The 237749-nt window shown below is 37.2% G+C and overlaps 1 protein-coding gene, 1 long non-coding RNA gene and 1 other non-coding gene across 10 annotated transcripts; 2 read left to right on the top strand and 1 right to left on the bottom strand.

The window, feature by feature from the left end:
- Positions 1-28910: 28910 nt before the first annotated feature.
- On the bottom strand, positions 28911-219651 carry RPS6KC1 (ribosomal protein S6 kinase C1). Of its 8 annotated transcripts, none has more exons than XM_036101793.2 (15): positions 219417-219651; positions 204300-204335; positions 197695-197815; positions 185456-185571; positions 173172-173265; positions 161370-161732; positions 130924-131039; positions 115973-116065; positions 72098-72145; positions 70715-70847; positions 58928-60523; positions 58567-58656; positions 41174-41256; positions 40011-40106; positions 28911-31087 (listed from the first exon to the last, which is right to left on the bottom strand). In XM_036101793.2, exons 1-15 carry the CDS (start codon positions 219519-219521, stop codon positions 30977-30979), a joined length of 3201 nt encoding a protein of 1066 aa, XP_035957686.2. In that variant the 5' UTR covers positions 219522-219651; the 3' UTR covers positions 28911-30976. The 8 variants fall into 8 exon arrangements, with proteins under 8 accessions (XP_035957686.2, XP_035957690.2, XP_035957688.2 ...); XM_078078121.1 differs by having other exon boundaries at positions 30114-31087; positions 60500-60523; XM_036101797.2 differs by lacking the exon at positions 161370-161732.
- On the top strand, positions 163462-163534 carry TRNAR-CCU (transfer RNA arginine (anticodon CCU)). The gene has a single exon. It is a non-coding gene; the product is annotated as a tRNA-Arg (tRNA).
- Positions 219652-219832: 181 nt separating the features above from the next.
- LOC118541907 (uncharacterized) lies at positions 219833-220211 on the top strand. Its single transcript, XR_004920317.2, has 2 exons — positions 219833-219895; positions 220019-220211. It is a non-coding gene; the product is annotated as an uncharacterized LOC118541907 (long non-coding RNA).
- The last annotated feature ends 17538 nt before the right edge of the window (positions 220212-237749 follow it).

Below are 237749 nucleotides of genomic sequence, written 5' to 3' on the forward strand. Positions count from 1 at the left end.
TCCTCTGCACCCTTACTCTGAAAGTTACTAGAACAAGAAAGATGAAGATGTAGGATTCAGGAACTTGGAGATCTAACACAGGAGAGACTTGAGAAGGATTCCCAGGATGATGGTGAAGGAGTTTCAGGACAGCTGAGCTCTTGCTCCCAGGCTGAGAATCTTCCTGGGTTGGAGCTCACCCTGAGGCAGCCTGTCAGGGAGGCTCAGCTAGGGACAGGGACTGGGATGCTCAGAGAAGATCAGTAGAAAATGAAAACCCAGAGAAAGAAGCAGTAAAACCAGATGAAGGATGGGAAATTAACATCAAAGCCAAATCACATGTAGTTATTTCTAGGTATGCACATTTATGCTTACATCACCTATTCATTAAATGTATGCACTTCATTCCATAATGTGGGCTCAAGTCTTCTCAGCTAATATTTCTCTTTGATGTCATAAAGTCCTCAGCTAAAGAGGCTGTTTTAGACATTGTAAGCAGAGGTATCTGGACTGGACAGGCACAAGGGATACCGTGTGTCAAGATTCTTGTATTCCAAGTGCAGAGGCCATGGGAGCCATAAACTGTCCTTTCACATGCTGGTTCCTGAACAAGGCCTACTCCTGTCTGGATGTTACACTACACGAGTAAATTCCACAAGGCTCCCAGGGTAGGGTCAAACAGTGGAGACTCGTGTTTTGGGGGATCATTTAAAATGAAGCTGCAGGGGCACCTGGGTGGCTCAGATGGTTGAGCGTCTGCCTTCGGCTCAGGTCATGATCCCAGGGTCCTGGGATCGAGTCCCGCATCGGGCTTCCTGCTGGGCGGGGAGCCTGCTTCTCCCTCTGCCTCTGCCTCTCTCTCTCTCTCTCTCTCTGACTCTCATGAATAAATAAATAAAACATTAAAAAAATAAAATAATAAAATAAAATAAAATGAAGCTGCATTATCAGTCTGTGTGAGTTCAGTCAGATGGCTGCAAGAGCTCACGCTCTCTCTGTTCCTGATCAGTACTATGGAATTCTGGAAACCTGAAGTCCTGTCCAATGTCAGTATCTTAGCCACCTCAGACTGCTATAACAAATTATCATAGACTGGGTGACTGAAACAACATACCTTTATTTCTCATAGTTCTGGAAGCTGGAAGGTCCAAGATCAAGTTACTGCCAGATCTGATGAGGGCCTACTTCCTAGTCAGCAGATGCCTCCTCTTTGTATCTTCACCTGGCAAAGAGCCAAGAGAGGCACCTCTCTGAGCCTCTTCTAACAATAGCACTAATCCCATCATGAAGGCTCCACCCTCATAACCTAATAACCTCCCAAAGGCCATACCCCTAATACCATCACAGTGGGTGTTAGGATTTCAACATAGGAATTTTGGAGGGACACCAACATTCAGTCCATAACATCTTCGTTGGAACTTTGCATGTTACTGCTGTCTACTGCTGCTTAGCTAGAATTCCATTTCCCCTGCTGCTTTGGTAGATTGTGGGACAAGTAGGGTGGAGATGGGGGTGACGTGTCTATGAGGAAGAAGCAACAATTTCCCCTGCTTTTGTAAAGAAAACAACTGCTGAGCAGAAGGCCCTGGGAAGATTCTTCCCCTTTTACCCACTTCTCCCATCACACTAGAATGACTTGTCAATATAGCACTCTTGTATAAAAGATCCTAAAAAACTAAAACATTTTCACTGTTTTCTCCATCCCTTTTGATAAACTTGAATTGCCCAACCAGTGGCTGCTAAACCACAAGTCTAATCCTCCCCCTTAAGAACCATCTCTGAGTGGGACGCCTGGGTGGCTCAGTCGGTTAAGCGGCTGCCTTCAGCCCAGGTCATGATCCCAGGGTCCTGGGATCGAGTCCCACATCGGGCTCCTTGCTCAGCAGGGAACCTGCTTCTCCCTCTCTCTCCGTCTGCTTGTGCTCTCTCTGTCAAATAAATAAAAATCTTTAAAAAAAAAAAAAAAAAAGAACCATCTCTGACCAACTATTCTCCAAACTAGCTGAGTTTTAGCAGATTCTTATTAAAGCTCTATAGAAATACTACTCTTCTCCAAGGCAGAACACTCCTTCAAAATCTCCTCATACTGTAGCCCTCAACAAAGGCTTATGCTAATGGCACTCTGGTTGGTTATCACCTGTGGTTTTTGACGCCAAGGCTCTAATCATTGCCTGTACGCAATGCTGCTCAGCCCAAGTCACTCCCGGTGAGGACAGACAATGCAAGGAGACCCGCCTCTTCCCCCCACCCCTCTCCTGGGAGGCCCAGGGCCTAGACAGGTAAGTCCTGCCCCTGCCTAGTATCTAGTACTTGGCTCTCTTTATGTTGAAGCACAACCTAAGCCTTTGCTCTTCCCTCTTCATTGTCCTTGGTGAAACCTTATGTTGGATTTACTTGACAACTCGGGGCTCTCAACAACAAGATGGATACGGAGCACTAAGATTTTGAAGAAATCCCCAGCCATTCAATGAACTTTCAGGTCTTTGTCCAGCTTCTTACGTGTACAAATAAGAATACCAATAACACCACCTATTTGAAGCTCTGAAGCAATCTTATCAAGAACAGTTTAGAATTTCAGGGACCACTCTAGTAAATTTGGATTATGAGTAAAATAATCCACTTTAGAATCAAAGGATTCAAAAAGTTCAAATATTTCATGGTCAGTATTTTTTCTTGGTATAAAGAGGCCTGTGTAAGAAAGGAAAATTCTAAAATTACTTCTTTAAGGACTCCTTAGAAAAGGTTAGTAAGTCCCTGGATGATCTGAACTCCAAACTTAAACTCCCTTCTTGCTCTCCTAACACAATTGATTGCATACTGACCTCCCTATGCTTCCCTGAACCTTAACTTCCTCCTCACTCTTGCTCTGCTCCTCCTTCTGCACCCTCCCCAGACCCCCTTTCTTCAGCTCCACTGCCCCTTTCTTCAACACATCCTTCCTCATTGGACAATGTTGCTTCACAATGGTTTTTAAGCACTGGTGGGGATGAAAAACATCCCCACATTCAATGGACTTATAACTCTACTCCTTGGTCAATATTAAATTTGCATAATTTAGTTAAGGACTTCCCAACTCCTAGCAAGAAAAAAGTTCACTGAAGAATTAAGGATTGTCCTAGGAACATGTATCCTGGGACTCCTTAGACTCTATCAATTTATTTGATTATCAAAATGATGTCATATATAGATCAAAGTTTGACAATGGACAGATAGAAAAGGAGCATAAATATAAGACAAGATCTCTTAGAAGCTTTCCCTGAGATCTTTCATATCAAAATTGAGTGGTCAAAAACCTAGTCCATGAAGCCATTTTCAGACCTCACCTTCCAGGATTACTCTGATCTCCATGTAAGGATATCACAATTGCCTTATCCACCTTTCTGTGTTGGTGGTTTTAAAGACAGTGTACCTCTTGGAAGGAATCTTACCAGGTACCATTAAATATAAACACTGCAATGAAACTCCAAGGAATCACCCCCATTTGATTCATGATTCCCAAGATATATATACCTACATCCTAGACTACCATATTGATAGGAGATCTAAAACTGAGATGACCTCAGGATTCTTCTGAAGCAAATGGCATCACAAGGAGACAGCTTTCCTGAGAATCTTGATCAAACAGCACACAGCTAGACATGGGCAGCTTTGGCCCATGATCTACTATCAAGACCCCAGACCACAGGAAGCCACTGACTATCATCCCCTTATCTGTCTCTTTTTCCTCCTTCTTTTCATAACTATCTTTTCTTTTCTGTTTGTTTAAAACTTTGTCGAGATGAGATTCTTAAAATTCCTTCCACTAATAATGTTATTTCAGATGCCAGAGATTAAACCTTGGTAAATCAAGAGGATGAACAAAATGCTGGGCAAATTTACTGATATCAAACCTCCCTTTTCCTTGGGTTGAGGATGGAACTGTTCTCCTGGCTGATCCTAGGTGGGGCAGGATCTGGACTAATAAGCATTACCAAGGTACCAAGGCCTTCTGATACTTCTTTTAATACATGTTGTCTCTACAGTCATTCACTGATTCTCTCCAGAGTCTTAAATGCTTCTAGTCAGCCAATTGTTCAAAAAATGATTGAAATTCAACTACAAAGGTAAAACTCACAAGAAAGTCTCATAGTAGTCCTTACCAGTGAGTCTGAGACTGCAATCAAAACAAGTTATATAATTTGAAGGAGGGAACAAATCAGAATCTGGCCAGATGATGGGACTTGGTCTCCCTGATGACCAAGAGGAGGGACTGTACTCTTAAATGACTGAAAATTCCCCACTGTGGCCCTTGTATGACTTGGCCCCTGCAGCTATAGCTCGCACTGCTCTTGATTAAACCCAATCTCCTACCCAATGGCTGTTAAACCACAAGGTCAATTCCTCCTCATTCCTCCAATTCCTCCTCCTAACAGTGCTCTTGCTGATTTCCTTCCACACCTGCTGACTATGGTTTTACTGTTTAACAATTTTGTACCCACTATGGGCAAAGAATGCAAAGAAATTATGAAAAATTAAAAACTGTTGTGTAAGGGTAGTGAGACTATTAAGAATTGTTCTATTTTCCAAATGTTCTCTAAGGTAGTTATATTATCTTAATATTAACTCTATCTCCTAATGGAAGAGGGGAGAGATGCATTACTTGGTGTCTACACAATTACAACCACTCCAAGAAAACATTTCCAAGAACATCTTAAGAATTTTACACTTTCCACAAAGATAGTCAAGTCTTGGGTCATCTGGGGTATTAGTTTCTTTAAACTTTTCACTTAAAAAAAATTAGACTATTTCTCCCTTAGAAATATGAATATTTGGTTTAGAAATGACCAGTGTCTCAAAAAGCTTTGATTTCCTGCCATCTACTCTTCTCCAAAATGCCAAATTAATGGCATCTGATCCTAACAAACTGAGACATCCATAGCTAAAAATGTCTTTATAATGGGGGTAGGGAGAGAGGGGGAAAAAGCAGGGGTAATTTTTTCCCAATATGTTTGTCATTATTATAGGTTATATATACAGAAGGAAAGTTAATTAAGCTTTAAAAAAAAATCCATCACACATCAATGGCTGCATTTTAATGAGTACAAAAAGTTGAGGTGTTTACTACCAATTAAAGTGGTTTTTAAATAAGCATTAATTAACACAGAAATTCAGAAGAAAGTTATACCTTGTCAAAGAAAGGCCAGTGCAGGCTATGCCCACTTCTGCTCCCATTCATATTCAGATAGTAATTAACACCAACCCTATATTTTCCATAATAATGAGGAGATGCTGTCATGTCTATCAAACAACAACACACACACAAAAGTGGTGGAATTAGAAATTCTCAACCTGAAGTAAACTTTTCAAATTTTTTCCTTCTGGGTTTTTCCCTCATCCGGGTCAGAGTTATTCAAAGAGGAGGTTAGCCTGACTTTAATGGTGGGTTTCTCTCTTTCTTTCTCCCCCTTTTGCAGGGAGCATGATGGAGGAGCGCTCATTGGTCAGAGAGGTGTTGTTCAAGTCCCCACCAGCAAATCAGAGCAAATACCCAATCATGATTTAGGAGGGTCTGCAGTGCTTCTTTTGTTTCTCAATGATTCTGTTAAATTGCATAATCCAGCTCCCTCTACCCCAATTCCTTTTAATAAATTATTATCTATCATAAGGTGGTAAGGAGGAGAAAGACATAAAATCTTTAAAACCCATAACTTAACTAGCACCCAGTCTGATGGATGGTCTCATCCTTGGGTGAAAAGTGATGGGGACTGTGCCTGAATCTGGGGAGGCACTGGGAAAGATGTTATAGGGGGAGGTCACAGGAAAGATGTTCTCAAGTACCTCAAGGCAACAAGCTCCAGAGGCTGATCCGGTGGCTTACAAGTCAGAATCTTCTTAGCAATGACCTTACTCCAACCAAATTAACATACAATTGGCCAATAAGTGAGTACATTAATTTACTAATTTATAATGGAGGAATTCAGAAATTCCCATTCTAGAGCTTGGAATTCACATGCTCCCTATCCAGTGGATCCCCTTTCCAATGTCAGCGTGCTTAGGAAAGGTAGCTGAGTTATTGATCAGAATCCTCCTTGGTGAACTCAAAATCAGAAGAGAGAAGCAGAATGGCTTTGGAATGGCCCAATGGAATTGCCCCTCTGTACCACAGGGAGACTCTCTCGTATTCAAAGCACTATGATCCCCGCACAGTGCCTCTCCTTTATACAGTGCTGCAAACACACCCACTTCGGTCTCTCTGGACTCCAATTTTCAGGGCGGATTCCTCCCTCGTTCACCAACACGTTTTGCTTTATCTAATGGTAAATTTCCTCATGTAGTGTTAATTTACTTAGTCAAATTCTCAACACGTGAAAAGCTCTTCAGTCACAGTCTTTAATGATCCAAGGATAGAACACCAAACAAGAAAGATCGACTCCAGGAGTCCATATTGGACAGGTTTTAAATCAATTTGGCTAAGTTGCTGTAGAGTCAATTCTTGAAGCTAAAGGGTGGGAATAGGCCCAGGAGGAGGCTGCATCAGCTTCCAGAGAAGGATGGTTTCTCCTCAATGGACAAAAAGGTGGCAGGATACTTCCAGAAATTCACACAAAGAAGTGGGACGAAATCTACCCTTCTTCTTGGCTCAGTGTAAGTTCGGCATCATTTATGAATAAAGAGATGGATAAAGAGATGGTTTGATTATATGACCCTTTAGTGCTGGAGTGCATTTTCAGTGTATACTCGTTGTGAGGCTGGGGTAACTCCAGAATTTCTATTTCAGACAGGTTTAAGGAGCAATCCAGTTGGAAAGGGCTGAAGAACTTGTCTGGAAGCCACATCTGCGAAGCAAGCGTGCCATTTTTTTCTAGATTGAATATACCTGGGGGTGCTGATGAAATTGAGGAAGTAAAAACTGCCATTGGTTGTGGGATCACTGGGGGTGGGGGGGAGGCCTAATTTATCTTTAAATCGTGTACAGGGCCCAGCAGGATAAGTAGTGCAAGACAAGGGTTCAAACTGTTTATTAAATGAATTGACAAGTGAGCCTTTAGTTCCACGTCAAAAACAACAAAGTCATGCCTGTGTTTTTTCCCTCACAAGCCTGCTGGCTTCTGTCTAGTTTTGTGACTAGTGACAGCACATGTCATTTATACTAACTTGTGTACTTGCCTGGGAAGAGACCGATAATGGACCAGCAAAAAAACAAAACCAAAACAAAAATCCAAAAATCTAAAGAACCCAGGCATTTAGTTAGAAAGAGAACAGGCTGAATTGACACATCAGAGAAGGTGGGGCTGGCAATCAACATGGAGTGGGAGGCAGACAGTGGCCCGAACCTCACTGAGGAGCCACAGAGCACCGATATCCTACCACTCAACTTGCAGCCATTCTACCTCAACCTTTTTATAAAAACATAGCGGTTCATCGTCCACACTCACTGCAGTCTTATCTGATCCATTTGTGCAGGAACAAACAGGCTTCAAAGAACAGTTTAGTACCGGTGTGCTTCTTAGGAGAGAATAGGAAGAGGGTGGCGATCCCCCAAATTCCAGAAGTATGAAAATCTCCTGCCTAACGTGGCTGCCACCTTGGCCTTTGCGTCTCATTCCTTTCACTGCTGTTGCCTTTAGAGAAAAAAAATGCTCATTTGGGCAGTGTTTAAACATGCAGCGGATTGTACTTCTTTCTGGGGAAGTGTGGATATGGGTAACATGCCTCCTTGGTCAAAATCTGGCAAAATGAAACATCCTTTTCTCTGTAATTCCTCAGTTATGTTACACCCATTATCTTGCTTTATTAAAATGGAAAGAACTTTCTGCTATGTGTGTCTCATTCTTCCATTTATCAGAATTGGGATAGATTGTGCCCTTCTACTCAATTTGGACAATGAAATGAGTTTCATTTTTATTTATGGGCTTCATAAATCCGTCTCACTTGCTGCTTTTCATGCCCCAGTTCCACACTGTTGTGTTGGGATTTCCCACCCTGCCAGGCAATTAAACCAAAAACTCGTGGAAAAATTTTTTTCTTTACAAAACTCTTTTAAACCCAAAATATACATAATCATCTCCATTCCGGGTCCAATATATGTAAGGGATGGGATCTCTAAGTCTTCTTTTGGAGCATCCGATTTCCCAGGTTAATTCTTCCCAGATTAATTCTGTCGTCGCCAAGCCCTCATTTGAGTTCTAAAGGTTAGTTCAAAGTTCCAGGACGGAAAGAACTCTTTAATTTTAGATCCTGTGTTTCCAAACCAGGCACCAGGCTTGTGACAGTACTAAACAGTGACTCCCGTGGAGGGACAGCAGCGGGCTCACACTCCGTGATCACCTGAGCTCAGGGCAGGATGAGCCCAGAAACAGTTCTACGTTCTAGGACAGACTCAAAGAACAGACAAACCAAAACCCCAGCCAAACCCAATCACATAGCCCTACGGCTTTAAAGGAAGGGTGGAGAGACAGAGTCCTGTTTCTCAGTACTTTGCCACTCTCAGAGGAAGTTACTGCTGTTTTTCTAAATATACAACCCAACAGCAGGCTTCTACCTGATAAGGCTGCATCCAAGAGGATCTGATAGATCTGATCCAGTCTAATAGAATTTACGGATTGGGCTCAGGTGTAGTTCAGTTCTGTAACACAGAAGTCCAGGAAAAGAAACCCAATAAAACTGTTTAGACAGAAACCCAGCAATCTGCATTTTGGATAGTTTAGACACATGCCAGGCTGAAGTTTACTTTGATCTTTTCTCTGTTTCAATCACACACACACACTATATCTATATATATCTCAACTAGGGGAAGTGGGCAAGTAATGTTTAAATCTGGCCTTACCAGGCTGTCTACTTTATTTTTTTTTTTAAAGATTTTATTTATTTATTTGAGAGAGAGAGAGCAGGAGTGGGAGGAGGGACAGAGGCAGAAACAGACTCCCCAACAAGCAGGGAGCCTGACACAGGGCTCAATCCCAGGACCCTGGGATCATGACCTGAGCCAAAGGCAGACGCTTAACCGACTCAGGCACCCAGGCGCCCCGAGGCTGTCTACTTTAGATCAGGAACCATGGCTGGTTCCTCTTTGTGTCTAGTCCATGGAAGGTGCTCCATGTTTATTAGACTCATTTATCTGAAATTCTTTGTAATGTGAGGTTGGCTGGCTGCTTCAATTGTCATGCCACTAATCACAAGGGTTGACCCAGATGCTCTGGCTGACTGGAAACGTGTTCCCTTCCTCCATGTGGAGCCTGGGAAAATATGAGCTAGAAAGCAGGAGTTTGTGAGTGTGTCTATTGCACGATGTTGACACGGTTGACACAAGTGTTTTGGTCCAGCTGGCAGGTATCTCCCTGGAGTGGAGATGGGTGGATCAGAATGTGATGAGAATGTCACCAGCCATTAGGATCACCCACCTCCCTTTGCAAACCACACAACCTTCTGGCTTCAAAGGTACTTGCCTCATAGGGAGAACAGAGCTAACATGAGTATTCTCGCTCATTTAGCAGTTACTATTATTATGGAAAATGAGTAAACTGACATTCTGACTTACATCATAATCTTTTGAACTTTTGCTAATGTGGGTCTATCCCCCTGAACCTGGTAACTGATGGTGAATCAATTTCTGGACCAGGCCAAGATGGGGTCTAGAGTCCAAATTGTGCTAGCCACAGCGGGGGTATGATACCTCAGAATTTCCTGGCTCCACAGCCAGCTAGCCCTCTTAAACATTTCTAATACTATACAACATCTCAGGAAGTACTTAATTCTACCTCAGGGATACTGCATGCTAAAATAAGCAAGAGAAATACTAGTGAGAATAAGCACTTTCTCTGTCTCATTGGATTGCTAAAGTGCATTGAAGTAAAATTTCTCAAAGAACAAAATGGTGCTTGCAAAAAATAAATTCCTTTCCTTAATAAACACCAAATGGAGATGAGCTTGAACCAACATAGAGACTCAAGGTCATTTCATAAAGTTGTGCAAGTTGTACACTGTACAAGGGCACCATCAAAGAGGCACCTTTCATATCATAGGCATTGTAGATTTTTTAATTTACTGGCCAATAGCAGTAAATGCCTGGAAGAAAGTCTGCCTTTTTCTAAATCGCACAAAGATAAATAAAGGCTGGCAGTAGCTCTGTAGGAACCCGTATCTAGTAAAAGGACAAGGTAGCTAGCATCTTCTTTTATCTTTCTTTCACTACATATATAATACATAAAAACATATTATATATTATATATTATATATTATATATATATAGCCACCCCAGAAGTCCCTCCATGGGTCCCAACTCAACCATAACCTCTCCCTTCCCCCAAAGTAACAATTAGCTATTATAGCTGTCACTTCTTTGCATTTTTAAAATCATTTTATCACCCAAATGTATATCACTAGACAATATTGTTAAGTCTTGCCCTTCTTAAAAAAATTTATTTTTTTAAGATTTTATTTATTTATTTGACACAGAGAGAGAGTACAAGCAGGGGGAGCGGCAGGCAGAGGAAGAGGGAGAAACAGACTCCCCGCTGAGCAAGTGCTGGATGCAGGGCTCGATCCCAGCATCCTGGGATCACGACCTGAGCCGAAGGCAGACGCTGAACGACTGAGCCACCCAGGCGCCCTATTTCCCAGTTTTCAAGATATGAATTGGTTTATCTTCTCTGAAGGTGATCAATTCTTTTTAATATCATTATCAAATAATGAACTTAAACATATATGATAAGTTTCAATTCTTACCATTATTGAAGGTCAAACTGTCCCATCTTTGACCAGTAGGAGGCTCTGAGTCTTTTTGACATGACCCTAGAAGTCTTTAATAGTTTCCTTGTTATCTAAAATGTTCCAAGTTCATTTTATAAACTTCCTGCCCTAGACTTATTTCTCCAAGAAGCCCTAATTTCTTTTATAGACAAATGGCATTTCAAAACCACAATCTGGGTACTAGAGATGCTCTTTGCTAAATTAGACATAGCTTCTAGGACTTTTCAGTGAAAAGAACTAGGAAATAATATTGATTCAAAGATAAAAACATCTCATAAATTTACATTGTACTTTCTTTGCAAATTCAATACTATACAGCTTTTACTTAACCACTCTATAACAGTGGAATCTCTGATCTCTCATTCTGAGAATGCTGGGTTCTTAAAAGCAGAGGGAATGACAGAATTAGAACATCCCAATGTTACTGTTTTATCCCACATTACACAGCAACAATCTCAGAATGACAATACTAATATCACCACCAATATGATTCCCAAAAACATTTAAATTTTTTTGCATACATTCTCCCTACTTTTCCCATTAAAAAAAAAAAAAAGTTCTACTACATTTACACTGTGAGACCATGTAGCCATTGACACTATACTCTCTCCCCTTTCCTTAGTCCTCTGTTAGTCCTATTTCTACAGGACAACTATTTAATGTGTAAGTTCTTATGTTGGTGTCTTTCTTATTTCTTTAGTCATTTACAACACATTCTCTACTAGATTCCTCAGGAATAGCTCATGAGAATAATACTCCCTGAATACTTGCATGTTGATAACTATTTGTGCCCTGTGTTCTCAAAGTCAGTTTTGCTGGGTATAAAATCCTTGGCTCACTTTTTCTTTCCTTACTTTAAATATGTTGTTTCATTTTTCCCCCTCAATAAAGTACTGCTGTTGAAAAGTGTAATTATAAACTAACTTTTCTGCCTTATAAGTCATGTGCACTTCTTATTCTAGAAGGTCAAGCATTTCCCCTTTTTTTGGTGTTAATCATATTGTCAACGTTCTCAGGTATGCAGTATGCTCTTTCCATGTAGCTTCAATTTTTTTTTTTTTAATTTCAAAAACGTTTCTTGAATTCGTTTTTACAGTTCAGTTGCCTTGCTTTGGTTTTCTTTGTAATCTCCAACAACTATATGTTTGATCTTCTTTGCCTACTTCAATATTTAGCACTTTCTCTTGAATCCTTTTTATCTCTTCCTTAATTTTTTTTTGTTTTTAAAAATGTTCTGACTTCTAGTTTCCAGTTCCACATGTAAGGAGCTTGGAAGCTACTGATCCGTCCCCACAACAAGTATAATTCTGAACAGACTGGAAAACTAACAACTCTTTTGGGAATTGTAAGAGAGGGAAGGGTACACAAGGCAACCTGTTGTCCCCAGGCTGGAGAGAAAGACAGGTGAAGTCACAGCTTACCAGAGCAGAGACTTACAAGTGTAAAACACTGGGAACCAAGGCCAGGGTAGGAAAACCTAAACTGTAATTGACAAGTTGATGGGAGGCTCAGGGCAGACAGGTCTGCAAGTTAAAAACTCCAGGGGACTCAGTCACAATATCCCACAATATTGTGAAATATACTTCCAGCAGTTTGACCAAGTTCCCACAGTAAATACTGGAGAAAAATACCCTTGTGCTTCTGTGCTTCCAGCAAGGCAGGGGAAAAGAAATCATTTTGAAATATGCAAGGGCAGTCTGTTCTTCTTAACAAGACCTGCCCTCCAGGGAAACTAGTTAACCAGAGCCTAACCTTCTGGGGTATTATCAGAGCCAACTGACCTGGGGAAGGGAAACATCCAACTCCGGTCCACTTTAGCCATCCTGTCCTACCTAAGGGGGTTGAAAAAAATTCTTGTGAAGCTCACAGTCCAGAGGCATAGCCTCACTAAAAGAGTGAGACTTCATCATAGGACGACAGAATGCTTCCTCTTACCTCACATCTCACAGTGACGCTACTAAAGGCCTATTTACAGCAGGTCATTTTACCCAGTACATCATGTCCAGCTATCAAGAAAAAATTACAGGGCAGACCCAAAGGCAAAAAACACAACTTGAGGAAACAGAGAAAGCACCAGAACTAGACAGAGCAGGGATGTTCAAATTTTCATATTGGGAATTTAAAACAACTATGATTAATACAGTAAGGGCTCTAACGGATAAAGTAGACAGTGCATAAGAACAGATGGACAATGTAAGCAGAGAGATGGAAATCCTAAGAAAGAACCAAAAAGAAATGCTGAAGATTTAAAACACACACACACACACACACACACACACACACACACACAAAACCACTACAACAGAAATGAAGAATACCTTTGAAGGGCTTTTTAGTAGACTAGACATGGCTGAGGAAAGAATTTCTGACCTAGAGGATATATCAATAAAATCCTTGAAAACCGAAAAGCAAAGAGAACAAATATTGAAAAAAAACAGACTATCCAAGGACTGTGGGGCAAATGCAAAACATGTGATACACAAATAATGAGAACACCAGAAGGAGAAGAAAGGAAAAGAAAAAGATACTGAAACAATAATGACAGAGAATTTCCCCAAATTAATGTTAAGACATCAAACCACAGATCCAGGAAGCTCAGACAACACCAAGCAGAATAAATTCCAAAAAACCCACAAATCAAACCAAACCAAACAAAAACAAACCACTACACCTACACATACCACTTTTTTTTTAAAGATTTTATTTATTTATTTGACAGAGACAGAGATAGTGAGAGCAGGAACAAAAGCAGCAGGAGTGGGAGAGGGAGAAGCAGGTTTCCCCCCGAGGAGGGAGCCCGATGTGGGACTCGATCCCAGGACCCTGGGATCATGACCTGAGCCAAAGGCAGATGCTTAATGACTGAGCCACACAGGCACCCTACATATACCATTTTATACCACAGTAAAGATAAAGGAAAAATTCTGAAAGAAGCCTAAGTAAAAAGAATACCTTAACTACAGAATAACAAAGGTAAGAATCATATCCAACTTCTCAGAAACCATGTAAACAAGAGAAGAGAGTGAAATATTTAAAACATTGAGAGAAAAAAACACCAACCTAGAATTTTGTACCTTGAGAAATTAACATTCAAAAGTGAAGAAGAAAAAAAGACTTTCTCACAAACAAAAACTGAGGAAGTTTGTTGCCAGATTTCTACCTTGCAAGAAATGTTAAAAGAAGTTCTTTAGAGAAAAGGGAAATAATATAGGTCAGAAACTCAGATCCACATAAAGTAACAGAAAACATTAGAGAAGGAATAACTGAAAAACCTTTATTTTCTTATTCTTGACTGATCTGACAAGAATTTGTTCAAAATAATGCCAATAACATAATCAATTATGTATGTATATATATACACACACACACATATATGTAAATGCATATATATATATATATATATATATATATATATATGCTTATATATAAGTAAAATGAATGACAGCAATGATACAAGGGACAGAAGGGAGGAATTAGGATTATTTTGTTATTATAAAGTACTCAGACTACCTGTGAAGTGATATAATATCTGAAAGTGGACTTGGATTAGCTGTAAATGCATATTGCAAACTCTAGGGCAACCACTAAAAAAGAAGAGAGGGGAGGGGAGGGGAGGGAAGAAGAAAGGAGAGGAGAAGAGAAAGGGAGAGAAAAGAGAGAGTGAAAGAAAGACCAATATGCTAAGAAAGGAGAGAAATTCAAATTACACAAAATGCTCAATTAAAACAACAGGCAGAAAAAGAGCAGAAGACAAAACTACAAAGAACAAGGGTGGGATGCCTGGGTGGCTCAGTCAGTTAAGCTTCCGATTCCTGATTTTTGCCTCAGGTCATGGAGATGGAGCCCCATGTCAGGTTCTGCACTCAGGAGGGGGTCTGTTTCAGATTCTCTCTCCCCCTCTCCCTCTGCCCCTCCTCCTGTATGCTCTCTCTCTAAAATAAATAAATCTTTTTTAAAAAAAGAACAAGGGCAAAAAATAGAGAAGAGTAATGAATATTAATCCAATGATATCAATATCACTTTGAAAGTCAATGGTCTAAATGCATCAATTAGAAGACAGAGATTGTCAATCACAAAAACAAGAACAAACTATATGTTGTCTACAAGAAACCCACTTTACACATAGAGACACATATAGATTACAATTACGATTAAAATTAAAGTGGATGGAGAAAAATACACCATGCTATCACTAATTAAAAGAAGGAGTGCTACATTAATTTCAGATAAAGCAGACTTCAAAGAAAGGAAAGTGATCAGGGATAAAGAGAGGCATTATGTAATGAAAAAGAATAAATTCTCTAAGAAGACACACTCATCCTTAATGTGCATGTGCCTGACAACAGAACGGCACACCATGTGAGGCAAAAACTAATAGAATTGCAAAGAGAAATAGATGAATCCACTAACATAGTTGGGGGATTCAACATTCCTCTATCAGAAATGAACAGAACCAACAGGCAGAAAATTAGTAAAGACGATGTTGAACTCAACAACACCATCAATCAACTAGATATAATTGACATCTATAAACTACTTCATCCAAGAACAGCAGAATATATATTCTCCTGAAGCTCACATGGAACATTTACAAAGATACGCCACATTCTGGGCAATGACACGCTTCTTTTTTTTTTTTTTTTTTTTAAGATTTTGTTTATTTATTTGACACACAGAGAGAGAGAGCACAAGCAAGGGGAGCGGCAGAGGGAGAGGGAGAAGCAGGCTCTGCTAAGCAGCCCGATGCGGGGCTTGATCCCAGGACCCTGTGATCATGACCTGAGCCGAAGGCAGCTGCTTAACCGACTGAGCCACCCAGGCGCCCCAATGACACACTTCTTAACAAATTTAAGAAAACAGAAATCATTTGTCTGCTTTCAAACCACAATGAAATTAAATAAATAAATATAAATATATAAAATATATAATATAAATATTAATTAAATCAGTAACAAAGGATGACTGGACAATCCTAAAATACATGGAAATTAAACAAACCAAAAACCATTTGAAATTACACATGGGTCAAAGAAGACATCTCAAGATAAATTTTAGAATATTCTGAACTAAATGAAAATACAACTTACCAAAATTTGTGGGATGCAGTGAAAGTCCTTAGAAAGAAATTTACAGCATTGGATGCATATATTGGGAAAGAAGAAAGATCTAAAATCAGTCTTCTAACTTTTTACTTAGGAAACTATAAAAAGAAGAGCAAATTAAATCCAAAGTAAGCTGAAGTAAACAATAAAATTTAGAGCAGAAATCAATGAAATTGAAAACAGGAAACCAAAAGAAAAAAACAAAAACAAAAACAAAGGCTGATTCTTTGAAAAGATCAATAAAATCTATAAGCTCTCACCAGACAAAAAGAGGACAAAAATTACTAATATCAGAAATGAAAAGGGGGATACCATATGACCTCACTGATATGAGGAACTCTTAATCTCAGGAAACAAACTGAGGGTTGCTGAAGTGGGGGTGGGTGGGAGGGATGGGGTGGCTGGGTGATAGACATTGGGGAGGGTATGTGCTATGGTGAGCACTGTGAATTGTGCAAGACTGTTGAATCACAGATCTGTACCTCTGAAACAAATAATGCAATATATGTTAAGGAAAAAAAAAAGAAGATAGCAGGAGGGGAAGAATGAAGGGGGGGAAATCGGAGGGGGAGACGAACCATGAGAGACGATGGACTCTGAAAAACAAACTGAGGGTTCTAAGGGGAGGGGGGTGGGAGGATGGGTTAGCCTGGTGATGGGTATTAAAGAGGGCACGTTCTGCATGGAGCACTGGGTGTCATGCACAAACAATGAATCATGGAACACTACATCAAAAACTAATGATGTAATGTATGGTGATTAACATAACAATAAAAAAGTCAAAAAAGAAAAAAAAAGGGGGGGATACCACTACAGGCCTTACAAACATTAAAAGGATAATAAAGGAATACTATAAACAACCCTATGCTTACAAATTTGAAAACCTAGATGAAAATGGACTAATTCCTTGAAAGACACAATCTGCCAAAAGTCATACAAGAGCTAGGTAATCTAAATAGGCCTATATCTATTAAATAAATTGAATCAATAATAATAGTTAACAGACTTTCAAAACAGAAAGCACCAGGTCCAAATGAGTTCACTGGTGAATTCTATCACAAAATTAGGAAAAAATTATACCAAGTATCTACAAGCTATTCCAGAATGCAGAAGCAGAGGGAATACTTCCCAATGCATTCTATGAGGCCAGCATTATTCCAATAACAAAACCAGACAAAGATATTCCAAGATATATCTCTCATGAACATAGATGCAAAATTTCTCAACAAAATATTAGAAAATCTAAACAAAAATAATTATACACCATGCCCAAATGAGATTCATTCCAGGTATGCAAGGCTGGTTCAACATTCAAAAATAAACTAATGAATTCTCACATCAACAGGCTAAAAAAGAAAAATCACATGATCATATCAGTAAATGCAGAAAAAGCATTTGACAAAATCAAACCCCCCATTCATGGTAAAAATTCTTAGTGAAGTAGGAATTGAGGGGAGATTCCTCAGCTTGATTTCACATTTACAAAAAAAAAAAAAAAAAACCCTATAGCTAACATTATACTTAATGGCAAGAAACTTGAAGCTTTCCAGCTAAGATAAGATACAAGGCAAGGATATCCCCTCTCACTACTCCTTTCAACATCATACTGGAAGTTCTAGTTAATGTAGTAATACAAGAAAAAAGAAACAAAAGTTCAGTTTAGACAGAAAGAAATAAAACTATTTGTTCACAAATGACATGGCCATCTTCTGGAAAATCTGAAAAAAAAAATCGCCAAAAATCTCTTGGAACTAATAACTATACCATATATACTATATATATATATATATATATATATATATATATATATATATAAAACCATATATATAAAACCATATATATATTGCAGTATACAATTTCCTATACACCAGCATGAATAGTGGAATTTAAAATTAAAAACACAATACATATTAGCACCCCCACCAAAATGAAATACTTAAGTATAAATTGAACAAAAAAAGGACAAGATCTATGTAAGGAAAACTACAAATAAATGGAGAGATATTCCATATTCATGGATAGGAAGGCTCAATATTGTCAAGATGTCCATTCTCCCTACTTTGATCTATAGATTCAGTGCAATCCCAATCAAAATCTCAGCAAGTTATTTTGTGGATAGCAACAAACTGATTGTAAAGTTTATAGGGATAGCCAAAATACCCAGGATAGCCAACACAATATTGAAGAACAACAAAATTAGACCACTGACACTACACGACTTGAAGATTTAGTGTAAAGTCACCAAGACAGTATGGTAGTGGCAAAAGAATAGAATGGAACAGAACAAACAGCCCAGAAAGAGAACCACATAAATACAGTCAACCAATCTTTGACAAAAGAGCCAGGGGAATACAATGGAGAAAAGATAGTCTTTTCAACAAGTAGTGTCAGAACAACTGGACATCTGCATGAAAAAGAGAAAAAGAAAGAAAGAAAAGAAAAGAAAGGAAGAGAGAGGGAGAGGGAGGGAGGGAAGGAACAAACGAACGAACAAACGAACAAACGAACGAACGAACAGGGAGGGTGTAATTTTTGTACATTCTTCACAAAAATTAACTAAAAATGGATCACAGACCTAAATGTAAAATACAAACTATAAAACTCCCAGACTACAACATATGGAAAAAAAACCCTAGATGACCTTGGGTATGGCAATGACTTTTATATACAACACCAAAAGCACAATCCGTGAAAGAAATAATTGATAAGCTAGACTTCATTAAAATTTAAAACTTCTGCTCGCAAAAGACAATGTCAGGAGAATGAGAAGATAAGCCACAGACTGTGAAAAATTATTTGCAAAAGACACATCTGATAAAGGACTGTTCACCAAAATACACAAAGAACACTTGAAACTCGACGATAAGAAAATGAACCCAATTAAAAAACGGGCCAAAGATCTTAACAAGTATCTCAAGAAAAAAAGATACACAGATGGCAAATAATCACATGAAAAGATGCTCAACATCATATGTGATCAGCAAAGGGAAAATTAAAACAATGACATACCACTATACACCTATTAGAATGGCCAAAGTCTAGAACACTAATAACACTAAATACTGGCAAGAATGTGGAGCAAGAGGAACTCATGTTCACTGCTGGTGGGAATGCTGAATGGTACAGCCACTTGGGAAGACAGCTTGACAGCTTCTTACAGAGCTAAACATACTCTTACCATACAATCCAGCAATAGTATTCCCTGGTATTTACCCAAATGAGTTGAAAACTTATGTCCACACAAAAACTTGCACAGAGATGTTTATAGCTTTATTCATAGTTGCCAAAACTTGGAAGTAACCAGGATGACCTTCAGTAGGTGAACAGATAAAACTGTGGTACATCCAGACAATGGAATATTATTCAGTACTAAAAAGAAATGAGCTACCAGGCCCTGAAGATGTGCAGGAAGCTTAAATGCATATTACTAGGTGAAAGGTGCCAATCTGAAAAGGCCACATAACATATAATTCCAACTACATGAAATTCTGGAAAAAGCAAAACTATGGAGACCATAAATTCAGTGGTTGCCAGATGTTGGGTGGGTGGGGTGGAGAGGTGAGGAGTGGGTAGGGAGGAATGAACAGGCAGAGCACACAGGATTTTTTAAGCAATGAAAATACTCTTTATACCATAATGATGGAAACATGTCATTATACATTTGTTCAAACCGGTAGAATGTGCAACACCAAGAGTGAATCATAATGCAAACCATGGACTTGGGGTGACTACAATGATGTGTCAAAGTAGATTCACCAATTGTAACAAATACACCACACTGGTGGGCTATGTTGATAATGGGGGAGGCTGTGCATACGTGGGGCAAAAGGCATACGAGAAAGCTCTGTTTCCCTTCTTCTGTGAACCTGAAACTGTAAAAGCTTAAAATTTTTTTTTCTTTTCATGTTACATTTCTCTTAAGGCATTATCTGTTGTGTTCATTCACTCTTGTGGTCCTTCTAGTTTAGTTTTCATTTCTAAAATAGAAATTTTTATTTCTAATTCCTTCCCAAGTTTTTTTTTTTTTTTTTAATTTTTTCTTTTATTTCTAACTCCTTCTGGAGTTATCACCTCATTTCTGAGTTTTCTAATTAGGATTTAGGTTGTTCTTTCACATCTTATATAATTTTCTTAGTGTCCTTCAGTTCATTTGGAAATAAATTAATTGTGATCTATTTTGTGAGCGCATCTTTGTGAATATTTTCATTGTAAGACTATTACTCTATTCCTAAATCTCTTTTTCTCTTGTAACTTTGCATGGGACTTGATGCTGATTGTTTTCTGTTGTGCATTTTTAATGTGAAATTAGTTTTCCTAAACTATGAGAACGAAACAAGTTAAATTTTTAAAAAGGCTCTAACTTCACAGAGCTCCCTCTTCTGTAGTGTTAAAAAAAAAAAATGACACATTGCTTTGAAATTTCCTGGCTGCTCTTCCTTTCCTTTGAATTGGACCTTTCTCTTGTCCCTACCCTGTTCAATTTTGATTGCATTCCCAGCAATTTCTCCTCAGTGTAGGGCCCTGTACTAGAACGCAGTTCTGGTGGGTCAATTTTGAGAGTTCAAAAGGGCCAGCGCCTTTAATCCCTCTTATTACGAGCTCTTTGCACTTACCAGGTGTTAGAGTGGGCAAAATGCCTTCACCTTCAGGTGTTGTTCTCAGATTGGTCCACTGAGTTTCCTAGTGAACACCCGTGGGCTCCTTGGGGCTCTCCTCTTCTCGGACTCGGTCAAGGGCTGGCTTCTTTTTGTCTCCCACATGGATGCCCACCTCACACAAGTCTATGGTCATTGCTATTCTGTCTCCAAAGGCTTGCATTTTGAGATTTGTGGTATCTCGTCACCTAGTTTTGTTGTAAATGTTGTCTATGAATTTTGACTTTGCTACGATCTCTGTACGTTTTTATGTGGGATTATGTAGGTAGTATGTTACTGCCATTAACCACCACCATCTTCCCAGGATCATTACCATCTTTTAATTCAAGCTTATTTTTGCTATGTTCCTCCTCTTGGTTCCTTCTTTCAGCCTGTCACAGGAAAAACTTGGCCTCAGTTTGTAAAGAGCCCCTGTATTTTTATATAGATATATTTGTGTGGTGTGTGTGTGTGTGTGCGAGAGAGAGAGAGAGATGGGCAGAAACGGGGTCATGCATGAGAGGAAGTTACTAATTGGGGGCAGGTTGCAAAAAGTTAAAGACACAGTTCCTGCCCTTAGGAGTTCGTAACAGAAGAATCCAACACACATCCACTCAGTGAAGCAGAATTACAACTACTTAGTTTCCGATCACAGCTCTTAGCTTCTGATGCCAACTGGGGCAAATCAACTTCTTGGGATTTTAGTTTCTCCATTTGTAAAACACAGAACCTATCACTTGCCCTGTCCAACTGTATAGGTTGCAGGGAAGAAAGAAAATAATGGAAGGATATGCAACCTGGTCACCAATGACCCACATCCTGGGGGCGGGAGCCCTGCGTTCCTCATCTGTCTCTGCCCCCTCCATGTCTCTGAGGGTGCTAGCCACATTCTGAGCACTCACTGTTTGCACCTTGAAAAAAGTACTAGCAGCCCTATTACGTGATAATTAACTTTAAAAGTTCCTCAGTCTCCTGAATGATGACAAGAGTTAATAGGCCCTTGTTTGGGAGATGGAGAGGCTAGCCTCAAAAATGACCCTTCACATCGAAGAAATGGCCTTCACTTCAAAAGTCAACCATCAGAAGACTCAGAAGAGCTGAGTTTTCTAAATGCATTTTTTATTATTCAGCCTTCAGCAGAAATGTCACCTTTCTAAAGCAAGCTGTTATCATGCGCTCCCCGTGCCAAACAGGCGCCTCTGAGGAGCAGGATTTTATCTCAACATTTTTAGTGATTTGTGTTTCTCTTTCAAGGAGCTCCATGCCTTAAGGCACCTGAAACACTAACAGGAAGAAGGTAAGGTGACGCGAGGAGCAGGCTCCAACATGAAAACAGGGATTTCTGCAGAACAGGTCCAGGATCAGCATCAAAGCTGCAGGAGGCGGTCACCCTGTCCAATAATTCATGGCCTCCCAGTGCAGCCCACTGTTTTCTGGTGGGCTCCTTGGTTGAAACCATATTCTCAAAGAAACTCCGTTTTGTGACAGGGCCCCATTAGCAGGCTCCGCCACATGACAGGCCTAGACGCAGCCAGCACAACTGCCGCGACGCTTGCCAATAAGCCAGATGCTGCCACATATTGGCATCTGGGTCCTGGAATAGCAACCATGTTCCCAGTCTGGCTAGGGATTCTGACCCTAGCTACGGAAGGAGACAAAGGAAGGAAAGAAAGAGACGGAGCAAGGGGAGGGAGGGCAGACGGTGGAAGAGTCTCTTGGTAATTTCCCTACCATGGATTTAGAGCTTCCGCAACAAAAGGCTCGTTGGAAAGCTGCTACCAATGCTGCAATGGGCGGGAGAGGTAGAGATGGGGAGCATTCTGAACCCAGCGAGCTGTTCTGGCACCTGGGAGTGGGGCTAGTGATTCCAAAGGAGACAGCTGCAGCAGGCAGCAACACTCAGCCCCCCACTGCCACACACCATGATAGCCCACAGTGGAGATAAGCTACTGGATAGAGCTTCGATCTGCAGCAGAGGGACGGAGAGCGGCAACACCGGGATGGCTGTCGCTTTCTGCTTTCTGGGTGTCAAGGTTTACCAGCACCAGGAAGGCCAACTAAACGGTGAGGGCGAGATCCAGACCAGCAGTCTGGAGGAGATCCTTTCAATCAAGAGAGGATGACTGGGGTGTTTTGATCGCAGGAGCAGGAGACGGGCAAAAGGACACCCTGCGCCCCCACCGTGGCTTTTGATGCCGAGATGAGACCGGCCTGAGTGAAGCTTCGGGTCCTGCTGGCATCATATGAGGCAGAGGTGTGGCCCAGGAGGGGGTGAGTTGAACTGAGTTAAGTTTAGGGTTTGAGGTAAGAGGTGAGAGAATAAGAAACAGGTGGCACTTCCTCTTTCTCAAAACACCAAGTTCTGTGCAGCAACCCCTTTCCCCATATCCTATTGGCCGAGAATTGTTCGGGGCCTTACACTCGAAAGACAGGTTTTAGGAGTGAGAGAATGAGAGACAGACCTTAAGGTGGAAAGAGTCCTGGCCCCTGCAGTCAGAAGGTTCGGGAAAGAGCCCCAAAGGTCCTTTACCAACAGGAGAGCTGCTTCTCTCAGGGGCAAGGTGCCCTCTCTGTTCACCAGATACCATCCTCCCCAACCAGAACCACCTCGGTGTGCCTCTCGTCGTAATCAGTGGGAGTGTGTGGGGAGGGGTGGGCGTTAGTGGGAACCTCTGCCTACCACTGGGTGGTCCCTGAAGCAATTGGAGCCTGAGCAGGGGCACCGCAAGAGACAGAGGCAGCAATGGCTGTCACTGAGGTCCCACCTACCCAAAATGCGCAATTATCTAAACATTCTGCAGATGCTCGGGGGAGGTCAAGTCTCTCTTTGGGCAAGAGAAACTTTACTAATAATCTCATCTAACAATCTTGGTACCTTATAAACAACAGAGCCTTAATTTAAAGTGAAGAATAAGAAGACAGTGGATCACCCACATCCCCCTCTTCCCCACACATACACACGCTTAACCTTCAAGGAACATCTAGGACCTTTCACTTCATCCCTGTGAAGCGTGATGCCCATTTTCAAAAGGCAAAACCGAGTCTACCAAGAAAACACCCCAGCTGAGTCCCTCAGTTCTAAAGAGAATACTCTTTATTCTCTTTACTGAGAATGTTCTGCCACACTTCACAATCCAATGAGAACATTCTGGTGTCTTTCTCAGACTTGGTTTAGCATTTTTACACTCAGATTTTGGACAGTGCAGGGACTAAATACTAAATTTTCACCATGGCTCCGTTTTAGGAAAGAACAAATAATCCAATGGTATACAACAAATAATGAAAAGAATTGCAATTATAATTTGGCGTTTATTCTATTTCAAAAAGGGATTTGAGATAACAGAGCTATCTATAAAGGGGTGGGTTATTTGAATCTAGATAACCAAGACAGAACTGGCTGAGTCTCTTTGCGGGAATCGAATCACTCCCCACGTGCTCCTCCTCTTACCCCCTTTTTCCTCATGCAGTTGGCTATTCCCCTTGCCATTTCCCTTCCTCCTTGTCCTCACTTCTGGTGATTCCCGTTGACGCAAGGCCTCCCTGGCTCAGCCTCCTGGGAAATATTCTAAGTGTTGGGAAATGTCTTCAAACTCAAAACACATATCACAAGGAGGGTTGCATATGATCATAAAAGGCAGCGGCAATCAGCTTTTGTTAAACTAAGCCAGTGGTTCTCAAATTTAATCATGCATCAGAATCACCTGGAAGAGCTTGTCAATAAAACAAATTGCTGTGCGGGCCCCCAGAGTTCTGATTTAGTAGATTTGGGACAGGGCCTAAGAATTTACATTTCTACCAAGTTCCCAGGTGATGCTAACGTTCATGGTCTGAGGATCAGTTTTTCTTTCATTTTGCTGAAACTTTTTTATTTGGAAATAATTTCAAACTTAAAGAAAAGCTGCAAGAAGAATAAAAATCACCCTATTCCCCTGACCCATTTTGAGAACCACTGAGCTAAGCTAAATATGTGTCAGAGGTCTGGGACAAAGAGCAATCACCTGGCAGGATGTAATGCCTTCTAAGAGCAAGAGTGGAACACTACCCAAATAGAAAGCAAACCAATCATTTAAAGGCCAAGGGTGGGCAGGAGTGCCACAAAATGATAAAAGAAAGTGAGTTGGGACCTGGGGGGCTTTAAGCTCTGAATAGTAAATATCATTATCAACCAATGGGGAGAGTGTGTAAGCTCCCCTGGTTTGTCTCTCTGGTGATTCCTCGGGGGTGATTTTAAAAACAACAAATCCATAATCTCCTGGTATAAACTGGCTTCAAGGAAAAAGGAAAGCAATTATTTGATAGGGAAACTCTATACACAAGAGACATGGACAAGAAGACGATTATGTACCCCCTCCTTTGTTTTCTACCACCTTAATTCAGGACTTCAGCTCTTGCCTGAATTTCTGCAATAACTCCTGAGCTCTCTGCCTCTAACCATTCTTCAATTTATTCTCCATTCTCACCCTAAAATTATCTTTTCAATGGCAGGCTGCAATAATGTCAGTTAAGAACCTTCCCTAGCTCCCCACAACCTAGAGAATGAAATCCAAATGTCTCAGCATGGCATTTAACCTGGCCCCAACCTACCGTTCAAATTCCTATACCTATAAACCAGTCCAAACAATACGCACAGCTTTACATTTCCCCATCTCCATGTTCTTTGTACACAATTGTGTGTGTGTGATTTTTTTTGTTTTGTTTTGTTTTTTGCTCCCCTGGAATTCTTCCTTCTCCCCAAACAAAATCTTTTTTTTTTTAAATCTTCACGTTTAAAAATACTATTCAAACTTCAGGCTACTGTTCCAATACAAGAAGCTTCCCTGCAGTTCCTCAGATCTCTCCTCTGTGTGTTCACCATACTCTATTTGTTCCCTAGAACACTTACAACAATCTGCCCTACTTATTATTTATGCTTTCTTTTCCCTGGGTTTTACAAGGTCCTTGAAGATAGGCACCATGTCTTTTGTTCAGTGACCAGAGAAGTCCAGAACAGGGAAGAAGGGTAGATGAAGAGAGAAAAAGGAAGAAATGAGCAAACGGTAGGAGGGCATGGTGAGGGGGGAAACTCAGTTTTAAAATTTTCTTATTCAGAATCTTTTTTACTGAAGACAGATTCTTCAAATATTTAACACATTTTCTCTCCAGGACAATCCCAAGAGACTGAATAGTTATATGAGTTTTCTTTTGTTTTGCCAACACCACAACCCCTTTTCTTCTTGTTTTCTGTCACTCTCGAGTCAATTTCATGTATATCTCCCACATGAAAAAGGCAACCTCACACCGCAATCATTATCACTGAAACAGACTCGAATCTCTTGACGTTTGTCTTTTCCGATGGGGTTGGTCAAACTCCTGCCTTGTGGATTAACTTTAGGAGGAATTTGGTGAACGTGACTAGAAGGGTTACCTTTTTGATGAAATTTCTTTGGGGTTTACAAAAACAGGATAGCAGCAACTCTTAAGTGTGACCAAAAGCTGGTTTGTTTGTCACTCTTTCTCACAACATTCAGTAGGAGGTATTCCTGCCCAAAAGAAATCACAGTAGCTCTTTGCAGACACTCAGGGTCTCTTCCTTTACTACCAGCCATAGCAGCTTCAGCAAGGAGATGGAGATAGAAGAGACTCTGATAAGCTTGTCATTTAATCCTTTTCCAAAAAGGCAGTTCGGATCTCTCTTCCTGGAATAGGAGGAGTTTCAGTTTCTGCCTACCTCTTCCTGGGAGAAGAACAAAGAATTGCCCTTTAAATCTAGCTCAACAAAGCCGGCTCTCTATTGCTCCGGACAACTGGGCCAGCACGCCTGACAAGTGCCCTGCTTCACTTCCGTAGACCACCCCCTTCAAGTTACTCTCTCTCTTACACTACCACCAATTTTCTCTGCCTCTCTTTCTGAGGTGAGATACCTGGATCCAGGGAAGAAGTCATGTGATTGGGACAAAAAGTGCCAAACCATACCATCTGACTCTGTGTCACCACTGCCGTAAATCTTGCCAAAGAGGAAGCTTGTTCTCCAGCTTCCTAGTTACTGTCCTTGAGAAAGTAAGTGATGGCCAGTCACAAAAACCTGTAGTACTTTGCTTCCCATTTCCCCACTGCTATTATGTTTACAACTTTATTTAGAAAGAGCTGACTTCACAGCTTTTGCCATTTAGGAACCCTTCAGCATAAGGACTTAATATGAAATCCTTAAAATGAGCTGAGGAGACATCAAATACTCAGAAGTCCAAATTACCTAGACTGGTAGAGGTTAATGTCTGCATTAAATAGGAACAGAAAGTATCAATTTTGTGCTCTGATTACGCCTGCCAAAGAACTGAGTCAAATAAACACATAACATATGATAGATGAGGGCAAGAGGGGTAGAAATACCACCACAGTGGTTAAGAAAGGTCTAAGAAGTGAGCAAATGTAGGTGTGTCCTAACCTCTTTTCACCTCTCTGTGCTTCTCTCTGGACCTTCAACTCTCCTTTTCCAGTGTAGAGCTGACTGAGAAATAACCTTTTAATATTTCATTCTATTTATAATTTTTATAGCCACATAACCACTAAGGGCTATGCTGCTGAGCCCGTACATGGCAGCAACCCAAGTATCTGGTATTACTAGAAAAAAAAAAAAATTATAAGAAAACAGTTAAGTACCAATTTAAGATTTTCACTAACCTTGTCTTTCTACCATGTTAGTTTATCAAATTTCAGTTCACTCTGAAAAATAGAAAGTCCATCATATGCTGCGGAGCTTAGAACTCACCTACTACTTCATTCAATAGGTAAGGGAATAGGTCTAGAATATTGTGATTCGATTAAGGTAAAATGCTAGTTTACTCACAGAGCTAGGACCAGGACACCACTCAAAAGACTTGCTATTCTTTTCCACAATCCTCAAAGAAAGAGCTTGAAATATTAGGCTTCATTTTCGAGAGCTTTAGCTATATCAGAGGTTAAATCAACTACTCTTAAGAAGAAAAATGATCCAGCTTATGAAGCATGCCCTATGTGAGTCTAATAAAGATCCTATAAGGGGTCACTTGCTAAAGTGAAGAGCCTTTCAGTACTACAGTCAGATTTCTTTCTGCTTGGACTCATAAGTATGGGCAACTGAATTCAACAAAGCCGTATTAGGTATGGGGTCCTAACACAGTGTTTTTGGCCATAGCGTAAGTATTGTTTATAAATTTTATACTCTTCAGTACATGCATTATATGAAAGCAAAACTCAATCATGGTTCACAATGACTGAAATAAGACAGGATAGAAAAAACTTGAGGGTCAAAATACAACAGAATTTGTAGCTGTTTTAAAATGTTTAAAAGGCAGGTTTAAATATGTTTTCAAGAGTTCAGTTATTATAACAAATAAGTTGAAAAGTTCTGTGTCTCAAAAAGTCTTAACCCATGTAATGGTTAAATTGCTAAAATAATGGCATTCTTGGGCACCTGGGTGGCTCAGTTGTTTAAGCGACTGCTTTCAGCTCGGGTCATGATCCCGGGGTCCTGGGATCAAGTCCCACATTGGGCTCCCTGCTCAGCCGGGAGCCTGCTTCTCCCTCTGCCTGCCACTCCCCCTGCTTGTGCTCTCTCTCTGTCAAATAATTAAATAAAATCTGAAAGAAGAAAGGAAGAAAGAAAGAAAGAAAGAAAGAAAGAAAGAAAGAAAGAAAGAAAGAAAGAAAGAAAAAATAATGGCATTCTTTTTTACTCATAGAGAGCTCATCTCTGTTTCTATGAAATAGAAATGACTGACTTTCATATCCTTTCTTACGATAGGTGACATTATACTACCATGTTACTGACCACCTGGTGGAAAAGCTCTCTTATAAAGAGCACCGTAAAATAATAGTCAGTGACACTGGTAATTTCATATAAAAATATAAAATCAAATCAGAGTAGGGACTTGAACAGATGTTTATACATCCATGTTCATAACAACCAAAAGGTAGGAAACACCCAAATGTCCAATGACAGATGAATGGCTAAACAAAATGTGGTCTCTACATACAGTGGAATATTATTCAGCCTTTAAAAAGGAATTAAATTCTGATATATGCTATAGTATGGATGAACCTTGAAAACATTACATTAAGTTAAATAAGCCAGACACAAAAGGACAAATACTATAGGATTCCACTTATATGAGAGACCTAGAAGAGTCAAATTCATAGAGACAGAAAGTAGAACAGTGGTTACTAGGGGCTGGGAAGAAGGGGAATATGGGAAGTTATTGTTTAATGGGTGCAGAGTTTTCAGTTTGGGATAATGGAAAGGTAATGGCTGGATAAAAATGGGAATGTACTTAATGCCAATAAACTGTATACTGAAAAGTGGTTCTATGGTCAATTTTATGTTAGGCATGTTTTACTTCAATAAGAAAATCACATGAAAAATACACAGTGGCAAGTTATGTTTGGACCTACAGGCCATATGCTCAAAAAAATAAAAGTTAAAAACAACAAAAAAGCAGGATCATCCAGAGCATTAGAAATACTAATATTTTAATATACATCATCAAATAAAAACAGACTTGGGTCTGTCACCCCAAAGCCATATCCTATGTGTTCCTTACTGTAATAATTCATGTCCACCATGATTACGGATGACGTATTTACGTTAAGTTCCAACCAGACATACAGAGAGAAAGAGGGAACTGAAGCAGCAGACCGGTCAACACACTGACACAGCAGTCATCTGTCGACAGGACCGTCCTGAATCCAAGGAACCAAAACCACGTGGCAGGGCTGGGAGCTTCACCTCAGCTGGGAAGGCCTACTTTCATGTCATAGGGCACTTCTGGAAGGAAGCTCTGCCACGGGTAGCTCTAAGTACTTGCAGATTTCCTACTGGTCCTACACAGGAAGTCATTCTTTAGTCTCACCTGCGCAAGTTCCTGTTATGAGGCCAGGGAGGGCTGGTGAATTGAAACCCAGTTCCAGGGAGTGATGTCATCTTGATTGTGCTTTGATCCTGGTGACCTGCTCCCCATCCTGGTGTTGTTGCAGTCCTTCATCTGAGGTTCAGGTTATAAGGGAACCAGAAGGAAAAGGGGGAAGTAGGAAAATAGAAAAAGAAAAAAATGCTTGCACATTTCCTTTGTTTCACTAAAGCATTTTCTGCTTCCATTTACTTTGATGGCAGGACCTAGCTGACGGCAGATGGAAGCTGTAGAGATGCTCGTGGAGAAGGAATGGGCTCCCATATAGATCTCAAAACTCAAAGGATTAAAATATATGGAAAACCTTCATTATTTCTGATGGCTCCTAATTCCGAAAAAGTGACTTTTTCTTTCTTCGTTGGATAAAGTTTTAAAAACAGACATTAATGCTTTAGAAACATTTGTAAATTATTATAAACAAGGCACAAATGCAGGAGCTACCTTAGCAACACACAGAAATAACAAATAACAAATGTCTGGAGAGGTATGAATACTCATATTCTTTCTGTATCATGTCAAGTAAATTAGGAGGTCAGATCTGGAAATCCTGTCACTAAGTAATAAAATAGGATTGCCATTCAATTCCATTTAGATGAGATCCTTTGGTTCTTACTACACTAAACCAAAACCCTAAAATGAAGTTAAGCATAAGAAGCAGCAGAAATTGCTAAAATTCCAAGATGAAAGAAAGAGAGGCCTTTCTAAAATAAAACAAAACAAAAAACTTAAGCAATTAAATGAAGGAGAGATTTCCATTTTTATCACATTTATTTTATAATCATGATTTCTTAGTCCTTATTAAGTTGATACAATTTGGGGAAATAAATACTCCCTTCCCTTTTTGTTGCATATGTACGAGTGGAGGAAGAGGGAACAGAATATGAGAGAACAGGCAACAGGTGTAGGGAGCAGAAAGATAAAGTTGAAGAGAGACGGTGTTTCTATGAACCCTTCCTAAGCAGTACCAACCAACAAAGTATACGAAGTTGGCAACGTGAGCGTTTTCTTCTCAGTGGACTTCTGAAAGTATGAAATAATATGGAACCACATTCAGCATACATTAATTATATAGCATCGTGGTAGATGTTTTCTATCAGACATGATGTATATATTCTTCTTTCCTCAATTTTTAAGCTCCATAGATGACACTATTCATGAAGCACTTTTAGTGTATTATTCAGCAAATATTAATTATGATCATATAAACCAATCTTGCTTAGCAGAAAGCACTATTAGCTGCCATGTAAAGGTCCTCCTTTCAAGTAACACTTAAATGTACACTTGGAGCTTTCAGAGGAAGTTCTTGAAGGGCATTCCTCTTTCAGTTGGGTTTACAACTCATCTGCAACACTAAATGCAGATAAAATAAAGATCACACCTTGTTTAAAGGTTTGCACATAAATGCCCCTTGCAAATGTAGCCAATATCTTGTCCAGAGAGTAATGGTAAAGAAACTGTTCTCTTCCAGCCTTTTTCTTCCCCCATTTCCTCTAAAGGTCTTCATCCCAACGTCTCGGTGCTCCATCGGTGAGTGTGAGGCAGGGCTGCCTCCGTGCTGGAGCTGCCTGTCACAGAGAAGGTCGGAACGTGCGCAGATAACCCTGCCTTACGCTCATCTCATCAGTTCTGCCCAATCCACAGGGGTAAAAAATGGATGAGATTTGATATCTTCAACACCAGCAACTCCAGCACCAAGACGCTCCACAGGGTTGAACTGCAAGAGCTACAAAGGAAGGATTTAGTGAGTAATAGGAATCCAAGTGGCGAATCAAAGGACAACAAAAATATAGGAAAGGAAAGAACTGCTCGATTCAACCCTAGTGACAATGGACTTGATTAATAGCCAACCGACGAGATTTCCTTGAAAGGGAGCTATGTCTAAAACCACTGTAGCTGTGGGGTGGTGGGGGATATCTGAGTTTATGGCTTTTCAACTGATTTTAAACATGACCTTGAGTAACTCACTTTGGTTCTCTCAAACTCATAACAGGACAGTTACACCTATCAATTTCCTATTCCAAAGCACACTGTGACATTAATTAGATATTGCGCCAAAATCTGAGACGTCCAGTTACTTCTTTCATGGGCATGCTGAAATAATGTGTCTTGAGACTTTCGTGCATCCTCATGTTTTGTTTTAACAGCTTTACTAAGGGATAATTTATATAGCATAAAATTCATCTGGTGTAAGTGTACAATTCAGTGATTCTTTTTTTCTTTTAAGATTTTATTTATTTGACAGCAAGAGACACAGTGAGAGAGGGAACACAAGCAGGGGGAGTGGGAGAGGGAGAAGCAGGCTTCCCGCTGAGCGGGGAGCCCAATACGACGCTCAATCGCAGGACCCTGGGATCATGACCTGAGCCAAAGGCAGACGCTTAACAACTGAGCCACCCAGGCGCCCCCAATTCAGTGATTCTTAATAAATGTAAAAAGTTGTGGAACCATCACACAATCCAGTTTCAGAACACTGTGATCACCCTAAAAAGTTTCCTCATGCTGTTAGCGTTGATCCTCACTTCCATCCCCAGCCCTAGGCAAACAGTGATCTGCTTTTAGTCTCTATAAATGTGACCTTCCTAGATATTTCATGTAAATGGACTCATAAAATATGTTGCCTTTTGTAGTTGCCTTCTTTTACTTAGCATAATGTTTTTCAGATTCATCTATGTTGTAGCAGGTATCAACAGTCTGTTACCTTTTATTTCTGAATAGCATTCCAATTTTTGGATAGAACACATTTTGTTAATCTACTCACCAGTTAATAGGCCTGTAGTCTTTCCAGGTTGAGGCCATAAAGAGTAATATTGCTATTAACATTCACATATATGTCTTTGTGTAAACATATGTCTTCATTTCTCTCAAGGATGTTTCTAGGAGTGAACTGCTGGGTCATGTGGCAAATTTATGTTTAGCTTTTTAAGAAACTGCCAAACCTTTCTAAAGTAGCTGCACGATTTTACATTCCCACCAGCAATGTATGAGAGTTCCAGTTTTTCTACATCCTCACCAATACCTGATACTATCTTTTGATTACAGCCCTTTTAGTGGGTATTAGTGGCATCTTATTATGATTTTAATTTGTATTCCCTAGTGAGTAATGGTGGTGAGCATCTTTTCATGGCCTTCTAAGTCATTCATAGGGCTTCCTTGGTGGATCTTTGCCCATTTTTATACTGAATTGTCTATTTATTTAGTTATAAGAATTTTTTTTTTAAGACTTGATTTTAGGTAATCCCTACACCCAATGTGGGGCTCGAATTTATAACCCCGAGATCAAGAATCGTACGCTCTACCAACCTAGCCAGCCAGGTGCCCCTATAAGAGTTCTCTATACATTCTGAATACGAGTCCCTATTAGTTACATGATTTGAAATATTTTCTCCCACTCTGTGGCTTGTCTTTTCATTTTCTTACTGATATCTTTTGAAGTATAAAAGTTTTTAATTTCAATGAAGCCCACATTATCAACTGTTTTCTTTTATGGATGTTTCTGGTGTCATATCTAATAACTCTTTGCCTAACCTGTCAAGAAGATTTTCTCCTATGGTTTCTACAATTTTTAGTTTTAGCTCCCATCTATGTAAGTCTAAGAGCTATTTTGAGTTAATTTTTGAATATGGTATGAAGTAAGAGCCTTAGTTCATTTTGGTTTTAGCATGTGACTTATTTGATTTTCCCAGCACCATTTGTTGAAAAGACTATTTTTTCACCATCAAATTCTCTCGGCACCTTTATTGAAAATCAACTGACCATAAATATAAGGGTTTATTTCTGGAGACTCAATTCTAACCCATTGATCTATATGCCTATCTTTGCTCTAATAACACAAAATTTTTTAGGAATTTTCTAGTTTCCCAAGGTGCAAGGTGAGATTTTCATTTGAGACCTTTCTTCTTTTCTGATATAGGTGTTTATAAGCCATAAATTTCCTCAATAACTGATTTAGCTGCAGCTGATAAATTCTGATATATTGTGCTTTCATTCCATTAAAAATACTTTCTAGCTTCTCTTGAGACCTCTTCTTTGATTCATAGGCTATGTAGAAGTGTGTTGTTTAATTTCCAAATATTTGTGGACTCATCAGATCTCTTTCTGATTTCTAATTAAATTGTTATGATCAGAGTATGTTGTATGATTTTAATCCCCCTTTAATATTGAAGCTTGTTTTGTGGTATAGCATATGATCTATCTCGGAGAATGTTCCATGTACATGTGATAAGAATGTATTCTGCAATCATTGTTCCATATATGTCAGAGATGGTGAATAATGTTGTTGAAGTCTTCTCAGTATCCTTGCTGATTTTCTATCATTTATCAAGAATGAGGTATTGAAGCCTCCATTTATTATTATTGGATTATCTATTTTCCCTTCAATTCAGTCAGATTTTGCTTCACACGTATAGAGGCTGTTATTAGAGCATATCCATTTATTGTTATATCTTTCTATGTACTGACCCTTTATCACTATGAAATATCTTAGTTTCTAGTAAGCCTCCTGTCTTCACATCTATTTTGTCAGGAATTTAATATAGCCACTTCAGCTCTCTTATGGTTATGTTGGTTGAGCGTCTGACTCTTGATTTTGACTCAGGTCATGATCTTGGGGTTATAGGATCAAGCCCCACGTCGGGCTCTGCACACTGGGCATGGAGCCTGCTTGGGATTCTTTCTCTCTCCCTCTCCCTCCCTTCTCTAAAAAAAAATAAAATTTATCACAATCTACTTCAGATTAAGACTAACTTAATTCCAGTGAAATGTAGAAACTGTGCTCTAACTATAGCTCCATTCCTTCTGCCTTTTGTCTATTACTGTCATATATGTAATATATTACATTTGTATGTTATAAACTCAACAGCATGTTATAATTAGTTTCAAACAATCTTACGTCTTCTAAAAGAAGTTGAGAAGAAAAATGAGAAAAAAATAGTCTTTTTCGTTGTCTTTTTCATGGACTCATATTTTACCATTCCAGTGCTCTTCATTTCCTTCTACAGATTCAAGTTACTATGTGGTATCGTCATTTCCTTTCAGCCTGAAAGACTTCCTGTATTATTTCTTGTAAGGCAAGTCTAGCAATGAATTCTCTCAGTCTTTACTCAGGAATTTATTTCATCTTCATTTTTGAAGGATGATTTTTGCTGGATATAGAATTCTTGGTTGATAGTTAACTTCCTTTTGGCACTTTGAATATGTTATTTCACTGTCTTCTGTCTTCTCTTGGTATTACTATTATTTATCATTATTATTGAAGTATAATTGACATACAATGTTATATTAGTTTCAGATGTACAAGTATTGATGCAACAATTTGTGCTTTACTCAGTGCTTACCACAGTATGTATAATCACCATTTGTCACCACACAGTGTTGTTACAATATTACTGACTACATTCCCTATGGGTACTTTTCATCTCTGTGACTTACTTATTTTATAGCTAAAAGTGTGTACTGTCTTCCAACGTTTTTGATGAGAAGTCAGACATTAAGGTCTCCTTGTATAAAGTGAGTGGTTTTTCTTTTGCTGCTTTCAAGATTTTCCTCTTTGTTTTTGTTTTTCAACAATATGAGTAGGTGTATTTTCCTAATTAAAGTCCACTGAGCTTCTTGGATGCCTATCAATGTTTTTCATCACATTTAGGGTGTTTTTTTAGCCATTACTTTTTCAAATACTTTTGCTCCCCCTTTCTCTCTTTCCTTTTCTGGGACTCGCTGGTACATTTGATATTATCTTACAGGTTTGTGTAGCCCTGTGCATTTTTCTTTTTTCTGGTCTTCCCCCCCACCCCCAGATTTGTTCATTTCTATCATTCTATCTTCAAGTTTATTGATTCTTCCCTCATCTATCTCAAATTTGCTGTTGAGATGCTCTAATCAATTTTCCCCCTAGTGAATTTCAATTATTGAAACAATAATTATTGTTATTATTGTATTTTTCAACTTGAGAATTTCTATTTGGTTCTTTTTTAAAAAATATAATTTATGTCTCAATGAGAATTTCTATTTGCTGATTCACTGTTGTCATACTTTCCTTTAATTCTTTAAACATGGTTTCCTTTTAGTTCTTTGAACATATTTATAATAACCACTTTGAAGTCTGTTTAATTCAACCTGGGGACATTCAGAGTCAATTTCTACTGACTGCTTTTTTCCCTGCATATGAGTCACATTTTTTTGTTTCTGTGTATATCATATAATATTTGCTGAAAATGGGATATTTTGGATGACATTTTACCAACTCTAGAGTCCAACTTTTTTCCCCAAGAAGACTATTATCATTGCTGTTGGTTGGTTTGTTCTTTGTTTGGTAACTTATTTCAGCTAGATCTGTAAATCTGCTCCTCCCATCACTTTGTAATAAGCAACTATTGCTATCTCTGCTCACTCCTTTTTCCTTGTTTTTATTTTTGAGCTTCACTTCCTAGGGATCACCCTGTGTGTGCATAGCATAGTGGTCAATCTGTGACTGAAAAGAGGTTACATTAAACCTCAGCCCCTAAAGCTTCTGTCCTCTGCCGATGCATAGGAGAACACATTAAAAATTTAGGCCCCTTACAAATCTCCCCTGGATTTTACTTTCAACTGGGATCCTTCCTGCTCCTATACACAGGCATGCAACCTCAGGGTTGGTCCTCGTGGCCTGCTTCAGTCTGGAAGAAACTTCACCCCTGACCAAGCAGAGAAAAGAGAATGGGAGCAGCCCAGGCAAAACTGCCACAGAGTCCCACTCTTCTTTCCCAAAGTTTGGCTGTTTTTCAAGTATAAACACTTTTCAGATTGTTGTATCCCTTTGATCAATATCCAAAGCACTGAGATGGTTGTTTTTGCCAATTCTGTCCAATGTTATAACTTCCTTTCTCAAGAGAGAATTTGCCAACTTCCTTATATGACTATACAGCCATTCGAATTTGAGAATATTCTTATAGTAAATATTTAAATTATTTCTTTTCATTAATGTTTCTATGTATTCAGCCAAAACTTCTGTTTCTTCTCTTTTTACCTTTATTTCTATTTTTTTCATTTATGATTCATTAATTCAATTATTTGTATGAAAAATATCAATTGATTTCCTATTACGTGCCAGTCCACTACTTTTTTTGACCTTTTCACCTACATCACCAGCAGTTGCCTCACCCTTACAATAGCAACCCTATAATTCAACACATGCTTCATCAAATACAAATTACTATGTATTATGAACCTTCAGTATTACTCTATCAATAATAATGATATAAAACATTTATGTGACACTCACTGTGTGCCAGGCATTATTCTAAGTGCATAGCATAGTTTAATTAATTTAATTCACAACAACTCTATGAGTAGCTACTATTCTATTCTCTCTATAGATGAGAAAACAGAGACTCAGAGAAATTAAGTAACTTATTTAAGATCATACAAGTAGAAAGTAGCAAAGATAAGATGTGAATTTAGGCACTGTGGTTCCAGAATCCATGCTCTTAAACATAACACTACACTGCCTCATGAGTATGTAATCTTTTGCAAATGCCAAGAATCTACTACTTCACTTTAATATTACCAAATACACAAGAGGTGTGAAGCATATACTTCAAAAGACTGTACTCAATCTTTTCGCTTGAAATTATTGTATCTAGCATTCAAAATGACTATTGTTTATTAAAGCTAACTGCTCAAAGAATTTTAATATTAGATACTGCTAAAAGGTGTTAAGTGAAAAGCTGCTATTATAAAACAAACATTGTAAGAGTATCCTAAATGTATCAAATCCATTTTCAAAATCTGACAACTCATGTCTAACGGACTGAAATGTGGAAGGCACCAAACAATTTAATATAAATTTAAAATATCAAACACTGGTAAGAATTAAATATAACTACAGCATATTTTTTAATATTTCAGTAAACATATGAACAGAAAGAAAATTCTTTCTTCTTGGTTACAATTGGCTTTTCCACCCCTATTCTTTCCAAAACATGACCTCATTATGAAATTCCAATAAAGGTTCCTATTTTGACTTTTACTAAAGCCAACTTAATTAGTTCATGGACTTTGCTACAAATCTGTAATTATAAATCTACAGACAAAAGTGTAATTGTCTTACCCATGACTCTCTTGTTTATCCTGCCATTTTAAATACTATACCAGGCCTAAGAGAGACCACACAAAGACTCTGTTGCTTCAGCAAACGTGTTAGCGGCCAGTGACGAAACCAAGTTAGTCACCGCCAACGTCCCTTCTCCTGAAGAATATTCAGGCAATAAAGCTGGGAGCAATGAAGACATAAAGATTTGTTTTGAAGGTCTTTTTCTCATATAGTATTTTTCAACTAACAAAACAATTGTGTCACAATTTGTGAAGTACAAATATACATGCTCTGAGGATTTGTAAAATGTAAGCATCTTCCTTTTAATTGCATTTAAAATGTAACTATGTCTACTTTAGCACCATTCACATGACTGAGATGACTGAACCATGGGTACAGGGGATTATGAAATCTAGGAAGAAAGCAAGGAGCTGAAAGACAGAAGAGGGGGAACTCTCCCCAAAGCAGAATAATTATTTCCATATAAATCATTTTGTGATTTTTAAAAAAAAAGACCCCTATGACCTGTGAGGTAGTGGAAGAGGAAAGTCAAAATGACAAATTGCTAATCATGCCAGGAGACCCCTTTTCCCTTTCCTGATGATGTTTCCTCAACATGAGTGGTAGTTTCCTTAGGCAGGCCAATGACAGAAAGCTGATTTACTATATAATATATAAGTATCTGTATCGGAGAATTTAACAAACTTTAAGCCAAGATTCCTTCATAACATAATTTCTAATAAAGATAGGAGCAGCAGACCTTTATAAATTGTGTAGGTAATTCTATTCTCAGTTTTATATAATAAGGACTTTAAGGAGGGAAACAAACAAACAAAAAGCATTTGCTAGCCTTCCTCAAATTATTTACCAAAAAAATACTTGGAATTTATCTTGTTGTGCCACAACAAGTAAGATGAAATCAAATGAGTAGCTGTCCTTTTTTTCCCATTAGAATGAAACGTGTTCTATATCTTTGCATTACCTCTTAATCCTTTTGCAAAGTGCTCAAGGGTATTCTCATCTCATTATTTCCAACCTGGTTATGTTTCTTTACGTTTTACATTCTCTGGGAAATTTTAATCTTCCTAAAGCACAACTCTGATCCTTTCATTCTTCTGCACAAAAACTCCAAATATCCTTTTTTTTTTTTTTTAACTGAATTAAGTATGATCACTCTTCCCTGGTGATCATGATAACAGAACCTCATAAGAGAATTCCAACTTACCTTTCCACACCCATCTACTACTATTACTCATTCCTATATTCACTCCTCCACTCCAGATAAACCAAACTTTTGATTTCCTAATTTGGGTCTTTTGGACTCCTTCCCTCTTTCAAGCTGTTCTTTCCACCTAGCTATTTCTGCCACATCCTACCTTGTCACACCAAAATTCTAGAGCTCCACAAAAATAACATCCACTACACAAAAACTTTCCTAATACTATCACTGCATCAACTATAGCCCCTCCTTATCTTGACTTGCCAGAGTAGTTTTTAAGCTTCTGACAGCTTTGATCCAATCCATCCGTGATATAGTTATTTGTTACCCTCATAGCTTACGGCACTATGTCTTGCATATATTTGTGCATGTATTTGTTGAATGGAACCCAAATCACTCTTCAAGAGAATACTAGGTAATTCTCTTCTTAGTATATTCCCCACTGCCCCTTTCTTAAAAAAAAAAATAATTCGGGTTTCATGAAACAAAAATGATAGTTATTGATCTTTTTCAAATCACCTTTTCCCTTTATGTTTCTCATAAAACTATAAGGATCCTAGGCCTGACAACTCTTGCTGATTTGCTGTGAGTCTATCATTCCCCAACGCTAACAACCCTCAGTATACTCTCCAAAACTCACTATTCAAAATTAGAGGAGCATTTTAAATGTGAGGAATCAATTTAAGAAGCTCACTGGAGTTCTAAGCCTACCTCTGGGATACTGAACTTTAATTATCAATAGTCTCTTTCTTTAAAGCCACCGAAAATGCACTAACTGACATCAATGCTCAACTTCCATCAATGGATGAAGCTAGGAGTAATCTAACTTGGCAAGATTTTCTAACACCACTTTTCTCCAAAGCAACCTGAGTAGCCTATTCCTAAGTTTCTAAATATGAATTAAAGACTGAAAATATCCAGTCAAAAAAAAAGAAAGAAAAAGAAAGAAAGAAAGAAAGAAAGAAAGAAAGAAAGAAAGAAAGAAAGAAAGAAAGAAAAAGAAAACAGCCATCGTACATGGTTACAAAATGTAATAGCAGAAACAGAGCAGCTCCAGACAAGCTAAAAACGATACTTAAATCTCATACCTACACAAACATGTGAAATTGACTAAACATTAGCCTGGATTTTGGAAAAAAAAAAAAAAAAAGACTTAAACACCAATAAGCTTTAACTGTTCTCTCTGACCTCACTAATACTTAAATAATAGCAGAAGCCTAACCATACACAGTATGAGTTCTGAATCTGTAATTAGTAACGAGTCTTTCTTGCCCCAAACTAATATCTTTAAGGTTTTATAACTATGGATTCTGCTAATTTGCATGGCTGATATACTTGGCCAGTAGAGGTCAATTAAATTACCTGTTGTATGAGTGAGCGAGCCTCTTCAGAGACACATTCTGGCATGTTCAAAGTAGTGTGAGTATTTATTCCTGCTGGATGGCACTCAACCAGAGTCTGAAATAATCAATCAGGTACACTTCTTATCCCAAATAACATCATATTCTGTTCTATCACAGGATTTATGGACAGCAAGTATAGAAAGCTCAACAACCATCTTAACTGGAGGTGTAGTAATCAACACAGTATCTCCTAAGCGGTTCAGGCCAAGGGCCACGAGCCTACAGAACTTCTAACTGAAATGAAGGCAATCATCAAAATCACATCATAAGCTTTATGCTGCTAGCCCTCTTCCCTTAGTTATACAGGGAATGGCTCATAACAGAAAAGTTTACCTTACACACAAAAACTAAAAAGGGACTTGGTATCTCTGAATTTTTAATGTTCTGAAAAACCTTCTAAGTTTAGAATTGGTTAATAATAACACTTTATATATTTATAGCACTTTATGATTTAATTGTACATGTAGATGATCTGTAATAATCCACAACAATCTTAAGAGTTCAGTATTACCTACATATTCAAGGTAGATGACTACTTACAAAAGTAGGACTGCTGATTTCCTCTGTTTTCTTCCCAGGAGGCAATGTGCACAATACTCTATTAAAGTCTATTAACCTCAAACATCTTACTTAAGTTATTGATCAGAGAGAGTATAAATTCTGTCCTTAAGCTAGAACAGATAGGAAAAATTTACAGTATTGAGAAAAAAGGTAATGTTACCTTTTATATCTACATTAATTTTCTAAAATGAGAATTCCCTCCTGCTTTCCAACAAGATGTTTAAAACATCCAGAGAATCTTAATACATCCTCTTACATGAACATTACAGATTTAATGCTGTTAAAACTGAATCATAGAAAATGAAGAAAAAAAATGTTTAGTCATATATCTACGTGCTAACATTATGACATAATGGAATTTTATTATTTATCCAATATAATACTTAAAAAAAAAATCTGGAATCTAGATAAACTTGCATTTTTCTGCTTTTTTTAATAAAAAATCAAAGGTTTTCTTATTTAGTTTCTGATCTAACAACTAAAGGCAAAGGTTAAATGTTCTCAATTTGAAATCAAGGTAGCATCTGGGTAAACTTATTAAACGTCCAGGTCACTGCTTACCTTGCCAGTGAGAAGTTCAAAGAGGACAGCACCCAAACTCCACCAATCACAGGCTTCTGTTTCTTCTGTGATTGCTCCAACCTCTAAACACACCAAAAAAGGTTGATATTAAAATTCCAAAGGTCAATTCAACTTTCAAAATTAACATGTATTAGCAAGGTGACCTTTTTAATGCTGAGTGAGCATATACTAAATACTACTGGGCTTTCAAAATTCCTGAAAGTTACTTATCCCCTTTGGTCACCTACTGTGGTTGCATTTTTTTTTTTTTTTTGATGCAGTCATATATTAAACTGAGACATTTGTTCTTTAGTTGATAGAGGGACACCTTCAAGAAGCTACACTTAAAAGTTGTATGAATCTACCAGATCAGCATTTTGCTTAATTTTTCAAATTCAAGAAAGTATAGCCAACGCTGCCTCAGGGGTCATTTTTTGTTTTAGAAATAAAGACTCTAGGTTCAGAAGGAACTTCAAAAATTACTTAAACCAGTAATTATCCTTTTAATTACAGATTAGAAGCCAGAGAGGTGAAATGCCTTGTCCAATGTCATATAGTAAATCAGCAGCAGAACTAAAACCTGATTTATAATACCATCCCTCTCCTATATAATCAATTGTTTTCAACCAAAGGAGGAGCATGTGAAATGCAAATTTACCCATTTTGATATTTAGAAGTACAAACAGATGTGTTGTTTTAAGCCCTAACTGAAACTACTGGCTAAGATAAGGGTGTTTAGAATATCTACAAATCACAGTTTTATCTGCGTTAGCCCTATCTTTCACCAGCACGAGTTCCCAAAATGCAATATGAGTTTTCAGGTGTCATCTTCAGGTTTCTCCACAAATCAGCAACACTGATTTTACCAGTTCTGAGGCTTTTAGCCCTTACATCTATTTGATGCCTTCTTGTCTTTTCCTAACGATATTTGATTAGTCACTAAGCCAGTCAATGTCTACCCTTTCACTTCCATTTGGCTGACACAACACACTTAATATTTGGGTGCAGGGTAACCCACGACTCATAAAAATAATGTTCAAAAGTTTTTAAGTAGTTAGGTCGGAAATTGGAAATAACTGAAGTGGTGCTCACGTCCCCAACCTTTTAACCAATACTTCGTAAATCTACTGCATAGAAGAACCACGAAACTCAGAAAACAGCCTGAGCTTTAAGCCTTGGAGCAAAGGTCATGTGGACCAGAAAAAGAAAACAGAGCCATTCCTATGGAAATACTGAAATTCCTCCTACTCAGTACTATCTTCCATATCCCAGTACCTACCCTCTTCTGGAACTCAAGCAGCCCGTGAAGAACTACATCCCTCCACACTAGCCCCACCCAGTCTTTCCTCCCGGGATGTGCTCTAGGCCAAATCACAACCTCCATTCTCTCTGCTCTCAGCCAGGTGGTAAAAAGAAAACATAGATTTTTTTTTTTTTTAAAGTTTTATTTATTTTTTTGAGAGAGGGAATGAGAGAGAGAGAGAGCACATGAGAGGGGGGAGGGTCAGAGGGAAAGCAGACTCCCTGCTGAGCAGAGAGCCCGATGTGGGACTCGATCCTGGGACTCCAGGATCATGACCTGAGCCGAAGGCAGTCGCTCAACCAACTGAGCCACCCAGGCGCCCAAGAAAACATAGATTTTTAACCACTCAAACTACTGTGTGAATAACCAAAAGTCTCCTAAGCCTGCTGAAGTCATGTGTGTTTATAAAGTAGCAGCTTATTTGAAAAACTGAGACCTGGGGCACCTGGGTGGCTCAGTCGTTAAGCATCTGCCTTCGGCTCAGGTCATGATCCCGGGATCCTGGGACCAAGCCCCACATCGGGTTCCCTGCCCCGTGGGAAGCCTGCTTCTCCCTCTCCCACTTCCCCTGCTTGTGTTCCCTCTCTCGCTTTGTCTCTCTCTGTCAAATAAATAAATAAAATCTTAAAAAAAGAAAAAAGAAAAAACTGAGACCTAACAATAGAAATTTAATTATATATACATTGTATATATATTTGTATGTGTGTGTGTCTATGTACCAGTGTGTGTACACACACACACACATCAATATGATGGAATATTACTACATAAACATTTTAAATGATGTACTCATATAAAGTTTAAGTATATAAGTAAATGGGTACATTAAATTAAAAAAACAAGGTATAAAACAAGAGAATTCTAATTTTAGAAATATATATTTAAAAAAAAGACTGGTGAGAAAAGATGACAAAATATTTTAGTGATTTGCCTCTGAGGGGATGAGATGTTTATTTTCATCCTTATACTTATGAACCTACATGAATAGCTAGGTGGCGCATTTTTTTAAACAGATAGCAAGAAGACAGGAAAACATTCGGGTGTGCTGGAGCAGGAAGATGAAGCTATGCTGGCCAATCTTCCCTAAGAGTCTGCCTCCACCCTCTCCCCACAAACATAAATGTATTATATATGAGCGCAACCGGGACTGGAAATCAGGAGGCTTGGGCGAAGGGCCCCGAGGAATCCACTGGATCTCATCTGTAACAGAGGGTTGTAAAAGGGTTATACCTGAGGGCCTCTCACTTAAATTTAGCTCTAACTTCTATGACTTTATACTCAAGGATTTCCTAAAACAGTGATTCTCTTGAAGGACAACTCTTTGGGAGCTCTCATTCCAAGTACTTATGCTGCCCTTCCCAGATTCAAATTCACTGTCCCCACCACCTTCCTAACCTCCCCACAGCGAGGACTGTCACCTTCGGAAGTGTGCTCTAAAAAACTTCAGGAAGGGTCTAAGTTCTTAGAAACTTCAGAAAAGTAAAAAAAAGTGACCATAGTCCAGTCATCAAATATAATTTCTTGCACATTTCCTTCCAGTCTAAACCAAGCAATGGATTACATCATTTCCCGGTTTCAAAATTCTGAAATGGCTTCTCACTGAGCATGAAATAACACTTAATGCCTTGCTTATTCAGGAATGTATATATTCAGGTCTCAACCTATCATATTCATTCAACCAACATACATAAGCAGCACAAACTAGGCACCATGCTAGGCCTTGTTCCTCCACGGAACTCCATTACCTGGCCACATTGCTAAATCATGTGAAACTAAGATTAAGCTTTCCCACTAGCATAGTTAATGGTTTTATTTTTTTAATATCTTTTTGCTCAAGAATTTGTTATTCTATTTTCTTTACTCATCATATAGTAGTAAGTACATATTTCTTAGTTTCACTAAGGAGAAATCAGTTCACAGCTCAAGACCCAAAATGACTGACCAGCCATGAAGTCTCTCACTGTCCATGTAGGTCTACTGCTTTGCTCACACTAGGCATGCATTGCAATCAGAGTTGCAACAATAAGCCCGCTGCTAACATTTTTGACAGCTTCCAATATGTTAGGAACTATTTAACATTTTACATGAATTATTTAAAATTCCCAAGCAACCTTATGGAGGAGAAAGAATATTGCGTTTGTGTGCCCAAGAAAGAGGAACATCTGACCCAGTCAGCTCAGAGAAAATTGTGAAAATTAACGAGATGTTTTATAGGGTCTAACAACATGCCCTGAGGAGCTCTAGACTAGAGCCACCCCCCAAATTTCCTATTAGAATTGAGCAGAGGGCTGCTGAGGGAAGTCTATGTAAGATAATCAATGGCTAACATAATTTATAAAGGCACTGTTTTATTCAGTGAAAGATCCAAGGTGTCATCCCCAGTGTAGCCTAGCCCCTCAAAGGCTACATGTTATGCCTATTCTCCCGTATCACTGCTGGGAATGTGCACCAGGTGAAATGTATCACTGCTGGGGGCAAGGGAGGGCTGGGTGGTCCTTGAAGTTACGGGGTTAGCACAGTCCATCTTCCTGAGCATCAAAGATTTTCATATTTGTGGGAGTGGCTGGGATATTGTTTTACTAGTAAAGGAAACACAGATCTATTATGGACCAGAATATAAAATTTGCATAGATTTACAAGATAAAAAGACTTCGGAGAAACTTCAGGATCACATTTCACTTGTCCCCTAGGGGAGCCATTTCATATCACCTCTACAGACAGAAGTACTTGGGTAGAAAAGTTTGAGAGGCCCTTCATGAGACAGACAAGGTGTATTCCTTTACTGGTTTCTGTGAACTTGCTCAACTAAGGAATCTAAGAATGAGGTTCATTGGTTTTATGCTGCTTTGAAAGCCCTCACAATTTTCTGCCAGAGTCTTTAACAGGTAGATAATGACCAACACACTGCTTCAAATGTGGATGGGCCCCAATGTGAGCAAGGCAACCCAGGCAGAGCAAGAGAACCAAGTAGGCCTTATCCGCCAATGACCTCCCCGTCCTCCCTAGGCTTGCTATCTGCTCCAGGAGGCACCGACTGGCAGCCGACATCGCTGTGGGTTTTCCTCTAGCACTGCTGAGTCTACTTCTTGTGCTCCCCATTTCTCTTTCCATCTTTCCTTGATCTTCCTTTCCTCTTTCTTCCAGTGATAGCCAGCTTCTTTTCCTCTCCCCTTACTTGCTCTTTCTTCTCTCCTCTTGGGGTTACACTTTCTGATCGTACTCAGGCTGAAAGATACTGCTCATCCTAATCTAAGAAAAACTGCTTCTGAAAGTATGAAGGTGCCTAGCCTGAATGCCGTCTTTATTCTGATTGGGCCAGTAAAGAAGGATAACAACTTGGAAAAGGTAATTTTTTTTCATGGACATCTGGAGAAAAGACACTAAACAAGTTTTAGATCCATCCTCATAGAATGCAGCTTGAAGCTTTCCAAAATGGCTCTATATTAAGCAGGGATTCATTAATTAATGTGAAACTGACACCATGACCAACTGACCTTGATTTTCAGAGTCGACTCAGAAATACAACAAAGAGTTCTGTATTTAGGTAAGATACAAAGAGAACTTCTTAATGGCTAGGAAATTTAAATATTACAACAACTGAAGTAAGTACTTGTGGAATTTCTTCTTTAGGATTTCCAAACAGAATTTTCTTCTTTTTTTTTTAATAATCAGAATGAAGGATTTTGGTTGTCTTTTTAACATTGTTTAAGGACCAATCATTCTTATATTAAAAAGTAATGATATGGGGCGCCTGGGTGGCTCAGTCGATTAAGCATCTGACTTGATCTCAGCTCAGGTCTTGATCTCAGGGTTGTGAGTTCGAGCCCCACACTGGGCTCTGCACACTAGGTGTGGAACCTACTTAAAAAAAAAAAAAAAAGGACATACTCTGACATCGCGTTGCCAAAAAGAAGCCTGAGGCTGTGTAACTGTCAAAACAACTGCTCTAAAACTGCTGTACTTGCAAAATCTATACAAGAACTTTAAGCGTAAACCAAGAGAACTGATTTATATATAAAGCTACATGACGGGGGCACCTGGGTGGCTCAGTCGTTAAGCGTCTGCCTTTGGCTCAGGTCATGACCCCAGGGTCCTGGGATCGAGCCCCACATCGGGCTCCCTGCTCAGCAGAAAGCCTGCTTCTCCCTCTCCCACTCCCCCTGCTTGTGTTCCCTCTCTCACTGTGTCTCTCTCTGTCAAATAAATAAAATCTTAAAAAAAAAAAAAATCTCTAAAAAAAAAATGGCTACATGATGACTACCACAAATACTAGGTGAATAGTCATGTATATGTATCTAATGTCAAAAGCAGAGAATATAAAGAAATACCAAATAAATCTGTGAGACTATTTTAAAAGTATAACAGTGAAGCTGAGAAATCTTGTTAAACTCCTACCTTGAATTTTTTAAATCTCTGAAAAAAAAAGCAGAAAAATACTTTAAAGGATAAATTTACCACTGTTTTGTCAATTTTCAAAATATTTTTCCTCTAAAATCAATGTGTAAAGCTTCCATACATGCCCTTCCCCCACTGCTACACTCTGTATTTGCAATTTCCAGGGAGGCAAAATAGTATCTTTATTCTCCACAAATGCAGCAATACTTACTATAGTATAGGCATTAAGCAAAGTGATGGAGGGGAAAAATAAACTATTCCCTAAGAAAACAAATTCTCAAGGTTATTCCCACAAAAATTCAAAAAGAGATGTCGTGTTATCAAAGAATCCTGGATTTTTGTCTTTGAATCAAAGAAATGTACTGACGGGGCCCTGGTCATGCTACCGTTTGACCCTGGCTGAGTACATCATACTAAGCTTACTCTGAAAATGAGGATAGCCAGATCTCTAACATTCTTTCTACCTCTAGTTTTATGATCCTGAAAGTGTTTTCAAAAGCACTCGTGAGCCTTTCTCAAAACTTCTTCTCCCTCCATTAACCTAAGATGCCCAAAGAGTGGGATTATGCTAAAATGACTAGCATTCCTCAAACTTCCTTTTCTCTTTTCTATCCACAGCCACTACTCCCTTTCCCTAAGAGACCTGGTGACAAACGAAATGAATCAGTGTCACTCAATCTAATCATTATCATCTTTTAATGTAATGGCAACATAGAATTGGCCCCAGATTAGATTTCAATCCAACTAAAAAATTTTTAAGGACATCAAATATGTGAGAACTGTTTAGTAAAATTCGAGAATTCTCATTTTAGCACTATCAATTCTCACATTCTAACACAATATAGACTCTTACTGATTCATACTAATAATTCAGACATCGTATTTCACAAGTGAATAAACACATTTAAATAAAACAATAAAGATATCACAACATAAAATGTGCTTTGCCTACCTTTGTTTTACTCATGTTTAACACCTCATAGAACACTCTTCAACAAGCCAAGATATTTTTCAGAAAAATAATGCTGCCTTGGTAACCCATATTGTCAAAGGGCTCGCTAAAACATAGAATAAGAGAGTTTTACAGTCCTTATGATAATCAGTCAATTTACTAAGTCTCCCTCTTACAGCCAAAAATAATAATGTTAACCTGACCCCAAAACTGTAGCTATAATAATCCTTGCTCCTGAAAAATAAAGAAGCAAAAAAGCAGAAAGCTTGGACTTTAGAAATCATAAAGTGTCTATACCTGCATGAGAAGTGAATGAACAGAAGTATACACTTCTTTCAGACCATGGAGAGACCATGTGATCCCCAGGATTACTGAAATCATAACATATACTTAAGTACAGGCACATGTCCTACCTCTTAGGACTAACTACATAGTTTAAACCACATGGATTTTGCCAAAGACATGACTCAAAAATAACCAAAGATAATGATAAAACTATGCTAGAAACTGTACAGAAATTTGAAAAAGCTAGAAAATGCATTAAATAAAGACCAACCTTTCTACAAAGCTTGACAAAGATGAATCACCTTGCATTTAAACAATTTGGTACCCTCAACATCCCGAATTCAGAATTTACTTTTCTTTAAGGGTTTGTTACATTCAGACTGCTTGATAAATAAGGGAATCTGATATTCTACATTTAGTTCTTTGATGGATTTGATAAAACACACTTTCAGACTGATGACACCACTTGATTCTGTTCCCTGGTTTTTCACCAAGGCAGACCCACACAGGTCATCTCATCCTTCCCCTTTACCCTTCCTAACAGCACAACTGCCCAGGCCCATTGCAAAAATCTCCAGACAACTCTATAACCTCCCTCTGGCAGTATGTTCTGTTGTTGCTGTCTTCCTTATAGGATATGGTAGGAAATAACAGTAGATTCAGAATTTTCTTAGAAGAGAATTTCACATACAGAGAAATTCTATTTTCATTTAGAACAAGTTTTTAAATATTTCTCCCAAACTGTTTTCTTAACACTTTTTTAGTAAATAGAATCTTAGAAGCCTCATAGTTCTCAAAGTTCTAGTAACTGTGGAACTATTAAGAGAGCATATAAAATTCAATGAAAAAGCCAACAATTGTTTCAAATAAAGTATTTATGTAATAGTCAAATTAAACCAACATTTAGATGCTAGAAGAATTTGTCACATAAATGATATAGCACTTTATCCAAATATCAGAATGATGGAAAAATTTTAAAGGCACAGATCTATGCAATAAATTAAAATGATAATCTGTACTAAGTATACTTTGGGGGGGCAAGGGGAGATATAGTTTTCCAATGCCACAGAATTTTTAAAAAATTGATTTTAAGTATCTAACTTTAAGGATTACAATTCTCACTTCTGGAAAAGAAACGTAAGTAACACAAATACATTAGCTTTTAGAATAAAAGAGAGCGTTTTGGTGAATAAAACAATATAAAAATTAATCCACAATGGCCCTAGATAGGAATAGAAAAAAGGAAAAAAAAAAAAAAGGAAAAAAAAATCTGGTCTATCATTAGTGACATACTTGGACCAAGGAAAAGAACATCTTTCTTCTGCAATGAGCATTCCATGTCAGCTAGAGCATGGAAACATTAGTACTGTGTTCCTACACAGACAATCTTTCCCTGCAGCATCTGTTGCTAATTGAAAGGGACTAGAATTACAAAATTCTAGTCAATTTCTCTCACCAGCTCTTGCTGTGTATAAAGATTTTCTATGCAGGGGCTGAGCATTAGTCTTCCACTACAGCTGATGGCTAAAGAACAAAGAGAAAGAAACACAGAAGAAAGAAATTTTTTTTAAATCCAACAATATATGGAACTAAATGGTGAGAAGAGAAACAGCTAAGCACATCTTTTGTTAGTGTGGTAAATTACAATTCTATAAATACAACTATTCACCTATAAAGGTCTATTAACATTCTAGGTAACCAATTGTATATGTCTTCTGTTTGGGGAGTCCTTTTTTTTTTACATAAGTCTTCAAAATTAACTGTCAATACTATACCAATTATGTCTTTTATTTCTAGCTCCTAGGCACAGGAGGCACTTAATAAGTGTTTGTTGAATAAATATATCCATCTTGTATTCTGCAGCACTGTTCATTCAAGGCGTTCAAAGCATCTACAAAGGCCTCATCACATTCATTTTCCTTAAGTCCCATTGAGCATAGAGATCTACGTCAAGTCCTTTCACACTTTTATATGTGGTAGGCTAGAAAGTTTCAAACATTATCTAAAGCACACCCTGGCTGCTGGATGAAACACAGATTAAAGCCGGGTGAGAATGGAGGTCAGTCAGTTGATGACTGCGGTAGTCCCGGCAAGAGATGCTGGTGGCTTAAAGAGGGTGGTGCAGTGGACGCCTTCCAGTGCTCCCCTCTGCAGAGCGCAGTGACTGCCTCGGTTTGTTCTGAGGGGATGGCACGTGGCAAAGGAAAAAGCTGAAAAGCCCTGGGAGCAGGAAGAAGACAGGATTGGGAGGTAACTCAGGGTTTCCCGTGCCCCTGTTCAATGTGAGGAATCCAGGCACACAGTCCTGTGAAAGGTGCTAGCAGTGCGTAAGCTGGCTACAGTATCTGGCTGCTAGTCTGGTGAGATCATTAGTATCAGTTAGTATTCTTTTAATGTCACCAAAAAAAATTCACTTAAGTACACTGGAGGACAACTACACCTCTTAGTTTCCCAAGGGTATTTAGATATAGAGACAATTTTTTAAAAGTTTCCACAAACAAGACAAAATGTTGCAACTGAAAGCAAAACTAAAAGCCATATCAACTAGGAGAATAAAATTTCATTTTAATTCCAGGGCTGAACTGTTTCTCTAATACCTATAAACTAAATTATCAAAGTTGAGACATTTAACGCTTCAAAGTCTGAAGGTACACAAGTGTTCAAAAGAACATGTATTTTAAATGAAATAATTTGGACAGAAGAAATGTACTTGCCTAAGGTCTCACATCTCTTAAGCGGATCTTAATTCTCAGAGTGATAGACTAGCTAGAGCCTGGAATTTGCACTTTGCTCCCTTTTTTCCATATTTTATCCTACTTTAGAAAATACTGGCTGCCCACTTCTCCATTCTCCATTCCATAAAATCTTCCAACTCTGCACTCAACTGATGATTCAAATGCCTTATTTGTTGAGTAGGGTGTATGAACTACTTAAAAACTGCCAGTATGACACTCCTCACATTCATTAGAGTATTATCCAGAGAAGGCCGATGAGAGAGTCTAGCACTTTCGAGAGAGAAGAGTGTGCAGCGGCTAGCGCCCCGCTCTTCACAATGCCACAAGGCGATGGGAGAAGCGTGCAGCTCTACCTCTCACACACTTGTTTTCTTGCTTCATCCCAGGCTCTAGCGTTGCTGCCTGCCACCACCTCATTATTAATCCAGTTGTTTTTCACATATTTTAATTACCTGAAACCCTGGGCCGGTTGTATTGTGGGGTCTTGGATGTAAGGACACATCGCACTCAGGGAATTCAGGCTGGGCTTGACCAAAGACTTAATTCTGCTTTGTTCTCACTACCCAGCTCTGAATTTCTTGTTGTGCGGGTGACCTGCCAACCACGTTCTGAGCTTTCCTGCAATTATCTGCCTAAGTTGCATCAAAACTCCTTGATTTAACTTGATTCAGCATTCCAGAGCCAAGAATTACCTGTTCAAGGGAGTTTATAGGTATCATTACTATACCATCTTCTTGTGAGATAAAATAAGAAATGGGTAACTACCATATGACTTCTGGTTGACTGATTATAATTATAATTCTGAGCTCTATACAATCTTGCTTACTCTCTCACCCTGCATTTCTAGTAGGAAAAAAAAAGAAAAAAACCAACAGCATGCTCCATTTTCCATTGATCATATCACAACTGCTCCATTCTGAATAGCCATCGGGTGTCACAGTGTTACCCAACCAAAGCCATTAAAGTTGATTGATGAGAAAAAGGCTAACTAAAAATTGTGAAAATGACAGCCACAGTTCCCACCCCCCTCTCTCCACTGCTGTTGCGTGTTAGGCAGGCAGACCTTCATGCACTGCTATTAAAGGAGCTTAAGGAATCCCATTTGCTCTGTCATCAATTTTTTAAAACCTTAGCATTTTTAAACATTTATTTGAAGGAAGAATTTGTGAATAATTGCTTGGAAGGAGTAAGCCCTGGTTACTTCATGGAGATTCAAACTGACAAAATTTTACATGGTATAGAAACTGATCAAAGTAGCTAGCCAATAGCTCTGGTACATAATGTTTAAGCATTATCTCTTCTGCATTAAACATCAGAGGTAAAAGTTCATTTTCCTTTTTACAATAATATGGTAGTGAGGCTAAGTAACTGAATAGTTGCCAAAAATCAACTTAGACCTAAAAATCAAGAAGCATTACAATGCAGCTATTACTTAAAACTACACGTATCTAGTCTCATGTTCCTATTTCTAAAAAAAGAATCCGTCCAAGATCATAAAGAAAAAGGTTTGAAGTAAATAAGAGGTTAAAACTAACTTCCTCTTAATAATCTAAAGCTTGAGGTAACCCCCACTCCCTAGTAGATCAGGTAGTATTATGAAACATACAGAGATCTTGTATTTCACCTCTTCTGTATGAAAACATTATTAACTGACTCTTAAAAATTCTCTAGTTCTAACGGCCAAAGAATTTCTTCTCCTGAGAAGAGCTAATGTGTGATTCACTAAGGTGCCAAATCACAAAGATGGAACACTTCGCCATTACTCTGCCTCATTCCCATCAGTGGGAGACAAATCACATTTTGTCCTGATGAGAAGTATGATTTCAGAATGGGTCTATTTCAACATGGAGTGACCTTAACACAGAGGTGAAGGTGACTGGGCCATCACTGGGGGATTTGTGAGAGATCCAAGATACATCCTACCTAGGGATGGATCCCAAGGTTCCAGACCTTCAAACCAGTATAAAGCAACTCTTTAATCTTTCCATCAGGAGGGACTTGCCTGGACAAGATAAGATTTGAGTTGACTGGAAGCTCTTTTTGTTTATCTTAATATGACTCTGTACTCATGGCACAAGTTTCATCAATATACAGGGGTGAAGTACATCAGAGAATTTTCATCAGTGTAAAATTTTCACTATTCTATGGCAAACTTAAAAAGCTACTGGTTCTCCCAAAGAAGACAGAGATTTGGTCTTTATGACAATAAGAACTAAAGGCAAAGGATTAAAAGTACTTGCTAATCGTTCAAGGAAAACATTATACATCTTCTATGTACAAGAGAGTTACTGGTAAAGTTTTGCTTAAGGATAAATCAAACAAAAGAGTTAGTGTTTGAAAGATAATGTTTAAATATTAACCACAAATATTTTACTCTTTTAAAAATTATTTCTATAGCTCCCTCTTGCCTTTTTCTTCTTTCCCCTTTGGGGGAAAAAATTTTAAAGCCTACACCAGAGATATAGCCATATTTCCTGGTTATATAATTATTATTTCAAAATACACATCTATATTCATTTGGGTTCTCTCTCAACTTTGCATTCCTTCATGTTTGGTGAAGTTACCCAGGACGCCAAAATTCTCATATGCAAAATGATTCTTTCTTCCTTAAACAATTTTGTTTGTTGAGAATCTTGGCAATTAAATTTTGCCCTACTCAAAAGGTGTCTTGGCTTTTCTCCTCCAAATGAAAATACTATCCATAAATCCCTCATTTCTACATCATATATATTATGTAAATACTCTATAAATGAGTAAAAATATATACTTAGAGGGGCGCCTGGGTGGCTCAGTCAGTTAAGAGTCATCTGCCTTCGGCTCAGGTCATGATCCCAGAGTCCTGGGATCAGGCCCCGCATTGGGCTCTCTGCTCAGTGGGGAGATTGTTTCTCCCTCTCCCTCTGCCTGCCACTCTGCCTACTTGTACCCTCCCTCTCTCTGTCAAATAAATAAATAAATAAATCTTTAACTCATACACACACACTTAGAAAATCCTCAAGTGAAATAATTATTTTCACCCTACTAATATTAGACAAGAAATCAGTATTTATCCTTGGGGGAAAAAATTATTGCCTTAATAAAATGAACTTGAATTCTGACTACATTTTGTGTAAGAAGGATATTAGGTGATTTGATATCTGTGATCTTTTTTATACTCAACAAATCTGTTTTACTAGTGGTAAATTTAGGTCTAGAAAGTCTTTAAATAACAAGCCCAGGGCCATGCAATGAGTTAACGGCTGATGTGGGACAAATAATGAATGTTGGTCATTCTTAATTTCACCTTATGATTCTAAATCTTAAACTTATGACGGCCTCATGATATTTTAAACCATCCATGGTCTGAGTCCTAGATCTAAGTATCAAATACATAACTATCACATGGAGCACCATGCTTAAAAAAGCAACAAATAATATGTAAGACACATTTAGGAAAAAGGGCAGAGGAGACTACCCTCAAAAAATATATTCATGGACTATTTGATAACATCAGGCTAAAAGAGCAAAGGGTGGTAGTAAATAAACGTCATGCTCTAAAACTGAATTTTGCAGATAGTTTTCAGCATGATTTTTCTATGTTTCACTTTTCACTGTCAGCTGTGAGCGTTTCCAAGTGTGAAATCGCCCAAGAGAGGAAGCAAAGCTGTCATTTGACATCTGGGAGCGTGGAGATTGGGCTGCAGTAAAAAGCAGTTTGGACTTCAATTTACACACATATTCACCTATAAATTCTCAAGTCTGAAAAGTATTCAACGAGAAATACCAATGTAAATTTCAAGTATTTATAAAGGCTCATAATGGAGTGGAAAATAAAGGTGAAGGACACACAGTGATAGGATACCATATCAACTTGTGAAGACCAGAATAAGAAACTGAAGTGATTATATTAGCATAATAACGAACATATAAACAATTTTACTCACTTGCCTTAGATGGCATTTTAAACTTTCAAATATAGTCTTTTGTATTTTATATGCTTACTATTATAGGTTCTATTCTCTAGCTGCCTTTTTTATGATGAAGAGTCAAGACTGTTAAGAAAAAAGATACTGATAAAAAAATACTTTGACACTTTATTCTTCCTTTATACTTAAAATGCTGTAACAAAAATTTAGTCTACGTTATGATAGATTAATAGTTATGATGATATAGCACATAAAATCCTCTATGTGTGTGTATGTGTACACAAATATAGAAATAAAATCAGAGTAACTACAAGGAAGTCCTCTAGAGAAGAATAATCAATTTACTCCAGTTTTTATTCTATAACCTCTCACAATGAAAAATAGGACAACCCGTCTAAAAGTCTCTTAATAGAAAGTATCTAAAGTTTCCTAATATGGAAACTAGACAGTGTTATGTTTATATTGTCACTTGCTATACAATCTATTCCCACTTTGGGATCTATTTCTTTGCTCTTTCTCTTCCTGAACTCTGTCCTGTGTTTCTCTGGTATGAAAGGAGCCCATTTACCATGAATGATGTTTATTTAAAATAAAACCTTTCTAGAGAATCATCCTAGATAATCTAAGGATACAAAGTGAACCTAAAAGGAATGGCTTCTACTTTGAAAACAGGGCTGGGTTTGATCAGTGAATTCGTATTCTCAAGACCCTCTTGATCGGCCTGCAGCTGCAGCCATTTATTTGCTGGCTTTTTCACAGATGTAGACAGAGAAAGCTCCATGGGTTTTGTCTTTTTGTTATTGGACTTGTTTTCTTTAATATAAAAAAGTGGCAACTTTTTAAGAAAGTTCTTCGCGTTGTTGTAGAAACTTGTGAACATCAGATATCCTTGGTAGTATACATTGTTGAAATGACTCTGACTTTTTAAAATCTGAGATCTCAAAGTTGGCAGAAACTATACTTCAATAACAGAAGGTGATCATTTGCATTTCAAAATTTATCTATCTTGCTTTTCCCCTCAATTAGACCAAAACATGTTGATTCACAGGTTTCTGTGTGTGTGTTGTTTCTTTTTTAAACTTATTTATAGAGCAGAATAATGGCCCCCCTGCTACTTTGGCATGTGCTCAAGTTTCTGTCCATGTAAATCGAATCTGTTACTGGAAATTTTTCTCAAAATATAAAGGCACATCACCCACAAGATGAAAAGATACACTGCTGATATTACAAAGTACAGGGCAGGTGGATTATGTTTTTAGGACAAATATGTGATAAGGATTCCCAGGAGGGAGGAGGGGTCGGGGTAGAGGTTGCATGCTGTTTAAACAGAAGTGGACCGTTCTCATCATAATCTTATGACAACTTTACTTTCTAACCAAACATCAGCTGCTTAACATGCTTTAGAGCTACTTGGACAATAATACTAAGGTTAGAGTCGGAAAACGGAAAGGCAGAGGGGATGTGGGAGAGAATGACGGCAACCCTGTAGTGTTTCTAAGGGCAGACCAAAAGAGAGTAAGTACTCTCTGTCCCCATGTCTGACTTTTAATCATTGAAATATTAGCATATTAGCATTGCTCCCACCATTTGAGAAGAGGAAAGCCTACTTACAGTTTTTATCAGTAGCACTGCTATTCACTTTTGAAAAAAACAGTAATTTACAATTTTTTGTCCCAATTCCCCTTGCATTATAAACGAGGGGCAGGAGAACACAGACTTAACTGAGTTCTGTAACTCTCTGGGTTTATGATCATCTACATTACACCACTAGCTTTACTTTTCAGTGAAGGCCATTCCTGGTTTTGTTTTTCCCGCATTGATAAAACATATTAATAGGCCCAAAGAATAGAAGAGACTTTCCACATGTTCAATGCATGCCATAATGCTAGAACACTTTTGCAACTCACAAAGCTTGAAAGTACAATTCTGTCATGCAAATAATTAAAACAAAGCCCTTCTTCAGATGACAGCTTTTTTCAAATGTTAGAAGGGCAACCTGGAAGATGACAGCAAAAATCCATTAATGGTAGACTGCCACCTGCTGGTAAACTATGAGAACTGTGATTTCCGGGGAAAGGCTTAAAAAGGAAAATGTGGAAACTGATCTGGATTAAACTTAGTATTTCAGTACACAAAATTAAAAGTATATATTTGTTGATGAATGTAGTATAGCTTTGTTCCACATATATTTAAAATTCTCAGGATGTCAATCTGCTAGACTGCCAAAGGATGACGCTATAGTTTTCGATAAGAGAATGAAAATAAAAATAGGAAGTAAGGAGTCAGTTACAAACATTAAACAATGTCTCATAAATATTTGGTTTTGATGTGAGGTTTACACTGCACTTCACTTCTGGATTTAAGAGGTTTCATTTCAAAGAACTCCCAGATTTAATTTTGATCCTAAAACCTCCAAATTCATTACAATTAATATATGTTCTTATGTACATTGGTACCTAAAACATTATTTATAAAATTAGAAAAGGGGGAGAGTACAAAAAAGAAGAACCAGATAACCATAATAAAGTGATTGCATTATGAAATTATTTTTGTTATCCCATTAACTAAATCATACTAATAAGGCTTCAAAAACAGCATTTCTACTTGAGAGAAACAAAAAATGTAGGCATGCTCTATTGCCCCTAGGAAGAAACAAAATCAAACACCCCTAATTTGAGGGAAGGAAGTGGAAAGGAAAAGGTATAACAGTAAGAAAAAAAAAAATCCACATCATTGTTTTCAGGAAACAGTTTTAGGACATTTGCTTCACAGGTTGAAAAACTTCGCTATTCCCCAATACAGAAATAATTCTTAACAATGAAGGTTGTAACTAAGAACAATATAGCTCTTTCAATCTTAATTATAATCATTTCCCATTATGCAGGGAAGCAATGTTAGCATCAATAATACACTGGTTAGCTAGGAGCATTAAATACTGTATTAATCAACAACTAAGCAGATCATGTCAACATAATCAGCTTGAACCTCCTTTGAAAGCCAGTGGGGTGACAAGTGAAGCAACTTTGACCATCCAAAGAGGCTGAAAGCTAGGCAAAAGGTGAACGAACTTTGGATTCAAATGTAGCCCCATCTGCACTAGCAGAGACACACTAACTCAAATCCAATTCAGATGCTTAAATGACCTGTAATTATCAGCAAAGGATCTAACACACCCCAGAAGTAAATCTCTAATTTTTAAAAAACAAAGACAATACAGTAAGAGCAAGAGAAACCTGTTGTGTCAAATATTTGGCTAAACTGGCTACTTTAAGCCAAGATGAACATGCTTCCTAAAATGTCTCAGATACAGAAAGAACTCTGAAATCTGCTCTCCCATGCCAGCTTGGCTCATCACTGAAGTCACAACATAGCATTTTTTTTTTTAATTCCTCATTTTATCCATTTTTATCCTTAGGAATTTTACCCCTTTTGTCGGCTCCCTCTCCTATCTTAATAAAACCATCCATTTAAAGAGGTTCGGGGTATTTAAAGGTCCTTCTAAACACTAAGAAGTTATGACATTTCTAAGACAGAATTCACTGTCAGTTCTAAAAGAAGTCCAAACCTGTTTAACAACAAACACACAAACACACATACACACACACACACACACACACACACACACACACACCTACCTCTATTGGGTAGATAAACCAATATACAATGATTTAATCCCCAAATTTTCTTTTTTGAAGGATTAAAGAGATACTCAAAGCCAACATATATGTGAACTGTGAGTGAAAAATACAACTTCTGTAAAGAAAAGAGAGCTGCTGAACTACTTTTTCAAGTGAACCATTTTAGGAGATTGCTCTAACCTGGGGCACAGTACATTCTCTCTATGGCATCGCTGTCACAGGAATCTTCAACCTCACTCCACCTGCTAAAATACGTTAGCTGAATGTGTCCTAAAAACAAAACGACAGGAGAAATCAAAACATTTTTCTCTTCCATTTTCTGCAGAAGTGAACTGTAATTACTCCTTTTGTAGCTAAAAACAGTATCATTAAGAATAATGGCATCATTAAGTACTAGAAGCTATTACTGGGGGTGAATTTGCCGCACTGATAATGAAGCTCTAGACAGGAAATGAAGATACTAATTACAAGATAAAACGCCTACTCAGTTAATTGGAAGCAACAGCGAATAAAAAGAAATGCATTTGCAAAAGTTCCTGACCTCTATCATTCAATAAGATGTTGTTTGGGTTCAAATCGCGGCACACAATTCCCTCTCTATGTAAAGCATCAAGGGCTACCACCATTTCAGCTGCCCATCTTTGAATGCAGCCCTCGGGGATGTAAAACCTGGAGTTTAGTGCTAATTTTTTATCAAGGTCCTCAAAAATCTGATGTATTTCCTTGTCTCCTTCTAGTGCTAATCCACTCTCTCCCTTAGTCTCTGGGTGTCTCTGAAATAAAGTCAGTTCCTCTTTAGGCAAATCCTCAGTTTGATCTGTAAACAGCAATACTTCTTCAGTTTTTAAAGTTTCTGTGTTTACATTATATTCATTAGCACCTGAGAGTGGGTCAGAAATATGGAATAAGCTTTCTTCTGTGCTGTTTGCAGTTACTGCCGACTCCCCCACTCCAAGTCCTTGGAACTTAGAATCTGAGCTGTGTAACAAAGACACGTCTCCTGAACTACTATGATCAGCAGCTGCTACAAATAACATCCCAAGATCCCCCTGTGCATTGTGTTTCTCTGCTATACTCTGGGATTTAGGTCTAGAGGCATCACTCAATTCCTCTGTGCCTTGTTCTTCACTTGATTGGCATTGTTCAGGACTAAGCCGAAGGCATAAAACATCGGGGGCTTCCAACAGTTTACTTTCAATTATGCCTATATTAGTCTGTGTAAACTTAGTAGGTCCCACTGCGGCACCATCTTTGGTTGGCTCCAGTTCACCAGGTAGATTTACAAGAAGATCAGGCCTTCCTTCATCAGTGCCAATGACATCATCGAAAGCAGCATCTTTAAAAGAAATGACTGGGACAGAGTCATCTGAGCCCCTGCTAATGGTGTCCTGAGCTATAAACTCTACCTTGCTTTCACTAGCATTGAAACTCCTGGAAGTGCCGTCTCCATCTGGAAGAGCGAAAAATGGTTTCAAAGGCTCTGACTTTAGACTATACAATTTTTCTCCAAAATCAAGGCCTAGCAGTTCACTAGTGCTATCCTTACTGTCTATCCTAAAGAATTCCATGGGGCTGTTTTTCGATCTACTAAGGGAATCTGACGTTCTTGGCGAACTAACTGCTTCCACATCATCGTCTCCAGCGAAGAACTGCAGCTCGTGAGCCATGTGCTGGGTGCTGGGGATGCGCCTGTCGGCAGCAAGGTGTGCTGGGAAGCTTCCAGTGACTCTGGTATCAACACCACTCCCTCCAGTCTTCAGGAAAGGCTCCTCATTCAATGACCCTGGTTCAATCTTTTCTTGCCCATATTCATTGCATAATGTCAAATAACTAGTAGTACATTCTTCTTCTGAACTTGAGCCAGAATCTGGCCATTTGGGAGAGCTCTCTTGGCCTTCTTCGTCTTGGTTACTATCATCTTGAGAGCTTGGAGTAAGACTAGTCTTCAAAGGCAGGACTTTAAGCATGGCTCCACCATCACTTCCTCTGGATTCAAAGCTGCTGCTGTCCTGAGGACTAGAAGTTGGCTGTTGCAGGTGAACTTTAGTAAGTGTGGATTTTTTCACTTCCCCGATGTCAAAGCTTTCTTCAGGGCTTCTGTTTAGAAACTTACTGATATATGACCAGAGTTTGCCACCTGTGAACAAGTATAACCAAAAAAATTTTTAAGATCCCCAAAATAATGGTTACTTATTGAAGCCCTTAGAAAAACAAAGAGTATTCTAATAATCAACCAAAAGCAAGTCAATGATACCCATTAATATCAAGTATGCTATAAAACAAGCATTTTAATTAAATGTTTTCTTGTTATTGCTGACTACTGAGTATAGTTTTAAACATATCTCCTGATACCAATTATCTTTTAAATGACAACCTACTTCTCCCTTTGAAATTAGTTTAACAAATACTAATATGAAATCCCACAGCTGGAACACTGCTTTAAATATGATTTAGCTGTTGAAACATCTGATTATGTTCTGAGCTGTTTATGTAATAATTTTTTGAAGCATGGTCCCTTGGCCAAGTGGAAATACATAAATAAGTGCTGCTTAAAATTGTATATACTGTAGGGGGCAAAAATTAACAATATTATTCCATTTTGGAAATGCCCAGTCCGGGGCACCTGGGTGGCTCATCGTTAAGCATCTGCCTTCAGCTCAGGTCATGATCCCAGGGTCCTGGGATCGAGCCCCGCCATCAGGCTCCCTGCTCAGCGGGAAGCCTGCTTCTCCCTCTCCCACTGCCCCTGCTTGTGTTCTCTCTCTCACTGTCTCTCTCTGTCAAATAAATAAATAAAATCTTTAAAAAAAAGAAAGAAAGAAAGAAAATGCCCAGTCCAAGACTAGAGGGGAGATATGGCATCTGGTATATAATTATGCCATTGTAAATGACATATTAATAACATTTTTCCCATTCCCCCCAAATACATCATATATGGTATAATAAGACCTAGTAAAGCAATTGAGGAAAATTAATTGGGCAGCCATTAATGAGGCTGGCTATTGTAATTCCAGTTTTGTATTCTGATATATACGAGAAACCTACAGAAAAGTAAAATCATAAAAATCAATTTCAAAGAAATCAAAGGAATCTGATGTTTTACCAGCAATACTTGTTAGTTATTTCACCTTGTTTTTCTTTTGTGTTATTTTAACCATTAAGAACTCAACCTGTTTTGCTCACTAGAATCTTTGAATAAATACCTGTAAGTATCAAAAACCTACCAAAGCTTTACTGTATTACAAGAAGAAGTTAAATCTGATCTAAAAATCTTACAAACAATAATTGCAGATGCATCCTCTGTGAATATATAACCGTAGCTTCCAAAAATGGGAAATAATGTGTTAAAAATGAATCCCTCTATTAACATGGAGAAGGCAATTTTTTTTCCAGCACATTTTTAATGTCTTTATTAAGCATCCTATACCAAGGGTAACAATCTTTTTTTTTTTTTTTTTTTAAAGATTTTATTTATTTATTTGAGAGAGAAAGAGAGAGAGAGAGAGCACATGAGAGGGGGAGGGCCAGAGGAAGAAGCAGACTCCCCGCTGAGCAGGGAGCCTGATGCGGGACTCGATCCTGGGACTCCAGGATCATGACCTGAGCCGAAGGCAGTCGCTTAACCAACTGAGCCACCCAGGCGCCCACCAAGGGTAACAATCTTAAGAGAAATCATCTCCAACAGTCAATTATATGTATAAAAAGGTCAGTGGAAGCATCCAAAAAAATCTTTTTGTACTTGGCATTTCACTTCATTTAGAGGAACTCAGTAAATACATAAAGCCCCCCGCCCCGAGTACTGTGCCCACTACAAAGTAAATGTATAATAAAGGGTAGCTGTCATAATATTAATCCTAAGATACTCAGACATCGCCTCTCCCTGTGACCCAGTTAACAGTTTTCTCCCATTTTGATAATAATTAGTAGTATTGGACATTATGGTGTTTAACTTTTCCCCTCTCATTTTTCTTGGCTAACTTTCTGTCCTCATTAGATTATACTTAGCATTTCATATTCCCCCATATTCAAATAAAATTTAAGGTTCATATATAGCTTTGAAACTCACAAAAGAAGCTATGCATTGATTCCATCTTTTGTTCGTCATTTGACAGCAATAGCCACACTCCTTTGATCACAAATACGTCTGTTGTGGCACACTAACAATAAAGCCTGAACCTGGAGCTGCGGTTCTTGTACGCAATCCAACTGAAACAACGTGTGTTGTCTTCCATTCTCCTAGATGGGGACTACTGTGAAGACAGGACCGTCACTTCCATCTTTCTATCTACTGCCTAAACAATGTGCAGGACACAACAGACACTCAGTCAGTGCTGCTTTAACTCAATGATAACTCATCAGAATGAGATGTGCCAACACAAAGTAGACAGTCTTTGCAGTTGCAAAGTTCTAATAACAGCAAGAAATGGTACCCAGTAAAGTTCTAAGAAAAGTTTCATTCGTTCTTAGGCCAATTTCACCTGGATGAAGTGCTGAAATAGAAAATTCAATGTGCTTCAATTCTTTCTCCCCCCACCCTGACCCCCCCAGATCACTTCCTCTTTCTGACCTCCAAGCCACTCTGGCAAAAAAGCTTTGGACCAAGCTTAGATTATTTTTTCTCCCTTGTTCTTTTGGGCAAGTTTCCAAGTCCCGTAAGATATGTCCATAATGTTTCATGGAGTCTTCCTCTTCTACTGATTCCTTTGGCCAGTCTGCTTCTTGGAATAACTTTACAGCTACAACTAGATCCCTGCTTTAACTGCTTTCTGTATCATTCTATCACACTAATTGCTGCCCAATTAATCTTCCATTTTAGCACAGATCTTACATTATTTCTCCATTCAAGAACCCAAATCCCCTCCATCTACTTAATGATGTATGTACCAACTCCACAGAGGCTTGAACCCCTCAGTAAATATAATGTGTCAAGCTATGATTTGGTCCTCCCCTTCAACTCACCAAATAATCCATCTGAATTGGATTTCTCCAAATATACTACCCATCCTGGGCTTTTGCTCAAACTATACCTACCACTTCAAGAATTTTTTTTTCTTACTAGTTTCTCCAATATCTACTTGTCAAAATCCTAACCATTCTTGACAGTCCCTCAGAATTTGTTTTCTTTTACCAATTTTTTGACATCCCCTCAGTGGATTCAGATTCTCTGAATCTTTTATATCACTTAGTCCCTCTTACAACATTTAAGACATTCTGTTTCATATTAATATTACTTTTATACGCCTATACTTTTACCATCTCCTTTACCAGACTGCAGGGTCTTCATAACTACAAGGAAAGGATTCTGCCTAGCATGTAAAATAGTATGTATTAAATAAATATTTATTAAATCAGGTTATAAAAAGACATCTTTCCAAGTATTTTGAAAATCTTTTAAGAATAAGGGTCTATAAATATTAATAATATCATTATTTTGGGTCATGCTTTCTTCCTGCTTTAAAACAAATATATGGTTTCAAAAAAATTAAATACAGAAAAGAAGAGAAGAGAAAAATTCAAATACAAATCACCTATAAACAATATTAACTACAGGCGCCTGGGTGGCTCAGTTGGTTAAGTGTTCGACTCTTGATTTTGGCTCAGGTCATGATCTCACGGATCATGGGATCCAGCCCCACACTGGGCTCCATGCTCAGCGGGAAGTCTGCTTAGGATTCTCTCCCCTCTGCCCTACCCAACATTCGTGCATGTGCACTCACACGCTCTCTCTCCCTCTCTCTCAAATAAATGGATAAATCTTTTTTAAAAAGCACTATTAACTATTTGTACATTTATTTTCAGACGTTTTATCTGTGACTAACATCACATCATAAACATTTTCTAATTTTCATGAGACTATGAACTTCGATGGCTATATAGCATATCCATGTGATAGATATTATGAGGTATTTAAGTGTTCATCTATTGTTGGATATTTACATTGTTTCCAATCTTTTACTACTAAAATAATATGTACTTTTTACATGGAAGTATTTGACATCCCTGATAATTTCGTCAGGACAGAATCCCAGAAATGAAAAGACTGGATCAAAAAGCATGAATATGTTTAATGCTTCTGATACATGTCATGAAACTGCTTTACAGAAAGGCTGTACCAGAATCCACTCCTATAAGCAATGTGTATTAATGCCACCTTCATAGCAACTTGCCTTTATTGGATGTTAGCAAGCTGACCAATTTGATCAGTCAAATATGGCATCTCCCTTAATTTCCATTCTTCTCATTATTACATAGAATTTTTAAATGTGATGATTGGCACTTTCTTTATGACATTTGTTCCTAACCTAAACAAGTACCCTAAAGTGAGTTGTAAAAAAACTGCATTTTTCTGGGTGCCTGGGTGGCTCAGTCGTTAAGCGTCTGCCTTCGGCTCAGGTCGTGATCCCAGGGTCCTGGGATCGAGCCCCACATCGGGCTCCCTGCTCAGCAGAAAGCCTGCTTCTCCCTCTCCCACTCCCCCTGCTAGTGTTCCCTCTCTCGCTGTGTCTCTCTCTGTCAAATAAATAAATAAAATCTTAAAAAAAAAAAAAACTGCATTTTTCAAGAGAGAATGAATCTTTTCCATTCTTTGCTGGGTGCCCAGTTAAATTTAATGTTTGATATGGAACTATGGAAACAAAATTTTGGTCCTATCCCATACTTTCTTCCAATTACAAAATCATGAAAATCACAAAACTTACAAGAGCACATTATTTCCTTTCAAATTTCTCACCCACAAAAGTTGAGCATGTTTTACTTTCTACTGAATTAAGATCAGGCCTAACAGATAAACTTACACAAATGTCAACATCATTATTGTAACATTAAAAATATTATCCTTGGGGCGCCTGGGTGGCTCAGTCGGTTAAGCGGCTGCCTTCAGCTCAGGTCATGATCCTGGGGTCCTGGGATCGAGCCCCATGTCCAGCTCCCAGCCTGCTTCTCCCTCTCCCTGCCATTCTGTCTACTTGTGCTCTCTATCTCTCTGTCAAATAAATAAATAAAATCTTAAAAAAAAAAAATGTTATCCTTTAAAAAACCCTGTTATTGCTAAATCTCAAAATATAAGTAGAAAATACCTAACATAAAAAAAAAAAGAAAATACCTAACATACTTACAATTTTGAACACTTTAGAAATACAAATGACACCTTTGTAAGCCTCACTGAAGCATATAAAACTTGGAGATATTAGCCATTTTAAGCTATGAAATTAGCAGTTAATAAAGTTTAGTAAAAAGTCTTTGTCTCTCATTAAATTTTAATTTATTGGTTTTCTGAAAGATTGCAAAGAATATTTGTTAAATTTGCTTGACCAGAATTAGGACTTGACTTTAATATGTACGATAAAATACTGCTGGAACGATCAAAATCATTTTTTGAACCACCAATTCTAAATTCTACGTCAAGAAATTCATGCTATAAATAGTTCTCAAAAAAAGAAAACAAAAATACACAAAGATATATAGGAAAAGGTACTAGAAACAATTTAAACACCAAATAATAAGGGAGTAGTTAAATAAATTATAATATCGGTACAACCAAATATTCTTTATTCAAAACCACAACAGCAACATTTGCAAATACTTACACAATGTTTACCAGGCACTATGTGCTTTACATATATCAACTACTTAATCCTCACATCAACTGTATGAGGTAGATAATTATCATCCCTATTTTATAGATAAGGAAATGGAAGCACAAAAACACTAAATACCTTGCCCCAGGTCACACAAACTAACGTAGTCTGGCTCTAGAATCCTTGTCTTTAATCACTACACTGGTCTCTCTTAATGCAGACCTGTATGTACTGACAAGGAAAGTTGTCCAAGGTATATTGTTAAGATGGGGGAAGAAAACAAGCCATAGAACAATACGTAAGATCCATTTTATTTAACCAGACAGGTAGGGAGTATATGTTTATACACATTGGAAAATTTCCCCTATTTCTAGAGAGCAGAACTGGGTATTAAAGTGACTAGGAAGGGAGAGTTTTTATTTTTACTTTATATAGTTCAAATGTATTGCCTTATATATTTCATAACTTAAAAAAACTAGTTAATAAAAAGAGAATCATTTCACCCCTTGGGTCCCCAAGTAACTTGGGACAAAACTCTTTCCCATCCCCTACCTATCCGGTGTACCCACACCTGCAGGCATTCCTTCTAACCTAGGCATTTCACCTTTTCTCTCACCTACTCAGTATTCAGCAGTTATACACTAAACATCTTCTATGTACCAAGTATTCTGCTAAATGCTGGGATACAGATGATGAAAATGACATAAGCCCTAATCTTAGGAACTTAAAGTTTTAATAACACAAGTGGCCTGGACTGAATACAATTATTTTCTCACCTTTTCTTCTCCAGAGTTAAAATAAGGGATTCATTTATAGGAACAATAAACATTTTCAATCTCTCTCCTAAAATCCTGTCTGGTATATCCAACTGCCTACTGAACACCACCTGGACATTTCAGAAGCATCTCAAACTCACAAGTCCAAAACTGAATCCCTGATTTTCTTCCTCTAAATCCACCCCTCCCACAGCTTTCCCCATCTTAGTAAATGAGAACTCCATTCTTTCAGTTCTGTGAGCCAAAAACCTTGCAGGCGTGTAAAGCAGAATTATGTCAGTTCTATCTTCAAAATAGATTCAGAATCGAATGACCATTTCTCACCGCCTCTACCACTAACGCTTTGTGCAAACCACAATTATTTTCACCTGGATTGCTGCAAAAACTTCCAAACTGGTCTCCTGCTTTTGCCTTTGCCCTCCTAGACTACATTTTCCACAAAGCAGCTAGAGTGATCCCTATCTTGTCACTCCTCTGCTCAATATCCCTCAATCACTTCCTATCTACTCAGAGTAAAAATCAAGTTCTTGGGGCACCTGAGTGGTTCAGTCAGTTAAGGGTCTGACTCTTGATTTCGGCTCAGGTCACGATCTCAGGGTTGTGAGATCAAGCCCCTCACTGAGCTCCACACTGGGCATGGAGCCCACTTGAGATTCTCTCTCTCTCCCTCTGCCCCCAACCCTGCATGTGCTCTCAAAAAAAATAATAATAATAATAAAATAAAATCAAGTTCCTAAAGTGGCCTATTAAGACCACAGAGGATCTTCCCACCTGCCTCCCCACCTCCAAGTTCTTCCCATTCTACTCCAGCCACAGTAACCTTGCTGTTTCTTATACCCCAAGTACACTCTTGGCTTCAAGCCTATTTGTCTCTCTTAATGAGATACTCTTCCCTCACATATCCACAATGCTCCCCCTCTCACTTCCTTCAGGTCACTGGCCAAATGTCCCTTTCTTAATGAGGTGACCACTCTAGTTAAATTAGTAACCCCACCTCACCCTTCTGGCATCCCCTTTTCCCGTCTTTTATTTAACTTTTCGCCATACAATTTATCTCCATCCAACATATATTTACTTATGTATTTGCTTATTGTCTGTTCTGCCTCTCAATGTAAGCTCCGTGTGGACAAAGTCTTCATCAGTTTTGTTCACTGTCATGTTAGAACTAAGCCTGTATCCCAGTAAGCACCAATATATTTCTGACTAAATGAATTAAAAATGGAAAGAAAATGAGTCCAAGAGACTTACGTGAATCTTGAATAGTCCTATAAGCAGAAGGAAGCTAAAGCCACAGATCATAAGTATTCAAGCATTCATGTTAGAGAAAACAATTGTTCAACACTTATTTTTCAGGAATAGCTATTTACACATATAAAAGTAATGTGTGTATGATATATGCACAACTTCTAATTCACAGAGGTAACAAATACCACTAATATGTAAAAGATAGCATACTTCCCATCATACAGTTCACCTGATTGCTCAAGCTAAAGCCAAAAAACTCGCCTAAATTCTTCTCTCCCTAACCCAGAATCTATCACAGGTCCCACTGAGTCTACCCTCAAAGCACAGCGGCTAGAACACCAGAAAGCCATGCCATCATCACCTCTTGTCTAGACTATTCGCTGCTTGTTTACTCTTCCTTGCCTGTTTATAATCCATTCCCTATACAACAACCAGAGTGATCTTTTTAAAACGTAAATCAGCTCTTGCCACTGCTTTAGATATCCACTGGTTTCCCAATGCACTTGAATAAAAGCCAAAGTCCTTTCCCTGCAGTACAAGACTCCTGCCTACTTCCCCAAGAGCCTCATATACCACGACTGCCCTCACCTACTACACTCCAACCAAATGGTCTCCTTTCTTGTTCATCAGATACTGTTTTTGCCTTTGATTTCTTACACTGATCCCTGCACCTAGAATGCGCTTCCCAATTACATCCAACTGGTTATTTCTTTTGTCATTCAAAACTCCTCTTAAATGTCACCTTTTTGGAGCAGGCTCCCTTGACTACCTCATCTAAAGTAGTCCCCCAGTCGTTCTTTTTTAAAGATCGCTGTTAGAAACCAGTGCGGTCCCTATTATTAGTCCATATTATCGTGCTTTTTGGTTTTCTGTTTGACTCGTCACAAGAATGTAAGTTTCAAAGGGGCAAGCTCTCTTCCTGTCTTGTTCACCAAAGACAGAGTCTAGTACACAATACATGCTCAATAAATTTGCAGAACATTAAATGAACCTAGAGTCCCTATTTGCACTATAATTTAATATCTTTGTGTTATAAAAATCTTCTTATAATCAAACAGTAGACACCTGAAATCAACATCAAAGAGAGATCCTCCCCCACCAAGTTTAAATCATCCAGGACAAATTCAATATCATGTAGCCATTCAAAGTCAGCTGTGGCCAACAATAAAGGAAAAAAGAGTTTGGTAAAGATCATCTAAATCTAGACATATGGCTTTCAAAGAAATTATAAAGATTTTCTCAGTATTAAAGTAAAATTAGTTGAAATATCAGCTTTAAGGAGTATAAGAGAAAGTGAGCAGATGGCAGAAGAAAAACTGAAGTGTGTTCTGGAGAAGGAAGAGAAAGAGCAGGAAGAAGCTGCAAATAGCAGAGGCAAACTAGAATCGAAAATTTGCCACAGATAATCTCCAACATGAATAATCCACACTGGGTAATAGAATATTGCCTATAATTACATTCATCCTACTGACCTTGTTCTAAATTATTATGGATTATTACTACGCAAGTTATTTTGTTCCACACCAGAGGTGGCTGTATTTCGCTATCAGATGACATGACCTCTAATTCAATAATGTCTGTAATGCACTGGTATCCTCAGATAAAAGCTGTCTATAATGTCTGAACAAAGGTGAATTAGTTATCCGATTCACACACGCAATTAACTCTCTTAATACCTGAGAGACCATGGAGCCCCTTCTGAATTTCCTATTAAATACTACATATGGAGGTCTTCCCTCCATCTGTAGTTATCTTGTGCTGTACTTCATAATAAACAATATTAATAGTTTATTGCCCCCGTCAAAAATCTTGCATTAGTTATCATAAAAGACCTCATTCCACAAAGCAATGACTCATTTTCCTGGGAAAATGCATTAAATTCAAATGTCACGCCTATTAGTAAAACACAACAGTTCTTTATTCTCAGTAATGTAAAAATAAAAATAACACCTTCATGAAACATGGAAAATAATTTAAATTTTTTTTTTTACTATTTTAAAAACACCTCTTAAGGCCAAAAGGTAGTATTTATTATGTGGATTTATATTTATATGCTGTATTCAGTCATTCTAAATAAAAGACTATTTATTTAAATTCAGGTGTTAAAGGGCAAAAACAAATCAAAACATAGTATTTTTTTGCCACCTGTTCCCACTACCATGAGCTGAAATTTCATAAACAGTCTGAAGGCAGAGCACCAGGCCTCTGCTTTGTACCCATATGTGATGCCAATGGCTGTATTCGTAAAAACCCGGATCAGAATAACTAGGTAATGTCAGATGTTAAGCAAATACCCATGCATTCTAAAAAAGGAGGTAATTAATTAATTCTTCAGGGGATGCTTTTTACTTTCGTCGTCTAACACTATTGTATCCTTTTAGCAGAGAACAGAGAACAAAATAAAATGCCTAAAATAAAACCTAGCTCTTTTAGCACACATTCACCTTAACGTGCTCATCACAGTAGCTCAATTCGAGGAGAAAGTTAAGTAGTTATGTATATCTAAGAATGTTACTGTAGTTCAAATGAAATCTGCTGTTCACCTGGCTTTTCATTTTCCCTCACAACTCAAAGAGAGAGAGTGGAGGAATGAGGAAAACAGTTTCTTACATGTGTTTCGTACGTTTTATCTGCCCATGTGATGCCAGAAGTAAAAAGGGCATTATAGACGCTGAAAAGCTAAGCAGATGACATTCTTTGCTCTGTAAACAATTTAAACCACAAACTAACCTTCTGCGTGCTGCAGCACAAGAAATACGGACTCCTCAGAAATGATGTACTTGTGCAGACACACCATGTTGGGCACACAGCGGGGGATGATGGTCTTTCTGTTCCTGCTGTATTCACTGCTTTTCCTTAGACCCTGACAGAGAACAAAAAGGTCAGTTGTACCCTCAGCTGCCTTTGGAGCCTGCTGTGCTCTGTGTTTATCAACCAAACTAATCTATCCGAGTTACTCTGGGCTTCAGAGAAACCACTCATCTGCTGCTCTATGCCCCTCAGTCCCTGGAGGCTCTGCTGATGGCATCTGGCGTGAATCCAGAGAACGGAAGATGCCACAAAGCTGCCATTAAAATCAATTACGTGGGTCAGTGTTTTTATTAGAGATGCTCTCAAACTAAGTCATCAGGATGACACGCAGTTATTTCTCTATGACCTTTTCTTAAGTTTTATTCTACATATACATATATCTTTACAGCAGTAGACACTGTGAGATCATTCAAATTTCTGAGACACAAAAGGTATTCCTAGATTAAACAGGAGATTTGAAAAATTTATGCCAAAAAAGTATAAAGACTACTTTAAGTCTTCTCCAAAGAAACAAGGTATCTGTAGTGTCTGGTGTCAAAGCCCTGTTTAAAAATCCGGAGAAATGCCAGTGATAAAGTATATGCAGAAAGAAATTCATTTCAGTTATATGTCAATGTGACCTATGGCCATGCTATAAATAAAAGAAAAAATATCTGAAAAAGAAATATAAAATTAATCTGAAATTGATTATTTCTAGATGCTATGGAAATTATTAAATTAGGATATTTTAGAATATGTACTGTCACAATCCATTTCAATTTTGAAATTACAAAATCGAGGGGTTTTTCTTTCCTTGTTCATTTAGTTAGAAATTGAGTTATATAAAGAAACAGAGTTGAATTTAGATTAAAAAAAGAAAAGAAAGAAAGAAAAAAAAAGAGGACCAGGGATGTAGATAACACTTTCCCAAATACCTGAAACAGAGACTTAAAGGCAAAATTTCAGCTCTTTAGGGCTATAATCATAATCAAAGGTACAATTGTGTGCAATCTTCACAAATTATACAAAATGTATTAGAGATGTGTTTAAGGTACACACTATGTATTTAAATAGCAGGGAATGAGTCTTCAACTTATCCAAACTATCACCTCCATACTCTATAACCTAAAACTCTTTTTAAATGTATGCTATAACGTATTTATAAACTGTGATAAAGAACAGAAAGTAAAATAAATACAGATCATCACAAACATAACAGAACATCCAAACACCCAGAAAACATACTAAATATTTTTTTCTTTCAGAAACATAATTTGAAAATAAATGCCTAAAAAATTCATTAAACATACAAATTCTACTTACTTTTAAAATGAATGTCTGTTCTGTCCTTGTGTCCATTACAAGTAAAACCTACATAAAAGACATGAGTAATAATTTATTCACAGTACAATGAAACATTGACTTGTAAGTTTTTGAAACTATACCTTAACGGTTTGTGGGTAAATGCTGAAACTCACTCCACCAAAATTGTTAATTTCTGAATAGGTTTTTTTTTTTTTTTTTTAAGCCACCAAATCACAGGATTAAAACAGTCTTATCTAAAGTAGGTTTTATTATAGTTTCCTTTTCTAAAAATTCCATATTTTAGAAACATTTCTATGTTTTCCTAGATTTGTTTTAAAATATATTGCTTAGGGGGCACCTGGCTGGCTCAGTCAGTTAAGCATCTGCCTTTGGCTCAGGTCATGATCTCAAGATCCTGGGATCGAGCCTCACGTCAGCTCCCTGCTCAGTAGGGAGTCTGCTTCTCCCTCTCCGTCTCTCCCCACCTCTACCCCCTCGCTTGTGCTCTCTCTAATAAATAAATAAAATCTTTTAAAAAAATAAAATAGGGCGCCTGGGTGGCTCAGTTGGTTACGCGACTGCCTTCGGCTCAGGTCATGATCCTGGAGTCCCGGGATCGAGTCCCACATCGGGCTCCCTGCTCGGCGGGGAGTCTGCTTCTCCCTCTGACCCTCCTCCCTCTCATGCTCTCTGTCTCTCATTCTCTCTCTCGCAAATAAATAAAATCTTTAAAAAAAAAAAATAATAAAATAAAATAAAATAAATAAATAAAATAAAATAAAATATATTGCTTAAAAGGAAAATTATTTTACACAAAGAATTTTTCCTCATGGAACATATATTGTTTAGAAGAAGTAAAAACAAAAAATTTACAGGCATTGCTAAAGTCTCAATTTTCTTCTTAAAATCCCTTATGTAGCAACGTGGTATAATGTGATCTCAATAACTCAGGCTCCAACTTAAGACCCCCTTTCGGTACTCCTTCTCCATCCAAGACTCATCCTAGCTCCTCTTTTTCCATCAGCAAATCCTGTCAGCTCTATGTTCAAAATGTATCCAAAGTGTAAAGTCACTTGCACAGCTATTACCCTGATCCAAAGATTTACCTGGATTATAACAATGGCCTCCCAACAGATTTCTCTGCTTCCTGATTTGCTGCCCTATGGTCTATTCTCTAAATAGCAGCCAGTGTTTTCTTTAAAAAACATAAGTTACATCATATCACTCCTCTCATTTAGAAAAACAGCCTAAGTCCAAAAAACTACCTCAAGACCATGCATGATCTCACACATCGCCCCCTCAGACTACCTCCTCCCCTAACCCATCTTGATGGATGGAAGGAATGACTAGAGATAGAGAATTATTCTACCATGTTACTATTTTATTATTTTGGAGACACTACAGCAGAAGTTGGCAAACTTCTTCTATAAAGATCCAGACAGGAAAGATTTTAGGCTTTGCCGGCCCACGCGGTCTCTGCTGGAGCTCTTCATCTCTGCCATGACAGCACAAAAGCAGCCACTGTCTGAAATGGGCCTTGTCTGGAGGATTTACATCACAGACACCTGCAAACACTGTACACAGGGTTTTGAGTTCCCCCTCCAGAGAGCTGAGGGTCAGGAATGAAAAAAAGATGTCAAGCTTGGGAAAATGAAAGAATGGTGAGAAGATGCGGGACCAGCCTGAGGAGAAGACAGTAAATTCCACGTTAGACATGATGAATTTGAAGTGACGGTGACCACTTCATCTCTGAACTCTCTTCCAAGTGTTTGACCTACACAATGTAAGTCTCCATTTAAATTCAATTGAGTATTCCCACAGATACCTTCTGAACTCACCCCTTCCTCTTCTCAAAGCCCTTTCCCCACTAGACAGAAAACCAAACCCTGTTTCTCCTCCTACAGTACTGAATAACACCACCATCCTTGTAACACGCCCACCACCAAAAAGCTCCCTCAGTCACTATGAATTCTCCCCTGTCCCCTACGCTCATAACCAGTGACCAAGTCCACTACCTAAGTATTTCTCCTATCCACCCTCTACTCTGTTTACCTACCATGTACTAAGTGTTTACTACGTGCTATGCTTTAGCCATCAATGTTAATTCTCTCAACTACCCGATACGATAATTTTACCCTTTCTACTCTGAAAGTGAAGACATTAAAACTTCATCTGCAGAAGCTATAATGGCAGATAATAACAGATCTACCATTTGTGAGAATTTCAGTGAAGTCATCTTATAAAAGTGCTTGGGATAGCCACTTGTTACTATTATTGCTATGGCTGTTATTGCTGCTTCTCCTGACATGTCCCCCCCCAAGCCCCTTATCAAACAAGTACTCATCCTTCCATATTCAGCTCAAGTAACACTGATTCTCTCCATTCTTTGTTCTCCCACTGTATACAATACCAACCCCTTCGATTTGATTTTTTTATTCACGTGTCTATTTCCCAACCAGATTTCAAGTTTTTTATGGGCATATTGTAGGCAGAATAATGGACGCCAAGGATGTTCATACCTTAATCTCCAGAACCTATGAATATGTTATGTTCCTGGCAAAAAAAGGACTTTGCAGATGTAATTAAGGTACAGACCTCAAAACAGATTATCTTGGATTATCTGAGTGGGCTCAATCAAATCCCATGAACCCTGAAAAGCAGAGAACTATCTCTGGCCAGAAGTGGAAACACAGAAATGATATGGCAGAAGGGGAAACCAGAGAGATTTGAAGTATGAGGGGGATACACGGTTGCTGGTGCTAAGATACAGACACCCACATGTCAGCATTGGGAATGGGCCTCTGGGAGCTCACAGGAAGCATGAGAAGGAGCAGACAGCTTCTAGAAGCAAAGACCAGTCTTTGGCTGATAGCCAGTAAGGAAGAGTTCAGTCCTACAACTGCAAAGAAAAGAATTCAACCTACAACCTAAATGAACTTGGAGGTGGATTCTTCCCCAGAGCCTCCAGTAAGGAACACAGCCCTGCTAGCACCTTGATTATAGCCCAATGTGACCCATGTCAGACCTCTAGTCCAAAGAACTTTGACATAGTCAAAGAAAGACAAATACCATATGATTTCACTCAGATGTGGAATTTAAGAAACAAAGCTGATGAACATAGGGGAAGGGAAGGAAAAACAAAATAACACAAAAACAGAGAGGGAGGCAAACCATAAGAGACTCTTAAGTATACGGAACAAACTGAAGGTTGCCGGAGGGGAAGGGGGTGAGAGGATGGAGTAACTGGAGGATGAACATTAATGAGGGCACTTGATAAAATGCAACTGATCAATCACTAAATTCTACCCCTGAAACTAATAATACACTATATGTTATCTAACTTGAATTTAAATAAAATCTAAAAAAACAAATCAAAACAAAACAAAAACCAAAGAACTCTGACATAATAAATTTGGTTGTTTTAAGATGCTAAGTTCGTGGTAATTTGTTATGACAGCAATAGAAAACTAATACAGGGCACAAACTATATTTCTTCCAACATATAACACATCCCTCTCCCATGGTAAATGTTCAATAAACACATGTGAACAAATTTAGGTGTAAATGTTTAGAAGACAGATGTCAATATGTGAATAGAGTTTAGGAATAAGTCGGGACTAAAGATTTATATTTGAGCATTCTCCATCAAGATAACAGCTAAAAAAACATGAGACTGTACCTCCAATGAAGTGCTTACTTTATACCTGGCACTATGCCGGGTTTCAAAGAATTAAATCATATAATGCATTCAACAACCCAATGAGATAGGTATTTATATTTTTTTTCTTTGTGACCAGATTTTTTTTTAATTAAAATACAGTTGATACGGGGGGGGGAAGATGGCGGAGGAGTAGGGGACCCTATTTCAACTGGTCCCTGGAATTGAGCTGGATATCTACCAGACCACTCTGAGCACCCACGAAACCAGCCTGAGATGTAAGAAGATCTGGATCTCTACAAACAGAATATCGCAGGCGGTTGGTTGTGAGGTTCCAAGTGGAGAGCCGTGATTCTGCGGGCAGATAACGGAGGATAAACGGCGGCGGGAGGGTGCCTGGCCGTGGGGATCCTACACTGCCGGTGAGTGACAGCCTCACGCGCTGCAGACAGGCACAGACTCGCAGACCGGTAGTGTCGGGAAAGGACTTTAGGGCAGCCCCCGGGGTGGAAAACCAGACCGGCGGGGTTGCGCGCACGCGAACTGCAGCCTCCGAGACGGAAACCCGGTGCGCTGGGGTCCCGCCGGTGAACTGCAACCTCCAGGTTGTAAACCCCGAGCAGAGGAGTCGCGCACACGTGAACTGCAGTCCCTGGGACAGGACCCCAAGCGGCGGAGTCGCGCACGCACACGAACTGGGAGCGGCCGGCGGTTTTAGAAGCACAAAGGACAGAGATGTGCCCCGACCTGGAGGCAGGACTGGGAGCGCTGCGGAGGGGCGCACAACCCAGGCCGCTGCAGTTTATAGCAGCACGGACAGAAACGGAGACGGTGTGGCCTGGAGAGCTCACTGAACAACAGACTGCGGTCTCTCTGCTCTGAGGCAGAGGGTTGGAAACGGTCTCTTCTGCTCTGACTCACGGAAGAGACGCGGAAAGCCACCTGGGAAAGCCGCCAGAGAACAAAAGCCCCAAAGACTGATTCCCACTGAGCCCATCCCCCGCCACAGGGGCGGAGGGCAACTCCGCCCAAACAGGGTTGCCTGAGTAACAGCGCGGCAGGCCCCTCCCGCAGAAGACAGGCTGGGAAAACAAGAGGCCAGCAACCCTAAGGTCCCAAGAAAACAGGTGCATCTTGCTTGGGTTCTGGTCAATAATTTGGACTCTATACATTCCCTCAAACACCCATCAACAGAATGACTAGGAGGAGGAGCCCCCAAAACAGAAAAGACTCAGAGATTATGACTTATGCTTCAGATTTACAAATGGATGCAGATATAACCAAGATGTCGGAGATGGAATTCAGGCTAGCAATTGTGAAGACAATGGCTAGAATGGAGAAATCAATTAATGGCAACATAGAGTCTCTAAGGGCAGAAATAAAAGGGGAATTGGCAGAACTTAAAAATGCTATCAATGAGATCCAATCCAATCTAGATAATCTAACAGCTAGGGTAACTGAGACAGAAGAGAGAATAAGCGATCTGGAAGACAGTATAATAGATAAAAAGGGAAAAGAGGAGGCCAGGGAAAAACAACTCAGAATCCATGAAAGTAGAATCAGAGAAATAAGTGACACCATGAGGCGTCCCAATGTCAGAATCACTGGAATCCCGGAGGGAGTGGAGAGAGAGAGGGGGCTAGAAGATGTATTTGAGCAAATCGTAGTTGAGAACTTCCCTAATCTGGGGAATGAAACAAACATCCGAGTCCTAGAGGCAGAGAGGACCCCTCCTAAGATCAAGGAAAACAGGCCAACACCCCGGCATGTAATAGTAAAACTTGCAAATCTTAGAACCAAGGAAACCATCTTAAGGGCAGTTAGGGGGAAGAGATTCCTTACGTACAGAGGGAGGAACATCAGAATAACGTCAGACCTATCCACAGAGACCTGGCAAGCCAGAAAGGCCTGGCAAGACATATTCAGGGTACTAAATGAGAAGAACATGCAGCCAAGAATACTTTATCCGGCAAGGCTTTCATTTAGAATGGATGGAGAGATGCAGAGCTTCCACGACCGGCAGAAGTTGAAAGAATATGTGCCGGCCCTGCAAGAAATATTAAGGGGGGTTCTATAAAAGGAGAAAGACCCCAAGAGTGATCTACAAGAGAAATTTACAGGGACAATCTATAAAAACAACGTCTTCACAGGCAACATGATGACAATTAATTCATATCTTTCAATAATCACTCTCAACGTGAATGGCCTAAACGCTCCCATAAAACGGCACAGGGTTGCAGATTGGATAAAAAGACAGGACCCATCCATATGCTATCTACAAGAGACTCATTTTGAACCTAAAGATACATCCAGACTGAAAGTGAAGGGATGGAGATCTATCTTCCATGCCAGCGGACCTCAAAAGAAAGCTGGGGTAGCAATTCTTATATCAGACAAATTAGATTTTAAACTAAAGTCTGTAATAAGAGACACAGAAGGACACTATATCATTCTTAAAGGGTCTATCCAACAAGAAGATCTAACAATTGTAAATATCTATGCCCCCAACATGGGAGCAGCCATCTACATAAGCCAACTGTTAACCAAAATAAAGAGTCATATTGATAACAATACGTTAATTGTAGGAGACCTCAATACTCCACTCTCAGCAATGGACAGATCATCTAAGCAGAAAATCAACAAGGAAACAAGAGCTTTGAATGATACATTGGACCAGATGGACCTCATAGATATTTACAGAACATTCCACCCTAAAACAACAGAATAGTCCTTCTTCTCGAGTGCACATGGAACTTTCTCCAGAATAGACCATATACTGGGTCACAAATAAGGTCTCAACCGATACCAAAAGATTGAGATTATTCCCTGCATATTCTCAGACCACAATGCTCTAAAACTGGAACTCAATCACAAGAAAAAAATTGGCAGAAATTCAAACACTTGGAAGCTAAAGACCACTCTGCTCAAGAATGTTTGGGTCAACCAGGAAATCAAAGAAGAACTTAAACAATTCATGGAAATCAATGAGAACGAAAACACATCGGTCCAAAACCTATGGGATACTGCAAAGGCGGTCCTACGGGGGAAATACATAGCCATCCAAGCCTCACTCAAAAAAATAGAAAAATCCCGAATTCACCAACTAACTCTACACCTTAAAGAACTAGAGAAAAAGCAACAAATGACGCCTAAGCCACGCATTAGAAGAGAAATAATTAAAATTAGAGCAGAAATCAATGAATTAGAAACCAGAAACACAGCAGATCAGATCAATGAAACTAGAAGTTGGTTCTTTGAAAGAATTAATAAGATTGATAAACCACTGGCCAGACTTATCCAAAAGAAGAGAGAAAGGACCCAAATTAAAAAAATTATGAATGGAAGGGGAGAGATCACGACCAACACCAAGGAAATAGAAACAATTATTAGAAATTATTATCAACAACTATATGCCAAGAAACTGAGCAATCTGGATGAAATGGAGGCCTTCCTGGAAACCTATAAGCTGCCAAGACTGAAACAGGAAGAAATTGACAACCTGAATAGGCCAATAACCAGTAACGAGATTGAAGCAGTGATCAAAAACCTCCCAAAAAACAAGAGTCCAGGGCCTGATGGATTCCCTGGGGAATTCTACCAAACATTCAAAGAAGAAATAATACCTATTCTACTGAAGCTGTTTCAAAAAATAGAAACAGAAGGAAAACTTCCAAACTCATTCTATGAGGCCAGCATTACCTTAATCCCCAAACCAGGCAAAGACCCCATCAAAAAGGAGAATTTCAGACCGATATCCCTGATGAATATGGATTCCAAAATCCTCAACAAAATCCTAGCTAATAGGATCCAACAATACATTAAAAGGATCATCTACCACGACCAAGTGGGATTCATCCCCGGGATGCAAGGGTGGTTCAACATTCGCAAACCAATCAATGTGATAGAACACATTAATAAGATGAGGGAGAAGAACCATATGGTCCTCTCAATTGATGCAGAAAAAGCATTTGACAAAATACAACATCTTTCCTGATTAAAACTCTCCAGAGTATAGGGATAGAGGGAACATTCCTCAAGCTCATAAAATCCATCTATGAAAAACCCACAGCGAATATCATCCTCAATGGGGAAAAGCTGAGAGCCTTTCCCTTAAGATCAGGAACACGTCAAGGGTGCCCACTCTCACCACTGTTGTTCAACATAGTACTAGAAGTCCTAGCAACAACAATCAGACAACAAAAAGAAATAAAAGGTATTCAAATTGGCAAAGAAGAAGTCAAACTCTCTCTGTTCGCAGACGACATGATACTTTATGTGGAAAACCCAAAAGACTCCACCCCCAAATTACTAGAACTCATCCAGCAATTCAGTAATGTGGCAGGATACAAAATCAATGCACAGAAATCAGTTGCTCTCTTATACACTAACAACGCAACTGTTGAAAGAGAAATTAAAGAAACAATTCCATTTACAATAGCACCAAAAACCATAAGATACCTCGGAATAAACCTAACCAAAGAGGTAAAGGATCTATACTCTAGGAACTACAAAACACTCATGAAAGAAATTGAAGAAGACACAAAAAGATGGAAAAATATTCCATGCTCATGGATCGGAAGAATAAACATTGTTAAAATGTCTATGCTACCCAGAGCAATCTATACCTTCAATGCCATCCCAATCAAAATTCCAATGACATTTTTCAAAGTGCTGGAACAAACAATCCTAAAATTTGTATGGAATCAGAAAAGACCCCGAATCGCCAAGGAGATGTTGAAAAAGAAAAACAAAGCTGGGGGCATCACGTTGCCCAATTTCAAGCTATATTACAAAGCAGTGATCACCAAGACAGCATGGTACTGGCACAAAAACAGACATATAGACCAATGGAACAGAATAGAGAACCCAGATATGGACCCTCAACTCTATGGTCAAATAATCTTTGACAAAGCAGGAAAAAACATGCAATGGAAAAAAGACAGTCTCTTCAATAAATGGTGCTGGGAAAATTGGACAGCCACATGCAGAAGAATGAAACTCGACCATTCTCTAACACCATTCACAAAGATAAACTCAAAGTGGATGAAAGACCTCAATGTGAGACAGGAATCCATCAAAATCCTAGAGGAGAACATAGGCAGTAACCTCTTTGACATCGGCCACAGCAACTTCTTTCAAGATACATCTCCAAAAGCTAGTGAAACAAAAGCAAAAATGAACTTTTGGGATTTCATCAAGATAAAAAGCTTCTGCACAGCAAAGGAAACAGTCAACAAAACAGAGAGGCAACCCACAGAATGGGAGAAGATATTTGCAAATGACACTACAGATAAAGGGCTGGTATCCAAAATCTATAAAGAACTTCTCAAACTCAACACCCAAAAAACAAACAAATAGAATAGAAACAGAAGGAAAACTTCCAAACTCATTCTATGAGGCCAGCATTACCTTAATCCCCAAACCAGGCAAAGACCCCATCAAAAAGGAGAATTTCAGACCGATATCCCTGATGAATATGGATTCCAAAATCCTCAACAAAATCCTAGCTAACAGGATCCAACAATACATTAAAAGGATCATCTACCACGACCAAGTGGGATTCATCCCCTTTACAATCAAGTCAAAAAGTGGGCAGAAGAGATGAACAGACACTTCTCTGAAGAAGACATACAAATGGCTAACAGACACATGAAAAAATGTTCATCATCATTAGCCATCAGGGAAATCCAAATCAAAACCACACTGAGATACCACCTTACACCAGTTAGAATGGCAAAAATGGACAGGGAAAGAAACAACAAATGTTGGAGAGGTTGTGGAGAAAGGGGAACCCTCTTACACTGTTGGTGGGAATGCAAGTTGGTACAGCCACTTTGGAAAACAGTGTGGAGGTTCCTCAAAAATTTAAAAATAGAGCTACCCTATGACCCAGCAATTGCACTACTGGGTATTTACCCCAAAGACACAGATGTAGTGAAAAGAAGGGCCATATGCACCCCAATGTTCATAGCAGCAATGTCTGCAATAGCCAAACTGTGGAAAGAGCCGAGATGCCCTTCAACAGATGAATGGATAAAGAAGATGTGGTCCATATACACATATGGAATATTACTCAGCCATCAGAAAAGATGAATACCCAACTTTTACATCAACATGGATGGGACTGGAGGAGATTATGCTAAGTGAAATAAGTCAAGCAGAGAAAGTCAATTATCATATGGTTTCACTTATTTGTGGAACATAAGGAATAACATGGAGGACATTAAGAGAAGGAAGGGAAAAATGGGCGGGGGGAATTGGAGGGAGAGATGAACCATGAGAGACTATGGACCTGAGAAACAAACAGGGTTCTAGAGGGGAGGGGGGAGGGGGGATTGGTTAGCCCGGTGATGGGTATTAAGGAGGGCACGTACTGCATGGAGCAATGGGTGTTATACGAAAACAATGGATCGTGGATCACTACGTCAAAAACTAATGATGTATTGTATGGTGACTAACATAACATAATAAAATTTTAAAAAAATAAAATGAAATAAAATAAAATACAGTTGATACATTATATTGGTTTCAGGTACACAACATAGTGATTCAATAATCATACACACTATGAAATGCTTACCACAATAAGTGTAGCTGCCATCTGTCACCATACAAAGTATGTAATGTACCACTTTACATTCCCCCAACAGCACGTGAGTGTTCCCTTTTCTCCACATCCTCACCAACACTTCTTATCTTTTGGATATTAGCCATTCTAACTGGTATGAGGTGATACTTCCTTGTGGTTTTGATTTGCATTTTCGTGATGATAAATGCCGTTGAGCATGTTTTCTTATGTCTGTTGGCCACCTGTATGTCTTGGGAAAATTGTCTATTCAGGTCCCCTACAATTCCTTAATCAGAATTTTTTTGTGTTGAGTTTTACCAGTTCCTTATACATTTTGGATATTAACCCCTTATCAGATATATCATTTGCAAATATCTTCTTCCATTCAGTAGGCTGCCTTTTCATTTTATTCATGGTCTCCTTCTCTGTGCATAAGCTTTTTAGTTTTATGTTGTCCCATTTGTTTATTTTTACTTTTGTTTCCCTTGCCTGAGGAGACAGATCCAAAAAAATATTGCTAAGGCCGATGTCCAAGAATTTACTACCTGTGTTTTCTTTCATGAGTTTTATGGTTTCAGGTCTTACATTTAGGTCTTTAATCCATTTTGAGTTTATTTTCATGTATGGTGTAAGAAAGTGGTTCAGTTTCATTCTTTTGCATGTAGCTGTCCACTTTTCCCAACACCGTTTATTGAAGAGACTTTCTTTTCCCCATTGCATATTCTTGCCTCCTTTGTCATAGATTCAGGGACCATATAAGCACAGGTTTATTTCTGGGCTCTCTTCTGTGTTCTATTGATCTACTGTTCTAGTGATTGTCTATTTTTGTGCCAGTACTGTACCATTTTGATTATTAGAGCTTTGAAGTATATTTTGAAACCTGGGATTGGGGGATACCTCCAGTTTTGTTCTTCTTTCTCAAGACTGCTTTATTTGGGGTCTTCTGGGATTCCATACACACTTTATAATTATTTGTTCTAGTTCTGTGAAATATACTATTGGTATTTTCATCAGGACTGAATTGAAACTATAGATTTCTTTGGGTCGTATGGACATTTTAACAATATTAATTTTTGTATATCTATGGGCATGGTGTATCTATCTTTCCATTTATTTGTGTCATCTTTAATTTCTTTCATCAATGTCTTACAGTTTTCAGAGTACAGGTCTTTGACTTCTTTGGCTAAATTTATCCCTGGGTATTTTATTCTTTTTGATGCAATTGTAAATGAGATTGTTTTCTTAATCTCTCTTTCTGCTAGTTTGTTATTAGTATATAGAAATACAACAGATTTCTGTATATTGATTTTGTATCCTGCAACTTTACTGAATTCATTATTAGTTCTAATAGTTTCTTGGTGGAGTCATTAGCATTTCCTATATATAATATCATGTCATCTGCAAATAATGATTTTTACTTCTTCTTTACCAATTTTGATGCCTTTTATTTCTTATTCTTGTCTGATTGCTGTGGCCATCTAGTACTATGTTGAATCAAAATGGTAAGAGTGGACATCCTTGTCTTTTTCCTGACCTTAGAGGAAAAGCTTTCAGCTTTTCACCACTGAGTATAAGGGTAGCTTTGGGCTTTTGTCATATATGACCTTTATTATGTTGAAGTACTTTCCCTCTATACCCAGTACATTGAGAGGTTTTTTTTTTTTATCATGAATGGATGCTGAATTTTGTCAAATGATTTTTCAGAAGTTGGTATATTTTATTAACCAATTTTACAGATGAGGAAACAAACATAAAACTGTTAACCTGTCCATGCTCCCAAAGCTAAAAAGTGGTAGAGGTGAATTTAAGCCCCAGCAGTCTGGCTCCAGGGTTCTTCTTCTGTAATTGTTAAGCTAGACATTTATGTCTGAATTTGAAAATTATACATGGCTGTAATATCAAGGGTATGTAAGACAACAACTAAAAGTGGAGGGAGAAAAGTACAAAGAAAACCAGAAAATATAAAATGGTTCAGGTGTCGGGAAAGAGAATACTTAAAGTAAGAGTAATCATCTGTCCTAAACAACAATGAGAAGCCATGAAGAATGAGGACTGAGAATGAGTTACTGCCTAAGGCAGTAAGGAAACTGTTAGTAGCTTTCAGTACTGCTGGGTGATAAGAAAATGGTGACGACATATATAAATCTTTCAAGAGAGAAGTATGCCAAAAGAAGGAAAACCACTAAAATGAAAGATTTAATAGGCTCATCTGGTTCAAACTATTTTCAGATAGAGTAGATCTATTCTCCCCATAATTTCCCTTTGAGCTGTATTCATCATTTATGTTGAATTTCCGAAGCAGGGAAACACATTCAAAGAACTTGAACCTTGAGATTTAAATTAACATATCATATGTGCAAAAAGAGGCCCTTTGGCCCTCTCTCTGCAAAGGAGGGTTTAACCAACCTCAATTGAGTCTGTAAAGAAAAGTAGTATTTCTTAAATCCTCTGTGTTCTTGTATCAGGTTGTGACTCTTTTAAGCGACTCACCAGAATGCCAATCCTATTTAAATAAGATACATCTATATGAAATAGAAAACATTTCACTAGGTAAAAGGTATAGAAGACGTACAAAGGAAAGAATTTTGTTTTAACAGAATATACCTGCATAAATCAGGAGTGATATCTCTTTGCTGATCTTACTTAGCCATGAAGCATGAAGTGGATCAGATAAAAAGGCCAAATTAAGATCGATAAACATGGCTGGGAAGTACTGCTCTGTTTACATTTACTTTCTTCTCCTACCAAGTTTGTTCGCAATAAGACAACGTTCACATTGAGGCAATAAACACAAGAACATATGTGATTTTTTTTTTAAATGTGCCCTTTGACTGTCAATTTCTCCCAAACAGGTGTTGGCTAAATGATTATAAATTGGCCTCTGGATACACCTCTTCAACTGAGCCGTACAGGGCTGGTGATAATATAATTAGACCTAAAAACATCAGGCTGGTGAATGCTTTCCATCTGTTTGGCAATAATGTTTAGTTAACAATAGTCTTTAAAAGAAGCACCTTCAACTTCAGTTCTTAAAGTTATTTATAGAGCCATTCTTAACACACCAGCACTCCTGCTAACAAGAGCTTTAGCCACTTGGAAATTATTAGCCATACGGCTGTATACAAAAAGAAATGACTGCATTTAACATCTGTATCTTTCCAAATTTACACACTTCAACCTCATTTAAAGTGATTTCTTAATGAACAGTGCTATGGCACTGCATTAATATTATAGTTGCATGCACAAAGATCATAAGGAGCCAAACATTTTTTTAATGCCAACAGTAGGCTAATCTGTAATGAAGCTGTCAGCATAAAGGACAAAATAATAGCTTCTTTAACCCTCAAACAGAATTTGTTCATTTGTGGACTAGAACACATCAATTTAAAAACTGCTCATGGCTTTGCTCACCTTTATAAAGACAAAAATCTAATTTGGTACTAATTTGATACAATTGTCTTTCCAATAAAAGGCTCCTAAAACCATCTTTTATTTCATGATAAAACAAGTACTATAACTAAAACTGTCATGAAATAATTACCTTGGATAGCATACCTTATTGAGAGAATACAATTAATCATTTTTCACACTCACTTATCAGCACTCTATTAGCATATGGTCTAACAGAAGAGATTATTCCATCTTTGCCGTAGTAATATATAGAATGACTGCCTCTAACTGAGGAAAAAAAAAGCAGACAATTTATCCCTTAAGGATCAGCCTCATCTGTTCAATTCCACCAGCACAAAGAGACTTGACCACTCTTCTTTCCTAACGATGGTAGGAAAAACTCCAACTGATGATAGTCTGGGTTTTTTTCTGATGATAGAATAAGGAAGGCCTGATATTTAACTAGGTACCACTTTGGGGAAGACAGGAGGGGTGGGGAAGTATATCAAAGGCATCAAATGATTTCTTTTAAACATATGAAGAATAAATTTGGAGAAAAGAGAGAGATGCTACTATAAAGACACTATCATTGTGGGAAGGAAGAGTGAAGACTTCCCTCTGGTAAGAAAAGTGTCACTCTTGAATCTTTTTACGTATTTAATTTAAATGTTGACATCCAAAGTATGTAAGTCTCTAAAAATAACTTTAGCTCCAATTCCTTTAAAAAGAAAGAATTCCTTTAAAAAGAAAGATTACATGAGTAATTTGAGGGAACATCTATCCCTAATTTGGTGCCAGTTACTTCACAGGACTCCAGAACAATTAATAAAAGTTATTAAAAAAAAAAAAAAGTCTACAGAGGTAGTCATATTGGACAAACCCAGCCTTTCCCTTAATGATATCACCAGTACTATTCATGTTTGCTACATGTAATCTGAATGGACTTCAGTTATGCAAGTTATACTACTGGGAATTCACACATAAATAAACATAACAGAAAAGAATGGGATCAACATAAAAAGAAGCCAGAGAAAATATAAAAGCCCAATTCTGCAAGCTAGATAGTTTTTCTCAACAGTTTCAGATGGATAAGATTATACTCACTGTACTCTGTTAGAAAACTAACTTAAACATTATTGGTTTTTTTTTTTTAAGATTTTATTTATTTGCGAGAGAGAGAATGAGAGACAGAGAGCATGAGAGGGAGGAGGGTCAGAGGGAGAAGCAGACTCCCTGCTGAGCAGGGAGCCCGAGTGGGACTGGATCCCCGGACTCCAGGATCATGACCTGAGCCAAAGGCAGTCGCTTAACCAACTAAGCCACCCAGGCGCCCACCATTATTGTTATTAAGTGAACTCATCTTGGCAGCACTGCAGGAGCTAACAATGTTACTCTTCTGCAGAAATGGTTTTAAGCAACAAACCCAGAGCACTAAATCTTTGCTTTCCCCCCGCCAATACCATGTGATGATAATCAAGTTATCTATATTTACTGCTAAAAGCCCATCTCATTTCATATGCTTAATATTCAAACTGTATTTCCACTCTTACTTAATTCCATACCTTATTCTCATGAGAGATCTCTTAGAAAATTTCAACTACCAGAAAACAAGGAATAGTCCTAGGTGACCTTTAATACCAACAACTCCCCTCACTGGGCCCTTTCTCTTTCTTTGACACCAGAAGGCTAGCAACATTCTTGCACCACTGCCCAGCAACTCCAAAAGCAAAAGATGTTGGAGTCTACAGCTTTTGTACATCAGAAGTTGCAGTGTCAAGAGCATCAGCATGAACAGACTGTGTAGAGGCACTTCTCTCGTGTTATGCCATTAAACCAATCTGTTCTTGATGGTCATTTGCTCACAAAAGTATTTCGCTGATGAGAATTCAAATATGAAGAGTAAAATTTCACATGGATACTTATAACTCTGGTCTAAAGGGTATTTTCATTTTACTACTTTCAAGGATCTATGTTTAGCAAAGCATAAAAGGTACCCCTAAGATTTAAGGAAAACAAAACAAAACAAAATCCTTACAGGTCCTACCCGTAAGTTTTTAACTGTGCCAGAACTTTCAACATGGCACATTATCATGAAGTGAACAAACAATCCAAAAAGGATACTGCTTTGTGGATTGATGGCAAAGTCAAAAAATCACCAACCAACTCAGAACACACTGAAATATCTTTTTGAGGCAGGATGAGGTCTCCAGGCTTCTATAAAACCTAGAAATCTCTTCAGAGGTAGGAAACAAAAGACCAAATCCACTCACACTGTATGGAGGTAGTACTGAAGATCCACATTTCTTTCTCATTATTAAAATCCAAAATATCATAATTCAAAGTATACTTTAAGTGTTTACAGAAACACAATTAACTCCTAAAAACACCTCCTATTTCAGTTTATCTAGTATCTGTCTTAACTACAGGCAAATTGGGGCAGGAAAGGGGAGAAAAGAACCACATTAGAAATGCAAGCAATACAACTAAACTGGTAAATAACTAATTTCTCTATAAGAAAACAACTAATTTTAGATTTCTTTAAATGCCCAGACATTTGCAAAGGTTTTAGTATGCTAATTTTTTAATTAAAAGATATTTCAGCAGTGAAAGCTCTTTCATATGCACTACTGATTCTTCATCAAACGTTAACTTTCCAACTTAACACCAGTATAGCGGGTGGCAGCCTGAAGGTTTACCATCTGCTGCTACCCAAAGTCACTGTGGCCACCTTCAGAACATATGCATCAAAGCCTGAAGATAAGAGACTGCCCAATATTGCCTAAGTCAGCATAAGGGGGATGACGAACCCAGAGGCAGGCAACAGGCAAGCTACCAGAAAATACAGAACATCATGAACCATCAGTCACCTCTTAGAATATACACCCAAGGTCACAGGGGACTCTAGTGGCTGAACAAAAAGCCAAGAGAAATACTCCCTCTAATGGGATTTACTTAAGTAAATTAAGTAAATGTGATGATTTTTTCCCTTAAAAAAAAGGGGGGGGTGGGTTACTCATATTTAAAGTCACCCATAATTCTATTAAAATAAGCATACAATGAATAAAATGAAATACAAAAGCTAAGGTGTTTTAATCAGTCTATGAATAATCATAAAGGTATTTTTGTATGCAGTCATAAAATAAGGTGCTTTGTTCTGAAAGGTTTGTTTTCTAGGTACCATCATACACACAATCCAAATGTTACCCAAGGAAAATGTACTTTTTGAGATAAGGTTTAATAATATCTACAAAATAGCAATTAAAAACCCTGATTTCTGGCTACTCAAAAATGTCATTTATTTAAAGTAATGATTCTATTTGCCACAATACTCCATACAGAAACAAAGTATTGTAGTGTCTTTTAAAATATTAAAAACAGAGAATCTCAAGAACCTGGCTATATTCAATCATAATACTGGATAACCGGCATATATTCATCTTAAAACAAATGGACTAATAATGAAGTCGTCCTGTACGTCATCTTTGCCTCCTGGGGTTTGTGGGTTTTTTCCCCATATTTTAAATTCAGTTAGGAGAAAAATCAATATAGAAAATATTTTTTAGAAAATAATACCAAAAGCATCTTTTAATTCTTGGCTTTAAAATAGCAACAGATGCATTTGGTTTACCGTAATTCTAATCTTAATCCAGATTTTTAAAAATTCTTCAAAGCTTCTGTAGGGAATTAGTTATAAATTAATTTAAAACTAGGACATTATTAAGTATTTATGTACCATAAGAACTGTCATAATGAAGCCCATTTGTCCTGCCCTCTATTTAAACTGAATATAGCCCTAATCTGTTGAGTGCAACTACCCATGGTCTCCATAACCTAATACAACACTGTATTGTGTGTGTATGCCCCACGTGAACTCAACTTATGCCTCTGTATACTTAGTAACTTCAATAATAACATGGTGATTTTTTTAAGAATCATAGCTTGTCATTGTGATAGCTAAAAATAAATGCTACTAGAATAACTTTATCTTCAAAGATATGTTATGAATATATTATGAATCATAATATTAGAAAAAGAAAATAAGCATATTTTGGTGGTGTTAAAACAGATTTGCAAATACAAGTAATTTACTCAAAATGCAAAGGCCACTCATTCCTATATAGTTTCATTCCTTCAAGAGGCACTGAAATAGGATTAGCAAAGCTTATTTTCTTTGACAGACTTATTATCAGGATCAGAAAAGATTAAAAGGATTCCAAAAATGTTTCTCCATTTCCCATCTAGAAATCACTTAGCCAAACCCCTGGATTATTCATCTTTAGCAAACAGCTAACTCTAGTCCTGCCCTAAAGCAATGCAAAATATATGTTATTCTCCAGAAAATAATCCAGGGAGTAATTATTTCAACCACAAACATGAATTTAAAATCTTTTATATTCCTATTAGCCAAATGTCAATGAATGTAAGCCATTCCTCAAAGATGTCTCCTAACAGGAATGTGAGGTTAATGATTTAGTGAACAAAAAAGTTATCACAAAAATATCTTTTACATACATATATGAAAAAAGAGTTTTACTTTGTATAATTTTTCAAATCCTAAGCCTATACATCTATCACTTCAGAAAACCTGTTTCCAAAGGACATGTGTCTTTGTAAGAAAACTGGATATAAATATAGCAGAAGGCAGAATATAAAAGACAGAAAAATTGGGTTTAAAACAGACATGCTGAAGAGCTAGGAAAAACATCCACTTAAGAGGCTCTTCTCAGATCCAAATGCTTTAAAAGCTAGATCTCTACACCTTTGTCATTCTCATTGTGATTGTCTGTTTTCTGTTTTTTTGAAGAGACTTGCCCAAGGCCACAAAGAGATTATGCAAAAGAGAGGTTAAAACTCTGAAGTTCTGGGTTTTCAGGCCCAAGTTCAGCTCGTGCCATTCAATTCCATAATGAAACCATTTATTCTATTTATCTGGTTTGAATTCTGAAGTTCACTTGGGATAATGATTTGACACTGTTAAATTTAGATGAAAATTCAATTAAAAGTATAGTCTGTTGTAGTTAGCTTTAGATCCTATTTCCATTTGCTAGAAAAACCTAATACTCTAGTGCTGCTATAAACTATATCCATTCATACTCTGCTTTAGTATTTCCATTCTGCTGCCAGATATGCTCTATAAATATACTCAAGTCAATTTATAGGCCCTGAAAACTGCAATTAAAAAAGCAAATATGTCCACATAGTTTTTACAAAGTGTTCAGAATCAGTGCAGTATGTACATAGTTAATAAATGCAATCTTATAATGATAACCACACAGAGGCTACATCTTCAAGTCAATCAATATATATCCAACTAAACTGCCAATGTCAAAGGTAGCCTGATTCCAATTCAGAAGAAAATGCCTCAAGAGCAAGAAAGCTTTAAATGCTATTATTTTTAAATATGGGGGGGTGGGGGACAGAAGGAGAGAGAATCATTTTTTTTAATTAACATATAATGTATTATTTGTTTCAGGGGTACAGGTCTGTGATTCATCAGTCTTACACAATACCCAGCGCTCACCACAACACATACCCTCCCCAATGTCCATCACCCAGCTACCCCATCCCTCCCAACCCCCTCACTCCAGCAACCCTCAGTTTGTTTCCTGAGATTAAGAGTCTCTTATGGTTTGTCTCCCTCTCTGGTTTCTTCTTGTTTTATTTTTTCCCTTCTTCCCCTATGATCCTCTGCCTTGTTTCTCAAATTCCACATATCAGTGAGATCATATGATAATTGTCTTTCTCTGACTGACTTATTTCACTTAGCATAATACTATGCTAAGTGAACTCTAGTTCCATCCACATCATTACAAATGGTAAGATTTCTTTCTTTTTTTTTTTTTTTTGATGGCCGCATAATATACCACATCTTCTTTATCCATTCATCTCTCAATGGACATCTGAGCTCTTTCCACAGTTTGGAAATTTGGAAAGCTGTGGACGCTGCTGCTATAAACATTGGGGTGCAGGTGCCCCTTCGGATTACTACATTTGTATCTTTGGGGTAAATACCCAGTAGTGCAATTGCTGGGTCATAGGGTAGCTCTATTTTCAACTTTCTGAGGAACCTCCATACTGTTTACCAGAGTGGCTGCACCAGCTTGCATTCCCACCAACAGTGTAGGAGGGTTCCCCTTTCTCTGCATCCTCACCAACATCTGTCATTTTCTGACTTGTTAATTTTAGCCATTCTGACTGGTGTGAGGTGGTATCTCATTGTGGTTTTGATTTTTATTTCCCTGACACCGAGTGATGTTGAGCACTTTTTCATGTGTCTGTTGGCCATTTGGATGTCTTCTTTGGAAAAATGTCTGTTCATGTCTTCTGCCCATTTCTTGATTGGATTCTTTGTTCCTTGGGTGTTGAGTTTGATAAGTTCTTTATAGATTTTGAATACTACACCTTTATCTGATAAGACATTTGCAAATATCTTCTCCCATTCTGGTGGTTGTCTTTTGGTTTTGTTGACAGTTTCCTTTGCTGTGCAAAAGCTTTTTATCTTGATGAAGTCCCAATAGTTCATTTTTGCCCTTGTTTCCCTTGCCTTTGGTGATGTGTCCAGGAAGAAGTTGCTGTGGCCGAGGTCGAAGAGGTTGCTGCCTGTGTTCTCCTCTAGGATTTTGATGGATTCCTGTCTCACAGTTAGATCTTTCATCTATTTTGAGTCTATTTCTGTGTATGGTGTAAGGAAATGGTCTGGTTTCATTCTTCTGAATGTGGCTGTCCAATTTTCCCAGCACCATTTGTTGAAGAGACTGTCTTTTTTCCATTGGATATTCTTTCCTGCTTTGTCGAAGATGAGTTGACCATAGAGTTGAGGGTCCATTTCTGGGCTCTCTATTCTGTTCCATTGATCTATGTGTCTGTTTTTGTGCCAGTACCATACTGTCTTGATGATGACAGCTTTGTAATAAAGCTTGAAGTCTGGAATTGTGATGCCACCAGCTTTGCTTTTCTTTTTCAACATTCCTCTGGCTATTCGGGGTCTTTTCTGGGTCCATACAAATTTTAGGATTGTTGTAAGGAGAGAAAATCTTAAGCAGGCTCTGCACCCAGCACTAAGGCAACCCAGCGCTCGATCTAAGGACTCTGAGATCATGACCTGAGCCCAAATCAAGAGTCGGACGCTTAACTGACTGAGCCACCCAGACACCCCTTTAAATGTTTTAAATGAGCTTTGTACTTCTGTAGCAGATGGAGCTTAACTTCTAGTACTGATTAAAATTTAACAGTGTTTTCATCTGACCTAGAAAATTTATTTACTTATAAGAATACAATGTATCCATGTTCTGAAAAATTCCAAAATATTTTACAGCACCTATGAAATACAAAGATACAATACTCATTCTCAAATTGACAATGTCCTGGACTGCAACAAAGTACCCTGCCAATAATCTATAGTGTACACTGTGAGAGAAGGGAAGGGGGAGGGGAGCACGGAGAGGAATATTTTGGGAATTTTCAGTTCAAACTACCCTCTTAACTGTGATCCTGCAGGTGTGGGATATTTTCAGGTGCAAATTCATAGAGTATTTGAAATCTGAAAAAACACATAAATTGTTTCTTTTTGTTCTCTTTACCACTATTCAACAAGCATTTACTACATCCTTACTGCATGGGCAACATTGTATGTAGTTAGGCATGATCAGAGAAAACAAAGAGGTGTAAGATTTAGTCCCTGCCCTCTAGGACAGGTTAACAATATATTTAAGGCAACTTTAAGGCAACTAAAGTCACAGAGGTGAAAATAATATACTGAATAGCTGAGCTTAATTCAAAGACAGAAAAGATGAGCATAAAGTTATGGAGGAGGTAAGCTTTGGTTAAGTGTTGAAGAATGGACTAAATATGAATGGGCAAGAAGGAAGAATTCAAAGGGCTGAAGAAGCTAGAGAGAAAGCATGCTCTCAAAGATTCCCACAACCCTGTTCTTGCTAGTCCTTCAGCCTGGAACACTTCTGTGAGCTAAGTCCTACTCCTCCCTCCTTTCTTTGCTTTGCTTACTCCAAGAAGCCTATGGAGAGCCCCAAGACAGGTGGCCCTCCTATATGTTGTCACATTACCTTAGTGGACTTCCTTCATCCAAAGCACTTTTCACACTGGGTTAACTGCCAGTTTATTTATTTATATTTCCCACTGGATTATAAACTCTGAGAGGTGGAGATAAGGTGTGTTTTGTTCATCATTGTATCTCCGGTGGCTAATACCACATGTGACACATACCAGGAGCTCAATAAATATTTGTTGAATGAATAAATAAACAGAAATGGAAAAAAAACAAAACAAAAAACAAAACATGCAAAGAAATGGTGCGGAGGCAGGACAATTAGAATAAATGGTTTCCACTTTCTTTGAGATAATGTGAGTAGGGAGGTATCATTCATTAATTGATTTTTCTCAACAATTTCATATATTGAGTATCTGTTATCTGCAAGTCACTACACTAAAGGCCAAAAATACAAAATTAAATAAGATACAGTCACTAAGCTGGTGTTTGACATGTTATAGAGATTGATTCTCCAAAGACATGTATCTTGAGCACAGTATTTAGACTATCTTTCCTGTCTAATAGATGTCTGCAAATACTGTGCCAAAATAAAAATGTTAATTTTTTTTTTAAAAAAAAGAGGAAAAACCCATGTTCATTTGAGGCATATGAAGGCTTGCTGGAGGCACAGAAGTAATATCAAAAGCTACCATACACTCATTAAAAAAATAAAAATAAAAAAAGCTGCCATACAATATGAATTAATGCTATGACAAGTAAATTCAAGATATTAAAAAGACACAGCAAAAGATATTTAAATCAGACAGCACAGGTAAGCAAGGGAGCCGTCCAAAAAAAGACAATAATCATGAATGAGATGAAATAAAGAGAGGAAGAAAAGCAAAAGTCACTCCAGGCAGACAGGTACCTCATGAGTGAAACAGGATGCCTTTATCTACCGTGCAAGTTCCATAGTGCTGTAACCAGGAAAGCATGTTGTGGTGGTCTGGGGGCAGGCTAGGGGGCGGTGGTGGCCAATTTGAGAATCAACAGAGAAAATAAGGGCTTGATCACAAAGGTCTTTGAAGGCTTAGCTAAGAAGTTAAAACTTTCTCCTAAAAACTATGTGAAGGTATTGAAGGATTTTAAGCAAGAGAGTTTTTAGTTTTAGAAAGATCATTTTTCTAAAGGATCGGTTTTATGAATTATTCTGGCAGCAATGTTTATGATGAACTGGAAGAAAATCGGACTAGAGGCAAATGATAGTACATCTTAAAAGGGGGATAAAAAAATAATGTGTATCTTTAAATTCACAAATAATTTGGGATGCCTAAATTTTAATTTGAAACACAGTTGAAGGAAAGATGGGTTAGATGTAAATAGCAGTACCCAGAGGGTACTGGATCAACCTGAAATGATTACTCTAGCTGTATGTCACCCCAGGACTCTTTGTCCTATTTTGTTGAAAAAATTTGTTAACAACATAAAAAGGTCAACAAAGACATGTTGGTCAAAATTATGGACGCTATGAGGTGTGAGAAGGGCTATATAATGTGTTAAATATAACACTCTTAAATATAGGTCACCATCCGCTATAAAAATGTCACTAAATAACAGTAAAGATATTTTAAAAGATGCACTATGATGACTACAAAAAAACACAAGAGGAGATTCAGAGGCCACTTTTGGGCAAACAGGCTTGAGCAATGGAATACAGAAAGGGCTACAGTGACCCCCGGCTGAATATAGGCAGGCCCACCAGGTGACCCACCTCAAAACAGCCATAGGCCCTCACTAACCAATGGGTTACTTACAACTAGGCACAGTTACCAAAAAAGGGAAGACTCCATACGTGACCACACCTCCTCATCTTCCCCCTTTAAAAACAGCCCCCACCCACTGCCTGGCTGCAGACAGCCTCTTCTCTGCTGTCCCTTGCAGTGGATTCAATAAGCTTCTACCTGCTTTGTTCTGCCTCAGGTGAATCCTTTCACCGCCCAAGCCACTGGCTTCCACCTGATGGTTGCCCCACATTTGGGGCTCCCATTCAAACGAGAGACACCCCATTTAGGCACCACAGACATAAGGACAGATGGCAAAAGTTTAGAACACAAAAAACATGCTAAATGTCTCTAGATGGAAAAAGCAACAAAAAGCAAGCCAATTCCCGCTGCAGAAATCCAGAAATGAGAGGTACCAGCTTCTCCTGAAAACAAGGCTGGGGAAAAAGTCTCTATACTCTATGCTGCTGCACACCCAGCCAGGCAGCTGCCCTCCTCCCTGGCAGAAGTCGAGAGGTTTATTCTCTGAAATGTGCAATCAGATACTACAGGCGCTCAAAGTGGAAATACCTGCAAATTCAATGGACTCCTTCAAGTCTGTTATAAAAATTAACAACTACATTAAAAAAGTGTTCAGTAGCAAATTGTGAAAAACTGTTTTCTTTGAAGATTAGCAGAGTTAGGTTGCTAGAGGAGAGAGTTCAAAGGTGTTTATGTAATCTATTCCAGTATATTCTAACAGTGCTAAAATGGGATTACTCAGAATCACTAGCACTGAAAACTAAAACCAACTTTGACTGTTGTGCTGTAAAAGTACAAAGGATACAAAAAGTTCTCTATTAAAAAGAAACAAATCAACAACACTAAAGGCAAATCATAAAGAAAAAGAATGAGAAGGGGCGCCTGGGTGGCTCAGTCGTTAAGCGTCTGCCTTCGGCACAGGTCATGATCCCAGGGTCCTGGGATCGAGCCCCGCATCGGGCTCCCTGCTCTGCGGGAAGCCTGCTTCTCCCTCTCCCACTCCCCCTGCTTGTGTTCCCTCTCTCGCTGTGTCTCTCTCTGTCAAATAAATAAACTCTTTAAAAAAAAAAAAAGAAAAGAAAGAAAAGAAAAAGAATGAGAAGATAAAAAAATTTAACATCCTACATAAAATTAAAAAGCAAATTGATGGGCAAGGGTCTTCTCGACCCACATCGTATATTAAAATTCAACAAACTGACATATATTTACTGAATGCCTGTTATGTGCAAGCACTGTACTAGCCATGGATAAAAGCACAATGAACACACCAAATATGATCCCTACCCTACAGAAGCTTAAAGTTTAGCATTACAAACACTTTAATAAGTACTCTGCTGGAAGATTATGGGTCCAACTGGAATGAAGAACAATGTCTAATTCAGACATGGGACCATCAGAGAAATCCTGGCAGAAGAACAGGAGTTTCCAGTAGACAGATACAGACTAATTCTTATATTCATATGAGGCCATAAAAAATCTCAGAAATATTTCTGGGGTGGGGAAGAAAGAGAGGGAGGTCCCACTCTGATGGTAAGAGCTGAAAGTATAATTTAGCTGTTAATGTCTTTACAACTTCATTTGAAACCATAAGCTAATGGGGCCTACGTGTATGTATAAACACACACAAAAAAAGACAGGGGGAGTATACATTAAAATGTAAAATGGATTCTCAGCAGGTGGCAGAGTTATGGGTAAACTGCATCTTCTTTATTTTAGCTTATTTATTCTTTCTTTTCTACAATGAACAATGTACACAATGAGAATTTTTTGTGAAGAAACATGAAAAAAATTACTCATGTATATTCAAAACAAAAGCTTACAAACCCTTAAATAAAGAAGTCTTAAAAATCACTAAGAAAACACAGTCCTCTAATAAAAAGAAGGAAATGAAACAGTCATTTCATAAAAGGAGAAACATAAACGGCCAATAAACATTTTTAAAAATTCATCCTCATTAGCAATTAAAATTGCATATTAAAATGATAATGAAATCCAAGTTTTCATCCAGCAAATGCCATTTGTTGGTAAGGATGTTAGGAAATAAGTCTTCTTACATACTACTAGCAGGAGTATAATAGTACAATATTTCTGGATGTTAATACACACATGGATACTCTTTGACTCATGATCTCCAACTCTGAAAAAGTATACTAAGGAAATCATAATAGGAGATAATTTATCTCTAAGAATATTCATCACAGGCAGAGAAAAATAGGAAGACAACCTGAAGAGCCAAACAATAGGGAACTGATTAAATAAATTACAGTATATGGTAGAATAGTATGAAATCATTAAAGAGAATAATTTAGAACAGCATTTCCTAACTGGATCACATAGAATTTCTGAGGTTCACACTTTAAAGATGGTAATGGTGTATATTTCAATTTCTAACATTTTAATCAATAAATATAATAATTATTTCAATATTTTTACCTTTAAGCTAATAGAGTTTGAAAGCATTAAAGTGTTTATATAATAAACCATGCATGGTGGTAAGGATCAAATGAGACCCTGACTCAGACATTCAATTAGTTACAGCAAAACCCTATTAGTCACTGTGGAGGTTTTTGATTGCCATAGTTTTAAAAAAATGTCATTATTCATTTATATTAATAAGGGTACCCTGATTTTTTTAAAAAGCAAACCGAAGGAATAATGCACTGAAATATAAGAAGTTGATAAGGGACATAAGTGTTATAATCATCACATAAAATACAGTTCTGAATAATTACAGAGATCTCTGGTTTTGGAAAGAGATGGCCTTGGGGCCAAACCCTAGCTCTGCTACTCAGTAGTGTCTCTAGACAAGATACTTAACCTCTCTGAGTTCAGGTTCCTTTATCTGCAAGAAGTTGGAGAGTATTAAGTAGTTTTTGTAGAGAGGTTAGACTAGTGTGTGGTATGGAGGTAGTATGTAATCCTAAGAGTTTGGTCTTTGGAAAACTAAAAATATAAAAAGCTATAGTGATCTGAAACAATCTGTAATAGTTAACTGGCTGTCAGGACCAGTGTGCTCACAATCACAATATCATCCTGTATCTTTTACAATTTTAACATCAACTATTACATGACAATTGTAGGTGAAGACACTACCTTTCACTAAACATGGTAATTACTGTGATTTTTTTTTCCTTTTAAATAGACTTCATATTTTAGAGTAGTTTTAGGTTCACAACAAAACTGAGCAGAAAGTAGAGTTCCCATATACCTCCTGCCCCAAACAACCACAGCCTCCACTACTATGAACATCTTGCACAAGACTGGTAACATTCGTTGAAAGTGATGAACCTACAGTGATACATTATTATCACTCAAATCCCACAGTTTACATTAGGGTTCACTCATGGTGTTGTACATTCTATGGTTTTTAACAAATGTATGACATGTATCCTCCATTATAATATCATACAAAATGGTTTCATTGCCCCCCCAAATCCTGTCTCCACTATTGATCTCTCTCTCCTCCCAATTGCTTGTAACCACTGATTTCTTTACAGTCTCTATTATTTTGCCTCTTCCAGAATGTCATATAGTTAAAATCATACATGTAACCTTTTCTAATTGTCATCTTTCACTTAGTAATATGCATTTAAGGTTCCTCCATGTCTTTTCATGACTTGATAGCTCATTTCTTATAACACTGAATATTATTCCATCATCTACATATAACCCAGTGTATTTATCCATTCACCTACGAAAGAACATCTTGGTGGTTTCCAAGTTTTGGCAATTATGAATAAAGCTACTATAAACATCCATGTGCAGGTTTTGGTGTGGACATAAGCTCTGAACTCATTTAAGGCAAATGCCAAGGGATTTGCCAGATCATATGTTAAGAGTGTGTTTAGTTTTGTAAGAAACCACCAAACTGTCTTCCAAACTGGTTGAACCATTCTGAGGTCCCACCAGCAATGACAGCATTCCTGTTGCTCCCTATCTTTGTTAGCATTTGGTGCTGTCAGGGTTCCAATTATGGCCATTCTAATAAGGGTATAGTGGTATCTCATTGTTTTGTTTTGTTTTTAAGTCTGAATATACCTGATGACAAATGATGTGGAGTATCTCTTCAAACGCCTATTTGTCATCTATATATTTTCTTTGGTGAACGTCTGTTCAGAATTTTTGCCTTTTTTTTAAAATCAAGTTGTTCATTTTCTCATTGTTAGGTTTTAAGAGTTCTATACATATTCCGGGTAACATTCCTTATTATATGTATCTTTTACAAATATGCTTTCCCAATCTGTACCTTGTCTTATTCTCTCGACAGTGTCTTTTGCAGAGCATACATTTCTAATTTTAATGAAGTACAGCTTAATAATTCTTTCTTTCATGGGCTATGTATGCCTTTGGTGATCTAAAAAGTCACTGCCATACACAAGGTCATCCAGATTTTCTCCTGTTTTATCTTCTAGGAGTCTTATGGTTTTGTGTTTTCATTTAGGTCTATGATCTACTTTTGAGTTCATTTTGTTGAATGATTTAAGGTCTGTGTCTAAGTCCATTTTTTTTTCATGTGGATGTCCACTGGATGTGGAGTTCAGCACCATTTGTTTAAGAGATTATCTTTTCTCCATGGTATTGCTTTTATTCTTCTGTCAAAGATCCCTAGACTCTATTCATGTAGATCTATTTCTGGGCACTCTATTCTGTTCCACGAATCTGTCTATTCTTTCATAATTGTCTTAATTACCTACTGTAGCTTTACAGTAAGTCTTAAAGTTGGGTAGAGTTAGTCCTTTGAGTTTGTTCTTTTCCTTAAATACTGTATTGGATTTTCTTCAATATTATGTTGGACTTTTGTCACTTAATAAAAACTTTACAATCATTTTCTCAATATCCAAAAAATTACTTGCAATGATTTTGATTGGGATTAAACTCAATGTTATCAATCAAATTGGAAACAACTGACATCTTGACATGAATAGTCTTCCTATCCATAAACATGGAATACCTCTCCATTTATTTAGTTCTTCTTTGATTTGTTTCCTTAGAGTTTTGTAGTTTTCCTCATATAGATGGTATATACATTTTGTCAGATTCATACCTAAGTATTTCATTTTTTTTTTTTAAGTAGTCTCCACGCCCAACATGGGGCTTAAACTCATGACCCTGAGATCAAGAATCACATGCCCTATCTACCCACTGAGCCAGCCAAGCACCCCAGTATTTCATTTTTTGACGGTGCTACTATAAATGATACTGTGTTCTTGTGTATGTGTGTGTTTGATTTCAAATTCCCCTTACTCATTGTTGGCACATAAGAAAATGACTGACTTTTGTACATTAACCTTGCATGCAGCAACCTTGCTGTAATCACTTAGTACCAGAAGATTTTTTTGTGGATTCTTTACATAGATGATTATGTCATCTACAAATTTTCTTTCCTCCTTTCCAATCTGAGTATCTTTCTTTTTATTGTCTTACTCAGTGAGGATGTCCAGTATGGAGGAAGACTAAGAAAAGGAAGGCTGAGAGGGAATATCCTTGCTTTGTTCCTGATCTCAGTGGGGAAACTTCAAGTTTGTCACTATAAAGAATGATGTTAGCTGTAGGTTTTTTTGTAAATGTTCTTTATCGAGTTGAGGAAGTTTCTTTCTATTCCTAATTTGTTGAGAGTTTTATCATGAATAGGTGCTGGACTACATCAAATGCTTCTTCAGAACTGATTGATACGTGATTTTTTTTTTTTTACTCTGTTGATATGCCGGATTACACTAATTGACTTCTAAATGTTAAACCAGCCTTGCATACTTGGGATAAACCCCACTTAATTCATTGTGTATAGCTTTCTATATTGGATTCAATTTGCTAATATTTTGATTAGGGTTTTTGCACCTATGTTCATGAGAGATGCTGGTCTGTAGTTTTTCTTATAATAGCTTTTCTTTTAGTGTTAGGATAATGCTAGCTGCATAAAATGAGTTAGGAAGTATTCCCTCTGCTTCTATAATCTGAAAGAGACTGTAGGGAATTGGTATAATCTCTTCCTTAAAAGTTTCATAGAGTTCACCAGTGAACCCATCCAGGCTGATACTTTCTGTTTTGGGAGGTTCTTAATTACGGATTCAGTTTCTTTAATAGATACAGGCCTATGATTGTATGTTTCTTCTTGGGTGAGTTTTGGCAGATTGTGTCTTTTAAGAAATTGGTCCATTTCATCTAGGTTATCAAATCTGTAGGCATAGAATTATTCACAATATTCCTTTATTACCTTTTTAATGTCCATGTCTATAGTGATACACTCTCATTTCTGATCTTAGAAATTTATGCCAGCTATCCTTTTTTCTTACTTAGCCTAGCTAAAGGCTTATTGGTTTTATCTATCTTTTCAAAGAACCAGCTTTTGGTTTGTTCATTTTCTCTACTGATTTCCTATTTTCAATTCCACTGATTTCTACTTTAACTTTTATTCTTTTCTTCTGCTTACTTTAATTTGCTCCTCTTTTTCTAGTTTCCTAAGGTCAAAACTTAGATGACTGATTTTAGATTTCTTCATTTTTAACATATGCATTCAGTGCTATAAATTTCCCTCTAGCACTGTTTTTGCTGCATCTTACAAACTTTGGTAAGTTGTATTTTCATTTTAAATTTCTCTTCAGATTTCTTCCTTGACTTATGTGTTATTTAGAAGTGTGTTATTTAATCTCTATACATTTGGGGATTTTCTAGCTATCTTTCTGTTATCAATTTCTAGTTTAATTCCATTGTGGTCTGAGAACAGATATTCTATGATTTCTACCATTTTAAATTTGTCAATCAAGTAGTGTTTTACGACCAGGAATGTGGTCTAATTTGGTGAATGTTCCATGTGAGCTTGAGAAGAATATATTTTCTGCTTTTGCTGGATGAAGAAGTCTATAGATGTCCAGCTATGTCCAATTATGTTGATTGATGGTGCTGTTGAGTTCCACTATGTCCTCAGTGATTTTCTGCCAGCTAGATCTGTCCATTTCTGATACAGAGGTGTTGAAGTCTTCAACTGTAATAGTAGTTATTTCTCCTTCGCCTTGTAGTTTTACTACTTTTTGCCTTATGTATTTTGATGCTCCATTTTTAGGCACATACACTCTATAAATCATTATATTTTCTTGGAGAATGACTCCTTTATCATTATTCCTGATAATCTGCCTTGCCCTGAAGTCTGTCCTGTCTGAAATTATTATAGCTACTCCCACTTTCCTTTGGTAGTGTGAACATGGTATATCTTTCTCTAACCCTCTCACTTTTAATCTGTATGTGTCTTTCACATTTAAAGTGAAGTTTCTTATAGATAACAAATGGTTGGTTCTTCTTTTTTTTATCAACTCTGACAATCTCTGTCTCTTAATTGGTGAATCTGGAGCACTCATGTTTACGATTATTGATAAAGTTGGATACCTACCATATTTTTTTACTGTTTTCTATTCATTGCCGTTGTTTTCTTTCCTATTTTTTCTCCCATTCTTTTTCTGCCCTTTGTGGCTTTAATTGAGCATTTCATATGATTCCATTTTCTTTCCTTTTTTAGCATATCAATTATACTTCTTTTCCGACTTTTCTTATTGGTTGTCCTAGGGTTTGCAATATACATTTACAACTAATCCAAGTCCACTTTCAAATAATATTATACTGCTTCTCAGGCAGTACAAGTACTTTATAATAGCAAAATATTCCTAATTCATTTCTCCTATCCCTTGTAGCATTGCTCTTATTCATTTCACTTACACATAAGTATAAATAAGCATACACATACACACACATATACACACACATAAGCATACAAAATTGAATACATTGTCACTATTATTTTAAACAGACTGTTCGTTTCTCTTTCTTCTTCTCCTGGTATTCCCATTACATGTATGTCATGCCTTTTGCAGTTATCCCACAGTTCTTGGATGTTCCATATTTTTTTAGTCTTTATTCTCTTTGCTTTTTAGTTTCAGAAGTTTTTACTGATATATCCTCAAGCTGAGAGATTCTTTCCTCAGCCCTGTCCAGCCTATCAATGAGCCAATCAAAAGCATTCTTCATCTCCATTATAGTATTTTTTATCTCTAGCATTTTTAAAATTCTTTTTAGAAATTCCATCTCTATGCTTATATTACCCATCTGTTCTTGCATGTTGTCTACTTTTTCTGTCACAGTACACAGCATATTAATCATAACTATTTTAAATTCATGGTCTGATAATTCCAACATCCCTCCATATCTGAGTCTGGTTCTGATTCCTGCTGTCTCTTCAAACTGTTGTTGTGGGGGTTCTTTGGTTTTTTGCTTGTTTGTTTTGCCATTTAGCATACCTTCTAGTTTTTTGTTGAAAGTTGTAATGTGATGTACTAGGTAAAAGGAACTCCAATAAACAGGCCTTTAGTAATGTGGTAAGATAGATGCTGGAGGAAGGAAAGACTTCTACGGCCCTATGATTATGTCTCAGTCATTCAGTAAGCCTGTGGCCATGGGCTGTGAACTTCACAAGTTCCTATGGGATTTTCTCCAGCTTTAGGTAGAACTAAATGGTTGCAGGGGACTGGAGTTGGGTATTTCTCTTTCCTCCCACTGGAAGGTCAAAGGAGGATTAGAGTTGGTATTCCCTTTCCCCTGCACCCAAGGCTAAAGCTGTCCAGAACTCGGTATTTCCCTTCCCCAAAGCCAATGATAAAACCTCATTGGTTAGGCTCTGGTAAAATCATTTCTCTTGAAGACAAGCCTTGTTAAGAATAGAATGCTCTACGAAATAAGTCAATCAGAGAAAGACACGTATCATATGACCTCACTGATAGGAGGAATTCTTAATCTCAGGAAACAAACTGAGGGTTGCTGGAGTGGTGGGGGGTGGGAGGGATGGGGTGACTGGGTGACGGACATTGGGGAGGGTATGTGCTATGGTGAGCACTGTGAATTGTGCAAGACTATTGAATCACAGACCGGTACCTCTGAAACAAATAATACATTATATGTTAAAAAAAAAAAAAAGAAGAAGAAGATAGCAGGAGGGGAAGAATGAAGGGGGGGAATCGGAGGGGGAGATGAACCGAGAGAGACGATGGACTCTGAAAAACAAACTGAGGGTTCTAGAGGGGAGCGGGGTGGGAGGATGGATTAGCCTGGTGATGGGTATTAAAGAGGGCACGTTCTGCATGGAGCACTGGGTGTTATATGCAAACAATGAATCATGGAACACTACATCAAAAACTAATGATGTAATGTATGGTGATTAACATAAAATAATAAAAAAAATTAAATTAAAAAAAAGAATAGAATGCTCTAGTATATTTCAAAATGGCTACTTTCCCCCTCTCTCAATGAAAGCCTGAGGGTATTTTTCTCCAATATTCACTGTGAGAACCTGCTAGAGCTCCAAAAGGTAAAACTCACAAAAATATGGGGGCAACCCCTGGAACTTTTAACTCTCAGACTTGTCCCATCGAGCCTCCAGCAATTTGTCAATTACAGTCTCATTTTCTAGCCAGGCATAGTTTCCACGTAGGTGTCTGCTCTAGTAAGCAGTGATTCTCTGTATCTGTATGTCTGTCTCTCCAATTTTGGGGCAAACATTTGCCCTATGACTTCACTTCTCTGATGGATCTAAGAAGAGTTGTCGATTTTTCAGTTTGTTCAGCTTTTTACTTCTTGTTAGCATGGAGTGGAGCCTTCCAAGCTCTTTCCATGCCAGACCAGAAACCAGAAGGTATTACATTGATTTTTAAATGTATTGTTTTTCCTAAGTAGGCTCCATTCCCAGCATGGAGCCCAGTGCAGGGCTTGAATTCACCACCCTGAGATCAAGACCTGAGCTGAGATCAAAAGTCGGATGCTTAACCAACTGAGCCACTCAGATGCCCCAATTCTTAAATGTATTTTTAAGTTATTTATAAACATAGGTTTTTGGCACCAAAATTATTAGTAGCATGTTACACACAAAACCACAGTAACAGACTACTTCGTTTTAAATATATCTAAATCTATAGTACTGCTGAACAGACTATAATATATTGAAACTATGGTTGTATTTATTTGCAGGTTCTAATTTGAGAATTTTTACTGTAAAGTACTATTTTTACAATACACATATATTTAAACTAAATACTAACAATATAGTAGTAGGATGTATTGTTTTCTTATACATATGACAAATTAATTATACATTTATTATAAAGTAACATTCACAGGGATGATTTTTTAAAGATTACAACAGAATAAAATTTTTCAAAAAATATGGAACCATGTTAAATCAGCTCACTTTCACTGTAATATGTAATCAATAAATTGTAGCAATAATTATTAATCCATATCTACCTTACTATTAATTTCATTTATATGTCTTTGTCCTATACTACTTCAATTCTTAAATAGAATGAACTATGGGAGGGGCACCTGGGTGGCTCAGTCGGTTAAGCATCTGCCTTCGGCTCAGGTCATGATCCCAGGGTCCTGGGATCAAGTCCCGCATCAGGCTCCCTGCTCAGCAGGGAGCCTGCTTCTCCCTCTCCCTCTGCCTGCCACTCCCCCTGCTTGTGCGCTCTCTGTCAAATAAATAAAATCTTTAAAAAAAATGAACTATGGGAAATGAAGGAAGAGAAATATTAGTTTTGTCATTTTGAAAATGGTATATATATGGAATCATACAATATATAATTATTTGAGAGTGGTTTTTTTTTTACTCAGGATAATGACCTTCATGCAATCATCCCAGCAGATGCATGTTTCAACAGTTCATTCCTTTTTATTGATGAGTAATATCACATGGTATTAATGTACCACAGTTTAACTGTTCACTTATTGTAAGATATTTCAGTTGCTTCCACATTGGGGCTATTACAAAGAAAGTTTTCTAACAGGTGTATAGTGATATCTCTGTGATCTTATTTTGCATTTCTCTAATGACTAGTGATGCTGAACATCTTTTCATGTGCTAATTTGCCATAATTTCATTTGGTGAAATGGTTTTTCATATCCTTTGGTAATTTTCTAGTTGGATTGTTTGGGTTTTAATGTTGAGTTTCAAGAATTCTATATAAATTCTAAATGAGTTTTTTGTAATATATGTAATTTGCAAATAATTTCTCCCAGTCTGTAGCTTTTCAGCCTTTTAATAGGCTTCTTGCAGACCAAAAGTTTTTAATCTTGATAGTCTGTCAATTTCTCCTTGTACAGATCATGCTTACAGCATGATGTCTAAAACTTATATAAACCAAGGCTTAAGTCCTAAAGATTTTCCTGTGTTTACTTCTAAAAGTTTTATGTTTTGCATTTAAATGTGTGATCCATTTTGAGCTAATTTTTGTATAGGTGTGAGATACAGGCCAAGGGTTTGAGGTTTGGGGGTTATTTTGTTTTGTTTTGTTTTGTTTGGCAACGGATATCCAATTGCTTCCGCACTGTTAAAAAGACTATCCTTCCTACATTGAACTGCTTTTGCACCTTTGTCAAAAGTCAGCTGGCCATACATTCTCTATTCTATCCCACTGATTTATGTGTCTCTCTATACACCAATACAACACAGTCTTGACTGTTGTAGCTATGCAACTCCTGAAATCAAGTGATTATACCCACTTTGTTCTTTTTACAAAACTGTTTCAGCTATTATAGTTCCTATACCTTCCCATATAAATTTTTTAATAATCTCACCTACACCAACACACACACACACACACACACACACACACACAAAAACTTCCCTGAGAATCTGACAGGAATTGTGTTAAAACTGTTTATCAATTATGACTATAAAGGGTACCGTATTTTTAATTCCAGTTTCTATGTATTCACTGTTAGTATGCAGAAATATATTTTTGTATGCTGATTTTATATCTTGCAACCTTGCTGAATTCACTTACTAGTTCTGATTTTTTGGTAGATTCCAATGGTTTTATATATGTAAACCATTATGTCATTTTCAAATACAGTTGTATTTCTTCCTTTCCAATCCATATGCCTTTTATTTCCTTATCTTCTTGAGTAGCACTTTCTAGAACTTCTGATACTATGTTTAATAGAAGTGCTAAGAATCTGCCTTGTTCCTGATCTTCAGGGGTAAAGCATCCAGTCATTCACCATGAAGTATGCCATTAGCTGTAAGTTTTCTGTAGCTAATCTTTACCAAGTTGAAGAAGTTCCCCTCTATTCCTACTTTTTAGAGAGATTTCTTTTTTCATGAACTGGTGTTGAGTTTTTTAAATACTTTCTGCATCAATTGCTACGATCATGTGATTTTTCTTCTTTATCCTGTTACTATAGTTGGATTACACTGATTGATTTTTTTTTATTTCAATTCAATTAACCAACATATAGTACATCATTAGTTTCAGATGCAGTGTTCAGTAATTCATCAGTTGCATATAACATCTAGTGCTCATCACATCACGTGCCCTCCTTAATGCCCACACTGATTGATTTTCAAACACTATACCAACTTTGCATTCCTGGAATCAACCCTACTTGGTCACAGTACATAATTCCTTTTAGATACTGCTGATTTCTATTTGCTAATATTTTGAGGATTTTTGTATCTACATTCATGAGAAATACTGACCTGTAATTTTCTTTTTTTCTTTTTTTTTTTTTTTGTACTATCGGATTTTGTTATTAGGACAACACTGACCTAATAAAATGAAATGGGAACTATTTCATCTTCTATTTTCTGGAAAAGAATATGCAGAATTGGTGTTAATTCTTTAAAAATGTGGTAAAATTCTCCAGTAAAACCATTTGAGCCTCAATATTTCACTTTAGGCGTATTTTAATTGTAAATACAATGCCCTTAATAGTAATAGTAACCCCTTCATAGGGCTATTCAAATTATCCACTTCATACTGGATGATAGTCTACACTCTTCTACAAATTGGTCCATTTCATCTAAATCACCAAATTCATATGTATAGGGTTGTCTGTACTATTTCTTTGTTACCTTTTTGATATCTGCAATACTACCCTATTTTATTACTGACAAAGTAATTTGTGTCTTTTATTTTTCTGTCAGTCTTGCTGGAGGTTTATCAATTTTACTTATCTTTGCAAAGAACCAACTTTGTGTTTCACTGATTTTTTTCTATGGTTTTTATTTGCAATTTCACTGATCACTACTCTTACCTTTATTTCCTTCTGCTTGCTTAAGGTTTGTTTTGCTCTTTTTCAGTTTCTTGGAGTGGGAGCTTAGAGTTTTTATTGATTTGGGACTTTTCTTCTTTTCTAATGCAAGCATTTAGTGCTATAAAAATTTCTGTCAGCATGCTTTGGCTGTGTCCCATCAATTTTTTATTTCCCATCAATTTTGATATGTTCTTTTGTATTCATTCAACTATATATTCAACAAACTGATGTCTGGTATATACATATCTAGGACTGTGTGTTCTTGGTGGATTGACTCTTATCATCATATAATGTTCCTCTCTGGCTCTTATCATTTTCTTTACTCTGGAGCCTCCTTTATGTTTTCTGTTTGTTCTCTGTTTTTTGTGTTTTCTTTTGCCTGCCCCACTGTGGGTTACTTTAACATTTTTTAGAATTCCATTTTCTTTATCTATAGTGTTTTTTTAGTATATCTCTTTATCTCTTTTTATAGCTTTTTCAGTGTTTGCTCTAGTTATTATATTTACATAAGACCACGATCTCCTGGTGTCATCATTTTACCATTTCAAATGAAGTGTAGAAAACTTATCTCTCTTTATATCCTTTTACACTCCCTCATTTATAACATAATTGTCTTAAATATTTTCTCTACATACATTTAGAAATAGGTCAGTTATAATTTTTTTTTTAAAGATTTTTTTATTTATTTGAGAGAGAGAGAATGAGAGATAGAGAGCACGAGAGGGAAGAGGGTCAGAGGGAGAAGCAGACTCCCTGCTGAGCAGGGAGCCCGATATGGGACTCGATCCCGGGACTCGAGGATCATGACCTGAGCCGAAGGCAGTCGCTTAACCAACTGAGCCACCCAGGCCGCCCAGTTATAATTTTTGTTCAACCATAAAACATAATTTAGAACACTCAGGAGGAAAAAAAGTATTTACTCATATTTTACCCTTTTCATTGTTCATTCTTCCTTCCAAATGTTCTAAGATTCCTACTTTCAATATTTTCTTTGTGTTTAGAGAACTTACTTTAGCTATTCTTTTAGGATAAATTAACTAGTGGCAAATTCTCATAGTGTTCATTCATCTGAGAATGGCTTGATTTCCCTTTCATTTTTGAAGAATATTTTCACAGGATATAGAATTCTGGGTTGACACAATTCTTTTCTTTCAGGACTTAAAAAATGGTGTGCCGCTTTTTATGGACTCAATGGTTTGTGATGAGAAATCCACTGTCATTCAAACTGTTTTTCTTCTATAGGTAAAGCGTTGTTTCCCTCGTACTGCTTTCAAATTTTTTTCTTTGTTTCATTTTTAAGAAGTTTGACTATGAGATGCCTTGCCATGGACTGCTTTGGATTTACCCTTTTTTGGATTCAGCTTCTTGAATCTGTAGGTTTATGTCTGGCCATTATCTCTTCAAATACTTTTCAGCTTCACCCTCCTTCTCCTCTTCATCTAGGACCCTAATGACACCCAAGTTAGAACTTTTGATTTAGTCTCATAGGTTCCTGGCTCTGTTTACTTTTTCGCCCATTTTATTTTCTCTTTAGATTGGGTAATTTCTATTGTCCTATCTTCAAATTCACTATTTCCTCTGTCTTATCATTCCATTGTTGAGCCCACTGAGGTTTGTTTTTGCCTCTCTCTCTTATTGTATTTTTCAGTTCTACAGCTTCCATTTGGTTTTTCTTTATATCTTCTATTTCTTTGTTGAGACTTTCTATTTTTTGTTTCATATGTGTAATTGCTCACTGAAACATTTTTATGATGGCTGTTTTAAACCTTGACAGATAGCTTTAACATCTGTGTCATCTCAGTGTTCGTATCAGTTGATTATCTTTTCTCAATGATGTTTTTTTTTTTTTTTAAGATTTTATTTATTTATTTGAGAGAGAGTGAGGGAGAGAGAGAGAGCATGAGCTGGGGGAGATGGAGAGGGAGAAGCAGACTCCCTGCTGAGCAGGGAGCCTGATGTGGGGCTCGATCCCAGGACCCTGAGATCATGACCTGAGCCAAAGGCAGATGCTTAACTGACTAAGCCACCGAGGTGCCCCAATTCTCAATGATTTTCTACAGAAACCTGGATATTTTGGGTATTATAAGACGCTGCATCTTGTAAAAAAATTTTATTTCAGCATTCCTTCTCTGACATGATTCTGATGGAGGAAAGAGATAATTAGTCTGCTTCTCCCAGGTAGAGGTGCAAGTTCAGGTTCCCCTTTTGGCCTTCAGTGATATCTGGGGGAGGAAAATGGGACTCCTAGTTAACTGGTGGGTAGGAGTAGGAGTTCAGGCCTCTGCTGATACCACCCTGGCTGGGAAGAACAGATGTGCTTCATTACTGATCCTCATGGAGCCTTCACTTTACACCATGTGGGAGGTGGCTTCATTACCACCGGGTAGTGGTCAAATCCTAAATCTCTAGCAGGCCTCCTCTAACACTACCTCAGTGGGGAAAGGATGGGGAGCCTCTTTACCACCAGCTGGGGCTAAAAGTCCAAGGCTCCCAAGTAGTCACAACTGATATGTGTCATTTCTGCCCAGTGGGGATATAAGTTCCAGATCCCCCCACTTGGCCATTTCTGACACCATCCTAATAAAAGGGATGCAGCACCTCATTGCAGTCTTGCAAGGATGAAAGTATAGGTACCTCACATGGCCTTTGCTATTGTAGTGCGGTAGTGCCAAAGTTTTTCTATGGTGTTGGCTGGAGTAGGGTGGTTATTGTCTAAGTTTTCTGTCTAACTAAGCTGCCCATTTCATAGTCCTTTGGCTAGAAAGAGCAGGTTTTTGTTAAGTTTGCTTTTTGTCTGTTCCTGTTAGCTTTGCTGAGTTGCTCATTTCTCCAACATCCAGTCTGTGAGGAAAAGAAAGTACAGGGAATTTACCACTACACAGTCATTGGATCCCAATGTCATTAGCCAGTCTTCCTTCTACTCTCTAGTTTCCAGTCTTCCTATTGTTTGTTTTCTGTATAACATCCAGAGTTTTAGTTATACTTAGCAGAAAAAAATATGGAAAAGGATCTCTTTCTATAAGCAATTCCATCTTTCTACAAGCAAAAGTGCAACACTTGTAATTTGATACCATTTAAGTAATATTTTTGCCACACTGTTTAAATAAAGGTCAAATTCCTCTTAATCCAGTTCAACCCAATGTTCTCTCAATGAGCAAATACCCAAATATTGATGCTTCTGTGTTCCCAATAAGGACACTTTATCTATATATCATCATAGAAAATATTATTTAGGAAACTTAAAAAATAAGTACTTACTTTGTACTTTTTTTGAGAGAGAGAGTATGTGAGTGGGGGACAGGCAGGGCAGAGGGAGAGGGAGAGAGAGAATCCCAAGCAGGCTCCATGCCCGGCAGAGCCCGATGGGGGGCTCGATCATGATGTGAACTGAAATGAGTCGAAAGCTTAACTGACTGAGCCACCCAGGCACCCCTGTACTTATTTTTTATTTTTTTTTATTTTTTTTAAAGACCTTATTTATTTATTTGACAGAGAGAGACATAGCAAGAGAGGGAACACAACCACGGGGAGTGGGAGAGGGAGAAGCAGGCTTCCCGCTGAGCAGAGAGCCCGATGCGGGGCTCGATCCCAGGACCCCGGGATCATGACCTGAGCCGAAAGCAGACGCTTAATGACTGAGCCACCCAGGTGCCCTGTACTCATTTTTTAAGGTTCTCTCAACATCTACTCAATTTGAACAATCTACATAAATTTTCTCAAAAATATTTTAGCTAAAATTATATTTTTCCAATAGCAAGTCAAACTAAGAATTCTGCCTGCCAAGCTTGAGATAAAGTTGAAAAGATACCTTGATTACAAAATGCCAAGGCATTTGATGTAATAGTGATTAGTTTTACAAAGTATGTGGCATCTCTCATAACAATGATTTATCAAGCATCCTACTGAAGTTGTTTTTTAAGGAGTGAGAATGAATTTGAGCAATCCATTATCTTCACTGATTGACCCTGCAAACACTAGACACATACCCACATGCAGGAGGACTCTGGATACATACAACCCAGAAGAGTTAACTGGACATGAAGGGAACATATCTTGGTATTATTACTCTGCTGTTCAAGTCAGCGTCTTCCAAGCCTTTTTTTTTTTTTAAACTCTTTTTTAAACGCACAGGAAGTTGCAAAAATAGTAGAGTCCCATGTACCAACTTCTCCCAATGGTGATCTCTTATATAGCTATAGCACAATATCAAGACCAGGAAACTGCCATTAGTACATAACTATTTATTAGATTATAGACATCTTTATCCTTTCTGTAGGTAAGTTATACAATATTGAACTTTCTCAGAAACTCTCCCTGCATTTGGGCATTCTATTACCAGTCAAATGACCAATCCAGACTTCTAACTCAACTGCAAATTACCTATATATAAACAGTCCTTATACACACAATCATATACACACCCTATATATACATACCTCATGCACACATGCACAAACTTAGGTAGAAACAATAGCAATCCATCCTTCTCATCAAAGTACTGGTTTTCTACTAATTTCTACTTTTCCTTGCTATTACTACATGAAGACTATGTGTAAGTGAATGTGAGGGCTAACAGAAATCTTTAGAAGTTACCTAATGTAAAAGCCCATCCAGTGCTTGAATTCTTTCTACAACATCCCCACCAATGACCCTTCAGCCTTCAATATCTCTAATGACAAAAAACAAGTAAGTATGATGGAATCCAGTCTGCCTGTGGTCACCCTAATTCTTAAAAGGTATCTTTAAACATTAGCTAAACCTGAAAACTTGTACTCATTTAGTTCTGGTTGTATCCTTTGGGGATATTAAGAAGCAAATCTTATCCTTCACTACCTTTTTTCCAGGAAAGCCATACATCCTGGTTTGCCTAAGGTGATCATAGTTTGTACCTCTTGATGTGGGCATAATATCCCCTTTTATCCTCAAGATTTGCACAAAACACCATGTAATCACGTTATCCTGGGTAGCCCTCAAAAATATGAAGTACACACGTTTTTATCAGGTAAACCATACTTCATTTTTTCAGCTATTCTTTGTATACGATTTTGAGGGCCGCTTCACTAGCCTTATCATTCTTGCTTCTAAATGTACACCAGCTTATTTATATTCCAAGAGCCCTAATGCTTAAATTCCTTGTTGCATATATATGTTAATGAAGGATTTTGTTATCCCAGTTGAAGAAGAAAAAGTCATTTATTTCCCTTTGAATACTAGACCAAGATACAGCAATGGAATTATTATTTCTCTGGGTGTCTTGAGCAATGGTACTAGGGAACAGTCTCACATTATACCAGTAGGTGTCACTCTATATATGATATATTTAAAATTATTCAAGTTTCAATTTATTCCTTCAACAAATATTTATCAAGCACCCATTATGTGTCAAGCATGATTCTAGGCACTGAAAATACAGAGAACAAGAAAGACAAGATCTTGTTCTCATGGAGCTTACGGTCTAGATATTGATGAACAGATTTGATTTACTTTCTATTTAAAAGTCTGTAAAATACTATTCCTAGGGACATTTTATTTTCCTAAGTTTATAGACAATAACATTCAAAATAACTCATAAAGAACAAATACTGCAATGAAACAGAATCAGAGAAACTGTGGTCTGTACAGGCTTAGATTAACATATCCTGGTATCTGCTAGCCGTTTCATGTATTCAACACTGTGCTTCCAAAGTCCCAGTTTCTGAAACCCAAATGGAAAAGAATTTATCTTAAAATAATTCAAATTTTTAAAAATCTAGTAATTTTTTTATAAGGAGTGACTCTGTTGTAAATTTTAAAAGATTATCTGCAAAGCTTATTAATTCCCAAATACATATTTTCTTATCTCTACTTAGAAAGTTAAATGTCACCTTCTCAACACCTTCTCAGCATATTTCCCAGGTTAACAGAATAAAGACAGTGGCAAATTGTGCCTCAACACAGAATTTAAGAATTCCTCCACTGCTGAAAGTGCTTGTTTGGATAAACCTGTGAGACTCATAGATATTACCAGGACTTCAAGGTGACTTACTCATGATTAGAGCATATCAATGAAAGGTCATGCTTGATCAAAATAAATACATCAAAGAGAGGGAACAGACACTGTACATCAAAAAAGTGTATTTGCTCATACAGAAATCTAAGAACCTGGGAACTAGTCAGTTCCTATTCTGCTTCCCTATACTCTCAAATAGAATGTTCTCCAAACTGGAAAAGCTAGGAAAAACATGGTTAAAGAAATGTTTCAGGCTGAAAAGTACTACCGCTTAGAATTCTTTAAGTCAAAATTCAGTTATACGAATTTGAGAAAAATGATACTTATAAGATTTAATAAGACTGAGAACTTCATGTAATATCCAACCTAACATTCCCTTCGGAATATCGCAAACCATTAGTTCCTGTCTAACTTGCCTGAGATATACTGTTTATTGTTTAGTTTTAGCAACAAATCACATGCATATTTTAGAACATAAGAAGTACTCAATGAACAGTAAATTACAAACGAGCAGTAAGGTGCTTTATAAAAGGTGGTTAATATAAAAAGAAGACCTAAATTTATACCTTAATACTAAATAAAGCATTTTCTTTTACTCTGAAAGGTAAGGTGGTGGTTGATAAATACATTTAAAACATGGTTTACTGTGTATGGTTTTTAAATTACACTTGTAAGCTCTCAGCTAGTACTGTGAATTTTTTGCGTATCTGAGATGTCACCAAATTTGGGGAAACTCAAAAGCAGATATCTCTGTTATCTCTTTATTTTTATTCCAGATACAAAAGTATGTGTATATAAAGGTGGGGGGTGGGGGTTGGTGTACTAGGAAAAAAAATGCTTTGGATTCACAAAGATCTAGGTTTGAATTCCAGTACTACCCTAAACTAGCTATGTGACTTCTGGGCAAGTTACTTACCCTGTTCTAACTATCACTTTCCTACCATGATGGGAAAAGCAGGGTTGCGGGAAGGACTAAGCAAGTTGTTTTATATGATATGCCTAATAGATGGCCTGACACATAGTAGGTACTCAGTAAATGGTAGTTCTTAGGAGAGTGCCATTTTTCTATTTGATCATTAGATTGACTATACCAGTTAATGCTGAAAATTACTGACTAACAAGTCTTTGTAACTAACAAAAAGTGTATCTTTACCCTGCTCTAACAGGTTTATAAAACCAAACCCTTACTCAACTTGAATGCCAACAAATATGCATCTTCTCCTTTAGCTCAAATATATTTTGCATGACCTTACATGAATTGCTTAGATAAAAGCTTTTTCTCTTCTGCTTTTGTTATTTTAAAGTGCAGATGCATTTGAGTCATTTTCTCCTTTTGTTTCATATCCTTAAGATCCAGAGCTTCAAAGACATAATGTCAGCATGCAGTCGATTTATGACTGAACTCTTGAAGAGACACTGAAGAATTACCTTGTCAATCACCCCAAGGACTCTGAAGGCCTTCAGCTCCTCGGCAGGGCTCCTTAGGTTCCAAGGGGGCCTTGAACTTAGTGATCCTGGAGGCTAATGGAAGATATCAAAGATTATACATCAATCAGGGAGGTACTTGAAGGAAGACTGCCTGCTGAAGCAAATGCCAGGCCAAAGGAAACTAAATTTATCATAAGTCAGAGAATGGAAAGATGAAAGGAGGAAGTTTCTGTTTGTCTGTAATGTAAAATAAAAAAAAAAAATAAAATCAAAAAGAAAGAAAATCAAAAAGAAAAAGCAAGAAAAAAGTTTCAAGTAAATAAATCATGATAACATTGAAAACAAAATTTTAAAAAGAAAAAATAATAAGCTGGTATAGTTTCTAGAGCAATAATTCAATTCAAAACTGTACAGCTATAATGAAACTTTGTAACAAATGGAAAACTGAGCCAACCATGAATCACAGCCTTATGTTTACCCCAGATGGCTCAAGAGTAATTCAGAGGGGGAGTACTAAAAAACAATGTAATTATCGATAAACTTGGGGGAAGAGGCAACACAAGTCATTCTCTCTCGTCGTGAAACTATAGTCCTTTAATGTTACTTCATAAATATATACTACGTATTTTAAGGGGACTGGCAGATCCAAGGTTAACCAGAAGAACTGTCAATAACAGTGAGAAATTAAGAAACTCCATCATATAACCAATAATTGTTACAACCGAGGTTAAGCCTAGAAAAGAGATGATTTACAGGAGAAAACAATTTTGTTTTAATATTTGAACATGCGTTATGTGGAAAAACTAGGTCTGTTGGCTACAGAAAAGATCAATGAAAACGGGAAAGGATATTTCAGGACCAGATACAATAAAAGAATAATCCTAACTCCCCAGCCCTCGGTCTTAGTTTTTCCCTATCAGTAAAGTATGACTTTAGTCGAAATAAACTCCAAAGACACCTCCATTTGGCATTTACAACCAGAAGGCAATGTTATATTAATCTGTATAGTAAAATGGTAATGCTGCAAAGGATGACAGGAGACACAATGCCTTTAATGTAGCCTCAAAGCAGACTTGTTTGTTGTCAGAAGTCTATCAGAATATATAGGAAACACTGTTCTCCCCCTGAATGGAAGATAAATAGCCTGGTTAATGAAATGTCATGATTAACAGTTACTGAGATACCACTGTTGATACTTCAAGTCCTTGTGCAGGCCAGTATCACTAGACACGGAGCTCCCTGAGAACAGAAAATACACCTTAGTCATCTTCATACAGCTCCTAGCGTGTCAGTTGGAAGGAGAGAAGAAAAGACAGGAAGGAGGAAGAGAGGAGGAAAACAAGAGAAAGAGGTAACATAGATAAATCAGGTGTCATTTACAGCTGGGAAAACTATCATTTGTGAAATTTTCTAACAGCAACAATTCTAATCGCTTTCAAATTTCTGTTTGTTTTTAGGTTTAGCAAGCAAGGACTAACTTCGGTGTGCCCCAACTTCTTATTGTATTGTTTGCAGTTATTCTACTCCACAACACATTCTGATAATTAAAAATTCATCTTCCCCTATTCTATTATTAAGGAAGAGTAAGAGCTGCTTGTGATTTTTGGTTAAGAGAAGTGTTGAGGAAAAGTTATAGGGGAAAAGAATACCTCAAATGATAATTTATCCATTACATTTATCTTTAAAAATATGGCCAAATGAGTCTAACATCCCTATCTCCTATTTATTTATAAATAAATAAGTAGGCCCCAACTCAGCATGGAGCCTAACATAGGGCTTGAACTCATGACCCTGAAATCATGACCTGAGCTGAGATCAATCAAGAGTTGGACACTTAACTGACTGAGCCACCCGGCGTGGAGCCTAATGCAGGGCTTGAACTCATGACCCTGGGATCAAGACCAGAGCTGAGATCAAAAGTTGGATGCTTAACTGACTGAGCCACCCAGGTGCCCCCTATCTCCCATTTCTACCTTATACCTTCTTACTCACTGATGTCATTGGATCTTTCCATTTCCAAAGCAAGGTTTTGGTTCACTGTAGCAATCTCAACAACAAAGATAGCAAACTGTAAGATCTCTCCTGCACCTCTCAGTGAATACCGATTGTGTGCCGACTATGTGCATTATAACTGAAAAGAACAAAAACCATCAAAAAGCAGGATCCCCTAGCTTCAAGAAGTTTATAATTTATTTGAGGAGATAAGCCAAAAACATGAAAAATTAAATGACAACAAAACAGTTTTTAAAAATACAAGACAACAGAGATAAGTCACTAGTTCGTATATGATAAACTGTAGCCTCAGAAACAAGTGGAACTAATAAGGATTTTAAATGCTATGTTGAAATTAGGTTAGGAAAAGGATATTATATATAGGATTGGAAGGAAACTGGCCTGGTGGGGAAAAAATGTTCACATTGTAGAACAAAGGAAAATAAAATTATGCACTTAGGATCGGTCAGTTTTCACAGGCCTTGAATGCCAGGTCTGGACCATATTCTCCAGAGTTTAGAAAACAAGTTTTTGTATGAGAAACAACCCAAAGAAAACAGTGATTTAGTAAGGTTACTTCTGCAAAGATGGGAATGGTGAAATTGTAATGAGGAAAGACCAAAGGCAAAGTGATCATTAAAGTTCTCTTTCCACTTTAACCATCTATAAAAGTTTAAGATCAGAGAAATGAACAAAGAAAGATCATGAAATAAAATCATCAATAAAAAATCCTGTATTCCTTATATGCAGCGTTTAAATTGGGCAGAATCCCTATAGATCTATCCCTTTTTTCAGATGGCAAAAGGAAACATAAATCCACAGAATTTTAAGAACAGAAAGAGACAGAGATCAAGTCCAACATTCTCTCTCTTTTTTTTTTTTTCAGATGAGAAAACTGAGAAGTGGCAAGGTTAAGCAATCTAAGATGACAAAACTAGATAATAGATAAGAGGGGATTAAATCTTACTTACAAAATAATATAACACTGGGAAATCCAGCCAATGCTAAGGGAATGGGGGGGTGGAATACAGTGTATTTCTAGGAAACATGGCTGATTTCCTTAATGAAAAAAGTAAAATTTTCACTTATATATATTAACTACTGTAACAGAAGATGCCTAGAGAACCAAGGAACAGTTGTATTCATCTATACCAAAATAAAACACAGGAGGTAGGGGGCGGGGGGATACATGATGGGTCTTATAAGAATGTATAATGATCCAACAATCTTCAAAACCAAAGATGGCAAATATATATCATTCCACTGCTCAAGCCCTTGGCAGATATCTCTGTTAATCTCACTCTCTTTCTCATAATACAGTGTTCTTGGCAGCCATTACCAGAGGATTAGAGTAAACACACCAATAAAATCTGTTTACTATTTCTGTTCTACATTCTCTAAATGGCTGAGTGACACTTACCTTTGTTTTTGTTGATTTCTTTAAAGTTGCTGTTTATCCTGCCCATAGTCTTCTTCACTTGATAATAATGCCTGTTCTCACGGAGATCTACCTCCATTCTTACCAATCTGTGAGTGCAGTACTTGTCAAACTTTAGCATGTTTGCACATCATCAGAGGACCTTGTTAAAATGGAGATTCTAATTTGGTCAGTCTGAGAGAGGCTAAGATTCTGCATTTCCAACAAACTAACGGTGATGCTGATGCTGCTGGTCCACCGAGCACATCTGGAATAGGGTTAGCTATCTGTAACCTAAGAGTAAGTTTGGGGGAAGGGTGGGGATATAGGGTAAAAGCATGAAAAAACGTATCAAGAACCCACACTCTGAAACCTGATGGTTAACTATACTATAGTTTCTGAATTTGGCTTCATCTGTAAATTTTTGGCTTTGCCAAGACTTTCACTGGCACCTTATTAACCCTCCAACCCAGTTTCCTAAGCCTCTCTTAGATCACATTTCAAGGATGTTATACTACTGAGGTAGATTGCCACTGACTGCCATTGCTGCTTGGGCCATTTCTCACTAAGGGTGACACAATACTCATTTAAAATATTTCCCAGTGCGCCTGGGTGGCTCAGTTGGCTAAGCGACTGCCTTCAGCTCGCATCATGATCCCAGGGTCCCGGGATCGAGTCCTGCATCAGGGTCCTGCTCAGCAGGGAGTCTGCTTCTCCCTCTGACCCTCCCATTCTCATGCTCTCTCTCTCTCAAATAAATAAATAAAATCTTAAAAAAATAAAATAAATTTTAAAAATAAATAAAATATTTTCTAAAGGAAAATTGAGAAATATCAATAATACCAGTCAACAAAATGCACAACAGAAAAATATTTTCAATATTATAGCAATTGTACCCAAAATCTATAAATATTCAGGAAAGGCATGCATTCTACATATTAATTTTCATTCACACCTTGTTTAAATGCATGACAAAAAATGTATTCACACTTTCGAAACTACACAATCTTTTATGTCCTAAATATAGACCATTTATTGTCTTTTTCTAAATTTCAATGATCTTGGTTTAAAATTCTAGAGCCAAAAAGAGCAAAAAAGCTACTCCAAGTCTTTTCCAGGAAAATCCTCTTTTAATATTAATTCTTAAATCATTCAAAGTCATCTCCAATTTAAAAAAAAAAAAAAAAAGAAGGAAGAGAAAAAGAACTCTGTCTCCGTCAGTTAAGACTTCACCTTTACTGGGGGTGGAGCAAGATGGTGGAGGAGTAGGAGACCTGGATTTCGTCTCATCTCAGGAATTCAGTTGGATAGGGATCAAACCATTCTGAACACCTACAAACTCAACAGGAGATCGAAGAAAAGAATACCAACAACTCTCTGAACAGAAAAGTGACCACTTTCTGGAAGCAGGGACCCAACAAGCGGCAGATCCAGGGAGACTCTCCTACCTCCCCCAGGGAGGAGCGGCGCGGGAGCACACCACAGGGATCTGCTGGGTTTGGAGACTCCACACCCAGTCGGGTGCCAGAGATAGAAACGCTCGGTCACACGCCAGGTGAGCACAGAGTGCGGCCGGAGACCGGGGAGACGGGAGTGATTGACTGCTTTTCTCTGGGGGCTCACTGAGGAGCGGGGCCCCGAGTTCATAGCTCCTCTGGGGCGGAGATTGGGAGGCTGCCATTTTCACTCTCGGCCTCCAAAGCTGTATGGAGAGCTTGCAGGGAACAAAAGCTCCTGAGAGCAAACCTGAGCAGATTACTTAGCCCGGACAGACAAGGGCGGGGCAATTCCGCCTCCGGCAAAGACATTTGGGAACCACGGCAACAGGACCCTCCCCCAGAAGATCAGCGAGAACAGCCAGCCAAGACCAAGTTTACCTATGAATGAGAACGGCAGAACTCAAGAACTAGGGAAATAGTGCACATAGAATCCATGGCTTTTTTACCATGATTCTTTAGTCTTTCAAAGTTAATTTTTTTTTAACTTTTTTTTTTTGAATTTTTCTTTTTCCCTTTTTCACCCAATCCCCTTTTTAAAAAACATTTTTATTTTTCATTTTTAGAGTCATATTCTATCCCTTCGTAGTAGTTACCCTTATTTTTGGCATATATATATAAGTTGTTCTCTCTTTAAAATTTTGAGATCGTTTCTTCTAACAGATCAAAATATACCCTAAATCTCTAGTGTATGGTTTTGTTCTACTCTCCTGCCTGATCACATTCTCTCCCTTCTTTTTTCTTTTTTTTTAAATCCTCTTCTTCCTATTTTCAAACAACTTCTTATCAATTCCTTTTATAAAATTTTTTATAATTTTCACCTTTACAGTCATATTCCATCCCTTCATCATATCAACCCTTATTTTTATACATATATAAGTTTTTCTTTCTTTAAAATTTTGGGAGGCACTTTCTTCTAACAGGCCAAAATATGCCCAAAATCTAGTGTGTGGCACTGATATATGCACCAGCCTGATCATATTTGATCATATTCTGGTTTTCTTTGTTTTGTTCTGTTTTTGTTTGTTTTTATCTTTTTCTTTTTCTTTTTTTTTTCTTTTTCTTTTTTCTTTCTTTCCCTTTCTTTTCCCCCGGCTGCAGGTCTTTTCTGATTTGTTTAGAGTATATTTTCTGGGGATGTTGTTACCCTGTTAGCATTTTGTTCTCTCATTCATCTATTCTCCTCTGGACAAAATGACAAGACGGAAAAAATCACCTCAACAAAAAGAACAAAAGGTAGTACCGACTGCCAGGGGCCTACTCAATATGGACATTAGTACGATGTCGGATCTAGAGTTCAGGATCATCACTTTAAAGATACTAGCTGGGCTTGAAAAAAGCATGGAAGATATTAGAGAAACCCTTTCTGGAGAAATAAAAGAACTAAAATCTAACCAAGTTGAAATCAAAAAGGCTACCGAGGTGTAATCAAAAATGGGGGCGCTAACTGCTAGGATAAATGAGGCAGAAGACAGAATCAGTGAGATAGAAGACCAAATGATGGAAAATAAAGAAGCTGAGAAAAAGAGAGATAAACAACTACTGGATCACAAGGGGAGAATTCGAGAGATAAGCGATACCATAAGACGAAACAACATTAGAATAATTGGGATCCCAGAAGAAGAAGAAAGAGAGAGAGGGGCAGAAGGTATACTGAAGCAAATTATAGCAGAGAACTTCCCTAATTTGGGGAAGGAAACAGGCATCAAAATCCAGGAAGCACAGAGAACCCCTCTCAAAATCAATAAAAATAGGTCAACACCCCGACATCTAATAGTAAAACTTACGAGTCTCAGAGACAAAGAGACAAAGAGAAAATCCTGAAAGCAGCTCGGGAGAAGAGATCTGTAACCTACAATGGTAGAAACATTAGATTGGCAACAGACCTATCCACAGAGACCTGGCAGGCCAGAAAGGACTGGCAGGATATATTCAGAGCACTAAATGAGAAAAATATGCAGCCAAGAATACTATATCCAGCTAGGCTGTCATTGAAAATAGAAGGAGAGATAAAAAGCTTCCAGGACAAACAAAAACTAAAGGAATTTGCAAACACGAAACCAGCCCTACAAGAAATCTTGAAAGGGGTCCTCTAAGCAAAGAGAGAGTCTAAAAGCAACATAGACCAGAAAGGAACACAGACAATATACAGTAACAGTCACCTTACAGGCAATACAATGGCACTAAATTCATATCTTTCAATAGTTACCCTGAATGTAAAGGGGCTAAATGCCCCAATCAAAAGACACAGGCTATCAGATTGGATTAAAAAACAAGACCCATCGATATGCTGTCTGCAAGAGACTCATTTTAGACCCAAAGACACCCCCAGATTGAAAGTGAGGGGGTGGAAAACCATTTACCATGCTAATGGACACCAAAAGAAAGCTGGGTGGCAATCCTTATATCAGACAAATTAGATTTTAAACCAAAGACTGTAATAGATGAGGAAGGACACTATATCCTACTTAAAGGGTCTACCCAACAAGAAGATCTAACAATTGTAAATATCTATGCCCCTAACATGGGAGCAGCCAATTATATAAGGCAATTAATAACAAAAGCAAAGAAACACATTGACAACAATACAATAATAGTGGGGGACTTTAACACCCCCCTCACTGAAATGGACAGATCATCTAAGCAAAAGATCAACAAGGAAATAAAGACTTTAAATGACACACTGGACCAAATGGACTTCACAGACATATTCAGAACATTCCATCCCAAAGCAACGGAATACACATTCTTCTCTAGTGTCCATGGAACATTCTCCAGAATCGATCACATCCTAGGTCATAAATCAGGTCTCAACCGGTACCAAAAGACTGGGATCATTCCCTACCTATTTTTAGACCACAATGCTTTGGAACTAGAACTCAATCACAAGAGGAAAGTTGGAAAGAACTCAAATACATGGAGGCTAAAGAGCATCCTACTAAAGAATGAATGGGTCAACCAGGAAATTAAAGAAGAATTAAAAAAATTCATGGAAACCAATGAAAATGAAAACACAACTGTTCAAAATCTTTGGGATGCAGCAAAGGCAGTCCTAAGAGGAAAGTATATAGCAATACAAGCCTTTCTCAAGAAACAAGAAAGGTCTCAAGTACACAACCTAACCCTACACCTAAAGGAGCTGGAGAAAGAACAGCAAATAAGCCTAAACCCAGCAGGAGAAGAGAAATAATAAAGATCAGAGCAGAAATCAATGAAATAGAAACCAAAAGAACAGTAGAACAGATCAACGAAACTAGGAGCTGGTTCTTTGAAAGAATTAACAAGATTGATAAACCCCTGACCAGACTTATCAAAAAGAAAAGAGAAATGACCCAAATCAACAAAATCATGAATGAAAGAGGAGAGATCACAACCAACACCAAAGAAATACAAACAATTATAAGAACATATTATGAGCAACTCTATGCCAGCAAATTAGATAACCTGGAAGAAATGGATGCATTCCTAGAGATGTATCAACTACCAAAATTGAACCAGGAATAAATAGAAAACCTGAACAGACCTATAACCACTAAGGAAATTGAAGCAGTCATCAAAAATCTCCCAACAAACAAAACCCCAGGGCCAGATGGCTTCCCAGGGGAATTCTACCAAACATTTCAAGAAGAATTAATACCTATTCTTCTGAAACTGTCCAAAAAATAGAAATGGAAGGAAAACTTCCAAACTCGTTTTATGAGGCCACCATTACCTTGATCCCAAAACCAGACAAAGACCCCATCAAAAAGGAGAATTACAGACCAAAATCCTTGATGAACATGGATGCAAAAATTCTGACCAAAATACTAGCCAATAGGATCCAACAGTACATTAAAAGGATTATTCACCACGACCAAGTAGGATTTATCCCTGGGCTGCAAGGTTAGTTCAACATCCGCAAATCAATCAACGTGATACAATACATTAACAAAAGAAAGAACAAGAATCATATGATCCTCTCAACAGATGCAGAAAAAGCATTTGACAAAGTACAGCATCCTTTCTTGATCAAAACGCTTCAGAGTATAGGGATAGAGGGTACATACCTCAATATCATAAAAGCCATCTATGAAAAACCTACAGCGAATATCATTCTCAATGGGGAAAAACTGAGAGCTTTCCCCCTAAGGTCAGGAACGCGGCAGGGATGTCCACTATCACCACTGCTATTCAACATAGTATTAGAAGTCCTAGCCACAGCAATCAGACAACAAAAAGAAATCAAAGGCATCCAAATCTGCAAAGAAGAAGTCAAACTCTCACTCTCTGCAGATGATATGATACTTTATGTGGAAAACCCCAAGGACTCCACCCCAAAACTGCTAGAACTCATACAGGAATTCAGTAAAGTGGCAGGATATAAAATCAATGCACAGAAATCAGTGGCATTCCTATACACCAACAACAAGAGAGAAGAAAGAGAAATTAAGGAGTCGATCCCATTTACAATTGCACCCAAAACCATAAGATACCTAGGAATAAATCTAACCAAAGAGGCAAAGGATGTGTACTCAGAAAACTATAAAATACTCATGAAAGAAATTGAGGAAGACACAAAGAAATGGAAAAATGTTCCATGCTCATGGACTGGAAGAACAAATATTGTGAAGATGTCAATGCTACCTAGAGCAATCTACACATTCAATGCAATCCCCATCAAAATACCACCCACTTTTTTCAAAGAAATGGAACAAATAATCCTAAAATTTGTATGGAACCAGAAAAGACCCCGAATAGCCAGAGGAATGTTGAAAAAGAAAAGCAAAGCTGGCGGCATCACAATTCCGGACTTCCAGCTCTATTACAAAGCTGTCATCATCAAGACAGTATGGTAGTGGCACAAAAACAGACACATAGATCAATGGAACAGAATCAAGAGCCCAGAAATGGACCCTCAACTCTATGGTCAACTCATCTTTGACAAAGCAGAAAGAATGTGCAATGGAAAAAAGAGAGTCTCTTCAACAAATGGTGCTGGGAAAATTGGACAGCCACATGCAGAAGAATGAAACTGGACCATTTCCTTACACCACACACAAAAATAGACTCCAAATGGTTGAAAGACCTCAGTGTGAGACAGGAGTCCATCAAAATCCTAAAGGAGAACACAAGCAGCAACCTCTTCGACCTCAGCCGCAGCAACTTCTTCCTAGAAACATCACCAAAGGCAAGGGAAACAAGGGCAAAAATGAACTATTGGGACTTCATCAAGATAAAAAGCTTTCGCACAGCAAAAGAAACAGTCAACAAAACCAAAAGACAACCAACAGAATGGGAGAAGATATTTGCAAATGACATCAGATAAAGGGCTAGATCTAAAATCTATAAAGAACTTATCAAACTCAACACCCAAAGAACAAAGAATCCAATCAAGAAATGGGCAGAAGACATGAACAGACATTTTTCCAAAGAAGACATCCAAATGGCCAACAGACACATGAAAAAGTGTTCAACATGGCTCGGCATCAGGGAAATCCAAATCAAAACCTCAATGAGATACCGCCTCACACCAGTCAGAATGGCTAAAATTAACAAGTCAGGAAACGACAGATGTTAGTGGGGATGCAGAGAAAGGGGAATCCTCTACACTCTTGGTGGGAATGCAACCTGGTGCAACCACTCTGGGAAACAGTATGGAGGTTCCTCAAAAAGTTGAAAATAGAGCTACCATATGATCCAGCTATTGCACTACTGGCTATTTACCCAAAGATACAAATGTAGGGATCCGAAGGGGTACGTGCACCCCGACGTTTATAGCAGCAGCGTCCACAATAGCCAAACTGTGGAAAGAGCCAAGATGTCCATCGACAGATGAATGGATAAAGAAGATGTGGTATATATATACAATGGAATATTATGCAGCCATCAAAAGGAATGAGATCTTGCCATTTGCAACGACGTGGATAGAACTGGAGGGTGTTATGCTGAGCGAAATAAGTCAATCAGAGAAAGACATGTATCATATAACCCCACTGATATGAGGAATTCTTAATCTCAGGAAACAAACTGAGGGTTGCTGGAGTGGTGGGGGGTGGGAGGGATGGGGTGGCTGGGTGATAGACACTGGGGAGGGTGTGTGCTATGGTGAGCGTTGTGAATTGTGCAAGACTGTTGAATCACAGATCTGTACCTCTGAAACAAATAATGCAATATATGTTTAAAAAAAAAAAGAAGATAGCCGGAGGGGAAGAATGAAGAGGGGGAAATCGGAGCGGGAGACAAACCATGAGAGACGATGGACTCTGAAAAACAAACTGAGGGTTCTAGAGGGGTGGGGGGTGGAAGGATGGGTTAGCCTGGTGATGGGTATTAAAGAGGGCACGTTCTGCATGGAGCACCGGGTTTTATGCACAAACAATGAATCATGGAACACTACATCAAAAACTAATGATGTAATAATGTATGGTGATTAACATAACAATAAAAAATTTTAAAAAATAAATAAAATAAAATCTTTTTTAAAATGCCTAAAAAAAAAAAAAAGACTTCACCTTTACTTCAAAGTTCACTTCCTTTTTTTCTGAAACCTGCCCCTTAAGTTTTCTTAGAGCCTATTAATAATGAAGTAATGCAGGAAACAAAGAGTGCTTTTGCTCCTTTCTGTCCTTTTTTAAAAAGGATATTACCATCAATGACTGGGAAGTTCAGAACTTTTATATTTACCACAAAAGAGTCTCATAAATAAATTCAATAAAGCAAAAGCTTAAATCAGCACAGAAAACTCGGGTGGAATGAGTCATGACCTGGACTGCACCAATGGGGAAAACAATCAACACAAAATTTTAAAACCAGAAGGTATTCCTTTATTTTCCTAATCAACCAGGCTAGAAAGAAATACTTGCACATGGATTCTAGAGAGAAATAATATCTGCTTTGCACAGAATTTAAGAGCTAAAAGGGCCTTAGAAATCATTTATACCGATCATCTCATTGTGTTGGTTGAAACTGAAGCCCAAAGAGGGTTAAAGAAGGAAATAGTGAATTCACCAAGCTCATCAAGAACCTCAAGAAGACATTTAAGTTAAATAATAGATAAGAAAATAAGCATGCCTCTGACCTAACTAAGGGCCAGGTTCAACAGCATAAAATACAGAAATGAAATAAAAAGCAAATAGTAACCAAAGAGAAACATCTTGTTCTAGCAAGAAAAACTGTCCTCTAGCTTCCTTGCCTAAGAGTTGAAAAAAATCCTAGCACATCAAATCTGATTCACTAGGTAGTTCTTTTTACCCTTTTTTGATACAAGTTCCCATTACTCTACATGACTCTGACCATTCTAACTTTTGTTTCCTCAATGAGATGCATATTTTGGGGCTTCAATTATACTATATACGGTTTGCAAAAGCAGAGACTGTGTCATTATCTTTTGTATAACTCCAGAGTATATCTAGTTTGATAATATATTCATAGAGAGTCTTAACCAATGCTTAGTGAATTAATATATAATCTAATACAACCAGTTCTCCTATATTAGATCTCCTTTGTTTAATTTTCATTAGAAGTTACGCTCGAAGGGAATCTCTGACTGATATATTTTATGGTTCCTTTCTCCAAGTCAAAAGCTATACAGCAGGCTTTATATATTTATTTGCTTAATAAATTATTGTTCACAGAAGTGATTATGGAAAACTATAACAGGGGCTGCATAAGTAGGGAGTTTGAGGAGTAAGAATAGGTAGAACATTCAAAGGTAACATTAATGGAAAGAATAAAATACTAGTAATTTTCTAAAACTTTAGAATATTTACATACAAGATGAATTAGTAAAACAAGTAAGTTCATAGAAGCCCATCCTATTTAATACTTTTATAATTGTCCCCCAAAATGGGATTGAGAAAGTACACATCAGGATTGGACACAGGGAGGGCTGTCAACCCCATAGAAAATAAGACTTGAGCTCAAAGTAATCTTTAGATAAATATTCATTTAAAAAGGATAAAATAGTAAGGAGTTTAAAAATAAACTTAATAATACAATTAAACCAACAATGATAGAAAATAGGAAAAGATTAGCAAACAGAACACAGAATAATAATCTGAAAATGAAACAGCAGATATCTTATTTAAAACATATTCATTATATAAGAACAAGTAACAAAAGTATATTACTTCCAAATAGGAATGTAATTTTTTTATTCTAAAAGTAATGGTCAGGGACGCCTGGATGGCTCAGTCAGTTAAGTGCCCAACTCTTGATTTCAGCTCAGGTCATGATCTCAGGGTCATGAAATGAACCCCCACATTGGGCTCCACACTGGGTGTGGAGCCCGCTTAAGATTCTCTCTCTTTCCCTCTGCCTCTCCCCCCACCACACACGCATTCTTGCTCTCTCTAAAACAAAAAAAAGGAACGGTCAAACACTTATCACTGAGAATTCTCACTAATAAGTATTTGTTTGATAACTGCATATTTTAAAAGGTCACACACAAAATGAAAAGGACTCAGAAAATCAGCAACAAAAAGTCTAATGGTTCAATGAATCAAGATTAAGTATTAGGCTATTTTTAAAACTAGAAAATTGAGACATGTTATAATTGTCAAAAAGTATATAAGCATTAAAAAATATGGAAAAAATATGCAAAGCAGTATGTGAAGGGAGATGAAAAACAGGGCTAAAACTTATTAAGCTACTCTTATAAGCTTAGCTTATAGGCTGGTCTTTTTATGAGGTAGGCACTTGATTTGCAGTATTTGTGTGGGTGTGTGAATGCACACGTGCACACATATATATACATACATACACACATATGAGTGTGTGTATATGTATGTATACACACACACATATATGTATACACACGCTCATATGTATATATATGAGTGATTTTTTTAAACTCATTTAATCCTTAACAATAACCCAGAAAGGAATTAATATTATCATTATTCAGATGTAGAAACTGAAGCTAAGATTGTCCAGTCTTCCATGGCTTCAAATGACACAGCTGGGATACAAACAAGCTCACCTGAATCTTAGATCAATTAAGAAAATAAGCACTTTCTCCCATCTCTAGAAGATACAATTCTTAAATTATATCAGAAAATACTTAGTTTATATAAAGAAGAAACTTTTTTTTTTTTAAGATTTTTATTTATTTATTTGACAGAGAGAGAGACAGTGAGAGAGGGAACATAAGCAGGGGGAGTGATAGAGGGAGAAGCACGCTTCCTGCTGAACAAGGAGCCCGATGTGGGGTTCGATCCCAAGACCCTGGGATCATGACCCGAGCTGCAGGCAGATGCTTAACAACTGAGCCACTCAGGTGCCCCCAGAAAAGTTACTTCTTGATATGTGCCAAATCCAGATAGATACGACATTAAAACAATAATAATAAATAAATAATAATGTTTCCAATGTTTTAAGCATTCACCTGCTTTCTAGACCAGACTAAGTAAAGATGTCCTAACCTAAATAACCTAAATAACCCTGTTAGAATTATGCCTTTAGGGGCGCCTGGGTGGCTCAGTCATTAAGCGTCTGCCTTCAGCTCAGGTCATGATCCCAGGGTCCTGGGATCAAGCCCTGCATCGGGCTCCCTGCTCGGCGGGAAGCCTGCTTCTCCCTCTCCCACTCCCCCTGCTTGTGTTCCCACTCTGGCTGTCTTTCTCTCTGTCAAATAAATAAAACCTTTAAAAAAAAAAAAAAAAGAATTATGCCTTTATAATTCTAGGTGATCTATATATAGCAGCTGTAGGACTTATGCTTAAATAGTTTTAGCATGAATCAATAAAACTGTACAGGAATTGTACAAAAACCATTAATTAACCTTAAAAATTTTTCAAATAAAATTCAGTACAAATTACCATCATTTTAACACATGGAGTTTTAAGGGTAGAGTAAGGGACAAAGGGCTGAGAAAAAGGAGAAAACAAGTCCCGTTTTCTTCCACATTTGGTGGCTTGCTTTAATGCTCTTCCCACCAATAACTTGTTATAAAATTATTGATAAAATTCCAAAGACCAATATTCTCAAACATTCTAATTATAAATAAAGCCGAGAGACAAGACAGCAAAAATGGCTAAAAAAAATACAAAATGAAATGTAAGACATACCTGAGATATATCATCAAGTTGAGGTTTTCCATAAAGGCTGGAAAGACTCTCTGCTCGCATGAGATACTCCGCTGTTCTTCTCTTCACAGCTTCTCGACGGGTCGGGCTTGACTCTCCTAAAAGGAGAAAGCAAAGCCAGGACATGTGAAAAATAAACAAATTTTCTTTTATCCAATCTGAAGATTAACTTTTTACCCAGTTCATCACTTGTTCACATTTCTAACTAAAAAGAAGAGAGATTCAAAATTGGAACAGACATCAAAGTTATTAGTATTAGCAAGGTCTAAATATTACCACCGTAAATTTGATTTATCCAAATTCAGAAATTTTCCTATTTAAATATATAGAGAGAACTTGATACCTTTTATAGGAGGTATTGATATAAAAGAAATGTAGTATAAAAAAGCTCTGCAAACAGAAAACTAGCCTAGTCCAGGCAGTATGCAATTCCAATTCAACAAATTGGGACTAAATGCAGTAGATGTGTAGTAAGAGCCACGACATGGATTTGATATGCTCTAAAAGTACCACCAAACTGGAGAATAAAATTACTTAGGGTAACTCTAAAGTCACTCTGATTTTTGTAAGCTTCATGGTTTTTTCATTAACAACGAATCATCATCCACCTTATGACTGAAAATAAGGATGTAACTGAAATGTATGTTAACCAACTGGAATTAAAATAAAAACGTTTAAAAAAGAGAAAAAAAATAATGTAATTGAAATCCCTGTAATATATAATTATAGGAAAATGAACAAGTCATTGACCCTGTCTGTCTCTGTTTCTCTAAACAAAGGGTATCCAAAGAACTCAAGACCTCGAAAAAGAGGTGGTCTAGCCAATGAAGGAAGTACTGGGCTCTCTCCTCTCTAGACTGGAATGATCCTAAGCTTTTACCCATTTTATATACCTGACTGTGATACAACACTTCGTTTGAAGAAAGGACTCCATGACTGAAAGTTTGAAAACCCTTGTACTATATGATCTCTAAGGCTCCTTTCATAATATTCTATACATTCACGACTCATTTTTATCAAAGCACTTCATACACAGTACTTTTCTGCATTTTCTGAATGAAGTTAACCAAAAAGCAAGTATCATACAGTGGAAAGTGCCCTTGATTACATTCTGGAAACCATGGTTATCTAAATTCTGGCTCTGCCTCTCACTAGTCATGTGACCTATGATAAATCATCTCAACTCTCTGACCCTCCTCCTCATTCTCTAAATATATACTTCAAATGACTGCAGAGATTAAAGGAGACTATACATAAAAGACACCACAACAAAGACAGTTGTATACAAGAAGCACTAAATTGTAAAGGTTTTCAATCTTGGCTTCTCTCTAAACCAAATCCTACAAAATAACGTTCCTGTGTTGCTGAAGTGAACTGAACTGAATTATAGTAAAGCAGGTATTTTCCCCCCAAAGACTACTAGTAGAAAAACCTTATTTCTGCCTAGAATAGCATCTTCTATTTCTTCGGGGTAATGGCCCTTACTTCTCCCCTTTGTAGCCCTCCATCTCTCCACTTCCACTACCAGCCCTTAACAAGGTGGTGTGAAAGAAAACTGCATTCATGTTTCAGATCTCTGTCCCTCTGCCCCCTACTAGTCAGTCAAGGGTGAGTCCTCTGTCACAAGCTGGACCAATGACAGAACCCCACCCTCTTGGCCACAGTTGGAAAAGGGAGGAATTGGCCCAACACAAACTGGGCCAATCAGTCCCTCTCTGCTATTGACGCTGGAAATAAGAGGACTGGGAACTGCCAGCAGCCTTAGTTTCTGCCAATGCGCAAAGAACCAACCAGAAAGAGGGACTTTAACAGAGAGAAGCAGTTATGAGAGACAAAAAAAGGAATCCTGGTGTGACTAGGGTCCCAGATTTCAGCGGAAGCTACATTCCTGCCATTCTTTGCCTACTGTAGCTCAAATGTGAATTTTCTCACATGCAAACCGAAGAATCCAGACTGAATAGAGCCCTCAAAGAAAAAGAGCAAGCAAATTGGAATTGCAATTTTGCTAAAAAAAAAAAAAAAATCCTTCCTTTCACAGTTTTTACATTACTATTCCATCTCTTCTCTGCTTTATGAGTAACTCAAAAATATAACTAGTCTTGCGGGCAAGAATCTCTATCACTTCTTAACCATGGCATAGTCTACATTTATTAACTCTCCAACTCCTCAAACTTCAATTAAAATTAAAATATCAGTATGATTCCTGCCTCTGTTCTTAAAATTCACTGAGTTTCTAAACCCAATCTTTTATTTTTATACAATGTATCTGTGAAAGTGACCTAAGTAATTGAAACATGTTGTGAAGGTAAAATGTGCCACATAAATAAGAAACATTCATTATTTCTACACATTACTCCTCCTTTAGTTTTGAGTTTACTGTTCATGAACTCTGCTATTTCCATTATCATGAGCACTTCTCATTGCAGGTTCTACCTTTCATGCCCTAATTTAAATCTCCCACTTAAAATTTCTGATTCAGCATAGGCTAAACTGTAATAGAAACTATGGCAATTTAGTTTTTTAACTCAGTGTGATTACAAGCTTTAACACAACTTCAAAATTTGCTTTATTCAAAAAAATTAATTTGTCTCCCAAAATAATATGAAATTCAAAACTGCCAAGACTATGGAGCACCTAATTCAAGCTAGAGTTAAAACCACAGTTTGTAATCAAATCATTGTTTTTTAAACTTTGGGTATCTCTGCTGCTTTCTAGGCAGTCTCCATAGTAACAGAGAAACAAGAACCAGAAGCCAGCAGTTGAAATGGACTCCTGCTGCTGACAGTGGTTCTGCTTCCATGGAAACAACAATGAAGTGATGGAATACTGAAGGCTTTTTAAAAGTAACCTTAAATATACATACTATGACTCCTTCCCTACCAGCCCCTTAAAAGTAGGTCACAACCACTGCTGATCAATAGTAGCGGCCAAGGATGAAAATCACCTCTTGCAGATTTCTACTGCTGGACACTTACTGAGGTTTGTGAGGTACTAGGAAGAAAAGATTAATCTATGGATTTCCAGAATAATTTTAACTGATCAAATTATTGATAAATATGACTTTAAACAGATACCAACTGATTAAAAATTTTCCATCAACTCTAACCTTAATTTCTTAATCTTCATGTTAAGACACACACACAGCCCATAATGAATATTTTTCAAGGAAAATTAGGTTATCTGGAATTCAACTTTTAATCCCATATTGGGTCATGTAACCATTATTTCTTCAGTATTATATCCAGGTAGACACTTAATAAATGCTTTTAAAAATGGATACATATTTTACATTCCATCTAAAGATAAACCAGTACCTTCATTAAGTTTCTCTACATTTCTGTTAATAATTTGGATACAGTAAGAATTTCCACCAGGCTCTGGCATTCAAAAGAAAAAACCTACTCTCATTATTTACTAACCTTTATGTCAAAAAGTTCCACTGTACCAGAAAAAACGTCTTATGTATATTGTGTCAACCTTATCAATTTCTGATCAGGAGAGAGGATGGATATAGGGTGATTACAGAGTATGATCTGTGAAAGAATAGGGTGTAGCTGAACAGAAATGAGAAAGTCCAAAGCTGTCCCTGAAATTTTTAGAAACACTGCACTGACTATCCTGAGTGTCTCTGAGGACCAACTCTGACTTAAGTTACTAAGTTTTATAGAAGGCACAGTCTATAGATAATGGAATCATGAAATTCTAATTTATTTAAGAAGCCATCACCACTTGGCACTCCTTCATAATATTAAATCCTGTTTATAAGAGATATATTACCTTCCTTATTTAACTGAGGAACTTAAGGCTCAGGAATGTGGAATGTCTTTCTTAGCAAAATTAATATGAGACTAAACTGAAACCAGGTCTTATGATACCATGCTTCAGATGACTGAATTTGAAGTGGATTGCGCTACTGTTACTGAGTAGAACAAGAAAAATACAGAGCATGGGATAAGTACGAGTGAGTATGGGAACAAAGATGAAGAGAAAATAAGCATAGCATAAGAGTCGAGATGGGAGCCTATCAGACAAGATAGCAGAATACAATCAGACAGAAAGAGACTGAGATGACAGACAAGGACACAAGAAAATTCGAGCTACAAAGGGGTATAAATTTCACACTGTGTGAAAGAGAATGGGCCTTTCTAAGAAAAAATGGTCTCTCAAAACATCCTTGTTACCCAAGGATTTCTTTGGAAAACACAGGCCTTTTCTCATCTACCCATAAAAAAACCAAAAGGCGTTTTTATTCACAGAACTAGTGAAAATCAGTTTCACAAACTAGAATAAAAAGTAGTTCTTCCAATTCTGCTGTTCTACCCTTAGCCACCAAAAAGAATATTGCAAATGCCTAATCACTGGTTCAACAAAAGAAAAGCAATGCTGAAGGAAAAATTCACAATGCTAGACTACTTGAAAGTAAATACGTATTTTACGGAAAATTTTAAGGGATTTTTAAGAGTATTTTGACTATACCTGATTTTTGCTACTCGCACAGAATTTAATCCCCACATAAGACTCTACTTAGGCACATCTTATATTCTTATCTCTATTTCTCTACTCCAACAAACACTCTCCAATAGCCCCTCTGCCACTGTATTCTTGGTCAAACATGCCAGGTTTTTAACTCAGATTTATCACATTAGAAAGAACATTCAAATCAATGTGGGTTTGAGGGAATGAGTTTTTGTTTATTGGTGCTTCTTTTTTTTTTAAACAACTTTAGTAACATAAAAAAAAATATGCCTGTTTGAGATGGCCTTGGTGGTTACAGTTGCTTTTTTTTTTTTTTTTTAGTGTTGATTTATTATAGTTAATGGGTTTTTTGTTCTTTTCAGGTATAGCCTACCATTTCTGACTTATGCTAAGCGTTCTGACAACAAAAGGCAACCTTGAGAAAAACAGTCATTTATGGTTCTACATGTTTACCACAACTGGGGCCATCAGCCTCTCCACATAGAACAAAACCTGGTCAGTCAGGGAATCTGCATCCCATTTGCATTTAACCAAACCCATACTAATGTCTTTTCAAAACCAAGTGTTATGTGACCCTCTAGAAGTTCAAAAAGTCACCAAAGAATAGTAAAAGCAAAAGTCATAATAATATTCATGTCCAGGCATTGCCTCAATTATGACTGCCTTCAATGCTGTTTAGCAGTTTTCCTATCAGTTAATACTGAATGAAAACTAAAACATCATTAAATCAGAGTGTTAAATGCCTACAGAGACAGTCTTCTCTTAGATTTAATAATTTTTTTCCTGCCTAACCCATTTTAAAATTGTTTTGCAATAAAGGGGAGTACCCAAAACATTAATTATTCAATCCTTTCATAAGAACATTGCCTGGCCAGTCTCTTTGTGACACTAAACTCTTGTCCAGATAGGTAGATACATACATAGATACATAATCAACCCCCTAAGTATCCCTTATACTGTAATCAGTGGCTTCTAAAAGATTAAGATAAGAAGTTTAAAAAGAACTAGAGATATATTAAAGGAAAAAGGAATGAAGAATTAAAACCTAGGAGCTAAAATTTTGCCTTCTGAGATGGAATAAAAATAAGATAAGGGAAAATATGGAAAAGAAACTCCACATAAACTAAGAATTCTTTTATCTGCTATACTAGTAAATATGAAAAGTCCCCCAAACCCCACAAAGGCTTTTTGCTCATTTCTTTTACTGGCTATAAGAGACAGCTTAAGTAGCAAATCCATGGAAGGCTCTAAAGTCCAACAATTGTTTTCTTGATGTCATGATAATGGATCACATATTTTCCTTTGAGATGATGTCAAGTGATCAACAGAATTACTGACTATAAGCAGTTAATGCTTCTGAATCCTGAAGGTTTCACAGACTCCTTTAATGCATCCCCACCTTAAAAAATTAAACTGATTCAGTGTATACCAGAATTAGAACAGACTCCATTCCATCTCCAGATTTATTTAACATGAAGATAAATAGCTCCACATTTAAACAATTAAAAGAATGTGTCAAGCAATACACCCACAGTATATCACATGTGAAGGCCATATCAGGATAACAAAGAAAATCCTCCCCAGGAAGTAAGGAAGCCACCAGGGTGAAAAAGTTCTCCGCAACCACATATTCCTGCTCCTCCTATCACCTTCAGAAAGAAAGATGCCCAACAGTTACCGAGCATCTATTATGTTCCAGACACAGTTATCTCAATGTTTACAGCCATTTCAGTGTTGTCACAGAAACCTCACATATAGAAGACCCTCCAAAAAATTTTGTTTAATAAATGAATGGAAAAGCAAATGAATGATTTTGCACCAATACTACATGGTCTGATAACAATACCTTCATGCCTAGAGATGCTCCAATTACCTCTTCCTGTAACTTAGTGCCTTTCTTGAACTTAGTTAAAATAAATGCATTTCAGAAAATGTCTATAATTACTGTCTTTATCTTCTGTATAGGTGAAATCATAAGAAAGGAATATGGGGGAACACAGCACAGAAGTGGTATGGTTGGACTAAAAGGACAATTTACATTTTTATTTAGTTTTATGAAAAATTGTCATGACAGCATCAGTGAGGGAAACACAAGCACAGATATTCTACTTAACTGTAAACCACTGTGTTAAACAGAATGAAGTCTATGAACTTTTTATTGTTTGACAATTACAATTTTGGAAAATCAATATGCCTGTACAATGATCTGGTTATTTTTCAAAAGAAACACACTTTGAGACCACTAATGGCGACACAGTAAGCTTATGAGAAAAAGCAGATTTACGTTTTCAGTACTTCCTAAAAGAGAATAAACTCAACTTCTGTGTAATTTACATAAGACTCAATGTTTAATTATTAAGGTTGACTTAAGCTGTAAGTTATATAAAACTATGTAACTCAAGTAATTATGAAATAATGATTGACTCCACAAAGTGCCTAATACCTGCTAGTATTGAAGTAGCAGTTTTCCATTTAGGGTTTTTTAGTTTGGTTTGGTTCACCTGAAAATACATTTCTTCTGAGCAGAATTAAGGCTTTTTCCAGTAATCACAGGAATTAAATCAACCCTCTCATTTTAATGTTTTTAAACTGTGTTGCTACAGATACAAAAATGTGGGGATACTGATGACCGAGACCATCTAGTAAAAAACCCTTCGAGAATCCTCATCTCTTTCTCTGCTTTTGCAACAGAGCAGCTGTGCCTCACACAGATTCACATGAATGAAAATATTTAGACGAGAAACCACCCACTTAGTTTATTTTCCATACGACTTTCCTGTAATTATTTTGTAAACTGTTCACACAACAATACATAAAAACATCTGCAAAAACAGGTAATTAATGTGTCAAGCCAAACTAATGCATTTTTTATGGTGTCCATGCTTCGTCAACTGTAATTATAACTCTTTTTTAAGCAAATGATGATGTGTTTGTTGCAATGTGCAAGTGGTTATTTTAGATGCTCTGTTTACTGTTCATACAATCTGAATATAAAACTCCACAGCTACTTTACCCTACATCAATGTTTTACCTAGCTTCTTCTTTTTTTTTTTTTTTTGCAGAAGCAGGAATGTGGTTCTCTTTTCCAAGCTATAATTTCCAGTAAACATTTTTGTCATTAAAACATGAAACTCTCAACATAAAAGTTAACACCAAAATAACCAATTCAAGAAACATCTGACAGAAAACAATTCACCCAGACCTTCTTCCTGCAGTTGTAAACCTATGGGAAATACAGCACTTTAAGCCCATCAGCTGCAGGATACCAAGCCTCCTGAATATCATTTAAGTTTGGAAGGCTCGTTATTGGTTTTTAATGTATAATATCTATTCCATCTAGACCCACCAGACACATATATGTTTGACATGAGACCAACAAGTGAAGAAACAAATCCTGCTCAAAATATATTGTTTCATATTCATATGTGTTGGTTCTAACTAAAGAAAAGGTCATCATCATTATTATTACTATTACTATTATGCACTTACTAATATTGCATACCAATAATCATCCTCAAATGGACATTCCTGAAGGCCCAAGTTTTCTGGTCTCCAAAGCTAATAAAATCTAAAAGGAAGGAAGCAGCAGAACCCTTTAATATTTTTGTAAGTTCCTTCCTCTTTTTAAAAAAGGCAATTTTTAAAACATCTATGATGGTTACCTGTAGTACAGAAAAATCCTAATAAAGAATTCTTAGGAAACAAGGTTTTATGTTTATTTTCACAACTAAATTTATTAGAAATAGTGTAGAATTAACCCTGCTGGGTCCAAACTTATGTAGCTCCTCATTTTGATACAAATATTTCTAAACTGAGCTATTCCGTTCTTCCCTTGAATATTAGCTACTGTGATATGCTAAAAGTGCCTGTCTATCCCCACCTTGTTCCCAACTAGAACATGAGCAAAGTATTACAGCAAATCAAATAACAGTTTCCCAGCTGCCAAGCTTTAATTTTAGGTCAAATGCTTATTTTGCAGAATTTGGGGTTGGGTCTGATCAAAACAGAACAGAGTTCCTGTTCCAAGGATGCTAGAATAGGAAAGACATGACTAAGACCAGGTAAGGGAATAGGATGGAAGCTTATTTATTAAAGCTAGAAACCAAACTCAGGGTCAGATAAGCAAGAAGTCTCAACACTGAGTCCCACTACTTAGAGTCATTACTACAAATATAATAATTATAATAATAAATACAATTAATGCGGGGTGCCTGGGTGGCTCAGCCAGTGGAGCAACTGACTCTTGGGTTATGGCTCGGGTCATGATCTTGCAGTCATGGGACTGAGCCCCATGTTGGGTCAGAGTTTGCTTCAGATTCTCTCGTCCTCTTCCCCTCCCTTTGCCCCCGCCCACATGTGCTTTCTCTCTCTAAAATAAATAAATAAAATCTTTTTTAAAAATACAATTAATGCCATTTCAAACGGCTGAATTCAACACATTGTCAAACCTTTGGGACATATAGACTAATGTCTGTGCAGAGTACTGATATACCTAGACAGAAGACATTTTAAACCTATTTGGTATTTTCAAGAGCTACTTTCATGCATCCTAGCTGTTTACTACACATACTTTGGAATTCAACTTATTTATCACCTCCTGCAAAAGCTTTCCCTATAAGCCTTCTCCTTCTCCCTGGTCAAGTGCCTATTTATATGGATTTATAGAGTCATTCTCATTCAAAATATTTATAGAGAATTTCCTATGTAACAGGCACTGTGCTAGAAAATACAATGAATGAGAAAATACCTTGCCTTCAAGGATATTACAAGTAAAGAGATATTCATTCAATAACTGCACAAATAATTATTTCATTGTAAATATGATAAGTACTTGAAGCAAAACAGTGTGCAATGACAGCAAAGTTCAGAAAGTCTATTCTGGTGTGAACAGAGGTGAAAAAAGGTTCCCTTGAGGAAACACCATTGAAACTGAGACCTGATGAACAAGAAGGAAATATCAATTGAAAAGGTACATTAAAGCACTCAAACAGACCCCAGCTTGTGTGAAAGTTCAACCATGGGAAGGGCCGTGGTGCCTTCCAAGAGGTAAAAAAAGGCCACTGTGGCTAAAAAAGAATAAGTGAATAGGACAGGTTCAATATGAGCCTGGAGAGAAAGTCAGAAACCAAACCACTCATAGCCTGATAGACCATAATATCTTTGGATTTTATCCTCAAAGTAATGAGTTTAATGCAAGAAAGTGACATGATTAGAGTCTATTTTCAAAAGGTCAGCTAGGCTCGGTAGAGACAGAATGGTTTAGAATCAAGGAAGAAAGACAAGGAATCATCAAATATTTTTTAACAATAAAAACATAAAAACTAACAAAATCAAACAGAAATTCTGGAATTAAAAATTAACAGCACACTGAGCTGAAAAAAAAAAGAATCAGCAAATTTGAAGATACATGAGTAAACATTATCCACTCTGAATAAAATTAAACAATAAAAAAGGAAAGGGGGGCCAGCCTAAGACCACCTGTTGATAGCATCAAGCACACCAACATATATATAATGCAGTTCACGAAATAGAAAAGGGGGAGAAAAAGGCAGAAAAAGCCAAAAAACTTCCCAAATTGATGAACATTGATCTACATATCCAAGAAGATTATCAAATACCAAGAATACAACACCAAGAAGGATAAGCTCAGAGATCCACATCTAAACACATAATAGCCGAACTATCAAAAGCCAAAACAGAAAATCTTAAAAGAAGCAAAAGATAAACTCATTTCTTCTCCGAACTGATTTAAAGGATAAGTCCATTTAAACAATAATTATAAGACTACAGTGTAGAGCTTATACAAAAATGTAACATATATGATAATACTAGCGAAAAGATGTAAGAAGGGAAAATGCTATACTGAAGTAAAGTTTTCTATATATTACTAGAATTCAGGTAATTTTACTCTTAAGTACAATATTTTAAGTATTTATTGCTATAATCTTCAGAAAAACCACTATGGAAAATAAAACCTCAAAATGATATAGTCTACCAAAAAAAAAAAAAAAAAAAAAAAAAATGTACTTACCACACAAGAAGGCAGTAAAAAACGAAAAGGAGACATGTAGAAAATAGCAAAATGGCAAGCATAAATCCAACCACACTATTAAAAATATTGAATGTATATGGATTAAACATGCCAATCAAAAGGCAGAGATTATAAGGCTAGATTTTTTTTTAAAAAGATCCAACTGTATCCTGTCTACAGGAAACACACTTAGATTCAAAGAAACGAACATATAGGGGCGCCTGGGTGGCTCAGCCATTAAGCGTCTGCCTTCGGCTCAGGTCATGGTCCCAGGGTCCTGGGATCGAGCCCCACATCGGGCTCCCTGCTCGGCGGGAAGCCTGCTTCTCCCTCTCCCACTCCCCCTGCTTGTGTTCCCTCTCTCGCTGTGTCTCTCTCTGCCAAATAAATAAAATCTTTAAAAAAAAAAAAAAAAAACAAAGAAACGAACATATTGAAAGTAAATAGCTTTACTAACACCCAACAAAACAGATTTTAAGAAAAACAAATGTCACTAGGGACAAAAACAGACACTTTATAATGTTAAAAGTTAAATTAATCAGAAAGATATAAATGTTATAAACATGCATGCATCTAATAAGAGTCCTAAAACAGATGAAGCAAAAACAGACAGAAATAAAAGGAGAATTTCAAGCTGAGTGAAAATGTAAACAACATAATTAAAATTTCTGATATATAGCAAAATCAGTACTTAGAAGGACTTTATAGCTTTAAAGACCTATGTTGAAAAGATCTCAAATCAATAACCTAAGCTTCCACCCCTTAAGATGAAACAAATCTAGCAATGAAGAGCAAACTACACAAAGAATGCAAAGGAAGAAGCAGAAACCAATTAAATAGAAAACTAAAAAAGAGAATACAAATGAAATCAAAAGTTGGTTATTTGAAAAGATGAAATTGATATTTATCTAGACCAACTAAAAAAAAAAAAAAAGACACCACAATCAAAATAATGAACATATCCATCACTCTCAATTAACAATTCTTTTTTTTTTTTTTAAGATTTTACTTATTTACTTGAGAGAGAAAGCACGAGACGGGGGAGAGTCAGAGGGAGAACAGACTCCCCACTGAGCAGGGAGCCCAATGCGGGACTGGATCTCAGCACCCTGGATCATGACCTGACTCGAAGGCAGATGCTTAACTGACTGAGCCACCCCAGGCACCCTCTTTTTTGGGGGGGGTATGGTAGGCTCCATACCCAATGTGGGGTTTGAACTCACAAACCCAAGATCAAGGGTCACATGCTCTACCGACTCAGCCAGCCAGGGACCCTACAGTTAACAATTCTTTATTTTGCCTTCATTTTTGAAATATATTTTCACTGGGTACAGAATTCACTTGACAGACTTTTTCTCTACATATGTTAAAGGTGTTAATCAACAGTCTCCTTGATTGCATTGTTTCTGACAAGAAATCTGACATCATTCTCATCTTCGTTCTTCTATCTGCGTCTGCCTGCTTTTAATTTTAAGATTTTCTCTTTAACACTGGCTTTGAGAAATTTGATTAGAATGTGCCTGGGTATAGGTTATCATGTCTCTTATGCCTGGGGTTTGTTGAGTTTCTTGGTCCTGTAGATTATCTGCATCAAATTTGGAAAGCTTTCAGGCATTATTCACTCAAATAATACTCAGTCACCCTCTTGCCCTCCCTCTTCAGGGGCTCCAATTACATGGAGAAAAAATTGTTCTATAGCTTACTGATGTTATATTAATTTTTGCTTGATTTTTGCATCTCTGTTTCATTTTGGATAGTATCTATTGCTATGTCCTCCACTTCATTAATCCTTTCTTCTTCAATATCTAATCTGCCATTATTTTTCATTTCCCATACTGTAGCTTTCATTTCCAGAAGTTCAATTTGGGTCCTTTGTAAATCTTCCATTGCTCTACTTAACTCTACATAATTAATACATTTTTATTAAGTTGTAAAATCCTCATCTTTTCATTTTAACATCTGTGTCAATTCTGGGTGGATTCTGAATGACAGATTTTTTCCTCACTATGGGTCATATTTTTCCTGTTTTTTTTGAATAAATGGTGATTTTTTATTAGATGCCAGCCATTGTGGATTTTCCCTTATTAGGTGGTAGATATCTTCTTATTCCTACAAATACTGAGCTTTGTTCTGGAATACAGTTATGATTCTTAGAAGCAGCTTATTAATCCTTTTGGGTCTTGTTTCTGAGATTTGTTAGGGTGGGTCTGGAGCAAACTATTATTCCACACTAATGGTGACTTTTGAATATTCTACCCAATGCCCCATGAAAGAGGTTTGCAAGACTACCCATTAGGAATAGACACTATTCCCAGCCCTGTGTGGGCACCCAGCATGTTTCCCCTAATCATTTCAGTGGATCCTTCTCTCACCTTGGGTCATTTCTCCACAGCCATGCACTAATCACTACTCCGTTAAGTATTCCAGGGGACAATGCAAATCTCTGTACAGCCATCTCCTCTCTAGATAAAACACTAGGCATTAAGCAATGCTCCTGCAAGCTCTAACTGCAAACTCTGCTTGGGTCTTGCTGGATTCAGCCCCATCTCCTCAACTTGGAGGTTTTGCCACAATTCATCTACCTTCCTTCTTCCTGAGCCACAACCTGGAAACTCAAGACAGTAAGCTGGGCAATCTTAAGACTCACCTTATCTGCTGCATCTCTCTCAAAACCACTGTCTAATGTCCAGTGTCTTGAAAACCACTGTTACATATACTTTGTCTGGTTTTTCAGTTTCTTCAGGAAGGAGGGTAAATACAGTCCCTGTTGCCCATCTTGGCCAACAGTGGAAATCCTAGGTTTTTTTGTTTGTTTGTTTGTTTTTTGTTTTTATCCCCTTCACCTATTTCACTCATCCCCCTACCCACCCTCCCCTCTGTTAACCATCTGTTTGGTCACTATATTAAGAGTCTGTTTTTTGGTTTGTCTCTTTTTTTTTCCTTTGTTCATTTGTTTTATTTCTTAAATTCCACATATAAGTAAGTGGAAGTCCTAGTTTTAATGTGGCTACTGGAAATTTTTTAATTACATATGTGTGTCACATTATATTTCTATTATACAGTGTTATTTTACACAGTCACTGAAATTATATAATGTTGAAATCCCCTAAGAAAGTAGGGTAAGGAGGCTAAGAAGGCTGACAACCAAGTCTCAATAAACTTCAACATTTAAAGGTCAAGTGGGGAAGAAGGAGCTGGCAAAGTAGACTTAAAAAGGTTAATCTAAGAATTAGAAAACTAAAAGCACAGTGTCGTTGGAATAATGGGCAATTCGGGAAAGCAGAGGTTGTATGAAATAGTTACTGAAGATTGTATATATGTAAGTTAACAAAAGAATATTAAGAATAAGAGACATTATTCAGAGTCCAGTGAAGATTAGTAACAATGAATTCATTTTAGTTACCAATCTGTCCAGAGTGTGTGGTTTCTTCCAATAGCACTCAGCAGCCCAGTTGTCTGCCTCTGTAAACCAGAAGTCACAGAAACATGGATACTCCAAAACAAATGGATAAATTAATCCAGGGCTGGAGTTTTGCCAGGTAAATGTGATAAAAGATCAGAAGGGGGATTAAGGTATCTGCCAAAAGACTATGAAATGATGGATCATGAAAACTAAGATAAACAGAGAAATGGAAGACAGCTGAGAGATGTTAAAGAGAAAAATGCAGGAAAGTACAAAATAATGGCACTTTTTAAATTGTTTATTTACCACTCTTCCCCCCTCAATAACTTATAAGTGCTCATTGATTTTAGTGAGCATAACAGTCATCCATTAAAGTTTTGTTGAATGGAACAAAATTGACCTGACTTGCTAGATCACACAATGCAAATTCTACTGGATCGCTTCATTTAAAAGGATTATCACCATGTACTGATGTCACATTTTTGCCTCTTATTATTTATGCCTTCTAATCTTGCTTCTTGTTGCTTGGGCAAAGATGGGCCTTTCATTAATAGTATCAGTCAGGGCATTGTCCCCTATCCCCATAAATAACAAACCAATCAACTACAATAAAAAATTCAATTTGGAGTTCTTTTTTCTAATCTCTGCTTTTATTTGTCCTGAGTACTCAACATCTTTGTTCTTTATTGCCCTTTAGGGTACTTTTCTTTTGTAGGAGAATGAGTTATCACTGATCTGGACTCAATCAAGGTAACTTATTCTACAACACAATTTGACTGTATTTGTGAGCTTTTCACTCACAGCCAATAAAACATGTTTTCATTAATCAGAATAATTTAATAATATCTCATGCAGATCAAGAATCAATTTAATCATAAGTAGTTATAACTATTCTGTAATGATTGGCTAACTACCCAAAAAAAGACAGAGACTACTATAAGATAGTGTCCTACAAACAAATAGTGTCCATGTAATAGAAAGTATCATGAAGTTCTCAATTAATTCTTTTTAATGTAGAAGCATTCCCATTTCAAGAGCTATTTAAAATGATTAAATAGGCAGGGTGGCTTGGCCATAAAGAAAACCTCAACAAATGTCAAAAAACTGAAATCATTCAAAATTCTTTGAACACCATGGAATTACGCTATAAATCAGTAACAAGAAGATAACTAGAAAAATCTCAACTGCTGGGAAAGTAAGTAGTATGTTTATCATGTTTAGAAATGTGTTACTTAGAAGTAATTCACAGGTACAGACACAGACTAATGGACCCCTAAAAATGGCTATGTCCTAACCCAGGAACCTGTAAATAAATTACTTAACTTGGCTAAAGTGACTTTACAAATGTGATTAAGGTTAAGAATCTTGAGATAGAGCAATTATCCTGGATTATCATAGTAGGCCCAACCAAATCACATCGGTCCTTAAAATCAGGTAACCTTTCCTTGCTGAGAATCACAGTGAGATGTAACTAGGAAAGAATGGTCAAAGGGATATAACACTGCTGACTTAGAAGATGGACGCAGGCATGCCGGCAGCCTCTAGAAGCTGGAAAAAACAAGGAAACAGATTCTCCCCTAAAGTCTCTGGAAAGGAATACAGTCCTGCCCATACCTTGATTTTTAGCCCAGTGAGATTAAAGTCATATTTCTGACCTATAAAACAATAAAATAATAAATTTGTGTTGTAAATTTATGGTAATTTGTTACAGCAGCTTAGAAACTAATGAGACAAAAAAAATATTTTGAACTGATAACAATGAAGATATGACATACCTAAACCTATGGAATGTAGCTAAAGCAGTACTTAGTGGGAAATTTATAACCTTAAACATATGTAGAAAAAAAGGCCAAAACTCAAAGATATAAGCTCCTAACTCAAAAAGTAAATGTCAGACCTAAAGTTAAGTAGGAGGAAACTAAACAGAAATCCATAAAATAGAAAAGTAACATACAATAGTATAAATAAATACTCTAACATTAATAAAACTAGTAAATCCTTAATATGACTGATTAAGAAAATAAGTTACCAACATCAGGAAAAATCCAACAGACATCAAAAAGACAAAAAGATACTATAAATAATTCCTATAATCAATAGATTTGAGGGTTTGTGCCAAAAGCAAAGGCAACAAAAGCAAAAATAAACATCAAACTAAATAGTTTCTGCACAGCAAAGGAAACCATCAACAAAATGAAAATGCAAACACACCTAATGGGAGAAAATATTTGCAAACCATATATTCATATAAGGGATTAATATCCAAAATATTTAAAGTACTCATCCAACTCATTAACAACAACAAAAAGATTAAAAAATGCGCAGAATCTAAATGGACATTTTTCCAAAGACACACTGATGGCCAATAAATACATGAAAACGTGCTCCACATCACTAATCATCAGAAAAATGCAAATCAAAACCACAATAAGAAATCACCTCACACCTGTTAGAGTGGCTATTATCAAAAAGACAAGAGATAACAGGAGTTCACAAGGATGTGGAGAACAAGAAACCTTTGCGCACTGTTGGCGGGAATATAAATTGGTGCAGCTACTATGGAAAACAGTATGGCAGCTCCTCAAAAAATTAAAACTAGAACAACATGTTCCAGCAATTTCACTTGCAGGCATTTATCCAAAGAAAATGAAAACATTTAAAAAGATATCTGCAACCCCATGTTCACTGTAGCATTATTTACAATAGCAAAAAAATAGAAACCACCAAAGTGTCCATCAATGGATGAATGAATAAAGAAAATGTGGTATGCACACAAACACAGGAATATTATTCAGCCATCCATATTGCTGTTATTTGCAGCAATATGGATGAACCTTGAAGGCATTATGCCAAGTGAAATAAGTTATACAGAGAAAGAGAAATACTGTGTGATCTCACTTATATTTAGAATCTACTAAAAAAAAAAAAAAAAGCTCACAGCCACAGAGAACAGACTCTTGGTTGCCAGAGGCAAACGGGTGGCAGGTAGGCAAAATGAGTGAAGGGGTTCAAAAAGTACAAACTACTTCCAGTTATAAACTAAATAAATCCAAGGGGTATAATATACAACATGGTGTCAGTAGTAGGGGCGCCTGGGTGGCTCAGTCGTTAAGCGTCTGCCTTCGGCTCAGGTCATGATCCCAGGGTCCTGGGATCGAGCCCCACATCGGGCTCCCTGCTCCGCGGGAAGCCTGCTTCTCCCTCTCCCACTCCCCCTGCTTGTGTTCCCTCTCTCGCTGTGTCTCTCTCTGTCAAATAAATAAATAAAATCTTTAAAAAAAAAAAAAAAAAAACCATGGTGTCAGTAGTTAATAATACTGTATTGTGTATTTGAAAGTTGTATAGAGAATATATCTTAAAAGTTCTGATCACAAAGAAAAAAATTTGTAATTGTGTCGTGATGGATGTTAGCAAGACTTACTGTGATCATTCTGCAATATATAAATATATCAAATCATTATGTTATACACTTAAAACTAAAATAATGCTATATGCCAATTATATCTCAATAAGAATAATAAAATAAAGCAAAGGAGCAGAGAAAAAAATTAATTTGACCATTTGTATGAAACAAATTCTTTGAAAAATACACCTTACCAATAAGTTGATAAAAGGAGAAATATATATGATTTTAACAGCTGGATATCTATTAAAGAAATTAAACCCAGTATTAAAACCCTTTCCCTAGAATTGTTCTTAAATTTGTTAAGTGTGATACTTGCATTGAGGATATGTAAAAGAATGTCTTTATTTTCTGGAAATGTCTATTACGTAATGGCCAAAACCATGATGTCTATAATTTACTTTTAATTCACTAAATATGTTTGTAACATATATATGTGAATACATATATGTGAATATATATATGAATATATATGTATGTATAGATAAGACAATAACTATGAAAAATAAAAACACACACATAAATCTTAGCAACCAAGCCCAGTGATATATAAAAAAAGATACAGTGCAACCAAGTAGGTTTATTTCAGGAATGCAAAGGTTACTGAACATTCAAAAAAACAGTAAGTGTTGGAGCACCTGGGTGGCTCAGTTGGTTAAGCGACTGCCTTCGGCTCAGGTCATGATCCTGGAGTCCCTGGATCGAGTCCCGCATCCGGCTCCCTGCTTGGCAGGGAGTCTACTTCTCCCTCTGACCCTCCTCCCTCTCATGCTCTCTCTCATTCTCTCTCTCTCTCAAATAAATAAATAAAATCTTTAAAAAAAATAAAAATAAAAATAAAAAAATAAAAAAACAAAACAAAAAAAAAACAGTAAGTGTGGAATCTCGAGTCTGGAGGATAATGACAGCCACCTAATTTCAAATCTCCCCACATAATCTCTCAAAACCAAAAAACAAAACAAATGGAAATACTGGGGGAGTAAATAAAACCACACATGACCCACACCTTGAGCATTACTAAGAAAATGACCTTCAGATTATCTGTAAATAGAGAAATAAACCAAATTACAACAGAGCTCCAAGGGCCCTACTATTGCAGACCCATGAATGTAGAAACCAGAGGAGAAAGAGCTTAACAACAGAGCCCTTAAAAAAGTATTCAGGGGTACACAGGACTTAAAGAACAGAAGAAAAACAAAACAAAACAAACACCCCCAGAAAGAGAAAGTCCAATTAAATACCAAAATACAAAACATAAACTGGGACTTGGTAGTTTGAAAACACAGGCTATAAATATAAAGAAAGACTTGAGTGTAAGTGGAACCAAAAGTGAGAGCCTTGGGAAAGCTTTTCTTCTGGGGAAGAAACAGACCCTATACAGAAAAGGGTATGATATAACAGTAAAGGGGTGCAGGGAATAACAGAAATGAGAGGAGAAAGGTAAGGAGCCTATAAAAACAAAAGAGAAACACCAACCACTCCCCCATCCTCATCCACAAAAGAAAGTGCACGGAAGAGGGGTGAACCGACAGAAGAGGACATAAACTGGAACCATACCCTCACAAGAATAGAAAAAGGCAGATCTCATGCAATCAGTACTGTCAGAGATCAAGACAGCAGTCACCTTTGGAGAGGTAGTAATTGGAAAGGAACAGAAGGAAGCTTCAAGAGTGCTGGTCAAGTTCTACTTGCTAATCTGGGTACCAGTAACGTATGTTCCATGTGTGAAAATATATCAAGCTATATACTTACAATATGTACTTTTATGTATATTCAATTCAATTCAAAGTAAAAAACAGAAAACAGATATGCCTGTTCCCTATAGAATCTAAGTCTAAGAAACATATATGAGAAAACATATAAACAGGGCACCTGGGTGGCTCAGTCGGTTAAGCATCTGCCTTCAGCTCAGGTCATGATCCCAGGGTCCTGGGATCAAGTCCCGCGTCAGGCTCCCCACTCGGCGGGGAGTCTGCGTCTCCCTCTGCCTCTACCTGCCGCTCTGCCTACTTGTGCTCTATTTCTCTGTCAAATAAATAAAATCTTAAAAAAAAAAAAAAAAGAAAACATATAAACAACTATGGCAGGGGGAGAAAGCATATTAAGGGTCAATGTGGGGTTAGGAAGGGTAAGTAGAGGATGACATTTTAATTTTGTTTTGTTTCTGCCTAATAATCCTTTCTCATTTTGGTCCACTCCCCTCATTTCTATAGCTATGTTGTTCAGTTCATGTGCTTCATTAGGGATAGTTCTGTCCACCTTTGAAGGGATGAGTAAATAACCTATACCTAATTACGTTATTCCCTTGCTAGAAAAACAAGGTGAAGGCATGTGACCCATGCTTTTACAGGAGCTGGGGGAAAACACCCTCTTCCTCTAGAACTCAGAGGGAAAAGCCTCTGTAAACCTAGAGCTGCTGGAGGGTTATCTTTCACACCACCTGGAAATAAATGTAAATCAGAGAAAGGGGACTGAAAGTATAGGCCATGTATAAAGATAAGCAAACAGGCACAGAAACCATGTGATACTTCTTGAACACCTGAATCTAGCCATATGTAACTACTCATTTATGTGGGCTAAAACACTTTCTATGTGAGCTTCTTTGAGTTGGTTTTGTCAACCTGTAACTGAAAGAGTCCAGTATAACACAAAATTTGAAAGGACTTATCTGAGTAGAGGATAATTTAAAAAGCAACTCTCTCTTCATTTGTGAACATCATAACCAGAGAATCGGAAGTCTTCTCTTAGTCCATTCTGGCTGCAAGAACAGAATACCAAGGAACTTATAAACAGAAATTTATCTCTCACAGTTCCTGAGGCTCAAAGGCCAAGAGCAAGACTCCCAACAGATCTGCTATCTGGTACTGGCTTCCTCGTTCATTGATGGCTATTCTCACTGTGCCCTCACAGGGTGAAAGGAACAAAGGAGCTCTCTGAGGTCTCTAATGGGCACTAATCCCATTCATGAGGGCAGAACCCTCAAGGCCTAATCATCTCCCAAAGGCCCCACCTCCAAATACCATCACACTAGGGATTAAGTTTCAATATGAATTTTGGGAAGACACATTCAGTCTATAGTACCTTCTCCCTAAAGCTATGAAATAGTTTCTTCTGAGAGCACTTGCATTTAGTACCTGCTTTTTCCTGTTACAGACAGTTCCTACATAATTAAAGAAAGAAAAAAAAAAAAGGCAGGGCAATGATGGGGACAGGAAAACAGAATAGGTGACATATAATTACTTTCAAATTTCTGTTCTTAAAATCTGAGTTTTACTATTTTAAAATGCTTTCTTCTAGCCAGTTTCAAAACAGTTAAGATCTAAAAATTCCTCAACTAAGGCAATTTATTGAATTATAGTAAAGAGCACATGTTTTATTTTAAAACAGAAAAGGTGGGGCACCTGGATGGCTCAATCAGTTAAGCATCTGCCTTCCATTCAGGTCATGATCCCAGAGTCCTGGGATTGAGCTCCGCGTCAGGTTCCCTGCTCAGTGGGGTGTCTGCTTCTCCCTCTCACTCTTCCTCTGTGCGATCCCTCTCTCTCTCAAATAAACAAAATCTTTAAAACAGAAATAGCAGTAGAAAGCTTTCATAAAAAAAAAATTCTGAATCTGTTTAGTACTGCTCTTTGAAAAGTAAAATCGCAATTTACAAATTAAGATGGACAAGCAGGTTCATACTTCAATGAGCAGCCCATCTTTTTCAACTATATTACAATGATGAACCGCATATTCAAGAGATAACTAAAAGCACAATTAGGTTTAAATATAAGATAAAAATCTCTGTGGCATGTGGGATTTATTCCAGGAATTCCTTTACATTGAACCAAACGTGGTTCAATGTAAAGGAAATCAATGTATTATACCATATTAATAGAATGAAGGGGGGAAAAAACACATGATCATCTCAACTGAAGCAGAAAAAGCATTTAACACAATCTAACACTCTTTCATAATAAAACCATCCAGAAAACTAGGAATAGAAGGGAACTTATTCAACATGATACAGGGCATCTATGAAAAACTAATAATTAACATCGTATCTACTCAATGGAAGGGCGGCTGGGTGGCTCAGTCGGTTAAGCATCCAGACTCCTCATTTCAGCCCAGGTCATGATCTCAGGGTCATGAGATGGAACTTCGCGCTCAGCGGGGAGTCTGCTTGAGATTCTGTCTCCCTCTCCCTCTCCTTCTGCCCCCCCAATCACGCTCTTTCTCTTTCTCTCTCAAATAAATAAATCTTTTTAAAAAATACATCATACTCAATGATAAAAGATGGAAAGCTTTTCCTCTAAACTCCAGAATGAGCCAAGATGCCTCATCTCCTTTGCAGGGATGAGTAAGTAACCTATACCTAATTAGGTTATTCCCTAGCTAGAAAAACGAGGTGAAAGCATGTGACCCATGCTTTTACTAGAGTTACTGAACATTTCACTGGAAGTCCAAACCAGAGTATTTGGCAAGAAGAGATGAAAAGGCATCCAAATTGAAAAGAAACAAGTAAAACTACATCCATTCACAGAGAACATAATCTTATAGAAATCTCAAAGAATCCACCAAAAAACTACTACAGCTAATAAACGAATTCAGCAAGTTGCCACATACAAGAAAAAAAATTCAAAAATCAGTGTATTTATACACCAGGAATGAACACTCCAAAAAGAAAATTAATGGAACAATTCTAATTACAATAACATTCCAAAGAATAAATACCTAGGAACAGATTTAACCCAGGAGGTGAAAGGCATATATTGAAAATTACAAAACAATGCTGAAGGAGATTAAAGAAGATCTAAATAGATATAAAGACATCCTGTGTTCATGGATTAAAAGACATTTTTAAGATGGCAATACTCCCCAAATTTATTCCCTATCAAAATTCCAACAGCCTTTTTTGCAGAAACAGAAAAACTGATTTTCTTTTTTTTTTTTTTTTTAAAGATTTTATTTATTTATTTGAGAGAGAGAATGAGAGAGAGAGCACATGAGAGGGGGGAGGATCAGAGGGAGAAGCAGACTCCCCGCTGAGCAGGGAGCCCAATGCGGGACTCGATCCCGGGACTCCAGGATCATGACCTGAGCCGAAGGCAGTCGCTTAACCAACTGAGCCACCCAGGCGCCCCGAAAAACTGATTTTCTAAAAGAAAAAAGAAAGATATTAAAAAATAAATAAAATATCAACTAGAAGTCATTTTTTTAGAAGGTGATTTGTCAGCTCTCCCTGGGCTCAGACGTAGTTTGCAGCAACATGGCTGAACGCACCAAGAAGGTCGGAACCTTGGGTAAATACGGGACCCGTTACGATGCCTCCCTCAGGAAAATGGTGAAGAATACTGAAATAAACCACCATGCCAAGTACACTTGCTCCTTCTGTGGCAAAACCAAGATGAAACGACGAGCTGTGAGGCTCCAGCATCGTGGCTCCTGCATGAAAACCATTAACTGGTGGTGCCTGGACCTACAGCACCGCTTCTGCCATCACAGCAAACTGAAGGAGTTGAAAGACCAGTAGAAGCTCCACCATTTGAAATACTGCTAGCCTATAATAAATGGGTTAATTTATGTAACAAAATTACTTTGGCCTGTTGCTAAATGTATTAGTTAAATCTTCCGATTTGTGTTGCATTAATTCTCAAAAGACTTGGAAATTAAAAATCCTTCTAATTTTTAGTGAAAAAAATAAATAAATAAAAGGTGATTTTCAATTATTTTTTTAAGATTTTATTTATTTATTTGACAGAGAGACAGCAAAAGAGGGAACACAAGCAGGGGGAGTGGGAGAGGGAGAAGCAGGCTTCCCGCCGAGCAGGGAGCCCGATGCAGGGCTCGATCCCATGACCCTGGGATCATGACCTGAGCTGAAGGCAGACGCTTAACGACTGAGCCACCCAGGCGCCCCAAAATGTGATTTTCAATTTATATAGAGTTGTAAGGGGACCCAAAAAATCAAAATATTGAAAAAAAACAAACTTCTCAAAAAGGATCATAAATCGAAACAGCTAGAAGCTAATGCATTAGAAGACAATATGATAACACCACAGCTATTAGAATTACAGCTTTTGGGGGTGCCTGGGTGGCTCAGTCGTTAAGCATCTGCCTTCGGTTCAGGTCATGATCCCAGGGTCCTGGGATCAAATCCCAGATTGGGCTCCTTGCTCAGCGGGGTGTCTGCTTCTCCCTCTGCCCCTCCCCCTGCTCATGTTCTCTCTCTCTCTCTCTCTCTCTCTCAAAATAAATAAAATCTTTAAAAAATAAATAAAATGAAATTACAGCCTTTGGTGTTGTTAGACTTAGACCATACCATATTTTGTAGTGAAGTGGACAATCCCGAAAGGTAAGTGGGCTAAACAATATTTTCGTAGTATCTTCAGAGTTAACAAACACAATAAACAAGTCAAATAAATTTTTATTTTTAAAGTTATACATTTTCACTTCTGAAATTCAGCAATAAGAAATCATGTGACTTGCTTCCCTTTATCATAAATTTACTGCCTTTTTCATATATCCATCCATTCTAAATCAAACAAGTTTACACTTGGCTTTCTTAATACTTGAGTCACTTTTATTCAAAGCAATAAATCAATGACCCAATTGCCTTTTACATTACTTGAGTATGTATCATTATGAATGCACAGGGACTAACCATATTCATAGAGCCTGGACACGTTCTAGAACCAACCCTACAATTCTAAGCTAGTCTAAGTGACTCAAAGGAAACCTAGAAATATACGTGGGTTTGTGGTCTCCCCAGGAATTCTATTCCTCATGTCGGAAGGGGAAAAAGAATAGTCAAAACCCAGTAAGAGACCCAGAATGATGTAGAACCTCAACACACAAGGTCACAGTTTTTTAAATAAGTCTGGACATCTCTGGACATCTCTTAGCACACATGTATCCAGGGATGGCATAAACTAAGAAAAATGGCTTTGTATTGCTTATTATACCATTTACTAGGATGAAAATTGCAGAAGATTGTCTGCATCTCTTAGCTGAGTAGTAACATCAGAAATAGTCTCACTGGTTAAAAATATCAACAAGATAATCAAACTTAGATATCAACAACATCCAGGAACGCTTTTCAATGTGAGATTTATAATGTATACAGAAGATTTAAACAGAAACAGAGAGAGGAGATCTTATTTTGAAGGGTGATCACTCAATTCTATATTTTTATTTAAAAAACCATTCTATATTCACTATCATAATACCTAGTACATACTACTAATAGAACCTTGTTGAAAGCTCAACTGGATGGATGGCTGAATGATCAAATAAACAAATGGAAGGAAAAAGAACGAATATCAAAATAAAGTTTAAAAATATTTGATACTCTCTGAAGACTTGTTTCTTCTCCATTTTAAAAAGCTACTCTAATTAGGGAAGAAATGTATCAGAAGTAACATGGCACAGTGGAAACAAGACAAGACTTGAACTCAGAAAGAACAAGATTTAAATCTTAGCCAAAACTCTTAGTGGCTTGTGTTGTGGAGCAAATTGCTTACTTTATCCAAGTCTTAGTTTTCTCCACCTATAAAATGGGGATTACAGTATCTACCTTACAAACACAATAAACCAGCAATTTTGGCACCTAGAACAAACTAAACAAAACCAGTTCTCCAATCAACTCTGTAATTCATAATGTAGCCCACAGATGGGTGTTACTAACAATGCTCGCCATCTGGTAGCTTCCTGTTTTAAATAATTATTCTTGCTAACTAGGTGCCAAGCTTCTGGAATCATTACATTAAATGTTTGCACTCTCTAAATTTTGGTGTCCTTAGACAAAGCCCAGTATGACCAGCCATAGCTCAGATTATAGGTTTGTTCTGAGGGTTAAAAATAATGTTAAGAAAAACCCCTTGTACAGTGACAGGCATATAACAGAAAATAAATTACTGTTATTTAAATATTTTATTAACACCTTTATGTCATCCATTTGCCACTCTACATCCTCACAATTATTCTAATAAACCCACACTGAGAATATAGATTAATCGTATCAGGCCACTGCAGAAATATATCAACAAGACAGGAGTGAAAGTATAGGTACTGGAAATATTATCTTCAAAGATTCGAGTTGATTCCTTCAATCTTGATTTTTGGATTTTCTGTCTTAAACACATAAAGACCTGATGACTTAGAAGAGTAGAAGGTACCTCAATTTCAAGAGCCATTCCTAGATTGAGGAAATAAGTGAAGTGTCATGTTCAAAAGGAGAATTCAAAGTTACCACTATCAGGGTATGCTTCTTCTCTGCTGGATGGGCAAATAGAACTGCTGCTATTGTGTTCTGCCTCTAGTCTCAGCTGTGCAAACATCAGTTAAGTAAGAAAAACATTAAGCCATCTTTATCAGATCTACAAACAACCCAGATAAACTCCTTTAGGATGAATAGTTTAGTTAGAATGAATAGTTAGTACTCAGAATAACAAAATTTGCCAAATCATAAGAACCCTGTATAAAGCACTCCTACTTAGCTCTGAAAAATCATTTTTGCTGGATTATTAGATATCTAAAAATAATGATTTTATTATAAAGCATTATCAAACCAAACCAAGGGCACAGACAACAATTCTGTTTTCTTCTTTTTCCCCACAGGCAACAATTCTTACAGCAAGAGTTAAATTAAAATGATGCAGAGGTATTGCTGGTTATAGTGATGTTTCAATAACAGCTTTACCACACTAAAACAAACTTTCCCTAAGAAAACATCTCTTCTACTCATAAATGTCAAGTCAGTTCACAAGCTAGAGCCCCCAGTTTCCCCACAAATTAAAGAATAAATCCATCATACTCAACATTACACTCAATGGTGATTAACTGAAAGCTTTTCCTCTAAGATGAGAAACAAGACGATGATGCCCATTCTCACCACTTGATTCAACATAGTACTAGAAGTCCTTGTCAGAGCAATCGGACAAGAAAACGAAATAAAAGGCATCCAAATAAGAAAGGAAGAAGTAAAACTGTCTCAATTTGCAGATAGCATGATATTATATAGAGAAAACCCTAAAGACTCCACCAAAAGACTGTTGGAATAACAGATGAAATCTGTTACAAATCATTAATAAAAGAAACTGAAGACAAAAATCAATGGAAAGATATTCCATGCTCATGGATTGAAAGAATTAATATTGTTAAAATGTCCATACTACCCAATGTAATCTATAGATTCAATGCAATCCCTATCAAAATTCCAATGACATTTTTCACATAAGTAGGAAAAAAATCCTAAAATTTGTATGGAACCATAAAAGACCCCAAATAGCCAAAGCAACCCTCTGAATAAAGAACAAAGCTGGAGGCATCACATTTCCTGATTTCAAACTATATTACAAAGCTACAAAACAGTATGGTATTGGACACACAGATCAAAGGGATAAAATAGAGAGCACAGAAATAAAACCACACATATACAGTCAATTAATTTATGACAAAGGAACCAAAAATATACACTAGGGAAAGAACAGTCTCTTCAATAATGGTATTGACAAAAATAAACAGATACATGCAAAAAAAAAAAAATAACACTAAACCCCTATCTCACACCATACACAAAAATTAACTCAACATAGATTAAAGACCTGAACATAAGACCTGAAACCATAAAATCCTAGGAAAACAAACAGGGCGGTAAGCTTTCTTAGCATGAAAGCAAAGGCAGCAAAAGCAAAAATAAACAAGTGGAACTACATCAAACTATAAAGCTTCTGCACAGCAAAGGAAACTATCAACAAAATGAAAAGGCAATCTACCAAATGGGAAAAAATATTTGCAAATCATATATCTGATAAGAGGCTAATATCCAAAATATCCAAAATATATAAAGAATACATAATCTAATATCAAAAAACCCCTAAACAATTTGATTAAAAAATGAGCAAAGGAATTGAAAAATTATTTTCTCAAGACATAAAAATGCCAAACAGGTACATGAAAAGTTACTTAACAGCACTCATCATTGGGGAACTCCAAATCAAAACCACAATTAGATTTACCTCACACCTGTCAGAATGTCTATCACCAAAAAGATAACAGATAACAAGTGTTGGCCAGGATGTGGAGAAAAGAGAACTCTTATACACTGCTGGTGGGAAGGTAAATTGGTGCAGCCACTATAAAAGACAGTATGAAGGCTCCTCAAAAAATTAAAAATAGAACTACCCTATGATCCAGCAATTCCATTTCTAGGTATACATCTGAAGGAAACAAACATTATCTCAAAGAGGTATCTGCACCGTCGTGTTCATTGCAGCATTATTTACAATAGTCAAGACATGAAAACAACCTAAGTACCCATTGATGATTGAATGGATAAAGAAAATGTGATAATAGTGTGTGTACATACACACACACACACACGAATATTATTAGGGATAAAATAGAAGGAAATCCTCCCGTCAGTGACATGAATGGACCTTGAGGTCATTACGCTAAGTAAAATACATCAGACAGAGAAACAAATACTAAATGATCTCAGTTATGTGTAGAATCTAAAAAGAACCAAACTCATCGAAGAGATTGGTGGTTACTAGAGGCAGGGGTAAGGGGTGGGTAAAGTGGGTGAAGGCAGTCAAAAGGTATGAACTTCCATTTTATAAGATTAATGAGTTCCGTGGATATAATATACAACATGGGGACTATAGTTTTAAAATACTGTATCATATATTTGAAAGTTGATAAAAGAGTAGATCTTAAAAGCTCTCATCACAAGAAAAAAAAAGGTAACTATGTGAGGGGAAGGATGTTAACTAAACTTATTATGGTAATCATTTCACTTTAGATACATGTATCAAATCATGTTGTACCTTTAGTACAATGTTGTATGTCAATTATATCTCAATAAAAATGGGGGGGGATTTTTTTAAACCAGTAATGTCCATACGTCTGTTAGGTGGTGACTGGTACACTTTTAAATACCATCCAAAAGCACTGCTCTGACATTACATTTGACACATAGTTAAAAGTATAACCATAAGGACTAAAACAAAGGTTATTTTACATATTGGTTAAAAATTAGAATTCTGTGATTGTGGTTCCCACAGTTTGTATGAAAAAATTTGATCACATTATGAATAAACAATAAAAGGCTAAAAGCAATTAGGCAAGTATAATTTTTTGGATTTGATGGCACATCAACAACAAAAACCAATCCATGGCAGGAATGGATATTGTAGTTTCAGAAAGACAGGCATATGTTAAATGGGAAAAACATGTTTAAATGGTAACATTCCTTAAGACAGAGGTCTAGTAGATTTGATATCAAGTTCTAGTGAGAAATAATTCACCATCATATCACAAAGTAACTAACTAAATGGTATTATTCTGTTATTTGCTGATATGCATCCATAATTCTCATTTTGAAGTAAAGATTTTTATTTTTCTGGTGCCATCAAGTGGTAACATTATGAAGTGCTCTAAGTTGAAAAGCAAATAACTTTTAGAAAAATATCACACTGATGTATCTATGTCAATTAAACACTAGTGATTTTTTAGCACAAAATCATCTAAAAAGATAAGGGAAAATATCAGAGCTAACTGCAGCTCATCCCGATCTTAAATTCCCAACCCAAAATGAGAGTTAAGACAAAGAAGAAAAATGTGTAGATCTTTAAAGACCAGAATGCTCTACTGGCAAACAAAAAACCCTAATTAACTATGACACTACTTGAGAAACAAAAATTTGTATCAAAATGACGTTATCAGTCAAACCATGAGAAATGCTCCCTCTGGAAACTCCATTAACAGGGCAGTAAAAGAATTATTTTTAAGGTAAAAGCCCAAATTTTTTGGACAAAGAGATTAAGAGAGAAGACTACAGCAAAAACATCCGAAAAGCTAGAAAACAGATGGATGAGTGGTTATTGACTTGAGAAGCTCAAGAAAGCTGCCTGACTTATATGACACTGTAAATCTCTCCAAAAGTTTGGGAACTGGTAGCACTGGGTAGCTGTGGAAATCAGAGTAAGGGCTAAAAACAAGAGAATTAGTCAAAATTCTGGTTAAAAAGCACTGATGCCACTACACCCACTCCCTCTTCAGTCCATGCAGCCAAGCATTCATCTTATACCACATTAGAAGACTGAAAGTTCATACTCTAATAAAAAAGAAAACTCTGGACAGGACACCAAGCATAGTGAGGGGGGAAATACTGTAGTAAAAAAGTGTTAGTGCTACAGGAGACTATGGTCATCTGAATGGCACTAACAAATCAAAGGTCACAGAACAACAGTAAAAATGACGATTTCCTGGAAAGCAAACCACTGGAAGAAGGTCCTATCGGCCTTTGATTATTGTGTCCAGAAAGTCAAGTAACTAACTGCGGTATGCTTCACACTCTTTCTATAAGGAAAAGACAAATGACTAAAACAAAAATCTGATGCTTAAAAAAAAGGTAAGTCCTACTTATAGAAATTCAGAAACATTCAGCTCCCACAACACCCCAGTTATTAGCTGAGAATTTATGACAATTAACAAAGAACAGAATAGTAGGCAAATCAAGGATCTTTACATTTCATCTCCTCTCTTCAGGCCAGCAAGAATAAATGCACTAAAGAATCTCTGCAAATACTTCTGAGAGAGGTGAAGCCTGGTAAACACTAGCCATGTCAGAAAAAAACAGGTTATTATTCATCAAGAGACATGGAGATTTGATTTTTTTAAAACCTGTTGTTGGTTAATTGATCAAAGTAGAGAGTTAAGCAGCTCTGATACTGCCTTCCATTCATGTAATTGAAAGTATAAACCTGAATGTAGGTCTTTTTTTTTTTGAGAGAGAGAAAGAGAGAGAGAATGCACATGAGCAGGGCAAGGGGCAGGGGAGAGGGAGAGAGAGAATCCTAAGCAGGCTCCACGCCCAGCACAAAGCCCGATGCGGGGCTCAATTTCACGACCCTGAGATGATGACCTGAGCCAAAATCAAGAGTCGAATGCTTAACTGACTGAGCCACCCAGGTGCCCCCCAAATGTAGGTCATTTAATCTTCTGTAATTTCTCATTTTCAGTCTTGTTTTTACAGAGGACTATACACAAGGTACAGTTATATATATACACTTTTCTTTCCAGACACCAACATAAAAACATTCCAAAACATATTAATACTGATAAAATTGTACCTTGAACACCTTCTAGGAGTAAATCAACTCCTTTCCTATAAAAATTGGAAGCAGCTTCATAGTCATCTTCTTCTTCCTTTTTTAAAGCCAGCTTTATTAATTCTCCTGCTTTCTCCAAATAATCTCTCTTGCCAAGCTTGGATTTTAAACTGCCAGGAAAGAGGCTGCGACTTTCCCGTTCTTCTTCTGGTTTGTTCTGTTCGCTGTCAGAAGCAACAGCCCCTAGTGCTGAAGGATCCGAAGAAAGACTGAGACCAAAAGTTCTAATGGGAGAATTTTGATTGGAAGCCATTCCATCATCTAACTCAGCAAGAGAATCCACGTCAACAGTAAGAGATATCAGATCACTGTCGCTGGAGAAACCTAGAAATATGATCACAATAGTAAACAGATATTAAATTAAGAATCAGCCAAAAAGAATACAAATCATGCTGACGATTCATTTGTTCATACTGTCCAAGTTGATTAGGAAGGCTGTCATTGCCTGATAGAGATCGGTGCCTGGCAATTTGTTTCTGCTTACTTCATTCACTTCTGCATTCAATGTAAGCTCTAGAAGCCAATCTCCTTTGCCTTAATTATCACACTAAAACTGAAGGCAAGTCTTTATCTAGCCTTGTTGTCAAAAAGAAGACCCTTTACCACAAGATCTTGATCATCATTAGGATAAAAGGAAAAGAATAAGAGCTTCAGGGTAAGACAAAAACAAGTGCTTGGATCTCAGCTCTTAAAACTTATTATGTGACCAAAAGCGAGTCACTTAATAATATTACTTATTATGTAGGACTTTAAATGAGGAACAGAGTTAATGCATATAAAGCACAATAGACTTATCATTCAATTACAACTATTATAGCAATTATATAATCATTATTTAACTATTATACAACGTACCCTCACAGAGGTGTGCTTTTAGATAATCATCCATATCTGGAAAATGTATGCCATTTATTTGTTTTTTTTTTTTAAGGACTAAATTTTTAGATATCTTTGTTTCAGTCTCTTCCACAAGCTTTTGGAGAGAGCTTTGGTCTATATTCGCCTCTTAGTTTTCTGACAGAAAATGAATGAACAGGTGGTATTGAAATATTCAGCAATGAAAATTCTTTCTTGCATTTCATAGAACTGACTTCATGGTAAATGAGCATGAGGTCTTAGGATCTCCCTTTACATTCTTAAAATAACTGAGAGCCTCAAAAAACTTTTGTCTTTGTGGATTATACCTGTAAATGTTTACCAATCTTAATATTTAAATAGACTAAAAAAATTTTTAAACACTAAACCCCATTACATGGGGTGTCTCAGTGGCTCAGTTGGTTAAGCATCTGCCTTCAGCTCAGGTCGTGACCCCCGGGTCCTGGGATAGAGCCCCACATCGGGCTCCCTGCTTAGGAGGGGAGCCTGCTTCTCCCTCTCCCTCCCCAACCCCGCCACCAGCTCACACGCTCTCACTCTCTCTCTCTAATGAATAAATAAATAAAATTTTTCAAAAAAAAAAAAAACTATATTCTCCAAAACAAAAAAGTATTTAGTGACAGAAGTGACATTGTTTCAAATTTTTACAAATCTTTTTAACAGAAGATGACTAGATTCTCATATCTGATCCTGCACTCAATCTGTTGTCATGTTGTTTTGGCTGAAAGATTTGAGGAAAATCTGACATAGATATGTAATGAAAATGGGGTGAATATTTTAGGAGCCTTTTCGAATATTTGTGGATATTATTTTTTGATACTACACCAAAACTTGACAAGTGGTAGTTTCTTAAAGCTTTGTTGCCATGTAGAATATAAATTCCTATCAGTGAAATTTCTGTTTCTGTCACATTCAAATACATTGGTCTGTCTTGCACATTGAATGGCTCTTTTATCCATGCCTGAGTTTGTAACATCACACACTGGACATTTTGAAAGTACTCGTTCCCTGAGTTATATAGATCTTCCAGATACTGATGAATTTCATTATTACAATACCCTCCCCCCCCAAAATCACATTTGTTACTATCATCATCAATCTCATCAGAATATTTTCTTTAGATACTGGGAAACTGTCAAGCTCAAAGTAGCAGATAGGAGTTCTCCAAAATTCAGGCATCTGGCTGGCTCAGTTGGTAGAGCTTGTGACTCCTGATCTCAGGGTCCTGAGTTTGAACCTCACGCTGGGTGTAAAGATTAAAAACAAAAACAAAAACAAAAAAACAAGTTCTCCAAAATTCTAATTTGGAATTGAAAACTCACATTTTATCATTGGCAACAAATACTGCCAGTTGTTTTCCCTAAAGTGTCAGCTCACTTCGTTTGCTTTTGAAAAAATATTTGCCAAATACCCGTCTGAATAATGACAGTTTGTCTGTCAATGGTTCTTTCAAGCAAAAATGATGTCCCAAGAGAAAAGCAGCTAGTTCATGGCTCAAACAAGTGCTTTTCCTCCAGACAACCACAGCAATTCAGTATGCAGAAGTGTTTTATGCGTACTTCCATTTTATCACACAGAATATCAAGAAGACATGTACCCAAAGGTTGAGATTTGATAAAAATTAAGTTTTTACTGCTTTATCAAGGGCATTTTTAGGCAACATTAGCATTACTGCATGTGCAATGATTCCTGTTACAGTCTGCTGTCCCTGTCCTGATTCATGCTCAGGCACAACAGTTTTACCTACCATTGCTTTTGCATCATTAGTGCAAACGTCAACACAGTGAAAAAGACAAACAATTTCCTAGACTATATAAAAACAGTTTCTGCTTTGGGGACCCCCTAAAAAGATCTCCGGAATACCCAGGCATCTGAAGACCATACTTTGAGAGCCACTGATCTCTATCATTCAATAAGACTGACAATAGAGCTATGTAAAAATTAAGTTTGGGAACAACTACGTGATCTGTATCACTACTGAATACTGACTCTCAAGTTTCTCAGGAAAGAAAATATATTGAAAAGAAAATTATTTCCTCAGGATCATATAAAAAGCCAAACTTAAAGGTGGGTTAGAGTATACAATTCTAGGTCAGGGATCAGCAAATTTTTCTTCTGAGGGCTAGAGAGTGACTATTTTAGGCTTTGTGGGCCATATGATCTATGTCACAACTAATCAACTCTGCTATTGTAGTACAAAAAAAAGCAGCCACAGATAATATGTAAATGAATAAGAATGGCTGTGTTCCAGTAACACTTTATTTATGGATGCTGAAATTTGAATTCCATATAATTTTCACATGCCACAAAATAATATTCTTTTGAATTCTGTCAACCATTTTAAAATGTAAAAACCATTCTTAGCTAGTAGGTCATATAAAGACAGGTGGCAGGTCGGATTTGGCCCACAGGCCATAGTTTGTCAACCCTTATTATAGACTCAAATTGCTTACTTCATATCAAATAAAATAAGTTAGGGTAAAAACATGTTACTGGCAGCTAAACTCAAATTTCAAATCAGCTTCAGACACTACTTTGGCATGCTGTCAACATATCCTGTCTTCAGGGGTTTTTCTCAAATCTTTAGAATGCCCATAAAGAACTCACTTTGTTCCCTAAAAGCAGAAGACTTCATTAAACCCACAATCTGAGATGAGATCCATTGGACCTAGTGGAAATCTTTTCAATCTCTGACATTTCAACTGTACAGACAGCACTTCAAAATCAAAATCTTTCACAGCAGTCTATAAAATTATTTACCCACCGTTCTGAGAAATATACAAACTTCAGAAGAGATTTTTTTAATTGATCTAAAAATATTTTACATATTTCAATGCACATTTATTTCCTTAAAGGGGGCCTTATATAACCTAGTCCATTGATATTAATAAACAAATAGACAAAGTTTAAAAAATAAGTTCTGATTTATACAGCTAATCATAAAAGAAAGGAAATGCTGCTATAGATCTTTTGTCTGCTCTCTGGTGTCTTGTCACTGTGACCTTCACATCATCTATCACATTGTACTGTTTCATGTTTTGCCTGATTTTCCTTTCTAACAAGAACAATAATACCAAAGGGCAAAGGGGTAAAATTATGTGTACTCAGTTTCTTGGCTTTTGACCACAAAAGTCTAGTGACATAGTCTTATTTCCTCTCTTACCTTTCCAATCGTATTTTGTTAGCAAAGGAAATCATGATTAAATAAAATTACATCAGAAGAGTAAGACCATCAAAATACCTAGGAATAAAGCCAGATAATGAAACAAAGAAATAATAATAATATTCAAATTGTTTCCTTTTCAAATTCTACCTAATTCTAAATGAAGAATCTTTCAAAGTGAGCAAACAAAAGAAAAGCTAGCAGGTTAGGATAAGGAGTTTTTCTAGTCCAACTATGAGAAGCAAAGGAAAGCAAAAAGACTTCTGATTTAACCTTTTTGGAGGACAATTTGGCAATACATATCAGATGCAAAAAATGCTTATATCTTTGATTCAGCAATTTATATCAAAAACAATCAGAGATATGATAAAAGATCTATACGTGACAATATCCATCACAAAAATTAGTGAAAATTTGGAAATAACAAATTCCTGACAATTGGAGATTATGGTACATCCCTTTGAGAAAATATTATACAGCTATTAAAAATTATGTTATAGACAAACGCTTAATGCTAAAGTGTTCATTATCTATTATGCAAAAACGACAAACTGTAAAGCAGTATATAATATACTATAATTCTAATTTTAAAACAAAAACACAGGAAAAAAGGCTAGAGAAGTGTATTAAACATTGACAGCAATTTTCCCTGTATGGTGGGATTACAGGTGACTCTTACCACATTCCTTTATGTGAATGGCAAGCTCTTAAGCCTTGGTACCTGAAGGATATCAAAGGAGATGCAGCAAGGGCTAAAACTGGGAATTTGTTTGTGAATAAATCTATGTTATACAAACATAATTTATGAAATATAGGCCAGTAAGAATCATCCAGCAGCCAGTGCCAAGAATTCCTAACTTAGGAGAGAAGACAAAAGTGATTATAGACAGATCTGTTTGAAGCAGACTAACCCTTGACACTTCTTCCTTGCCTATCTTCTTCCTTTAATTCTCCTCTTAAGATGCACCCTACCAGATCTGAAAAGCCTAACTCTATCATATCGCAACCATACACTGCAACTAGTTGTCTTCTAGTACTCTCTGAAATCTTTCCCTTCTGCATTTAAGCAATTTCTAAATCCCCTTCTTCTCAATGAAGTATTCCCCAACCAACTCGAGAACACTCCCCTTTCACCATCGCAGCAACAAACCATTAACACACACACACACACACACACACACACTCAGTACCTAGTCTTTTCGCCTTATATCCTTAATACATCTACTTAATAAAGTGCTTGCTCAATTCCTTGAAATCACGGTCCTGTCATTCAACCTGTTTTATATAAAGCTCCATATAAATATCACATCAAGTGGAAATTAGCTTCTAAAACTCAGAAAGAAAGTTAATAAGGTACAGAGAGCAGCCAACAAGTAAGAGGTTCTCAGTTAGGGTGAGTAGGAAGAACATTGTGGATAAGGCAGGGCAACAATTGACAAGTCAGAGACTCTTTGTCAAAAGTTAAACCAACCTGAAGTCAATCCATGTTTAAAGAGGCCCTCTAGAGCCATCATGAGAGTAAAAGGTACATGCTTCACCAACACCATCAAGACAAAAACCTCAGCCTTTTGGGGAAGAGATGGGAGGGGGAAGAGTCAAAGGTTCTATGAAAGCGTTCTGCCTCCAGGTTCATATCACAGAGATTCAAGTCTCAGGGCTATTAGAGGGCCCCAGGTGACCAGTTAAAAAGCAGCTACAGACATGAGGGGTTTCTATAGCATCCCAGTTCACCTACCTACCCTCACCTTCTGTGCTTTGAACTGCTCAGAGTAGGGCAGTCTAGTGAAATCTGTCTAGGACACCACCTCTGAAAGACAGGCACCAGGGGAAAAGGTGGAGTTGCTATAGAATAAATCTTTATACTATAAACTATCAGAAATCTGTATTTGAAGACCATCTGCAAAAAGAGATCAGTTTCCTTTAGAACAACAGGTGGTCTCTCATGGTCAACTATATATAAAATACATGGCCTCATTATTATTAGCTGATAGCTTTCACTGAGCACTGAGGTTCAGTCAACGAAAGGGAATTTCTACTTTTCCTAGTAGCAATGACTCATGCTTCACACACAAAGCAAAATATCTAGCCAGCAGAACAAAGGTCACCCTGAGATAGAAGACATACATATCAATCTCCATTAAGAAACAAGCCCTTATTAGTATGATTTTAGGCAAATACCTAAATCTAAAACTTGATGCTAATTAAGACTCTCGTACTCGATTACCAACGTATCATTTAGAAATAGCTACTGTTACGAAAAAGTACCATTCCTTTGATGTTTCACATTTTTATAATGTCCTGGAGACAAGTCTTTGCTTCACCCTTGAAAATTTCTGAAAAGAGCACCAGTATATTTACTGCATTATTTGGTGAAAAACTGAATAGCCTCAGGAAACAACACATCAATCAAAATTACAACCCTAATACTGTTATCTTACCATGAACAACAAAGATCTATGAGGTGGCTTCCCTTTCTACCTAATGAACTTTTTATGTTGCTACTCTCCATAATCTTCTCTGCAAATCAAACCTGCTACCAGCACACAGGTAGCTCACGCTGAGCTTTCTGTACCAAATATGTATTCTCACTGCCTCCTTCTCCATAAAATTAAATCTCCTCTTTCAAAACATGCTTCTATAATTGCTGCTGACTACCTAGAATGCCTGGACTGCCTTAGGCACATGGCTTTACTTCTCTGAAATTCCAATTTTTAATTGTGGAATAAGGGATTTATCTATATCATTCTTCATGTTCCTTTTACTCTAAAACAGCTCCCATGACATATCAGGAATTTTTTTTATCTTCCCCACCCAACTCCTAAACTCCTAATAGCTAACATTAACCTCAATAGCCCTAGGGTTTTTAAGAGTCAATAATTATAATATATATCACTTGTTTTACATGCACACATACAATGACACATTCTCATTTGTGTTTTTCTTGAGAATAATGATCTATTCTTTTTTCCCTATTTATTTTAAGCTCCCGCACCAAAGAAAATTCAACTAATAAAGGGCAATGAATAACATTAAGTAGATAAGCACTTAAGAGAAAAAGGAACTTCAAAGTGAATAAACCTACTCTCTTAATACAGGAGGGCCTAGAATAATCCCAGTAACAAGATTTAGAGTTCTCCTGGTGCCACCTAGTGGACATTTGCACTAAATTCTACTTTAAATTACTTTTAATTAGGCTTTCTATATTTTGTCATTTTACACCACCTCTATGCAGTTCTAAAGCAAACTTTAAGTTTGCCTGAAAAACAGATTTAGGCTATTAAGCAGCCAATCAACTGAAGAATATTCCTTTTTAAAACGATCCTGCCTCAGAGCATTGACTTTAAATCAACTAAATGAAAATAGCATAAATAATAAAAAGAAAAATATAATAATAATAAAATGGTACACTGACACAGAAGACTTTCTTCAAACTTAAATAACTATTCACCCTTCCAATTAGTCTCCCCTAACAGTTTAAAACTAATCAACATTATTCAATTTAATACAGTTTAATCTTCATGCTTTATTTTTTTTAATCTTCATGCTTTAATGGAAAGAATTATCACCCCGCCATCAAATAAAAACACAAATCTTTGAACTGAAAGTGATTTTAGAGATCCCTTACATAGACCAGCAAAGGATGCTAGTCTCCAAATGCACATCTCATTTACTCTAAAATGGAATTCAAGACAGCTTAATAGATCCTTTCTTATGTCTACAATAGCTACAATTGAACCCCAGGGAGCTCTTAACCCACAATTTACCACCAAAAAAAAAAGAAGGAGGAGGAGGAGGAAGAGGAGGAGGAGGAGGAGGAGGAAGAAGGAAGAAGGAAGAAGAAGAAGATCTGACTACCCCAGGAGACATTTAAGAACATTCACTCTTAAGATCTACATTTAAGAAGCTGATCTCTCAATTTGTATTTGTGGTTATGATCACCTAATTATTTTCTCTTGTTTAGTGCATAGACCTGGAAGATGTCCCTCCCATAACTGCAAGAAGAGGAAATGACACAGGTTACCAGATGAGAGTCTACCAACATCAAAGGCTCCAATATCAAGGCCAGCATGGCAGTAAAGCAACCTACATGCCTCAAACTGGCCAACAGATGAGAGAAACATGTCAAGAAGCTCAATTCCAATGCACCATTTTGGCCAGATTTCCACAAATGTCATAGTAACTTCATAGCTAAGTTTAATCAAATGAAAAGATTCAAGTTTAAAAAGGAAATAAGATGTTAACAATCAAGTCAATCTTCTTTCATCTTTAAAAATATGTATAGTTTAATTTCTCTGGACAAAGGAGATAAAGAGTGACCAGCATTTCATTTTAAAAACATAAAACAATATTAACTTTTTATCTAAAAACCTACTGAATAATTTTATAATTACCAATTTCTTATTAGATAAAACATATTTACCAGTTAATCACCACATTATTGGTTCTATGAAACTTTAAAGGGGTTTCCTCTATCCCATTACTATCAAATAATGATAATTAAAAAAAAAAAACATTAATCCAGCTCTTTATGTTTTCCTCAGAAAACTTTCTTTCAAGGTAAATTAAGACCTGTTGATTGCATTTTTTATGGTACTAATAAAAATAATGATCACTTAAGCCTCTACATCTGTCCTCTGAGAGGTGATATACTTGCCATGTCATTCTAACTCTACTGAAGGACCTTGAAACAGCAGACTATATATTAAGATTTGCCCCTCTGGCTCATTTCACTGGCAAACTAAATCACAAGTATGAAAAACGAATACACCCCTGAAACACCATTTAAAATACTACACTCAGAGGAGTTGTTATGGAGTGAATCACCTCCTCACATTTTGGCTCTAAATCCAAACCACAAGCACTTGCCACCACAATCCCTCTACAACCCTCCATTTCACTGTATACCTGTGGGGCTTGGCCAGCTGCCAGCTCTCCTGCTCTTTTGCTAGGAGAGGCCCTCTCCCTTGGCTGTCTCGGGGGTTTGCAGACCTTTTGGTAGGAAAGTATCTCTTCCACCACCCAGTATGCCAGACAATCTCATGATATTTAAAAGTCATTTCCCCTCTCATATAACAATGAATTTGCAAGCTGTCTGACACTCTGATCTGTATTTGTCAACAAAGTGTCTTTCAGCAGGATTAATTAGTCAGGCATAAAGGCTTTTAAAGGGAGGGGGTAAAAAACATAAGCACGTACAGCCTTTCTAGTTCCACATTTTGCATTCGTCATGGATCACAGCGTGTTCCAGAGATGGTAATACAGTTGGAGAACTGAACTAGGCACGGAAAGGATAAAATGCCAGTATTACTTTTCGGTAGCGTAAGTCTTTTCTGGGGTTATTAACAAAAAGGTTGCCCCCAATTTCTCTCATAAAAGCATATTCCTAAAAGATAAATCTTTCCAAGGAAAACCCATCTTTTCGGGGAGCCTAGGTGGCTCAGTCGGTTAAGTATCCTGCCTTTAGCTCAGGTCATGATCGCAGGGTGGTGGGATCGAGCCTCGCATTGGGCTCCCTGTTCAGCGGGGAGTCTGCTTCTCCCTCTCCCTCTCCCTCTCCCTGCCATTCCCCGCTGCTTGTGCGCGGGCTCTCTCTCTCTCTCTCTCTCTCTCTGTCAAATAAATAAAATCTTAAAAAAAAAAAGAAAGAAAGAAAGAAAGAAAACCCATCTTTTCGAAACTTCAAAGATAAACCCTGAAACAACTGCTTTAGATAGAGCGGCCCACACCATCCGTCTCAGTGTGCCAGGGGCGGTCCTGGTGTATGCGTGTGGTCTCGCTGTACTTTATTAAAGCATCCTCTTTACTTCTCAGAAGTGTGTGTCCCACTTAGGACAATAAATTACAAACTCATCCTAGCTTTAGGTAATATATCCTTTTTGTTTTTTACCACGTTTTTACCACAGCCACATTTTTACCCTGAACAGCTTCCCATATTTTGGAACACCATCCCAAGAAAACACATTCCTAATAATAATGCTTCGCCCCTTCTCTTCCAGATGGTAACAAAGAACAAAAGACCTCTGTATCATTCTCATCCATGATGATCCTACACTAAAATAGGTTCCTGAGACACACATCTCCCACCATAGCTGACTCACACCTAGTAAAAAAAAGCTTATTATAGATATCAAAAGAATATAGCCATCCCCGAGTTATGCAACCTTAGATTCCTGTAACAAAACACAAAAGGAGAGAAACTAAAAAACATTCTACCATCTCCAAGAACTGTACTCCTCATTGAACACTCTCCTACAAATCTATTTGTTTACTACTGGATGTCACCAAATCAGCACATCTATGGGCAGAAGATACCCTTCTCCTCCTTTCTCAGGAAAAGAGTATCTCCGAGGCAACAGCCAGATCAGGTTATCCCAGATAGCTGCCTTCCAAGGAAACCAGCTCTAAAAACAGAATCACATTGGGATCCCAAGCAGGGACTAGATGTTTCAAAGCCTGGCAAGGATCTGCAGATCAAAACAGGTTACAAAGAACAGGTATTTGGATTGTAGAGTAAAATTACTGTCAGCAGTGTTTTCCTATGACCTTGGCTGATTCAGTATAGAGTCAAAGACATTGAGGACCTAATGGAAATCCCTGGGCCTAAGGTTCCCATACATTACACAAAACACTAATGAATGGACTTTGTTTTTAAGTCAATGGGAGCCACTATGAAAAACAAGAAGAGCTAATGTGGCGGCAACAAAAGAAAAACAAATGTTATGAGGCTGATATGCTACCTACCGCACTAACAAGGCACTTGAAAAACAAATTTTAAATGCTTCAGCCTACACAATGGATGGGAACTTGCTGCTCCTACCAAATTAAGATGGGAATTCACTGCAATAAATCTATATCAATGTGTCTGTTGACATATGACATCAGTACATATCCCCACAAAAAGATCACTGAAATGAGATTATGGCTACCTCCCATATTCAGCATCCTCCTCTACCATAAACTGTTATCCATGAAAGAGATCAAGAAATATCTAGTCTATGATTTTACTTTTATATAAAACAAACCTAAGCCTCCTCAAACAAATCTAATTATCTATTTTTAAAGACTCTCCCTTCCTGTCTCCAAATCTCTTTTTCTTAATTCCAAATTCTTCCCTGGAAGAAAACTAGCTAAGGAAATTTAAAGACAAAAATGTATGTATTTTAAATCTTCATAAAAATTCAAGGATGGCTTAACATAGGAATAAAACAAGAGATTAAGCATTCTTGAATTAAAGTGATTAAAATTTCAAAAACTGCTTTGGTTTAGACTCGTGTTATTATAAAACATACTAAAAACATTAAAACTGCCCTAGGTTTATTCTTTCTGGGAACATGACTAAACTTTTAAAGCCAGTCTTAAAATTAATTGTTTAAATGTCAGATGCTGCTAAACTTTAGCAAAATATTCTTAACGCTAGACAATACGAATTCTGAACATTCATTTATACCACATTTCATCAAATCTAATATGCCATTAATTGTAGGATAAATCATTATTTTATATATCACACTAAGAAAGAAAAAAAGCTGTCAATTAAATGTAAGATATCATCGACCCAGTATCATGTACCCAACATCAGTGATACTAAAATGTTAAGGAAAAAAGTATCTTAGAATTGGTGAAATACTCCCAAATTCCTATAGCCATCTATTCTTTTGTAATTCAAATATGATTTATAGTCTGCAATCAAAACCATGAAATGAAAAAAATTCAAAATGTCCTACCTTCTGTACTACACTCAGGAAAGCTATCAACGAGGGAATCTGAATAAGCTTCAGCAGGACCAATCAATTCAGAACCATCATTAATTATTCCACCCTAAAAAGAGGAGAGTAATTGTGTTTCACTGTTAATAAGAGTATTTTAAAAATGAGTAATAAATGAACAATAGTTACTCAACATTACAGAAACTATGCATCTGTTAAACTAGATAATAGTTGCTTTTAAAAAAAAATCAATAGGAATATCAGTATTGATTCATCAATTGTAACAAACGTACCACACCAATGCAAGGTGTTAATAATAGGGGGAATCTCTGTGAAGGGAAAAGGGGATATACAGGAAGACACTATACTTTCCTTTTTTTATTTTTTAAGATTTATTTATTTAAGAAAGGACAGAGAGAGAGCGGACACACACACACACACGGGGAAGGGGCAGAGGGAGAGAGAAACTTAAGCAGACTCTGCACTGAGCGCAGAGCCCAACATGGGGCTCAATCTCATGACCCTGAAATCATGACCTGAGCTGCAATCATGAGTCAGAAGCTTAACCAACTGTGCCACCCAGGCGCCCCTGAAAGCACTATACTTTCTGCACAATTTTTCTGTAAACTAAACTGCTCCAAAAAATAATCTATTATTAAAATCTATTTTTAGCCTATTAACATTCAAAAGGAATATTATGTTTATAGTATCATGTGGCTTCTTATAAAAGCATATTTTTTTAAAAATCTATCAAAAATACTCATTTAAAAAATGCAAGGAAAAAAAAAACCACCCACCAACTAAAGACTATTGCTTAGTATCCTTAGTGACTGGTCATTCTAATTAGTGATAAATGATGGGACTGCATTAGAAATCCTTTAATTTTATCAAATTAAAAACTTCAATATATCACATAGAACCTCAGTGATTCCAGAAGTACCTTAAATGTGAAAAACACTTAGACATAATAATGTATGTGAAACTAAACAAATTTAAGATATTTGTATTATTTTTAATAAATATAAAATTGATTTCTCCGTGTGGCCATTATTTTAATTCTATATTTAGGTTTGCAAATTCAACCCCCAAAAGGCTGTTTTCTCTTACTCTATGTGCAACTAGAGAATGGTACTTATCAGGTAAGTGGTGGTGGTGTGATTTTGTGCTGTGGGTTCATGGACTGCTCCAAACATCGACATAAGGGCTTATAATCCTTAAATAATTATAACTAAAAGAATAGCTCTTCTGCTCCTTAACATCTTTCCTTCTACCTTCCACCAATAGTTCCATGCCCCCAAACACAATACCAGGATAGCAAAACCCAAGAGAAACACAAGACCCCTATTTCCTCTCTCCTTCAGCACAAAGAACTCAATAACTCTCTTTACATAATCAAAAGCCTCCCTGCCCACTTATCTTTAAGAAAGAGAAATTTTAAATGATCCCTCTCAAATTACCAACTTTTACTTCCCAGAGTGTTAAGTGAACTGAAACTTTAAAACAATTATTCTCTTTATTATTTTTTTTTTTAATCAGAGAGAGAGAGAATGTGCACAAGCAGGGGGAGTGGCAGGCAGAGGGAGATGGAGGCTCCCCATTGAGCAAGGAGTCTGATGCAGGACTTGATCCCAGGACCTCAGGATCAGGACCTGAGCAGGAAGGCAGTCACTTATCCGTCTGAGCCACCCACAATTATTCTCTTTAGAGGCAAGAATTTATACTACTTTGTTCTATTTGTTTATTAAAATATTCAAATCACATTTGAGTTTTTCTCTAAAAAAGAAGAGTATCTATTTCAGACTAAGCCATCCAAACCAAATCTTAAGAAAAAATGCAAATATTCTTGAGAATTTTAATAGACAAATCTGATTTTATTTATAATCTCACTTAACAGGAAGTGCCTTTCAACTATTAACTACCTCTTGAACCATGAGGTGTGTGACTTTAAGTTACCTATCTTCGAAATGGAAATATTATCTATAACTCATAAGTTGTTAGGACTAAAAGATTTCATACATGTAGAGTGTTTAGAACAACATAAGCACACAATAAATGTTTATTTGTTAATAATATTAGCTGATGTAAGATCTGTTTACAAGATAAAATAAAAACAATACTAAAGAATGCAAAAAATGTTTTAGCTCAGAATCCCAGAGAAATTTTATTTACCTAATTTAACAAATGATATTATACAAAATAATACAGACTAAATCCTTAATTAAACAAAATAATAAAAACTGTACCATAGGAACTCGAGGGAAGTAGTAGAAAAATATGCCACAATTCTATTTTAATCTCTATTAATTGCTGTTTTGATCATTTTGATCTCTAGACCAAAAACATGAACCATTTGGTGTTCTTCACTACGCAGTAGACAGAAACTCTTATTACACAGCATCTCAAAGTTTTTTGTTAATGAAATGTCAATCTGGAGGGTGAAGGGAGTTCAGGTATGATGGAATAAGTAAATTAGCAAATGCTCTCCCCAAAAGGCAATAACTACAGAAAACTGTCAGGGACCATTTCAGGGCTCTGGAAATTGACCAAAAACATAAAACAAATGAAGAAGTGGTTACCATAAAACCACAGGTAAGAACTGTGGGAGTCTGTGGCATTCTTGCCTGGGGTTACTCCCACCTTCCGTCCCAGCTGGGTTGCCATGGTAATTATACAAGGGCAAGGCAAGCTTTGAAATTCAGCAGATTCACTTGCAGAGGAGGCTGGCATGATTTGGATTGAAGCACAGAAAAAGTCCACCCCAAACAGTATTATCAGTAATAGAAGTGATCCCAGTGCCAACACACAGTGGCTCAGCAAACACGAAGTTGCGGCAAGCAAAGAACCAGCATATCAGGCAAACATTTAGCAGGGAGATACAGAAAATACACAGCCATATGGGTTCTTAATATGCTCTCTACCCATCCATGCAGAAGAGACTAGAGAGAAATCGAGCTATCTACAAATCCTTGGCAAACCATGATGATGCACACACACACAGGAAATCCAAGAGATCCTAGAGGAAAGCAAAAGCCAGGACAAACTTAAAAACTGCTTGAACTTTGAAAATACACCAAGAATCATCAGCATGTGGAAGAAGCATATAATGGAACAAAGTGTTTAAATGCAAGCAAAGACCAATCACTGGCTGACGACTAACCCAGGCTGATACAGGACTAATCCCTAGTTAGCCAGGTTTAAAAATACAATAAAAATTAAAAATTGAGCAGAGATATCAGCAATCACTGCCCATTAAACAGACTCTACAGATTCAGTACAGACACTTTACTAAACACACTAACAAAACAATACTAACAACCCTCAGGGCAAAAGTGAGAACTCCGATCTGCTATATTATCCAAAACTTCTAGTTTTCAACAAAAAAAATCATGAGACATACAAAGAAATAAGAAAGTGTGTGCTCCATACATGGGGGATGGGGAAGGGAAGCAATCAATAGGCACTAACTCTGAGGGGGCAAAGATACTGGATTTAAAAGGCCAAGACTTCAAAGCAGCTATTTATAAATATGTTAAATAATTGAAGGAAGTCGTGATTAAAGAATTTTTTGAAGTATGATGTCTATGACTCATGAAATAGCAAATATAAATATATACAAATTATAAAAAAGAACCAAATGAAACACTATTCGTAAGAGCCAAAAGTGGAGATAATTCAAATGTCTATCAACTGATTCATAGATAAACAAAATGTGGCATACTCATATCCACCTAATGGAGTATTACTTAGCCATAAAAAGGATGAAGCACTGACCCATGCTACAACATGGATGAACCTTGAAAACATTAAGCTACGTGAAAGAAGCCAGATGCAAAAGGCCACATATTGTATGATTCCATTCATGTCATGTCCAGAATAAGCAAATCCATCAAGACAGAAAATAGATTAGGGGTTGCTAGGAGTTAAGGCAAGTGGGGAAGGAAGAGTAAGTGCTAATGGGCACAAGATTTCTTTATGGGGTGATGAAAATGTTCTGGAATTAGACAATGATAATGGTGGCATAACCCTGTGAATATACTAAACACTACTAAACTTTGTACTTTAAAATGGTGAATTTTATGTCACGTGAATCTCAATTTTAAAAACAGAACCGATGGAAATCATAAGTTGAAAAGCATAGTAACAAAATTTAACAGATTTGAGGATGAATAATAAATGAACTTAAAGATCAGTAGAAACTACCCAAAATGAAAATTATAGGAAAAAAAGACCTAATAACCGTAAAGAGAATCAAAGAGCTATAAGGATAATATCAAGCATACCAACTAATATGTACCAGACATGAGTGAGAAAAAAGCTGAAAAAAATATTTGAAAAGATGCAGCAGAAAACTTTCAAACTTTGATGAAAAATAATAATCTACCAATACAAGAAGATAAATTAAACTCCAAGTGGATAAACAGAAAGAGATCTACACCTTGAGTCACACTACTAAAAGACAAAGGCTAAATTCTGAAAGCAGCAACAGAAAAAGACTTCTATACCAGAACTACAGTAAAAGTAACAACTTCTCATAAAGAACAATGAAAACCAAAAGGCACTGAAATGATAAATTCAAAATGCTAAAAGAAACAGTTAATCAATAATTCTACATATCCAGAAAAACTATTCTTTAAAAATGAAGTGCAGGGGCACCTGGGTGGCTCAGTCGTTAAGTGTCTGCCTTCGGCTCAGGTCATGATCCCGGGGTCCTGGGATCGAGCCCTGCATCGGGCTCCCTGCTCAGCGGGAAGCCTGCTTCCCCCTCTCCGACTTCCCCTGCTTGTGTTCCCTCTCTCGCTGTCTCTCTCTCTCTGTCAAATAAATAAATAAAATCTTTAAAAATAAATAAATTAATTAATTAATTAATTAATTAAATAAAAATGAAGGGCAAACAAAAACACTTCCAAAGACTAAGAAAATCTATTGCTAGTAAACCCGCCTTACACACACACAAAAAGAAACTACAGGAAATCCTTCAAGCTGACAACATACGGTAATTCAAATCTACCTGAACAAATAAAGAACACCAAAAAAAGGTAAATATGAGGGTAAATATAAAAGACTATATAAATATATGTTCCTCTCTTTTATTCTCCTTAACTTGAAAAGACATCAAATCATTAACACTATATTGTTGAGTTTATAATACATTTGAGATATACATATGATAACACAAAAAAGGAGGAGTGAATAGAGCTTTATGGAGCAAACTTTCTATATTTTACTGGAATTAAGTTAATATTAATCTCAAGTAAATTGTCATAAATTAAAATGCATTATTTTAATCCCTAGAGCAACCATTAAGAATATAACTTAAGGAATACCTGGGTGGCTCACTCAGTTAAGTATCCAACTCCTGATTTCGGCTCAGCTCATGATCTCAGGGTAGTGAGATCCAGCCCTGCGTCAGGCTTTGCCCTAAGCAGGGAGCCTGCTTGAAGTTCTTGCTCTCCCTCTCCCTCGGCCCCTCCCCCCACTCCTGGCTTGCTCACTCTCTCAAGTGCTCTCTCTAAAATAAATAAATCTTTAAAATATATATATATACATATATTAAAAAAATAGAAGGGAAATTTCAATAGTACAACAAAAAATATTTAACACAAAAGATGACATAAAGGAGAAACAAAAGAACAAAAAATATATGAAATATATAACATATAACAAAATGGTATATTTAAATATAAAAGAACTAAATATGTCAATCAATGACAGCAATTTTGAGACTGGACCAAAAAAAAAGATCAAACTATATACTGCATGTAAGAGATACCCTTTAGATTCAATAACACTAATAGGCTGAAAGCAAAAGACTGAAAAGAAAGCGGCAACCCTCTCAGGTCCCCTCCCTCCTTCCGAGCTTTGTGCTATCACTTTGCTATCACTCAATAAACCTTGCTTTGCTGCCCCCCCGACAAGAAAAAAAAAAAAAGAATGAAAAGAAAGGTTCCATGCAAAAAGAGACCTAGAGTATTCTTTACTAAATAGTGGTCTATATTAAAATCATACAAAATAGACATTAAGACAATAAATACTACTCAGGTCAAGGACAGCCAATTCCTAAGGCTAAGAAAATCAACTTATCAGGAAGCTATTCCCACTATAAATACACATGCACATGACAACAGAGCCCCAAAATAAATAAACATTAACAACTGAAAGGACAAATAGAAAATTCAACAATAATAAGTGGAGGCTTCAATACCTCACTCTCAATAATTGATAGAACTAAACAGAAAATCAGCAAAGATACAGAAGACTTAAACATCACTAACAACTAACTGGAACTAACTAAAATTTACATAAAATTCCACCTGACAACAGAATATATATTCCTTTCAAGCACACATGGAATATTCTCCAGGACAGGTCATATGCTAAGAAATAAATCAGGTCTCAATAAATTTAAGAGAACTGAAATCATATAACACATGTTTTCTGGCCATGACCAAAAGAAAACTAGAAATCAACATAAAAGAAACTTTAGGAAATCAACAAATATTTGGAAATTAAAGAACATTTTTCTAAATAACCAATGGGTCAACAGAAAAATCACAGAAAGAAATAAAAAAATGCACTGAACTGAATAAAAATGGAAACAAAGCATAAAAAGTTATAGGATGAGGTTCAAGCAGTGCTAAAAGGAAAATTTATAGTTGTAAATGCCTATGTTAGATAAGAAGAAATATCTCAAATCAGTAATCTAAGCTTTCACTTTAAGGAATTAAAAAATTAGATAAACAGCAAAGCAAATCCAGAGCAAGCAAAAGGAAGGAAATACAGTTTAGAGTAGAAATCAATAAAATGAAATAGAGAAAAATGAAACAGGAAATACAGAAAAATCAACAAAACCAGGTTAGTCGTCTTTTTTTAAGATTTACTTCACACAGAGAAAGAGAGAACAAGCAGGGGTAGAGGAATAAGCAACCCCCCCCCCCCGAGCAATGGAGCCCGATGTGGGGCTCTAACCCAGGACCCTGAGATCATGATCTGGGCCAAAGTCAGACGCTTAACCGACTGAGGCACCCAAGCACCCCAACCAGGTTAGTCTTTTGAGAAAATCAGCAATATCAAACTTTTAGCTAGATTGACCAAGAGAAAAAATAAACACGATACATACAAATTACCAAAATCAAGAATGGAAGAAGGGACATCACTACCATCCCTGTAGAAATCAAAGACATTATAAGGAAATACTATGAATAATTTATGCTAACAAATTATACAATTTAGATGAAAACTCCTGGGAAGGAACAAATTACCAAAGCTGATTCAAGAAGAAAGAGAATATCATAATAAACCTGTACCAAGTAAATAAATTGAATTAAGATTTGAAATCCTCCCAGACCAATTCTAATACTAGATATATACCTAAGAGAAATGAAAAGATATGTCCACACGAAAAACTTATATGCCAATATTTATAACAGCATCATTAGTAATAGCCAAAAGCGAGAGACAACCCAAATGTGCTCAACTGATGAATGGATAAACAAAACGCAGTATATCCACGGATCCACACAAAGGAATACTATATAGCCACAAAAAAGAATGAAGTATTGCTATACGCTACAACATGGATTAAACCTTTAAAACATAATGCTAAGAGAAAGAACACAATTCTGTTCACAAAGGCATCAAAATAATAAAATGCATAGAATAATTTTAACAAAAGAAGTGCCACACTTATACACTGAAAATTGCAAAACACTGCTGAGACTAATTAAATAAACGGAGAGTCATTTCATGTTCATGGATTGGAAGACAATATTGTTAAGAAACAATTTTCCCCAAATTGAACTACAGATTTAATACATTTCCAATCAAAATTCCATCAGAATTTTTTGTTTATATGGACAAGCTGATGCTAAAAATTTTTATGGAAATTCAAAGGACTCAAAATTGCCATAACAATTCTGAAAAAGGATGACCAAATGGGACAACTTACACTATCTGATTTCAAAACTTATTATAAAGCTAAAATAATCAAGAAAATACAGTTTTGTTATAAGAACAGGCACATAGATCAATAAAACACATCAAAAGTCAAGAAATAAACCATTACATTTACATTCAATTCATTTTTGAACAACAATGCCAAAGTAATTCAATGGTGGAAAAGACGGCCTTTTCAACAAATGGTGCTAGGACTGTTGGATATTCATGTGCCAAAAGATGAATTTAGGCTGTTACCTCACACTGTATACAAAAATTAACTATGGATCATAGACCTAAATGTTAAGACCAAAACTTGTAGAAAAGAACACAGGAGACTTTGGGTTACTCTAGGAGTTCTTGGATATGACAAAAAAAAAAGTATGATTCAAAACAAGAAAAAAATTGATAAATTAGACTTCATCAAAACTAAAAACTTTTGGGGCACTTGGGTGGCTCAGTCGGTTAAGCCTCTGCCTTCGGCTCAGGTCATGATCCCAGGGTCTTGGGATCGAGCCCCGCATCGGGCTCCCTGCTTGGCGGGAAGCCTGCTTCTCCCACTCCCACTCTCCCTGCTTGTGTTCCTGCTCTCGCTATCTCTCTCTCTCTGTCAGATAAATAAATAAAATCTTAAAAAAAAAAAAAACTTTTGTACTTCCAATGACACCATTAAGAACATGGACAAGCCACAGATTGGGAGAAAAATATTTGGAAAACATATATGTGATAAAGGACTTGTATCCAGAATATATTCAGAACTCTTACAACTCAATAATAAGACAACCCAACCAGAACTGGACAGATTTTAACAAACATTTCACCAAAGTATATGAATACGCACATGAAAACAAGCTCAACATCATTAGCCATTAGGAAATGGAAATTAATTAATACTATAGTGAGATATCACTAAACACATACTAGAACAGCTATAAATTAAATTCTTACACAATTGGTGAAATTGTGTAAGAAACAGAGCCTTCATACATTACTGGGGAATGTAGAACAGTACAGTCACTTTAAAGAACAGTTTCTTAAAAACATAAACTTACCATAACACCCAGCAATTCCACTCCTCAGAATCTACCCAAAAGAAATGAAAACATATACCTACACATAGATTTGTACACAAAAATTTGTTGGCAACAGTACTGGACAAAGGGTCAAAAAACTGAAAACAATCCAAATGTCCATCATTTTGTCAATGGATAAACAACATGCAGTATAATCTATGTAATAGAATACTATTCAGCAACATAAAGGAATAGAATACTGATACATGATAAAATACATACATATATACATACATAACCAGCAAAGAATATGGCATGGAAATGCATAGATGAAAAAAATTTGGCAATATACTGATAATTTTCAAGATGAGTAATGAGTAATGGAGGCTCATTATAGTATTCCTTCCACTCTTGTGTATGTTAAAAAAAATCGAATCAACTGGCAAGGTAGTCATTTGCATGGGGTATCTATCATCAGTATTCCCCCCAAAACAAACACACACACAAACAAAAAAACTAAAACCTCTGTTATTGTAGCACACCCTCTGACCCGGCTACCCAAAAACCTCACCTCCATACCTTCATCCACGATGAGAACTAGAAAGCTAAAAGAGTCACCTACCCAGACTTCTCTGAAGCTAAGGATAGTCCTGTGACCCAGTTCTGGTCTATAAGATGTAAGAAGGACTACCTCTAGGTAGAATTTCTAGGAAAGCTTTTCAAAAATGGCATGCATTCACTCATTCATTTATCAGTCCTTTTCCTTTCACACCCCAAACCAGGAACCTAAGGCTTTGATGACATCATTGAGCTCTGTACCAACCCTGTTCTATCTTCCTCACTCAGCTTCTTGTTGTATGAGACAAACCCCTTTCTTACTTAAGCTAATATGGTAAGCTTTTTTGTTTCTTGCTTGCAGCTAAATAACCCTCAAGGATCCTATTTACTTATCTTTATTTAGAGGCTGACTACCACTGCTGTGATATTACCAAATCAGTGTCTCTCTCCAGCCCAGCACACTACTTAAGGTATTTCTAATATATTTTCTAAGATTAGCCTGACTTCCCTTAAAGTGCCCAATGTCTGCTTTCTTCTCTTCTGTCTCTCATTTCACAAAGCCTAAAAAGTGTCATTCAGCAGCAGTTACAATCAGGAATTCCCAGGTCCAAAAGAAGAATGAACAGGTAACTTATATTTAAATTGTTCAAAGTTGGGGACGCCTGGGTGGCACACTCAGTTAAGCATCGGATTCTTGGTTTCAGCTCAGGTAGTGATCTCAGGGTCGTCAGATCGAGCCCCATGTCAGGCTCCACATTCCAGTGCACTGTCTGCTTAGGACTGTCTCTCCCTCTCCCTCTGCCCCTCCCACCCATCCTGTACACATGTGCTACCCCTCTCTCAAATAAACAAATCGATAAAAATAAGTAAATAAATTGTTCAAAGTCTAAGATCTGATTTCTATATTTCTAGACTGATTTTTTTTTTTTTAAGACCTCGGCATGTGTTAATTTGCATGACTGCCTTTCACAATTTCTATAAAGCCACATCCTTCTTGCTTAATAATGCTGCCTTAAGATTTATTTATTTGAGGGAGAGCACGTACATGTGTGTGAGAGAGAGTAGGGGGAGGGGCAGAGGGAGAGAGAGCATCTCAAGCAGATTCCCCATTGAGCACAGAGCCCAATGAGGAGCTCGATCTCATGACTCAAGAGATCATGATCTGAGCTGAAATCAAGTCAGATGCTTAACCAACTGAGACACCCAGGCACCCCTAATGCTGCCTTTTTTCTATAAGCATAGACTGCTTGCCACATACATAGAGCTGTAAACCAAGAATAACAAAGAACAAATACTGTATCAACTTGATTTGACCTTTTATCCTAAAGATCTGTAGTATGCCATAGCAGAGCCACATTCATCATCTCAGCCTGGTTTACACAGTAATGAAAAATTAAGCGATGAAGTCAATTATTAGAAATCTTACTGGTACTACAAACTTTTCTATTACTATTTGCATTTCTATTAGTGTAAAGTCATAAATTTATAGTATCTTTCAAAAGATCAACTTTCTTCAGTAAGTTAAAATAGGTCATAAAAAATAATTTCCTTTTGTAGATCCACTGGCATCAGGAAAATTAAAAATCCCAATACTCATATACTATTCACATACTTCATATGTTCTAACAATTACATTTATACAAATGAGTAGATGTTTAAAGAAAGGAAGTATGGCCCAATCGCCTAGCTTTCTTCTAGAAGTCTAAAGGCAATAGGAAAATTGTGGTCAGTAAAGACACTGATACCAACTAACAACCTGCACAAGCTCAATACAAAATAAATTAGAAAATTATTATTTAAAACAATAAAGAACCCTGGGGCACCTGGGTGGCTCAGTTGGTTAAGTGTCCGATTCTTGATTTCAGCCTAGGTCATGATCTCAGGGTCATGAGATGGAGCCCTGCGTCAAGCTCCACGCTGGGTGTGGAGTCGGCTTGGGATTCTCTCTCTCTCTCTCCCTCTGCTCCCCCCAACCCCTGCTGGCACTCTCTCTTTAAATAAATAAATAAATCTTAAAAATAAAATAAAATTATAAAGAGCTCAGAATGAAAACATTTCATGTCAAGAAACAAAACATGGGGCGCCTGGGTGGCTCAGTTGTTAAGCGTCTCCCTTCAGCTCAGGTCATGATCCCAGGGTCCTGGGATCAAGCCCCGCATCGGGCTCCCTGCTCCGCAGGAAGCCTGCTTCTCCTTCTCCCACTCCCCCTGCTTGTGTTCCCTCTCTCTCTGTGTCTCTCTCTTTCAAATAAATAAATAAAAATCTTAAAAAAAAAAAAAAAAGGAACAGAAAACATTAATATCCAATGATTCTGGTCACATAATTTGTACTAGCCTACCTCTCTAAAATTATATAGTGATTATTTTTGCTCTATCTCTTACACAAATTAGTACAATTATAACAAAGTGAATATGAACGTAGAATGGTTTCTATCCCAAAAAGTCTACCACTGAAAGACACCTCAAAAAGTGAAGGCAACAACTAAAATTTCATGATACTTAAATTTTTTCTAATGTACTTCAATTATGATGGAGTGAACAAGATAATCCTAAGCCTTTTGCATCAACTTTTTAAAAACTATGAATCAAAAATCTTAAACATTTCTACACTAAAAACAGAAGATATGTCAAAGACATTGTTGTTTAGCAACCAACTTCTACTTATTTTAGTGAATAATGTAATTCAATCGTAAATAACATTTTCTGTTAAAAAATAAAACAACTTGAATCCCGCTTTACTACAAATTAGAAAACAAAAATATTTAATGAAGTACAAAATATTTCAGAAAGACTATCAAACCTTGAAAAAATCTTCAAGTTGTTTACTGTTATAAAGAACAGGGATATTGGCAGAGAACTGTAGCAAATCTTCAGCACACTGTCTTCTCTCTTCAATAACAGTTTCATCAAATCGTCCTAGAATCAAATAAGAACCAAGACTTAAGGAAGGAAGGTTTATGGGAGTTTACGTTCACAGCTCAGAAAGCAGCAGCAGGCCTATCACTGCCTTACTACACAGTCCTCTAAAGTCAAGTCTGCACTATCGGAATCAGCGTACTCTCCCCCAAAAAAGACAATAGTGTTTCTGATACAAGAGACAGAGGTGTGAACTGATAAATCAATGGTGCAGCCCTACTCGAAGGCCTGTCTGTGTAAGAAACGTTAACATTTAAGAAGCTGGTGATTTGAAACTCAAGCTAAAAAGAGAATTCTAAAGAACTCAAATGGTTTTCCATAGTAATTTAATACTGTAATTACTCATATAATTTTCCCTTTCCCACTCTTTTTGATTTATAAAGGAGCTGAAGAGAGGAAATTATGAGAACATCTGTATATCAGTGGGGTCAAAAACCTCAGCTTGAAGCAAAAAAGCTTTGAAGCCAAACTCCACATGTGCCGCTGTCAGCGTACGTGACAGCATGCGTGTGAGAAAAAAGATGGTGCACAAAGCACCAGCGAGCTCTGATTTACAAGGTGATCGAAAGGTGGTTTTCATAGAATTTTTTTAATGCTATATACAATTTGAATGCTGATAAGACTTTTTTTTTTTTTTTAAGATTTTATTTATTTATTTGACAGAGACAGAGATAGCGAGAGCAGGAACACAAGCAGGGGGAGTGGCAGAGGGAGAAGCAGGCTTCCCGCTGAGCAGGGAGCCCGATGCGGGGCTCAATCCCAGGACCCTGGGATCATGACCTGAGCTGAAGGCAGACGCTTAACAACTGAGCCACCCAGGCGCCCCCTTATAAGACATTTTAAAATACGATCATTTTGTACTCCTCTTAGATCAGATTCCTGGTTGGCATTTGTCTCATGCCATGTAGCACACCGACTGCAATCCAGGCTTCAAAAATGCAAAATCAAAAGAGGAGCATCATCCCATAAACATTTTAAGCGGCTTTGCAAAATGTCAACAGAAAACTGAGGCACAAAGAGATTCCTAGTTATATAACCCAGAACAAGAATTCGAAACTGAACCACTAAAAACTCTCAGCTCAATGTGTCTCATGCTTATGGTGAAGTACCTACTTCATGAAAACTAAAAGAAATGGTTTTAGAGTTAGACCTGGTGTAAATCCTAGCTCTATCATTCACCAGCTATGAAATGTTAGGTAATTTCTTCATTTGTAAAATGGAGAAAATGAACAATGTACTTAAGACTCCCAGTTCCATGACAGGCACATAGTTAACACTTAATAAATTAATCATGATGCCTTTGAATGTTCAAGTGTCATTACCGTGTCTAGCATACAGAGCATGCTAATTAATTCATACCTAACTATAAGAGTGAATGGTGGAAATTTAGAAAAATTTTCAAAAAGAACAGTCTTAACAGTGGAACATTCTTAGAAAATAGCCATCTTTCATTAATAAAAAATCTTAACAGTGGTCCATAAACAACCTACTCGGCTTAATGGATGGGTTCCAGAGACAACAGTCCTACAAAATTCCATGCATGTGTCCACAGGTACCTTTTTCTAGGGAACAAGTCTGTAACTTTTACCAGCATCATCAAAGAGCCTGGGGCCCAGTAAAGGTTAACAGGCCAGAGGCAGTCAATTAGAGGATCCCTAACATTCAGGACACTGCTTTATTTATATGTAACAAGCTGCCAGTTGCTAGCCCACTGTCTGTTTTCACCTTCTTCCTTAGTAAAATAATGCCCAATTTCTAACTGTGGACAAGGCAACCCAGAGAAAAAAAACACTACATTCCCAGCTTGCCTTGCAGTTACATGTGGACATGGACTACGTTCTTGCCAAAAACATAAAAACAAAAGTTATATTGTAGCTTCCTAGAAATCTCTTTAAGAGATAGCCTTTTTGGGGCACCTGGGTGGCTTAGTTGGTTAAGCACCTGCCTTCGGCTCAGGTCATGATCCCAGGGTCCTGGGATGGAGCCCCACGTCAGGCTCCCTGCTCAGTCAGCAGGAGCCTGCTTCTCCCTCTCCTCCCCGCTTGTGCTCTCTCTCGCTATCTCTGTCACTGTCTCTCTCTCTCAAATAAATAAATAAATAAAAGCTCTTTAAAAAAAAAAAAAGAGAGAGATAGCCTTTCCTTCTTTCTCCTTGTCCCGTTCCAGGAAGGACTGTGACGTGGGAGGTTAAAATGACAGAGCAACAAGACAGGAGCTTGGATTCCTGATCACTGTGGAGCTGCCCTGCCTGGAGCTACCTTCAGATCTGACACCATGAGAAAGAAATCGACTTCTATCTGGTTTTAAGGTTTATCACAAGAAACCAACCCTAATACCATTACACTATTCGATGTTTCTGTGTTCTGTTTTTCTATTATTTCCCAGTTCACACGTAACAATTCAATTTAACTCAATTCTCCCGATGAGAATCTAAAATGATGTGCTAGCTTACCTATCAACATATTATCTGGAAACAAACTTCCAAGCGCCCCTACCTGTAAAGCAAATTTTCTGGACAACAATCTAAGTTATTCAGTCTTGGGAAAAATCCACTGGCCAAACAGGTTAAAAGGACAGCTAATGTCCATTATTCCTTCTCTTGTCTAAATAAGAAATTAAGTATACACTGGTACTTATGATTATAGTCCAATATGTTTATCCTTTAAACAAAATTTAATTCCAGTGCCTGTGAGTTAATATTAATAATTTTGTGAACATATATAACCTCAGAACAAAAATCCAGAAAATGCACAAAAAAAATCATACTATGTTTCAACCCACAAAACCACCTGATATTATCTTTACATGCCATTAACTACTTGTTGAGAAATTTTAATGGAAAACTCACTAATATTTAATGACACCCTAAAAAATCTCACTCAGTAGCTAAAACAAATACATATTAATTTGGGAGCTTCCATCCTAAGTATAATCAGTGATTCATCCCACCTCCCTATTAAGCTAGACTAAAATGCTTAAGCAATGAGTACATCAACTTCTAAAGAGAATAAAACACATCTTTATGCATTTCCATTTCACTAAACTTGGACAAGTGGAGAGGAATTAAAATATTTTTCAGGGCGCCTGGGTGGCTCAGTTGGTTAAGCGACTGCCTTCAGCTCAGGTCATGATCCTGGAGTCCCGGGATCGAGTCCCGCATCGGACTCCCTGCTCAGCGGGGAGCCTGCTTCTCCCTCTGACCCTACCCCCTCTCATGTGCTCTCTCTCTCTCTCTCAAATAAATAAATAAAATCTTTAAAAAAATAAAATAAAATAAAATATTTTTCAGAGTGGAGCAAGCACAATCAAAAATTAAGGCTTATGCAGTAAAAGGTTCAATTACACTGAATCCTATCATCAGAACAAATAGATGAAAGAATATGCTCACTTCTTTGTTCCTAAGATATTTCAGAATAACAACAACAAAGTAGGATTTGTAGCATAAACAAAAGAGAAGCAGATGAATTTTAATCCATAACTATTAGCCTTAATAGATTTAACAAAGCCACCTAGTTTTAATTTAAAAAAAAAAAAAGTAGCAAGATTCAACAGTCATCCTAATTGTAGTCAACACCCTAGTGGCTATTCTACAGTTGCTAGTCCTTTAGTAGCACCTAAACCTTGCTCAAAAGCAGCAACACTGAGAAATCATAAATAGGAACTTCTTTATCACTGCTTTAAGTTTCCATTCACAGGGTCAATGTTTATTTTCCTGTGAACAGAGTAAAAATTATAGCTGATTTACAATAGAAAATGCAAAACATATTTTTCGTAAGATTTATTGTACAGCATTACATATTATATACTATATTATTTGTGTGTATGTATCTATACTATATATAAGCCAGCCCCTCACCCCCAATGACCCAACAATATTTTCTTTATTAAAAGCTGTGGGAGGAAAAATTAAATTCAAGCATTCTAATTAAGCTGATAAATCACTGGAAATAAAGTCTCTCTCTCTCTGATTTATTAAGCTGCCTTTGGGATTTTTTTTTTTTTTTTTTAATGTAGAACACCCAGATATCAGAGCTTACAACTTTTTTAAAATTCGAATGTCAATGATCAAAAACTGGCTATATGGAACTAAAAGTTGCCCTTGACCAGTAAGAAACTAGCTAGAAAAGCTTGATGCTGATTCTTAATTGAAGCAAAAATTCATTCAGAGTAAAAACAAAGAGAGGCCAAAGTTTTCGGGTGTGAATTCTTTCCAGTCAACAGCACCAAGAACATACCTCTAAACGAACAAGTTAGATTTATTACTCCTTGCAGCTAGGGAAAATGTACATTATTGGGAACCCTGGGGCATTTCACTAAGAGGGTGTGAGAATGAACTTACAGGATTTGGCTTGTGTTAGGTACTTTGGGGAAAGGTTTAAAGAAATGGGGGCTTTGCCCTGGTTCTGATGCTGTTGTGGGGATAATTCTATGGTTCTATGAATTCTATCTAATTCTATGATGCTACAATTTTAATAAATCTTACTATGAGGCAAGATGAATGAAGAGAGGCTAAGGCTGTGATTTATATAAAGAAGTGGCAGTCACTCACGGTGGCCAAGATGAAGATATGCTTGATCATTTTTGTGACTTTAACAACATTCATGTTTTTGTCTGTGCTCAGACATGATTCCAGAGTGGTCTTGTTTTTGTCTTGATCCAAGGACACAGAGTGGCCTTGTCTAATGTTCCTGTTCTGTGAAACTGCTTACGTTCAACAGGAGAATAACACAGCCTACACGTGAATGCCAGGCCAACTCTAGGAAACACCAAGGTCTAACGAATAGGTAGTGCGAGGCCAGTTCTTTCTTAGCTATCAGGAACTGCTTTTCTCTTTCTCATAGGAAAGCAAAGTGTGATAATAGATCTAACAAAACAAACAAAACAATGATCTAATCCTGAAAAAGCAATCAGACAGGTAGAGACTTTGAATCCTACAAAACTGTCTTATACACTTTAAAAACGTCATTGTCATGAAAGACAAAAAATGCATAAGGAATACTCTAGATTAACCTAGAGGCATGATCCTAGATCCAAAAACAAACAAACCTAAAAAGGACATTTTTAGAACTACTGAGGAAATATGAATATGGACTGCATATTTGATAATATTATTTTATCAGGGTTAAATTTCTTGAGAGTGATATGGAATTGTAATTATAGGGAAAATATGAAGCGCAGGGGTGAAGTGTCACAATATCTGCAACTTATTCTCAAATGGTTCAGAAAGAAAATGAGAGATACATAGAGAGTTATAAAAAATCCAGCAAATTGTTAACAATCAATGAAACTGGGCCAAAGATATAAAAGTATTTACCACACTATTCTTTTGTGGTGTTTTTCTGTAAACTTAAAAATTTTGCAAATTAAAAAAAAAAATTGGAAAAACATAAGTTAGGTGCTCTACTGGTAAGATGTAAAACTGAAGGGGAAAACAACGAACTCAGCCTAAAGGAAACAGAGAAAACCTCCTAGAAGAGGAGACATTTGAAAAGTCTGCAAGGCTAACAAGAAAATTCACAGTGGAGCAGTGCAACGCTGAATTCGGAGACACAAGAGTATGGTTACCTTAGCGGTAACTGAGCAACAGAGGATAGCTGATGGTAGCGGGTATGTGCTAAGCACTGAGACAGACACACTGCAGATGTAATCCACAGAACAGGAAGGTATTATCCATATCTTAACATAAGAAAACAGACTCAGATGTTAATTTGTACAAGATCACACTGCTAGTAAATCACGGATAGAGGATTTGGGCCTAAAGCCATCAGATTCCAAAAGGCATGTTCTTTTCACTACCCCACTAGACTAGTAACTACATTTTTGATGGTTGTGTCAATTACAATAGGATTCTCTTTTGCTGCTGAGGTTCATATACTAAAAATGTGAGAGCAGGTAAAAAGATAGATGATGAACCATCAAGTCCCTCCACACAAGCTCAGCTGCAGCCTGCAGGGTTCACTGCAGTTATCAAGTATTACAAATGGACTGTACCATTTACTGAGAGAGATAAACTGCTTACTTATCAAGATTAATAAGAAACTTTCATTCTATTATATGTAAGGATGTGGAAAAAAGTTGAAGATAATCCATTAGCAATAGCAATAATAGCTACAAATCTCAACCTATTTAGAAACCACTCCCTTTCACCCAGTGACAAGCTTACTGTTTAAGAAGCTGGGTTGTGTATCTCCCAATATTAAAGTTAAAGATACATGGACACAGTTAAATTCCATAGTACAGAAGGTATAAAATAAAAAGTAAAAACATCCCTCCTCCTGCACCCAGAGAAGGTACATACATTATACAAATGTGTGTGGGTATATCTTCACACAATTATGTATGTCTACTCAAACACAGATGTGAGCTTACTAAACATATTGCTGTGCAACATTTGTTCTTGTGTCTTAAAAATATAGCTTGGAGATCTTACCACACCAGTATATTTCAAAGAGCTAAAGAATTCTATTAATTGGCTAAATTATGGCGTATCTATGCAATCAAATAATGAGAAAATTCAGTTTCTGTTCAGTTTTCTTCTATTGAAAATGCTGCAAAGAACACCCATATGTATGTACACATGTGTGCACACATTTGTTTGTGTATGCATTCTCAAAATGTGATCTGCAGACTGCTGAGGGTCCCTGAGGGCCTTGCAAGGGATCAACAAGGTCAAAACCATTTTCATAATAATACTAAGACAGTAGTTGCATTTTCCACTGCATTGACACCTGCACTGATCACCTAAAAGCAATGGCAGTAAAAGTGCAAACCTCTTAGCATGAATCAAGACAATGGCACCAAACTATACTTACTAGTAATCACCATATTTCTGACTGCCATTCACTCATATTAAAAAAAAATTTCAAATGTCTGTTTCACTTCAGAATGTCTTTGATGAAGCAATAAAAATTATTAACTTTATTAAATTTTGACCCTTGAGACCATTTCTTTTCAAAAGTCTGTGGGAAAAAACTATAATCATTCAGATTTGAGTATCTGGCAGAAACTTACTCAAAAAAAAAAAAAAAAAACCATAAACAAAGTGAGCCCAACAATTCAAGGAAAACTACCCATTGCATTGTTGTCAGCAATGAAATTCAAGCCATCAAGTCGCTGTGAGCTTGACAGCTTCCCAATACTTAAAATACCTCCTTTAGAGATCTGTGATGATATTTACCATTTTTTGATATTATATAATGAAATAGGTCAACATATGCAAGATCTGCATAACTTGGGGAATGAATATTTTTCACATGACCAATGCATGATGTTATAAGCTCATGCATACGTAAAAAAAAATCCATTCAAATTTAAGACAGGCTAATGAATTTTATTTATTTTTTTTTTTTTAAAGATTTTATTTATTTATTTGATAGAGAGATAGAGAGCACAAGTAGGCAGAGTGGCAGGCAGAGGGAGAGGGAGAAGAAGGCTCTCCGATGAGCAGGGAGCCCGATGCGGGGCTCAATCCCAGGACCCTGGGATCATGACCTGAGCCGAAGGCAGCCGCTTAACCAACTGAGCCACCCAGGTGCCCCAAGACTAATGAATTTTAATAAAACAAAGTACCAAAGCTTTGTTGATAAGATTTCGGATTCCATAATGCAACTAAACTTTTAAGAAATTATCACTTACTAAGTTTTGGTGTATCAAAGATGATTATCTTCAATTGTCTGAAAAGCTATTAAAATACTCTTCCCTACATCATCTCTATAATACTGAATTTTCTTCATATACTTCAATCAAAACAATCTATCACCACAGATTGGATCCACAAGCAGATATGAAAATCTAGCTGTTTTCTCTTAATCCCAGCATTAGAGATTCACAAATGTAAATTAAAACCACTCTTCTTACAATTATTTTTCATAGAAATGTTAATATGTAATATACTTTTTTTTATTTAATAGAATATTATTTTTAAATTTCAAATATGGTAAATGTTAAAAGGTACAACTACAGCAATAGTTCTTTGAGATGCTCAATAATATTTAAGAGTGTAAAGGAGACTTCTGAGACTAAAATGTCTAATAATCATTGATAAATATTTCCTATGCAGATGTGAGAATAGATGTGTAGTAAAATTTACTAAAAACAGAATTGTTAGGAAAAGGCATTTTTTTTAAGGAAAAGGTATATTTTAAATTGACCTCCAAAACCTGTGCAAATTTATACTCTTCCTGTTGTGCATCTATATCCCCATACTAAGTAAAATCAAACTTTTTAATTTTTGCCTTGAGATTGACTTTCAATGATATCATTGCCTATAACTACTCTGTCTCTTAAATTTTAACTCATTCTTTCTTTTTGTTCAACTTATTTTTTAAGCATTTATATGTTGGGCATGGTCCTACATGCTGAAGATACACCCATAAGTAAGAATAAAAAGCAGTCTCTAATCACAAAGTCGTGTTAAGGACTAAGAAAGAAAGGGGGAGGAAAAGACAGTTAAGTATGAGGGAGGTCTCTTATTTTTAGAATATAAAAGAACACCTTTTGGTGTGCATTTAGAAGCATGATTCTTAAAATTCCTCAGATTAGGGGCACCGTTGGTTAAGCATCTGCCTTTGGCTCAGGTCCTGATTTCAGGGTCCTGGGATCAAGCCCTGCATCAGGCTCCCTACTCAACGGGGAGTCTGCTTCTCTCTCTCCCTCTGCTTCTCCCCCCACCCCCGCCCTCATGCGCGCGCTAATAAATAAAATCTTTAAAAAAAAAAAAAAACTCCTCAGATTGGTGAATTTTAATTATTTGCATCTTTATAATTAAAATAGAGTGTCACTGGGGTTAACATCCGAAAGAGAGAAAGAACTCATACAACTCAACACCAAAAAAACAAACAATCCAATTAAAAAGTGGGTAGAGGATCTGAATAAGCCTATTTCCAAGGAAGACGTACAGATGGCCAACAGACACATGAAAAGATGCTCAACATCACTAATTATTAGGGAATTGCAAATCAAAACCACAATGAGATATCACCCCACATCTGTCAGAATGAGTAGGCTCAAAGAGATAAGAAATAACAAGTGTTGGCAAGGATTTAGAGGAAAGGGAATCCTCTTGCAACTTTTGGTGCAAATGTAAATTGGTGCAATCACTGTGGAAAACAGAATGGGGGTTCTCCAAAACATCAAAAACAGAACTACCAGGGACACCTGGGTGGCTCAGTCGGTTAAGCGGCTGCCTTCAGCCCAGGGCCATGATCCCAGGGTCCTGGGATCGAGTCCCACATCAGGCCCCTTGCTCAGCAGGGAGCCTGCTTCTCCCTCTCTCTCCCTCTGCTTGTGCTCTGTCAAATAAATAAAATCTTTAAAAAAAAAAAAAAAAAACAGAACTACCATAAGATCCAGCAATTCCACTTCTAGGTATTTATCTGAAGAAAATGAAACCACTAATTTAAAAAGATATATGCATCCCTATGTTTATTTCAATATTATTTACAATAGCCAAGATATGGAAGCCACCTAAGTGTCTATCAATAGATGAACTGATAAAGAAGATGTGGTATATACACATACACATGCACAACAGTCTATTATTCAGCCATAAAAAAGAATGAAAACTTGTTATTTGTGACAACACGGATGGACCTAAAGGGTATTATGGTAAGTGAAATAAGTCAGAGAAAGACAAATACAGTACGATTTCACTTATATGTGGAACCTAAAAAACACGAAACAAATGAACAGACAAAACAGAAAGAGATTCATAGATACAGAGAACAAAATGGTGCTTGCCAGAGGGGAAGGAGGTCAGGGTGAAGGGGATAAAGAGATACAAACTTCCAGTTATAAAATAAGTAAGTCACAGGGATGTAAAGTATAACATAGGGAATACAGTCAATAATAATGTAATAACTTTGTATGGTGACAGATGGTAACTAGCCTCACTGTATTGATTTCATAATCTATGTAAATGTTTAATCACTGTGTTGTACGCCTGAAACTCCTATCATACTATACGTCAACTATATTCAATTTAAAAAAATCTCAAAAAAAAAAAGTAGAGTGCCACAAAACTTAAAAACTTGACAGTAAGGATGTCACATCCTAAAGCACTTCCCTTTCAGAACTTCTAGATCATGATGCTCACTTCAGCTAAGTTTCTCAGAAGACAGAGGCTGAATCATCATATCCATAATGCCTATTTTTAAAATGTTTCTTGAATTAAGTGTACCTATAAAATTTCCGGATAATTACAGCTGGACTGGTATTAATCGAAGAAGACTCTATTAACAGCAGCAGAACCATGATCAGAAAAGGTAGTAGTTCAATGGCAAAAAGCAACTACAACTTTAATCAGAAAAAGTATCAAGGAAAAAGGTAAGGAACCATAGATACTGGCTAATAACAATGAACAGAAGGCATCAGAAACGTGAATACCATGGAATGTCTGAGCTCAAAGGCCAAAAGCGACCAAAGATTTACAAGAGTTTATGGATCCCCTAATGCTTCATAGGGGAACAAAATTAATTGATGGTACCATCAAAATAATGGTTCTATTGCTACTGACCTGTTGTCCACATTGCTTTTCACCTAAGGAAATACAAATACTTTCCTTTGTAATTATGAACCCAAGATACCTCTTGACATTACTTATATTTCAAGACATCACTATATATCATAAATTGTTAATATTAAGTATTTGTTAAAATTAAAGAATTGTAGCAACAAGCTTTTGATGGCCACACTTCATTCTGTCATAAATGCCACTGATGTTACTATACTATTATGTATCTGTTTCTTGTCCCCAGATCTCAAGGATTTGTAAAACATGCAAAATATCCTAAGAAAGGTGTAAAGCTCAGTGAGTTCTGTGGTCCTGCAATCAGCCTGAAGAAATCACTATTCCACATAAACTACAAGCAGGTGGAGATTGGATAATTTCAAATCATCCAAAAGTCTTCCTCAACCAAAGAGAGCATCAGTAGGGCTTCGTCCAGAGACCAAATCCACATAGTAATTTGAAAAAGGAAAGCTTAATATAAATAAAGACTATTAAACAACAGTTAACTTATTAATTCTAAAGACTACCCCGGGGTAAAGGAAAGTACCAAAGGAAGGAACAACCTGGAAGGGGGAACCCCTTGCCCAAAGTTGGGATTGGGATCTTCCTGGAGAAGATGTGTTTGTATCCACTGAATGGGGGAGAAGTTAGCTGGGTTCCCTAGGCCAGAGCCGGTCCACAGTTGCCAGGAAATCGAGAAAGACCCCTCCAGAGTTCACATGGGACCAGACTAGTGGGCGAGCAACAAGAGAGAATCACAGTGCTGGGAGCCCACTCCCAAGCAAGGTAACACAGGGCCTAGGGTACACAATGTCTGTGTTAAGAAAGCCAGAGGAAACAACTTTCTGGGGTAAAGGCAGACCAAGGCTGGCAGACAGGCATGCAGTGTGGCTTGGGCACACAGAATGCGAGAAGTTAGCGGGGTTACCCCAGTCAGAGCTGTTCTATGGTAGGAAAGCCAAAGCTGATGGACAGGAACCTGCAGGCTGGGACTGGTAAGCAGGGAGCTGCAGACAGGAACTGGCACCACAACCTGCTAGAGGGTGACGTACCCCCCACACACACACACCACAGGCAGCACAGAGCAACAAGAGCAGGGTACTAGGAAGCTCTGTGCCTCAGTTTGCTGTTAAAATTTTGCGAAGCCATGAATCTAATAGTCGTTAATCAATAACATATCCAGAGCCACCACCCCAAAATATCTGTATCTGGCCTGGCCGGGTGCCTCAAATCATAACCATTCACATTTTAAGGAAGGTATTAGAAAAAATGTATGAAGTATAAACTTTTAAAAATCCCCAAATTTCAGAACTATAAGAATAATTCAATATCATCTCTTCTTATGTTCCTACATGTTTTGTTTTGTTTTTTTTTATTTGCTTGACTGGCTGGAATTGAAGTTGGTGTGCTGTTGTTTCACAAAAGGGAAGAGTAAATGCATCAGAGTTAACGAGCCTACACCAGGAACATGAAAAAACAACAAGTGCTTGCTGCCTGATACGAGTCATCTTACTAAGGGCTTCTGACTTCATCATACAGTATTCCAGGGTTCAGCATACACACACAATTAGCCAATCATCACTTTTTAAAATCACAATTTCAAAATCATCACTTACCAAACACTATTCCTTTAGCAAATGGAGGAAACAATTCTGAATGTCGGAATAAGTTTTTGTGAATTTGCCATAGTTCTTTGTGTAGTTTCTTAAAGTCACTGTATCTCTTCCATACGATTATCTAAAGAAAAAGAAAAATCAAATGTATCTCTCACAGTGACACTATGTAGGTTCATATATCTAAACAACAAAAAATCTTTTCATGGAAGTGCCCAAAATTGTCATGCAAAGGCAAACAAATATATGTTCTAACCAATATGGTTAACTGTCTGAGATTAAATAATATTTGATTTAAAAATATATAGCAGCAACTCTTTAACTTTTCTGTTTTGGTTTTTAAATTTCATTTTACACAAGTACTGTTTTCTTAGGAAAATATTCAACCTGGTACAAAGAAGGTCTATACCACCTAAAATGTCACTTAACCTCTTCAAAACTCAATTACTATTAGCCTGGAAATGAGCTAGATATCAAAATACATATTCTGCCTCAAAAAGAGAGTGTTTATAAACACAAAATAGTTAGACAATTTTTTTGAGAGAAAAAGAGAGTGCACAGCACGCACAAGCCCAGGGGTGGGGGACACACAGAGGGAGAGGAGGAGAGAGACAGAGAATCCCAAGCAGGCTCCATGCTCAGCCCAGAGCCCAAAGCAGGGCTCAATCTTACAACCCTGAGATCATGACCTGAGCTGAAATCAAGAGTCTGAGGCTTAACCAACTAAGCCACCTAATTTAGACAATTTTTTTAAAAGATTTATTTATTTATTTATTGAGAGAGAGAGCACACGTGTTGGGGGGGAGGAGAGAGAATCTCAAGCAGACCACTCTGAGCACAGAGCCTTACACAGGGCCTGATCTCACGACCCTGAGATCATGACCTGAGCTGAAATCAAGAGTCAGATGCTTAACCAAGTGAGCCATCCAAGTGCCCCCTAAACAATTTTTAAACATAAAGTAACTACACAGCATTTGCCTAAAGGATAAACTAAATAACACTGAAGAAATGGTTGTGTAGCAAGTAACCTTAACTTTTACATTTCATAAATCTTATTTCACAAATCTCAGTTTAAAGTAGTAAATAAGGATTTAAGGCAAGATGAATCCTGAACAGAATACCATTAGAACTAGTATAGTTCAAAACAGAAAATAACAGTCATCTAGATTATATAACACATAGAGGTTTACCTCCATTAATTTGAATTACTGTTTAACTTTATTCAGATTAAATTAGAAAAAACAAAACCTTTATAAAGAAAACAGATTTGACATGACTTTGATATCATTGATTCAGCCCCTCAGTCTCCAAAAAATAGGATAAAACTGAGTTTTAAATTCCATTACCTGGTATACTAGGGTCTTTGCTTCTAAAAAAAAAAAAAAAAAACCTAATTACCTCACTTCTAACAAACTCAATAGAATGTAATACTAATAATAAGCAAATTTAGGCCAAGAAGGTAATCAAGTGAGATTTAAGAGACTCTTGTCAAAAACTTTACTCTCTGGATGTAAGAAATTCTTAACTAAACTTTATCATACTATCAAAAAATTCTACCATGATGAGTTTCTTGTTTTTACTATAGTTATAATCCTGGGAGACTAGTCAAATTATCATATGAATTAATTTAAACTGCTTCCTTCTGATGTTTCCTTTTATTCATTTACTCAACAACAAAAATAGTCACCAAAACAAGTATTTTCATGTCCCTACTCTGTGCTAGGCTCTGTGTTAGCACAAAGGATGAAGAAATGAGAAACACAGACCCTGCCTTCAAAGACTTCCGGTCTTGGTGGGCAGCAGGAAGCCAACACAATAACTAAGTCAAAAGACGGTGTGATAAATGCGAACAAGGGAAGCCCAAGGGTATTAAGAAAGGAGCACCTACGGAAGGTATTATCTTAGGAATACTGAAGGCAAGTAGTGATTAGACCAACAAAAATAAAGAGAGAGAGAAGGGACTGGGGATGACGTTTTTAAAATGAGAGTGAGATGCCAAATATAATCACTAGAATCTGGGCTTTTGCAACTGGATAAATAGTGGTGCCATTCTCTAAGGTGAAGAAAAGCGGAGAGGAAACTTTTAAGATAAGAACAAAGTTCAATTTTAGACATATTTGGCACAGGTATGGAGTTCAAGAGAGAGAACTAAGCAAGATGTATTCATTTGGGAATTATCAGCAGAGAGGTGTGCAATCACTCAGGAAAGCTTTCTCAGCATTTTTAACAAGATGAGGAATCTGAGGACAAAACAATGAGGAACCCTAACGATGAGAGGTCAGCCAGAAGGAAGAGGAAACCAAGTGCAAAGTAGGTATTTAAGAACTTGGTTTTGCCATGAGACAGACCACCTGGATGGAAGAAAAGATTTTATTTTAAAATGGAAGTGAATGAGACAAAAGCTGATAGTAAAGAACCAACAGTCCCAGTAAAAGAGCAAGAGGAATGAATAACTAAGACAAACCAATACTTGAAAAGTAAATGGTCTCAGGACAGTGAGGTTACAAGTGATTTTAATTTTCACATTTTTTGCTTCTCTGTAATTTCTAATTTCAATACATGAAAATAATTCTGTCATGGGGAAAAAAAGTGCTGTTTTTATATTTTTAAAATAGATCAAATTGTGTTGGTATCACGCTGCCAAAGGCAGAAATGGGTGATGGGCTTGTGAAAATAACCTTACATAAGATAAATGCCATCCTTAAAGCCATTATAAACTAGAAACGAGAGCTATTCAAAAGACTGTATGGGGTGCCTGGGTGGCTCAGTTGGTTAAGCGACTGCCTTCGGCTCAGGTCATGATCCTGGAGTCCTGGGATCGAGTCCCACATCGGGCTTCCTGCTCGGCAGGGGGTCTGCTTCTCCCTCTGACCCTCTTCCCTCTCATGCTCTCTGTCTCTCAATCTCTCTCTCTCAAATAAATAAATAAAATCTTTATAAAAAAAAAAAAAGACTGTATGTAGCTCATGGAAACAAATCTGCAGATAAAATTTCTGTTCTAATTAGGGTCATTTTTAAGGCAGAGTAACTTAAGGGGAAAAAGTTAGTAACTTAATCACAATAATGATAATAACAACACTGTCTATAAACTAGCATATAGTCTGTCAGAATAAGAATTAGAGCCTCCAAGGTAAGACTCTTTTTTTCATCATGCCTAATTTATTCTCTCACATCCTCCTTATTCTCAACACTAGAACTATAGAACCAAATATCTAAGAGCAAATATAAACCCTCAAGAAATGAAAGAAATCGGGGCACCTGGGTGGCTCAGTGCTTAAGCGTCTGCCTTCAGCTCAGGCCATGATCCCAGGGTCCTGGGATCGAGCCCCACATCGAGCCCCGCATCGGGCTCCCTGCTCAGCGGGAAGCCTGCTTCTCCCTCTCCCATTCCCCCTGCTTGTGTTCCCTCTCTCGCTGTGTCTCTCTCTGTCAAATAAATAAATAAAATCTTAAAAAAAAAAAAAAAAATGAAAGAAATCAAAGCATCACAAAATGTACCATCTACTGCCTCTTTTTCTTCGTACTCCTTTTAACCTTGGACATTTCTAGAAATCTTCAAAAGGGAAAAGTGAACAAAAGCACATTTCCACTACATTAGCAGTACTGATGTTTATAAATGGACTAAACAAAGTCCAAAAGATGCATGCAAAAATTATTTTCTCTAGTAATTGTTTCCTACTAGGAAAAAAAAAACTGTATAACAACTACTATTCTATTGAACAAACCCCTGCAGAAATTTCTTATTCATTAAAGTTACTTTGCATAAAATTCCTCAGTTAAATATTAATTCAGTGACAGTCATATATATACACTACGAATTTCGTAAAAGCTTTTGAACTTTCATTAAAAACATTCCCTTAAATAATTTTTACATAAATGTTTTCTTTTCAGATAATTTCACTTAATGATAGCAAAAACCTTTAGATCCCATAAACAAAACCACTCAATTCAATTTGTCCTCTCACATAGTATTTTAAAATTGCTGAATCATCTTTTCTTGCAACCAGCACCACTACCATACTTGCTTACGGATTTTCTTTCTCCCCTTTTCAAGAGCCTTTTCTTTCCCTTGACACGTTTTAAATGTTTTCAAATGGTTTTTATCAAACTATTTTATTTATGAAATGACTTAACAGATTTCTGACGTGATACATAGAAAGTTCTATTTCAGTTCTTCTCCTTTTCCCAAATTTCACCAGCGAAATCTACTACCTATAGAGAAACAGAGTTATAGGTTACTTTTTGAAAAAGGTACGGGAGGGAGGGCACAACATCTCTAGTTCTTTCTTTACCCTTCTGCAGGTGTTCATGCTTTAGAGAATCTACTGAATGAGAGGCCACATTAACTGTTGCTGTCCCCCTGAGTTTCCCATGCTGCTCTTTTTTTTCTTTAAGATTTTATTTATTTATTTGACAGAGAGAAAGAGAGCACAAGCAGGGGGAGGAGCAGAGGAAGAGGGAGAAGCAGGCTCTCCGCTGAGCAGGGAGCCCGATGTGGGGTTCGATCCCAGGACCCTGAGATCATGACCTGAGCCAAAGTCAGATGCTTAACCGACTGAGCCACCGAGGTGCCCCATCCCATGCTTCTCTTAATAAATAAAAATTTAGAGGGAATTTTTGAAGGATAAAACTTTGTAAAAGAAATCTATCCTGGATAATTTTAAATTATTTCCTCCATGTGAGTATTTCAGCATTAGGAAGAAAACACTGCTACCTGGTAGCATGTACCAAGGTGTGCAAATACATCTATAAAAGAAAACCAACAAAACATCTCCAGTTTTATAAGGATAGCATATTATTAGCCCTATATTTGGTTAGATCAACAGAACATCTTCTAATCTTCAATAGCGCTTGGGAAGCCTGACTAAATTCTAAAGCAGTAACTAAATGAATCCTTTAAGAGGAGAGAGAAATTGAAAGGAAAGGAAATGGAAACAAACTCTAGGTAGCAAATTTCTCTCCTAGATGAGAATTCCAATGTTTGAATGAAATACATGAGAAGCTAGAGTGTTACAATTTCAAGGTTATTCTATATTTCAAGAAGCTGGCAAGACAGAAGACATTTTTAAAAATTTTTATACCATGTCTAACAAAGGACCATGCAATCATCTAACTAAAGGACACTTACAAGAGTTTTCTGATGAATGGTTCACCAACAGTTGTTATTATAAAAGAGTTTTCCCCAAAAAAGGATTAAGGAAATGGCAGAGAGTATGTTCATGGATAGGTTGGCTCAGGATTCTCCCTGGAAAATGGGAACATCAAGCTACAAACTACAGCATAGCAATCAGACAATGTATTCAAAGGAAACACAACCCATCTTTAATTTTAACAGAATTGTAAAATTTCAAAAGCAGAACAGACTGTACTGATTATTAATTCAACATAATTAGAAGAATTCTAAAGAAAGTCCATACTAGCCAATTGACACTTAAGTAAAGACAGTACTTAATACAATGGTGCAAATTACTTTCACTTCCATTTTGGAAGGATATAGATATAGAAATACATATATCCTTTTTTCCAAAATAACTATACTACAATATTCTCTTCCTGGTTAGTGAGGGGGAAAAGTGAGATATCTTAAAACACCTAAGAAAAATAGTATGAAATCTTTTAAAATTGTGTTTTATTGAACTCAAAACAAATATTGACTCAAATACAGCAAGAAATGCTAATGTATAAAATTTCAAATACTGTCTAAACCTGATGTCACACACTCAAACCAACCAGCACCAAACAATTTAAATGTATGAATCAAGCCAGGTTTGTTAAGTAAGGAGTAGTGGGGCTTGTTAGAAAATACATACTCCATCTAAAGACATTAAAATTCAAATGGGGGGGGAAACTTTTGCAGAATCAAGACTGCCAATTTATAATATCTTTTTTAAACACTTTAGTAAGAAAAAAAATCCCCAACATATGTCCTTCTAATATGGTGTAAATGAGCAGGTACCAAAATGAAAGTAAATCAAAAAATGTTAAAACAAGCAAGCTCCCCAGTTAGGATTCCTTAAGGTATATAACAAGCACAAAATAATTACAAATAAAGAATTCCATAGTTTTAAGCAAAAACACACAAACTGGTATCATTTTAGAGAGAAAGAGTCTGCAAAACAACTAACTACAAATTTAAAAAAGAAACAGACATCTACACCCAAAGCAGTTTTCCAAGGTGTCAACATGTCAACTCAATATAAAACTGAAAGTAGACAGAAACCCATAATTTATTATGATCTTTAAAATTAATTAGTTACCAAATACTCATTTTTTATTAAAGTTATCATGATTTTGAAATAGATAAGAGCTCTTAACTAATACTAAAATCTTACGAATGTTAGTTTTCAGAAACATTATCACATTATTAAACAGCACTATAATTCCTTAAATTCTTCCTTGTATAACTTAACACCTACTAAAACTTAACCATACTTAATAGGTCTTAAATAGGAAACTTCAGCTACTGTTTTGTGAGCTAAAGATGATCTCCAGACAAACACATAAATATGAAAACAGACATACCAACAATTCCGTTTCCTCAACAAAGCATTTAATTAAATTTTTGTCAAATATATAAAATAAAATTTTCGTATGTATAAACATGTTACCTCCTGGACATCCTCTGGATTTCTTCGTGAAACAACCTAAAACAAAACATACACAGAAATATCTCATCATTACCAAAATTTAAGATTTCACATCTGTATAATTAATTACAACAGTATTTGACTGAGAAATTCAATTTGCTTAAAGGAAAAGAAATACCATATTATATCACTTACAAAGAACTCAGCTATATAATAACTTCACCACCTGAAACACATGCTAAAAAAATTAAGAAAAAGGCAGCTAAAGGGATACCTGGGTGGCTGAGTCGGTTGGGCGGCTACCTTTGGTCATGATCCCAGGGTCCCCCCCTCCCCCCACCGCATCGGGCTCCCAGCTCCATGGGGAGCCTGCTTCTACTTCTCCCTCTGCAATTCTTGTGCTCTCTGGCTCTCTCTCTCTCTCTGCCAAATAAATAAAATCTTTAAAAAAAAAAAGGGAAGGAAGGAAGGAAGAAAGGAAAGGAAGGAAGGAAGGAAGGAAGGAAGGAAGGAAGAAAGAAAAAGAAAGAAAGAAAGAAAGAAAGAAAGAAAAGAAAGAAAGAAAGAAAGAAAGAAAGAAAGAAAGAAAGAAAGAAAGAAAAAGAAAAAGAAAGAAAGGTAGCTAAAAAAAAGCCCACACACTAAAGTTCATACATTACATTCATAAGAGAATGCGGTGGCTTCACTCTTACTTGACATAATTCTAACAAGCTTTTCTACCCCACTTCCCAGCCTACATATAAAGTAGAAGCAAAAAAAGCAGCTGTGCCCATTCAAAGTATACAAGGGATGGCTCTGTATTATTTCTTACAACTATACATGAATCTACAGTTAGCTCAATAAAAATTCCAATTAAAAAAAAAGCAGCCACAGTGCTCAGGCACACCAATACCTGTGTGAAGTAATCACTGACCATCGAACGGGTGAAGAAAAGTAACTTACAAAAAATCACATACAGCATTCAGGGACAAATAATCCTATCAATATTCCTTGAGCAAAGAAAAAGAGGGGGATTATTTCAGACTTCTCTAATTATGAAAGCCAAAAAGTTTAACACCATTTAGAAAGATTTCCTCACAAAACTTACGAAAAGAAGAAGGCTGGGTGTTTAAATCATCAAACAGCACTGGAGAGTAGGTAAATCTCACATTAGATACATAATACCATCTATGTAAATGTAAATTTCGTGAACTAGATGCTTTAATATGCATTTTGCAAAGACAAAAAGATACATTAACACATTAAAATAGTTCCCTATGGATGAGAAGAAGAAAGAAGTCTTGGCTGACTGGTGACAGAACCGTAAACTGAAGATTATGATCCACTCAAGAGGCTTGACCTCCACTATAAAATGGGGAATAATACTCCCTGCCTGGCCTGGCTCTGACAGACATCAAATCAGAGCACGGCAAGAACATCATAATAAAAAAGTTAGTTCCTTCTCTCCCTTACTAGAGAATTTAACTATCTTGAGAGGCCCCACCTAAGAATTCCAGACGGGAAAGGTTTCCAATTTCTTGCCACTCTATTCTCCAGCTTTCAGGATATATAAATTTGGTGAATTCTCTTGGCAATTTTCATTAATTTAGAATAGTGTTATCCACTAGAACTTTCTTTGATCATGGAAAGAAATGTTCCTTATCTGCACTGTTCAACACAGTAGCGGCTGGCCACATATATGTACGTGGCTACTGAGCACCTGAAACATGGCTACTGCAATTAATAACTGAATTTTTAATTTTATCTCATTTAAATTAATTTAAATTTAAATACAAATAGCCACATATGACTGATTCTTACTGTATTAGACAACACAGATTTAGAATAAGAGGCTAGAATAGTTAACTAATGACCATAAAATTATTCAAATACTGAATTTTAGCTATTACTTTCACATACTAGCACCCCCCCAACATACACCCACCTTTCTAAAACTATGATAGTGTTTCACACAACGAATGATTTAATTTTGCCTACTATAAATTTTTCTTAAATTTTTGTAAAATATGCTAATGAGAAGAGAGTCAGGGATAATCAAGCCACAGATAATCTGCCCACCAAAAACAGTCAACATCTGATCACTGGCAAGAAGGTTTAGTCAGGTGTACCTGACATTCTACAAGTTTTCTTTTATGGAAAAGTAATAGATTTACTAATTTACAACTCAATCACTTTGTAAATATATGAAGATATCTTACTATTTTAAATAATCTTCCTTTACATACGCAAATGATCTTTTTGTGACAAAAGAAATTATTTCCTGATTCAGTATGCAATTAGAAGTATCACATTTTGGATTTTCTTCAGGTAAGCCATTCCTGGAAATCAAATATATGTATACTGAGTAAGCAGAAATACATTAGCCATCCCCTAACAATATCCACAACTTTTTAAAAGTTTGTTTATTTTTAGTAATCTCTTCACCCAATGTGGGGTTCAAACCCACAACCCCAAGATGAAGAGTCGCACACTCTTCCAACTAAGCCAGCCAGGTGCCCAATATCCACAATTTTAAAACCATCTTATCAGAAATAGCCAATCTGATTATGATTTGTCATCTACAGGCTGAGTGGCTCACAGAGTTCTATGTGCTGCTGCTACATGGTGAATTAGACAAAGCCCCTGCATTCACACCTTCACGGAGTTCACAGTCTAGTGATACGCGTGCAGGGGGCGGGGGGGGGAGGAAATGCAGAATGGAGGAGGAGGGCTGTATTTCCCAAACTTATTTTAGTATCTCAGGGAACAGCAGTGTGCTAAGCAACAGGTTGGGAAAACACTTCATCCCAGACCTTTCCCTGACACTGGATGCTCACTGTCCAGACCACAGTGGCATGCCTGAAGCTGTCAGGAACAGCTGAGTGATTAAGACTTCTAATGTTTTCATGATAATAAATTATTCATAGTTAGTATAGAAAATACAGTAAACCAAAGTTTAGGTATTCTTAAAGTACCTAAGTGAAGGTCTTTAATTTAAGCTTACAAGAACTTCTCTTCACCCTCAAATACTTCTCATGTGAAGGGGCGAGGGATTTAATCAGGCAGAGATCAGAAAATTAAATCAAAAGCTACCTGCCAAGTATTAACTATCCCTTTCCCCAAGAGCATAAGCAAAGCTTAGTGAAAATCATGTCTGGAGAGTTCAGGACTATACTTTCCTGGTTCCCCTCTTTCCTCCTTGGTTCTTTTGCTTCTCTTTTGCAGGTTCCTCTTCCTCCTTCTATCCCCCAACAATCTGTGAGCATTCCAAGAATCAATCCTAGACTCTGTTTCTTAGCCTCCTTTTCAGTATTAAGAAAGAAAAGTCTATACCGGTGCTAATACTGTTCAAGGTACTGTGCTAGGCATGGAGGGGGGAAAATCTGATTTTGTACATTTATATTTGCAAAGCATTTTATTAATGATTCATTTTATTCCCTCAACAACCTATGAACTAGGCAGGAGTGGTTATTATGAGTCTCCCTTTTACCAATAAGGAAATAAGATCCAGAGACTTGAATAAGATCACATGACTATTCACCTTTAGATTTGGAATTAGAACTTGGATTTCTGACTCCTGGTCCAGTGCTCTTTCCACTGTACTACACTGTATCCCTCAAATTATCCGTAATATTTTCAGCAATAATTGAGTTTACTTACTTCCACAAACCCTGTCACCATTAGGTTTTATTTATTCTTTCACTTATTCATTCAACAAATATTAAGGCCTACTCCACTTCTAGATACTGAACTATAACAGAAAATACACTGGGTCTGATCTCTACACCACTATATTATAAAAATATAACCGCTTGGCAAATACATTAGCAAGTTCAACCACTTGGCGCCCCACTATAAGAGATTCAGTATTCCCACATGCATAATCTTATTTAAATAGTTAAGAATATGTCCCCTGAGATGGAAATCAAAAACACAAAAGGGTTGGTTAGGATAACATAGGTTGAGACCAAATATCCAACTCTTTCTAACTATGTAATTCTCTTCAGCAGGAATTTAAAGTTGGTGAAAAATAAGAATATCGATCAGAAATCTGAAGAAAGAATACGATCATAATGAAAATGAACAAAATGAGCCCTCAGACCCAGATTTTTATAACTTATAACACTATCTTAGCAATTATCTCAACAAGTAATATCAACTCTAAAAAAAAAAAAAAACAACACTGTAAATTCCCTCTGATACAGGTTACTAGCTAGCATTTAGTAACTTCTTTTGGGGTGAATTTCAATATTTTGTCATAAAATTCAGCCAATAAATGCCACAAAAGATGGAATTTAAAGCAGTGATTCCTTTTGTCTAAATTTCCTGAATTTCCACTGTAAGCCTTACCTATCACCTATACAGATATCTTGTAGAGCCTCTTGGTATAGAGAATTCTATCACCAAGTCATCTTCCAATTATTACCCTAAAGCAGTGCTTCACAAACCGTGCTGTATGGAATATCAATATTCTTTAAAATCAGTGCTCTCAAAGGAAGAGCTTAATGACCAATTCAGTTTACCTTTGTTTAAAAAAGAGACATTTTTTACAGCAGGCCTTTTCTCAAGCCTTTTAATACATTATCATGCATAGTAAATCTCCAAAAGAAAAATATGTAGTATCTATCCAGTCAACTTTTTGTTTTTATCATATGTTATCTGCTATTATTTTATTTATTTAATGCAACACCCATTAAATTTGAAATACAGTTGGGAAATGCTGCTGCAATGTTTGTAGTCCATCTGCCCCTGTTAATGCCAACAGCAAATTCTGAATTTAGGAAAACAAACAAGGGCTTACAGTGAAGGTCATTATCTCTTACTGTGCTAAGAAATTAAGTCCTCTAGGGGCGCCTGGGTGGCTCAGTCGTTAAGCGTCTGCCTTCGGCTCAGGTCATGATCCCAGGGTCCTGGGATCGAGCCCCGCGTCAGGCTCCCTACTCCGCAGGGGGCCTGCTTCTCCCTCTCCCACTCCCCCTGCTTGTGTTCCCTCTCTCGCTGTGTCTCTCTCTGTCAAATAAATAAAATCTTTAAAAAAAAAAAAAGAAATTAAGTCCTCTACTTCATTTAATCACCACAACAATCCTGCCTGGTAGGATGAGATAACCAAGCCCAAGAGCATACAGTCACATACTAATATTAATCATATTAATCAGTTACAGGCAAGACTGGATCTCAGAACTCCATGATTCCAAACAAAGTACTCCTTCCAGGACACAACTAAATCGGCCCTCCTAAAGATTAAAATTCCGGGGTGCCTGGGTGGCTCAGATGGTTGAGCGTCTGCCTTCAGCTCAGGGCATGATCTCAGGGTCCCGGAATCGAGCCCCGTATCAGGCTCCTGGCTCAGCGGGGAGTCTGCTTCTCCCTCTCCCTCTGCTTCTCTCCCCTGCTCATATTCCCTCTCTCTCTCTCTCTCTGTCACATGAAATTCCAAGTATGCAAGTAATATTCCTGATGCCTGTTAGGTAAACCCATTTTGTCTTTTACAGAGAAATGTAAGTTGACCAAAAAATAGCAGCTGAAGAAGTGCTTTGGCAGAAGAGAAGGAGCTAAATAGAAAGGGGTCTGATTACAGGCTCTGGTACTAGCCATGAACTGCTTTTTTGCCAGTTTAGTAATAAACCAAAGAGAAAGCAACCTTAAAATGAGCCCTCTTTCCTATCTTTAAAACAAAGACCTGAGGGGGACGCCTGGGTGGCTCAGTCAGTTAAGCGTCTGCCTTCGGCTCAGGTCAGGATCCCGGGGTCCTGGGATAGAGTCCGACCCCTTGCTCAGCAGGAGCTCCTGCTTCTCCCTCAGCCTGCAGCTCTCCCTGCTTGTGCGCACACTCGCACACGCTCTCTCTCTCTCTGACAAATAAATAAATAAATCTTAAAAAAAAAAAAAGACCTGAAGTTTTAGGGCTTGGTAGTCCCATAATAATCAACAGATCATACAGTCATTAGGTCCTCTAGATCCTTTTCAGAGTGCTAACTTATTTTATCTACTTCTTAATAAGTATTACCAACTTTCTTTAAAAGTTTAAAATACTCATTTATCTAATTACCATCATAATTATGATTTGAAGTCACTCTCTTCACTCAGACCCACACAAAAGAACTGTCTTCTTCATAAGATTGAAAGATAACTCCTAGAAAACAGAGCTACAAAAATCAGTCAAATCTATTATATCGCTTACAAAAAATGATCACAAAATTAGTCCCTTTAGAACCAAGTAGAAATGAGTTAAATATAAATTTTAAGAAGCTACTTTTATGAGCAACTTATTTCAGTCAAGTCTTCTGATGGCTCTTCAGCTACCAGTCTGGTAATAGAGCTAAGTGGATAAAGGGTTTACAAAAGTAACACTTTTTTTTTAAAGATTTTTATTTATTTATTTTACAGAGAGAGACACAGCGAGAGAGGGAACACAAGCAGGGGGAGTGGGAGAGGGAGAAGCAGGCTCCCCGCAGAGCAGGGAGCCCGACGCGGGGCTCGATCCCAGGACCCTGGGATCATGACCTGAGCCGAAGGCAGACGCTTAACGGCTGAGCCACCCAGGCGCCCCCAAAAGTAACATTTTTTAAAAACTAAGTGTCAAGATACAAATAATCAAACATGAAAAAAAAGGGGGGGGACACATGCCCACTCTTCATCTCTCAAAGATAGGACTCCCCAAATGTGGGATGAGAATAATTGGATATACAAAAATGTAAGGCTATACTACACCGAACATTTCCCATTGTGGTGATTAGGTAAACCAAATGGCACATTCATCAACGCAATGCACACAATCCTGACTTTCAGGCATTTGACTTTCAAAAAATCCATACTTTCATATAAACATACTGGCACCTTTAAACTGCATTTCATACACACACACACACACCCCCTCTCTCTGGCAAGAATAGGTACCTCAAAGCGCCCAGCTCCCAGAGGCAAGTGTCCTCTTACCAAACTCAACCTCCACCCTACCCCATCACCTGCTTCTCAGTTCCTCTTTCCCTCTTTTCCCTGCAGAGCTGCAGGTTGTCACTGGTTGGCAAGAATATTTGGGTTGGTTAATCACCCGCCAGCCAGGCAGTCTGGACCCAAGAGACAGCACCTGCACAAACCAATTTAATTAGACATTTTACAACATTGTTTAGTTCTCTGGAATGAAAGAACTTCCATATAAGATACATAAGTCAACGGGAAAAAATTCAGACATTCCACTTTCTAACAAGTTTTTACAAAAGTAATATGTTGAAAGGAATGATTGCTTTCTACATCATTAAAATCCCAAAATCTAAAGAGAGAATAAAGACTATAACAGCAAGCTACCTTTGGACACTCAATAAATGTTAAGTTGTATTTCTCACTTTAAATTTACCAAATATAATGGCACCACTCTAAGGTAAACTATTTTCCAATCTAATTTCAAGGAAAATCAAAATCATTGTTGTTAAAGTTTGCAGTTTAACACAAAATCTTAATATCTGAGCATATAAGTTATCAATACACAAAATGAAAACAGGATTGGCTTACATTTTTTAAAACCTGCTTACTAGGGGAGCCCGGGTGTCTCAGTCGATTAAGCATTCAACTCTTGATTTCAGCTCCGGTCATGATCTCAGGATCGTGAGATGGAGCCCCGCCTCAGGCTCCACTCTCAATGTGGAGTCCACTTGAGATTCTCCTTCTCCCTCTACCTTTGCCCCTCCCCCTGTTCACATTCTCTCTAAATAAATAAATAAATAAGATCTTAAAAAAAAAAAAAACTGCTTACTAACATTTTTCACATGAGATAGTTTTCTATTAAACAGTATTAACAGTTAAAAACAAAGGAAAGGTAGAATAAAACAAGATGCTAGAAAAAAAACTGAACAACTTAAGAACCATGATTTTTCTTTTTTTTTTTTTAAAGATTTTATTTATTTATTTGAGAGAGAGAGAAAGATAGCAAGAAAGCAAGAGCAGGGGGCGGAGAGAGAAGCAAACTTCCCATTGAGCAGGGATTCCCAAAGTGGGGCTTGATCCCAGGACCCTGGATCATGGCCTGAGCCGAACCATGATTTTTCAAAATTTTTAATCATAAATACATTTTTCAACAAATTAATCTCCCTCCCTACCCCCATGACTACTCCATTTGCTGAAACTATTTCCAGAGTAAGCCAACACCATTTTTCAAGAAACCTTCATGGAGCTACTGATTTAACAACCAAAACCTAATAATTCTCACTGCTTTAACATCAGACATTTGTAATAATATAAGCAGCTAAGGGTTTAAAATTTAGCAGGCTTGGGGTGCCTGGGTGGCTCAGTCATTAAGCATCTGCCTTCGGCTCAGGTCATGATCCCAGGGTCCTGGGATCGAGCCCCACATCGGGCTCCCTGCTCAGCAGAAAGTCTGCTTCTCCCTCTCCCTCTGCCTGCCGCTCCCCCTGCTTGTGCTCTCTCTCTGTCAAATAAATAAATAAAATCTTTTAATAAAAAAATAAATTAATTAAATAATCTTTTAATAAAAAAATAAAATAAAATAAAATTTAGGAGGCTTTTATTTCCTCATAGTGGCTTAAATTATTACTTGAAATGTTTATGAATATGCATTACTTTCAAAATAAAAAGCTATCAAAACTAAAAATTAAATATGCTGCATTCAGCATACAAAAACTCCACAGTGAATATCATACTGAAGAGAAAAAGACTGAATGCTTTCCTCCTAAGATCAGGAACAAGGCAAGGATGTTCACTTTCACCACTTCTATTCAACACTGCACTGTAAGTCCTAGGCAGAACACTAAGACAACAAAAAGAAATAAAAGAAATAAAACTATTCCCTTTGCCAAACGTGTATTGTCTATGTAGAAAAAAATGAAAACTCTACCAAAAACTCCTAAAACTAATAAATAACCTTGGAAAGATCATAGGATATAAAGTCAACAGAAAAATAAACCCAAATGTCTTTATACTGGCAACGAAAACTTGAAAGTCAAATTTTAATACTATTCAGAGTAGCTACAAAAAGATGAAATACTGAGAAATATATCTAACAATAATGTCCAGAATCTGTATATTGAAAATTATAAAACACTGATGAAAAAAAATCAAAGAACACCTAAATTAATGGCAAGACATAGTGTGTTCATTGCAGATTTGCAGATTCAACAGAGTAAAGATGTCAATTCTCCCCAAAACTGACCCACAGATTTAATGGAATTCTAATCAAAATCCTATCAGGATTTCTTATAGATATAGACAACCTGATTCTAAAATTGATATAGAAAAGCAAAGGAACTAGATAGTCAAAACAATTTTGAAAAAGAATAAAGTTGGAGGAATTCTACCTAATTTTAAGACTTAATATAAATATAAACCTACAATAATCAAGGCAGTGTGGTATGAAACAAAACAGAGAATCCAGAAACAGATCCACACATATATTTGCTGATTGATTTTGGACAGAGATGCAAAAACAATTCAATAAAAAAAGAGCTAGTCTCTTAAATAAAGTGTTTTGTTGCAATTGAACATCCATATGCATGTTCTGTCTAAACCTCACACCTTATACAAAAATAAACTCAAAATGGATCATAGAGCCAAATGTTAAATGCAAAACACTAAATCTTCTAGAACAAAACATTGGGGGAAAAAATCTGTGACCTGAGGTTAGTAAAGAATTTTTAGATACAACACTAAAAGCACACTTCATACGAGAAAAAAAAGAGAGAGAGACTTCACCAAAATTAAAACTTTTTGCTTTGTGAAAGACACTGTTAAGATAATGAAAAGATATGCTATACACTGGGAGAAAATATATACAATCACGTATCTGACAAAAAAATTTACATCCAGAACAAATATAGAATCTCAAAATTCCACACTTAGAAAACAATCTTATAAAAAATGGGAAGAAAAGACGGTCTTCAAAAGGTTAAATACTGGATGATTCTATTTATACAACATTCTCAGAAAGACAGAAGTAGAGTGGTAGAGAGCAGATCAGTGGTCACCAAGGAGCTAAGAGGTGGGGAGAAGAATATATAAAAGGGATAGCATGAGGGAGTGTTTGGGGATGATGGAACTGTTCTGTTTCCTGATGATGACGGTGGATATTTGAATCTATTGTTTAAAAATTCATAGAATTATATAAGAAGTCAATTTTACTACATATCGATTTAAAAAGGAACACTTAAAAAGAAAAATATTGCCTCTTTCCAGTCTTCTCTCAAATCCCTGCTATTGTCCAGCTCTGTGCTAGGCACCATGAATACAAAGTTAAAAAGGCAGTCCGCCCTCAAAGAAGGAAGCAAACAAGTACATTATGATAAAGGCTTTAAAGGAGGGATATATAATCCACATGGAGTTCTACACGTAAGAAAGGCTTCCTGGAAAACACAGGGCAGGAGCTGACACTTCACATGAACAGGGATACCAACATAAAAGAGAAGTGCATTCCAGACAGAGGAAACAGCATCTAACATAAAGGTATACGAGAAAAGTGTACTAATATATTACAAATAATTCCTTTCCTTCACACAAGAAGTCCATACAAGAATACGGTCAGGAATTGAATGCAAGTTCCCTCCAAGCAACACAAATAGTGTTCCAATTTGAAGCCTTGGAAATGGCAATTTTCAGGCTCAAATCAAGCTAAGTATTTCTTCCATTCATTCCCTGCTCCCCTTTGTTCACATTATCACAGTCACTGTACTTTCCATGTATCCATCACTTTTGCCAAACTACAGTAAGGCCCTGTGGGGACACACAGGCACCCCCATACATACACCCACAGCATCTAATGAAATACGTTTTATATAGGTATTCAACAGCAGCACTGGGATAAAAGCACTGCGACTGGGGCCAGTCTACCTGTGTTCAAGTCTAGACTCCACCATTAGCTAGCCGTGTGACCCTGGGCAAGTTACTTAGCCTCTCTGTGCCTCAATTTCCTCATTGATAATGTGAGAATAATAATAGCACCTACTCACTGGGCTGCTATAGAAAATGCACTTGATTTATATAAAGTGAATAGAACAGTGCTTGACTCATATAAGCACCATATAAGCGTTTGCTATATAAAATGTGGACTTATGTATTCTCAGTTTGAAAAAACACCCAAATTGCTTTAAGTATGCACAAGACTTGCACACTGAAAATTAGAAAACATTGCTTAAAGAGCTAAATAAATGGAAGATACATGTTCATGGATCAGAAGATTCAATATTGCTAAGATACCAATGTTGTTAAGACATCTTCTTCTGTAGAAGCTGATCTGTATTCTCAATGTAATGACAATCAAAATCTGGGTAGGTATGTCTGTAGAATTTGTCAAACTGATTCTAAACTTTATACAAAAATGCAAACAATCTAAAACAATCAAAGCAATTTTGAGAAAGAGAACCTAATTTCAAGATGTTAGTATAAAGCTACAGCAAACAAGGTTGTGTGCCATCAAGAAAAATGAAAGCAATGTCTATACAAAGACTTCTATACAAATGTTCATGATAACTATATTCATAATAGCCAAAAATCAGAAACAATCCAAGTCCTCATTAACAGAATGGATTAACTGTAGTATAACCATACAAAGAAATACTGGTCAACCATAAAAGAGAATAAAAACACACAACAACATAGATGAATCTCAAGTAATCATGCTGAGTTAAGAAGCCAGACCAAAAAACAAAGTGCATACTGTCTGATTCCATTTATATCAAATTCTAGAAAATACAACCTAATCTACAGTGACAGAAAACTGACCAGTGGTTGCCGAGGAATAGGGGGTAGGGAGGGGGAACTGAAGGCCAAGGAGCATGAGGGAACTTCTGCAGTGAGAACTATGGCAGTGGTTACACAACTATACACATTTGCCACAACTCGTCAAACTGTACACTTAAAATTGATGAGCTTGGTTGTACATAAAGTATGCCTCAATATAAACAAAATATAGTCATAAGGCAACAGTGCCATTTAAAAATTAAAGCATACCTTTTGCTTTCCATATTCATGGAAAGAATACAGGTAAGAATTACCATTCACTTAATGTTGTTGAGAAATCTATATTACAATACGAGTTTTGTAAATGTAGCATGATGAAACAACCAAAAACACTGCTAATGGCTCTTTTATATCTGCGTCTTCTTTAATTAAGAATTAAAGGAAATCTATAAAAGAATTTTCCAATTCTTAATAAAAATACTTACTCTAGATAAAAATTCATAAACAACACAGAATTTAACTAGGAAATCTGTTAGCATGCCTGTAACTGGCCATAAGGTTATCCAAGCCTGCTAGGTTCCAGAGAATTGCAAAACAAAATATCAAGGAGTTTTTAAAAGATGAGAGAGCTCTTATGCTACCTGAAATTTAACAATGGTACTTCCCATGATTCTAATTCTACTTCTGCATAAAGAACGCTGTAAAGGTCAAGAATATAGGGACTATTCCTTAAGGTTAGAAGTAAATTAGTAGTAGGAAACACTGAGAAGACATCCCTAATCTTTATCTCATGAAGTTCTCTCAGGGGAGCACTACTTACTTGGTTAATTCTCCTGAGGAAAGATGTTTTTCTCCTCAAGTCTCAAAGAATAATAAATATTTTACTTGTTTTATAATAGTAAGCACAGTTATTTTTTAAAAGTATATCTCCATGTTGACCCTCAAGCCTTAAAATTAAAAAAACAGAGGCGCCTGGATGGCTCAGTCATTAAGCATCTGCCTTCGCCTAAGGTCATGATCCCAGGGTCCTGGGATCGAGCCCCACATCAGGCTCCAGCCCCACATCTGGCTCCCCGCTCAGCGGGAAGCCTGCTTCTCCTTCTCCCACTCCCCCTGCTTGTGTTCCCTCTCTCACTGTGTCTCTCTCTCAAATAAATAAATAAAATCTTTAAAAAAAAATTTAAAAAAACAAACCCTGTAACAGAAACAAAAAATGAGGAAATAGCCATTTACAAGGAGAAAAAAAGACAGTGTAAGCAACTTCCCAGTTCAAATAACCACAGCAATATGTAGCATGCATATTATATAAATCCGGTTACTTCTAAGGCAATGTGCTACTTCACGTTCTAATTTACATTGTCATAAGTTAACTGTTGTCATAAAAATTAGTTCACAGCTTAAGAAAAGGTATTTGAGATGTAAATTAGGTTAACCTTTCCTTCTACGAAGCAAGACTACAAGTAATAATCATGCTCAGCGTTTCCTATTCAAGATCCACACACATGCACACCTTCAGGCCTTTATAGGCTCTATTCCTCCCATTCACCCTTCTATCTACGATGCCCTCTCCTTTTATCCCACCTGTCTGGATTCTTGCCATCTTTCACCATTTATCTTAATTGGTCCACGTTCCCGGATCCCATGAGCCAGAGCTATCTCCCTGTCTTCTGAAATCTCATAGCTCTTTTCTGTAGTCTCTTACAACATTTAACATTTCCATCTTGTACTACACTTCTTTAAGCCCAGTTAACTCTCTTCTACTGGGAGCATCCTTGAAAGAAAGGTACATGCTTTCTTCAGCCTTGTATTCCTCATGGCACTTAGTGCCTGGAACTAAACATTTATTGGGTGTGCTGCCTAGAATGGGAAGGAAAACATTCAACAATATTTTTTTTCAACACTGTGTGCCATACATACATTGTCGTAGGTGATATAAAAGGAAACAAATACCAATGATAGAGACCTACTGTAAATCTACTAAGAGACACAGACATGTAAATAGATTAAGCATAAGGGATGAATTAGGGTGCTATGAAGGGAACACTATGTATATTGAAGATTGTTCTAATTCCATAAAGAATGTTAGGAAACTAAGTCTAGATTTTGAAGGGCCCAATAACTAGAAAGGTTTCAAGAGTGGTATAATAAGGGTCCCTTAACTGTAATCTGAAAAAATTTCTTAATCTGAAACTAACACTCCCACCCATGTAACAACCTTACTTGCATAGCAGGGGAGTAACAAATTTCACTCAATTCTCTGTATAACCCTCTGAGATAACCAAGCCTGGTCTTATCTTTAAACAAATTTGCTCCTCCCATCTTCTCACATGACTGAATTGTGGGCCATTTCCATAAAACATGTACTACTTTCATGCCCCAAATTGTTTATCTAAATATACCTAACCTTTAAGGTTCTTCTCAAATTCTACTTCCTGAGCTCTCCCACACACAGGATTAGGCCATCCTCCAAATGTATGTTGCACTATTACTACTATCTGTACCTCTCTTCTTTAACAACTAATGACAATGATAAAATTAATTCTTAACTTTTTATATAACTTGGAGTTAAGCAGAACTGGTCTCAAATCCTAAATGTGCACCTGCCTTATGATGTAAAGTTAGTCAAGTTATGAAACTTCCTTGAACCTCAGTTTCTTCATCATTAAAATTAGGATTCAGTTGGGTAATATGTACAACATGCCTAATATACACACATACTCATACATACATACGTCACAAACATTCCGACTTATTTTTGTTATTCTTTTCCAAGAAGGGAGATGCAAACTCTCTTTAAAACTCAAGGCAAAAGCAATAAAACATGAACAAAGTGGGTACTAAAAATTGGTTAGTTGATGTAAAGGAGCCTCACACCTTTTAAATATGCCCTCAAAACAACTCACACAAGACACTCCCAGGAGAATTTCTCCTATGTCTCCTACTACTGCAAATTATGAAAATCTCAGGCAAAAAGACACAGCCAAACACAGAGGGCCTAGGCTGGTGACTACAGTGACATCCTTCTCAAGAGTCTGTCTGCCTCACTACAAACCTGACACTGTATAAAAGATCAAGGGAAGAAATATCGTTTATTACATAAATCAAATAATACATGAATTAGTTTTTCGATCTACACTATCCCGGCGAAGCAAGCAAAACCATTTCTGCTGATTTCAGCCTCAGAAGAGAAAGTACTACTGGGATAGGGTCTGAATCATCAATTTAAAACCATCAACGCCTGCCCCACCCTGGAATGAAGGCACTGCCGCGACCTTCTATAGCACAGTCTCGAGCATTCAACACTCAGCCCCTACCCCAGTCTTCCAGAAGTCCCCACCTCCGACGCATGTCCGGCACTGGGCGCACCCAGTCCCATCCCAGGCTCTGACCCAGGGTCAGGTACCCCCACACAGGGTCCATGCCCTAGTCCCTCACGCCCCAACTCTGGTTCTACGCCCGACCGACACCGGTACTCACCCGGGCGGTGACCTTATACACCGTGTAGCCCCTTGGATGTCGCTGGGGCTCGGTGACAGTGTAGAAACGGGCCAGGTCGGCACCCCGCTCCCGGGGAGAGGTCATCCTCCTGCCGCCTCTGCCGCCGCCGCCGGGCGGGGACCATCAGCGCAACCCGGCGCCGCCGCGGTCCGGGATCCCCAAACAGCAGCGAAGCGGCGAGGGGGCGGTGGCTCCACGGCGGCCCTTCGCTGCGCGGCTCTGCTTCCGCCTCGGCAGAGAAGCTTCCGGGTCAGGCCGCGGCCAGCGACCTGGGGGAGGGGAGACTCCACGCTAGAAGCTGACCCCCATCCCGGCGTGAGCCTGGCAAATGGACAAGGATCAAGTGGTCGCACGGCACTCTCGTCACTGCGGAAGCTGAGACTTCTCCGCTAAGTCTCTGTGCGCTAGCTCCGACACCTTCTAGATGTTATGAGCGCTGTTAGCGCCAGGACACGCAGGTGAGACCTCGGTGCTCCACACGCTCGCCCAGCGCAGCCCGTGTACAAACTTACATGGAGTCGTGAAGGGATGGCATCTTCTTTCGTTCCTTACTCACGGCCTGTCATTTTAAATACCCACAGCAACATCTGAACTCTGGCAGACACAACCGTTCCTTCTTTCTAAGACAAATCCCGTCCATCTGTGCACCTGTCTTCCGACCTCCACAACAGCCCTCAACCCTGTATCACTCTTAAAATGCATCCCCTCGGATTCTAAAAGCTGGAACCTGCGTCTAACTGGGGAGGAAAAAAATCACACGACCTCTGAAAGCTACTATGAAGAGAGAGTTTCCATTCAGTTGGTTGCTATCCCGTGTTTGGCAAATCCTTTACCTTTCCTTGATCAGGAATTTCACATTTCCCGTAACATTCGTTCCAAGTCTTTGCCATTTTCCTCAGTTCTCTGTTCCTCTTAGTGTTGCCCCTCGACCGTTTGTCCCCGCCCTTCTTGGAGGGGAAGGAGGGAGGAGCCCTTAGTACAAACACCTTCATCTCACATACCTATTCCGATATGAGATGTAGACATATCCCTTCCTCATTTTTAAAACTGATCACTCTGCCTGTGTGCTGAAACCCATCCCCTTTGGCAGACCTAAAGACATTGTTCCATCAGGGACATCTAAACTCTGCTTTCGGTACCTTTAAGCTCTTCCTCACCACTGACTCCTTCTTCCTAACCTGCATATGCCTGAATCTATCATTCATTAAACCTGATTTCACATACATTGTGCCAGACATCATGCTCACTAGGCATTGGAGTTACAAAGAGAGTCCCTGCTGTCAAGTACTATCTAGTAGGAAAAAAACAGAATAATTAAAACATACTGTTATAAGTACCATGACAAATGTATTTATGGAGTGCTGTAGAGCACATCATATTCAGAATGGAGGGTTTTCTGATAGAGGGGAAATTATATTTGAATCTTGAAAGAGAGATAGGAATTACCAGGCTGAGATGAGGGTAAAGGACATCATCACAGTTGCCTTTTTTCCTCCTCCTTTCTTTCTCCTTCCCCTCATTATCAAGACTGCTTAAATTGTTTTTAAAGTAATCTGCCTCAGGGGCGCCTGGGTGGCTCAGTTGGTTCAGCACTTGACTTCAGCTCAGGTTCATGATATCAGGGTCCTGGGATCAAGCCCTGCATCAGGTTTTGCACTCAGCAGGGAGTCCGCTTGTCCCTCTCCCTTTGCCCCTTCCCGCTTATGCTCTCTCTCTCTCAAATAAATACATAAGAAATCTTTTTAAAAATAATCTGCATCAGTATTCACACATTTATACATTCATGAATATCACACATTAATTATAATACTCACTTCAATCTGCCTTCACTACTACACTCCTACTATGAAACTACTTTGAAAAAATTTCTAATGACCAATATTTTCAGAATTTGAACACTTCTGACCATTTCCACCTTTTCAGAAGTCCTCTATGTCCTTAGTATATGAGTCAGCATTCTCTTTGCTTTTTCTTTTACACTCTGAATCATTCACTCCTTTTCAGTCTCCTTTGCTGATTTCTCCTCCTTTTAGGAAGATTTAGTGTTCCTTCTGTTCAGGATTTTGCCTTTGATCCTTTGTTCTTTATTCCCATTGACTTACAAATCTATATCCCCAGGCATATCTCTCTTCTAGAATTTGACTCATGTTACCTACATCTTTACCTGTATGTCCAATTACCACTGAAAACAGAACAGACTAAAATCTGAACTTTTATTTTGCTCATGAGCCTGTTCCTATCTCAATGACTGATTTTATTCTCCACTTAGTTACATTAGCCAAGTATCTGGGAATCATGCTTAGCAACTTTCTCTCTCACTTTCTCCAAATTTGTTTGATTCAGCAACAGCCATTGGTTAAAGCTAAAAGAATGGAACAAGATATACCATGAAAACACTACTCATAAGACTTAAGGAGACATATTACCAAGAAAAGAGAGATAAGACTTAATAACAAAGAGTTCAATGAATCAAGAAGGTATAACAATTTTAAATGTGCATGTGCCTAATAACAACTTAAAAGTGTAAAAAACAAAAGCCATTGTTCTGTCTGTTCTACAGTAATTAATAAAACAAGTAGACAAATAAATTAGTAAGGATTTGAAGACCTGAAAAGTCTATCAGCCAACTCCACCTGATTGACATTTACAGAACACTCCACTCAATAGTGGCAGAACATATTTGTTTCAAGTGCAGACAAGACATTCATCAAGTCAGAACATATCCTGGGCTGTAAAATAACTGTCACAAATTTTAAAAGACCACTATAAGTCATATGTGCTCTGTGGCCTCTGGGAATTAAATAAAAGCTAATAACAGAAAAGTACCTGTAAAATTCATGAATTCTTAGAAAGTAAATAACATAATTCTAAAAACCCATGGGTTAAAGCCCATGACAACAGACCTTTAAAAATATTTGAAATTGAATGAAAATTGGAACATAACATACCAGAAAATTTGTGGGACACAGCTAAAACAGTGTTTAGAGGTAAATTTATAGCCTTTAAAGGCCTATACTAGAAAAGAAGAAAGGTCATGAATCAATGATCAAAGCTTCCACCCTAAGAAATTTTAAAAAGATGATTAATATAAACCCAAAAAGAGCATGAGGAAGAAAAAAATAGAGAAGAAGAACTCTAAAATAGAAAAGAGAAAGGCAATGGTGAACAATCAATAAAACCAAAATCTGATTCTTTAGGGGAAAAGTCTAGAAAATTTATAAACTTCTAGCCAAAGGGCTCAAGAAAAAAGAAAAACAGGGGCGCCTGGGTGGCTCAGTTGGTTAAGCATCTGCCTTCAGCTCAGGTCATAATTCCAGGGTTCTGGGATCAAGCCCCACATCGGACTCTGCTCAGCGGGGAGTCTGCTTCTCCCTCTCCCTCTACCTGCAGCTCCCTCTGCTTGTGCTCTCTCTCTCTCTCTGTCAAATGAATAAGTAAAAATCTTTTTAAAAAAGAGAGAGAGAAAAAAGACAAAACAAATTATAGGTATCAAGAATGAAAAAAATACATCACAACATATCCTATAGTCATTAAAAGGAAAATGATTTATGTAAAGAGCTGTATGCTAATAAATTTGATGACTTATATGAAATGAATGAATTTATTAAAATACACAAACTACCAAAGTTCATTAAAAAATAAAAAGAGAGGGGCGCCTGTGTGGCTCAGTCATTAAGTGTCTGCCTTCGGCTCAGGTTATGGCTCCAGGGTCCTGGGATCGAGCCCCCGCATTGGGCTCCCTGCTCAACGGGAAGTCTGCTTCTCCCTCTCCCTCTCCCCCTGCTTGTGTTCCCTCTCTCGCTGTGTCTCGCTCTGTCAAATAAATAAATAAAATCTTTAAAAAAAGAATAAAAAGATAACTTGAATAGCCCTGTCTCTATCAAAGAACTTGAATTCTTCATGCAAAACAAAGAACACTCTAAGCCAATGTAACTTCAGTGGTGAATTCTACTAAGCATTTAAGGAAAAGAGAATATCAATTCTACCAAAACTCATCCAAAAATAGGACAGGGAATATTTACCACTTATTTTGTGAAGTCAGCTTTACCCTGAAACAAAAACATTTCAAAAAAGAATACTATAGGGGCACCTGGGTGGCTCAGTCAGTTAAGTGTCTGTCTTCAGCTCAGGTCATGATCCCAGGGTCCTGGGATTGAGTCCTGCATCAGACTCCTTGCTTGGCGGGGAGCCTGCTTCTCCCTCTGTCTTTTGCTCCCCCTGCTTGTGTTCTCTCTCTTCCTCTGACAAATGGATAAATAAAATCTTAAGAAAAATAAATTTAAGGTATATAGTTAGAAAAGGAAGAAATAAATTTGCCTTTATTTGCAAAGGCCATGATCGCTACATTGAAAATCCTGAGGAATCCACAAAAAACTAATAGAACTAATAAGTAAATTTAGCAAAATCACAGGATTCAAAGTAAATATAGGAAAAGTCATTTATTTCTCTATTCTAGCAACAAAAAATGGAAAACTCAAAAGTAAAACCTTTTATGCTAAATTTAACAAAATGTGTACAAGACTACACAAAATGGAAAACATTGCTAACTGAAATTAAGAGAAAAACAAAATAAATGGAGAGAATATACTGTGTTCATGGGTTGGAAGATTCAGTATTGTTAATATGTCAGACCTCCTAAAAATGATCTAAGGCTTCATTGCAATCCCAGTTAAAATCTCAGCAGTCTTTCTAGTAGAAATTGAAAAGCTCACTCTAAAATTTAGATAGATAAGCAAAAGACCTAGAACATCCAAAACAACTTTGAAAAAGAAAACAGTTGGAGAACTCACACTGCCTGATTTTAAGACTTACTATAAAGCTACAGTTATCAAAATAGTGTGGTATTGGCATAAGGATAAACATATCGATCAGTGAATGGAATAGAGGCTTCAGAAATAAATCCACACATAAATGACCCATTTGATTTTTGACAACACACCAATGTAATTCAGTGGGAGAAAGGATAGTTTTTCAACAAAAGATGCCAGGAAATTTGGACATCCATATGCAAAATTAAAGAGAAAGAAAAGAAAGAAAGAATAACAGGACCTCAACAATTACCTTGCATCATTTACAAATAGCAACTTAATGTGGATGATTGCCATAAATGTAAAACTTAAAACTATAGAAGTTCTAGAAGGAAACAGAAAAGAATCTTTGTAACTTTGGATTAAACAAATGATTCTTAGGAAACAAAATGTCTGAATTATAAAAGAAAAAAATTGATAAATTGGACTCCATCAAAATTAAAAATTTCTTCACTATGAAAGATGTCATTAAGGAATGAAAACAAGCCACAGACTGGGGAAAATATTTACAAAACATTTATCTGATAATGGGTTTGTATCCAAAATACTTAAAGAGCTTATACAATTCAATAGTAAAAGAGAACCAATTCAATTGTTTTAATATGCAAGAGAATTAAATGTACATTTCAGCAAAAATGATACACAGAGGGCAAATAAGCACATGTTTTTACCTCCTCCATCTTTAAGGAAATAGCTATTAAAACCACAATGAGGGAAATGGTGGAGTAAGGAACTCAAAAAGTCCACTGTTCCATATAAGCAATGAAAAAAGCTGGCAAAAACTTTCAGAATCAACTCTTTTGGAACTCTGAAAACTAACCAAAAGCTTGCAGCAACCCAGGGAGCATTTATTCAAGAAAAACAGCTAAATCTCTAGGAACAGCACGCTCTCTAACATTTTTTTTTTTTTGTCTATTTATTTATTAAAGTAATCTCTACACCCAATGTGGAGCTCAAACTCACAACCCAAAGATCACCTAGGTGCCCCAAGCTTTCTAACATTTTAACTTAACCTAGTCCCATCCACTACTTTTCAACTCGGGTATTTTGGGAAATAATGGCCTACTTTCCTGGTACCAGTACCAGAGGGAGCAAGAGGCCTGATTCTCACAGAATAATAATTACTTCTTTTGACCCATCTAGTGGCTTCCTGGACGATGGGCTCAAAAGGCTTGTCTTTATCTCAGCTAACTTGGCCCAGTGGTAAAGCCACTCTCCAGGGGGTATTTGTCAAAAACATTTATAGGCCAGTGTTTTAGTCATTTACCACCAGGCAATTGATAGGTGTTGAGCAAATAATAGACTGCCCAAGAAGCTTGAGAGGAAAGGCTGGAGAATGAGAAGGTTTGAGGAAAAGGACCTTGAAAAGCTCCAGGGAATCTAGAAAATCATGCACATAACTGGAACTGTGTACATTCCCTAAGAAGGCCCTAAGCTCTCGTTTCTGGCTGACCTTGCAAAAGCAAGAAAAGAAAGCTAAGACAGAGTTGTAAATTCCTGAGAATTGAGGGTGTATCCCAACATAGAAACATAGCCCCACTACAAAGACTGGGAGATTTTTTTTTTTTATTTCCAGGCATTTAAGAAAATCTGTGTTTAATCATTAGCTGACCACTAAGCTAATAGAACAGAGACTTCAGTGGCCACACACAACAAATAATAGACTTTACAAAATTAGTACAGTTACTAAACAAACAACAACTATAAAGTATAATAATGAACTCTGGGGAGGGAAGAGAATCTGATTTCCAGAGTTGTAACATAATATTCAAAATTCCAGTTTTCAACAAAAAATTCTAAGGCAACCTAGGGGTGCCTAGCTGGCATGCTGGTGCCTAGCATGCTCACTCGGTGGAGCATGCTATTCTTGATCTCAGGGTTGTGGGCTCGAGGCCCACATTGGGTGTAGAGATTGCTTAAAAATAAAAGCTTAAAATTATAAGGCATCCTAAAAAACAAGAAAGTATGGGGGCGCCTGGGTGGCTCAGTCGGTAAAGCGGCTGCCTTCAGCTCAGGTCATGATCCCAGGGTCCTGGGATCGAGCCCCGCATCAGGCTCCATGCTCAGCGGGAAGCCTGCTTCTCCCTCTCCCACTCCCCCTACTTGTGTTTCCTCTCTCCTGTCTCTCTGTCAAATAAATAAATAAAATCTTTAAAAATATAAAAAATAAAAATAAATAAAAAAAAAAAAAAAAGAAAGTATGGCCCATACACAGGAGAAAAAAAGCAATCAATAAAAATAAAAACCATGTCTATGAGGAAGCCCAAATGTTCTTTGCTAGACAAAGATTTAAATCAGGGGTGCCTGGGTGGCTCAGTCGTTAAGTGTCTGCCTTTGGCTCAGGTCATGATCCCAGGGTCCTGGGATCGATCGAGCCCCGCGTTGGGCTCCCTGCTCAGCAGGAAGCCTGCTTCTCCCTCTCCCACTCCCCCTGCACAATTGTGTTCCCTCTCTCGCTGTGTCTCTCTGTCAAATAAATAAATAAAATCTTAAAAAAAAAAAAAAAAGATTTAAATCAGCTATTTTAGGGGTACCTGAATGGCTCATTCAGTTAAGCAACTGCCTTTGGCTCAGGTCATGATCCCGGAGTCCTGGGATCGAGCCCCACATTGGGCTCTAGTCCCACATTGGGCTTCAGTTCCACATCGGGCTCCCTGCTCAGCAGGAAGCCTGCTTCTCCCTCTCCCGCTGCCCCTCCCCACCCTGCTCATGCTCTCTCTCTCTCTCTCTCACTCTCTGTCTCTCTCAAATAAATAAAATCTTTAATAAATCAGCTATTTTAAATATGTTCAAATTGCTAAAGAAAACTTAGTCTAAACTGACCACAGCCAAAACCAAAACTGACTCAAGAAGAAAGAGAAAATCTGAATAGACCTATAATAAGTAATGATACTGAATCAGTAATTTAAAAACTTCAACAAAATAAAAACCCAGGATCAGATGGCTTCACTGGTGAATTCTACCAAATGTTTAAAAAAGAATTAACACAAATGTTTCTTTAACTCATTCAAAAAGTAAAAGATGGATGAATACTTACTAACTCATTTTATGAGGCTAGTATTATCTGGATACCAAAGCGAAAGACATCACAAGAATGGAAAACTGCAGACCAATATCTCTTATGAACATATGTAAACATCTTCAACTAAACGCTAGCAAAGCAAATCCAACAGCATATTAAAAATTTTAAATACCATGACCAAATGGGATAAATCCCAAAAATGCAAGGTAGTTTTAACATATGAAAACAAATCAATGTGATGGACCATAATAATGGAATAAAGGGGAAAAATACATGATTATTTCAATAAATGCAGAAAAGTATTTGACAAAATCCAACACCCTTTCATGAACAAACTAGAAATAGAAGGTAAATTCCTCAACCTGACAAAGGACATTGATGGAAAATTCATAGCTAATATCATATTCAATAGTGAAAGAAAGACTGAGAGTTTTCTCCCTAAAGTCAGTAACAAGACAATTATACTCTTTCCACATCTGTTCTACATTGTACTGGAATTTCTAGCCAGGGCAATTAGACAAGATAAGAAACTAAAAGCATCCAGATTATAAAGACAGAAGTAAAGCTCTTTATTTGCAGGTGACATGATCTCATATTTAGAAAATTCTAAAGAATACACAACAAAAAAACAAACAAAATAACTTAGAGCTAATAAACAAGTTCAGCAAAATTGCAGGATATAAGATCAACATACAAAAATCAATTTTATTTCTAGACGGTAGTGATGAACAATCTGAAAATGAGATTAAGAAAATAATTCTATATATAATATCATTAAAAATAAAACATTTGGGGATAAATTTAACCAAGGAAATGCAAGGCTTGTACACTGAAAACACTAAAACATTGCTGAGAGAAATTTAAGAAGACCTAAATAGATAAAAAGTCATCCCATGTTCATGGATTGGAATATTGTTAATATGGCAATACTCCCCAAATTGACCTATAGATTCAATGTAATCCCTGTTAAAATTGTAATTGCTTTTTTTCCCAGAAATAGACAAGCTGTTCCTAAAATTCATGTGAAATGCAAAAGCTTTTGAATAGCCAAAACAATCTTAAAAAAACAAAGTTAAAGGACTCACATGTCCTGATTTCAAAACTTACTACAAACCTATAGTTATCACAGCAGTGGCATAAAGATAAACATAAATGGAATAAAGAGTTGAGAATTCAGAAATATGCCAGTACATTACAGTCAAATGATTTCAGCAAGGATTCCAAAACCATTCAATGTCTTGGGAGATGGAGGGGGATGGGGTAGTGGCAGATAGTCTTTTCAACAAGTGGTATTAGAAAAATGATATCCACATGAAAAAGAATTAATCTGGACTCCTACCTAACACTATATACCAGAATTAACTCAAAAGGTATCAAAGACTTAAATGTAAGAACTGAAACTATAAAACTCTTAGAAGGACACATAGGTGTGTATACCTTTGTGACCTTGGATTAGGAAATGGTTTCTTAGCTATGACACTAAAACACAAGCAACCAAACTAAAAATAAATAAATTTCATCAAAATTAAATGTTTTGTGCATCAAAGGACACTATGAAGAAAGTGAAAAGAGAACCCACAGAATGGGAGAATTATATGCAAATCATGTATCTGAGAGGGTCTAGTATCCAGAATAATCCCAACTCAACAATAAAGAACAAATAACCCCATTTAAAAATAAGCAAAGGATCTGAATACACATTTCTTCAAATTAGATATACAAATGACTAATAAGCACATGAAATGATGCATCATTAGTCATTAGGAAATGCATATCAAAACCACAGTCAGATAAAATTTCACACCCATGAGGATGGTGATATGAGTTGAATTGTGTCCTCGCCAAAATCCGTATGTTGAAGTTCTAACCTCTGTTACCTCAGAATGTGACTGTATTTGGAGGAAGGGCCTTAAAACATGGCAATTAAGGTTAAGTGAGATAATGGGTGGGTCCTAATTTAATACGACTCGTGTTTTCATATGAGGAGATTAAGACCACACAGAGGAGGGGCGCATTGGTGGTACAGTCGGTTGAGTATCCCACTCTTGGTTTCAGCTCAGGTCAGGATCTCAGGGTCATGGGATTGAGCCCCATGTCAGGCTCTGTGCTCAGCATGGAGTCTGCTTGGGACTTTTTCTCCTTCTCCCTCTCCCTTTGCCCCTCCACGGCCCATGTTCGAACATGTTCACTCGCTCTCAAATAAATGGATAAATTTTTGAAAAAAAAAAAGACACACAGAAGAAAAACCATTGAAGACACAGAGAGATGGCCATTTACAAGCCAAGGAGAGAGGCCCTCAGAAGAAACTAACTCTGCCAACACCTTGATGTACTTCTAGCCTCCAGAACTGTACAAAAATAAATTTCTATTGTTCAAGCCACCCAGTCTGTGGTACTTTGTTATGTTAGTCCTAGCAAACTAATACAGAGTGCTTCTTTTAAAAGTAGACAATAATAAGTATTAGTGAAGATGTGGAGTAACTTGACCCTCATACATGCTGGTGGGAATTTAAAATGATGCAGCTCCTGTGGAAAAAATTTTTGCAATTTTCTCAAAAACTTAAACATAGAGTTACCATATGACCCAGCAATTCCACTCCTAACTATATGCCCAAGAGAACTGAAAATATGTCCACACAAAACTTGCACATGAATGTTAATAGCAATATTATACATAATAGCCAAAAAGTAGAAATAACCCAAGTGTCCATTAACTGATGAAAAGACAGACAAAATATGGTTTATCCAATACAATGGAGTATTATTCAGCCATAAAAAGGAGTGAAGTACTGATACTACAACATGGATGAACCTTGAAAACATTATGCTATGTGAAAGAAGCCAGACAGAAAATCTGAATATTGCATAATTTCATTTATATGAAATGTCCAGAATAGAAAAATTCGTGAAGACGGAAAGGAAATTAGTGTTAACAGGGGATAGAGGGAAAAAGGGGATGAGGAAACTGGGAGGTATGGGGTTTCTTTTAGGGGTGATGGAAATGTCCTGGAATTAGTGGTAATGATTATAAAACCTTGCAAATAGTCTAAAACCCACTGAATTATATACTTATATGGTTAAAATGGTGAGTTTTATGTTATATGAATTTTATCTTAATTACTTTTAAAAACTACATTGAGGGCACCTGGGTGGCTCAGTTGGTTAAGCGTCTGCCTTCAGCTCAGGCCATGATCCCAGGGTCCTGGGATCGAGCCCCACATCGGACTCCCTGCTCCGCGGGAAGCCTGCGTCTCCCTCTCTCACTCCCTCTGCTTGTGTTCCCTCTCTCGCTGTGTCTCTCCCTGTCAAATAAATAAATAAAATATTAAAAAAAAAAAAAACTACATTGAGATATCACCTTCCAACTAAAACAATAGCTAAAATTTTAAAGACTGACACTGCCCAGTGTTGACAGGGACAGGAGCAACTGAAACTTTCATAAATTGCCACTGGGAATTCAAACTGATACAGACATGCTGGAAAACAATTTGGCAGTTTCTTATAAAGTTAAGCATACACTTACTATATATCCCAGCAATCTCACCCCTAGGTATTTTACCCAAGAGAAATGAATACACATATCCATATGAAGACCTACATGTGAATATTTATAGCAGCTTTATTTATAATAGCTCCCAAATGGAAACAATCCAAATGTCCACTTAAAAGATGGTCGTCCCAAGATAACTTAAGGTAAAAATACTGATAATAGGTGTTTCATTCCTAGATATATATACCCAAGAAAAGTGAGTGGGTATATCCAGTAAAAAAAGACACACATAAGAAAGTTTGTAGATTATTCAGAAGGTCCCAAAATTTGCCAGAACCCAAGTGTCGATTATCAGTAAAACGGATGTTAAATGTGGAATAAAATCATACTATGAAATTTATACAGCAGTTAGAAAGACTGAACTCCTGCTACATGTGTCAACAAGGATGAATGTACACACATAATGTTGAGCAAAAGAAACCAGACATAAGAGTACATACTCTACAATTCCATTCATATGAAACCCAAAAACAACTAAAACTATTCTATGGTGATAGAAGTCAGAATGGTGTCTATCCCCAGAGGGTGGAGGTGGGGGATGAAAGATAAACAATGAGTATTGCCTGAGAAGCACATGAGAGACTCTTCTGGGACACTGGAAATTTCACGATCTGGTGAGCAGTTACATAAGTATATACACATGAAAACATTTATCAAGCTGAACATTTAAGAATTATGTATTTTGTGTGTATGTTGTACCCAATTAGTAAGTTTCTTAAACCTTTAAAGAAATAAAAACTACCCTGGTCTTCCTAGCTCCCTCCAATTCATCCTTCATAGTCCCATTAAAATTATCCATTTTAAAAAGAATATGTCATTATGTTATTCCTCTGTGGGTCTTGTTACCATGATTTTTCTGTCATGATTTTTGGGTTCATCATGTCCGGTCCCTGCTCACCTGTTATCTCATTTCTCTGGGTTTCAGCCAAACCCTTTGCTATTTCACACCTCCAGATCTTCCAGCCCGCTGTTTCTTTTGAAACCCCCACCTCCCATCACCTCCAACCAGCCTTCTGGAATCAGCTCACACAAGGACTAGTTTCTCCCTGAAGCCCTCTTTCACAGCCCCCCCATTTCCCTTTCAAGGAGAATTAGGTGCTCTTTCCTCTCTGCTACTACATCTCTATTCTATATCTCTACTATAATACCTATTACAGAGTAGTGATATGTCATTTAGGCTAATTTAAGGCTGACATGTTTTTATTCCACTACATTGTGAGCTCCTTAAAGGCAGAGGCTCTTTTTCCTTTGTATTTGTATCTCCAGTATCTATTGCAGTGGCATAAAGATAAGAGGTATTTGCTAAATGCATGAATTCCAAAGCTCTAAAGATTTTTTTCCTGCTTAGCCAATTAAAATATGTTAAGTTACAATTATGTGGTTTTCTTCTTTGCCAAAGTCACAGACAAATAACTACTGATCTGAGCTTATGAGTGGATGAAAGAACAAATAAATGTACCCATATTAAGCTCAGTCAAAAGCAAAGAAACTTGAGGGTTTGGTAAACTTTTGCTTCCTTGTCACAGAATTTTCTTCAGTTTCTAGGAGATTTTTAAAAATATTGTAATAACTCAAAGATTCCCTTAAATCTTTTTTTGACATCCATGATCCCAGATTCCTGTCTTAAGGTAACTGTTTACGAACTAAAAATGCATTTAAAAAAAAGTTAATACCTACCTTACACTTTGATGTTAGCCTTCACAAAGGACTCCTCCCAGCTAAATGTCTAGTTTGGGCATGTGTGGAGTCAAAATACTTGGTAAAGTCACCACCAAATAGCCATTGATTTATTCATTATTTAGACAAACAAAAAACATGGTTCATCTCTTCAAATAGGTATCAAACAACCACAGAGCGTGTTTTTGCTCTTTCTTATGTGCAGCTTTCTGATGCTCTCCTCCGACGCTCCATTGCTCAGTCTCTTCATTCTCCTCTGTGTCCAAGGAACCCCAGCTGGGGTCTGCTCTTACTCCTTAATACCTTCCCAGAAAGATAACTCTAGGAGCCCTAAAACAAACCAAGCCAGGCATCAAGATCATTTGTCAGAGATGAGCTCGATTCCATAACATCCACAAATCTCTCCACTATAGGGACTCACAAGTCCGCAAAGCCCCCATTCAGGACTAAGAGATGGGAATAAGAAAGGGTTTAGGGTAGAGAAGAGAGAAAGGCTAACCTGAATTTCATATCCTGATTACCAAATTCCTATAATTGTACCTCTGTTTTAAAAGCCTGGACATCAAGAGTTCTTAATTTCATCAGCCGGTACGTTAGGAAAGAAACAAGTTCTAGCAAGGGTTGGGGTGCTGTAATGTTTTCATCAACGACTACTGCAGAATATACACTCATGGAGGATTCCATCAGCTTTCCAGACTAATTTACTTATTATAAGACCATTATTTAAATCTTCCCTATTTCAATTAAATCTTTAGTTTGCCACCACTCTAGTAGGCTAAGATGTAACATTAGGTTGAAAAAATGAGAAATGGTATGAAAGAAAAGGAAACATTCCACAATCATAAAGAATTAGGAAACCACTGCACCAGACTACAAGGTTCTGCAGGGGAAAGAACTATGTCACCATGACAACCTGGGATATTTTTATTGAGAGAGTTGATAGACTATACAGAAACATTTTTCAGAATTTGGAGGTTGAAAGTGATGTATAAGAACATGTGTGGGAGTTGAGAGACATTTCAAATTTGGATTTACATCTTTTTTTTTTTTTTAGCTTTTCCTTGCAAATCCACATGTGGCCAAATATTGTTTTTTAAGGGCAAAGGGGTAAAAGTCATTTTTATACCCCATATTTATATGTAAATGTTATGTACCTATATGTATATGTAACTTCACTAGTTAGGAAGTTTTCATTAACAAAGGTTACAAACTTTCTTTTTTTTTTTTTAAAGATTTTATTTATTTATTTGTCAGAGAGATAGAGAGCACAAGCAGGGGGAGTGGCAGGCAGAGGGAGAGGGAGAAGCAGACTCCCCGCTGAGCAGGGAGCCCGACGTGGGGCTCAATCCCAGGACCCCGGGATCATGACCTGAGCCGAAGGCAGTCGCTTAACCGACTGAGCCACCCAGGCACCCAAGGATACAAACTTTCTTGACAAGCAGGAGAAATGTACATCAATTAATAGCTCAAAATAGGGTTATTATACATTAGCATACACATCTTTGGCTTAAAAATCTGAAGGTATCAGGTGGATATTTCTCTTTTTTTTAAGGATTTATCTATTTGAGAGAGAGAGAGTGCCCGCGCGTGCACCCAAGCTGGGGGAGGGGGAGAGAGAGAGAATCCTCAAGCAGACTTCTGCTGAGCACGGAGCCTGACTCAGGGCTCAATCCCAGGACCCTGAGATCATGATCTGAGCTGAAATCAAGAGTTGGATGAGCCATCCAGGTGCCCCTCAGATGGATATTTCTATTACCTATTAAATCACACTACATTACTTTTCATTTGACTTTATAACATTTTTATCTTCTATTTTTAATTTCCTTCGTACTATTTCCCAAAGGGTCTGCATAAAGTTCTGCTATATGTGTATTATCTACTCAGTAGATGCTAGTTTACTTAACCAAGTTTATGCATTCAAGTTTATTTTGCCTACAAAGTTGATGTAAAATGGAAAAAAAAAAACATTTCTTCCTCTCTGTCTTATAACAGATACTTCACAGCTACCATTTTATTTAAGTTTCACAATATTTCATAGGCATTATTATCCCAATTTTAGAGGTGAAATAACTGTTATCAAGGAGATAATATATTTGCTAATTCCACAGCTGGAAGGTGTCAGGGTCTGTGTTAAAACCCAGGTCTATTTGACTCTTTGAGAGTCTTCCCATTTCCTATGTTACAGTGAGTCTCAATGTCCTCATAAATCTTGAGGCACAGACTTTGCACTTATAAACAAATTGTTTCTGGACCATAATGCAATATATAATGCAATATATTTTTTACTTCCAGCTAAGATACCTTGTAAGTTCTTGCTTTGAAGACATCCTCTGCTCCATACACATAGTAATGAGACATAAAATATAAAAAGGGAAATTAAGAAACAAACAAAAAACAGTGATCATGCTCAGAACCAATATAAACCTCTGAGGCTCAGAACACCAAAGCTGAGGCCTGCTGGGCTCCCCATCTAGGAATTTTGTCCTGCTGGGAACAGGGATCAAAAGTCCTCCCAAGAAGGGAAGAGATGGTTTCAGGCTCACTGCTAAAACTAGGGGCTTCTTCACCCATGAAAAAGGTTGAAAAAGGCTGCAGTGACTGCTTCCAGAGCCATTGCTGAGGGAGGCAGGAGAAAGGTGACACAGCACCACATCTAGGACCTGGGCCAAGCTGTCCACTAGTTCATTCAGAGACTGGATCTGTAATATCTCTTAATAGCATAACCAGACAAGACTAAGCCAGTAATAAAAGACCTGATTCTAGTCTGGGAGTCCCTTGGGCAAAAATGGAGGCAACTAAGAGTTAACAAAGAGCAAGAAAGGAAAAACAAATTTCCTAATCAGGATGTCTGCATATCAAAATTCCAAAACATATAAGGAAATTCATATTCAGAGCAGTGAACAACAAGATTAAAAGAGAGGAGATAAATTCATTCTAGGTGAAATGGACATAAGAGAATGATCTGAAAATGAGTTTTAAATAAGCATGTTTAGTATTCTCTGAGAGAGTTAAAAGAAAAAATACAAATAATTATAAAAGCAAGGAGAAATAAAAAAGGTTGATGTGGAAAAGCATCTACTAGAAATGCTGGAAATAACAAAATATAGTCATTGAAATAAACACTCAACAGACAAAATACACTCTAGAGTGGTCTCAGTTGAAGAAAAAATTTAGTAAATTAATAGAACTGAGAATTCACCCAGACTTCAGCATAGAGAGACAAGATGAAAAGAAGAAGAAAGACAAGGAGGCAGACAGGAGGAGTGGTTAAGAGTAGTCAGAAGACAAAAGAATTAAAGAGGCTTTAATAATGATCTAATAGGAATTCCAGAAAAAGATAATAGAGGAAATGGTGGAAAAACAAAATTCACAGAGATAATGGGGTCAGTATTTCTGAATTGAACAAAGTAATTAATCTTCAGAATGAAAAGTACACACAGACTACCAATCAGAATAAACAAAAACAATTCCATATATACAAAGTAGATCTCTTTTAAAAAAAAAATTATTTAAATTCAATTTAATTAACATATACTGTATTATTAGTTTCAGAGGTAGAATTCAGTGGTTCATCAGTTGCATACAACACCCAGGTCTCATTATTTCAAGTGCCCTCCGTAATCCCCATGGGAATGTTGATTCCTCCTGTCCTCTGGAACTACTTGAAGGCCTTCTCTAGATGTGTCAAAGTAAAATGTTTCTGTTTCAGTCTGTTCTAGACTTTTCTTCTGTCTCCTGGCTCTGCCTTGTTGGCTGATCGAATCTGGATGTCCCAGAACAGACACTGAAATGGTCACTTCCCTGCTCAAGGATTTGAAAAACAATTTTCAAATAATTCTAAGTCTCTCTGCTGTTGTTCAAAATGTGTATTTTTAGTAGTATTTTCTCTTCTGCCACATTTCTATAGCTCTAGCCATGTCTATTTCTAGTTGCACAGTCCTTAATTACTTCAGGAGCTTCACTGTACCTCTGTTGCACTCTGAAAAGTGCCTCCACTTGTGACTTACTCCTCAGGAGGAGAGACACTCTCTGACTTCATGCCATTGCATCTCTCCATTCTCCTCTCTGCTCCAAATTCAGCCTTGGCAGTTTCAGTAAAAGAGAGAGGCAGTCTTACCCACTTTAGTTTTGGGCAGGAAGAACAATGTCAAGAGTAAACACAGAAACACAAAAACTCACCAGTCTGGATATTAAAGAGTTGTGCCCTTTCCCACACAGAATTCTTGAAAGTTCCCGTATCACAGAAATGTGGGATTTCAAGCACTTCCACTTTCTTTGAAACACCAGTCCCTCTGGATGAGGTTTATTAACTCACACTTTTTGCCATATTTGCTATTCATATCCTAGCCCACTCAATTCAAGATCCTGAGCTCTTAAGCAGTGTCCTGAGTAACAGATGAATATCTGTACGCTTGTCCAAAAAGCTTGGTTTCCCTTTAGTAGAGACCTTGGACCCTGAGGTTTTCTTGACTATCCTTCTTCACTGCCTCAATCCCTGGCTATCTGTGCAATTATGATGAGACGGTATTTTGAAACATCAAACATTGTCTGCCCATATCTTGTTAGCATTAGACTATTTCAAGAAAGAAATCACCTGCTCCCTAGAGACTGACCTTAATTATGTAAATTTTGATTCTTAAAACATTTCTGATTAGTTTCTATAAGAATAATATATTATTTTAAGTACATCACAATTAAAGTTATTTCTAATTCTTTTTTTTCCAGGTAATTTTAGGAATTAAATTTATAGAAGTGCTGGGGCACCTGGCCAGCTCAGTTGGTGGACCATGCAACTCTTGATCTTGGGGTTGTGGGTTTGAGCCCCACATTGGGTGTAGAAGATTACTTTAAAAATAAAGTCTTTTAAAAAAATTTTAGAAGTGCTAATTTATCTCTATAAGCCAATCAGAACACAGCTCCTTTAATAAAATAAACTTCATAATTTAACTTATTAATATCTTCCATATGTAGGACATCTCATAGTCATATAATAAAAGATAAAGCCCTCCATGAGTAACAGACACATAGACACACAGACATATGGAGAGTTTATGGCTTTGATTCTACAATTTCAGCCATGGGTCAAGAGTCAACACAGAAGGGGCACCTGGGTGGCTCAGTTGGTTAAGCGGCTGCCTTCAGCTCAGGTCATGATCTCAGGGTCCTGGGATCGAGCCCCACATCGGGCTCCCTGCTTGGCGGGAAGCCTGTTTCTCCCTCTCCCACTCCCCCTGCTTGTGTTCTTTCTCTAGCTCT

This window comes from Halichoerus grypus, chromosome 7, assembly GCF_964656455.1.
Source record: "Halichoerus grypus chromosome 7, mHalGry1.hap1.1, whole genome shotgun sequence".
NCBI classification, from domain to species: Eukaryota; Metazoa; Chordata; class Mammalia; order Carnivora; family Phocidae; genus Halichoerus; species Halichoerus grypus.

What these genes read in the sequence shown, in the direction of transcription:
- RPS6KC1 (XM_036101793.2), bottom strand. Translation starts at nt 219,521, where the DNA reads ATGACCTCTCCCCGGGAGCGGGGTGCCGACCTGGCCCGTTTCTACACT. An exon ending in TGTATAAGGTCACCGCCCGG is followed by an intron (nt 204,336 to 219,416) that starts GTGAGTACCGGT and finishes GTTTTGTTTTAG; the next exon opens with GTTGTTTCACGAAGAAATCC. An exon ending in AACAGACATTCATTTTAAAA is followed by an intron (nt 70,848 to 72,097) that starts GTAAGTAGAATT and finishes GTTCTCTGTCAG; the next exon opens with GGTCTAAGGAAAAGCAGTGA.